At 43.3% G+C, this 288,358-nt stretch overlaps 9 protein-coding genes across 16 annotated transcripts; 5 read left to right on the top strand and 4 right to left on the bottom strand.

The window, feature by feature from the left end:
- Positions 1 to 7,792: 7,792 nt before the first annotated feature.
- On the top strand, positions 7,793 to 14,184 carry cyp1b1 (cytochrome P450, family 1, subfamily B, polypeptide 1). Its single transcript, XM_071913248.2, has 3 exons — positions 7,793 to 8,192; positions 8,308 to 9,315; positions 10,374 to 14,184. The coding sequence occupies exons 2-3, from the start codon at positions 8,318 to 8,320 to the stop codon at positions 10,984 to 10,986; spliced, it is 1,611 nt and encodes a 536-aa protein (XP_071769349.1). The 5' UTR covers positions 7,793 to 8,192; positions 8,308 to 8,317; the 3' UTR covers positions 10,987 to 14,184.
- A 1,700-nt stretch (positions 14,185 to 15,884) lies between these two features.
- On the bottom strand, positions 15,885 to 46,327 carry rmdn2 (regulator of microtubule dynamics 2). 2 transcript variants are annotated; one of them, XM_071913290.2, is made up of 11 exons: positions 46,281 to 46,327; positions 44,792 to 45,264; positions 35,085 to 35,262; positions 34,851 to 34,953; positions 33,350 to 33,410; positions 23,223 to 23,298; positions 22,488 to 22,565; positions 20,485 to 20,583; positions 19,288 to 19,341; positions 19,070 to 19,150; positions 15,885 to 18,735 (listed from the first exon to the last, which is right to left on the bottom strand). In XM_071913290.2, the coding sequence occupies exons 2-11, from the start codon at positions 45,253 to 45,255 to the stop codon at positions 18,682 to 18,684; spliced, it is 1,248 nt and encodes a 415-aa protein (XP_071769391.1). In that variant the 5' UTR covers positions 45,256 to 45,264; positions 46,281 to 46,327; the 3' UTR covers positions 15,885 to 18,681. The 2 variants fall into 2 exon arrangements, with proteins under 2 accessions (XP_071769391.1, XP_071769392.1); XM_071913291.2 differs by having other exon boundaries at positions 46,286 to 46,319.
- Positions 46,328 to 69,060: 22,733 nt separating this feature from the next.
- cdc42ep3 (CDC42 effector protein (Rho GTPase binding) 3) lies at positions 69,061 to 75,754 on the top strand. Its single transcript, XM_078288921.1, has 2 exons — positions 69,061 to 69,308; positions 73,894 to 75,754. The coding sequence occupies exon 2, from the start codon at positions 74,127 to 74,129 to the stop codon at positions 75,222 to 75,224; it is 1,098 nt and encodes a 365-aa protein (XP_078145047.1). The 5' UTR covers positions 69,061 to 69,308; positions 73,894 to 74,126; the 3' UTR covers positions 75,225 to 75,754.
- A 48,353-nt stretch (positions 75,755 to 124,107) lies between these two features.
- opn3 (opsin 3) lies at positions 124,108 to 132,563 on the top strand. The gene is made up of 4 exons (XM_071897068.2): positions 124,108 to 124,441; positions 126,127 to 126,446; positions 130,767 to 131,018; positions 131,738 to 132,563. The coding sequence occupies exons 1-4, from the start codon at positions 124,123 to 124,125 to the stop codon at positions 132,008 to 132,010; spliced, it is 1,164 nt and encodes a 387-aa protein (XP_071753169.2). The 5' UTR covers positions 124,108 to 124,122; the 3' UTR covers positions 132,011 to 132,563.
- A 2,725-nt stretch (positions 132,564 to 135,288) lies between these two features.
- On the bottom strand, positions 135,289 to 148,676 carry kmo (kynurenine 3-monooxygenase). The gene is made up of 15 exons (XM_071897070.1): positions 148,614 to 148,676; positions 148,214 to 148,283; positions 147,894 to 147,991; positions 147,009 to 147,098; positions 144,699 to 144,747; positions 143,632 to 143,719; positions 140,773 to 140,938; positions 140,568 to 140,639; positions 139,078 to 139,199; positions 138,377 to 138,524; positions 138,237 to 138,294; positions 137,980 to 138,062; positions 136,876 to 136,977; positions 136,729 to 136,788; positions 135,289 to 135,654 (listed from the first exon to the last, which is right to left on the bottom strand). The coding sequence occupies exons 1-15, from the start codon at positions 148,674 to 148,676 to the stop codon at positions 135,514 to 135,516; spliced, it is 1,410 nt and encodes a 469-aa protein (XP_071753171.1). The 3' UTR covers positions 135,289 to 135,513.
- A 1,114-nt stretch (positions 148,677 to 149,790) lies between these two features.
- ide (insulin-degrading enzyme) lies at positions 149,791 to 181,999 on the top strand. The gene is made up of 25 exons (XM_071897067.2): positions 149,791 to 149,897; positions 151,134 to 151,318; positions 152,341 to 152,548; positions 155,533 to 155,702; positions 158,711 to 158,833; positions 160,399 to 160,511; positions 160,780 to 160,942; positions 161,129 to 161,221; positions 161,387 to 161,478; positions 161,806 to 161,886; positions 162,586 to 162,689; positions 165,879 to 165,981; positions 166,166 to 166,288; positions 166,816 to 166,898; positions 168,148 to 168,292; positions 171,638 to 171,748; positions 172,043 to 172,163; positions 173,881 to 173,972; positions 174,864 to 174,975; positions 177,206 to 177,373; positions 178,268 to 178,540; positions 179,492 to 179,553; positions 180,600 to 180,672; positions 180,788 to 180,855; positions 181,830 to 181,999. Exons 1-25 carry the CDS (start codon positions 149,812 to 149,814, stop codon positions 181,923 to 181,925), a joined length of 3,048 nt encoding a protein of 1,015 aa, XP_071753168.1. The 5' UTR covers positions 149,791 to 149,811; the 3' UTR covers positions 181,926 to 181,999.
- A 2,725-nt stretch (positions 182,000 to 184,724) lies between these two features.
- On the bottom strand, positions 184,725 to 211,053 carry marchf5 (membrane-associated ring finger (C3HC4) 5). Its single transcript, XM_071897060.2, has 6 exons — positions 210,651 to 211,053; positions 198,448 to 198,650; positions 190,342 to 190,472; positions 189,214 to 189,397; positions 188,213 to 188,379; positions 184,725 to 187,005 (listed from the first exon to the last, which is right to left on the bottom strand). The coding sequence occupies exons 1-6, from the start codon at positions 210,692 to 210,694 to the stop codon at positions 186,889 to 186,891; spliced, it is 846 nt and encodes a 281-aa protein (XP_071753161.1). The 5' UTR covers positions 210,695 to 211,053; the 3' UTR covers positions 184,725 to 186,888.
- Positions 211,054 to 212,043: 990 nt separating this feature from the next.
- Positions 212,044 to 249,963, top strand: cpeb3 (cytoplasmic polyadenylation element binding protein 3). 6 transcript variants are annotated; one of them, XM_071897055.2, is made up of 11 exons: positions 212,044 to 212,065; positions 213,898 to 214,811; positions 221,542 to 221,695; positions 229,451 to 229,507; positions 232,408 to 232,431; positions 234,271 to 234,438; positions 236,747 to 236,836; positions 244,817 to 244,935; positions 245,041 to 245,155; positions 245,703 to 245,884; positions 248,481 to 249,963. In XM_071897055.2, the coding sequence occupies exons 2-11, from the start codon at positions 213,909 to 213,911 to the stop codon at positions 248,706 to 248,708; spliced, it is 2,040 nt and encodes a 679-aa protein (XP_071753156.1). In that variant the 5' UTR covers positions 212,044 to 212,065; positions 213,898 to 213,908; the 3' UTR covers positions 248,709 to 249,963. The 6 variants fall into 6 exon arrangements, with proteins under 6 accessions (XP_071753156.1, XP_071753158.1, XP_071753155.1 ...); XM_071897057.2 differs by lacking the exon at positions 212,044 to 212,065 and adding an exon at positions 213,553 to 213,622 and having other exon boundaries at positions 221,542 to 221,626; XM_071897054.2 differs by lacking the exon at positions 212,044 to 212,065 and adding an exon at positions 213,553 to 213,622.
- Positions 249,964 to 255,327: 5,364 nt separating this feature from the next.
- btaf1 (BTAF1 RNA polymerase II, B-TFIID transcription factor-associated) lies at positions 255,328 to 280,286 on the bottom strand. Of its 2 annotated transcripts, XM_071897062.2 has the most exons (38): positions 279,858 to 280,286; positions 278,384 to 278,507; positions 277,746 to 277,860; positions 277,050 to 277,193; positions 275,796 to 275,995; positions 274,993 to 275,126; positions 274,745 to 274,874; positions 274,452 to 274,520; positions 273,972 to 274,061; positions 273,786 to 273,881; positions 272,970 to 273,146; positions 272,546 to 272,686; positions 272,262 to 272,386; positions 271,396 to 271,516; positions 270,915 to 271,019; positions 270,426 to 270,575; positions 269,750 to 269,892; positions 269,286 to 269,460; positions 268,906 to 269,109; positions 267,542 to 267,962; positions 267,153 to 267,337; positions 266,887 to 267,043; positions 265,616 to 265,725; positions 264,670 to 264,871; positions 264,050 to 264,198; positions 263,139 to 263,291; positions 262,303 to 262,424; positions 261,036 to 261,203; positions 260,714 to 260,791; positions 260,475 to 260,604; positions 259,569 to 259,710; positions 259,293 to 259,423; positions 258,889 to 259,011; positions 258,359 to 258,511; positions 257,946 to 258,157; positions 257,502 to 257,661; positions 256,920 to 257,090; positions 255,328 to 256,778 (listed from the first exon to the last, which is right to left on the bottom strand). In XM_071897062.2, the coding sequence occupies exons 1-38, from the start codon at positions 279,869 to 279,871 to the stop codon at positions 256,629 to 256,631; spliced, it is 5,574 nt and encodes a 1,857-aa protein (XP_071753163.1). In that variant the 5' UTR covers positions 279,872 to 280,286; the 3' UTR covers positions 255,328 to 256,628. The 2 variants fall into 2 exon arrangements, with proteins under 2 accessions (XP_071753163.1, XP_071753165.1); XM_071897064.2 differs by lacking the exons at positions 275,796 to 275,995; positions 278,384 to 278,507; positions 279,858 to 280,286 and having other exon boundaries at positions 277,746 to 277,847.
- Positions 280,287 to 288,358: the final 8,072 nt, after the last annotated feature.

The following is a 288,358-nucleotide window of genomic DNA, read 5'->3' as shown; positions in this document are numbered from 1 at the left end:
GGGGGAAGAGGTAAACACAAGGGGGGAGACGGCTAAGCTTCAGTGACTTTTAATGACAGAGCCGGTTTGGGTTAGAATAGCAACACTGTCATCACGCGGAGACTAGATAAGATTAGGCTTCGTCAGGCAGGCGGCAGCAGAAGTGGCAGGCCGCGGCGCTCTGTTTGCCTCCGCATTAATCCACAAGGGTTAGCGTACGAGTCGCGGATGTGTGCTTTGTGTTTGATATGGAAGTCAGGCACTTACATGTACACACTATAACGCTTGCTTCAGATGGGAATTGTGCCTCAGAGGTCGTTCGGGCCACAGTTTCCTGCAGGAAGCCATTTCTAAGCAGGAGCGCACCATTGCTTAGAGCATTCTTTGCTAGTCGTTGAGCACAAAGGCCAATGCCAGATAGCCGCTCTATAAAAGCTAGATGACAGACTAGTTTGGGACAAAACTCACAGAGATTATCGCGAAGGGGTGAAAGTGTGTCTTCACCGATTTTGGAACCGCAAGTCCTGATCGTGCTTGTCGTCAGCGTTCATTTGCTCGTAATCCTCGGTTCATTCCTTTCACACGGCAAACCGCAAAGACAAAACACCTCCGCCTTCATTAAGAGCTATTCACTTTCTGTCTTTTTGGTTTTTTTTCCACGAGGTTCTAGTCCGTCTCTTCAATTAGGCCAATAAAAACAAAGACTGACGACAACAGTTACAAGAGTAGAAGAGGACGAGGCTGTTTTAGTCGGCGTGGTTGCTCAAAGCGCAGTCATGCGGCTGAACACGTAATAAGCCTCCCATTCTTCCCCCAAAGTACCAACAGTTCAGCTGGACTCCGCAGACCTCTGAAAAGGAGGATTCTCCAAATCCGACATGCACGCCGATTCAGAATTCAGGGGGAAAATGCCCTTTTAGTGTGAGAATGGAGGGAGACGCCTTCACGGGCTGCTGACTACGCTTTGGCGAGGGCCTCCGTAGCAGTCGGCCGGACAAAAAAACAAAAAACACAGACCATACAGATAGAGGTACCTCAATGAGCGCTCAGTTAATCTGCAAGGTCATTAGGCTACTTGAAACACTCATTAGCATCATTCTCTTTTCATGAACTTAGATGGAAAGCTTTTTTTTTTCGGGCTTCGGTTAAAAAAAAAACCCACACAGGATTCATGGAGTTCTGGGAAATTTCGTGGAGAGCCGGGGCGCGGGGGGCGAAGGGTGGGGGGCGGAGGGGCAGGGGGGGAGTTGTTGTGGGACAGTTTGACATTTGGAGTCACCGGGGTCATTCAGTCGTAATGAGGCGCCCGCGGTTGGACCGCAGTAAAAGGCTCTGCCCCAGTGCTCAACTCTGCCTGACTCATCGCCAAGCCTGATGACAGTTTGGTTTGGTGCTGGTCAGACCAATCACACGGCGGCAGGTTGATTCATCTCTGGTGGAAAGTAATTAACAAGATGGGGCCATACGGACAATCCTGATGTGTGTGTGTGTGTGTGTGTGAGAGCTGTCAAAGTCCCTATATTGTGGTACTGCTCACAGGAAAGTGCCTGTTGAAATCCATACCGGTTTCTGCATTGCTTTTATGGTTTAAAGCTGGAAAAACAAGAATTCAATGCACATGCATACACATTAATTTCCCTTAACTGCAATACAAACCATACTCAATATACATTTTTCATACTTTTTACATGATTAGAGAAACTTCTACCTGCCACCAATGGCAGCCAACAATGCTCACCCTCACCCTGTATACAGTATATGCTCTAGAACTGGAATGTCAATTTGTAGATCTATAAACTGAAAACATCTGCTATCTTGTAAGTATCAACAAAATAAGAAGTCTTTCAAGCCAATAGGGGCTCAGTATTAGCATGACAAGGGTGCTATATCTTTATCTAATTTTCATTACATTCTATTAGTTGTATTATCTTCAAAATGCTCTATTGGTTGTATTATCTTCAATATGTTCTATTCTTATATTCCAATCTAAATCCTGTTTTTTTGCTGCTGCAATGGTCTAATTTCCCCATTGGGATCATTCAAGTTTCATCCACTATCTTATTTTAGCTCGCATAGGAGTAAGACTATGTTGTTAATAATACATAAGACATGGTTCAAAACCTCATCACCTCTCCACTGGCATGTCAGCATACACCCAAATAGTTTAAGACCCACCCATCAGTTGCTGGCGAGGCTGGGGTTTATTCAGAGGACAAAGGGTATCCAACATGCTGCTTTATTTAAAGGATGTTTGTTCTCTTTGTTTCCATATGCAGAATAGGCTTATGTACAATCATTTAACCCACGTTTAGAAGGTAAGCAGCTCTATCCTCCAACCCCTGACAACCACACGTAGGTAGAGCTGTGTTTAGTGAAGTTGTCAGCGGCTCTCCCCTTCAGATGTCACCCCTATGATGAAGCACATGTGCGTGACTGCTCTGCGCCTTTAGAATAGCCCCGGGCGCTCGTCTCTGTTCTTCTGTTTCCCCCCAGAAGTTCACAGCGCAGATTCACAGAGCGAGATAAGCCCCGTAAAGTGCTGTAAAAAGGCGCAGAGCTCTTCCGCGGCCCCGCGCGCGCTCCCACTAATTACAGGCATAAATCAAAGTAATGGCCCTCTTCATCTATCATTCCTGTTTGCAAATGACGTAACTTCCTCACGGGCCTCGCTCTTATTTTACTACAGCCTGAGAAAAAAAAAAAAAAAAAAAAAAAAATTACTACAGCCTCGGCTATGCGGCGCGCGTTAGAAATGTTGCATGGCGGTATCGGACGAGACGGGTGCGCTGCCAGGCTGGGACGTTAGAGTGTAACTGTACCTGCAGTGTCTGAGCAAATCATCACCTGCACACACCTTCCTGAGCTCCTCCCTGACCTCCATGCTCACTCACACGCGATGAGCAATTGAGCTGTCAGTCAAAGCGGAGGGGAAACCAGTGTTGAAACTACACTCGCTGGCAGTGCCGGGGCTCTGGAGGCCCAAGGCGGAGGCCATCCAGGCCCGTCTACCCTACAGGTTGCTCCACTGCTATTGTCCCGTAATCACCTCATCGCACCTTTTGAAGGGGATTACCCACAAGGCTCGGCATCCCAGCTCTAACAGCTGCATGAAATGACAAAGAAATAGGACTCTTTTGCAGAAATAGAGCTTACTGGGGTGATTCTGTGCATGAAATTCCCTACTAAATAAAGGTGAAATAAAATAGAAATTATTATTTTTTTTTTTTCTGCATGATACATTCCCAAATTAAAAAGGGACTATAAAACTGACACACTGTAGATGTTATTACTCCAACAAATGTATGTGTCCACCTCATCATCAATGAATCCTTTATTCCTACATTTTATTGGAGAGGTTTTAAGACTTTAATTTCACTCAGTGCAAGGTTAATGCCTGGCCCAGCACTAGTCTAATTGGTCATCTCCCACTAAAATGCTGACAAATGGTGGATGAAGTCAAGGTACAATGACTTTGAAAAAAAAAACTGAATGTCATTAGCTAGATCTTTGGATGAAAAAGAGTAAGTGTTAAGCTTCAGATGGGTGCACGTTATTTAATGTCATGCTGATTAAGTGTTGATGAGGTGGGAACCCGACCACATTTTGCCCCAATTAAGCCCATGCAAGTCAGGGAGGGATGGAAATTTTATTATTTTTCTCAGGTTTTAACCACCTAACACTTTGGTGCATAGCTGGCAGAAAGAAGCCAATCGACAAAGCAGCAAATTCCTTTCACAAATATCTTTTAACTGACTAGAACATTGAAGTCGATGGACTTTAATTGATAAGGGGCAATAAAAGTGAAATGGTTTTGAAGCATTATGGGTTAACCAGTGGGCTGAATTCCTCTTCACCATTCAAGCACTGAATATGTGGCTCTTAACCAACACAAAATTACCCCAAACATCACAGACCTAGAGAGAAACCACAGTGGGTCTCATGACCAAGGATGTTCAGGATCACTAGGTTGACCGTTCATTATGCTTTGCTGGCCAACCATACACACACACACACACACACACACACACACACACACACACAAACACACACACAGAAAGAGAGAGAGAGAGAGAGAGAGAGAGAGGGAGAGAGAGAGACTCATGGATCAGCTAACTTCCTGAAACTAGATTTTGTTTCAAATAAAAATTAGTTCCAACTCCAATGGTGGTTGGTTCAGCAAACCAAGTTAACCGAAAAAGAGTTTTCTCAGTTTTCCATCAATCAGATATAGATTATGTAGATTACCACAATTACACATCATCCTTCACAAACATGCAAGCATTACATGTCATATACCAATAGGAACCTTTCAGCAAATCTAGTGTGCCTTTTATTGAAGGGCCATGTTGAATAAACTTTAACAAAGGGCAGGGGGTACTGCTGGGGTTTGGTCTAATAACTGAAGCTGAGTGCAGGGGGTCCTGCCAGTGAAGGAGGCTGGGACCAGTGGTTCGTTCCAGTGGTTCGTACCAGTGTGTCTCCACCCTCGTGGGTCCAGTCACTGCTGGAATAAAGCGAGACCACACACTGTCACCTTGGGAGGACAGCTGGAGGGTCCTGACTCAGTAAGTTTCTGTATACTTCACATTCAGAACTGACATAGGCCTGTAAACATAGCAAGGGCTCTGGAGGAATCAATATATTTGCAATTTGATTTAGAATTTAAAACAGGGAAAGGCATTCATTTACAAAGACATTCACTTACTTATTCATTGAAGTGGTATGTGTCTCTTCTACTGCTAATTTACTGTTTGAAGGCATGAATAGGCATCAATGGCCAATTTAATGTGCCATAATAACATTATAGCCTATCTTTAATTAGATAGAATAGAGGCTATTACTGAGTAATAGGCTAGACCTCAGGATATTTTCACACAAATTCATAAAGCAGAATCAAATACAAATTTCAGGAAAAATAATATTCACGAAGGATTTTTTTTCACGAATTTGGCTTTTAGAATTGTACACCTACTAATTATTGGCCGTAAAAAAATAACTATAGTAAACCTGTGATACATTTTTGCAGGATACCATAAATATTATTGCTAAACTATAAACCACATCCTATGGGAATATTATTAGTTGTATTATAGTATATTGTAGTAATGTTATGGTGATATTGTAGTAAAAAACCCATGACTAAGTACAGCAAAGTCACTATAAATTCACTATTGAGACACACTATCAGTCCCTATCGGAATATTATAGGAATATTATAGTGATTTTTCGTTAGGGTGCGACGAATAATGGACTTTAGAATCAATGAATTTAAATCAGGCAGGTCGATTGTTTCACAGCAGATAAAATCCACATCACAGCGGTTGTTGCTAAAGCAAAATGCATGTGAAAAATGCATGGCAGCGGTGCAGTTCAAGGTCATAGGCCAGAATATTACCGTGGGTTTGTGTGAGTCGCTGTCCGTGGTGCTGAACCAGGATCCCCGAGTCCACATCACAACCAGACCAACACCGAGCCGAGCAGCAAGGGCCAAGACCCACAGAAAAACCTCCGAACATCACCTTCATACTGGATCAAACCCACATCCTCAACAAACAAACAGGCAGATTAAGCAAACAAACAAAATTAAGGGTGAAACGAAAATGATAAGGCAGGTTTGACTGCTTGTTTATGACTTTTTTTTAGGAATATATGGCTGCTTTAAAATGAACATAGGAGACAGATGGGTAACAGTTATTATATCACCCATCCTTCAGTAATGGCGTCTCAAAATAGTGTTAAACAAACAGATGATAATTGATCTCCATCCGCCTCTATTAACCTTTAGGTGCAGCATTGCCAAACCTTTTCCTAGATTTAGTTCTATTATATGAACAGTCAAAAGATTCATAATGGTGAGTGAATGGCAGGACGTGTCTGATGTTGAAATGTATATTAATTAGGGGGAATTAATGAGCTGCAACATGGGGTTCGCCTCCTCCTGGTGGCTTGATGGAAAAGCGCACCCTCGATTTTACATTAAAACAACTTCTCAGCAGTACAGAACTGAGGCATCCAAAGCATCAGATGGAATAATAAGAATATTACACAGAGCATATTTCATGAAATAAAGGTGGGAGATGTATGTACTGTGCAATTACATAATTTTATCCTCATTTGAATGCAGCTTTGGCGCAGAGCCATGAATGCTGCTTTGAGGTGAAGGAGTGATCGACCTGTCACAACCAAAAGAAACACTCACTCGGTAACGTTTGCCCTCAGTCAATTCAAGGAGCAAAAAATAGTCCGTTGTAAAACTTCACTATTCATGATCATGGAACAGAAACCTGACGTCGATTCTGTGTAAAATAAAACAGGCTAAATAAAATTATCCAAATTATGCAGTAGCCTAATAGTTTCTTGAGGTCAGAGGAGGCAGGTATGATTACAGAAGTATAACATATTATTATACGCTACAGAAGTGCAAAAAATAAAACACGACCATATGGGCTAATTCTGAATCTGCAAATATCTCAATATAGATCATGACTAAATAGGCCTAACTACAGTGGTAAAGTACAATGCACCTATACTGCTAAATAAGGCTAATTCATTTATAGCCGATGACAAATTATAGGAGAATCTTAGAAAGGCCTATTTTTTTAAATTAATTTTTACAAATGACGCCCGCTGCAAAATAGATATATATAACTTTTGCTGTGACAGGCAATGACACAAAACCTGATGCCTCGTAGGATTATATTTCCTATGTAGGCATAAGGGTTCAATTTATGACTTATAAAAATGGTAAAAAAAAAAATGTTTTAAGTCACATCTTAATCAATGGAATACTTTAATAAGCGATATAACGTTTACGATTTGATTTCAATCTCTAAAATCCACACAGACTGGTGAACTGAAAACAGTTTGGCTTGCTGTGTGCAGCCTACTTCCTTAAGGCAGCGCCGCGTGTTGTTACAGGCACATCGATTTTTACTGTGTTGTCTCACACAGAAGACACAAAAATATTATAAAAAATATTACAGAAATAAGAGATAGATAAAAGAATATACGAGCAGCCTTACTTTCTTAATGATAATAATATTGTTCATAAATAAAATCATTATACAAATAAAATAATGTGACAATATGAAATTATTACTAGTTATAATAATGATAATTATTATTTGTATTGTTTTTATTATTATTATTATTGTTGTTGATGATGATGATGATGATGATGATGATGATGATGATGATGATGATGATGATATTATTATTGATGTTGTCATCACCATCATAAACAAAAACAATACTACTACAACTACTACTAATAATAATAATAACATACAGCTGTAGTGTAGTAATTTATTCCTATTAGGGATATAGTTTATTATTATTATTATAATTATTGTCATTATTATTATTATTATTATTATTATTATTATGTAGCAGTAGTTGTAGTGAGGCTGCCTTAGTGTATGAAGGCAGCCTACTATTATATCGGGATTATTATGAATAATTATATGGCCAAAGAGCGCACATCGGTCTCAATTACTGTCAATATTCGATCTTATAGCAAGTAAATTGCACAATCGACGTTCAATTTAAACGCTCGCATTTCCTGAGCAGAATAGTCGGACAATTACATATTTTAGCCTGGAACTACTACACCGAGAGAGAGAGAGAGACAGAGAGAGAGAGAGAGAGAGAGAGAGAGAGAGAGAGAGAGAGAGAGAGAGAGAGAGAGAGAGAGAGAGAGGGTGGAGGGGGTGGCGGGGGGGAGGGGTGACACCCTTTGCAACAAACCCACCCACTGTAACAAACCAGGACACAGACGCTGACGAGCCGTGATGCTGCAGTGTTTTGGGATAAATGACTCCACTTGGTGCTGTGGGGCTTCACAGCATGGACGAGCTGAGGAGAGAGCGCGTGGAGCTCACTGCTTTCAGGCTGAACCAGTGATGCACAGCAGGCTGAGGACTAGGGAATGACTTTTTATTTATTTGGTTTATTTCAGGCAGGTTTTTGTTCCTCGTTCAAAGAATATATATTTAACAGGAGGATCTGTAATAAGGGGGAGATTGTTTTTTCTTCCATAACCTACTCAATTCAGATGAAAAAATGTAGTCTCTACATGTCAAGTCATGGACAAACACTGATGTGAAGTGGGCGCAGGGGGGGAAAAAATATCCAGAATAGAAACAGAGGATAGAAAGAGTTTGGATAACTCGTTAAAGTTGGTGTTTATCGAGGAACCAAGGACTGACACCCAGGTACCTGATAACCTCCTAATTCAACACAATTCATTTTCTATCATTTAAAAACCACAGGCCTATACTGGGACATATATTTAAAACATGTGCATTTTAATATTGATTTCCACTGTAGGATCCCCATCATGGATAATATACTGGAAGGGATTAACCAAGCGTCTCCCAGGGGTTTTTTGGTGGCATCGGTGACTCTGTTGTTCTCCCTCCACCTGTGGCGGTGGCTCCGGCAGGTGATGATCCCCTGCCCGCCCGGACCGCTCGCCTGGCCGGTGATCGGCAACGCTGCGCAACTCGGCAAAGCGCCGCACATCTATTTTGCGCGCATGGCGAAGAAATATGGAAACGTCTTCCAGATCAAACTGGGCTGCCGCACCGTGGTGGTGCTGAACGGAGACTCCATCAGACAGGCGCTGGTGAAACAGGCGCCCGACTTCGCCGGCAGACCGGACTTCACCTCCTTCCAGTACGTCTCCGGCGGCGACAGCCTCGCTTTTGGCACCATCACCGACTGGTGGAAGGTGCACCGCAAAGTGGCCCAGTCCACCGTGCGCATGTTCTCCACCGGGAACCCGCACACCAAAAAGACCTTTGAAAACCACGTCCTCTCCGAGGGCAGAGAGCTGCTGCGGCTGTTTGTGAGGAAAACGCAGCAGCACCGATATTTCCAGCCCATGACCTACCTGGTGGTGTCCACGGCCAACATCATGAGCGCGGTGTGCTTTGGGAAGAGGTACTTGTATGAGGACGAGGAGTTTCGGCAGGTGGTGGGGAGGAACGTTCAGTTCACCAAAACAGTGGGCGCCGGGAGCATAGTGGACGTGATGCCCTGGCTGCAGTACTTCCCCAACCCCATCAAAACTATATTTGACAACTTCAAACAGCTCAATCTGGAGTTTGGCGTGTTCATCCGAGATAAAGTCATAGAGCATCGAAAAACAATCCAGTCGAGCACCATCAGGGACATGACAGATGCTTTTATAGTGACACTGGACCGGCTAAGAGAAACCGCTGTAGGGGTCCCGGTCGGGAAGGACTACGTATCCCCCACACTTGGGGATATATTTGGAGCGAGCCAAGACACACTGTCGACCGCGCAGCAGTGGATCATCCAGCTACTTGTGAGGTAAAGCAGTTTTCCTGTGATTTTCCAAAAATCTTTCAAATGCATAATTGATAATGTAGATAATAGACAATAGAAGTAATCATGGGGAATCAAACTGGACCATAAATCACAGCGGGTCGTCTTCCTGTAGAGACCTGAGGCACTTCAGTAGCGTTCATGTTATGTAATAACAGCCTACCGGAGAGCTGAGGCGCACAGGCAGCTATTGGCATGAGGCTCTGAAACGGCATAGCAGTGAAAGTGATTCAAGCGTCCAGTCAGCATTTAGCTATAAGCACGGGATTCTTTTGCAGGGTATAGCTAATTTCTCATGCGTTCTTTGTCTAATGTTTGCTGACTGGGTGCATTGAGAGTTCAATCCTATCAGTGCCTGTTTGCAAAGTGTTTCACAATCAAGAAAAAAGATACAGAAACAAGGTTACACCTGAAGGGGTAACACCTGAGGGAAGCAGCAGAAACAAAGACACAGGCAGTAGGGTGGGGGTGGGATAAGGACCCTGGTAATAGCGTAAGGGGTGGGTGAGGGGGGTAATGGCAAATCTGTGTATACACTAACACAGAAAAATAAAGGTGTGAACTGGAAACGAAAAAGAACCATTTCGGGTTCCACAAAGAACCTTTCAAGAACCTTTCTCAATTCTTAGCTATTGGATGGTGGGTGATGGCATAAATGTGGAAAATAACCAAACAAACCCCTCCATAGTTTATATTGTGCAATTGCAAATAACGCTATACAAGGGCAGATTAAAAAAAACAAAAACACAATGCAGATGTCTAAGCAAAGGAGTGCAGAAATGGTTCTTTAAAGAACCTTGGTCTGAAAGGTTCTTTGTGGAACCAGAAATGGTTCTTCTATGGCATCACCATTTTTGGTTCCAGTTTCCACCTTTATCTTTCTGAGTGTGGGTCCTCTAATCAAATAACTTGCTACATTATCTTTGGTTTGGCTGCAATAGTCCTTAAAGGTTAGACAGGACTGACTGAGAACAGACGCCTGCCGTCACTATGTGTGCAACCTCCATCGTCCAGGTTTTCACCTAAAATGAATTTGAACGTAGGTACCCTGAGGTACAGGTGCGCCTCCAGCAGGAGGTGGACAAGGTGGTGGACCGCAGCCGGCTCCCCGCCATCGAGGACCAGCCGCAGCTGCCGTACGTCATGGCCTTCATCTACGAGGTGATGCGCTTCACCAGCTTCGTGCCGCTCACCATCCCCCACTGCACCACGGCCGACACCTCCATCATGGGCTACTTCGTGCCAAAGAACACGGTGGTCTTCGTCAACCAGTGGTCCGTCAACCACGACCCGGCGACGTGGACGCAACCGGAGACCTTCGACCCCCTGCGCTTCCTGGACCAGGAGGGAGCGCTGAACAAGGACCTGACCAGCAGCGTGCTCATCTTCTCCCTGGGGAAGCGGCGGTGCATCGGCGAGGATCTGTCCAGGATGCAGCTGTTCCTCTTCACCGCGCTGCTGGCTCACCAGTGCCACATCAGCCCGGACCCGGCCAAGCCGCCCAAGATCGACTTTGACTACGGTCTGTCTCTGAAACCCCATGCCTACTTCATAGCGGTGACTCTACGAGACAATATGGCGCTGCTGGAGGAGGTCAGCAGACAGGGCTTCAGTGGAGAGACCCAGGAGGTGAAGGGTGAGCCCGTATCAGACTGACAAATACAAAAAAATAGCTGAAATTGCAACTATAAAAAAAAAAACAATAATGAAGGTTGAAGGACAAAACACTGAAGAGACTCATGAACTGTAGCTCATCCCCGTGTGCCATCAGGTATCAGCAAAATAGTTCTGAAAAATATATTTATAAGCAGAAAACTCAGGCAAAATTATTATCTTTTCCACACATTATTTTTTTAATTCTTAACATGACGTTGAGCTGAGAAAGATTATAGATCATTGACTTGTGATCAGTGATTATTGACTTATTTTTTTAAGTATTACGCTATAGTGGCAGATGGAGACAGACGGTCTCATCTGTTTCACTGGAGACATGGTGTATACATGGAAAACATGGTTTATACATTGCATACCTGTCACAACCAGCAGTTGACTTGGGGTGATCCTGTCATTTCTTGCTCATTATCCTCTCACATGGAACCACAAAGGCAATCTGACATGCCAAGAATTAGCATCTCTATCTGATTCAGTCATTTCTAACAAATTAAGTGCAGATAATGGAGCAAAACTACGGCATCCTACACCTGACGATGTTGTAGTGTTTTATCACAAATAATGCTGGCATGCTTTGGTTTTCGACAAGCTGGAGGACTGAAGTCCGCTGCCCACCACTGGAGATCAGCCTCAACCGGACCTCAGTACATGCAACACTGTGGTTACTGTAGTTACAGTAGTTACCAGCATCATGCCAAATACTAGCTTGAACAGCTGCTGTAACAGAGTTTTGCCTTTTTAGTGTGCACACCAGGATTTCTGCAAGAAATCATTACGAAAGAATATGTGAATTGATATAAAAGTGGGATCCATCAAGCTTGTGTAGGTTTAGATATCACAATCACAAACTTTACATTACGTATTGTCGTCGTCAGGTGGAAACCTTGTAACTCCAAAATGTCAACTTTTCAAAAACAGCCTTGTTTATACCATTTTTCAGTTTGAAAGGGTTTCATAAGCCAGAGTGTTGCAGAATGTTCTCAACCCATAGAGGAGCATGTAATCCTTCAGTTGCAGTTAAAACATGAAAATCACCTATATTGTTATGAGTTACAAGGTTTTCATATGGCAACAGCAATATGCCATTTACAAGAGTTAAGGTCAGGATCATGGCCAGTAATTCTGCAACAGGCTAATAAGCTGACGGAGTGCTTCAGTCCTTACGCCTAATGTCTACTAAAATTAAATGTTAAGTACACGTGTAGTTTTTAATATACTTACATAGTATAAATGCATAGTTACTCAGGAATAAGGCCTATGAAATGCCAAATATATTTACCTAGAATGCTTCTGAATGTCATATACAGTAACATATTGTGAAACCCACACCTAGACTTTGTTCCAAAGGACAAGGCTAAGGAGCGTAAGGGTACACCAAACATTAACACTGACCTGCTGCAAGTATTGTTGCTTGTGTCTGTGAACTGCTGTACAATGCATGTAACCATACGAATACTAATATTAGATCTATATTAGATCAGTGTTATTTAGGCATGTATTTCTTATTTTTGTTCCATTGTGTATAAGTTTGAATGTCATAGGATGCTGCTCTATGAAAAACCTTTGACCCCGTTGGATTTAGGTTCCCTTCTGAAGACGCCAGTTACCAAATGATTTCTTCTTCATGTTGTTTTGACTACAGAATATAATCACATGGTCAAAATAGGGTAAAAACGGGGTGAGATTGGTGTTGTTTTTGCTGTAGACTCTTCTAATTGCTTTCTCAGCGCTAAAGACACATATGAGACAAACACACTGACTGTCAGGGCTTGAATTTGGGTGTTTGCTGGCCTCCTGCCAAACCATGTTAAAGAATGAATTACAGCCTACTTCAAGCAAGTGTTAATACTGGGACAGATTAAAGGGGAAAACCACTGAATTTCAGCCCTGAAATATGTTATTTCTGTGCCCTAGCAAAGCTTCTTTTAGTGAACGTTACTATGTCTCCCATTGCTGGAACCCAGAGAAACTATCACATGATGTTGTGCTGATGTACAGTTCAACAGAGAAAGAACTAAAAAAGACATAAAAGCTGATTTTAACAATATTCAAGAAGATTTTATAGGGATGAGGGTAGATTTCATTGCAATATGGTAGCACTGCCGCATCATATAGTTAAGTTGTTAAGGACAGACAAACATTGTGTATCATTGTCAGAACGGTTCCAGGATGTTCATCTGTGTGATATTAAAAAAAGTTAAGTTTCAGTTCTCTGGTTTCTAGCTTTGGGAGAAATAATAATGGGACTATAAGCATGTGACAGTTCTAAAATTGAGTGGTATTCTCCTTAAAATGCATAAAAGTCATGCAAAGAGGGCATTTGGTCACAAAGACTATTGCTATCTTCATTTGAGAAAGTATTTAAATCATTAAATGCAGCATGTTCAACGGGATTTCATTTGTAGGGTTCAGTCTTCCTAAATAAATTAAATAAATTGTGTAAATTGTAAATTAAGTAAATTGTGGAATACATGGTCCGAAAATCATATTCCTCTTTCCACAATGGACCAACTGATAAAAGAATTACTTTAGTACTTTACTCATTTTCTGATAGAAGCATACATGAATATCACCCAGGAGGAAACCCACTGTTGAAATGCAACAGGAAGGTTTGGATTTGGAGCTGCTACACTGTCTCTGGATCAGAATATTTATGTTACAGAAGAGATCCTGTATTTCATACTGTACCACAATACTGAAGGATAGAATGCTAACCCTAATCCCGCAGATGATCTAAAAGGAAATATCAAGTCTGAATAAACTCAAAAACAGTTAGCAAATTAAGGTTTTGTGACCAAATTGTAAATCATTGTACCTTTATTTACTTAAATGTTTAGCTGTTCCTATGCTTATGCTTTTCCTGTAATTTGTGAAACTGAAACATCTTTCTAACCTAGTCGCCATGATGGGGGGTCAAGAAATATCTAAAAACAAAAGCTGACAGCCTGTATCTTTATCTCATATGTATCTTTTGTTGGACGATACAAATTAGAAGAGTAGCTACAGCAAAAAAGACATTTTCCACTGTTCACTGTAGCAATACTTAAGCTTTTGACTATACATTACTGCAGCTGTGATGTTGCTCTCCAGAGTATTTTTCCAGTCCTCGTGCTCAAGAGGATGATCTAAAGTTGTTTTAAGTGATATTGTACAGTAATACTAAATAAACAGACACGTTAATTATTTTGTTTTTCATTGATGCTGTTTTCTAGATGTTAAACAGGCTTAAGCTGAAAAATGAGAGGCCGAGAGAAACCGCTCCCGAACTGAAGTGGATTTTTTTTTTATTCCAACGCAGAGAAATGGGGTGTAATATTCAGTCAGGATGATTTTTTTTTTTTTTTTTAAGTTGTCTATACGCATCTCAATTTGTTGCAACTGGCATTCAAAAGCTCTCTCATGAAGGTAATTCTGTATTTGAGCTTGATAAGACAGAACGTTGATTAAGATAACATTTCATGTGCTGTCAGTGCAGACTTAAGGAGAAATGCACTGTCGTCTAGGCACCCTGCCAGGTCAGGTGGGAACAAAAGGGAAGTGTTTGGGAGAGCCCTTTCCCTGCGCCGCGTTTTATCTCACCCTCCCAGAACATCCTGTACTTGATCAGTGAGCGGCTCGCAGCCAGCCAGCCAGACAACTCGGAGTGCGTGACAAATTCAGATAAAACTACAGTAGATGATTACTGATACGGCTCGCTCTCTCTCTCCCCTTCACCAAGCAGAACATGAAATCTGAAGACTAAATACTACCAGTGAATGCGTGGCAACACTCCAAGCATAATCTTTATGAATCAGTAGGAAAACAATGTCATTTCGCATTTGCGCCTCCCTGGTGAAATGAGGAGTCGACCTGTCACAAATGAGTAACAAGCACAGAGAAACTGACACTGTTGTGTTTAATACACCCGGTTCAGTCGGATAATGACTTTGAGTATGACTCCTGACAATATCAACCTTGAGGGGTTGTTGCTCCGGCACAATATGCAGCGAGCTTGTTTTACTTTGTTCCCCTTCTTGGATTACAGGAAGCCGCAGAAGGTAGCAACTATTCCTAAAACACAAACATAGAAGAGGGTGATTGTGGATGAGATTTACAAGGAAATGAAACAAGCCTAAAACTATCCTAAGTACAGCCTGAAATTGTCACATAGATTTGACGAAGGGGGGGAAAAGTCATATTTACACTTAGTAAAGCAGGTGCCTCATATGACTTTGGGGGACGGTCATGACAGGTACAGCAAGACAAAATCTTGCATGAACGACCGGTGAGATTTTGTCTGGCTCGCGAGGCTATATCATCACAGCTTATACCTGTCAAGACTGTATTAACAAGATTAGTCTGAATCTCTCTTGATTTTAGCAAGAGCCTGCATTCTGCATTTAATGCTAAGCATACACACACCAAGCTTTCATTCAGCTGGTATGGAAGCACGATATTCTTATATCCAGGTCCTTAGATTTTCTATGGCGGCATATTTGAAGATCTGAATACTGGGCATTAAGAGAGAAGGTTGCTGACTAACTGATGTTTGTAGTGCTGAGAATAAAATAAACCAAACATCAATAAAATAACCCTTTTTTTATATTTGAAGAAAGGCAGGAAAAGTCAAGTCAACATCCAGATCCAGACTCTGAGTCAAAAGAGTCTGAGTCAAAAGTCTGAGTCAAAATAGGCAGGAGAACGAGAAAAGTCCAAGAGGTCACAAAAGTGTCACAAGACCGAATTAAAGTACAGCAAGCGTGGGTCAACGACTTATGATTCTCAGCTAAACCTGACAACTGTCCATCTTGAGCAGCACCTCCTTGACTATCATCTGTACTTTGTGGCTTCAGGGGGAAGAAAACACCAGTGTATCATGTCGTATTCAACATGAGGTCCCGTCTTCCAGGCAACCGCGTGCAGACTTTAACATTAGATGCGATTACACCCACAGACACACTAATTGTGTCTGCGAACGGATACAGAACATCAAACGTTTGCATCATATTTAGGAATAACGGCCGTAATTGAATTCTGCAGCCGTCTCAATTGAGGCTTTTGATCAAAGTGAGTAGGAGGCTAATAAAAAATCAGGTAAAGTTGTTTTCCAGACTGTACAAACACTTTCATTTTTTTCTTTGGGGAGGTACGTCTTTAGAGTGGTTCTACTGTGAAAAAAAAAAAGAAATGCTGAAACATGACTAGACTGGAGGGAAGCTGGCCTGAATCTGATCCAGTGACAAATTCCCAATAGCCCTGGCACAAAATGTACAGTCTGGGAAAAAACAGAAGGGAAGGGGCGCCTTAAAACTACACCATCATTGTTAGTCATGCAAGAACCTGCTTGTTGTTTTTCTGCTGCATTTGGATTAAGACCAACGTCAATATTTGGTTTATAATAAAGCAAAATTCCTGTTACATTTTAATCATGAGGTGCACATAAAACTAATTGCTGTAAGCGAGTACACCTCAAAAACTCATAAAGCGAGCAAGCACACAACAAGCCCATGTGTCATACATGTAACACCATGACGAACTGACCATACATACCAGGATTGCACACATTTAATTTTAGTACCATTTATCATTCAGTGCACCGTCTATGACATTGTACAGTATAATCTCCATGTAGTGTGTAGTTTGCTGGATAACCTTCAGGAACACTGTACTTCCCTTGGCAAAAAAACACAAAAAAAAATCAAAAACATTCATATTGCTGAGATAGAAAAAATCTGTAAAGCCACAAATAAAAGTAATTCTTCATGTGATTTTCACAACTCAGGTTAAACATAAAGTAAAGGAACATCATGAACCACCACAGATTCTTAATCCCTGGCCTCTTCCCAAACAGTCTTAAAAGTAAACCATAAAACCCCGAAATATTTAACTCTTCAAGCCAACAGGTTCCATGTCTATAATGTGTTTTCTTTTAACACTTAAAAGATTGATTAAAATGACAAAAAAGGCAAAGTCCCCACCACAAGTTTAAAATTGGGAATGCATAAAACAGTATTTAAAATGAATCAAAATCAACTGCATATAACATAAAATAATCATTTAGATTGTAACACAAATTCTGATCAGATCACATTACAGTGGCATACTTTGAACAGGAATGCAAACTCCAGCACCGCATCATGCCAAAGTGAAGGCTAGAGAACCACCGAATCCACTGCTGTGTTTACTATCCTTTTACTAGAAAGCCACTAGAACGCCGCTAATCTTTTTTCCACAGAGAGAGAAAAAATAACAACAACAGGACTGGCTCTCTGTTTCCCTCTCAATGATTCCATTTACATGCAACAGTACCTAGCTCTTAATGTGATTATGAAAATACTAATTAAGAAAGAGGTCATGTAAACATCTTGATCTAACAATGTTACTTCATTAAGGTCATATTTTGATCGTGTGATTAAGACATGTGGAGAACTGTGATCAACATACCTTGGGTTACTATGATCTATTGCTAATATCTACATCCAGCCTTCATATTGCAATATTTGATAAACAGAAAAGTTACATGTGAGCAGGATAATTGCCATAAGAGCTATATGACTGTCATCAAAGGGTTGGACAGTCAATAATCACAGTATGTCAGATCTCATGAAAGCTACAACAAAAACATAATATTCTTCTTCTATCCATTTAAACTGCTTAATTGAATTCTTCATAATCAAAATCAGAGAGATAACTAGGTTGCTGTGCGCGTGTAAACGCAGTCAGCGAGCGTTAATGCTGGTATGAATGGCGGCAGAGGGAAGAGGGCAAAAGGTCGTCCAGTGGTCACATCTTTCCAAGATCTTTGTTTGGGTGCGCCATTGTTTGGAGCGTTTTTGTTATTGCCACTTTGAATGCGTGGTGGGAGACACAACAAAAACAGGACGCGGCGGGAAGGAACAACAAGCTCCGTGGATCACTTTCCCAAAATGTGACAGGTCTTTGTCGTCGAGGAAACTCAGTATCTTTGAGACGCACTGCTGCTGCCCTCCCCACCGGTGCAATCAGCCGTCGCAGAGAACGTCTCTTTTGATATCTAATCTACGCTGCTGTACAGAGAGATGGGCAAGGGATACACATACTCATACTTGCTCTCACTTTACTAATAATGGATGATTCACCCAAATTTTATATAACATTTAGAATCTCTTCTCTAATTTCTTTATCATTTCTATCCACCCCGTAGACTTGATTGCAATAGACTTGATTTTTTTGTGAGGTGGTCTGTGCAGAAAGGGGAAAACAAGTCTTTGACTGATCAGATATGATCTGGTATGCAAGATTTGTTTTCTGCGCTGAAAAAAAAAAAAAAAAGTTTGTCTAAGCACAAAGTTAGTCTAGAAGTCTGATTAAAAACGCTGCAGGACGGTTCTGAGTCTGGCAGCCTATTGCTCCCAATGATGATGATATAACGCAGCAATTTCTGCTAACATATGAAGTAATGATACGTGTGTGTGCCCAGCGAACCCCTGGATGCACAGCCCACCTCCCTCCACTCACAGAGTGAATTAACATGAGGGACTCTCAATACGCACTGCATTCATACACACACAGACACACACAGACACACACACACACACACACACACACACAGACACAGCCACCAGAGCCCATAGTGGATAGTGTGCCAGCAGAGAAGGATGGCTCCTTTTCAACTCATGGAAAATGATAGTTTCCAAAAGAATGTGCTATTGGACAGTGTCTTCAAACTCCAAGCGATGGGCAAAGTGAGTCCAGCTCCTTCTGTGCCTCTTCATCCTAGGAGAAACAAAGACTACGCTTTAAAATACAATAATACAATAAAATACAATGATCTGCAGTGTATTGCCTGGTCTCCATTAAATCTATTCTGCCCTGCTGGGACTAGCCATGGTATGGTGTGGTTAGGGTTGTGTCTGTGCCGATTAGCTACCTACCCAAAGAACAGGAGGATTTGAAAAAAAAAAAAAAACAAATAATAACAAGCACAACTCATGAAATGTGGCTGGTTTCACGATCCAGCCAGCTTTGGTCAGGTTGTAAAGTGGGTGGAAAGTGAGCCAGTGAGATGGATATAAATACAGCATTGTGATTGGCCAACGGTGAGCTCTACCTCTTTGGAGACTGTATCCATTGAACAAGCAGCTTCACACATCTTCTTAGCCTCACCCTTCTGCCCAAGGTCTCTGTAGCACTGTCCAAGGAAAAGAACAATGATAATGGTCAATGCATAGTTTAGTCTGAGAAGAGGATCCCAGTAGGGTCCCACAGAACAGTGCATAGTTTAGTGCAAAATGGCTACATGCATGACTTAAAGTTACTTGTACTGACCTTGGCTAAAAACACATAGTTGAGTTTGGAATATTTGGGACGGATCTCCTCGACCTGTGAATAAAAACAGAGACAAACTGTATATCTGTTCTTTATGCATATAGAAAAGACTGTATGAGGTAGGCCTATTTCAAAGTAATAATCAAGTGCTATAAGTAGAGCATATTCAAGGGAAGTAACCAATCAGTAGTGGTAGCAACATTATTGTCTGTATTAATCCCTTTAATGGCATTAAATCAGCCATGTAATCAGGCATGGATTTAGATTTAAATGGAATGGATTTAAATGAAGGCATTGATCTCCACACAGCCAATCGCAGACTGTTCTAACTGTATCATTATAAAGGCCTCTAGCGATGGCCTTTTCCCTTGACTCATCCCTGCCTGTCTTGTTCCTGCCCTACAACTTAAACAGCCCTCCTACAGTCAGTCGAGTACGGATAACACCTGGCCACTGGTTAGCAACTGGAGATGTTGTATAATCTTGCAGGATGTTTGTTGAAGCTAGAGACAGCCTCTCCAGAGGCATTGGGGCCATGAGCGACAAGTCATAACAGGGACCACTTAAATCAAATTGATGGGTGAGATACACAAGACATGAGGAAGAGGCATGCACGGGAATATTGGCCAGGAGCAAATTTCATTTCTTTACTATATAAACATGTGAAATGTGGGAACACAGATTAAGCCTCTCTAAATACCTAGGGTTTGGTCTTTAAAAACTGGGTGCAGGAGCAACCTGGAGGCAAGTTGCAATTTAGCACTAGACAAATAGGGCACTGTGTTGTTTCAATACTTAGGGCCGCTCAGGGGAGAACATGACAACAACAACCAATCAAAAGACAAAAAACAATAGATTAAAGAAATACGAAATAAGACAATCAACCCTTATTGGCATAAGCACAAAGTAAGTCTAAACACACACAGAGAGACGGATCTTAGCAGGAAAAACACGCAAGCAGGGTACACACTCGTCCTCTGCTTGTAAATTCCCATCTAAAACACACATGTCTAGAGAATAAATGAACAAAATCAAAAAGTCTACGTTTTTAATAGCAATTATAGCAGGCATAAAGACAGACTGGTAGCATTGCTGGCGAGTTATCGGTCCCCAGCAAGTACTCAGACGGCCTGCATGTGAGACTGATTTGAAAAGCTGCAGTTCTGAAGAGAATGCCAGCAGGGTGAATCACAGCACCTTCAGAAAATTATTCAGTGCATCTTGAACTGTGGCACTTGGAGGCTCTCCAAATAATGTAGCAGCAACCTTCCTCTCAATCCACGATAACTGAGCCACCTGCAAATAAACAATCAGAGAAAAAATCCAATAAGACACCATCAATGACAGTTAACTGTAACGTAAACAAACAAGAGGCACTTGAGCTGCCTAATGTCCCGCCCATCATCACCATGATATAATACACATAACTAGTTATGCTAATGAAGCCATTAATTAAGATAATCCATGCATTAAATAATTAAATTAAAAAATTAATATATAATTAATTAAAATTAATTATATTATAATTAATATAAATGCTGTATCTTATAGCATTAAGGAGTTATAGTAGTCATTCATATTTAATAATTAATAATATTAATAATATTAAGAAATCATTAATATTTTCAATTAATTATTATGCAAATGTTTGCAGCAAGGTGCTCCAAAATAAAAAATTACACCAAGAAAGGATCTGATGGCCATACCTCAGTCTTGGCTTGCCCTCAGGTTTCCTACACATTTTGCTGCTGAAAAGCTGATTTGAATGTCCCAGATCTTATTTTGGCAAACCACAGCTATCTCTTGGGATTTATGTAATCTGGAAATTTGTTTTTTTGCCTTTTTATCCCTTCAAAGGTAATTACATCTATGAGCAGCCAACAGTCAAATTAAACACTTGAACAGTTTATAAAGAGATTATGGAAAGAAATATCCATGAAACTTCCACACCCTTTTGGGTACCTATCATTTTTCATAACTATTCCAGGCCTGCAAAATACAACTGTCCAATTCTGGGACTTTTCCAGGTTTTCCATGATTGCAGGCACACTGGTCCTTTTCCACTGACACTTTTCCCAGAAGAACACAATGGCCAGGAGGAGCCTGGGTCAAACATGTACTGTTCCTCCCTCGCCCCATTCATCATAGCAATGTGTAATTGCAGGTGTAGCATTGCCTTGGCGTCATCATAGGACCTTTCAAAGAGAACCGCTGCCTGAATGCAAACAGTACATCATTGTTGAGCAGAGAGCCCATAAAATTCAAGCCCCAAAAACATCAGGTGTTACTGCTCCATCCAATTTGCACAGTCCCTCACTCCCTTGCTCCTGCTCTTGCACAGACGGTGCATGGGAGCATTATATAATTCATCAGAGCAATCTCAACCGTGTCTGTATTATGTTAAGAAATAGCTTCCTTCCTTTCAGGCAATTACTTTGATAACTGGCAGCAAGTTACCTGATGAGCAGCTCATGAACCAACAGGAACCGTTTGCAGTAGCATAGCTAAACTTGTTTCATACATACAGTATTCTCCATATACTTTTTTAAATGACTTCTAATGTCATCACCGCATGATTCATTTCAAATATAGAAATTAAAGAGACCATGTGCCAAATCATCACTACAAAGTCATGCAACGGGAAATAGGATGGGGATTGTGTGCCACAGCGGCTTGATGAAGGAAATGAGCAAAACTGTGGAAAACACCAGTGCTTTCATTTCAACAATTGCACTTCTAGTAAGCAACATGAATGGTGTAACCTCTGCTAGGTCTAAAGGGGAATGCCTGGTCAACAGACAAGATATGATTGTTCATAGAAACAATCATGAGCGATATCGGAAACAACTCCTCGGACTGAGAGAACACGGACCAAAGAGAAACAGGATAAAAATACCCCTCTGGTGCAATCTGATTTAAAGCTAACAATGGCTGGTGTTAACCTCCTGCAGCGCTCGCTACGGCTATCGCAGAGGGAAAAACAAACCTTAGGGAAACCTAAACAGTGGGAATGAATGAGGGGAAACTGTGGGTGGGTTAGCAAAAGGCAGGAGGCCATGCGGACATGTCAGCCTCCATAAATTCAATGTTTGTCGATGTGAGGAGAGATGGGAACAATAGGTGTGTTGCTGGGGCTGCGTGGGTACAGCAGTGTGTCAGGAGGATGAGGAGGGGGTGGGGGGGTGGGGGGGGTCACGTACAGCGTAGCACCAGCGGCCCAGTAGGTAGTAGGACATGGGGTCTTGTGGCTTCAGCTCAATGGCTTTATCCAGATGATCCTGGGAGCGGAGACAGACAGGCAGGGGAGAAGATTTTCAGTGTTGATTCATGACACGGCTGCTATTTCCATTCCCTTCTGTTCTGACCTGATCTGTCCTGCTTCACCAACCCACAAGTATTTCACAAACACCTCTCACACACGCGATCGCACCGAGACACCGCACACTCCTCGCTGTCATGCACCCTCCCCTTTTTCTTTTCCACTCTCTCTCTCTCTCTCTCTCTCTCTCCCTCTCTCCAATTCAGGTTTCTCATATGTTCCCTCTCTAACGCTCCAGCTCTCTCTTTCGCTCTCTCCGTTTCACCTGTCAAGAGTTTTTGCAGGTACACGGCGTTTGGGGAAGCTGCTGACAGGAAGATAAATGCTACGTGCCGTTGTTCCATCCGCCACTTTATGCAACTGACTGGCTGGGGGAGCGGCATATTGGGAGAGGTGATATCTAGCCCCGAGGCAGGAGGCAAACCCCTCTACACCAGTATACAGGAGGAGCAATGTCCAATTAATCGACATGTGTACACTATAGGAACATTAATACACACAATAATGCTTGCATATAGTATTGTATATTGGGTGCTTAAGACGGTTTGGCCAAATATGCATTAGAATTTGCACAGAATTAGTATACTAGTAGATTATGTGTTAGACAACAACTTACCTTAAAGATGTATCCATTTTTTATCCTGTTCTGAACTGTGTCATATTCTGCCATGATACCGCACATGATGGCATACCTGTGGAGAGAGGACATTCTGTTCACTCCTAACTGTTTGATGAGTTATACTGCTAAGGTGAATGAACATGTCCCATTGGCACGTGCAAGCTTGGCTTCGGCTGTTAGACACAACAAGGCATTTTTTTTTTATCCTTTATTTATCCAGGGAAAGCCAACTGAGCACGCTTGCGCTCATCCTGTGTTGCTTCACATTCACAAAGTTCAATAATTGGGAGCTGCCCAGGACAACCAGTCTTGGCTGGGGGTTCAGTGCCTTGCTCAAGGGAATCCATCTTTATAATGCTGATCAGTAAGGCCAAATATCCCTGGAAGTATTTCAATATGGACAGCAGTTCCAAGCCTTCAATTTCAATATCAGTTCTAAATCAATGCTTATTCCAATGCATTTCTTTGTTGATTGAGATTTCACTACAGAAGACAATAAATGATTTTCAGTGTAACATTTGTACGTTTTATTTGTTTTTCAAAATAATATCTAATCATTCTCAATTGATTTTCTATATAAAAATACCCTTAGGCTGGTTGAAAACCTGTGATCCAACTGGAAGAATCCAACACTTTGAGCATTTTTCCAAGTTGGAATCAATATCCGTACTAAAAATCAGAATGATACAGATGGGCATGCAGCCCTACTGATTGCTGACTCCGATACAGGAGTCAGGTAGTGGAGCTTTGGGCGGAGGAGGGAGGGGGTTGGGCAGCACCTTCCGGTCACACCACCCATTCTCTGGGTCACTAGCTACCAGCCAACCCAGGGGGCACCGAAAAGCCAGCAACACTCAACCTTCCTTAGCGAGACTCCTCATTAGACAACATCAGTAGAGATAAGCTGCTTCACCTCTATTCCCTCACTCTGCCTCCTAATTAATACACCGACTGGGACCAGTGAGCAGGAGGAGGAGGAGGAGAAACAAAGAGCGGTTTCTACTTTGCGTTCTGTAAGCTGGCATGGTGCTGAGGGTTTGGAGAGGAGAGGAGAGAGGTGATCAAAGACTTTTCACCGCAAGGCTGCTTTAATCCTGCTGGTACTCTGTGTCAAACACCACAGCGCGACACAAACACTTTTTTACATGAAGGCGGGCACAAAGGTCATCTGACAGTGTCGTCTGACATGGTGGTGCTGATGGTAGATGGAATCTGCAATTGTATGTGTGTGTGTGTGTGTGTGCACTGAGGTGTCTGGTATGTGTGAATGGATTTTTTAGCAGGGCATGAGTTGGAGGTGGGCTCCTGTACTCACTCTCTTACACTCTCTCTGTCTCTCTCTCCCTGGATTTTAATCAGGGCAAATGAAGCGGGCACAGCACGCCTACACGGATTTGAACGCCAAGAGAAAACAATGAAAAAAAGGGGGGTTATTTAGTGAGTTGTGCCAGAGTGCAAATTGCATTACATGATTAGCAGGTAATTACAATATTAAGATCATGTAAGGTGTATGATCTTTCTCTTTGGCAGATAGGAAATTGAGCTATTTGACATTAACTGTTATCGTTCCAACCCGTTTCTGATCATAGGGCACAAGACAAACAAAAAACAAAACAAATCGTAGCTCAGGTGGTTGTAATTGTGTGCAACTGCACGCGAACATAAATCTCTATGACTTTGTGCTAAAGATCATGACTTCGATTTACTGTGGGCACCGTGGAAAATTAACAATGTTAAAACAAGTACTAACCACATCATACTCTTAAGCGCCCTAAATATTGTCTGCCAAGCAAACAAAGCTGGGTGAATTGTGTTTAACTGTAACCGAAAAGATCTGTGTTTATTTTCTTAAGGCAGTGCGGGGCGCGGCCATACCACCGCTGGTTGGCGCTCGATGAGTAAGGAGCTCTAAAACATCACAGGAGCAGAGATGCTATCTGTCTGCAGTTGTGCCGCCTGGCTTCCAATGAAAACATACTGCTGGATGTAAAGGCTTTGAGCAAATCCACCACCAATGGCTGACTACCTGCTGTGTGGAAACCGAGCCAGGACGTTGTTGGTTTGCGCCCGGCCACCGCATTCAACCCTATTTTGAGCTTCCGCCGGACGAGAGAGTTGCCTCTTGTGTGCGGCGGTTCCACAGGCGGACTGCGCGATACAACTTAAATGAACTCATCATCTAAACATCACTGGCTCAAACGCCATCAGTGAAAACTGGGCAAACATCATGAAGAGCTGGTGGGGTGTTTGGGCATTTAACAAGACTGCTAATATTGACTCCACTCAGTACCTATGGGCCACCTGCTGGGATAGACACTTCTGGAAACTGAAGGTAATACAGTACACTGTCCAGCAATATTTCTACTTACAGATGAACAGACTAATCTAGTACACATCTCCCACAATGCTATGTGATATATGTCCAAGTCAATAATAAAGAAATGAGCTCAACCACCTCCTATTTTCCTTGAGAAGTTATGCTAACCAATCAATAATTCCTCCGTTTATTCCTGCATTCTGAAATATATTATGTGATTAAATGCAATAAATCTAATCGGAGGTCAGGTGAGGAGAGAGACCAGAGTGGCATACCAGAAGGGTGTACTAATCATGGTTGAGATCAAGCATTTCACAGGTGAGGGCTGTGGGAGAGATTGCTCAACATCTAGGCTACCGCAGGACATATTTTCCCCTACCTCTGATTGGCTAGCTCTACCATTATTCAGCATGTAGCAATTCTGGCAGCACTTAATGAGAAGTATGTGGACCCAGGAGTGCCAGTGGCTGAGCTGATTGGCCAAGTGCATAAATGGTGTTGGCTCATCTCCCCATTTGGACTTTCCCTATGTAGAAAGACTGGGGGAAGCTTTCATTTAGCAAAAGGACACATCCAGTGATTATGTTAAAGTACATCCCTATCCTGTGCTTTGTGTCCTGCATGCAGTATAATTTCACAATAAACACAAAAGTAAAGATCGGCATTTCTGCACCGTGATGCACGAAAAAGAGCATGTGATGTTTTCCTGGAAATTTCTTACGTAAAGTTTATTTTTTTTTTATATATAGAGAGATTGAGAGAGGTGGAGGTGGAGAGAAGGAAGGAGTGGGAGGGAATAAAAGAGAGTGGGGGAGATGGGATGTGGAGGTGTGGAGAGGTGTGTCTAGCCTCAGGGGCCTACCTGCTGTTGTTTAGCCTTTCCTTTCTTTCCTTCTCTGTGTTGAAATAATATCTCTCTTGACTGTCTATAGCACGGAGGGGAAATATCGAGGAGAGGAGGAAAGGTGGGAGGGGACAAAACATTTATGACAGGGGAAGATGAGAGCGAGAGAGACGGAACATATAATTGCGCAAGGTTAGTCCGCGTTTTCATCGTGGCTCAGTGAAATCCCCCACTCTACTGGGCAAAAACAAAAGGGCCTAAGTGTCAGCTGCTTGGCGGAAACAGCAGATTGATTTCAGCCTTCAAATCCAAACATAGAGAGCTCATTCAAAGGCAGAGAGGACTAGGCAGCGCTCCAGGCTAAAACTTGCACAGAAACAGGAGGAGGAACTCGAGGAATTCGAGGACAACCTGTGTGACAGATTGTGTGGGAGTGAGTGAAGTGCACTGTTGTGCTTAGTTGTTTTTGCGTGGGAGTTGGATCTGTGAAAACCTTAACTGTGTGTCAAGTGTTCCCACAGTGATGAACCATATTTAGTGCCTCTAAACACCCACAGTGAGGTTTGAAGTCAAAGCACACGCAGTGTTTCCATAGCTGCTGAAAAAGCATGAGGGAACAGAGTACAATGTTGTCAGGACGACCCTAATTTTCACCACAGCAACAAAGGCATGTGTTCAATTTTAAAGTTGTCGTTCCAGAGGTCAAAGTGCCCCCCCCTCCCGCCTCCCCCCTCCACCTCCCCCCTCTTCTGACTGGCACTGCCACAGGCTCCCTGGTTAATCCACGGCCCTTTGTACCATCGGAGGGGCCCTATAGTCAGGGATTTACATGGGCTGAATTCACACGGTGGGATCAATGAAAACGTACCTATAAACAAAGCCGGCGATACAAGAATGCAATCACGTCTCCCGGCCGCCAGCCTGCTGAGATTATACAAATAGGCTTCACACTCGCAGTCACGAAAGCACCCCACGCAACCCTGTTCATGCATGTGTGCACGCGATTTCGTACACACACACACACACACTCACATTTATACACACACAGACACACATTATATACTACTTGCGTTCCACATCAGCTCTCTTTTGTAACTTGGTTTACTAGAAAGTTCCATAGCTAAGCACTACTGGAGAGCTTTTGAAGAATGGCATCTGAGAGCAGAGAGGTGCAGGCGTCTAGGCTGACATGCATGGAGGAGTTCAAAAGTTGAGGGGGGGGTGACAGTGTGGAGTGCTGTGGATAGACTGATAGCATCCAACTCAATGGCGCTTTTTGATGGAGTCAAGTGCCGCCCTACACACGCGACTTCAAAAGAGTCCTCATCCGCCTCTCCTGGGAAAAGTACAGAGCTGTGCTTTTGTGCATGACATTGAGTGGGAAAGTATGCGTAAACTCTTGAGAAGTGATCACTGGTAGATGGACATCACATTCATTTACCCACTTCGTGCTTTCATACAGCCAAGACTTTAATATTACATTAGGCTAGATGGTAACATAAAGATCTGTAAGGTATTCACACTGGCTGTGTCAAGAACTCTCCACAAGCAGTTTCTGTGGCAGAGCAGAAACTGACTGGCAGTGCATCTAAACAACATCTGCCAAACTTGTGACGAGCTCAGCAGCATTCAGGAAAACAGGTGACAAGTTTTCTCACGACACCGGTACAGTAAGTAAACAGTTACCTCAGACATAAACTGCCTTGCAACACCGCCTGGCACCGTCCCCAGTCTCCATCTCCTCCCTTCTCCAAGTGCGGCTTTATCTACTTCGCCCTGTCCATTCAACTTAGACAGCGTTTCTGATCAGTTTAAGGATCTTACAAATTCTATTAGTGGATATAGGATTAAGCATTAAGCTTTTTTAAGCTGTTGCTCTTAATTAACTAAACAAACACGGCCTTCTCTTTCACTTGACGTCTCGAGTGCTGCGGTATGTGCATGAGCTAATGCTAATTATTTCCTAACGAGCAGAGCAAACAGGACCGCTGGCTCAACCAGGCACTCTTGGACTGTTTTCCATGAGAAAACTCCACACCTGGGTAAGGATAGTAACCACATGCTGGAGATCAATTACACATGACACTCACTTAGGGAATGTAATGAATGGTAACAAATACGCACACTAGGGAAAGTATTAGCTTATACATACAAACATAGGCTTTATAAAAAAAAGTGCACCGTTTACATATGCTGTATATACAGGTCCAATGCAGCCACATATAGAAAAAAAATCAAAATTTGGACTACAGCATAAAGATCTCCTGTATAGCTCTATGAGTAGAGCATGGGACTAATGCTGCCAGAGAGAGACCTACACTAAAAATGTATGCACTCATAGTAAGGTATAGCGATCTCGGATAGAGAAATTCACCAACTGTCATACCTAAGATTTGAACATGAGTTAATGCAAAATAAAAAGGGAATTACAGCGTTTTATTAGTGAGCTGGAGCCTACGCAGAGTCAGCGGTTGTTTTCAAACTCCAGCAACTGCAGGCCAATCTCAGACCTTAATCTGCTGCAATCTTCATCAGCTCTACTCCAGCCATGGATTCAGTGTATGATCTGCAGTCAAGTTTTGACATGAGCAGTGTTTCAGATGAGGAATGCAGCACTGGGGCCTGCACAAATGCAAACAGGATCCATGCCATCAGGCCCACTCTGCACAACTAATTAAAAGCAAGGGGATTTTTCCCTGAGTCACCAAGCAACCGAGGAGGTATGGTTTTTTCATCAAAAGCGCCAAGGGAGCGGAGACTCTTGATTTCCTGCCTTAGAATCACCTACAGCTGCAAAATTTCCCTCAAATAATTGCTATACTCTTGCCCACTCTGAGGGAGAATTAGCCTTTATGTAATGTCCACCAGCATCACACAGAGGCAGCAGATATGTACTTAAAGATAATTTTTTAGTCATTTCTGAGGAACAGCACAGATCATAGGAAAGAGTGACAAGATGGATGAGAGAAATAGGTCAAACAAAGGTCAGGAGTTGGATTCAGACCCAAAAAGCCAAAAGCAACTGGTATATGCCATGGCCCGCAGAGTCACCAGGATGAACCCGAGCACTAAATCGGTGCGACTCATGGTGTGAAGCAAACACCAACGTAGAGTAATAGCAACTGCAATAACAGGGGACCATTAATCACATGTGTGTTATTCCAGTGTAGCCATCAGGCTATCTGAGTGAGCCCAGGCCATGTTTACATTCCTGGAACTGGAAGGGATGTGATGCTATCAGGTGGACAAGCCGAGGGGGGAGGGGGGTCTGCAGGAAGGAGATACTGGGAGGCCAGCTACTGTTATCTCCCAAACATGTATGTCTGCAAAGCATACAGCTAGGATGTGCTGTACAATGTTCCACTCATTCACTTACCAGGTTTTCCTTTCTTTTTAGATTTCTTTGCATCGCACAACGGTTTTAGCCTAACCACGGGCGTGGTGGCGGAATAGCGACACTGAATCGACAAACCATCAACACTACTGCAATATCCATTCCCACCCCCTCCTCATTTGAACACCTTGCTTTTAAACTGCCTGGTCCTAAACCTCTGGTCACTGCTGTCATTTATCGCCCCCCCAAGCCAAACCCTGCATTCCCTTCTGACCTGTCTGAATTTCTAACTCAGCTCTGTGCCATTTCACCATCTGTTCTGTTACTAGGCGACTTCAACATCCATGTCGACTCTACCAACTGCAAAACCACAATGGAACTCCTGGACATTCTACACTATTTCAATATTACCCAACACATAGATTTCCCCACCCACAGGAAAGGACACACACTGGACCTGGTCTGCACCTCCGGCATCACCATCAGCAACCTAACCAGCACCGACCTCACCATCTCCGACCATCTGGCTATCACCCTGGACATAGACATCCCCACCCCTCTTGTCAAACAGAAACGCTCCATAACATTCCGGAACCTCAAGTCCATCAACCCCTCCTCTCTCTCCTCCACCCTGGCCGACATCATCTCCGACTCTGCCCTCACGCCGAACGTCTCCCCCATCGACCTGGTCAATACATACAATGACGCACTCTCCTCCTGTCTTGATGAAATTGCCCCCATAAAAACCAAACCCGTCTCCTTCACACACTCCGCCCCCTGGTACACCGATCAACTTCACCATCTCAAAGCCAAGGGCCGTCAACTGGAACGACGTGCCAAAAGAACCGGTCTCACTGTCCACTTGGATGCCTACAAACTTCACCAACAACAATATAAAGATGCCCTCAACAGTGCACGCTCCTCTCACTACTCCTCCATCATCCAATCTGGCTGCAACAACCCCAAACTGCTTTTCTCCACCATCAACAAACTCCTCAAACCCATGGACACCATCTCTAACTCCTTCACCACCAGCAAATGCAACTCATTTCTATCATTCTTCCAAACTAAAATTGACACAATACACAACCAGCTGGCTGCCTCCTCCTTCAACACCCTCTCTGGCCTTCAACCCGACCCCCCACTACTTCCAAGTCACTCATTTACATCCTTCAGTGAAATCACTGAAACCGACCTATCCTCCATAGTCACTAGTATGAAGTCCTCAACCTGTACCCTCGACCCTATCCCCTCCTTTCTAGTCAAGGCCTGCCTCCCCTCACTCTCCCCACTCATCACCAATATAATTAACTCCTCCTTGTCCACTGGCCTTGTCCCCCCCCCCCCCCCAAGCTCGCTGCTGTCACTCCCATACTGAAAAAACCTGGTCTTGACCCTGACATCCCTAACAACTACCGGCCCATCTCCAACCTCCCCTTTCTGTCCAAAATCCTTGAGCGAGTTGTCACTGCTCAAATCAAATCCCACCTAGACTCCAATAACCTCTACGAACCTTTCCAATCCGGCTTCTGCTCCAAACACAGCACTGAAACTGCACTACTGAAAATCACCAACGACATACTTCTCTCTGCTGACTCTGGCTTCCTCACCATCCTCATCCTCCTTGACCTCAGCGCCGCCTTTGATACTATCAACCATTCCATCCTCCTCTCACGCCTTCAACACTCCCTCGGCATAACCGGCACCGCCCTCTCCTGGCTTACCTCTTATCTCTCTGACAGACATCAATACATCTCCATAAACAACTGCAAATCCTCCACCGCCCCAGTCACCCATGGTGTCCCCCAGGGTTCAGTGCTTGGTCCCCTCCTCTTCATCCTGTACATCCTCCCTCTTGGACAGATCCTCCGCCGCCATGGCCTCCGTTTCCACTGCTACGCCAATGACACTCAACTCTACCTCTCCTCCAAAACCATCACCTCAACCACCCACTCCACCCTCACCACCTGCCTTGCAGACATAAAATCATGGATGCAACAAAACTTTCTCAAACTCAACTGCAATAAATCTGAAATCCTCATCATCGGCCCAAACTCCCTCACCCGCTCCGCCCAGACCTTCTCACTCAACATCAATGGCTCCATCGTCACCCCCTCCACCCAGGTCCGCAACCTTGGAATCATCCTTGACCCCACCCTCTCATTTCTACCCCATGTCAACCAGGTCACAAAAACTGCCTTCTTCCACCTCAGGAACATTGCCCGCCTCCGGCCCTCCCTGTCCTTTGCCGCTGCCGAAACCCTCATCCATGCCCTCATAACTTCCAGACTCGACTACTGCAATAGCATCCTCTACAGCTTACCAAACAAAACCCTTAATAAACTTCAATACGTCCAGAACTCCGCTGCCCGCCTGCTCACCTCCACCCGCCGCCGAGATCACATCACCCCTGTCCTTCACAGCCTCCACTGGCTCCCGGTTAAACACAGGATTGACTTTAAAATACTACTCACCACCTACAAAGCCATACACAACCTGGCCCCTCCATACCTCTCCGACCTCATCCCCCGCCACACCCCTACCCGATGCCTCAGGTCCGCGGACGCAACCACTCTCAAGACCACCAGGACCAAGCTCCGGACCTGGGGCGACAGGGCCTTTTCAGTTGCTGCACCCTCCCTCTGGAACGCCCTCCCCATCCACATCCGACAGGCTAACACCCTGCCTTCTTTCAAACAGGCCCTCAAAACTCACCTCTTCAAGCTCGCTTTCACCTGTTAACCTCCTCTCCCTTCCCTCCATCTCTCGATTCCTCTAGTTTTTAACTACCTACTTTTATTCTTGTCTTTTATTTCTTTTTATTATTATAAATTTTCTATTAAATGATTTTACCCTGTATGTGAAGCGTCTTTGAGTACCTAGAAAAGCGCTATACAAGTCTAATGTATTATTATTATTATTATTATTTGTTTCGGTCCCAACAGTGAGGCCCAGCTCAAGCCAAGCGCAAGCTAATATACACACATCAAAATCACTCTCTCTTCTACCCCTGTGGTACTGACAATCAATCAGGGGAGGCTTTCTGAGAGGCTCCTTTTGATTCACTTTACGGTGAATTTGCTGAACTGCCCGAAGAAAGGGCCGAGTCACAGATCCAGGGACAGCTGCTCCAGGCCGAGACGTCACTCAAAACTAGAGGCTCCCCCAAAACCTCTCATCTGGGGAAAATACCTGCTGTATATTGCATACTGTCTCATAGCTTTAGTATTTACTAAAAAAGTTGGCTGGATAAGAATTCAACCATGAGTAATTCACATAAGGTAAGTGGGCCCACTCAATAAAGACATGCCATGAACCCTTAACTGTGTCACAAAGCGTTGTGTTTTTTGCAGCAATCTCTGCACCCAATTGTGAAAATGAATGCCATTAATAAAGGAAATTGACTAGCAATTCATAGGAATTCTTCAGCGACTTTGCTAGGGATTCAATCAGACGTTTCTTGTGTATTTGGCCTTTTATATCTATTGAACTATTGTTTCCATTATAACTGCAGTCTTAAAAAAAGACTACACATAATCTAGTAGTTCACAGGTCTGATGGAGGTGCACCAGCAGGATACTAGGTTGTAAATGGAGAGAGGATGAATGAATGGAAGAACGTATACCTACCACTGATGACTATCAGCACACGAAGGGTTCAGCGTCACGGCCTCCTCTCCAACTTTCTTCCCTGAGGGGAAACAAAGGACAGACCACAGACAATGATGCCGCACTGAAACACAAACTCAACACACACAGTCCATCCAGGACATTCTTGTTCACATGACAAAAGAAGAGAGTATGGATTAGCAGAATCAAGGGGTGTGTTGACTGAGAAAACATAACAACAGCTATATAAATCAAGAAACGCCACTAGGCACTGGATTACAGCAATAAAAACAAAAGTGATATGAAATGCAATCCAGGAAGAGCTCGGTTTTAAATCCTTCATCACTCAGTGGCGACTGTCTCATTCCACTTGCTCTATTAATACCTGAATGAATGTTGAATCTGATGTCCTGTTACTTTAAATAACCATGTCTATAACCCTGTCAAACCCTTTGACAATGGTATCTTTACGGAAAGCACCTGGCCAGCACTGATTAGAGGCACATTAATGAGGAAGGATTACAGAGAAACAGGTCAATCCAGTCTGAACTTCAGTGCGATCACACAACAGCCTCTGTTTAAGAAAAAAGACATTATGATCTACATGCTGTTGGGGTGTAACACAAGACAAGCAGAGTAAGTTATTGTGCTCTGCTTTTAAAAGGCCTGTGGGAGATAACTGCGTAAACGCCAGGAAGGATCTGAAAAAAATGAAACCCTAACACCCTAAAAATGGTTTGTCCACCATGGAATTGAATAAAACACAAAAGATGTTATCTTTGTTGAGTGCAATCCTATTCATTTTGAATAGGCATTCTGAATAATGATTATGCATCGACTAGTGCTAAGTGCAGTGGCCTACCAAAAAGTGAATGTGCTAACTTAACTAGAAATTTGTACGTCTTCTGTCCATTTTTAAGCATATTTAAGTACCAACAATCATAGTTTGCTTGAACATTATTCATGTTCAAAGAGGTAAAACAACTATGACTTTTATGGAAGCTGCTCTAACAATGTTTCTCTTTTACCATCAGCACTGTCATTGTACAGCAGATATACTGTATCAAGAAGTAATACCTCAAGTCAGTATTACAATTAAATATTAACTATATGGGTAACTCGATTTATGAGTATTGATTCATTTGGACAATGCCAATAAAACTAAAAGCATTTAATCATCACTGGTCCATCACAGGCTGTTACCACAGACAACTTAATTTATAAGTTGCCAAAGCTCGCCAAATATCATTTCTGCCAATTCTCTGTTGGCCCAGAACTCAAACCACCTGACTGAGGTCATTACAGGAATAGAGACTGATGCGGACTTGGGTTTTCCAGATGTCATTCAGCACTTGATTCAGTATGCCAGCGCTACTACGAGTTCTCTGTGCTTGAGACAGTGATATTCAGGGTTCAGCCAGTATCACAGCTGTATTTATGACCTTACATCACCTTGCACCCAGTGGGAAGCACGGTAAATGAGGTATATAACAAGGTTTAATAGAAAATTATGATAGCTTACCAGTCTCTGCGTTGGTCTTCTTTTCCTCCAGGCTGGAGCTGATGTCATGAACATCACAGTAAGCCCGGATTAATCGCCATAGAAATGTAGAGTTCTGTCCAAACTATGACAAAAGATAGAGAGGTTGATCAAGGTGGTTAGACATACGATTTTGTAATTAGCTTCAGGGTTACAGACAATAATAATGGATATAAACCTAATCCATGAAGGTGGTTCACACCCAATTCAACACACCTCCTCTCTCTTCTCCAGCAGGGTGTTGAGGCTTTCTCTCTTGTCGGTTTCAGTGCCGTGATGCAAAGTGTCAATCGTCTCAAGAAGGACAGTTAGCTGGTCCACAGGCTCTTCCTCCCCCCTCTGACCTGCATCATTTGGCTCTTCTTCCTCAGAGTCTGTCAGTGCGGTCATATACCTGAAAACACAAACAAGCACAGGGGGCTATTGGTTAGCAAAACAAAAAGTAAAGCTTCAGTTCGCTGTCAGCATATGGAATTTAAGTTTACAGATGCTGGAAAAAGATCAACAGAACAGTTGGGTGGCTCAGATCAACAAGTGTGATTGTCTCCATTCTGCCCTCAGCGAGATGTACAACTTGGCCTTGGTGAGCATCAATAAACAGATTCTCCTGGATTACAAGAACATGGCCGGTGTCCCAGTAACTCAATGCAAAACCATCTTCTACTTGTGAGGCGGAATAAAAACATCTTAGCTGAGGAATTTCTCTGATGATGACTAGGATCAATTAAAATCAAGTCTTAACGAGTATTTTTTTAAGGCCCTTTCTCTGCCAGATGTTGATGATAATGGATCAAAATTCACTGCATGTTTACACGCAAACGGCTACAGGTTTGTTTACACAAGTGGGTCACTTAATTGTTTATAAATACTGGCTGTTAAGAAACTCCTGACGTCTTAACATGGATACCTGAAGGCTTTTCCACTGAACACAGGGAGACTTGTTTGTCAGGGTGAGGCACGCAACACTTGCATTAGACGTTTTATGGTCCCCTTTCAACTACCGTAAGTAACACCAAACACCCTAAGCTAACACTTAAGAAGGAGCAGTAAAAAAAATAACTATATTAATGGCATAGGTAGAAATGAAAGACATAGAGAAGGGTGAAAATATGAAAAGCCTCTATTAAGTGTTGGCAGCAGCTGCATGTGCGTCATTGGCGGTTAAGGGAATATTTTGGTCTGCAAGCCATGGTTCTGGTGGGATGTGTCAGAGCGGGCAACAGACAGAAACACTATGGACCCAACAGGTGCCTTGTGCCGGAGGCTCCATCCAGACTCCACCCCTCAACACACACCTTCAGCACAGAGTGCTGTGATTACAGGAGTAATATGAGGGCATGTGAGCTGCAGAGATGTGCTCCAGTCGAGAAAAAAGAACTGCTAAGAAAAATGCAACACGGCTGACACAGGCTACAAAACAAATGACACTGCAACAGCATGGTGAGATGAAGGAGGAATTCATCTTTTACCAACCATCACCTCGTCTGGTACCACCAAACCGATTCTACAGCATTTGAAAATACAAAAATTGTTAACAAAGAAGATGAAGAGCACAGTAGAATAAGTTGTCTAGAAGCAAAGGTAGACATTTTAAGCATCAAAGCAAAACTGTAAATGTCATTGCTACAGGCCTATTCTTTCCCTTCATTTTTAAAGCCAACTAAAGTGAGTTTCATGGAGGCACACCCAGTAGTAGAAATGCTTTCTGTGGAGATTACAGCTGTCAATCTCTCCTCCCATGTGTGTGTGGCCGGCAGGCCTGGCCTGTTAGCTCAAAGACTCCCCCTGCTTGTTGTTTTAAAGTCAGTTTTCTTGGAAGGAAGATTCCACACAGAGGCAACTCAGTGATACAGAGTGAGCACTGTGTGGGCCATCAGACTGTACCTCATCCACATCCAGTGGCTTGGTAAGAAAGGGACAATCAATCTAATCCATAAAAGGATTTAGACTTGGATTATTTTTATTTTGCTGGTCATTTGTTTTCATACTACCCACTTTTTTGGATAGTACACCAAAGCCCTTTTTATGATCCCAGGTTCATAATCCCCTCTCTACGCAGTGACCCCAAAGTAAACCCTAAAACCTGCAGGCAGGGCTCAAACCATTTATTGGCCAATACAACCCAGCTTAAAAATCTGAATGGGTGTGCTTTTGTATGACTAATGGCCATTTATTTGTTGTGGTCTCCCTCTTTGTCTGTCTGCACCACATTCTGCAGAGCACCGCCTCACACAGGGAAGGCCTGGCCTTTGGCTAACTATGGCAAGACTGTCATGTTATTCGAGTTCCGTCATTCATTCATTTACTAATTCATTCATTTGTTTGTCCTTTCATTCATTCAGCAGTCCGTTTTCTCTTCTCTCTGTCTCTCTCTCTCCCTCCCTGCGGTTATTTACTCAATGGAGTTGGTGAGAGAGACAGCAGAGGACTGAGTGATCAGCGCATTCCTGTCACGCCATTCCACGGCTCATGAATCACTTGAGTTGAAAGAAAAAAAAAGCTAAGGATCTATTTGTATTACTGTGTATGTATGTCTGTGTGCATGTACCATCATCATCCTTCAAATGTTACTAACAGTACATAGCTCTGAAAGAACAAACAAGTCTAAGTCCAAGCCTAGCACTGCCATTTCAACACTGTGACTAAGACCATATATCACCAGGCCGTCAAATGTCTTACAGTACAAGGATAAGATGCAATGCCATTATTATCTGGAGGGAAATTCAGTCTGCAAGGCCAGTACAGAAAAACACATACATATTCTCATGCATAGTAATTTTATGCATGTATGTTATTATGTATGTGTTTAATCTGCTTGCTGCAAGACAAATTGCCCCTCGGGGATAATAAAGATTTCTCTACTCTACCGTACAACCATGGGCAACATATACAGTAATTCATTAACAGCATTCGGTGTCATCAGTCTGCTAAATCTTGTAATGCATATGGGAAGTCCAACACAGAAGATGACATGCAGCAGTGGGAGCACAAAAAACATTTATGAGTTTAACAACATAGAAAATATTGCTATTAGTCAGGTCAGTTAATGCTCAAGGAGAGGCCAGTGCAGAGAATATGGTGCACATCACACATGACAGTGGAGGTCTTGGATTATCTGCAGAGTATAACTCTAATTTGGGGTAGAAGAGAAAGGCTGAAGGCAGAGAACGTATGTTTTCTATTCTTTCGACTTGGTGGGGAGGAAAGGGGAAATAACCTAAACCTTCTGACAATATACTCATGGTGCAGATTTAAGTAATAGCTTGATACTGCTGGTCTTTCACAACTTTGAGCCACTAGTACATTAACTTTATATCTAACTCTGAGGACACACATCATAAATAAAACATTCCAATAACATTGCCATACTAACGCTAAGTGAAGATTAAGGACGAAACCCAGTCTGAGAATCGACTTTGATAATAAGTTGTACCTAGCAACCCTTAACATACTGTAGATATGTACCTAGCACCTGAGGTTGCGTCCAACCTTGTGACACTTTGTCAACAACATACGCTATACAATAGCTAACATTGGCAACAGGCTCTAACCATCTTTTTCAACAGGCTGTGTGCCCACTAGGGGAGGTCGGCCATTCAATAAACAGAACCTGGGGGGAATGAGAGAGTCTTTCAAGGGAGCTTAGCAATGGCAGTCTCCACGGTTACACTGTTCAAAACAAACCTGATGAAGAGTTACCATCCCAACATCACTGGGCCTCGGAGCATTCAGCCCAGCTTATTCAGTCTGTGTAACGCTGTGACAGAGCCAATGAAAGCCAGCTCGACAACAATGGCTGACTGGAGAGAGAGCAGAGATATTGATTCTCCAGATGCCCAAAGGGTGGACTGGGGCTGAGTCTCTAAAAGACACCTGCTAATTCTCATCTTTCCCACAGATCAGCTGCTGAACCACCCATGCAGTGACATCACTGAGTTTCTACCATCTTTAGCATCATGAAACCAACAGGTGCCAAGTATGCCCCCTGTTTGTTGTGATAAGTAATGGCATGCAGAAAAACAAAGCAAAGGATGACCAATAAGGTGACAGACATGTTGTGACATTGTGAGTAAATTACAATGACAATAAGTCATACTGCATGTTCGCACCTTCACACTAGTTTGTTTTTGTTGATACTGGGCAACAGTAACTGGCAGCTTTTTTCTTCACTAGAGAAGCAGGTTTGTGAAAGGATACTGTAACCGATTTGTCCTGTCGCTCTAAAATATCAGGGAGAGTGAGTTTGGAGACTGAGGTTTTGCCCCCAGATATCGCTTCTGCACAAAGATTTTATTTGTGTACAAAGGAAGCTTTGGCTTGTAATGAAATTTGCCAAAAGGCAATTAGGCAAGAAATACTTCTCAAATGAATACAATCACAAGGAGGAGGGAGGGAGGGAGGGAGGGAGGGAGGGGCGGGGGGACACCTGCACTTGTTAGAGAAATGTGAATGCACCTCAAGAAATGAAAGCAAAAAGAAAAGGGTGATGAAAGAAAACTGAGTGAAACTAAAGAAAGGTTCACCCCTTTAAGCAATGATGAAATGATGAGCGGGGAAAAACCTGTTTTTCTGCAGAATACGGGAAAGGACGGGAAGATGAAGAAATCCAACTGACAAAGCACACTCTGCTGTTCATATTATTCATGCGTAGAATTTTGTTTAACATTTTACACTCCGTTGCAAATGCAAAACATGAAACTAAACGGTTTGCTTGCTGTTGTGATGTCGAATAGTGCAGATGTGCAGATCTACAAGATGTCTGTGATGGTCAGCTGCAGAAGAGCCTGGAGCCTCATTCAGACAAATGACATTGTGCAATCATATAAAAAAAATATGACGTGTTTATACCTTGGATAATAACAGAAATTAGGTTTCACTTTTAATTTATCACAGAAAATGGGAGAAAATCACTGATACTGGTAGCAAGATCAACTTTTCATGAATCCCGAAATTTATGCGTGAAAGCCTTTTGCAATCACGGCCCTTGGAGCCTAGCAAGGTATGCCTGGGTAACTAAAAGGGAAATGAATGGGAGCTGTGGGTGGTCAGAGTGGTACATGACATATATAGGTCAGAGACCGGTCAGAGTGACTGGGGACACATCAGACAGCCGAGCCTGTTTAGAAGACAAGGTTTGTGTGCAGCAGATACATTCTATGCTTTCAAAAACTGAAGTAAAGTAAATATGTTGGTTTGGCCTAAATGCCTTTCCTGGAAGTAGGAACTTGAGACTGTTAATGTGAATGTCTTGGATACTCAACAACACCTACCATGACGTCATAGAACAGTTAGGCTAAAGCTTTTAATCACAAAGCAGACAATGAGTTCCTTTTTCTCTTTATAAACATTTCTGTGTGTGTTGATCAGGCATGCCCGTCACTAAACAAAACTGCTCTGCTTAAATCAACAACTATCCAATGTCATAAATGCAATTTTTTTGGAGAAGGTAAAAAGAAGTTATAATGTCCTTGAGCTACAGCGACGTGATGTGAATAAACTGCAGTGGGAACTGTTGGAGGAATTACAAGTTCCTACAAGACACTTTTAAATGAGGCTTCTGACAGCTTGGCACACAGTCAATGTGATTGATGGGTCTCCTTACTTGTAGAGAGGTAGCTCTGAGGAAGCCGTTATGACACATGGGGAGTGAATGGAGTAAACAATTGACACTTTCAACCTTTCGGTGGCGAGGTCGACATGTTCATTGTTCTGACTGACTCTGCCCTACTCCATAATTTTGACATTATGTCATACTGACTTTTTGTCATTTATGAGCACCACTTCAGAGAAGTAACATGCCGTCCTACACAGACTCAGGCTTGAGCAAGACTGTCTAATCAGCAAGTATGCCAACACTGGTCACAGTTGGAATATCTCTACAAACACACCAGACAAAGCTGGTTTAGAAAAGATGATGACTTAGATATTTTTATGAATCAACTGCAATTATCTGTACTAGAGCTATACAGTGCATTTTAACACAAGGGTTAGAAAAACATGCATGAAGCTTGCACAAGCAATCAGCTCCAGAGAGATAAGTGTCATGATAAAACTGTAAAAAAAAAAAAAAATAACTGTAAAAAAAAACATCCTGATAAATAGGCTTTCACCTATTCATGGTTTACATGATGCATGTGTCATGCTACAGCAGAGCTTGCTGTGGAAGTTGTTAAGAGGCCCTATCCATACTTACGTGATGCCCCCTGTTGGAACTTGTTTGACCCATTAATGGCTTTGCTTACATAAATTTATTGAATTATTGGATTGAAGATATTTTTTTCACTCTGATTTACTGTCTCAGCTGCTGATACTAGGACATTTAAAGATGAATTCTACATGTATTTTTATGGTGTAAAATATTGAATTAAATGTTTGCAAACCTGATTTTGCACAAAGCAAAATATTTACTAATCTTGCTAATCTTGACTGTATTCTTAAGGCTTTAGATTTCAACAAACGAGCAATGATAGAACTGAGCAACGAGTATTGCCCAACCCTTAGCATCTTGGTTCTTATGGGATATTGTGCGGAGATATTATGCTATGATTCCAAACAGTTCCAAGACAGCCCAAACAGACATGAAGAGCCCTTTAAATGGATGTGAGGATTAGGGGTGTAACTGGTTCCTCTGGGTGAACGCCAGGCATTCCCTAAGGGGCTGGAATTTCTTCACTGCACCATTCCCTCTAACCCCACACCCTCTGCTAATACAAATAACAGAGCGGCGGGAGAGGCTCTTTAATTACGGGAGGTGTGTGCGTGATGTGATTTCTTTTAAATCATAATAACCTGGGCTGTAATTAAGAGCATTTGATGGGGCCAACGACTGTCACTCAAAACCCGGGATCCACATCTGCTAGAGGGCAGTCTTTACACCTCTGTCTGCCTCTCTAACCAAAGGGGAGGGTGATGTTTACATAGGAAGAGGTAGGATGACCTGAAATGACCCTGTTCATCATCATATACAGTAGTTCAAGCCTAATGAAAGACCACTCACCTGGTACGGTATTCCCTTTCTTACTTCCAGTGCCAAACTCTTACAATAACTGAGATACTTAATGGGTGACACCAGCACTTTTCATACATCGGTCCTATGTCATTCTCGATTTGACAGGTCATTGCCTTAGACCATTTTTCAGCATCTCTCGACATTATTTTTAGTTTATCTGAAAATTCACCTTCAACACCTCGTGCAAAAAGGTACATCTTCTGAAAATGAGATGTAGTTACAGCCTCAGAAAAAAAGCCTTTTCTTCCTCTCTAGATACTAATGCACAAGTTGCAAAAAAAGTGACATCTTAGATGGATGTTTGTAATTTGTTTGTTTTGTTTTGTTACCAATACGTGTTATGTTGCTGAATGGAAGTATTTGGTTGCATCTGAGTCGTCTTAGCATAAAACTGTGGTATCTTGAAAACCCCGTAACAATAGACCTTGGATTGTAAACTGCTGAAGAAAAATACAGTACTGAACTCTACCTACGTGCAGAACGTGTTTCTTCGAAAACACAGACAGCAAAACACAACACTGATTAATTATCCCGAGTGCACTGGATGTTCAGTTGGCCTACTTTGCTTTGTTGTAGTTGTAAAAAATCGCTCCGAGGCAATTGACAAATCATTGCCAGGATAATAATCTGGAGCAACAATGGGGAGGAGCCATACAGCTCTGATCTGAGGCCCATTATACACCTCAAAACTGCCAGGATGCCAATGCAGGTAGTGCTCAGTGTTATAGTCCTACAGAGAAGAAGCATAGGTAAAATCAATCCATGTCAACTGTTAGTGTGATGGACTAAACGGCCACCCAGATCCTAGCATGGATCTCCTGCGGCCATGTGCTAAGATATTCAAACTCAACGTTATTTGATTTGTTCCAATTTGATACAATTTCTGAGATGCGTGTTGAGAACATATCTCATTCATGTCCAAGAAAAGCTTAAGTCCGCCTGACTGTTGAAAAATGTAAAGCCTTTTGGCTTAATGATCATCATTTAACTGTTGATATTTGTTTTTACAAGATGAGATATAAGTGGCAGTCCATTCAAAAGAAAGACATCTGTTGTTTATGTTATTCTAGGCTGGCGTGTGATCAAGGTATTTGGCTGTGGATGGAGGTGGATGACTGGGCATGTGGTGCTAGATTCCTGTTCCACTCTCTCCAACACCTGAGGCATAGGTACACAGCTCTAATTTAGCCACATAAAATAAGCAAGCAAGTTTAACTGGTAAAGTAGGATGGGCATAAGACTTTGGCTTCAGATACTGATCAAGTAAGATTGTTAAATGGTAAATTAACTTACAGTGTATGCCATTTTGCTACTTGTTCTATCACAGTATATCTCTATTGTGCATGTATTGGAGTTATTTCCATACAGATTGGACCATAATGGTGATTTTGCATGATTTAGCCCATTTATTACAATTCTGCATACTTTACATTACTACTGACCATTTTCCTAAGCATACCATACTTTTTTAGATGTCTGAATGCTTTTTTCCTACCTTCCAGGCAGCCATTCACTTCCTTTCATTTCAGTACAGTATGAAATTCAACTTGCAGAGACTTGAAACTTGCTTGAGATACGTAATCCATTACAGTGAACATCCCGCCCGGGTTTCGTCAGTTACTTTATCGTTCCATGGTAATTTAGTTTAGTGCCCACATTGATGTGAAAAGTCTACGCATCTTCTGGTGCGTTCACATGCTGGTGGGAAGCTCTGTTATAATAGTTAGTCTGGTTAACTACCAAGTATGAAGTTTGTTTTTTCAATTTATCGATAGTATGCGTCTGCACCATTCCTCTCTGTTGCACTTGCAAACCCACACAACAGAATGTACATCTGCACCAGAAAATAGCCCCTGAAGAAATGATTGCTATACAAACTAAATTCAAACATCCATGACTTCTAAACCTGGGCACGAATGTTAGCCGGAGCAGCAGAGAATTTTAAGGTAGGTTTATCAGCTGAACGTTTGAATTTAAAAAAAATAGCGATATCGAGAAAATATTGAAAGATCTAAAAAAGTATAGTGTGCTTTGAAAATGGTTGGTAGTAATTAATGTAAGGTATGCGTGCCGTGTAGTAAATGGGCTAAAGCATCAAAGAGAAACAGTCTGTGCCCTTTGAACTTCACAAGAGTTGGCAGAAAGCTGCACACACCTTCTCAACTGGGGACTCTGCCTTTTAGGGCAGTAAGGAGGAACTGGGAGAAATATTCAAAATGATCCCCTCTTCCTCACTGGGGGAGAGCAGAGCAAGACAAAATTATGCATCCTCATTATCAAAATGTGTAATTATTATCTATGAGATGGATGTAGCGAGTGAGGCATTTATTCAGAAGCCATGTGGCAAACACCAGAGGAGAATAGCTACAAACACTGCTGTTTGTATTAGCTACGGCTGGTTTCCACTAAACAGTTGGAGGCTAATGACATTGTATGGACAGTGGAGGCCTATGATTAGCTTACAGATAGATGACAACTGTAATGGAGATACTTTTAGCCCATGGTAGTCTGGCAAGCTAATAATTGTCATGGGAGCAACCATCCAAAATATTGACAGAGATCACTGGCAGTAGCTTTGCCTAGCTTGCCCTGTGACAGGAAAAATAGTATGATTCTTTCCTCATCTGCCAACACTTTGTAATGGCTTGGAAATCGGATAGTACTGAACTATGCCAGCTGTGCACTCAATCATATATTGTTGACAAGATAGCTAGGGAGAGTGGGGGGTTAGAGCCTGGCCTGTTTTAGTGTGAACAAATCAGAAATGTAGACTACCATTTAGACTTTTGGCTTAAAGCAACAACATGCCCGCAGCAATCAATGAATTGATTACCATACAATTATGGTAATCAATTCATTGGAGTGTTGAAAGTTTTTAAAGGGCTCCTCCAGTGAGGGATTTAAGAGTACTCACCCTCCCTCACTCTCTGCCTCCTCTGAGCTCTGCCCCTCGGCTCTGGCCCCAGCAGTGGTGCCTGCAGCCCTCTTCCTTCGCGTAGGCGTGGTCCTGTGGAGAGGGCTGGTTCGCCGCACTCCGACCGCTCCTTCCGCCCCACCGCGCCCCCTCAGCTCCTCCCTCACTTGGTCCGGCAGCGTCGGTAGAGCGTTCTTCAATGCCTTCATCTCGTCCTTCAGCTCAGACACACACTGGATCAGGGCTTCGAGGCGCTCCAGCACCTCAGCCTGGCCCCTGGGCAGGCCCGGGCCGTCGACCATCGTGACGCCGGCAGCCTGTTCATTACCAGTGTTGACGTAGAACCCCGGCCAGGAGCCTCTTCGTCTGGACTTGAGGCCCTGATACCAGACCACAGCCAAGCTGATTCCAGCCACTCCAGCCAGCGCTCCCAGAACCAGCACCTTGCTGTCTGCCTGGGCCATCCTACAGGCCTGCAAAGAAAGGACAGCAATAGCTATAACTAACAATTTATACAACAGCTGAAAAAGGAGCCTGCTATTTTGTAATCACACTTTTTGATCTACCTACTTACTTCAAGTTATTAAACTAAGAGCTCCAACAATATCACAAAAACATATAACACATCATTTAGATTTAATGATTGATGATTCTAGTGAAACTCTAGAATTCCCTGTCCTCATCCCCATAAGGGCATATCCAAGAAGGCAGTGAACTTAGGAAGGTAAAAAAGTGAACTTAGTATCAGTGATCATTATGTTGATCATTATGTCATATGTTTGCTCCATGTCCCCTCATAGAGTTGACTTAATAGCCATATCCTTTCACTCCACAATTTACTGAGCCCTGTCCTCAATCTTTTGAGTCAGCAGCCTCCATTGCTTTAAAGCCCAATAGAGAGCAAATGTTATGGTGAAGGTAACATGCCAATGAACTTTGGATGAAGACTTAAGTTAACATTTTGTTCGGAGTTGCAAGCTAGTAGGAACATTGCTCGAAGTGAATCTACAACTGACTGTCATTTATCTGCAGCATGGTTACTGTTTACACGGAACTAGCCTTAAGCCTGGCTGGCCAATGGCCAGTTAGCTAGCTAACTGGTTAGATAATTGGATAAACACACTAATCACTTAGCGAGTATGCTAGCCAGCAGTTTGACACAGGGAGCTCTATAAAGCCATTCACACACAGGGAAATCCAGTGACAGCCTGTTACAAGCATGCAGCATCTTCACTACCAAAGACCCAGTGTTAAATCACGACACATACACACAAATGACAGGTTGTCAAGCTACATGTGTGTTTGCCTCAGTTCAATGTCCTCTTGCTAGGTCGCTAAACCATTAAGCTAACGAGTAAACAAAGTTATTCCCCAAAGTTATACGGTTAAAATACATTCATTTTGTTTTCTTTCAGTGATACATAATCACGTCAATGAGTTACATAAACATGTTCTTGCTAAAATATGTAACATTAACAATGTTAGAGACCTTACTGCGGATAGGCAGGGAGGCACTTCTGTCGTTTGACAGCTCTCTGGTGTGACGGCCAAAACAGTCCGTCTGGGCTGAGGCGCCTACAGAAAGGTTCCGGGCCGCATCAGAGTCATTACAGCCCCACAACTCAATAGAAATTAGTACTTCCTCTGTAAATTCGCTGCAAATTAAACACGCCACAAACACAGGCGTAGCCTATTATGCATTCAGTCTGTGAGCAATCCTCATATCCTAACCTCCAACCCTGCAAACTGAATACAATAATGTAACATTCAGGTTGGAGATTTGAAAGCCTCTCATTATGTTGTTGTTGTTATGTTGTTGTTGAGGGTCTTCCCCAGTTTATATAATTTATAGCTATTTTGGCAGCATAAATGACCATTTCTATCCTTCCTCAAAGTTCTCTCTAATTCTATTGTACAGTTGTACTGCATGCCAAAAATCTTGCTTTTTTTGTCTGCCACAGGGGGGAATCAGGGGACAATTCCCCATCCCCCACCCATACCTCCTACCCCGACCCCATCCAAACGAGATTATTGTGCCCCTAAAATAACAGTAGTCCAGTAATATGTAAACATGTTTCTTTACAGAATGTCAACATTACTGTCCAAGACAGTGTAGTCATAAGTTCCGCCTGTGGCAGACATGGTTCCGCCTGTGTCTGCATTGGTTGTATTGTCTGTTTTGAGTGACTTAGAATTGGAAGAGGCCCGAGTGCGGTGACCACTAGCCAACTTCTCCCACCTAACCTCTCGGTCTACAGAGACAGCTGCGACAACCACCAACCAGAGATTTTTTGCACAGCAACAGGTCATAGTTTTATCAGCCACTTTGACTCTTTCTGGACTAAACGGAACAAATTTAGGATGAATGGTTTGCATTTAAACAGGAAAGGGACTATGATTTTTAACCTTATCCACTTCACAGCTTTTATCATGACAGCAAGACACTCAGAACTCTCTTCCTTTTTTCACCATCCCAGTTATCTATAACAACAGGTCACATGGTTGTTCCGCTTCTTCATGTACTGTCATTCATGAAAATCTCATAGACATCCTACTACAGCCCAGGTATCCCAACCATAACAACTCTTACAATGGCCTTATTGAATGTGAGGTCACTTTCCAACAAATCCAGTTTTGTTAATAATGCCATTTCTGATAATCACATTGATTTTATGTTCTTAACTGAAACATGGTGTAAACCATCTGAATTTTATTTTTTAAACAAAGCCTCCCCACAAGGTTATACTTATACTGAGAATCCCAGGTCGAATGGATGGGAAGGAAGACTGTCACACTGGGAAATTTTAATTCTTCTGACTCTCACAATCAAGGATAAAACCCAGCTTCTTATTCCACGTAGTAACAATCAAGCTATGCATTGCAGCAGGCGTATCAACACCGCCGTGTCGGACTCCCTATCCAAAGAGCTTCCCATTACTCTGGCGCCTCTCATCCTTTCCACTGGCTCCCTAGATTAATTCACACAGGAATTCAATTCTGTATTGACTAGAGCTTTGGATACATTCGCTCCTGTATCCACTCACATTCGCCCTCCCAATATGTCATCCCCTTGGTTCAACGATGCCTGTCATGCATGTAAAAGACAGTGCCGAAAACTAGAATGCCAGTGGCGGGCTGAAAAATCTGAGGTCTTTCGCCTTGCATGGCATGAAAGTCTGCTAGCTTATAAGCGCACAGTCACAGTAGCTAAAACAGAATACCATTCTAAGCTGATTAATTCTAACAAAGATAATGCAAGGTTCCTGTTTGACACAGCTCACACAGAAACATCCCCCTTTTCACTGCCCTCTGTTTAGTGCAGACAATTTCCTGCACTTCTTTGAGTCTAAGATCAATGCAATTAGAAACAGAATTACTAGCTCTCCTTAGCCCACTTCACTGGACTCATGCCCCTCCACTGCCACTGAACATAGTTGCACTCTGTCACAATTTGAGCCAATCTCACTTAGTAACTTTACAGCACTAGTACTGGCCGCAAAATCTACTACCTGTCAGCTTGGTCCACTCCCAACGAAGGTTTTCAAAGAACTGTTGCCGTTTCTAGATATTCCTGCACTCAATATCATTAATCAATCACTCTCCACTGGCACAGTTCCCATTGCCTTCAAAACTGCAATAGTCAGACCACTGCTTAAAAAGCCGAACCTTGATCCTGAAGTCCTTACAAACTACAGACCTCTCTCTAACCTCCCTTTTCTAGCTAAAATACTTGAAAAGGTTGTTTCACTTCAACTTTCACTGCATACCCGGATTTAGATCCCTACATTGCACTGAAACTGCTTTGACAAGGGTGGTTAATGATCTGTTGATGACTGCTGACTGACAGGTCCTCAGTACACCTGCTTCTTGATTTAATCTTGGCCTTTGACACAGTGGACCACAACATTCTGTTAGATCGCTTAAAAAAATTATATTGGCATCCAAGGGTCAGCTCTCTCATGGTTTCACTCTTATCTGGCAGAACTCACTGTGTGGTTTTCGGTAATACAACTGATCATTCCAGTCTTAAATATGGTGTACCTCAAGGATCAGTTCTAGGGCCTTTATTATTTTGTCTATACATGCTCCCACTGGGTGGTGTTATTCGCAAACACTGCATTAATTTTTATTGCTATGCAGATGACACACAGTTGTATATTCCTATTATTCAGATAACACTGCCAATCTCTTAAAGTTAGAGGCATGTTTAGCTGAGGTTAAAACCTGGATGCTACTTGTTGGACCAGCTAAACATAAGCACCAGTTTCAAAATCTTACAGTAAAGCTTGATGGCTGTATATACTATATTGCAAAGTGAAACAGTAAAAAATCTGGGTGTCATTTTTGACTCCTCCCTCTCTTTTGTATCTCACATTAAGGCCATTGCTAAGTCAGCATTTTTTCATCTCCGAAACATCACCAAAATCCGACCAACTGTATCACTGGGATTCACGCATTTGTTTCATCAAGGCTTAATTACTGCAATTCTCTCTTCTCCAGCCGCCCAATTTCAGCTCTTAAACCACTCCAATTGGTCCAAAATGCTGCAGCCAGAATTTTAACCTAAACTTTCTATACTGCTTCAGCATAAGACACCTTCATCTCTGTTTTCACAGACACTGCTTGCCCCTCCTTAAGTTTATCATCATTATCTCCACAATGAAAACACAGTGGCTGGAGTTTCCTCTTCAAGCTTTGCTGGTTCACAGCACAACTATCATTTCCCCATCTTCCACATTACAATGTGTGCCCTCTGCACCATATAATGGCAGAAAAAGCCTGTAGGCTTATGCTCCAAGGACCAAAATGAATCCTCTCTGGTACCTCTTCATCAAACTACAACACTGTTTCATTTTCTGATTCTAGTCATTAAACCATGGCAAGTTCCTTGACCCACAAAAAAATAAAACCTAATCTGAATCTTTCACCTTTGAGTGACAGAGGAAAACCTACTAACACTTTGTGAGGAGCTCTGAGGTGAAGTGAAACACACTGTACAGCTACAGGTTTGTCCCTTCAATTTTTAAAATGTAACACTATTAGCCGATGAGAAGCATAGAGCACAATCAGAATCATTTGTCTCCATTCCTCTTTATCTAGCTCCATTCACAATACAACAAGAGATTTGCTTATTGTATGCATCAATATTTGTTTTGCCCTGGTTGTTTCATTTATTTTTTATTAGACATATACAGTGCCTATATGTTTTTTCATTTTTAAAGGTTCTAATAATAAAGATCCAAAAGCTAGTAGCACATTATACCCTTTGCTATCTGGTGCAGCGATTTTGATTCCCTGAGAAAACTCTCATTGTCACCACATGTGAGTGGAAAATCAATAAACCGTCTGAATGACCAAAGTTCAGTGTTGGAACTTGTGTTGTGATTTAACCTGACAGTTATATGGTAATAATAAATGCCCTGAAAGAGAATCATCAGTCCATTGACACAGGACATGGACCAGATCAAAATCCATCTGGTTATAATTACTCTAATATATCACAAACAATAGTATTATACTGGTGTCAAGACTTCCCTTTAATTAAAATATATGCCTTTTGTATTACCAAAATACAGATAAATGAAAATATATTTAATTGAAATTGAAAATATATTTAATATTCTGATCATTTGTGAGCTACTAAAACCAATTTACTGACTGTAGTTAAAAACTCAGTGGAAAAGTTATGACCACAGTTGAGTTTTCAGAGCTCATCTAGGATCATTTTATGATTTTATAGCCTCATCAGATCACAGTTCTCAGCTCTTCAATTCGCTCTTGAAATATGATTTCAATCAGAATGTTTCCGATGGCATTTGCATCTGTTATTTATGTATTTTAAGAATTACCATATACAAATACCCACCTCTGTGTATAATGAACCTAGATTTTGACAAGAAATAGGCTTTCCATTTACTTTATGCTGATCAAAGTCAGTATTCTAAAATTACAAAGCTCAAATAATGACTTACCTCTATGATTTGGTCTCCTTAGCACAGTGTTTTTTTGCAGCTCAGACAGAATGTGGATTGAAAAGGTTTGCATAATACATTTATAATCAAACCAACCTTGAACCTGTAGTCAGTTCCAATGTAGCTGTCCTTACTGGCCTGAATTCCAGTGCTATAAATAGCTACAGTGCTGTGGTGGGAAAGTTAGAACTCTTTACTTTTTAACTGGTATTTTCCTCAATGTTGTGGAAGCATATTTTATTTTATAAAAACACAGATTTATTTTTTTTATCAGCCTACTATCTTAAAGTGCTTCACCTCTCAGAAAATAGCCCAGATCTTATTCAGTTACATGGAACTTGCTTATCCGTCTGTCACAGCATCATGTCACTTCTCTGAACTTATGGATAATGAATTCACCGTATTTACATCTGACCTGGAGTAACAAGTCCACCAGCCACCACTAAGATTATATCAGTGCATAATCTACCAATATTTATACAGAATTATATTTACATATACCTATATATTAACTTAGATCTACTTACCCACTTGTTTCATATTCACAAAGTAATCCATATTGAAGTAAACTATTGAGACTGTTAGTAACATCTATAAGAAACAACTGTAAGGTAATCCATACTCTTTCCCAAACAATGTGTTGAAATTGTCCTCAACATCCCAATGGTTTATAGCCTTTATTTATTGCTTTTATTGTTTTATCATTTATTAACTTCCACTATTTTTATTGCTTATTTTTACATGAGTTGTGTGCTGATAAATTTCCTTTTCCCTGCTGAATTATGTTACTTTTGCTGCTGCAGCAACCTAATTTCCATCTATCTTATCTTACTGCACAGAGAGTTACAATGTTCTTTATTAATGGCTCCGTTTAGTGTGAAACTTTGCATTTCCTTCTGAAAAACCAACAGATTTCATGACCTCAAGATGTGGTTTGTTACATAAAAGGCCTCTTCAGGGAGTGATCATGTTTATTTGTCCTGGCAGAGGTAAAAGAGCTCTCTCTTGTTATTCCTTACAGCCTATAGAGAGGCATACTTGCTGGGATGCAGGGGCAGCAGGGAGTTCCCTTGCATTAAGTGACGTGACGATCGCTACGTGCAGTTTCTTCCCTGCACTCTGAACGCAGCATTGTTCCTTTAGCCCACAGCCTGCATTCTGCCAGCACAGGGAACAAAAAGCCCACCTGAAACCCAGAGGCATGGCGTCGCGAAAAAGCTTGGCCAGCGGCCCTGGGTTCGCCCCGCAGACGTAGATGGGCCCGATAAGGGAGGCGCATCCAGCCATGGCCTTGCTCCCATCGGGTCAAAGCCAGCAGATAAGGGGCTATCGTCAACACGGCTGTTTTATCCACCCACCACACATCTGCCCAAGGTCTCATGCCACAGGGGAAGAAATAAAAGCAGCCTTAGATTTGCCTTTGTGCGCAGGAATAAGCCCCTTGCAGTTGTCAAACAACACACGGGAGAAGAATCAGGGTGAAATAAGGCATTACTATCAGGACTCTGCTGACAGACCGCAGTGTGAAGCCCAATTGTTCCCTGTCAGTATTGTATAAGTGTTTTACCCATGTACTGTACATAAGGTGCCTGCCTCAGCGGGAGGAAAACTAACTTCTGTATCAGTTGCATGGCATGTGTTTACAGATAGTTTAAAGATTCATTCAGCCATGGCATGTGGCAAGCGTTGTGTAACTGAAGGCACGTTATCATGTGACTGTAGTGTTCCTGAGGAACTGGGGAAGTCCAACTTATAGGCCTACACTTGCTCTATTGATGTCTATCTTAGCTGCAATGTACTCAATGTTCTTATCCTTAGGCCTACCTCAAGAGCCGGGCCTCCACTAGTAATTAGGGAGTGTTACCAAAGAAACAAAGACAATAACAGATATCATCATAAAATCAGGTAAACCCCCTTGACAGGAAAAGTGAAAGTTGTGAAGATTATTGTTGGAGCGGATCTGTCACATGTCAAATTGCTTTGTATACATGCACAATTTCCATCAACAACTTCTTTTAATATTACACAAATATCCATAGGCATTCAGTGTTGCTATGTTGCAGATTTGTCTGTGTATTTATCTCGGGACTTTTGGAAAATTTCTTTTTTTTTGGCATTGAAGATGTTATGGCCCAATGTCTTAGTTTGTCCTTGTAAATGATCATTCATAATTCCAAAACATATCTGCGTACTTAACAGCGCATTTGAATGGGCTACAGATAACAAAACTGTTAGGTTGGCTCAGTCTCTTACTCCTTTATTTATCCAGGGAAGGTTTGCTGAGCATGCATGATGACATTCATATACTTAATGTACTAGGGATGGGACAATATGCTTATCTCACCATATGATTCAGTACGCAATATGGGGTTTATGATTCAATGCAACCACGATACATTGTAATAAATAAAAGTTCAATGACGACAAACTATGTGCAGAATTATGTTTATTTCTGAGCCAAATCTTTCTAGCAATGGCATTGGCTTGCTAGAATGTAAACAAATGTCATTACAAAGTGTAAATAATATAATTTCGATGGAGAGCGTGTGAAATTGTGATGGGCAAGCCGTCTCATTTGTGATTACTACAGCAGAATAAAATGGATCTAATATCGCGATTCATTTTTCTGCCCCGCGATACGTATTGTCACATTTTTGTATCGCGATATATTGAATTTCGATATCCTCATTCACATTCTCTTCCCCTGCCCATGACCAAATGAACAGAGGCTTTATTAGCGTCCTCTGCATTACTGCGGCATGTCATGCGTGTAATCGCGGCCTCGTTGCCCGGTGAACAGCTTGGCATGGCGTTCACCCACAGTCACCGTTGCTTGGCTCTGTGCAAACTCTTTCCCCTGTTGTCAGCTGGGGTTTATCGCACCTCTGCAGCGGCTCAAGGGTCAACCGAGGTGACATGTTAGCACTAAAGGATATGGACCTGATTTCCTGGTTGCGTAGGTTGTGTCTAGTCATGTGTCCGCTGATTACTGCTGTTCATATTTCCATTGAAATATATATCTTAGGGGGGGGGGGGGGGGGGGGAAGAAGCTAAAGAAGAAGAATTGGATTGCGAGAGTGCAGTGTGTAAACAATATGCTCTCTGTCTCTCTCTCTCTCTCTCTCTCAAACACACACCCACGTCTACACGTCCAACTCACCTGCCTTATTAAAATCCTGTTTCCCCTGTCCGACAGTCACTTCCTAATACACCCTGGTGCGGCAGACAAAGGTGCAGTGGAAGGGAAGGTAATTTGCGAACACGGACTGATTACATAACCATGTTTACATGAAGATGGGTAGGCAGACAGAAAGGAAATGAGGAGCGTTTTTTACAGTATCCTCATCCAAGGTTTTGAATCAAAAGCACTTGAATGGCCAAGTGCAGCAAATGTCCTGGGATTTGCTTGACGCTGCATCACTCAGCATGTGTACATTCACCACAGAGTCTGTACAGTCAGCTGAAATAATCACACAGGATGTGATTCGAGTTATGACACAATGTAATTATCGTCCCTGTCAGCTGATGAATGCTGCTGGGAAAATGTAAGGCGGGCGGATTACATCAGAGAGCTCGCCGTGACTTTTGGCTTTGTGGCCCAGTGACATCAGAGGTGACCCATAGGGGAGAGAGGTGGCTTCCTTCTTTTCCTTCTTTCCCCTCTGTCCTCCGCTCCAGCGGCTCAGGGACAGAATGTGACTCACGCCGGCGGATTGCACGCATTCCTCCGTCAGCCGATACACATCGCTCACACCATGCTTGTGACAGATTTTTTTGAGAGATCCCTGTCCTGCTATATTCTCTCTCTCTCTCTCTCTCTCTCTCTCTCTCTCTCTTTCAAGCTTTCATTCTCTCTCTGAACCAGTGATTTTCCTTAAAATAAGTATGACAGTTTTTCTTGAACTTATGGAAAGTGGAGCTGCAGTAGGTACAAACAACACAGTCTCCAAACAACACATCTGAAAATAACACCAACACATTCCTGGCCTTGAACTTTGATCACCCCCACACACACACACACACACACACACACACACACACACACACACACACAAACACACACACACACACCACCTCCCCCTACCGAGTATATACACAAGCTTACAAACATACAAATGAGTATCAGCCAATAAATAACCTAATCTTTTTTTTTTTTTTTTTTATAAATATGGACTTTATCCTCAAAATGTAGTTTGAAGAATAGATTGCATTTCCAAAAAGACAATACTTTAATGGAGTTTTCTCACATTATAGCAACTTTGCATTGGAAGTCCAAAAGGAAATGGACAAACGATATCACCAACCCCAAAAATGCACACACAAACATAGTTTAGCAGCAGCATAGTTTAGTTTAAATCTTAAATTTTTAATGATAAAAGGAGGAAAATCCTACCCATTTGAGTTGCAGGCCTACTATGGGCCAGCAGGTGGCGCCTAAAGAACTGTCATTGAGCTCCTCCTGTGGGGATGAACCATGTGAGGAGCACAGGTGAGACTTAGCAGGGATGTTGCTCTTTGCTATCCTCAGCATTTTGACATAGACACAATGAGTTTCATCACTGCTTCGGCCCAGACACAACAGCTCTGCACGGGTCTGCGTGGAATAAGCCAACAATCAAGATAATCTGCTCTCACACACGCTCCGTACTGTGTGTTGACAGCTCCAAAAGCATCCTGCATCTCTGCATGTTATGTGTATGGGTTAGGAAAGCCTGAGTCACGTCTCCATGGGTAGTTACATTATGTCTGCTCTGCTCAGGTAGGCCAGAACATGATAATTAGACATTACCAAACACCAAACAACACCCCACTTACGCTAGGCAGGAAGAGACACGGTCGCCCAAAACATCAGAGAAGTGTTTGTGCAGAGTGTTTTTTTTTTAAATATACAGTTGTATGTTTGACTTTGAGATCAAAATTTCTAAAAAAAATTGCTCTAAAATCTGTCTGATGTATTCAATTTCTCACATATCACAAATCAGCAGGTGGCAAGTCCTTTAGAGCCTCAGTACTTTGGAACAATCTCCCTGCCAAAGTCCAAAAACAAGAAACAATCGCAATAGATCATCATGTCCTTCCCATAACTCCTTCCTCCTCTTCTGTGTATGGGTTGATTTAGCTGGAAATATTGCAAATATTGCTGCCAGTTTTTAAACTCTGCACTGTCTTTAACCTCCTCGCTCTGCAAAGTATATTGCAACATCCTTGTGAAATGCACTTCAAACTGAAATAAACTTGAAACCTGAAACATGATTTAGTTTCAAAAACAGTTAAGGGGAAGCTACAGTAACTTATACTAATGCCTATCACTTGTCAATAGAAATGTCTATATTTTCTTTTGAGGGAAACAAAACTTACTATTTCGCCTTCTAAATGAAGTGCATGAACTAGAAGAAGCTAGAAAGGAAGAACAAATTCAGATACTCTTGTGGGTTGATGGATGCCCTAAAAAAAAACATTTTCTTTTGAATCATTTCTGGCTAGTTCGTGAATGGGGACAGTATAATGTAGAGATGTTAATGTTACATTTTAGCCATGGTTCTTCTATCATAACCAACAAAATTTGGGGATGTTGTCCATATTTCCAGGTAACAGTGACAGTGTGTGGCCATCCCTTTTCAGCAATTTTAATGCATAAATTGCTGCCATTGACATAATTATATCTGCAGCAGTGCAACATCTGCCACAAAATACAATTCCTAATGATCAGCATTTAAAGCTGTCTATCATCGGCTGGTTGTGAAATATCTTTTCCATCCACATATCTGTGATGGGAAACGCAGGTGCCGTCCAACAGGACATTTACTGTGGAATTAGCAGTAAGCAGGGCTGATTAGCCTCCTCAGATCAGACTGAGGTGAAGTCATGTCTACTCATGAGGCAAACTGCAGAGGGGCTGAAGCAGCAAGTTGCAGAAAGTGGAGAAGGAGGACGGTTTATTGTCCGTGGCACAATGAACCGCTGCAGCATCCAGTTTGAATCCAGTGGGGCCTTAAAGGGGAACGCCGCTCAATTGAAGAATTCCTCATGTTATTCCTGAGAATGTCCACTTGAGATGATAAAAGTGAGTGGAAGAGAACCTGGGGATGTTTCCTGGTTATGGGGGTCGATTCTCTGCTTCAGAACTGACAATATTACTAGAGAATGAAACTCACTTGGGACTAAAACCTTTCCCAGTGTGCACAAAATAACCTTCCCATTCATTACATTATATGGAGCAGCTCCAGACATAATTCCTAATGACATTACAAGTTTTGCTCTTTGGTTTCTGGCTTTGGTCGAGTGTTGCTCAGGTTAACAAGTATTGATTGGACTGCCCTGCACCAGAAGAATAGCATATTTCTTAAGGCTGCACTAGGCAACTTTGCATGTTGTTGGCTCCAAATGGCAGCGGGAGGACACTGTTTTGAACGTCAGTACCCAGAAATCATGTAACATGACGTCAGTAAACACGCAGCACACTCATGTTTACCAACCCGGCCGGTCTGTGATGCTTTATACCAAAGGAAACCAAAGGGACGACAGAGGAAAAGATCTAACGTTGGTGAGTCCAGCTCACTTGCTCGTTGCTGTTGAAGAGACAGTTTGGGATTTTGCTCTTTTTGATTAGTCACTTCCTTTGTGGAGAAGATTTCCCATCAGTGACCATGCCAGACACCAGAATATGATTTGGGCAAATAGGGCGAATCTACCGCGTCTCAATTAGTGGGGATGGGACACTCTTATCTGTTGTGATTTATGCTGATAAAGACGGGTGAATTTTTACATAATAATCTTGCCTAGTGCAGCTTCAAATTGAGCGCCGCTCCCTTTAATATAATGGCTAAAACAGTGTGAACCGCAGCAGGATGTCTTTGTACTGACAATGGCATGGCCCCTTAAATCAGCAAGAAAACCAGATGATGGCGAGCGGCAATAAAAAGACAAGACAAACAGTAAACAATGAATCTCCTCCCTCCTCGCCCGAAGCTTCGGTTTCTCCTGTTTTTCGCTCTCAGGCTTTATTTGTGCGGTTGCCGAGTGAAAGCCACCACAGTGGCAGAGAGGCCCAGAATAGCCGAGGGTGGGGAAGGCCAGCGGACTTGCATGTGGGCTGCTGAGCTGTGCGCTCTGTAGTGTTTCTGAACCGTCCGCTGGCCTGTGGAATGGAGGCTGCTTCCTCATGCATGCCAGTGGTCAGAGCCCGGCCTACACACCCTCAGCTATTTCTGTCTCCCTCTCTCTCCCTCTCTCTCTCTCTCTCTCTCTCTCTCTCTCTCTTTCATTCTCTCTCTCCCTCTTTCTCTCTCTGTAGCTGCCTTGCCCTACTGATAAAGCACTGGGAAATGAGGTGGAGGGACACGAGGGGGGAAAGAAAGGTAAGGAGAAAATGAAGTTTGAGAGAGAAAACATGCAGGGAGATGAGAAAAATAAGGATCAAAATTCTCCCCCATCTTCATCTTCAACTTCAACTTCAATCCTGCTCCTGTCTGGCCAAAAAATGATAATAAAAACTTTTCCTGCTTGGCTCTTCTATATACACTTCTCTATGATTGATGATACAGAAATATCCGAGGGTCATAGGATTACTTGTTGCACATATATATGGTGTTTGACCCAGTTACAGGAATATTATCCTACTTCTACCCTTGTTGTAAGTTGGTCTGGGTCTGTTTAAGAGTGTGAGCTAAATGTAAATGTCTCTCCAGTGCGTGAGGAAGAAATAATATACGCAATGAGGTAAATGAGTAATGCTATTTCTGGATATGAAAATGTAAGCAGTACCGGAAAACGGATAAACACAGCCCACGGTGCTGTTAATCATGGCGTCAGTCATCGGAGAGAAACGCGCTCGAACGATAACACCGACATTCCTGGGAAATTATTGCTGTTGATCCCGTAATTATGCGGAGCTGATTAAGCCTAATTCAGTGACTAATAAATGTTTGGTTACCTCTGGGCAGAGCATTGTCATTTGAAAGCAATGTGAAACATTCCCTTTTGCTTGGTGTTGGAATGCCTCGGCGAACGGCTCCGCTGGGAAATATAAATTCAAAACAATGTAATGACAGGCTATTGGGGGAATTCTTCAGCCCTACAGAGAGTGGTATTGTTTTAGGGAGGCCTAAGTTAACATTTGTTATTCTCCGGCTTTCTTTGCTGACTTAAATGTGGGGTATTCACGAGCACAAAGGACCATATGAGTGAAATATTGCCTGCTTGTCCAGATACATTCCAGGCACCTGGTGAAGCACACAAACACAGACAGCCGCTGTAGAAGAATGCACCTACTGAGCACTGTATAAAGCTTCAATCCCTGCTATATCTCCCACTCATATACATTCACTCCCTCTCTCTCTCTCCCACACACACACACACACACACTTACTTTAGCAGCCTGGAAACCCGCCAACTACTGTATTTCCTACACACAGGCCCACTTTATGGTCCGCTGGCCTAAATTACTCTTGCCCACGCCGTCCATCCCAACACATTTCACCCCAGTTTGACACAGAAATGTAAAGAAACCCAAATCCCCCTCGCCGTCCCCCCCCCATAACACACACTCTCTCACGCCGGCGAGCCCTGAAATCCACACCGCTCTACTCTTCACATCTACCGCTCAAACCGTCTCGTCTGTATCGGCAGCTGAAGGGTCTGATTGACGGCTGGCCTTGGCTCCGGAGAGTCAGAGATAAGCAGGCCCAGATGGGGCAGGTCGGATGTGTCTGCCTGCATGATTTAGCCCCGAGTCTGGGACAATGGAGGGGACCTAGACCCGGCTGCACCTAGACCCCCCTCCATCCCACCAACCCATGTCAAATACGAACCACATGGGAGAGGTGTAGATCACCTTTTGATCTGCCCTGTGGGAGAATCGGGGCGTGCAGACGGGATGGTGGGTTTCTCCGCACGGTGGATGGCATGAGCCCGGCAGCCTCGGTGTGACCCGGCTACCACGGGACGGGCAGGTCGGGATGTTTTACTGTGCAGTAAACGGCATCGGATGAAATACGGCCGGCCGTCCCGACACAGGAGATAGCTGACGGGCCGATCTTCGGCTTCGATCTTATCACTTTACAATAACTCTGTCTTCCTGTGACCCTGCTGACTGGTAAGGTGAGGAGGTTGTGATACATGACGCTGCAGTGAGCTACAGCAGGCTGAAAAATGGCTGTTATCCATGCCATAGAAGATGGGTGATGGGACAATAATAGTGTTGGATGTTGCTGCAGTAAGTGATTCTCTATGACCTGGTTGAACGGTAAGGTTAGGAGGTCATGATCATGTCTCTGTATTAAACTACAATGGATAACAACTGAGACTGTTACTGTTGACCAGGAGACAGAAGAAGGGACTTGATTTGCAGTCGATCCTTAGCCGCTGCCTGTATGTACAATACCGGGTCATTATGGAGATATATATCTGCACACAGTACAAAACAGCAGCTTCTGCAAATAAGTCTTAGTCTTAGATCTTAATCTTTTACAGATGCCTCATATACCTGCGGCATTTCATTTACTATGTCATCCATACTGATTTCTTACTAATTTAATTCTGTACAATATTTTGGCAGTAAATATATTACACTAGTCTTACAGACAAGCAAGATAACCTTGAGCCAAACTGCGGGCCTCCATCATTTCAATCCAGGCATAATAGCGTCGTAATAGTTTAAAAACATCTACTCCTCCAGTACCTTTCAGTATAATTGATGTTCAAGGAGTCCACGCCTCAAGCTGTACACTACCATTACGGCTGCGGTGATTTACGCACTGTTTTAGCCTGTGTGTTGCTCACAGGTGGGAAGAGGACCAAAACATCCTACTCAAGCAGAAGTATGGATCCTTTGTTACTGATAAGCAGCTCATTTAAAATGTTTAGCCCAGAAAAAATACTTTTTTTACAAAGGGGAACATTGTTACAGATGGTGGTACATATGGACAAAAGGGTTCAAGAGTTCAAACTAGGTTCTTTTCATAAAAAAAAAACATAACAGAAGAAAGTGCATTAATAAATTAAAGCATGAACCAACACCATTCATTGAACATGATAACCACTGGACAGTTTTTGATGCAATGCCTATGGAGAACCTACAAAAGTTGAACTCTGTATGGATGCATTATAAAATGCTTTGAAATACAATGCTTTAGTCAACACATACTTACGTAAAAGTGAAATTACTGACAAAAAGTACTTAAAAAAGCACAAGTACACAAGAAAGCTATTCAGTTACAGTAACAGGAGTAACTGTATTTCATTACTTCCACCTTTCATGTGGTTTATGCCCAGGTGTTCCTCTGAACCACTGTACTGAAACCTCGGACCCTCCCAGGACTTTCATAAAGTAAACCTGTAATCCTGAATATTGGATGCTTTCATGCAGCATCAGATCATAACCTCAGTCAAATAACTTGCGTTCTCTAACTACCAATTTGTTAACTGGGGAGATCTTTGAAAGACGCGTTTGTGGGTTAATTACCGGCTAGGCTTCCTATCAATGGGCCTCTTTCACGGTCACTGTGTTGATGCCACACGCGGTTTTGCGTCCAAGCTATCAAATGCCCTTCCTTTCACATGATCAGCTCTTTTGTGGCCTCTCGGGTGCCTCTGTCTTTTGCACACGCTCAGTTTCACCGCGCACGCTCGGTGTCTCCGCGCCCGTGTGCACGCTCACTGGCTCTGAATACAATAAAGGCTGAGGTATCCGTGGTATTCGCCTAGCCCCCGCAGCAGCTCCCTCTGCCTTTGACACATACTAGAGTTTCTGAGGAACAGGCCGTTATTATAGGCCTCCGCTCGGCCGCTTCTCAAGTAATTCCTACGTTGGTAGAATCGGGAATGCAGGGTGTGATATTGTGTGTGGTGTGGGTATTATGTGTAAGTGTAGAGTCAGTTTGTCAAGTTGGACAGAGGCTGGGAGGAACGTCAGGGTCAGAGGACTTAATTTAGAAGGGGAGCGCTAAAGAGGACTCAAGTTGTAATCCCCGGAGTGTTCTTCCCTTTTCTAGACAGGTTCGGACAAGTAGCCACACTAATAACACCATCCCCATTCTAAAGAGTCCAACATACTCAGCTTTACCCCACGGCTGACAATAGCTGAAAAGTTGATTTCCACATGTCTACTTTTGGGTAAAAAACATTTAAAAAATCAATTTTTCATGAGTTTAAGGTTTAAGTTTGTAAGCTTAAGACTTAAGTTACCTACTATTCTTTAAAATGCTATTTTGATAATACTGCTGTTATTCATTCTGCAAGAGTAGGTGCCGATTTTTTTCAAATGTTGGATATGTCATTTTGGAACCGAACACATATGGAACCATATGGTAGATTACCAACTGTGGGAAGGGATCATCCAATCTCCCAGGAAAAAAAACGCACATGAGTGAGATTAATTGGATCCATTTACTGTAGATAACAGATGCATGCTGAGTCACATTCACTGTTTTAAAGAGTGAACGACTCAAATTAAGACTGTTGCTGATAAAGAGTACAGCAGATGGTGTCTGGGTATATTAAAAAGCCCTGGCTCAAATCTCCCCACGCCTTTATGCCTCTCCCTGCTCAGCACTGCGCCGGACTGAATCATTTGCTTTGCTGTGGGATCCATGCCACAGCAACAGAGCTGCCACTAAAACGAGCAATAGCGCCCAAGAAATCCTCAAGAATGCATTTCCTATTTCAAATAGCACAATTAAGCGATTTTATACGAAGTATGAATGCAATCAACGTAATCAAAGCGTTTCAGAGTTGGCAGATGGAAACTTTGAAGGCTGCTAATGAACTGAGCTTTTGACTTGAGTCAAAGCGGCTGAAGATAATCTCACCAGATGTTACAAAGCATATTGCTGTTGCTGAGAGTGAAACCACACATACTTCTATCTGAAGCAGATGAAGAGTAGCCAACACACAGTCAGTTTGACAATGTACAGTATAATGTGAGAATGTGACCTCTCCTCATCTGGTGGTTGCTATCAATGCAGCTCATTCTGGAATTAAACACATAACTTGTGAGTAATTGAGGACTCTTAGTGCTACCAGTAGCAACAAAGTGTATTTTGGGACAATTAAAAAGCCTAAAAAGGACACTACAAAAATTAAAATGTCAGCATCAGACTGAAACTTTCTCATGCTATTCTTTTTTTCTTGACCCCTGGAATGTTATTTACTGACCACACAGATAAGACTTCCATAAACCCATGAACTGGAGCGACACATGGATTCCCTATGGACATCTTAGTAGGCATGGAGAAAAACAGGAAGCCATCCTTTGATCAGATTGGAGGCTGACTGACAATGATGGATTTCAGCAGGGGCCATCCCCCCACCCTGAAAGTGTCCTGCTGTGACCATGTAATATGTTACGGGTCCGAAATGAAACTGAGCGGCGATTCACTCCATATCTCGCTATCTCCACGCAAGGAATGCCGCGTGTTTATTTTCCCACTTCCCCTCGTGTCCAATTAGACACACCCACGCAAACCTTACTGCGAGTGTTGCTGCATCCAAGCATTAGTTTAATCGCATTATCTTCTCAAATGAAAAAGCATTATATAACCCACTTCTGTGTACATTCTCCAAATTCCAACATGGTGGAGCATGTTTCCCGGAGCCTTGAACACATCTGTAATGAGAAACAGACCGAGTCGCCTGGTCTGAAGAATAAATCAAGGATCTGCTGAAGGCACCGCAAGTCCGCCGCGGCCCTCGAGCTACCAAAAGATCTCTGACAGCACATGAGACATCTGTGAGCAGTGTCAGCGCTCACATCTTCTCCCCCCGTCGGTCCTGGCCAATGACGTGAACGCAGCTCAGGTCCGGGCCTCAGACTGGCCTTAGTTTGACTGTAGCCGGTATCCTAACTCCTCTCACCGCTCTATGATATGGGCTAGGGCAAGCTGCCAATTCTCATGGACGTAACAGCGCTACGGTTGTGCAGGATGAAGGCCTGGCGGACATGGACGACCGCGAGCTGATTGCGAGAGGGCGGCCTGTGGCACAGCTACTGGAATTCCAATGGGAAGGCTCACTCCTCCTCGCCATGTGATGTATCGCTTGTTCTCTTTCCCCCCGGATGCGTGCCAGACATGGTCACACAAGCGTGGATGTGGTCAGATGGTCTAATTGTGGAAGACAGATTGTCTCTGCAAAAAATCCCCCCTCAGATACCCTTACACTGTTAGATAGCATGAATCTGTGATGTTCAGTGCATTCCTGGGGTTATTTTGTGATGAAGCGTTGAATTTTACTTTCTCTGTGTTTTTGGTCAACCTGCCTCGTCTGCTTCTACTTCAGTTAGTGATGTCCTACATTTCCCAAAATGCCTTTCAACAACACCGAGAAAAGGAGTGTGGACTTCTTGCATTCAGTAGGTGTAGGTGGAGAGAGCGATAGTTATAGTAAGATATATATAGTAAGCAAGACATTACACTCCCTTAATCCAATGACAAGGAACCTGTGTCACAGTGTACAATACATGTGTATAGTGAACAGTACGTTTATATAGCTTTTGTATTGTGCTGATATTTTACTTATAATTAATGAAAACAAAGAAAACGTTCACTGTTATCACTGAAACTCCCACAATCCTTCTTCATATGAGGAATCATCTAATTGGTCTGTTTAGAGTCGGTCGTGCTGACGAAGCTGCAACACTCACATCCTTTCAGTGAGTCATTAATCCTGAGCCTTTCAACATTTCACGGTAAAAGGGAGGTGGGGTGCATTTTATTGTTGTTATAGTCGATAATGTTACTGGCAGTTATTTATGTCAGTACATCACAGCTGCTACTGAGACATAGACATAGTTTTATGGTTAGTTCCGAGGTAAATAAATGAGGGAGGGTGTTTTGTTGTTGTCAAGTTGCTAACTTTGAAATTGACGGCATTTGCCACTGAGGTCAATGTCAACCTCACAAAGTCAAGTAGTTACTTTTGCATGCATGTGGTGTTGTTGCCTAGTTGATGAAAATGGCAAAATCCAACCAGCAGACATAACTTTATAGCAGGAGCTAGCTTTATCATGCTCAGATTTCACTAAACAACATACACTGGCTATGTTTACATGCAATCAAATAATGCCACTTACTCTTAATTTACTCTTAATGTGATTATGACAATAATTTGATTAAGCTGTTTACATGCGCAACAGAAGTAAATATTCCTCTGTATATGCTATGTCACATTACCCAACTATTCAGTATATAGGCTACATCTGCAGCCCCCCTCCACATGCTATAATGTATTATAGCCTACATAGGCTATATAGGCTAATATAAATAATGTGACATCTCCACGTGAGCATTTCCCTCCTTTCATTCCAAATTCAGCCATAATTCTCCTGTGCAATGCCCTGGTTGTAACTTTCCTACAATAGCACTGCACGACTATACAGCATCTGTACTTGTTTAACAGTGTTAAAGTGTTTTAGGGTGGATGTTTCCTTTAAAGCTTTGAATCTCACAGGAATCTTATTTACTAACTTCTAAACAGGTTGAGGCTGGGCAGCATATCAGTGATGGCACTCAAATAGAAATCAATCTGAGTGCATGTATACACCGAAGCACTGAACACTGATTGCACTTTAAGTTGCTTTGGGTAATGCACCCAATAAATGGTATCATTAACAGTGAATTTGACTTGGAGAGCTGACACACTGCTGTCCTCGCACTTCACCTCCCACCTTTCACCTCTTGTCCAGTTTGCACCGCTGCTAAAATAGACACATAAACCAAGGTGCTACCTCCGGTGTGTGGTCTACTGTGATTCAGGATGGCTCATCGCCCGCACACACACACACAAAAATCATTTTGGGATGCGGCCACAGAGCAAGACAGTGTTTAGACTACCCACAATCCACTCCTTTCTCCGCTCAGCTACACATCTCCTTTACTCAGAACATTGGCCAATACCCTCAGTGTCGGGTCCCTCCCAGTGTACTGCCTGCAGGCCCGAGAACATTGTGAAATGTTTACTGTCAGGATGAAAATAAATGTCCACACGAGGACCTACAGGAAAATAGTGCAACCCTGAGAGAAAACTCTGATAAGATTGTAAATGGAGCCATTATAAACTGGCCTGTCAACATGTGGCGTCAGGGCTCTGAGCGTTCCCTATGTATGTTGAATGCATGTGGGACATTTTGTTCGTGAAATGTTATTCAATGCTGTAAAAAAAAATGTTGACAAATGTCCTGAAGTAAGGGAGTGCATAATTGCCTGAACCCCCCCTGGAGAGTGGAGAATGTAGGGAGTAATTTCATTGTTATTGCTCCACATATCTTTGATACTTAGGGCTGTTCTCTTTGGAAATGGTTACGCTTGTCATTTCAATGCGTTGTTTTGCAGATCCAATTGTAAAAGTGAGATCTTGTGAGATGACTATATGTCTTTCATGGCTGTAATTATTTATTTTCTTCCATATTCTTCCTAACCCTATCTTTAAATGTTGCTCATATGTGCATTGTGGTTGGAAAACACACAATATGACCAATTCCAAATCTGTTTTTCAAGATCCTAAAGCAAAATTAGATGTTTTGTGCATCTAAACCTGTCACTTAACACCTCCTGGCACGATCAAATGCTAAAAATTGCATTAAAACAGCTGTAACCGTAGCCTTTTTTTTAGAAGACAATCTGTCACAAACCAGGGCTTTGTGTTACTGTTTCATATCCCTCACTTCACTCACTTTGCCTCCCTCAGACACCAAGTGATAATGATGTAGCTTACTCCATCACGGGTGTGAACGCGTCTGTCACAGCAGCCGGAGGAGGAAGGGTGGGATAGAGGGGTTGATGTGTCGATTGGATGAGCTGTTAACCTGAAATGAAAAACCCAAATCTGTGAGACTGAGGAAAGAAAGAAAGTCATCAACCACACAGAGGAGCATGCTACTCCTCATGACTTACAACCAGGCTACAACAGGCAAGAAGGCTACCAATTCTGTTTAGAGTTCAGTGTGATTCTGAAATCCTGTTTTTCTCAGACGTTTCACTTTGATAAACTGTGACAGGCTTGTTTACCTGGCCTGGGATCAGTGCGTGGTGTGTCAGTCGGAGGAAAGTGACCTCAGTGGAACAATTCAGACAAGACACCTAGGACTGGAGAGAGAAACCTCACATACAGAGAGGCCTCTTGTTCAAAGGGCAAAGGCACGGGCCAAAGCAAATGGCGCCTAATGGAACTGGAGTTAAACTGGAATATATAAAAAAAAAAAACCTAATTCCTCCCATAACATGACCCAAAACAGTGCTTGTGGTGGAAAAACAAAAATGAGATGACAAGCATATTCCTGGCATTTACTGTGTATTCAACAGAACTGGTGTGAGCTTGTTGGCTCTTGGGTTCAGTCAGTGGAAGAATAGCTGCGAGTGGCGGGAAGGAGAAACGCTCCAAAAACTGGGATTCGGAAGTGAAAAACCGTCAGGGCCAATGAAGACCTAACGTCGGACGGGTGCGAATTTTCTAGTTAGCGCCGACGAAATTTCCCATCACTCTACTACACTGGAGCAATTTATCGTGCGGGGGAGGAGGAGTTTATTTTTAGTTTGTTTTTAGTGCAGCCGCTCCGGAGTTTCCAAGGTTTTAACGGCCTTCCTAAATGAGAAGACAGCGGTGTGTGTTCTACTTACAGATCATGTGCCGGCCACATGGACGCCGCGATGACATCACCCCCCGGCGACACTACAACACCATGCTAAAAGGCCCTTATTCACAAGTGCTGTTTAACTGGTGCCAAATGATGGCTGTGCAACTTAAATAGAGGGTGTCTCAGCGACTGTAAGCTGTCCACACACAGACACAGCCCAACACTACACATTACATTTGAGTGTAAGACTTACATGGGGCTAGTTATTACATTGGCACATCTATTACATGAAATATAACTGTAGGGAGAAAGCTGGATTAAGGAGAATGAGCGATTCAGGTCAAAATTTGCCGGAGAGGAGGAGTGGGAATTTGCGGTGTTTGCTGAAGGGTGTGCTTCCTCATATGTTGGACAAGACAGGATTACTGCTGAAGTATGAGTAAGGCTTGTGAGGACATGCATTCACCCCTCTTCCTCACCGCAAACAGAAGCACACACACACACACACTCTCTGATTGAGACACAAGCACCCTTCCCCCCACCATGTATCTTCTCTCTCTCTCTCTCTCTCTCTCTCACAATGGACATGCAGAAACACACACCTCTCCTTCGCTTTCCCTCCCCGATCTCTTTAATACGGAGCGTGACATCACCTCTGAGCAGCACCGGTTTCCAAGGTGATGGGATTTTTTTTTTTTTTTTTGATTTTTTTTGGACGAGAATAGAACAGAGCATGGAGAGCTGCTAAAAAAAAAACGAAAACGCAGAGACCTGTGTCCTTGACTCGAGGGCATCGGGTTAGAGCCTTTACACCGTCCACTGTTCCCCTCTCCATGCATATGAAAAGATAATAGAAACACAATGATTCCCACTGAGGAAGTCTATTTCGGCTTGCAGCAACTCATGCGCTGTCCATTAGCCAATTTATAAATGTCCTCTGATGCACTGCAGTGCCGCAGTGCTCTGCAGTAATTAGTCCATTCAGACCATATAGCCTCACATACTGCTGTCTCTTTCAAAAACGAAGCCACGTGCCAGAGATAGATAGTATTTGATATGAGACAATGTGGTTTTGCAGAGAATAGGAGTTATAGTTAGGGGAAATAATTGGAGAGAGTGAGTGGTGTGCATGTGTGTGTGTGTGTTGGACAGATAAGGATAGAGAGGGGAGGCTCGAGAAGGAGAGAGAGAGAGAGAGAGAGAGAGAGAAGCCAGACAGCCAGAATACAGCCAGTCAAGTGTCTGCCGGCTGCCGGCTGAATTTACAGAATAGCTCTTATCAGATGTAGGCAGTCTCAAAGCCAGGCGGAGAGAGGCGGAGAGGCAGGCGAGTGAGAGAGAGAGGGGGGGAGAAAAGAGCGCACACCCACCCGCACACACCCACACTCCCACATGCACACACATATCAGAAACCACTGTTTTGCAGAGGAGAGAGATAGCCAGACATCCCATGAGGCAACGGGCATGGCGTCCGCCTTCTCCACACAGCGCCGCTGACAGGTCAGCTGTCCGTCCGGAAGACATCAGCACAAGCTGCAGCGAGGGGGACAGGAAGGATCCTCCAACACCACAGAGCTGCTAAAAACATATATATATATAGACAGACAAGCACAGGTGCTGCTGGAGAGGGCGAGAGACACAGACAGAGAGAGAGAGAGAGAGAGAGAGAGAGAGAGAGAGAGAGAGAGAGAGAGTGAGAAGGGAAAGAGAGAGACAGAGGAGAGAGAGAGAGAGAGAGGGAGGGGAAGGAGGGGTAGGAGGAGACTGACTGCTTCAGAGGGGGAATAGGAGCCTGAGAGGAATTCCAAAACAGCTGTCCGGCAGACGTCCCAGCAGCCCGAGGCAGAGACAGACAGAAGGCAGGGCAGTGTCAACAAGCCGCGGGACGCTCACACATCAGTGTGGGGGCTGCAGCGCTCAGCAGAACCCCGCCAATACCTGGGAAGGATCAAGATCTCTCCCCACTGGAATATCTGAGGTGAGTGAGAGCGGGATCAGATATTGGTACGGTCGTATGGAGCAATGTTGCTGCAGTTTACCTGCTGGCTTGTAAGCGGCAGGGTTTGTGACTTACAGCGTTGGGTTTGTGGTGAATGTCTGGAGGAGAGTAGGTTATCACAAGATGTGTGAAAGCAAGCATGGTAAGTGAAGCGTTTGTGCAGCAAATGCTCTCATACATGCAACACAAGGGCTGAACTGTGAAGAGGGAGCAACACGATCCCCTCACCGCTTTCCTAGAGGGACGTTTTTAGTCCGGCTACACGCTTAAGGCATGTTCCTCCGAAATGCGGAGCTGGCTTTGCCGTAATCTCTTGAGGGAGCAGATTTGGGAAGGGAGTTTTAAGGGTAAACCGGGGGGAGGGAGAGAAAGGACCGCGCTCATCACTTTGCCAGTGTGCGTTCGTGTTGACATTCCCTTCATGTTTCGTGCGCTTTGATATGGTTTCCTGCTCGTCCCTGCCAAGGATCACTCTGGCGAGCGCTGCCCATGCTTGCGGGTGGCACAGGGGAGCGAGAAAGAGAGACAGAACAAATACTCCACCCTGCTATTCAGCATAGTCCCAGCACAGCCACCAGGCCCCCGGAGGAAGGCCTTTGCCTATAATTGAGGGTTTTTTTTTTTATGTAACAAACAGCTCAGCCTATTCTGTAAGGCTACCATTACCCTCTGTGGTATGTGCTTTTTCTTTTTATAACAGCCCAAAGAGAGGGTCTTTCTGCTATTTATAGACATGACAGAAGTCAAGGCCAGGGTTATGTGTTAGAACACTATTAAAAAACTCTGTACTTCCACTGATTACACTATACCACGCAGTAGGAGGAACACTGTGAAGAAGTTAGTCTCCTACATGCTGTTGTTACACTGCTTACAACCACTACAGAGCTGCAGAGTAGCATGTTATTTTCTCACTCAGCACAGTAATCCCATCACGGGACGGATATTTATGGCTTCTATTTTCAAGAATGGGAAAGTCATATACAGGTCATAATTTGAACAGCTGTCTCCGTGTCCCTCATCGCTGGCTGTGGTGCAGTTCTGTGTACAGTGACGCCGAACTGCAAAGCATCATCAAGCTGTAGCACTTGTTTAGACTACAGCAGGGTGACACCAGTTCTAAGAATATGCTGACCCAGATATTTCGCACGTGACTTGATTAAAACAAGAGGTGTCCGAAAATAGACGGACAAATCACGAGCAGCGACTTTAATTGCCAGATATTCTACCACCTCCCATCAGCGCATATCTGTCTGTCTTTACACTTACAGTTTCAGCACCCCTGCCCCCCTCTACTCCCCCTCACTAATAACCCTCGAAGCATGCACTGCATTCCCCCTCCAGCCTCGTCGAAGAGGCTGGAGCGGCTCCAGACCTCGCCGCGCCTGCACAGATAGCCGCCGCTGACCCAATGACACACTGGCTCTGTCCCGCAGCGCTCGTCACGACCGAGACGGCCGCTCGGCCGAGGCACCGCCGCATCCCTCCTTTCCCCCCTTTCCCCCCAGAGGTGTAAACGAAACCCGTGACCGCATTCTGCAGTGGCGTCGCCGGCTGGCTCGGAAGCTGGCAACACGTGCCGCGCAGCTTCTTTTGGGCCCGTTCCAAAAGGAGGCCGCAAATCCGGCCTTGGCTGTGAGCTAGACCAGAATACACCTGCTTAACTGCTAACACCCTGCGGAGACCAAAATGGATTCATTGGGTCAGCAGGCCGTAAAGTTTTATCCTGGGCTATCCTGGGCTGCTGTAATTGATTAATTTCCTCTTGGGCTGCTGCCACAACCTTAACTCTATTATACTCCAATATTGCTGTGATTTTAGAGATTCTCTATGTGCTATTTCAATCAATACTCAATAACTCAATTCCTCAACAAACTCCCATGTTGGATACACAGCGAAACACTGGCAGCCAAGACATAAAAGCCTGAGATGAGGATATTGTTTTCCTCATGCGCTGCTGGTGGCCTCTGGCATTCCAGTCATGTTTGCCATATAAGCCAAACTGAAGCACCAGCAGGATGGCTGACGTGAAGGTCAGGCTTTCACCATACCAGCTGACTTCTCACGGGCCACAACTGTTGACCTTGGCTCGGATGCACAGCAGATGTCTCCCTGTGAGCACTGGAAGAATTGGGTTGCTCTGCCGGTGGAGGATTTCCTATACATTCCATCTATATTATTGATTTCACAACGAGATTATCAGCTACCATAATGCATGAGCTTTGCGTTTTTCTTCCACGGCACTGGAGAATACAGAGTCTGCACAATTCTCACAGGTGAGGCAGTGTGGTCTAATTTCATGTCTGGGCAGACCAATAATCAATAAGTGCGTTTGATAGGAAGTGGTTGAGCCAGAGGTGAAGCAGTGACCTTCTTTTCATGGGATTGTGCTATAACACAGCTATACTGTAGACGCAGCACACACTCACAGGAAGAAGCTTTCGGATCAGGTTCGGTGGTGCATTTGTTTAACTTCCGATTTCACCGCTGCAGCGTGCATCGGCTGTCAAGGTCAGAAAGGGTTGAGCGATGGAGAAAGGGAAAGAGGCTGAAAAAAAAACACACAAGAAAGGGGAAGGAAGGAAGGAAAAGGGAGAAAGGGAGAAAAGCCTGAGCTAAACAAGTGAGGGATCTTGCTTTACCCCCCCCCCCCTCCTCCACCTCCTCCCTCTTCATCAAACACTGCAGCAGTGCTTCTCACCTCCCGCCCATCCCCACCTCCACCCTCCTTCCCTTCCTCTCTCTCTCTGTCACTATTAGCAAACAAACACGCTCTCCTCTGCACACATGGCGTGCTTTCAACACCGCCCCGTCTCTCGCGGGCGCCGTCAAGCGCCTCGTACAAACACCCGCGCTCACACCGGCCACTCAAACACACAAGGACCCTTGGAGAGCAGCAACACACTCGCACATGTTCCGCATCCCTCCGCAGTGTTTGTCATGTCTATATATAGTCCCATAGTGCTTGTTGAGTGACAGGTTTATTTGGGTTGTAATGGCATCCCCCTAAGTGAGAACATTTTCTCTACTACTTCATATGCTGTACAGTATGTCGAGGTCTGGAGACATATTGGTACTGCCACGCTGAATAGAAGCATTGCTCTCATGTGATAAAACAGGTAGTTTCACTGGAAAACACTAGCACCAGAAAATGGAGAAAATGTATGTCAACGCCATCTTTGCCTGATGTCTCCATACTGTAGTCAAACCAGGCTGCTGGTTGGACTCAAATACACAGCGAGTGTCTCTCTCTCCCTCCTCACTAATGTGTCTGCTGAATAAACATAGCCTACTTAAAGTGTCTCTGATAAGGCTGCTGCAGCGTGTCTCTATGGGGTCGGTTGCAGCAGGAATGTGGATGTTTTCTAAGTCAAACTTTCTTTTTTCTTTTTTTTTTTTCTCGGGGTGGACTTGACCGCCCAGGCACTTTTGTGCAGCGGTGCACTCTGTCAGACGGTCACCGCTGACAGACCTTTCATAAGTAAATATGTCTATAAATGGGCAAGCTCTCTCTCCTCTCTGGTGCCCCCCCCCCCCTCACACACACACTCATTGTAGACTCCCTTCCTCCACGGTGTATTTTTTCCCTTTCTCCTCAGTTGCTATGTCATTTCAAACGGTCAAAGCAATTCTCTTCTCTTTTTACTGAGCTCGTCCTGCACCAAGCTGCTTGCCAACACGATGACATTTTCTGTTGGGTTTGTAATAGAATAGCTTGGAGAAGGCAGCACTCCATGCAGGCACCTTTTATCGAATCCAGTACTCCTTAATAACGTTTACCCATCCTGATATACTGTGCAAGCTCGCTGGTGTCCTAGCCCTTATTAAACTTAAGGCAGATATTCTGTATATCAAATCCAAATCAAATCACCATCTGCATCACCTTCTTTCTTAAAATCCACCCATCTAATCCCTCGCTCTATCTCTAAACCCCTTAAACCCCCTTCCTCCCCTCATTCTCCACATGCTCTCCCCCCTCTGGTCCATCTCTTGCTATCTCTGTGCGTGTCTGCGCAGTAGCCCGCTCCTAAAACCGGCTGCCCCGCTCTGATCCCAGTAAAGTCCCCTTTGCTTCTCCTCTCCCAATCTGCGGCCCAGCTGTTCCACATTAGCACATCCAGAGCGGGGAGGCCAAAGGAGGCTCATGTGCGGAAATGTGAATGTGAGTAGAGCAGCGGCAGCAGCCTTAGACCAGGCCTCGTCCTCCTCTCCTCTCCTCTGGCTCCTACGCTCTCCAGATGCGAGCGGATGATGAGGATGTTTTTGTGCGGGATCCAGAACTTATTTCTGGAACTTGTGTCGGTAACCAGATTTCTTTATCTGGATGGCGGGGGTGACAGCAGTTGTACATCAGTAGGGGAAGGAAGCTTCAGTAAATCTGTCAGTGCTGGGTTTGTTTTATAAATACTGAATGGAATGCAGAATGCAACATCTTCGCGTGCAACGTACCCCAGCAGCAAACTGAGATATATAAGATGAAGTTAAGAAGTTTGAATGCTGTCATATTGTTTGGAGCTAAGACTGCTGACTGTAAATCTGATCGCTCTGTCTTTCTCTCTCGTTTCAGAGAAGTGGCCATCTGACCTTTCCACAACCCCAGACATCACCAGTAATACTTGGAATCCCATCTCCTGATCAATGACACAACGACTGAAGTTATTCCTGGAGTTGCACATGACTGCTGTATTCCTGAGAATGTAACTCGAGCGTCTCCCCAGGGACACTGTAACGTTCAGAACTTACAGAACATTCTCCACTGTCCTGTCCTACATATCTGAGATCTCTTCCACAGTTACAGCCATGCCAGCTAAGGCACCCATCTACCTGAAACCCACCAATAGCAAGAAGGGAAAGAAATGTCGCCTGAGGGATATATTGTCCCCGGACATGATCAGTCCGCCACTCGGGGACTTTCGCCACACCATCCACATCGGGAGGGGCGGGGAGAGAGATGCGTTCGGAGACATGTCCTTCCTCCAGGGAAAGTATGAGCTCCTTCCGGGGAAGGGAGAGGTGGTCCACCCTCAGTTCGGCATCCAAAGTGAGTTTCTGAGAGCGAACAGCACCTCCGACGCCTCCTTTGCCGAGACCCCCTCTCCGGTTCTCAAGAACGCCATCTCCCTCCCGACCATTGGCGGCTGCCAGGCACTCACCCTGCCCCTGATCTCCTCCACTGTGTTCCCGCTGCCCCCGGAGCCCCTGGACGACATCGTGGGGCCTACAAGTCCCATGAAACCTGACAGGGCCGAGGAGGTAGAAATCCTACAGATGGACGCTCTGCTGCGCTCCATGGACGTCTTCAGCGGCGAGCCCTTGCCTCCCTCTGCGGATATCCAATCAAAGCCCGATGTCCTTCTGGATGTGCTGGAAAAACCAGAGAAGCCGATGTCTAAGACAGTCGCCAAAGCTAACAAGATAAACAAGGGTGAAAGCAGGTCTGAAAAGCCATCATCTTATTACATCAATGGCCACAGCAACAGCATCTACAAAGCCAACGGAAGCCTGAACAGCAACACAAGCAGCGACAGCTTCGACAGCCTCGATGGCAAAGGGAGCTTCAAGAGTAACGGGCACGGCGGCGGACTCTGCAACGGCAGCGGGAGTCTCAACGGCAACGGCAACTGCAATGGTTATGGATACTTTAACAATGACATTGCCCTGAGCTATAAGAAGGAGCTGTCCAAATGCAACGGAGACTGGGTGGACAGGGACAGTGGGGTGGAAGAGGGCCGCATCTGTGATTTTGAGTTTGAGTTTTCCAAGGAGAAGAGTTCGTCGCGGGATTCCCTCACCCAGATCACGGGGTCACTCCTGTCCCTTGAACTCGATCTGGGCCCATCCATCCTGGATGATGTGCTCAACATCATGGACAAGCCCACGGCGAAGAGCAGGCCTTGAGCAGTGCTGAGGCCCCAAGAGGAGAAAGGGAATTACTGAACTATAGCCATGAGGACAGAGACTCACAAAGCAATCAAAATGGTGTCTGGATATATCATTGTGATGAAAATGAGCTAAAATAGACAGAGCTGCTTATGTTTTTATTGTCAAAACAAATAACTATTCTAGCTTCTATGGAGTGTTGATTCTTCTTCTTCTTCTTTTTTTTTGTCTGTCATGCTACCAGCATGTTTACGATGCATGCGCTATTGAATTACAGCTAAAACACAGCCATTGTGCCTTTGATTTATTGATTAAATTACTGTAAAAAATAATACACGATAGATTTATGTTCTTATCCTGACTTCCGCAGTATATATGAGAGATACTTTACAAGTGTTGAGGTTGCTTTTTGCTTTTTTACACGGTCTCGATCTGTTTCTCCATGAAAATAATGCAGTTTGTGTGACTTTTTAATGTGTTTTAACAAAGCACTGTTTTGTTTGTCACATAATTCGTTTGCCACATGACTATTTCAAAGAACAGAATACTATGCATATTTGTGTTTTTAATATTGTAACACAAATAAATACATTTTGTCCTATGTTTGCCTAATTTCTTGCGAGGAATGTGTGTTACAGGATTTGAGTGTTTACTCCAAAAGATAAAGCAAATGGGGGAGAGAGAGAGAGAGAGAGAGAGCAGACAGTCTGAAAAATCAGACCAAGAGAGAAAACTGAAATAGTAGGAGAGGCAAAAGATGTCTTATCCAGGAAAGAAAGAGCTACAGATTGGCAGAAAGAAGGATAGAATGGATTTATTTACTCGCCTCTGACATTCCTTGCATTCTGCCCGCCTGCCCTGCAGTGGGAGCACCGGTGGGCCTTCATCTGCCCCGACCAGGCGCCTGCTCCATTTGTTTGCGTGCGGACGGGACAAGCAGAGGAGGGGTCTTTAACATTCCCCGCATTCCAGCCGCGGAGCACAAGTGTCCAGGACCAGACATAAATCAGCTGTTTCCAGTGAAGAGGGCGGGTTCTCGGTCTTAGCCACGCAATATCCATCACCCAGAATGTATAGAGAGACGGGGCTGTAAAACACAGTGCTTACAACCCACAGGCAAACTTTGCTCAGTGCTGAGCGATGGATGGGCCCTCTCCGTATGTCTAGTTACAATAAAGATCATGTTGACCCAGCAGCATTAAAGCAACAGTCTGAAAGAGCAAGACAGCGGTGAATACCCATGCTTGCCGCCTCTTGAACCCTACCACCCCTTTGTAGCTCTGCCCTCCTCGCCCCTATCCTCTATCTCTTCAGTGTAGACATACTGTATGTAGGGTAAGTCATAACAAGACCCTATGGAAGCCTGTGCTGTTCCTCTTGAACACCGTACAAATCCGAGATAAGGGCCAGGCATCCCCCAGCGTCCACGTGCCGCTGTGTCATTCTCAGCTAGAGAAAAAACGAGATGACCTCCCGACGCTCCCTCTATACACAAACATTCAAAGCGACCCGCGTTTGTGTCGGCGAGCTAATTTCGCATGCAAATAATTAGTTGGGGTTTTGATTCCGTTTCTGTCATGGAGCAGGCCACTGCGGCAAACCTCTCCGAATCCCTCAAAGACCTCAGAATGTGCGTAAACAACCGCGACCGGCCCAGCCGAGGCGTCTCAGGCCGTCGTAAAACCAGATGTTAGAGGCGGCATGAACATTTCCCCACGCAAGAAAAGCCATGTCGTGGCAACATGCCCCGGCCGTCGGAAAATCCCCCGCATTAGTGCGTAGAGTTTGCATTTGCATAGCTGAAGCATCTAACCCCCGAGCATGAGTAATGGAAACCGCTGCTGTCAAGGTAATTACTATGCTTATACCTGCAATAGTACATCATTGACTTGATGACAGCCCTCATTTGACAGGCGTGGACCCCTAGCAAACTCCCTTCTGTTTACAAAAGAAGCTGTGACCACAGCCGCGAAGTGTGTTGTGTAACATATTAGAAGTATTGCTGTGGAGATGCCAAAGCTCTCTGACTCGAAAAATACCAGGAAATACCACAGTATTTTATGAAATCCAATACAAATACCCGACATATGTTAAATTCTGAACACTGCCTTCATGTTCTCTCACTTTGAGCTCAGCGCTCTACATGAAGTGGAAGGGGGTTTTTGTTTGTCCAAGGGACCAGTTGGCTTTGTGCCTTGATAGTTGTAGAACTTTGCGTTATGTAAGCGATGCAAGGTTGACATTTCCATAACTTTTGTTCACTAAGCCTAGATAACAAATCTTTGGATATCCATTTTGAATTGCACAACTTCAGCCGGCTGTAGGCTACTGGCAGTCCCAGACTGTCTTGTGTTGTTGCTGATTTAGTCTTCTCCCGGACCCTCAGGGCGGAACAGAAAATACCAGAGATGGAAGGTAGAAACAGTCCTGTTGGACTGTTTTTTATTACAACATGGCCAGCGCCAAGGTGGAAGTCTGACCTGAAGAAACCTTGAATCCAACCGCCTTAGCTTCTCAAAGTGAACCACAAAGAGGCTGCACAGCAACGCAGTCAGGCATCACATTGTGTGACAAACACCCACAGACTCACAACAGAACAATATTCCACTTGTTTCACTATCTAAAAGTCACAGCTTAATGCCTGTGTTTGTGTGAGTTTCTCATAAAATAATTTCACTTGGGAAATCAGTCTTTCTTTTTTATCTCAATCTTTTCAATCTTTGTTTTAATGCCGTTTTGTTAGTAGAGCCAAACGCACACGAGTGCCAGTTGCTGAGAATAGGGGAATGATTGCCACATTAGCGACGCTGCTCCAGAGTAAAGTGCCCTCCAGAGAGGGAGGTGACACGGGTGTTGCCGTTACCTGGTGCCTTGTAATTTCCCCGACCAGCCGCTTACTTGACAAAAAACAGAAAAAGCCTAATTACTTATTTCTGCCTCTTTGACTTTGATGCTGCAGTTTAGTAGAGCAGTGAGATACATCCATGGGAAAAAGGAGGGGCATAACTGTAAATGCATGTTTACCCATTAGTCTGTTCTGGATTATTTTACTATATTTCAACCAGGAAACATAAGTTGGAAGGGTAGAAAATCCCTTCTATCTGCAAATGTTTTGGGGTTTTTTGGTGATTGAAGACATTTAACACAGCTTGTGATGGGCCATTTTGTATCATACATATAAATATTACCGAAATAGAGACAAAAAGGCTCACAAAGTTTTCTTAAAGCATTTGCCTAAGTACCGGTAAATCATTTAAGAACATGTCGTGAAAGTCCTTCCAGCAGACTGGTGATCCAGGGGAATCCAGCTCCTCCGTTTCCTGGGCTAAGGTGAAGCTGTCAGTTCACAGATGAATAAGCTTTGGCCCACAGGCCGCCGGTGCCAAAGAAAGCACAAGTCAGACCCAGCAAAATTTTCCACCCCAACCTCCGCAAGAGAGGCGAATAATGCGCACACTGTCTTTCACACAGAGGTGTTAGTGAAGGAGCCCCACGTAGCTGGACTTGAGCTGTGTCAGGCGGACGAGAGGGAAACTTTAATAAGACGTTTCCCCGCTCGCTGGCCCTAGATGGAGACAGCAGAGACACGAGCAGCAGGATAAAGCTTCTCTTGTCCTCACTGTCCTACTGCCCAACATGAGCCCCAAACACAGCCATAGCAGTTTCCATCCAGGCAGGGGGAAATATCTGAGGCATGAGCACGGCTTTGTCTCAGAAATATTCTTATTAAACATTATTATCGCTCACATTGGAGAGAGATAGCATTCTGAAACGCATACCGTACGTGCTCCAGCATTGAATGCCACGGTTGAGATAATCGGGGTCGAAGTAACGGGAGGTTCTTGGGAACATTTACTTTGGGATGCTGAGCATGAACGCTGGAATCAAGTGTTCCCCAGATCTGCTGATTTAGCAGCGCAGGGCCGTAGCTCCCTTTCAAAAGACAACAACCGGGGAGCGTAGTGAGAGCTTATTCTCAGGGGTGAATTAAAGCGAGCGGGAGAAAGAGAAAGGGGGTTGATGCAGTGCAGATACGAGCCGGGTCACATGCAGTCGGGTCTGGCAGGCAGCGGATACCTTGGGTTTACAGTGCTGTTGACTGTTGTTTGGCTGACAGTAACCATAGCGAGTGGGGTTTGTATCTGCAGCACGTGCAGGCAGAGGGGAGGGGAGTGAGAGGACAGGAGTTAAAATGTTACAATAGTGTCACCTCGGAGGCAGCGGGACGCCTCCACGACAAAACCCAGACGCCTTTTAATCGTGGTACTGCACTATGTAGACCAAAACAAGAGCTACACTTAAATATACATTTGATTTACCTCTAAGTCTTAACTGTTTCACGTGCATCTTAGTTATGTGGCTTCTTGCTCTGGACAGCAACCGTAATGTCCGATTAGGTGATCATATTACAGCAATAAAGTCATTCTAATTTCTATAGTGCTTGGGCTTTTGGGCATAGTGCTATTCACAAAAGTGTTTAATCTGGTTACATTTGCAGTGAATAATAAAGATTTTCAAAAGTGCTGTTAAAGGATCAGCAATTCAGCAATTTTGGACCTATAAATAATTTGTCTCTTACATACCTGTAGTACTTGGAGAATATTTAATATAATATATTGACTATGATATATTGACTCCTGAGTCAGCTGTCAGTTGAAACAGCGAGCTCCTGTGCTAGGCCTCCTGCTGCTAACAATGAGTCCACATGGGGTTTGTCAAAATATCTCCAAAAAAGCCATTCGTAGGCTCCATAGAGGAGTTGAGAATAAACATGACACAATTCCGCCATTACGCACACTTTCACTAATCAGGAAATCACAGAACTATTTTTCTCTGCTGCAGCACAGACTGCTGTGGGGTGGAAGTGCGTTACTGGCAGCGTGATCTAGTTTTGCGGACAGGTCAGGTCAGGTTGTAAACAGTAGAGTTTGGTAGAAGACTATCCACTGGGTAGAAATGGTGCAGTGTTGCTGCTTTCAGGGCTGTAGATATAAATACATTGGTTGGTCGCCATATTGTTTCCACAGGCTGGCTTTTTTGGAGATATTTTGACAAACGCTGCTTGGACTCATTGTTAGCAGCAAGATGCTAGCAACTGAACTCACTGTTTCAACCCACAGCTGACTAAGGAGTCAATATGCTCTGTGGGCACTACAAGCACTACAGGTATGTAATAGACAAATTATATATAGGCCCAAAATTGCTTAACTTATCCTTCAATCAATATTCATGTTGGTGGAACATTTTTACTTTGTAATATGCATACAGTATGAACAAGGTGTATGAAGCGTCAGCACCCAAAATTAGCTGCTCCAGGAATCTGCTGCAACCACTGATGTTCAGGCTTTTTCAGACTAGCATTATCAAATTTTACAAAATGACCTTGAAAAGTGAAATGCAAAAACAGAAAGATCTTCACAGTAGCTTTAATGCAGCACTGGGCAACATTTTTACATAGAAATACACCTGTCTTATCAGTCTAAATCATAAAGTGCGATAGCGCACTGCAATAGCGAAGAGAGTCTCATCCCCACTAATTGAGACGCAGTAGATTCGCCCTATTTGTCCAAATGAAATTCTGGTGTCAGATATGGACATCTCTCTGTCCACAGGAAGTGACACATCGAAAGTTAAGAGTGAAATGCAAACTGTGTCCTTAACAGCAGAGAGAGAACGCTCTGTTCAGGCCAGTCTGTGATGCTCTATACCAAAGGATAGAGAGAGAGGCATAAGATCTAACATCATTATACCAGAGAACTATCAGGGGAGCTCAATGTCAGTGTTTAACTGAATTAGGGGCATACAGTATATGCTTGGAAGCAACTTTGTTCTTCTAAAGTAAAATATTGCTTTTTGATCCTACAGGGTGGAGGAAACAAGGTTTGAATCGAGCTCGTTTAGCTTTGCTGACCTTATCACCAGTTCCTGGAAATACCAACTGTCACATTTGGTGCAGGAGATATTTTTTAGTAGTTAGCTTATGGCTTATACCAGTTGTGTTTGACAAATGGATAGGCCAATACTAAAATCATTTAAGGTCCTATTCAAAAATGAACCACAACTAAATAAAGAAATAAATAAAAAGTAATCAATATGATTTACTTTAATGATTTCAAAACGTTATCAACAGGTATCTATCATCAGCCCACATGTTTTCCCACTAATTTACCCCACTAATTTACCTCACATTGGTGATTATAATGTTCTGCAAGTCAAACACCAATGTCAGACAGTACTACACTGCACATGGTAGACATTTTTCCTACAAAGAATATGACCTTGACTTCACAAACTGTAGCCTGCATGTCACTTTGTTGAGTTCAAACTGCAGTTAGTGACATTCACTATCCTCCCGTCAGCTTAATGATGAATACTGGAAGGCTTCTTCGAGACATGGAGCTGAGCGTGTGAGTGTGTGCTTGCCATTTTAATCGGCTTAATTTACAACAACCCCCACACTGCAAACAATCCATGAATTATTCATATTTTATTCATATTTATTTCAGCCCACGGAGAATGGGACTGTGACCGAAGCCGGTTAGATGGGAAAGTAATGTATGCGCTCACTGGGTGCCGTGTCTGAGCTGGCCTTCTAAGGCAGAGCAAGGGAATGAAACCAAAGGCTGGGACCATGTGAGTCTTTCTAAGATCGTCCTTGGCTATATTTTGTCTCATTTCAAATGGCATGCCCCTCGTCCAGGGCAGCAACTACCCATTAGGGTGCTCTTCTTCTGCCCAACAGCCTATATCCACACATAGGAGGTATTTATACATTTGCTCTTTGCTGCATTTCCTCCAGACAACCCCCTGAGAATTCCTTCAATGCCACGCAGAAGGGAAGGGTAGTGGGCTTAGTGGGGTATCTCCCTTTATAGATGTGGGTGACATCACTTGCCCTCTTTTCCTCATGCAGCTCAACAACACTTCTGTCACCCTGACGGATGATTGTACCCAGTCACCTCTCGGGATCTCGTGGTAAGGCAGTCGCCGGTTTACCCAGCTGCCCCGGGGGTGGCAGATGAGGAAAGAATATGTATTTCACAGGCTGCATATATGAGGAATAATTTGTAATTCATTTTATATCATATTGCCTGTTGACAACCTGTTTTTTTTAAACCACCCGTTCAATTTATCCATTGTTTATATTATCAAATTTTTCTGCACAAATCACTTTGAAAAAGCAAAATTCAATCCATATGTGTGAGGAGGATCAACTCTCTTTGAGCAGCAGAAATCAAAGGACCAGCATGCTTATTTGTGATATTAACAGTTGCACCCTGCAGCTGCTCCACTGACAATGAATGGGAAACTGACTCATTGTCAACTCATTGTTTTTTTGTTTTTCACTTGACTGTTTTGGGGCTTTTACATCCTAATAAACATTATTTGAGTGCTTTTAGAGCCCCAGGGAGGTTTTGTTAGTGCTATCAGTTCTGAAATAGCATATCAAGAGAAAAACAGAAAAAGTAGCTTGTGGTTGTGCCTCTTGATGACATGTTGAATTCCTGACTGTCTCCTTTCTTTGAGAGAGAGCTAGAGGAATAAGATACATGTGTGAATTTTGGAGTGGAAGCCCCCTTTTACTGATGCCAGCCATTTAATTATCATATCTCACTTCATCAAATCCATCTCTGAATAACACAACACAACTGTTATCTCTGTACCTGCGTGCAAGTATACAACCAAGGAAAGTGGAATCAGTGAAAGCACACAGTGTTCAGGTCAGAGGACTACATTCCTGCCGTTATGGCCAACAGCCTTCAGGATTCTGCCTTTTAAGGTAAGACCCCACTCTGTTTCTCCCTATCCCCCCCTCAAGCTTGATCCCTCTGTCTGCAGGGGGCTCACTGGGTGCCCCAGAGTCTCCTTTTATAAGTTGTCACCGGCCGGTCATGCGATCACATCTGCAGGAAATTTCCAGCAGGTTCCTTTCCTACGACCCCATGAAGAAACGGCAGCTGGCGGCCATTCATTTTACGTTTTGTTTGGAGGAGCTTTTACACTTCAGGTTTGCACACTTGAATTACGACCGGGTAGTAAAGTGGAACAACACACAGCATGGGAGAGATATAGAGGAAAACACGACGATTTCAAAACTTCCAATTTTAGAAAAAAAAGAGGAAGAGTTATGAATCAATGTTGATGAGGTTCTCACGGTGTTGCGACCTCTGACCTCTTCTCAAGAGTTGCATTGTGCCTCCACCTGAAAAACACGCCAAGCTGCGTCTGCGAAATGCATCTCATTTCCATTTGACACCGCAGGGAGCAGAGCAATATAACAGCTTATACTGTACTTCAGCCGCTCTCACTGGATTGTCAATCACCATGAGGACTGAGGAGTCCTGGCTCAATTCACGACTCCAGTCAGCATGGGGAATGTCTTGGACAGACTCCCGGTCCATGCATCAGGATCAACATGAAATGACTACCAAGAGCTTAAATATTGGCCGGACATTGAACAGTACAATAGGACGCAATCTGCATGCAGACATCTCAAAGGATGATTCAATAACCCAAAAAAGAATGTCATGTCTTCTCCAAATGTTTTCCTGTAAATCTATTTTCAAATATGTCCCCTATAGGCCCATTCAATCAAGTTCATCAACTGCGTACTGAAGTTGACAAAAGAGAAACAACAAATCAAGTGAGCCCTCTATAGGCAAGTTGCGTGATAGCAGTGAATTACAAGCACAGACTGTATGTAATATTATTTTATATGCTCACTATCCCAGCAATATAGCTTATCTTTGCTGCTAATGGCATGACTTGGTCTACATTGTTGCATAAAAACAACATTAATCCCACATATCAACGCTTACATAACTAACCTTTCCCAAAGATCACAGGTCACAAGGTTTTCTGGCAGCAGGGAAAATACCAGTGGTGCAGTTTCCCAGATGCAAAAGTTAGTTTTGGGTTGTCAGTGGCTGTCAGTGGAGGAACATGGCGTTTTGGGAGATATATCCTGAGCCAAAGATAGATCACCGATGTCAAAGGGAGCGACCTCTGAGAACCTAAGTGCTCGTGCCCTCCAAGGTGAAGTCGAGGCATTCTGCTCTCCTGTCCGAACTCGGAAAATATTCCATGAGTCCCGAGGGTGCGGGCTGACGGCTTATTGAGAGTTAATCAGATAAAGAGCCCACACACACAGGAGTAGTGGTAATAGTAGAAGTACTGCTAATACTAACAGAGCTACCATTACATGTTGGAGTGTTTTATTGATCCCAAGGTTGGACATTTCTCAGCTTCACCAGAGGAACATAAATGGCACAATAGCTAGAACAAGGAACAATCAGGATACTGATTCATACAGACAGAACACAATGAAGAAAAATGTAGTAAATATCCATCAATTGTTCAACTTCATTCCACTCTGTTCCATTCTGTTCATTCCACAGCCTTGTTGCATAGACCTGAAGAAGGCCCATAGGGTCGAAACATGATAAATGTCCATTTGGGGTACTCTTAATACATGCACAGGTTTTCATCTTTATCTGTGGATGTATTCACTCTGCCTAACACCTGCCGAGCAATAAAGGATATGCAGATTTTTATGGATTTGGCTAGTTTTATCCAAAGGTAAGAGGAGATTACAAAATGACACATAGAAAAATTTTCACCGGCAACAACTCATCTGACACCATCCTTGGTCACACTGTATTCGGATAGTCCAATGTTACTCAACATCCCATCAAGTGATTATAATGTGTCACTAAAATGTCTACTGAGTTTCAAGTGATGCTCAGAATTGTGTGAAAAGTAGTCTGGGCTAGGGTTAATCTCAGGGTTGGGGTTAATGTTAGCTATAAAAATGGGATCAGGTTAGGGTTAGGGTTAGTGTTAGCTTAGGGTTAGGGTTAGCTTAGGGTTAGGGTTAAGCTAAAGTCAGGGTTAGGGTTACATAGTCTGTAGAAATACAGCAAATAGGCAAGTGACACTTTGTTGAACATCTACTTTTTGTCACCTGATAGTTGAGTATCAACATTGGACTATCCAAATAAAGCGTCACCCAACCCTGAAATTAAAAATTGTGAGGCTAATTGTTACAAAAATGGAAAATGCACAAATCTCCACAATGGCTACTGTTCAATCAGGATTACAGAGGGGTGAGCAGCACCCTCTGCTGTGTGATAGGAGACAATGTCTGTCTGCTGGTTGGAGTCACAAGCCCATCTAACTTGATCATTAGCAACCTACAGGAGGCCTCATTCAGCAAATACCCCGCGCTCTAACAATCATAGCTTTAACTTTATTAAGAGGATTTTTCCTTGGTTGTTCCCTTGCACCTAGCCAATCTCCAGACCACCCAGATTTGTCTCAGCACTTGACTAGAACATTCCACACTTATGAATGTCAAATACAATTAGGGCTGAATATCTCCTCAGCAGTCCTGGGACTGGGATTTCCTAAGCTTAGAGAAACAGATGAATTGTGGTGTCAGTCAGACTTTGCAGAGCGTAGACTGGATATTATATAAAGCGCGTTATTTTGTGTTAAAATCTCTATATTTCAATTGCCTCACCACCACCACAGCAAGCCATTCAGTGTCCAAGTCGGTCACTCAAATATTTGCAAAAATTGCCCTCGCACACATGGAGAAACTATCCTCAGTACTAAATGGAGGAGTCTGAGGGATTAAAGCATATAGATGACAATACAGATCAACATTGTTGTGGTTTAACCCCACAAATTAGAGGATCCTAAGCAGATCATGGCACTTCCAGGGTCATCCAACCTCCATCCTTCAAACCGGGGTCAGGTCAAAGGTCAGCCCAAGAGCGAACCACTCAAAGCACAAGCTGGGTGGTTCAACTGGCCGCTGAAACATGAAGATGAAACCCGACTGCTTCACACTATGCAGAGAGTAAAGACTATGAGGACGATATGATCAGAACTTAGAGAATTTCTCAGATATGCCGTGGGTCTGCGCTGGTACAGGGGTGAACCTAAGCCACTGTGTAAATGTCCGGTCGAGGTTTAGACCAAAGCCCTCCCAAAAGTTATGTTTTACTAATGAGATTATCTGCACTTTCGCCTCCCTCCAACAGCACCGCCGTGGAGGGAGAGAGGAAGAATGAAAATGACCCAACTATTCTGTGGCTTGGCCCGATCCCAAGTGCTTTGTATGCAACCTGCTAATTCATCCGGCTGGCTAACGACCTGCTTGCGTGCCAGTCCATCATTAGCGCTCAGTCAGAAATGGTCACCAAATATGTCACATGCCCTCGGTCACTCTATTCAGGGCCGACTGCCGGGGCCGTGCATGACAAGAGGCGGCCGTGACATGCTGTGTCACGGCCGCATTAGGACACCATGTTGTCCTAATGCTCTTTCAAATGCTTTGGAAAATGTTTTCTCTAAACTAAACATTATCAAAAAAATATGACAAATGACAGTGTTTTTTGGGTGGATTTGGATTTGTAAAGCCTTTCCATGACCAAAAAGACCAACTTCAAATGAGGTGACATGAAAAAGTAACACAGTTCCTAAATATATGTGATGTTTTCTATATACCCTATACATTTGTTGTGGTTGGGATGCATATAGTCTCTACTGGACCACATTTTGCTAAACATAGGGACAGAAAAAAACGAACTACTCAAACTGAAGCTCCCAGTTCCCTTCCTCATACAGGCATGAAGGCTTTTACCGCTTCTCGTTTTTCCCTGGTGCAATTGTACCATCAAAAATCGTCTGACTTCATGTTTTCACGTAATCCATTATGAAGTCACATTGTGAACTTCAAGAGGTAAAAAATGAGTTATGGCTTGCAAGAAAAACAAGTGCTACAGTTTGAGATTACTTAGGCCTGAGCTGAAGAGGAGATGCAGATTGAAAGAGACGGGAGGAGGGGGAGGAGGGCGGTGACTTGGTGATGCCTGGCCAGCTACTGTATGTGCAAAACCTCTAAGGCCTCTCTGACGCACTGCAAAGCAGATCAGGGAGACTTGCTGCTAAAATTACAAACACAATTATTCTCCTTCTGGGAGGCTCTCCAAGCAAAACGAAATGTGAAAAGCCTCTTTCTGATTCGCAGGAAGAGAGGAATGAAAAAAGCCAAGACTCTCCCCTACCAAGCTCAGCTCGTCTGTGTCCAGAGTGACTTTGGCATCTAATATAGTCATTTACTGAATGATGGTAAGGTACTGTATAAACATATTTCAAAACATATTTCCCAGAATTTGGTCCTTTGTCATGTGTGACACTGCAGCTTGCCTGTGGTCAGTACACACATCGCTTTGTGGTAGAGGGTTAAAATGTGTTTCTGCCTACTCACTATGATGCATTCGCTTAGTCACCTTCACTTGGCCTGTAATTGGACAGGCCATGTGAAGAACCACTGGGTGGCACCCTGCCACTAAATATGAAATGCCCTTTGAGACGGACTTCAAATGGTAATTTCTCTGTGCTGTCATGGAGAGATGTGAACTTTGCCCCCATTCCCACAAGACTCATAACACCCAAAATGCTGTGAGGGGGTTAATAAGTATCTTAGCATATCAGAAATGCAGGTGTTGGTGCATGGTCAGTGGTGAGAAATCATGAGTCAAAAACGTTAGATGTTTTTCCTCTCTTTGGTTTCTCTTTGGTATAAAGCATCACAGACCGGCCAGGTTGGTAAACATGTGCAGTTTACTGATGTCACACTACAGGATTTCTGGGTATTGAAGTCCTCACAATTCAAACAGTTACCTCTCACTACCATTTGGGGTCACCAACGTGGAAAAAAAAGTTTTTTATTGTTTAAAAAATAATCTTGTGCTACCTATCTCTTTGTACAATTAGGTGTCACACTTTCTATAAACAAAATTGTTTGAGTTCAACATCATGTCATTATGACCTGGACCTTGTGTTTGCATTAGGAAGGGCCCCTGGCACTAATACAGAAAACTATGGGGGGATATTGAAACAGCTCAATCCTTGCATGCTAACTGATCCATTAAAGCCCTAAAATGATCCCATCCAAGTAGGCTTTTCTAAATTACATAAGCCTCATTAGAAGAGTTTAACAACTCACAAAGTGGAGCAGTCACAATACAGTCAGCCATATGACTGAAATCGCATCTGAGAACGCAGCAAAATTATGCTGTTTTTAAACCTTTTCTGTAATCTCATAGGAAAACCCTTTGTTTCACATTTAAACCAATTACACTGATCTTGCAAGCCACGTGGAAAGTTTTTGTTTGGTCTTATGTGATCACAGTTCAGTTTCTGTGCTGAGCATTTCTGTGTGTTTTTGTGTTTCTGTGTATGTGTGTGTATTGTACAGTATGTACAGTATGTGTATTTGGGTGTGTAAGTGTTTCCCTCTGATTTGAGGTGACACATCAGAGAGGTCGAGGTGACACTTGACATACAGTATCTGAAATGGCTTTTGAATGACATCTTCATACCAGTAATGAAGCCAGAATGTGTGTTTTGTGTCAGTCTGTCCTGTTTGTTATAAGTCTGCACAACAAGCTGCTTGATTTAAAATAATTCGATCAAGGAAAGCACTTCAAAGCAAACAGAACTGTCAAACAGAATAAATCTCAGTGTTTGAAGTGCTGGTTGCCTTCAGGATAAGGAGTTGTGTTGGGTTTTCAGACATCAAAAGTGGTCAGGAATCAAAGGGGTTGATGTCTGACAGTGTTGAGGGAAAACACTAATGGGAAATGATCACATTCATTATATTTGACTGCCAGACAGTAGGTGATTATTTAACCTTATGTGCCATCTAGTGTTCAAATTAATACAGTGCAATGTAACCACTATACCTATATCAGTTAGCAGACACAACTGTACTGTTTATCATGATGCCTTCACATGCTCCTCATAAGCTCCTACTTCAGAGTTAAGGAGTCATAAAGAGGACATGTCAGTCACACATTCAAGTGCTTTTGGTCAGAATTATAAGAATTTTTTTCAAATGTATCCTGTAACAAAAGTAGTGTTTTGGTGGTGGTTGTTTGGTTTTAGAAACAAGCAGCAGAGAACTACTTTGTGCTGTAGTGGAAGCTTGAAGATGAGAAAATGTACAACAGGCATGCAACTGATTTTAAAATAACTCAATAGCCCAAAGTTGTTGCAGTTAAAAATAATGTATTTAATAAATCAATTGATCAATTGTTGAAACAACTTCCATTCTCTCTGCCATATGTCCCTCAACATACTCCCCCTAAATGTCACATCTCTGCAAATTCTGACTTTCCCAGTCATATTTACCACTTTGTTGGGCTGTTCATGTGCGCTAAACCTGTAATCAATATTTCCAACAGCACATGCACATGATAATGAGTTTAGGTTCTATTGCTGCAATAGAACCTAAACTCATTAACAAACAACTTGTGTAACAGGAGATAGGGGACCAGTGGCCACTGGGGGTGTTGTTGGTTTCAAGTTGTACAGTATATTGGCTTTGCAGTCCTTGGTGACTGTTCATGACAACAGCAGCCTGCCATGTCACCCTGCTGATTGGGATTAGAGTCATGTGTTTGGCGTCCGACCCTCCACTGGTGCCTTGCATACAAATAGACGCAGATCAATAATGACACAGCAAAGGTTACATGGGCAGGAAAAGTTAAACATATTGCAGCGTTGGATGTGAATAGCACACACAAACTTTGTTTGATCAGACGTGTGTGTGTGTGTGTGTGTGTCTGTTTATCTATGTCTGTCCGTGAAGTGTATGCCATGGGTGAATACACGTGTGTGTGTGTGTATGTACCTTGAGGCTGTGTGCTTGTGTGTGGTGTGTGCATCTATCTGTACTGTGTCTTCAGACAAGGTGGCAGCCTTGAGTTGAAAATGAAGACTGAAAAAGTAAACAATATTGTCAATATTGTGAACCATATCTTTTTTAACAAAGGTTGTCACCTAGTGAAAATAAATGTTTTTCTCATTTTATGCCACTGAATATAATATTACTTGTTTGTTTTCTATAACATATTTAGGCCATCTTTACCAAGGATGCCTGTCATTTGGGGGGACATTATCTTTGTATACATGCAAACACAACATTTTTGTGTGTGTGCACGTTCATGCTTGATCATTCGGTCAAGATTATATAAGAAAAACATCATCAAAGAACTGCTTCATCAAGAAAAACTGTGCAATTGCCATTGGAATTCACTGGGTATAGAAGGTAATGCCTACAAGCAGTGGACAAAATAACCAAAACACATGAAAACCACATGAAAAAGGACTTTGAAGTAACTCACAATCACAATTACAGGCAGCTACACAGGCGTGTCACATTCAGTTCAATGCCAATTAGCATTATGTGTCAGTTTTAATAGAAGTCTGACAATCATTACTTTTATGAGTTTTCAAAACATGAGGCAAATAACAGTTCTAATGGAGGCCAGATAGTGCATCAGTCACAAAAACTGCCACTCAAAGACACATAACCTGATGCAAAGAGCACAAAACCTATAGATCCTTGTGCAGTGGAATGAAGTAATATGGTCTGATGGGTCAATGTTTACCCTTTTTGCTACATCTGGTTGGGTTTACTTTACAGAAATCAATGTCTGTTACCCTCTGTTAATCATGGTGGTTGATCTGTAATGGTATGGCAGCCATGTCATAGGCGTCATTAGGTCGGTGACTGCCCAGTCAAGGAATATGAGACCAATATGAACTCCTTCTGAGGACATAGAGTACCTACAACAGTAACAAGGGTCAAAACTACAATTTGAACCTTTACAAGCATTCTGCAATTATTTCCACATAGAGAAGCTTAATCTCTGGAAAAAATACTTTTACAAAGAGTTGCATAGTTTATGTGATGCAAAAGTGTCAAAGTCTGAAATGTGCAAATTAGATGCAAGAACTCATCCCCCATGTCCTGAGTGTAATCAGGAGAAATGCCATATCAATTTGAGATTTCATTACAACTCACTGATTAATTTACCCAGAGAGGCAAATTACTGGTACGGAATGCATACATTTAACATAACTATAACAGTGTGAATATGAACAAAAAACAAGTTATATTTGAGTGGTCAATGAGGTTGAAGAGAGAGGAGATTCTTTGTTCCCTCCATGGTTCATCACCAGGTGCTTCTTTTTTTCAATCAGCATTTTCTTTTTCCAACCCACTCTTCACATGTTATTGTCAGTTTTTGTCTGGCTTTGGAATCTCATTGAGGTATTGGGTTCTTCATGGACACTACAATGGAGCTACAATGGAGTTTGATAGCAGAAAATGTTCCAGCGATCTAAAACATCAACAGTAAATGTCAGTTCTATTGCTCTTTCCACCTCCACATACTGAATGCAATAAGTCCAGGCACATTCTCTGAAAGTTGTCAAAGGGGATTCTGGGAAATGTAGGAAATCACTAACTGAAACAGAAGAAGACAAGAGAGGTTGAGGAAAAGTGGGAACACCAAAAAGTTAATTACAGCACAACATAACTCCTACATCACAAAATAACTCCAGGAATGCACTGAACATCACAGATTGATGAGTATATGGAGGTGGAATTTTCCTTTAACCTTCCACAGCTATACCATCAGCCATCAGGCTTAACACAACAAACTCAACCTAGATGAAATAACCCTGACCTTTTTTAATGAGTAATGAGCAATTACCACATGCACTTAAATGATTTAATAATGTACTGTATGGCTTCACCCACTGCCATCTCTGAAATAGATAGACAGATGGTGATTAACTAATTTACCAGCATTAAGTCCAGGGAGGTTAATTACTGGTATGGAACTCATACATTTAACAGAGCTATAGCAGAATGAATACTGTACAAAAAGTTATATTAAGTGTTAATAGCAATAGAATGACACATGAGGCCGAAGGGAGAGGAGAAAAGGGGGATTGCATTTAAAAAACTGTGGCCTAAGCAGAAGAAAATGTATAATTGGGTTTTGCTCCCATTTTTATTTGTTGAAGCCATATCTCATTTTCAAAGAAAAAAATAACATTTCCCCAAGATGTGAACTGGTGTAGTGTCCATTGTTCACTCTGCAGTATCACTGAGCTAGATGGGCATGTGGTGGAGAAGAGATTACCTTGCTTTCCATCATCAACTTTTGTCCCTCTCAACTTGAAAATTGCTTTCTTGAAGTAACATTAATTTCTACATTTGAATAAAATGGTGGTATTGTCAAGTTAGTTTCCAAATCACATGTATTCAAATAGTTTTAAAGCAAATCTGTTGTGGAATATATCACATAGTGGTCTACTCACTGCCCTACCATACTGAATTCTCAGAAGCTAACACAGTAATTAAACACAACTAAGTTATATTATGACTACTTGGTACATAAAATGTATTATATGTCTAGTTGTAGATAATGCGCAAGGCCAGTTGCACATTAACCATACGCAGCTATACCATGAGTCATAAGACTTAACACAAAAAGCCCGACCCAGATGGAATTAACTCTGACCTTCTTCAATGAGTAATGAGCAATTACCACATGCACTTAAATTATTAAATGATGCACTGTATGGCTTCACCTGCTGCCATCTCTGAAATAGACCGCTATGGTGTCATCCATAGGAGGTCATCATGCATTCCCTTTACATTACTGCAGAGAAGGTCATTTCTAATATACTGTATGGCCATTTTGCCATAGGAGGGGGGTTGGTGGCATTAACCAACTGGCTAAATACTGATAAATGCTTTTAAAAGGGCTGCCAGGAGGAGGGAAAGGGGCGCAGTGAAACCCCATCACTCCAAGGTCATTCATCAACCTGTGTGTCCATAGCAACGTTGAGACTGCAGTGTGATTGGTGGAGACGAGGTAAGAGGTTACGCCCTGTAGATCAGTTAAGACTCTCCAATCCCACCTTCCCCTGCTGTCTCACGATGACTCCTGTCTCATAAATCACCAGGCGTTAACAATTATACAAGACGATACTCCACCTCGCCTCAAGATCTTTGATTGATGATTTAATCAGCGAGGAGTACGGCCCTTAACAGATTCATAACCTTGCATAGTTAGGCCTTTGGATTATCTGCCAATGCCGTAGAAAAAGATCATTCATATTCCTACAGTAAGCAAAACGCAGCCTGCTCGGTCCATTTTCCCTCGATGCACATTCCTAGAGTCATCCTGCTTCGTAGCGGCCCACTGCCCCAGATTCTTCATCCAGACAGGTGGAGTGGTAATGTGGGTGGCACTATAGTGATTTGCCAACTAGTTGCCTGCACCAGTGAATCCCCGCTGACACATTCGCCAGCTGCCTCCCCCAGGAGAAAGTAATCAAAGGGACTCCCGGTGCGCCAGGATGGCGTGCGGCCAAGAGTCTCTTCCTCTCTAAAGCAGCGACTGGCTGACTCAGAGACAGAAAAAGGGGCAAAGGAGGAGAAAGGTTCTTTGAAGTTTGTTTTGTATGAATAAAATGTCAGCCTGAGTCTGAGTTCAGTGCGAATGATAAAGGGTATTCATCTGACATTTCCTATGGCATCCTAAAATCGAGACCCTCTTCTTAGATGTTACCCAAACCTATCATTTCGGTAACATCGCTCCAACAGAGCCGCGTCCTCTGAGGTACTCTGAGGTGACCCGAAAGGAAGCGAAAATCAAGACTGGGTTGTTCATTAATTCATTATTTCAGCCCCTTAATCCTCCTCAGACACGTAGACGGAGACGCAGCTGCTTTAATACGATAGCGTGAGGTCTGCGTCAGCGCTTCCCTTGAATTCTAATCCCGGCCAGCCGCCTTCTGAGAAAATGGATGAATGAATGTTAATGCAGACGCTTGCTCGGTTGCCTGTGAAATAGCCGGGGGGGGGGGGGGGGGGGGTTCTTCAGACATGACGCGCTGCAGCTTCATGCTAAGCGTTTCTCCTGAGTACCGGGCCTCCAGTACTCCGCCGATGAGCCAGGTTTGTATTTGTTTTACCGCTGAATTGCCGCTCGGCGTTTTGTTTGGCGGGCAGGTTGCTGTTTTCACTCAATGAATTATGCATGCATTGTTACAACTTTCATCTCGCAATTTCCATGTTGGCTTGTGAGCAGTTTCTTGGTAAGAGGACAACACAGAGAGAGAGAGAGAGAGAGAGAGAGAGAGAGATTCCGTGTCTGGAGGGTTTCAGCCACTCCACTCTGGTACGATCCCCTTTAAGGGCTCCTTTGGAGGTATAGTGGCATGTAACGACAACAAGCATTTCCAAATGTTCTTGTATCTCTGGGAGAGCTGTCAGGGATTTAAGAGAGGGGCTGCACCCGAGGGAGACAATGACGGGAACACAAACAATTGATTATCTCAACCGCCTTTCAAAACCCTTTTGCGAACAACCACAACCAATTCCTATCTATCCGCCCGGGGTTCAGCTTCTACTCTCGCTCCAGCTTCGTGGCAGCATAAAAAATGAGAAATCACTGCCTGCGTGACCCTTGGGGATAGTGTGCACAAGGTGAGGAGGTGAGAGATATACATCTCCTGCCCAGCCTTCATCACTCTCCCAAATGAGGGTGCATCTGTGTTGTATCTGGTGATAAGAGGCATCTGAGAAGTGACCTCCATTGTAGCACCGAGCCATTTGGGCCCGGGCTCCAGACCATATGGCACTTAGGGTGATTTACGCACCTCGGATAAATGAAGGGAGGGAAATATGTCTGCTGCCCGAGGCACCGTCACTGGTCTGTCGGCTGAGCTCTAAATCTGGAGCTTACCAGGAAATACATCTAACAAGCAAGTTCTGATGTCAGAAACACTTTGCAAGTGCAATAACAGTGTAGGAATTTATACAGGTGGCATTGGTGCGGAGGCATATTGGGCAACTTTCCAAGCAGGTTTCCCGATAAAAGCTGACTGACATGGTACAAGGACAACAGGACCTCGCATACAGATCAGAGGGAAAGTACAAGACGCACATGCAGTATGCATAGTTGACTAAAACACTACATTTAATATTCATAATCAGCTCTACACCTCACCTGTTTGCATAGTGGAGAGAAGTTCAATGACAACACTACAACACACTTTTCACTACTAGTACAGTAATTACGCTTCGCTTTAAAGCCACCCCGAAAATAAAAGATTTAATGTTTGATAATATTACAGCTGGTTATCCTCTCAGAAATTTTGTACAATTTGGGTGGAATGAATGCATCAGGCGCACACATCATGTCTGCTCTACATGAGAGAAAACCTGAGTGATTTGTGAAGCTTTCATGTACCATTACCTGTTCTTTTTTCTTTTACTTTCATCATGTGACCGCCATAAAAGCCCCTGACTCTCAAGGTCCAGCACTTACAAAACACTTTATTTCCAGTACAGTTTCCCTTGTCAGATGATGCCTCCGGCAACATAAATTGGTCCAGACCTTGGAAAAGTTCTGTGCCGAGCGCCGCTGATTCACAGTGTTACTGAAAGTCGCCCGTCTGGACTTTTGCTTTGATTGTCGTGCACCTCATTTGGATGCAACTTTTGGCCTAGGATTTTCAAGCCTTTGCTGATCCCGGAGAGTGTGATAGAGCTCAAATATGGCACAGATAAGAGGAGGTCTGGTGGCTCCCTTGGTCCCTGCCTTTAATCACACAGGCCTTTTGAACAGTGTAAAGCTGTTTAAAAAGCCTCGCTGGAGATGCCAATCAATGCCCGACTCTCAGAACAGCCAGAGCAGAGGAAGAGACAGTGGAAAAGTGGGACACAAACACATTAAACTGCTGGTCACCATAGGGCGCACTAGACTAATTGTCCTTGATATTCAAAGAGTTATCTCGCCTGTAATTTGCAATTGTATTAAGTTGTTTGTATGATGTTCTCAGTGTTTCATTCTTATGTCTCAGAAACAAATCTTTGTCATTGTTTTTTTAAACACCCAGTGTGTCATCTTTTTAAAAAATGCCATGAATACAACTTATTACTGGTTTAAGATGAGGTTTCATGAGAAATATATCAGCAAATTAAATTTGCCATTGGTTATGTCAAATGGAAATCTGTCATATCTGATTGGCTTATTGTAAGTGTTACATTCACCTGCCGATCTCTCTCTCCCACACACCTTCAACAGCTATTGCAGGGCATAATATCACACAATTTCAACTTTGCAATAGGTTGTTCCCATGCCTTAGGACATTCAGTCTGTATTAGAGTTCACTGCTGTTCTGCTATTGACAGGAACAAGAGAGAAGAAATGGATCTGTCTTGTAATCTGTGATTTGAAACTGGTGTACAGCTCCATAGCGAATGTAACACAAAAGGAAGGAAAATGTGACTGTGGAGGTAACAAAGGTGGTTTTCAGGGCATCAGGATACATTACCTGGTTTGGAATTGATAGCACTGCTGTAACATGCTGTAATCATTTTGATGTAATAATTCAGATTGAGTCCACGAAAAGTTTTCCATTCACTGTCATTTGTTAAATTTCAACTGGGAGAGAATTGTTCATGCTAAATAGAGAAGAATTTATACCAAAATGCTATATATCTATTTTGGAAAGCTATTCATCATTCAATATCATTCAATATAGAGGACTTAAATGTTGCATGACAAGAGTCTAAAACTATATAAGTGACTATAAGCCAATGGCCTATTTGATGATTTCACTATACTGCAACTTACACGTTTTTCCCACTGGCAACATACGGTCTGCTCCCCAAACGAGGTTGTCTCAGTTGTTGTGGAGATACTCAGGGGTCTTAGAAAATCATAGGGGTCATTGAGAGGAGCCAGGTCAGGATGCCCCCCAGGTGCCTCCTTTGGGAGGTGTCCAAGGCACGGCAGATAGGGAGGAGACCCAGGACAGAACCAGGACACCCACCCACTCCCCAGCTGGCCTGGACCTAGATAAGCAGCTAGAAAATGAATGGATGAGAAGACATGCAGTAACTGCTAGTTTCTTCTTTTTCATTTTCAAATATAATAATATTTGGGTGTACTAAAGACAATTTCTTTAGTGGAGCAGCTCAGTGGCAAACAGTAGAAGACTGTGGTTGTACTGGGCAGCTCCCATGTATGAATGTGTGCATGAATGTGAAGCAGGGTGTTGCTGAAAAAGATCATCTGTGCTCAGCAAACTTGCCTTGAATTAATAAAAAACATAAGATATAAGTTGATGGTTTAATCAGCATGTACAGTATTTTAAAGTGAGCTGAAGTAGTGTTGACTGTTTTAATCAGATTCCCATAATTAAAAAGGCATGGTATTAAGGCATTAAAGACATTGGTGTGACACCCGTGTTTTCAAAGCGGCTCTTCAGATGCCTTTCCATGCAATGTATAAGGGATGGATTTGAGTGTTCTTGAAATAGACAGGCAATAAATTAACAGTGATGATGACTTTGTTGAGCTATCGCCCCTCACTAATCAAAACCGCTCCCCAGGAATTCCATTAGAAAAAGCCCTTCAGTCAAAACAAGCGCTTTCAAGAGGCATGAAAATCACCTCTGATGGATTACTTCTGAGGCAATTTACCGAAAGCATATTCGAGGGTGGGCTGAATAAACGTCTGACTCAAAACAAGGAGAGTGGAAATCAGGGTCAAGTGAAATAACAGTGCTGCTTTTGAAGTGCTTCAACACTGTGGGCAAGCATCCATTGGTATTCATGAGTGAACAAATAAATGGTATATTTGAGAATTATAGCCATTTACGTATATATCGAAGAGAAAATGTCTGAAATGATACATTTTACAACCGTGGTTATTTCAAAGCCTTGTAAAATACAACGCTGCTTTTTCCACGTCGAGCATAAATGGTCTTATAATAATATCAGGATGCAGATGTTAAGTTTAGACATGCATAATCCAATATACTATACCAAAACCCTGTATTAGAACCAATGCTTGCCACTCATAGTTATTTCATCTTATATTTATCCAGAGTTCATTCTTGTGATAAAGTATGGCATTTGCTAGAGAGACCTGCTGGTTACAATGATGAAGAGATGAACCAGGACAGTGGAGAAATAAATAAGTGCTTGAAACAAGAGAGTAAAGTTGCAGTCCATTTTCAAGAGTGAGGATTCCATTTGTCACTGGTCTGCCAGTGGAACTGCAGAGGAGGAGATAAGATCGTTTAATCAGAGCTGACCTGATTCCTCTCTGTAGGGGATTCAGCTCAATAGAGTTCAGCTGGAGGTAATGCAGGACTGATGGGTTCAGCATCAGGGGACAAAGGTTCACATGGAGGTTTGGGACAGTTACACAGGACCACTCTGAAGAGCACGGGAAGAGCGTGCAACCCTCCAAAAAAGCTACAAATAAAAGGTTAAAGCTACAATATGCAACTTCTTGCCTGGAGGCAGCAAAGTGTTTGCTTGCCCTGCTCTCCTCCCCCTCAGTTGGGCAAGTTCACATTCCAACACTTGTCACTCATGTTGATGAGCCGTCTGCCTCAAAACAGCATCCAGCCCGAGGCTGATGTAACTCAGTCTCCACAGGTGCTGAAGAAGCAGACAACCTGCAATGTTGATGTTCACAAGGGATGGAAAGAGTAGGCTACTAAAGCATCCTACTCAAGTACAAACACTGTTACCTTGCTGAGGTTTTACTTACATAACATACATACACATACATAACAGTAAAATTACCGGTGTAAAGCTAGGTAAATTGGAAAAATTGGACAATACCAAATCAAGTCCACAAACAAAGTAAAACTAGATTAATCTTCTCTTCTTTGCTGACTGACCATTGGCTAATGGCTCCACGATTCGCCAGTTTACGATGGTCCAGTTTCTGATGCTGATGAAATTTCTACTCTGTAATGGCTGTGACTTAAAATGTAGCTAAGTACAATACTTCAGCAAAAACGTACTTAAGTAAAAGTAAAATTGCTGACTTTGAAAAATACTCCAAAAATGAATATGAATATGAAAAGCTACTCAATTACAGTAACAGGAGTTTAATGTAAGTAGTTACTTCCACCCTCGATGTTGACCAATGTCTGCCACACGTTTAGCGTCGCTGTACTCTCATAAGACACACGCCCACAGCTAATGGTATACGCCCCAAAATGGCTTGAACATCACTGAAAAGCCAAATTCAGGCATTTTTCATTGATTTAAGCATGAACACACATGGTCACAGACACAGACTGATAATGCATAATAGATCACATTTATTTATTGTTAATGTGAAAAAAGTTGCATATTGCAGCTTTAAAATAGAATGCACAGTATAGCTGATTCGAAAAATAGAAGAAATGCCAGTGTGACAAATGGTATAAGCCTCGGTGCTGTGTCAGCATAAAAAATCCCCCTTCTCTCCCACTGTGAGGGCAGTTTGATTCGTCACAGTGGAGGGAGTCCTCTCCTCCCTCTGGCCAATAGTCGCTATTCTCCTCAGCCAAATGGCTGGAAAATTCATCGAGCCATTGCAGCACAATTAGATATGCATTGTGAGGGCTGCTGTGACCTTCCTGCGATAAAATCCAATGCATCACAGTTTACATATCATTAACAACAGACCCAGGCAGGTTCATCTGGCTCCAAGCCTTTGGCTAAAGTCAGGAAGAATCTGTGGGGGAAACAATGACTGCGTTTACATGGACTTGAGTATCCCGGTTATGATCGGGTTTTTGAAGTATCCCGTTTTTGTGTTTGCGCATGTAAACATCATATCCCGATTTCAGAAACCTGGATAAGCCCTTATCCCGGTTTTGAGAAACCCGATTATGCTAGCTGGAGTACTCCGAAAGAAACCGGGATACTGTTGCATCTTATCCCGGTTTCTGACCGCTGCCGACTACCTGCGCAGGCGCGGCTTCAGCCAAGTGATGTAACAGAAAAACACAAACAATAGCGGCAACGAGAGCATCTCACTTCTGGAGCGATGACGAAACGGAGTTTTGTCTTTCGGTGATGAAAGAATTAAATATACTTGGCAGTTTAGATGGGAGAAAGCATCGAAATGCTGACCTATTCAAGTCTGTAGTATACAGACTACAGGATGCCGGTTTCCCAACACGTACAGTGGAGCAAGTCAGGTCACAGTGGAAAATACTAAAGAAGCATTACTACGTGGCCAAACATCAAAACAAAACAGTCAAATTAATTTAAGGTTAACAGTTACAGAGGAATATCAGATTAATGATATCAAAATTGCCGGTTTGTGTTGTAAACATCACAGGCGTCTGTGCAAATAGCATGCAGTAATCAGTAACCGGGATACTAGCATTTATCATGTATACGGGGATATGAATAACCAGATTTCTCTGTGTTCCATGTAAACGCCATATCCCGAATATGATCAAAACCGGGATAAGCCTCATAACTGGGATACTCAAGTCCATGTAAACGCAGTCTGTGGCCCCATGATGATGAAATCCTATTCTGATGAAGGCAGTTATCTTATTTTATTGCAAGGAGTTGCAGACCAAACCGTGGTTGGCAGATGACTATGTACTCAGTAGTGAGCCACTGGGGAACACATTTACTGAGCGTGTGAGCTTTAACCATCTTTCTGAGCAGACGTGCTCACAGGTGGCCAGACACTGTGAGTAAACAGAGCAACTCATTATGAATAGTGGAAGCAGGCTGCATCAGAGAAGCGCAACATCCTCGGGCTGAGCAGAGCTGAGGCTTGTCAGCTCACCGCTTCTCAGACACTGGCGGAGAAGGGCCCGTATTGATCTGCGGGCTCCGAGGGCGTCAGCTGCCAGTGCCCTGCAAACACGAGCTGGCATTTTGTTTCGGGGGCAAGAAACCTTCAGCACCTCCCTCTATTTTTCTTTGTTTTGTTTCATGGCTGTCGGCCAGCCTTGTCTCGTCTTCCTCCCTGTCCGTCTCTTTCTGTTTCTTCTAGACGAAGACACAGATACAAACACACACACATAATGTCTGATGAAGCTGACATGATGAAGCTGATGAAAGCAAAAAGGCTTCTCTCTGAAAATCCATTCATTTCAATGCATATTCACGAGACTAGATACCTAAAAAGAGACTGCCAAATAAGGCAAACACAGTCAGTGAGAGACTCAGGATTTTTGAAAAGGCTGAAGTTTGCTTCTAGCTCCCATCTTGTCATTATTACTGTGTAGAAAATGCCCAAAAAAACTTTCCCTTGACTCATCAGGGCTTTGACACCTTGTCTTGGAAGAGAACAGTGGAGGGAGGCTGGGCTGCAGTGGGCAAGCAAACCACAAACAATGCACTCTACAGTCAAGTATCGAGCCTTATCACTGTGTGTGTGCAGTGTGTGTGTGTGTGTGTGTGTGTGTGTGCCTGCATATGTATCTGTGCTCATTAGAAGTGGGAGGCAGGCAGCTCCAGGAGTCTCCCACTCATTTGTCTCAGCAGCACCTTCCCTCTGCCGCTGCCGGTGACCAGCAGCACTAGAAGGGGGAGGAAAGAGAAACGAAAGACAAAGCGGCAAATGAGAACGGAAGCTAGACTCAGCGACTCAAAGGTGAGAAAAAGAAGTGAAGTAATGAATACAGATGGAAAGTGTAATCTATGCCGATGTCACCCACCACAGTTACCCACCTACACTGTTACCAGCGGTGCTAAAAAAAAGTGCTATGTGAGACTGAGCTTGTCTTGCGGTGTTAACGGCACAGTTAGCAACAGCATTAATCCTAGAAATGTTTACTGCTTGAACACACTGCGAGCAGCTTGGTTGATGGATCGCTCTTTTCTAACCGACCAATCAGAGCCTGCGATAGGCTCTGATTGCATCTTTGTAGAAGTCTCATGCAGCTACAAAGTTTTGACCAAGAAAAATAGTTTTCACAGCTGTATTTTTCGTTTTGGTGAGTTAACGTAGCAAGCACTAACAAGCTAGAATGAATCGAAAATAAGCAGAAACAAATCAATATGACTTCAAGAGTTTACCATCGACCACAGCTATGGATGCAATCATTCTCTAAGCATCGTTTTTGAGACGTTTATTCCTGTAGTCTTTCAAATAAAAGTTGTAGAGAACTGCAAAGTTTTGAATGGCTATAATCAACTTCTCGCCCATTTAGCTGTTGCCAGGCAGAACTATTGTTCATGAAATAAAAATCACATTGCTAGGGAAACAAGGAAGTGTGGAAAAATGATTGGCTGTTGATGGCTGACGACCTCAAAAGTTCAGCCGTGGCCAACTTGTCTTTTCTATAAACTTTGCTCTATAGGAAATGAATGGACTTCTGGTAACTTGTTGATTGCGTTGCTTGCAGTGTGAGTGCACAGTTGGACGCTTAAAGTCGCTGTAACTGCCTGTGTGGGTAGGACACAGTAGGATACTGAGACAAAGGCCATATTTTTTCAGGGTCTGGAGAAAAGAAGCTGCCCTCAGTATATGCCAGCACCATAGCTCCTGCATCACATCGCTAGCTTGTCTGGGAAGCTAAGCAGGTCTGGCTGTGATTAGTCCTTGAATGGGAGACCACCTGGTGCTGGAAGTGGTGTTGGAGGACTAGTAGGAGGTGCTCTTCGTTAAACGTTAAACCGAGGTCCTGACTCTGTGGTCAATAAAGATCCCATCGGCACTCATCGCAAGAGTAGGGGTGTAACCCCGGTGCCCTGGCAAAATTCCCCAAAAACAGGCCTTCCTTCCATCATGGCCACCTAATCATCCCTCGTTACCTAATTGGCTCTTTCAGTCCTCTACTCTCCACTGAGATAGCTGATGTGTGGTGAGCGTTCTGGTGCAAACTGGCTGCCGTGCATCACCTGGGTGATGAGTTGAGTCCCCCCCGATATGTGAAGCGCTTTAAGTACTTAGAAAAGCGCTATATAAATGTAATCAATCATCAGTTCACACCTCAGCAGATGTGTTAATGCCTGATTCCACCTCCAGGTATGGCTCTCCTATAAACTAAATATAACTTCACTGGGGGCAGATAGGAACAAGGGCCCTTAAGCATGGTATCAGGACCTCTTAGTATGAGGCTGAGGGGGCTGAACAATAGGACCGTGTGTGTGTGTGCATCACTTACTCACCAGAGACTAATTCATCTGTTTTGCTCAATGTCTTTCTCTCACTCCTTTTAGCAGTCCTTGCTCCCTCCCCCTCTCCCTACTGTATCTTCCTCCATGACCTTGTCCTTGAGATACTGTACACCCCACTCCCACCCCTCCATACACACACACACACACACACCTCCTTCCAACCACGGCAAGCCACTGGGAGAGCTGCTGAACACGTACAGAACAGCCAGAAGTGAAAAATGCCATTAGACGGTAAACATGAATGGTGGGGCGTGGGTGTGATTTTAGGGGGAAAACAGCAAATAAATCTGACATGTCAGCTGCAGTCAGCATTCAGGGTTTTGCCTTTGTTTTCCTGCTTAACACTGTTGTTTTGGCTTATGACACTAAACAGCAACTGAACAAGGAAAAGAGCTTGACTCAAGTTTTTGTACACAAATGTTTATGTGCATGTGTGCGTGTGTGTGTGTGTGTGTGTGTGTGTGTGTGCCTGGTACAGTGGGATATTTTTGGTTTCAGTTTCCCACAAGGTCTACAACCGTTCATACTCAATATTCTCACATTTCAGCGTACTAGCTCATTGAAATAGATGCCATTTCCAATGAAGGGCATTCCCTCACAGCAGCAGTAGTAGCAGCTATGGCCTCACTCAGTTTACAATAGCTAGAAAAAGGCCACGCGGCAATACATCAGACTAATGGATCGGGTCCAATCAATAGCCTGTCTGTTGACCATAAAACCTCTGAGAGGAGCAATAAGCAGAGCAAAAAAAAAAAGCAACAGAGACTCTTATTGATTGTGCATGAAACAAAGGGAGGATATTCCTGAAGCATGTATCATCACGTTTATCTCAAATGTCAAACCATTGGTTGCCAAGCATGAATGAAATGATTGTCCAGTTGTTAATGTCTTATTGATTTGCTAATGCCGGTTTGAACTGTGCCACATATTGACTCAGTGACACTGAATATCAGACTTGTGGTCATAACTACAAGTCGACATTATCTTGGACTATCTCATTTCTATGGTTCATGCCTTCCCCTATAAACAACCCGCTTTGTTTCCCTGATAAATGCTCAAGCTCAAGATACGAGATTCCAGCCAGCAACATCATATCTGATGAGATGAGACTGAACCTGATTTTTTCCCAGCCTCCTAACTATGAGTTTCAGGCTGTGCAGTCTGGATGCAGGTTCAGATCTAGACAGACTAAAACAAACACAACCAGGAACCCTTCTATTTCTATAACTATCTCTCAGCCCTGCAGACAGTAGCAATAAGCTGGAACCATGTAAATGGGATTACTAATGCACACAATGCCGTGTAGCTCGGAGGCCGTGCTCTTTTGTAAGCAGTTCATCATGAGGAGTGATGCCTCTTGTATACGATCTAACTGTGGGTTGATTGCTGGATGAGTGAGGACTGTTATATCTGTTTTATTCATGCAGCGCAACAAACTGCCTCATGTCTCCATTCAACTGAACATCCGGAACGATGCAAAAAATAAAATGTGAATTAGGTGTTTCCATCAGCCGGGTTGAAGCAAATAAATAGGCTTCCTGAACATCAGGGAAAACACATCCACCAGAAAAAGTTATCATTTTTCATGTCAGCTAATGTTGGCCAAATTTCATGCTGCACGAAAACAAAAACAAAGAAATGCGTCTCACAGTCTACAGGGGAACGACAGCATGCATGACATTTCTGGGAGGCTATCGCAGACTAATACTTTACAATCAGTCTTTCAGAATATCCATATGAATTGTTGTGCAATTAGATTGAACTATGCCTATATCATTATTTATTTGGCAAATGTGTTTCCATCGCTATTTGTCACACAATTTCTTTATTGATGAAAAACTTCTCGATACATCATAATTCACAGAAAAATACATGGATAGAAACCCAACTATTGAGAACATTCAGAGTTTTCAAATCTAATTTTATTGTCAACAGTCTGCCTTTAATCCAATATTATTTTTTACATATAATTAGGTATTAACTAGCATAATATAATGTAAATTCACTAGTTCTGCACCCAATAGATCACCATACTCTCCTGCTGATAGTTCAACGTCATGTTTTTCAAATCCTAAACCTCTCTGTTCTCCTTTGATGTTGCAGGCAGAGTACAGTTCATGGTGCCTGGAGTCAGGACCTGTCAGTGCAGCTCTGATCATAATTTCATACCAGCACATATGTATTAGACATGCACACAGGTCTTTTTAGGGGAGAGAAATGCCAAACCAAATCTTCTTATTTCCCCCACTTTCTCTCTAAAAAATCCCTCCTAACTCTAGACATCTGTAATCTCCTGAATGTGCGGCGCCTCTGATCTCGGGCCAAAGTGAAGGGCTGCACGGTGCAGCGGAGGAGACAGAAGTTCCACTGAACGCTTCACTTGTTCCACTTCACCGTTGATGGCATTTCCCTGTAAGCTTTCATGTGAGACGGTTTGCTGCCTCGCTTTGGCCTGCGGTGGCTGCTGCCGACTGTTTGGTGTGAAGTGGTTGTGCGCCTGGTGGTTTGGGGGCTTTTGCAACGTCACGTCACTAAAAGATTCTCCCGTACATGAGGCCACTTGCTGTTCTCCCCCTCGAAAGCTTTGACCGTGGCCTTTAAATGACGACACACTCCGCTTTCCTTAAGTGGAATGTTTAGTGACATGGGATCTGAGGCATGAAAATTGTATGGATTCTCTTTTAGGAGCAGAATAACACGCTGCAAGTATATGTTTAACTTTCTCACACTGAGCTTAATCAAAAGGAAGTGAGCTGGTACCGCACATAGTTATAAAACATGTAATATCCAATTCACCCTATTAAATCTAATGAATGATGTAATTATCAGGCCCATTCCACTTAACGATGCCGCAGCATTGGCATTAAATGCAACAAAATGATCAAACTCCGAGATCTCCGACACCATATGTCGTCCCAACCCAAGCTGAGTGCAACACTGACCTCGTCACATTTTCTCTGTCAGTTGCTATTTGCTTAAGATAATAAGGCGATGCTGGCAGACTGTCCGCCTCCTCTGAGACTGATGTGGGAGTCGAGCTTAACTGCCGCCGGCTTTAAACGAGAATCAAATCATTTAGCCACAAGCCAGGGCGCAACGAACGGAGATGCTGCCAATTTCTGATCTCACTGAATCGGTTGTTATTCAGTCGATGCAGATGGAGGTGGGACATGTCATCATAAATGTGTTGAATTATACATCACAAATGTTCACCCTTATCACATATTGTACATCCTACACACACACACACACATGCATACACTGCTCATCTGACAGTGGCATTTGTTCGCCCCACCAGAACACGTGCATCGGACACGGTTGGAATGACAATGATGCCATAAAATTTGGTGAGGTCAAACGGAGCCTCTGCAATAATTATTCATTGTAATTAGTTTTGCAACAAATGGCCCTCAGCTGCTGTAGTGGTGACTACAAATGATCCTTGTGGTAATTCATAATTATAGCCCAAGGGAATGGCTCTTAGATTTGACCTATGTACCTATAATGGACAACGTCCACTGAAATAACTTTAAGTCTGAATGTATGAAAGCATCAATTGTGACTCTGTTTAGTCATCTTAAAGATACACATGTGTACTGATACAGTTATGGCCACAATGTGTAGGTCAGCAAAAAGATGACAGTTGAAAAGATCGTAGATATTATGTCATTAAGATGAAAAAGTTTGTAAAATTTTGACACCACTCTACAATCTCAATCCTACTATGACATCACAGAACCAGTGCAGTTTTTATGTTAATTTCCTGCGTCTTCAGGTCTTTCAATTTAGTCTTTTCAATCTATCTATCTATCTATCTATCTATCTATCTATCTATCTATCTATCTACCTACCTACCTACCTACCTATCTATCTATTTATCTATTTATCTATCTATCTATCTATCTGTGAGAACTGTTTTCATGAATACTAGTAATATTTGCATACAATTTCTGCTGGTATTATAATCATTCTCTGATATCGGCATGTGGTGTGGTGCCAATTTACACATTGTTGACTCCCTTAAAAATAAATAACTCTCTGTGATTATTCCTTTCAACTACAATTCAATACATAAGGCATGAAGGACTTTCAACTGGATGAAAGGCATTAATATTGGATGACCTGCCTATGGGCGCTGCAGTCACCTTAAGCAAGGTCATTAAGTAAGAGGGCTGTGTCTGCATGCGGGGCTAATGTAGCACATAATCAGAGCCACTGTGCAGACGGATGGATGGATTGGATGTATGGATGAAGAGATTGGATGTATGGATGTATGGATGGAAGGAAGGTGAGCAGCACAGATGTCTCTTCAGGTGGCCTGCAGCCCGCTGACAGAACATGACAGACTGATGCAGTGTGTAGATTATGCTTACTAATGTTTAAATTGATTCTGAATAGCAATCAAGCTGTGTGGCAGTTCCCGTGGTAAGTAATCCTCACTATAGAAACCAAGGTGCAGATTGAAAATACACACAGTCAGAGCACCATGAGATGAATCTCTAAGTAGTTTATACAATGGAAAGAACTTGGAGGGATTTGTCTCAATGTCATATTGTTAATAGCAACAGACATTTTGTCATCCTCTCCTTTTGTACTCAAATTCTTTGAACTGATTTTCTCTTTTAGGATAATACTAAGGACAATTAAAGGACCTATATGTAACAATGACACCCAGCGTTTAAAATGGGTACGGCAGTCCAAATTCAAAATATTGGAGAGAGTTGTCTCCCCCCGCCCCCTCCTCCCCAGACTCGAAGCTCACTCGGGTTGCCAGGTGAAAACAGAAAGAAAACAGACGCAGTTTCCATTTTCATAGATTGAAGAGCGTGAAGCTAATCAGTATGGTAGATAGTGGTAACATGGAAGACAGTTCTCTGACTGCTGGAACTTCTGCACCAAAACAAAACAAGAAGCCTATAACAGACGAGGCTAAAGAGCTAAGAGGGAGAGGGAGGGGAGCGCGACACCCGGAGCTCCCGGGAGCCCCACGGATCGTTCGGCTTGAAGTTCCCGTTCCCCGGCCCCCTGCAACACGGCAGACCGGAGACTCCGGTCAGGCTCCTGTACAGTTACTAAGCTACGGTATGTAACCTAGCCTAGCAAATTAGCTTCACTTTGTCGGTACATAGCCAGCTGCCGACAGAGAGTGGGGGTACAGAAGGGAATGAAACTATCATAGTGACTTACATTAGTCAGCAGACCATGGTGTTCCTCATATCCAGTGTGTGTGCAGGTTGTAATCGCGTCGTTTAGTCCGCATTTGGCGTCTGGTTCCGACATCCTGTGTCCGGTTCATGTGTCCTGCCTTCTGCCAGCTTGATCGGCCGTAATCGCCACATTTAATACAACTCCATACTCCGATTGTGTTACTTGATTTGTGTTTAGTCAAGTTTGTTAGCGGTAGCTGCAGCTCGTAGCATCAGAATAGTAAATGTCGGATAAGGTATGTTCACAGTCTCCATCTTTCAAATGCATCTCCAATATTTACCCGTATTTTACCACGGCTCTGGTCATGGAGCTTTTTCGAAAGAGGACGAGGCTTTTTAGGTCGGGTAGAATCCATCTCACTTGATCCAGTTCGTTTTGCTTGCTTCCGTGGCTGCAGTACGCTGTGTTTGCGTGCCAATTTGTTTCATATCTGGCAACCTGGGGTGTCGAAATGGGCAGTGGGGGGAATCACACAGACCAAAACAAAAACAGACGTTCCGCACCGGAAGGGAAATTTACTTACTGGCATGAACATACTGGCTGTAGCATTGTTGTCAGAGAAGCCAGTATTTCAACTTAGCATGTTTCCTAAATCTCTGATAAGATATCATGGTCATTTTATGATTTAGTACAGTAAATATATTACATATAGGTCCTTTAACATACATACAAATGTACAATACACAGTGCATGGCTACAATAAAGGCTACACCAGGGTAACTGATGATGGCTCTGATAGTGTAGGTGATTTTTCTGGCATGTTTTTCAACCACTTATCTCTCTTGCTCACTTGGGATCACGTCTGGTTATTGAGGAAAGGGCTTAACACAACGTCAATCAAACAGTCTTCAGAGGAGATGGAGCTAAAACTGGAACAACAAAGCAAGTTCAGATACATTTTCCATGAGAATTCCTTGCCTCTGTTTCTTTAAGAACAAATGTACAGGGTTCCCAAGGCCAAAGAGGACATTCCCATCCGCTGTAATTGCTGGATGATCACTGCCATTATCCTCAACAATCATCTCTAAGCTACAAATTAAATGCATGGACATGCAATTTCCTGCACAAAGAGCGATTCTGCATCTGAACTTAAGGGGAATACATTATCCTTGGAAAGGTTTTCCCTCTGAGAGCAGTGACTTTGACAGTAAGACTGGCCTAGCAGGGCGTAAATTCTATCCTGTGCACACTGCAGCCATATAGGGGATGCAAGAGCATCCTATTATCACGGCACACAATGGCTTTTATCTGAGACAAAAACACTCTAATGCACTATTATGTGCTACATAAGTAACACATACAGGAGAGGCTCTATATAACCATGGACATATAGAGCCTCTCATGTATGCATGCTGACACATACATGAGCTGCTCCTGTATGAGGCCAGATAGCTTCCACTGTATTGTCTTCTGTCATGAATCTGTATTAAAAACAGTTGGCCCATGCTCTCTCTGGGGGGCTATTTTATTTCTAGTAATGCTCAGCTAAGCCAGCTGGATGTATGAATGCCCTACAGTGTCATTGTTGTCATCTTATATGGACTCATAACTGTATCATGAACTGTCAGCCACCACTGGGCATGGAATACACCCTCAATTAAAGGGGCATTAAGTAATCTATGACTTTTATCAAACTCTATTGGAGAATTGCATCAACATGGACAGGTTTCTGGCACAGCTTACGGTGGCCTGTAATTGACATAAATAATAAAGTCATATTTTCATAATAGAGACAAGTAAGCTAGCTAATTAGAGCAGGGGATGGGTGGGGAGTTGTTGTTCCAAAATAGAGTACGGACCAAAAAGTGAGTTTTGAGAGCCAGAAACCTCAGCAGCTGGCCAAGTAATCACTGAGTCACTGGTATTGATCAACAATCCTATCAACTCTCTGCCGATATATTATGGTCATTTTGTGCTATGGGGTAATAAAAATCTTACTTATTGCACCTAAGTAGTATATTGACTTTTCACTCAATATACAGTGCATAAGGCTGCTGGATTCATGCCACTTACTGTAGCTCCTATTCTAACTTGTGCTAGTATCTAATGTACTCTTATTAGTAGAGTGCTGTAGATACTTATATCTACTTATATATACAGCACATATTTCATATTCCATATCCATATTAAGGAAAGCAATTGGTACTGTTAGTAACATCTGTAAGTAAAAATGTGCATAATATTATTCTAGTTTCCTTTTTTCCCCTGATGAATCCTATTACTTCTGCAGCTACAACGACCTCATTTCCCTAAGGGGATCAATAAAGTTTCATAAGTATCTCATCTTACAAACCAGAATTAGGATGATAAAATGCCTGGAAATACTTGACTTTGAAAATATAACAGAGGTGTGTGATGACGATGTGTTGATGTTTGTCAAGAGGAGTAGTAAAACACTTCCGGCTACTGTATAATTATTAGGAATCAATCTTCCGTGCGGCCGTGGCAGGCCACTTGCCTCTGATTGCTGGCTGACAGGAATGGGCTGTCACTTGGCTGGGGCTGAGGGGTGAAACGTCAGGCAGCCAGCAGCATGCTTTCATTAACTGTAATCACACAGCTGAAAGAGCCCCCACCTGTAGAAACTGGTAAGTGGTGGGAGGATGGAGGGACGATCAGAGGGACCGGGGTGAGGAGAGGTGACTGTCACAGACGATAAAACCTTCCCTCATTGTAAAAAGGAAGATTTTTAGCTTTAGATTTTAACAAAGGAGCCCTGCCTGAAGACATCAAACATCATGTTCATGTCTATTTGTGTGTGTGTGTGAGCGAGTTAGAAAGAGATGGGGGTGCAGAGACACAAAGGACCATTCTGCTGGCAAGAAACACACAGTCCCTTGATGCGCACATCAAAGAAACACCCAAACGGCCTCCTCGGGGTCCTCCTCCTTACAGACATGTGCAAGACGAGACCTCATTCCCCATCATCGAACCGATGCCTAATGAGGTTACGGGACTTCAAACGAAGCTCTGACTCAGCCCTGCTCCCCCAAAGACGAGGAGAAACGCATTAAAGATGAGAGCATCGACTTATACCTGCCTCTGTCCTCCTTTGGCATGGCCCGGCTAATTCAAAGCTCCGCGTTCAGAACCTCTGGCCCAACTCTTTGTTTCATTGATAAGATTCCTGCGAGCGGCTGATTCTGAATCTGTCCACCAGGCTGATTAACATGGAAGCCCTCGGCCAACTCTGCCCCTCTGGTGAATATACTCAGGCATTAGATAACAGGGGAAGGTTGCAGTTAGACAAACAAGACCAGCATAAACATTAGAGAGATGCAGACTGTTGCTAAATCGATTTTGGTTACCTCACGTCTCATTATGTGTTGTGGAACTTTTCCCATGAGACTCTGGCTAACTGAAATCCACTTAGGTTTTCAAGGCTGGGCTTCGGTAAAGAAGTGTGTCAGCAGGGATTGTAAAGGTGCTCTGTGGAATCCAGGTCCATTTTGGGGGGAGAATCAAAGTGGTTCAAGGTGTGTGCTCCTCAAACCATTATTTAAATTGATCATCTGTGTCCGTTTTGCTACTCTCTATCGCCGATTGATATAACACGACAGTGATTCGTAGGAAAAGAGTGCCACCTACAGAAACTTAAACTTCATCAGCAGAAAGTCCAAGGAAAAAGATGTGACAGCACTGGACACACTGTTTGATTGATAAGTGATCACTGGGAAGTGCAGTGAAGAAACACCACAGCAATGAGCGCTGTGCACCAAAGATACCAGGAGACGTGTAACTCATCCACCCCTCTGACCCAAGTCAATCTGGAAATTCGCACCACTGACCTGACACAACAAGCCCATTAATCTACACGTCAGGCTTCTGCTGCCATTCCATAAGCAAAGTCTATTAGATGTGGTTTGGGAATCTGCATTCTGTTGGTTTCTCGCTCTGCCTATAAGCCCATGACACACTCATCTACTTCCACTGTGCATCATCAAAACCCACAAGCAATTACTAGACAGTTGTAGGCATCGGGGCTGCGCCAATGACGCATTAAGAGCCGTCTTTCCTGAAAGATCTCAAATCCACTTTTTGAAAACTTTGTTCCCTGTCCCTTTTGTCTTTCTCGCTCACCACCTAAGCACGCTGCTGAATAATTCACCGGCAAGCAGTCGGAGTTATGAGTCAGAAAGGGAATATTATTTTCTCAGGCCGATGCCCTGACAGAGAGACAAAGAGATCAGTTCAATGACAGAAGATTCCTACCCGCAGTATAAATATTCATAAATACTGGGTGATATTGGCATTTCTTTCTTCAATAAAGCAATCTATTCAGTATTTCACTTGAGAAACGACGGAAAAGATGGCTCAGGGGTGTCTGATGCTCACATAATGGGCACACACAATGTGCACACACACACACACACGCGCGGATCAAGGTTACTGGAACAGGCGTAGGTGTTCATGTTTTCCAATGAGAATAAAGCAGGAGATTTCAATTAGCTTTGAGGCCTTTAATTACACAGATGGCACAGACTCAATCTTCCTGCGGGGTTTGATAACAGACCAATTTACTCACGCTGCAAAGGTGCTGCGGCTGGAGTCAAACCCTAACGAGACGCGCTCATTTATCAGCAGCACTTTAATTAATTTGTCTCTTTGAAGTTTAGTTAATGGGGAACTGCGCAGGAAATATGTACTTGATTCAAATACATGTCGTTTTTATCTCATCTCGGCAATAATACAGCACATCATGCAAACTTTGAAGTTCTCGGAGAGAAAATCTCTATTTGCAAGCGCTGCTTCGTTTTGTAAAATCTACAGTAAAGTGAAGACTTCATTAGTTACTGAACATGCAAGTGTGAGTGAACATCTTTAGTGGGCACACAAACACTCTCTGAGGACTCCTCATACCCTTGGTAAACCTTTGATGAAGCAGATTTTCTGGTGAGTTTCATGGTGCAGAGTATTTCTTACTAGATAGTGCATCCTAACAATGTTTGTTTTCATATGTTGCGAGTCTTTATAATCAAGGCGAATGCAATCAACAGCAATCAGAGCAGACAATTCAAGACAGTCATCAGATTCTAACATCTGTGCACAGACATGAGTTACATGATTGCATATGTGATGTATGTGATGGCATTTTTACACATTATAGGGTTAGGGAGTTTTGTTTTCAAGAAATAAGCTTCTATTCTTGAGAGGCGAAATGCAACGGGAAAGAAAACAGAATTTATTTGTCAGGTCGTCTGTTTACCTTTTGGTATGTGAGGATTTTTCTCTCTGTGTGTTCCACTGATGTTTGAAGCACACAGTTTGCAGCAACATGCTTGATGGTGCACGATCAGGCAGGATGGCACAGACAGCCACATAATACCCAGAGCACCAATCAGCTGGGTCACACCCAGGTAAGTGATATCGCAGTATGTGGGCTCTGCAAATACAACCTTCCACCTGACCTCTGTCCACCATAAACCTGTGTCAATTCTCACTATGGAGAGATTAGTTGGCCAGAGAGGGTGCACTCTACTGTACTACAGGACACCCAAAGTGGATCGAATGGCCTCTACACTGTCACCATCCTCTGACTATGTTCTCTCATTTCACCCCCCAACCGTCTATGAATCTTTGGGTCCCGGTGGGGCCTGGTGAGTGAGAATGGAAGTCTGATGCCTGTTCTTTTCATCGTCTGTCATCGGCTTCCCCACAGGGGCAACGCCGTCATATCAAATGGCAGACTGGTGTCCATGGCTGTTAGATGCAGCCTTGACTACAGTAGGCCTTCAGCAAACGTCCATTCTCCATCCCCATTCAAAACAAATAACATGCCGGCTCCCATCCATCTTCACCATTCTGTAATTCTTCTCTGTTGTGTCTTTACATACAAGATAAATCCCAGTACATTTACTGTACTTGGCGAACAAACTGAATCTCATTCTTATTCTTCCACTTGCTTCTGTGTCTACTTTTGCCAGTAGACTATTTAAAGTCAGCAAGCTATATGCACTTGTCTTTCATAAACTAATTTCACGACACCAATCACCAGTTAGTCAACACTGTCCGGCATTATTCACCTCAAGTGACATGAACTATTTGCTGTAAGGCAGCTAATATTGAATATACGGTGTACATTTGCAACATAACATCAATACCAGTAATGAAATATTCTGCAGTGTCTATGTCAGACCAGGTCTCGCTCCAATCGTTCTGTGACATTTACCTGACTGTTCAAAGCTCCGGCGCCTCACGTTTGTCTCCACCTAAGTCTCGCATCTTTCCGATTGTTTGCTTCCTTCTCCCTCTGGAATCCTGGTTGAAAATAAAACAGAATTACTATATTGTCTGACATCATCCTAGAAAATCTGGCAGGAGATCCCTGTAGTGATTTTGCAGCCACAATGCTCTCCGCTTACCTCCTCTGGTATGACCTTTTGCCTAACAATTGCTTATTGCTGCATTCAGTTTATGGCAGTATGCAGGAGATGGAAAACTGTAGCTTAATGTTTTGCCAAGTTGTGGAAAAGTGTGATTTCATTCTTTTTTTATTACAGGGCTTTGTTTAATACTCAATTCTGCTTGGCCAGCGAACACATTCTCAGGCCTGTTATTTCTGAACAAGTGCACTTGCACTTTTTAGTTGCTCGGAGAGGGGTATGCATGATTGGACTGAGTGAAACTACATTGACTTCAAAAACTCCACCGGTTAAAACCAAAGTGCTGTAGTAGCACAGTATGGTTGTGAACAAAATATGTAGATCAAGAGTTGGCTCTGTGCAACCTAAAGAGTGCATATACTGTAAAACTCCTGCATGGCAAAAAAAAAGCAGCATACAAACAAATGAAGAGGCTACTCCTCCCAAGCGCCTAATAACAGACCGCTGTTTCACATCTAATCATGTCAGTCCGCAGTGAAGAAGTCTGGTCATTTTTCTTGATTTGTAATCAAATTAATTAGCAACACCTTGTGAAAAAACTCCTTGCTCCTTGGTAACTACAGAGAAACAACAAGGAAGAAACTGTGAGGCACTACTGAATGAGACCCCTTATTTTTGTACTCATAACTAAGCAAAAGATAGTTCCCTGTAACCAAAGAATACTGGTACATGCCCTTCAATGGACTGCATTTATCTGAGAGACAGAGGAATAATCATGTGTTGAGGAAACCAGCACAACATGACGGGACACTTGAAGGAGATCGGCACTGACGTGCCATTCTGGAGGATACGTCAATCAGGGAAAAGTGTGTGAGAGAGGAGCTTGTGTCAGTAGAGATAGCGGTGCTGAATGTGTGGCGTCTCCTCAGCCTAATCCTGTTTGTCACACAGCCAACAGCAGGCATGGAGTAGAAGGAGATAGAGGAGGAGGTAAAGAAAGAGGGGGAAGTTGTTGAGAAAGAGGCAGCAGAATAGGAGGAGGTGGGACAAAGTGGCGGCACAGTCTTACAAAGCTGATTTGGGGATGATAGAATCAATGCCGTAGCCACATGATAACAGAAAGTGCAGACCTCAGTCTTTCTTTTTTTCTGTGCATTTGGAAAATGTCACTCAGACGCAAGTGAAGTCAAAACCACGTTCACGCAACACAATGCAGCGTTTAGCTAGCTAATCTGGCTAACAGTGCAGGTAGCCTAGAGCTAGCTAGCACAGCTAAAATAATTTCAAAACACATTGTGCAAAATGTAAATAGCTTCCAAAATGTGTGTCAAACTGGGCTGTAAATTGTGACAAAAGTATGCTACCTTTTGGTGAATGGGTACAAATAACACTACATTCAAAACAAAGGCGTGCTAAATGGCTCTCTGTCATTTGTAGCTGAAGTGTTGCCAGGCTAATTTTTTAGGTAATTATAACAGCAAATTTATCCAGTATGCCTTCATTACCTTGTGGGTAAGCCCCAAAAGGTAGTTACAAAAGGTTTTTGCAAAAATTGGGTCATTGTTTTTTTCAGTTCCAGTATATTGTAATTGTGCCTTTCTAATGCAAATACGGGTTTGATAATAAAGGCTTGGCCTAGTGAGGTTTGACAGGGGGATTTGATATCCATTTGAAGTACAGCAGCATTTAGTCAGTGCTTCAGTGTGTGACTTGTAGCAAAGCAATCATAAGCAACTGGAGCAATAACTTGGAAATAACTTATGATACAATTCCTACTAAAAGATCCCTCTGTTCATGTTAATGCTGCTGTGTCTGCAGATATAGACATGTTTAGTTGGCTTGAGGACTTCAAATGCTGCCAGTAGTGCTTCAGGAGGAGGCCTTCCTGGCTAATCCCTACATCTAATTTTAACATAACTGGGCAGCTGTGATTACTGGAATTGCAGGACAGCAAGTCATTTTTGCAGCTTCAGATGGACATAAATTATGCAAATCTATTGTAAAGATGCAAAAAATGTATTTTATATAGCCACAATTTTTCCGGGGGACTCCCCCACACTCCCTGTTGAGGGTAGGGTTGGGTAGTACAGGAATACTTGTAACAGTGTATTCTAAATACAAAATGTAATTGTATTCCATTACATTACCTAAAAAATTATGTCAAAAATTAGAAGATTACTTCTCAGAGGTAATAGTGAAACAAATTCAGACAGACATTTAAATAGTGGCAGGTGTTCTACGTCTTTATAAAATGTGGCACAGAAGAAACGTTTGTGTTATGCAAACCTGAAATAAATTTACTGAACTTTGTAATTTTGGTCTGGCTGCAGCCCTGGACAGAATGTTACTTTTACCACTTCTACATTTGAGGTTGCAAATAAGTTTGTGTAAGTCACACATCATGCAATGACGATGATGACGTGTGTGTGTGTGTGTGTGTGCGCGCGAGTGTGTGCATGTGTGCATGCGCACAGGACATCAATCCAATTAATTTGATGAGGTGGACCACCAGTTGTTTATGAATCAGGCTATCACCACCGTGACAGAAAAGGACATTGAAGTTGACACTGAAGGTTGCTTGCAGTGCATATTCAGAGTGAGGTGAGGGGACATCGTCGGGAACGTCGTTGTATAATAAGAACATTGCAGAATTGTTAGCAGGAGATAAATACAAACAGCTTAACTCTCATGGCAGATAGAGAAGGCAGCACTTTAATACCATGAGCTCACCCAGGAGTGAGGTGTGGGGACAGGCTGATTGGGTTCTGGAGCAGAAAAATGGACAGTTGACGCTGACAAGTCCTCTGGGTCGGCATGTGGTAAAGGCTTTTCATGTCCTGGGGCAACAAGGGAAGGTGCCCCATTATATAACCCATGTATGTAGAGTGTATCTGCAGGGACAAATAATGACAAAGACAAAGCGAGGTAGGCTAGTTTTGGCATCTGTGGGTTCATGCATGTCGGTGTGTGTGTGTGTGTGTGCAAATGCAATGGTGAAGGAAGAGCGAAGAGGTGTGTGCTGTACTCTTCTTTGTGTTCGAGCCTTTCACGAAATAGTGAAACCCCCGAGATGTCTATCACTTCAAAGAGAGAGAGAGGAGTGAACACACATTTGAGAGGAAGAGGAAGAGCTGGTGCTCAAAAGGGAGAACAACAAAAGAGAGTGGCTTGTACAAAAGCAAGTGCCGGCACACAAACATTACGGCTTCGAACTATTTCATTGAAGTGAGATGTAGGTCATGAGGTTTACACATTTTCTGGATAAGCCTAAAGTAAACTCCATCCGCTACTTTGAAACACAAATGCATCTCAAGGCCATTAAAAATTTAAAAAACTGGAGGATAAGATATCGAACTAAACCTTGGGATGTGTACACAGCCAACCTGTCTGGTATTTTGTGAGCAATGCAACAATAATAGCAGAGTCCTCTTCAGTGTAGATTAATTTTCTATAGATTATTAAACATGAATCCATTATATTATGGATTATGATTATTTTATAATATGGCTAATTTCCCCATTCGCATATCAAGAGTTTCATTCCAAAAAAATGAGATATTTGAAAAAAGGGACACCTACAAAATGATTAAAATTCGAAGAAATGGTCATACATTTTATAGGATAGCAAATACCTTAAGCAGATTATTAACTTTTACTGATTGAATCCTCTGTCTACATTTTACAGATACTGAATGATGAACTTAAGGTAAAGAGTTTTGTTGTTGTTCAAAAATGGATATATAGCATTTTGGAAATTAACTCTGCATATGCTCTACTAACTACTGCCAGCTGCTGATATCACCGGCCCGGCTCGGAAACGCTGATGGCAACACCAGACACCGGCCTGGCGACGAAGCCTTTCACCGTGTTTTGGATCCCTGCCTCACATGGAAGAGAGAAACCTCCAGGGGTGGAAAACAGATCCGAAGCATCCAAGAATATCTCCTCTCCTCCTCTAACCTCGCTCTGAGAGAAGCAGGCCCTTGGTGTCAATGGGAACCTTTTCATGTGTCTTTCAGCGGGGCACGTCAACAGGAGAGTGCATCTCCACACTCTCAAACACATCGTTTACATTCATTGCACTGTAGCCGTAACACAAGACGTGTACACACACAGGAAAACACACACACACAATAATTGCAAGAACAAGATAAGGTTTACTAGAATGAATTATTCACAACTCACTAAAGATGCACTATAAAGGTTAGCGTGTTAATTTAGCGTCGGCTCCTGTGCATCTCTTTAAAAGATTATGTTTTGAATTCAGTTGACATATTTATCAGTGCCCCCCATAATTAAGTGGCTTTTTGCAGGGGCAGAATTGGGCCACTCAGCTGTGAGTCAGTGCGTGATGACAGTTTTTATTCTCTCCGCCCCGGTAGCTGGGCATGGAATTTGACTGGGGAAACATAAAAAGGAACAAATTTGGAGAAAAAAATGCGAAGTGCCTATGATTATCCCAATTTTTTCATAAGTCTCAAATTGATGTAATTAGTTAAATGTTGATTAAGAGTTAGTGGAGGACATCAAATCTCACTGATCAATGTCTGGTTGAACCAACCACTCTGCCATAACAAAATCAAAAAATAGTTTTGCAACAGGTGGGAGATCTTCTGAGGAAACATGACTTGCACAAGCGTTTCTGCTGCGGATGTTGTTTATAACCACATCCCACTTTACCCTGGAATAACCTTGGCTGTATCGTTTACAATGACAAACTCCGAGGTGCCGCAGGTCTCAGATATTCACACATTTTTATGCTTCAAACAGGCAGTAGGTCCTCTGACGCGTTCACAAAGACACTCCGGGGTTGTTTTCGGTGAGAGTGGGAGGAAATGATGAGACATAATGAGAGGTGGTCTCCGTCGCTGAGCACCAAGTGCGGTGATGATGACAGAGAGGGGACTGTCCTCTTTTACTTCTGACATCACAAGACATCGCACCTTGGTATCGTGGAATTGAACAACTGTGAATATATTTGTTGTCATTGCATTTGAAACCGCAAGCTCCAAAAACACACAAAGCATTTTAGCTGCTAAAGAGCAGGACAAAAGGGCAAACCATTAAAAGAAAGACATGGGAAGCTGAAAGCGCACTTACAGATGTAGCCGTCGTCGAATTTTAACTCTGAGTACAGCTTTACACTACACCGTCCCCAAGAGAAACTGTCTGAAAAATTCAAGTTCTGCTCTCTTTTAATCCCTCAGAGGGAGACAAAGACAAAGACAAAATTTCAAATAAACTTTGAGTTTGTGCAGAGTTTGACCTGTTTGTCTCCCATTGGCACCTGCACTAAGATAAGAATAGGTGTGCGAAGGACTTGTCTCCTAATCCCTCAGAGGGTGCAAGGGAACGATATGGCACACAATCATTTGAGAGAAATGAGTTTTGTGCACTTAAAACATGTCTACTCAGCTCTACATCTACAGCACTGAAGAAAGAATAGACGTGACGCGGCTCTGTGCAGATGGTGGCAGACTGGTCCGGAGGAGAAATCGGTCAGGTCCTAATCTGTCAAGGACTTTTGGAGCAGCACATAAGGCCTATCACCATGTACAAGCCTTGCCTTGCTTGGTTATATGCGAGCTTTTAGCAACGTTCTCATCTCTCAGTACCTCAAATGCAGGTGGTGTAAAGCCCTGGTTGTCAAAACATTCAAAACCCACCGTGCTAGTCTGCGTATCAAAAAGCTCCACTGATCTCTTTGAGTGTGTAGAAGTGATTCACTTCCATGTTCCGGCTTTCTAATGCTTTCTACATCCGAGGATTGGGCTTTTTAAATTCCATGAAAGAAAAAAACTTTATCAGAGTGAGGAATCAAAAGCTGACAATGTCAACCAATCAGCGCCTTCATTTTGTCCTGTACGTGCCATTGGCAGGTCACTGCGGCGGTGTGGTCGTGCATTAGAACTGGTCTAATGGGTGAATCAACTGGGATAAAGTCTGCACATCACCTCTTTACTCTCCACTGGCGCTCCACGCCAGCTCGTTCAGAAGAGCCAGGAGACTATTTACTCAGTGAACCATTGCAGCATGACCGAAATCTATCAGCACAGTGGAAAAGCCAATGGACTGTGTGTGTACTGCAGACGTCTGAGTGCTGGTAGGACTTGCTCAAACAATTGCACAGAAGCTTGTCATATCCAAAGTGACATCGTTTGTGGCTGGGAAAAGCCACCTCAAAACGGGCAATCTCATTACGGAGACGATTCACAGTACATTAAGTGAAAATGTTACAGTAATTACATCTCAGGAGAGCAGCAGCAGTGCATGCTGGTGTGTACTAATATGGAAGCAGATGTGCTGTTCTGAAGAGAGTGAGAGAGAGAGAGACGGAGAGAGAGAGAGGCTTGTGCGCTCCGAGATGAGCCTTAATAAGACTCCGTTGAGCAGAATGTATCATGTTCATGGACTGCACCTCTTATTAAAATGAGGGAGAGACAGACAAATAAAGGGGGAGGACAGAGAGCGGGAGAGTGAGATGGACGGATGGAGGGAGTGTGAGAAATGCTTTGATTGGAAGTTTGACCTAGTTCTAGACACCGAGACCAGGGATGTACAGCATGAGGAGAAACACAAGATCCAAGGCCATCCTTCCTTCAGTAATTATTACTGTCAACTGCAAAGACTGTAGTGTTAGACTATAGGAAGATAGACAGGCGAAGAGGGACTCAATAGACCTAGATTTGAAGGATCTATTGTCAATTCTCTTCATTTTTTTCTATTTATGACAAGACTGTATATTGGAATCTGCTTGTGAGGACATGTGAATGGTGTTGACCTATTTATTAATGGGATTTTGCTTTTTTTGATGGTTCCGTTTTCCTACTTAGCTGCATGATTACATTGTGTTCTGCTACAGCAATCTTTACACCGAGAGGTCAATATCGATCATGCGAAATCAACATGATGTGCGACCACATCCTCCAGGAAACGGAGCCATTGACCTTAAGGGCTTACAATGCCCCTGGAATAAAACCGGGCACAACATTAACACAGCGTGACGAATGTCTTTACTGCCTGTGTATCTATGAAAAAAGAAAGGAAAACTTCTTCTACAGCAAGAATGACATGTACCTTTGAACTATGAATGACCAATTCATGAATGAGTGGTTTGGACTCAAAGGAGAACCAAAACACAGAGTCGACGCCGCCTCGTCTATTGTGTTATTCGAGAGAGATCTGCTATTTTGAATCCACCTGCAGGCAGCGGGAAACGAGGTCAGATGCAAAACATCGTCACTCCCAAGAATCAAGCGTTCCACCACAGTGACATTTCCCTCCGGACCGAACTGGAGGGGCAATTGTGTTGTTGGGAAGCGCTGCTCAAAATGTCAGCGATGGCACCCTGCTCAGACACAACACAACACAACACAATCAGGAGAATTGTTTGTGTGTTGAGGATGTAACAGTAGTGATGCTGAGGCTGTGAGTCTGCTAAGTAGAGAACTGGCGCTACCTCTGCCAGGGTTAGGGTTTCATTCCCACTGGGGCCGTCCATGCTAAAAATGTACAAACTCATGACACTGTAAGGCACTTTGGGTAAAAGTGTGCATCAAATGTTCAAATTTTTGTCTAGGGGACACTGGAAATCCGCTTTTCCCATTTTGGCGCCTCCCATCCTGTTATTTATTGGCTCTCCTCTCCTTCCCATCATGCTCCCCTCTTCCTTTCTGTAATGAATTCCCAGTTTCACGTATAGACAGGATCATAATTAAATCTCGGCTATAGGCTTCACCCAGCAGCTGTGGTCTGAGCATCTGCTATATGTTGCCATGCGGGCCTGCAGGGGGAAAAAAAAAGCATCTGGATATGAAAGGGGCAAGATGTTAGTCATATCACAGCTCAGGGCTTTCACCGGCAAGGACGGCGCGCTAATGTACGCATTGTTCACAATATAATTGTTTGCTTGTGTGAAAGACAGGTGTTTTATGGACACCAGGGGGGAGAATGGGGGAGTTTACATGCATTTTCTACCATATAACATGATTTATAGGGTAGTAAGGAAGGTAGGTCTAATTTCTAGAGGCTGAGCCCAAGCCACAGTCTGTTTTGAAAGCTGGAGCCTATATGCTCTTGCAGTTGTTAACATCCAAGAAATGTAGGGTCCATTGCTTTTCATTCACGTGTGTTGTATATGTGAATCACTGAAAATGTATAGTGGAGACAAAGAAATTTGACTTCAGTGATGATAATATTAAGTTCAAGAATCTTGTAAAATGAAAAAAAAAAACTGGCTGTGTATCATCATGTCCTGAAATCAGTGTTTTTCTTTTTACTGAATTAATAATATTCTCATTGAGGTAAATCTGTTGGTCTAACACTTCATACTGTGCAATGAACCCATGCTGCAAAAAATACATACTCCTCAGAATATGTTTTGAGATATGTAAAGTATCTGTACATGTAGATGACACTGACTGGAAATACATTTTGAGGGGCCAAAATGTGTTTTGGTTATTTTTGCAAATATATGATGTCATGTTGTTGTATTTTAATAGGAAGAAAATGTATCTCCTGTGTGCAAAATAACTTTTGGATGAATGTAATCTGTATTTACAAAAACATTTTTAAATTTATCTCTAAACATGTTGTGTGAAGTGTGTGTGAAATGTATTTTTTGCAGTATGGGAACAAGTTTGTCAATTATTCCATGACAACAGATCTCGCTCCTATTTACAAGATTATTGACAGCTGCGTCAAGCAAGCCACAGATAGCCGATAACAGACCGGAAATACGCGATTTGGGCTTCAAAATAAAGGCGTAGAATTTGTTCGTGACGGAGGAAAGAATTGGGGTGTACAGAAAAATCATAGGATAAAATATCAGTGGAATTAATAGATTAACAATTGAGAAATTGTTAATTATTATAGGGGACGGCCCTATGCAGAGAAACTCTGCATAGGGCTATGTGGCTCTGAATATATGCTAAATGTCCTTGTTGTCCTTGTCCTTCTTGAACAAGGACAGGACATTTCAGATTTAAAAATGTGTTTACATTGACTACTGATTAATTAAATGTTTCTTTTTTCCCACTTTGGTATGCTACTTACTATGTATTACCAGGGGCGTCAGCTCATTAAACGGTAGGGCATGGCAAAGTCCCTGCATATTATATCATTTATTTACCACCAAAACTTACACAATTCAACCTATATCGACTGAATTTCTGTGGAGCTGCCACACAAATTTATGTCAATTTTTGCTTGATATTTGCTCACTACAAGATCAAATTTGGATTTAAAGGCTAATATATAGGGAGCACTATACCTTGCCATACCCAGATAACGCCATGCTCTGGTCGCAACGCATGTGGGTCAATGAGGGTTTTAGTTCGAAAGTGTAGCCGGAAGTCATATCTCTCTATTCTGGCTGACTTGACTCTGTTACATTGACCCACTTTCAGCAAACATCAGTCGCAGCAGGTTTATTTGAATTACGGGCGCGAGGAGTGAGTGGAGGAGCGGCGTGAAGCCCACACAGCGTGTCCTCTCCAAGACGCGGTCACTGCGCACAGCACAATGTTGGAAACCAAGTTCTTACCCACGCAATGAATCCTGCCAACGAGACCAGAGCCGAGAGAAGTGTAGAACAATATATTTTCGCTGTTGGCACCTACAAACTTCTCGCTTTCACCATCGGGACTATTGGAGTATTCGGGTTTTGCAACAATGTTATTGTCATCATACTGTACTATAAATTCAAGAGGCTCCGGACGCCCACCAATCTGCTGCTGGTCAACATCAGCATAAGTGACTTGCTGGTGTCTCTCATTGGAATAAACTTTACGTTTGCTTCGTGCGTCAAAGGCGGCTGGATTTGGAGCCAGGCGACATGCATCTGGGACGGATTCAGCAACAGTTTATTTGGTAAGAGGAATAAAATGATGAATCAAGTTTTATTTATGTTTTTATTTATTTATTTCGTTTGATTTGTTTATACTGGCACATCAACTTTTATCTTGACAGCTGCACGTCAATAATTTAAACTGAATTTATGAACGAATATACTTGCACTGTTTGATTAATTGTCCGTCCCCTATAATAAACCAGCGTCTGACATATATTTCAAAATATAAGGAAATATATTTATGAATTGAAAATATATTTATGTAGACAGAGACAGTAGGATAAGCTCATACTGCTGGATTATCCGGGGAAAGCCACATTAAAATAAACTGCATGTCAGATTCATTTCTGTACCATGCATGTAAATACCCGTAAATGCATGTAAAACATAGTTGCCATTTTCGGAATAGTGAAATAAATTTTCCTCCTTATATTGTGCATGGTTAAAAGATACAGGATGGATCAAAAACAGTTTATCAACAATTAATCTATTCCTCCTCCAGAAAGTGCTGTGGTACAAACCTACACAGCTCATCTGTGTACGACATTGAAGACCTTCGTTTTTACTATTGATCCTTACTCAGACTAATAGTTATTTCTGCTAATCGGTGTGCGTATTGCGCCGGGCGCCGCTTTACGCACAGACTGGCACAAGGAATACTTTACCTTGTGCTGGCCTGTTTCCAGCAATAGGGAGGATGAAACTTTAGCTTGTAGTAACAGACAACTTCCATCTGACTATAACATTATCACCCACTTATTACCAATGTGATTATTTTAGCAGCGGAGTCTAAATGAATACCAAGGGTCATTCCCCATGTCGCTCCTCATTAAGCCTGTAGGAATTATCGCTCATAAGCATGGATGTGTGATAATGAGCTCATTAGCTTAAACCCTCAAGCCGTGGCCACTTTGCCTATGTACACATAAGGATGGGCTGTTGCCATGGACGATTTCCCTGTTCCTCTAGCATCTTAATGTGTTGGAAAATATATTATGTTCTTTCAACTCTTAATAACACAACTCTTAAATACACCAAGTTAGTGAATTTACACATCCTTTATATATTTCACCCCCAAACATCAGAATACCTTCTTCCATCATTGAAATGACATTGGACAGAAATGACGTCCAGCTGCTGCCTATTGGCTCCCACTCAGATGAGCAGAACATGGAGATTTCATCTACAGTGATACCTTGCCCCTCCCTTGTCACTCACTGTACAGTACTGCAGCTAAAAATGTCCATTGCATGACCATGACCTTTTCAAGTGTTAACCCCCAATTTCATCCAGCTGCCCAATGCATGATTTTGATTTTTGGACAGGACCATACATACAGTGCTATATGGACAGTTGGACAGCTACAAGTATTAAAGTATACAGTAAATACTACAATATGAGCCAAAACATTGCACTCGGTGTGGAATGTTCAGTGACAGATGTAGGTCTTGGTGATCTGTGTGGGAGTGAGTAGTCTCCTTTTTGTGAGACTTCAAGAATTCCTCATTCTGAGCGGTCTGCAAACAAAATGCTGGAGTTTGAGGGTCACAGTGTGTTGTGTTCCTACTTTTTGTTTGTGTACAAAGAGTGCGGTGAAACTCTTTCGGTCCAGACAGATGCTGAGTAGCCACTGACCCAGATTCTGTATCGAGCGCTCTGCATTACTCAGCGCAACTGTCTCTCTCTCTGACCCCCCTCCCGCCAGGCATCGTTTCCATCATGACTCTGTCGGCCCTGGCCTATGAGCGCTACATCCGGGTGGTCCACGCCCGGGTGGTGGACTTCACCTGGACCTGGCGGGCCATCGCCCACATCTGGCTGTACTCGCTGGCCTGGACGGGGGCTCCCCTGCTGGGCTGGAACCGCTACACCCTGGAGATCCACCGGCTGGGCTGCTCCCTGGACTGGGCGTCCAAAGACCCCAACGACGCCTCCTTCATCCTCTTCTTCCTCCTGGCCTGCTTCTTCGTGCCCGTGGGCATCATGATCTACTGCTACGGGAACATCCTCTACACAGTGCGGATGGTAAGAAGGGGCGGGCTTGTTCTGTGTCTTTTTTCTTCCCTCTGTTAACATATCTAATGTATTATGAATGAGTTAGACTGATGATCTGAATGAATTACGCAGGCTTGTGAATGGAGGGTTGCTGATTAGAGTCTGGGCAGGAAAAGTGAATTAGTAACGGTCTCCCCTCCCTCAAATGCTGCCAAGGCGGCCTTTGAGCAAGGCAATAAACCTCCTGTTAGCCCTGTGATGGACTGGCAATCTGTCCAACCTTCTGCCCAATGCATGCTGGGATAGGCTCCAGTCCCCCACGACCGTGAATAGGAATAAGAGGGTAAAGAAAATAGGGATGGGATGATATTCTTACCTCATGATACAATTCGATACACAATATGGGGTTCACGATTCGATACAACCACAATGCAATGTAATAAAAATTCGACAACAAAGTCCGACTGTGCAGAATTCTGTTTATTTCTGAGACACAAATCTTTCTATCAATGGCGTTGGCTTTCTAGAATGTAAACAACAACTAAAAAATATCTTTACAAAGTACAAATAAAATAATTTGGATGGAGAGCTTGTGAGACTGTGATGGTCAAACCATCTCATTTGTGCTTACTACAGCAGAGTAACATGGAGCTAATATCACAATTCATTTTTCTGCCCCAGGATACGTATTGTCACATTTTTGTATTGTGATATATTGAATTTCGATATATATATCATCCCATCCCTAAAAGAAAATGAATGAATGTATGAATGAAATTAACACCCACTTGCTCCACTGGAGCTGCTAATCATTACAGATTAAAAAAAAGTTTCTTAAGTATTAGATGCATGCCAAAGCTAAAACTCCTCATGTCTCACTCCTATTACTTTTGTTCTGGCTTTTCTTTTTTATGAAAAGAAACTCTTTGACCTTTACCAGCCAAGTCCAAGTTCACTCTTAATCTTTCTTCTCTCTCATTCTTTCGCTGGCTGTATGCTAATATGCTTCTGTACCTGCAGGACTCGTCCTCAGTAGTGGAAATCATTTGGAAGCTCATTGTCCTCCTCAGTAATAAATTCAGCGCTGGTTATAGACTGTGCCTTCGCAGCCTCAAAATGCATCTAGGTGTCACCGATGTCATCAGTTTTACAAGTCAGCCTGGTAATAAAGCGCTGCTGCTCAGGCTGTGAGGCTGATACAGTTTACTCAGATTTCACGTTGATAATCCATTGTGATAGCATGGGAGAAAAAGTGTCTGTGTGCATAATTGAACTTGGGGAGCTACAGGAGTCTCTGTACCCCATCCCTCTGCTTCTGCCCCTGAGCAGACGACCACCGGAGTGTTTGAACAGGATAATGTGTAAGCAAATGTGTAAATGGGACAAACACTACGCATTTCTAATCCGCTGACCCAGATGTCTATCGATGGCACAGCTGCTATCGCTTTACTTGCTTAAGTATTTACAGCATTTTAGGAAGTGTGAGCCATTAGTTCTCCGCGGCCCCGGTCTCCGGTTCCGCGGCACACCACACCCAGCCTGCATGTAAACCCCTCAACACCTCAGACGCTTGGCATGACTCATCACATAGAGCGGCACTTTGGGAGACTACTAGGCCCAGAAAAAGCTTCAAAGGGAAGTATTCACACTCTGAATCCTACAGAGTATTTTCTAAAACAATTGGGAAGCTTTAACGAAGCAAGGAAAAGGACTGCAGACTCATGAATGCCTGGATAACAACATAGAAATAGATCTTGGGATGCTGTATTGGGCTATCGGCTTCATGATTAATGTATAATGTGAATAAAAGCGGATGTTGGATGGAAGCCTGGTGTGATTCTATCCGCTCCTGTTGACTGTCTGCTGTCTCTGAGGGAGTCTTGAAACCGGCCACATGCATTCTCATCTCGTCCTTTTAGTGCGAGTCTATTTAGCGTGAGGGTGTAATCTACAGTGTCAAGTGCCCTTGAGAAGTCAATAAATGAGGTACGGTTTTAATGAGCTGATTGCATTATCAACTACCACTGAGGCTGTGGAGGTTATGCTATATTCTGAGATGAGCTTTCCATTGCGATTAGAAAGACTGTTTGCAAATTACAAAGCTATTGATTTTCATTGCACTTTTGTATATGACTCATTCAGGTTCACACTTCCCAATTAGAAGTGAACCAGGGCTTGTAAACAAAAGTCACATGGACTCACAAGTAGCTCATTTATTGGACAGAGTTTTGATGACCTGTCATCCTGCCAGGTTAGAGATTTTAGGAGGAATTAAAACAAATCTAATTCCAGTATCTGTAACTTCAGCTCAGCATGATGGACTCTGTACTCTTTTTTTTCTCTTCTCTGGTGTTCAAACCAGTTAAGAACACATGAAGAAATAGCTGAATATGAGCATCAGTCCAGACTGTGGTTTGCCCTTGATTCACTTTGTTATGCTAGACTTTCCAAGCATGAGTAACTGCTGGCAATCAGCTGTCAACATATGTCTCCTTATACCCATAAAACCTTGCGTTTTGGAGTTGTTTCCTGTAGTTAGTTCAGATTATGAACCGAAAGAGGACAGACCTGCATTTTCAGGCACCTTGGTTCATTTATTTTGTCTGCCCCGAGTTCGAATGGTGTTATTCTCACCTGCCCAAATGAGCCGAACTAAGTCTTACTAACTGGAGTAAACGCTCCAGAGTTGAAATAAACAATTCCAAATGTAGCAGGCAGCACTGTTCCTGACTGGATTCCACTGCATCCCTAGTGGGATCCATATATGGTAGTAGGATCCCATATATGGTAGTGACAACTCCTCCCACTAGCAATCTTTCAATCAGTGCAGATAGTATAAATAGGAGCTAGTTTGGTAGCTGCGGGCGCTCCTTCTCTGCCTGCGGAGCCAGTGTTTCCCCCCTGCTGTGGTCTGTGTTTCATTTCTCACCTTGAGACTCTTAGCTTTCCTGATGGTGGCCATTCCCCATGTCTACTTTAGGTAGTAGCAGACGGTCATTCAGTGAGGTACGACTCTGATTGTAATCGGCCCGTGAAAGTTAAACTTGGTCCCTGCCACCGCTGCTGTTTTGCCTGAGTTCTATTGTTAGTTTTAGAGTGTGATCACAGTGCTGCTTACCATTGTACGACTTGTAACTGTCTGTGAACCAACTGGTGTAATATTTCCCCCTGGGACATGTGTTTTAGGAGATTTTAGTGGGATTCTACAGTGGAGCTGAGTGCCGCCCTGGTGGGGGCTAGTCCGGTCCCTTCACTGCATGCTGAGTACAGGCACTGAGCACCTTGTAGCTTGGTTTTGCTGTGGTTTAGCTTGGTTTTGCTGTGGTTACACGAGTGAGTATTGCACCCCCTGGGCTTTCGCCCTCCTAGTCTACCCCTGCTTCAGCGGCCCTCACCCACTCTAGTGCTCTACTATCTTACTGTAGTTTTAATAATTGTCCTAGTTTTATCCAGAGACTGGAAGTAGTTTGATTAAAATAAGATATTGTATTGTCATTGAATAAACTGTCTATTTTTTCTACTGCTGACATAATAGTTTATGGCAGTCTTATTTCATTCATTTCATAACCCCTTTCTTCCCCAGCTCCTTCCAGTCTCCCTTTTGAATCTTAATATATTACATTTTTTATTTGGAAACACGTCTCTGTCTTCCTTAGTGGATGAACCTATGTATACTACTTTGGGTATTTAGTCTCATATCTGTGATCTTTCCTTGGGTGAAATTCCCAAGGTGGCGTTGTCTGCTTCTCCTTTCCTTACCGCCACGTCACACAAACATGCTTGGTGTGAACGCGCCCTTGGTTGTTGAGCGGATATTGATCAGTGCCCCAGCACAGTAGTTCTCATCTTAGCCCAGGCTTTGTTTCTAGTGCGCAGTCGACCCCCTGGAGCTTATCCCATAGTAGAATGTATAAAGTGTGGCATTTCCATTCTTGCTCACTTTAATCATTCCTAACTGATGGCCCTATCTGATGCTATCTGCTTGTTGTGGACAATCCAATTAAAATCTTAAGTAATAGAACCAAGCAGACTACAAACATCTAGCTAGAGATTAAGGAGTCAGTTTCAGGAGTCAAAAAACAACAACTTTTATTTAACCTTTTGTTCAGTATGCCTGCATCACATTCATACAGTTCCACACATTCACACCTACCCCAGTCTTCTACTGCTGGCCAGTGAATATCAGGGAGGGTACAGCATTACCCATTCAATTTTCCATATTGATTTTCCGTTGATTACTTTGATTCAATTCAGCAACCCTCTGGTCACAAGACAGCTGCTCTAACCATTTGACCACCACCCCATAACAGGATCCGACTCCTTTCTCCCTCCTGTCTGCATTCTTCGTAGCTGCGCTCCATCCAGGACCTTCAGACGGTACAGATCATTAAGATCCTGCGGTACGAGAAGAAGGTGGCGGTGATGTTCCTCCTGATGATCACCTGCTTCCTGGTGTGTTGGACGCCGTACGCCGTGGTGTCCATGATGGAGGCCTTTGGCAGGAAGAGCATGGTGTCTCCCACGGCGGCCATCATCCCCTCTTTCTTTGCCAAGTCCAGCACGGCCTACAACCCCCTCATCTATATCTTCATGAGCAGGAAGGTGAGATAAGCGGTGACTTAAATGGAATTTAAAGCTGCACTAGAGACTTTTGCATGTTGGTGGCCCCAAATGGCTTCTTCTTAGTGGCTGGTGGTGAGGAGGTTCAGCCAAGTTTTGCATTTCACTCCTGAGTTTTGATTCTTCCTTCTCCCTGTGTACTTCTTGTCCACTCAGTATATTTCCCACCACTGACCACAACTGACACCAGGAAGTAATCTGAGCAAACACAGTGAATCTACAGCATCTCAATTAGGGGAGATGGGACGCTCTTCCCTGGTGCTGCCCCACTTTGTCATTTAGGCTGTAAAGACGGGTGTATTTTTCCATAAAAATCTTGCCTAGTGCAGCTTTAAGTGATTCAATTACCTTGAGTGCTTTTTTGCGGAGGTACAAATGTGCAAAAATATATGAGAACGCAGCTACATTTCAAAGAGTGAGTGAAACCTGTGTGTGTCTGTATTCCTAACAGTTCTTCTGTATTTTCCTATTTATGGGTGTTTATGCAGGTGCGCTATACTTAGCCAAGTCTTAATATGTATGTATTGTGTGTAGGAGTGGAATTGTTGCTTAGGTTTAGCATGCTGGCATCCTGAGAGTCTGATATCTTGTGTGTTTGACTCTGACAAAAGAGAGAGGCAAGTGTGCTATTTCATCCCTGTGTTAAATACTAGTCTTCTCTCTCCTTTTCCCTGCTTCTCCTCCCACTCGCCCTCCGACAGTTCCGCCGCTGTTTGCTGCAGCTGCTCTGCTCGCGACTCTCCTTGCTGCAGCGCAGCATCAAAGAGCGCCCCCTAGCGCCCGTCGAGCGCCCCATCCGTCCCATCGTGGTGTCCGGCAGATGCGGCAGCAGGGACCGACCCAAAAAGAGGGTGACCTTCAGCTCCTCCTCCATCGTCTTCATTATCACCAGCGACGACTTCCACCACCTGGACGTGACCTCCAGGGCCGGCGGCGCCTCGGCGGTCAACGTCATCCAAGTGCGGCCGTTGTGATGCGGGCGGGACGCCAGAAGGACCGAACCTCTCACTCTGTCTCTCAGTATGCCTTAGGACTTCTCATGCAATTCCAAGCCAAAATAATATGCTCTCTGACCTCCCAGGACGTTGAGGCTCTCTTTTTGCCTCTGCCCATTTGAGATTCACTGTTACAGACTTGTTACAGATAATTGTAAATATCCCACTGTCAGCAGTGGAGTAGCCCAAGATCTCAACTAGACCTTTCTCCTGACAATGTTTCGTCTAGCAGATCGTATGACAGTGTGACATCCTCATCTAACATTAGTGTGGTGATATACATGATAATGTAGCTAACAAGTGGTGATGTGTTTCTCTTAGAAAAAGAATCACAGTTATTCCAATGGCACATCTGTCATTCCTATATGTGACAATTGTAGGACTGTGTCGAGTGTTTAGAGGCCAGCGGTGTTAACGGACCTGAGCTCGGCTCAACATGTGATCGTGGTTGTGTTGGTTGTTACCACAGCTCGCCAAATGCAGTGTGGAAAATGGAAAAAAGCCTTAGCTCTTTAGCCATAGAACATGATTCACAAACATTACTGTGTACGGATTCAATAAAGAGATCCTATTTTAACTAGCTAGCTTGCGTGCTTTATCTCATTTCAGCTAAATCACCAATGTGGTGAAAGCAGTCGTTGTGAAATGACATTTGGTGGAATTACCTTTATGAAAACTACAGGAGTGTAATTAGATCAGAGGAGATGAAACTGGTACCTTAGGCTGCATCAGTGAGACTCCTCTCATAACCTCCTGGGCTGTCAGCTATGAATAGACTTGATGAATGGATTTCCATAGCTGATAATAACCTTATTCAGCGTGGATGGGAGTGAGTGAGTGTGAGTGATTGAGTGAGTGAATGAGTGGCCCTTGTGTCTATACTGTTTGTTAAATTGTGGTAATGGAGGATGATTTTAATCCAAAGAAAAGTGATGCTTAGTATTTGTCAGTGTTGGTACACTCTGAAAAGCCTCTCGTTCTCCCTGCAGTAGATGTTGTGAGGAGAGAGCAGAACCAAAGAGAACAGAAAAATAAAAAGAGAGACAGGACTCACGAGCCGTGGGAACATTTGTAGCATCTGTTGTAAGTTCAGAAATTCTTGTCAAAGGGTCCATTTAAACTCATGATTTATGTATTTTGCTCTGAATAATGACTTGACCATTAAGATGGTACTGGCTAACCTGTGAGCCTACCTCAGTCAAAAATATTGCTTGATTGCTAAGATGAGATTGTTTGATAGTGATATTATATTTTGCAATATCTTAAGTTTGCTGTTCTTCAAATGTTAGAAATGAAGTCTTGCCTGGGCCCAACATTTCACATGATAGTGTAACCATGACTACTGAACAACACTTGTCTTTCTTTGGCAGCAGCATTGACTTGAGTTCACAGTTGAGTGATGTGGCTGACTGAAACTATTCAAAACCACCACTAAAAATAGTGTGACATGGAATCTAGGTTTACACTGATATATGAGGTTGATATTAGCCCTTTATTAAAAATGACTCATATCAGCCAGTCAGTGCTGTCCGGCCCCAATTTGACGGAGATGATGCAGATTGTTTGATTACATATTTATTGTATAACTGATCAATACTACACCTGTTGTGTATGGAAAGCCCTTACACTTAACAGGATTCAACACAATTATACATGAATATGTATTATTATTATTATTATTTATTAGTGTTGAAAATGAAAATGGTCACATTTAAAGATTGAGGGGCGAATTCACAAAGAATGGATTGCGGCCGCTAATAGCACCATGAATTGCGTATCATTTGCACCCGCTATTTGCTCCGTCTCAAGGACCGATTCACAAAAGATATTGCGCTAATGATATGCCAGCGCAAACACGCCCACAACCTGTTGCAACCGAGTGCAATTTGCACCTGTTTTGCGTCTGATTGCAATTATCAATGTGGCAAAGTATAAATGTTGCCTTAGAGAAAAATGATTTTTTTAGACCGCGAGCTGCAAGTCCTGATGGACAAGGTGCAGAGGCATTCCTCAAAACTTCAGGCAAGAAATTTAACCGGGACTGAGAGAAACCATATTTGGGATTTAATATCCCAGTCTGTCAGTGCTGTTGGTGTTTCCAAACGCACCTTCAGACTGCAAAAGAAGATGGCATGATTTGAAGCGGAGAACAAAGGAGAATGTAGGGGAGCTTTATTCATTTATTTTTCATGACACAATTGCATCCTGTCACTGCATCCTTTGTTCGTCATTGCATCTCACTGCATCCCAAAATAAACTAGAAGGGCACTCGGAGAGCGCAGACCTCCGCCAAGGCCAATCCAGTCTTCTATGATATACAAATGTGCAAGCGCAACCAATATACGGATCCGCTCCAAAATGTAATGGGTTCTTCCTTGGCCCATGCTACACCCTTCCACCAAGTTTCATGAAAATCGGGCCAGTAGTTTTTCCGTAATCCTGCTGACAGACAAACACACACACACACAAACAAACGGCACCGAAAACATAACCTTCTTGGCGGAGGTAATACTGTAAATGAGTTTGAGCGGGGCTGTCCATGGTGCTGGATCTTTAGGCCAAAATAAAGCCCACTGCTGACTAGTGAGATAAGTGAAAATATTTTCAGAGTGAGAAATTGAGTTGTATTGATTGTTTGGTTGTACTGATTTATTTGCTTTTGTTTGTGAAGCAATCTGTGTTAAAGTTCTATAGTAATAATAATAATAATGTCAAAATATTATTTACAGACTGTATTTACAGACAATTTTATTTTTTAGGTCACACAAAGGTGGAATTGTTGCAGAGACATTTGCAAGGTAAATTCAATTCAATTCTCAATTAAATCAATAAGTGATAAAGTCTGGGCGTGACACCCCTTATAAATGCTTCAGTTACCACCAACTCTCTGAAGACACTCTAATTTCACTCTAACTGCGTGTGGCAATTAGCGCCGACCTTTGTGAATTGGACTGTTTTTGCAATGAGGCTCATTTGCATAGAAAGGGGCCAATTTTGCGCCAAATGTATGCATATTACCTAATTTAAATAGGTGCAAATAGCACAGGAGCACCGAGACGCTATTTGCGTGGCAGCGCAGTTAGCGGGGCATTTCACCCTTTGCGAGTGCTTTGTGAATTAGACGGTTTCTTTTTGTGTTATTTGCACAGGTTTAGCGTCAGCAAAAGCCGCGCAATCCTTTTGTGATTTCGCCCCTGAATGTCAACCCAAAATATCGACTATGGGCAGTTTCAATCCAAAAATGTTTGTATCTGTACTGGCCTTCAGAAACCTGTATTGGTCAAACCCTAATGGAATTCTCAGTCACCGTGACTGGGGTGAGTTAGGACGATCATTATTACAGTACATTAACAATGTGACCAGCAGGGCCTTCACTGTGAATCAAAGGATTCAATCAAACTCTAATTAATATTTGGGTCCTTTCAGTTTTACTGCCCACTGCTCTCATCCTTTCGATCAGAGATGGTGCATTTTGCCGATGCTCAGAAGGGCTTGAAGGCCAGCAGCCTGTTCCACATTTTCTCAATGGGGATGTTGGACATATTGGGAGGATTTTTAATGAGCAGGTAGGAGCCTCCCACCACAGTCCCTGCAGCACAACACAGCAGGCCTCGCTTGATCACCTGTGGAAAAGTAAATTATATGAAAGCTTGTAACACTTACTCAAGATTAATTTGACTGCAGTACTGTCACATTTTATAAAGAACAAAGTAAGTGCTTGTTGCTCACGTCTTCACATGGTGTTTGGTAAGGATGTACTTGAGGCATATCACTTGCATTAAAGCACATTGCAACTACACAGAAAATAATATCTTAACATGCATAATGAATCCAGTGTGACTGCTTTGTGATACTTTTACGAGCTATGTTGCACATAGCAAATTCCACAAATCTATGAGAAAGTCTACAATTTATATTAAAGACTAGTATAACTATCCACTCCCCCTGTTCAAATAAGGCTAAATAGTTATATGGGCAAAATGTGATCAAAATGGAATGTGGTAGCAAAACTGATATCAGGAAACCAATATGGAAAGAGTGCACTTTAAGTGAGTTTCTCAGTGCATCATTTTGGGGAAACTCCTGCACATCAGCCTTATGCAACATATAATTTCTGTATTATAATGTGTTACTGAAGTACTGCAACACAGTTATTATATTCTGGTGTGTTCTATAATGGAATCATAATATGCTTATCATGTCCAAATACCTTATGATAAACACTTCACGTAAAAAGATTCCAAGTTTTTTCCCCCTACAGGTCATTTTGCCCTTCGTCCACACACATCCCTATGGGTTTGAATAATCTACCAAAGACGCTGTGACATGGTACCTATCCATCTGACAGTGCATCATTACTGTAGATGGCATCAAGGTAGGTCACATCAGACAGTTTGACACAGCGTCAAGGACTAACCGGCTCATCTACAGCCGAGCCTGAAACGGCAGCAACATTTCTCCATGTGGGGAGCTGTGAGCATTGTGGCTGAAACAAATCAACAATGGGGAATTCACTTTCCTGCTCGCTGCTGATAATACTGCGACTTCAAAAGAGTGCGGGATTACACCAGTAAGATGTTCAAAGGTATGAAAAGTCCATGAAAAAGTCCATGAAAAGTAAATTGTATGCAAGAAGGACTTGAAATGAATGAGTCCAAAGAGAAAAGACATTTTTCCATTTTCTCAAAGTGTCTTACTTTGTCTTGCCAGTGCCAGTGTTTCACGGCTTCATGGTACCTTGTCCTGGAGAAGGTGACCTAGAGACAGAGAATGGCAGAAAATGAAACAGGTTTTCCGATAAATCGAACAATATGAATCTTATTTGTGTACTAGGAAAAACTTGCCATTGTGTACAGGGGAATTATTGTCTTCGGCAAGAGGAAGTGGAGGATGTTATCGACATGTTTTCGGAAAAGGAACCATTTGGAGTTGACATGCGCTCGCATCTGCAAAACAAAACAGGACATCTGTTAGTGAAGTAAAGCATCTGTCTTTCATGTTCTAATTTCACGGAATAAATGGTACGGCCATTTTAAAGTCCAGAAAGCAGGATTGTTTCTCATTTTGGGGATTTCAGCAAGCATTTCTTCCTCAAAAACGATGCCCATTTCAACTCTTCACTTCATTAGACAAATGAGTTCATAAAAGCAGATGTTATTTTCTCCTACCTTCTCAAGCAGAACTACAGTGTGTGTGTGTGCTTCAACAAAGCCCTGCTGGGTTTTTTTTGCATGTGAGAGCCACGTGCAAGATCTGTGAAGAATAACGAGGCCAATTACTGGCATTGTGTGTGGATGAATTTTAATGGGCAGATGGTTATGGAGCTATCCACCTGTCAGATATGATGGAGAGTGTTAACATCTTGTTGATTGTAGCCGGCACAATCGGTCTGCCCCTACCCTAAGCCCAGGCTTTCTCCCCTTCTGTCTGTGCACGGCTCTTCCATACGCCTGTTGTAGGCAGATTAAAAGTGGAAATCACAGTAAACACTAATATTAAATTAGCTGATTGGCGATGCAAAAGAAGAGGAACATTGTCTCAGGGTTTTGTCTTTGAGCCACTGAGTTCTTAGCACATTCACAGCGAGTGAATGCATGCGTGGATTGCGTCGCTCTCAATCAATCACTTCAGCTGCACTGTGGGCAATAATTAGGAAATAATTAACAATTGAGCAGAGTACCTGGTGTGCGACTGACTGACACTGATGTCAATAAGCTGCTATGTTATGGACGGGATGTCAAGCTAGCTCACATCTCATTACCTGGTCCATTCCATTACTTTGGTTAAGGTCACTGCCTCAAATATCAGCATTTTTTGATTTCTGTCTAATAACTCAAGCCCACTTTAGCAGATGCAGCAGTGCTTCAGTACAGGAGTGCGCACTGTGCAATACTAGGTGAAACTGGACATGTTTTACAAAGTGCTTCTAAGTAACAGATATGCATTACTTCGATATAGTTGTACATAGCCAGGTCTGCAATTGCATGGTCGTCTGGAACTCGCACTCTGGTGTACTCAGGCAGCACAGCACCTAGGAAGGGAAAACAGCTCTATTTATATTTACAGAAGATGAACCAATTTGATAGGCCTAGAGACTCTCTTATGTTATGGTAAAATGGATTTGTGATGCTTTGTTGCCCCAGCTCGTTGTCAGAGTCTTTTCTTTATGCCTCCTATAATCTCTGCTCATGTAAAATATACTTACTGAAATCCTCGTTGAGCTGATCCATTATTTCATCAAAGACAAGGCAGTCCTCAAAGCCCTGTACAATGAAAATGGATAGATGAGTCTCCCTTGAACTCTTTTCCCCTCCCTGTTCTCTTCCTGTATTTAATATTACTTACAGCATTCATCCCTTGCCCATAAAATGGCACCACTGCGTGGGCTGCATCACCCATGAGGACACATTTGTCGCCAATGTGATATGGGGAGCACTTGACAGACACCATGGCCTGCGCCGGCAATCGGAAATAATCCCTCTTGAGAGTATCACTACAAGGCACAAATGGGAAAAAAAACAATTACAGGATCTCGCTGAGCTATTCATTTTGACAGTTATATTTTTCTCAACGCGAGTTCAGGGTTTGGTTTGCTGGATTTAAAGTGTCTTGTCATTTCCGAATGAGCTAAAATAACCAAGATCTCTCTGCCCCGGTGACGTTAAACAACCAAAAATTGGAAAGTAAACATGCATTCAGCTCTTTATGCCCGAGCGCTCAAGATGAAGTCGACCCAGGGAGGAAGTAAATGAATTACACACCTCAACCGTTTCTACAGCTCACGCCTCCCCTATCTCCCCGTCACCTGCAACATACTGTTCGCCTCAAATTAAAACCTCATCGCTCCAAGCCATGTAACTGTAGGTCTGTAATTTCACACTTCACAGACCACGGCTATGGATGTGGTTGGAGCTGACAGCATGATGGAAAATTAAAGTGTTTCGAGGGTGGATTGGCAAGTTAGATGGAGAGATGAACAGAGAAGAGGAGAAAAAGGGGAGCTAGACAGTGATGGAGGAGGAATAGAGGGTGGGAAAGTCACTTACACTCCTATTAGCGGTATGGCGTCTGGGAAGTATTTTTGGAAAAATTCAATGACTTCATCTCCCGTGGTGATCTTCTCAAACTCGTCAAAGGGCATGAAGAGGGTGCAGGTGAACGTCTTGTCCTAAATTGGAAAATGCACACAGTGGGCACAGTGAGCTTAGCTCTCCCATCCATCATGACACACCTCTTGTCAAGTCAAGTCAAATCAAGTCATCTTTATTTATACAGCGCCTTAAACACAGAACACTTGGTTACAAAGTGCTTCACAAGGTTGGAAGAGTGAAAGAACAGAACACAAAGGAAGCTGAACAGTCAAACAAAGACTAAGCACATTACAAAAAAAGCAGGTAAAACACATCAGTCACACTGAAAGGCCATAAATTAAAAGTTAATTGTTTTTTTTAAAAATGGCAATGGATTCCCTAACCTAATTCATTTGGGAAGGTTGTTCCACAGTGTAGGGGCTGCATTCACAAGATTATTATGGATTCAGGATGCTTTGCAAGTTGATTTTAGACGTATTTTCTTATTCAGTGACAAATGGGCCAAATCCTTAACATGTAATAACTGAACCCGCCCTGGTGCAAGTGATGGATGAAAGTGAAGGGATGGTGTGGGTGTGCCATTATCTGCCCAGTCGGCTGGTGGTAGCCATCAACATCAGGAAATCCTCCCTAAGGGCCTTTTAGTAGTGTCGCTGTTACCATGGCATCTCCACGGTAGCCAGGGTGTTTTTCACAGGCCTAATGTATCCCTGGGCCGTGTGGTCATGTGAGTGACAGCGCTAATGCACTCCAAAGTCAGCTGCCTTAACCTGGTCTCACTACAGAGAGCGAAATTGTTGTGCTGAGTCAGCCACGCAGAAAAATCACTATGGGATTAGGAACGAAAGGATCGAGAGAGAGAGCGAGAGAGAGATAGACAAAAATAACAGTAACACAGATGAGAGAGGGGCAGAGAGGACGACAGGCAGAAACAGTTAGACACTGAGATAAAGAGCAAGGATTAAAAGTCAATTGGACAGTGGTTAATGCTGGTGCTGTGTGAAACGTAGGCTGGACCTCAGGCAGCCAAGACATTTGCAGACGAAGGATTCTGATGAGTAAGCTTCTCCTGGCTTGAGGGATTTCATTGAGGTAAGGTGGGCACTAAGCTGTGCAGCGAGGGGGTCTGCAGACGAGGATAATTAACCGTACAGCAACATCCCAAGGGTCAATCATGCCCTGAGATTCCCTGACCTGATTATGCTTTTAAAAATGAGAAAAATGTCCGCAACACTGTTGCTCCTGAAGGCAGTGATTTATTTTGATGCACAGAACGACGTTTCGATCGCACAGACCTTCGTCAGGTTACGCTTTTGTCACATTTTTGTATCTCTAACAGCTGGTATTTGCCAAATAAACCTCTTACAAGGTTCATCTTGCAATATATAGTTTGTTTGTAGCTGCACAAGACAGGAGATAAGTGAAGATGCAAAGGTCACACTCACCAAGTTGGGCAAGGCGATCATCATGAACGTGTTTCGTGGCCAGATGTGCAGATAATTAGGCTTCATGGCAAACTGGGGGAAAAAAATAAACAATGACCTAACCACGATGGTGCCTGCAAATGATGAACATGACACTAACGGCATCTTTACTACAGTGAAAGGAGAAGGGGATAAGAGAATGGCACCAGGGCAGCAGAGGACTGACCTCTCCGTTGATGGGTGGCATGGTGAGCTCCAGGTAGCCGTGGGGGATGTAGGTCTGGCTGTAGTTGAAGCGGCTGCGTCGGAGGAACTGTTTGCGGATGGCAGAGAAGGCTCCGTCACAGCCTACGATCAGGTCTGCCTTGATCTCGTCCTTGGTCCCATCAGGCCTGAGAAACATGCCAGCGCCATGACAAATTACATATACATATTTTTTCCCATGAGAATCATACCACTACATCATCACACTCATTTAAGAGCATTGTAACATGTGTGGTACTCACTGTGAATGCTGTGACTGATTTCTTGCCGTGAGTGAGTGAGAAATAAGAACGATAATCTGTTAAGTCAAGTTGATTTGGCTTCTAGTCCACCCACCTCACTCCACTGAGCTTTACTAGACTCTGATTTGAGTTACCGGGCTGCTCATTTTCATGCCTTGTTTGAGGAAAATGTGGAAAGAATGGGTGCCCCGGGCTATGAACTTAGGGCTCGAGTCAGACTATGTTAAGTTACGCGGGGTCTTCTGCAGACTGGAGCCACATGGTGGAGCTGTTCTTTCTCAGACTTGGGCTATTTGATGTGCTGCACTGCATATTTTGGATGTGCCTTTGCCTGTGCACACTCAAAGCCTTCCTGTCATTATGGTGGAAAATCAGGCCATGGACTTTTTTGCATTTGCATGTCTTTCTGTTGAGACATTGCTTTTCAATACCGTGTTCCTTTAACTCAGTTTTGTTTAGGACTGCACACAAAGATTCAATTGGCAACTTGCCCTTGGGACATTGAGTGCATAAAAACATAATAAATTGTTTAATATCAATAAAAAGCTTTTTAATGACAATTGCTCTCTCCTCAATTCACCAAAAAACTACTCCTAACAAATGCTTTTCTCATTGCATTGAAACTGCACAAACAATGGTTATGACCATGTCTGCATGACATACCAATTGAAAGCTCATGGCTCATGGTCTTTTATTCCTATAAATCTGTTCTTCTGCATTCAGAGCCCTGATGGAATCTACAACAAAGACACAATGGAATCTGTCCTTGTTTGTGCATCTATGCGCGTCAGTGTATAATATTCTTTGGTGCATCTGCTCGTTGCCATTAACTAACTGCTCCAGGCAGCCAGAGGCAGAAGCCTGAAGTATTCCCAATATCCCTGGACACTCTGTCTGATGGCATGTGTCGCCAGGATGGAAAGGGCTCTTGTTACCTGGGGTAACGTGAGGGACGCCAGCTGTGAGATTTGGCTCATGATAGCTTAGATGTAGGGAGTCGTCAAATTGCTTTAAATACCATTCTAAGTATTAACAATTCATATCCTATTTGATGTCTAGCACTTATTTTGTAATTTGTTTTTCATCAGGAAACTAAGAAGGGAGCAGACAAATGGAATTATTTAAGAGTCAGAGTCCACATAAAGTGACGTGGACATGCCTTGATTTATATATTCATCACCTCAAGGTCACATCTTCTGCGGATCCCCATGCAAAACCCCAGGGTTGGAATGAGCAGAGCGGGACAGAGCAGAAACCACTGCACAGCGCTTACGTCAAAGTCTGAATGAGGCCCTTACCTGGAAGTACCGTAGTCCAGGTACTTCCAGGTAAGGGCCTCATTCAGACTTTGACGTAAGCGCTGTGCAGTGGTTTCTGCTCTGGTTTCTGCTGTGGTGTAATCAAGAATAATAGGTAACCAGATGGATGTACAGAAGGATGTCTTTACATACATGTACAGATGTACAGGTGAATGTCCATGAATCTTAAAATATTTGTTACTTAATTCAATTTTGATAATTTGAGCAGTGTGGTTTGGGTATTAGCTTGATTTTCTCAAGAGCTTTCTTTTGATATATAATTGCAATATAATATGGGAGAATGGTGAATGAACACAGTGACCAATCTGTCAGTTGACCAATAGCATGGTGAGTGTGTACATTATCTGCTTTCCTAATCACAGTGTTGTGAAGCTCTCTCACAGTCCTGGAGTTTACATTGTGTCTGCCTTGTACAGTTCTACACTTGAAGGTCTGCTCATGAATAACTGAATCAAATTAGGATATTGACTGTCTAGTGTCCACTGATACAGTAGAGTCTTATTAACAGTTATAGGCTTTATGCAATAGGCTCTATGTGTACATTTAATTATACAAGCTATAGATCTGGATTAGAGGAAGTCACCATAGGCATACTCCGCATCAATGCAACAGCACTTCATTAAATACATTCAATTAATGAACTACTCCACTGAGGCAATGATTGTGTAGTGAGTGACTCATTCTAATCCACAATTTAAACTAGACTTATTTTAGAGCCTCAATAAAACATAACATTATCATTGACAACATAAACATCAAATGGATTTCTGCATGTTTTAGATAAGCCTAAATTCAATAAAAGAGTGTGTACTCAAATTAAACAGGCCTTATGCTGCATACTGTGTTAATAATTCACTTTGCGACTATGTTAATTCCCACAACCAAAAAGACCTGGAGGTGTTTCACTGCTAATTGGGTTGTAAATTGTGTGTCACATTTACCTCGAGGGCACTCCGTTACAAAGCTACTAAAAAGTCACGCACAGGGGCTTAAAGGCAACACGTTTATCCCCATCCTAGACCTTAGGCAGTTAAATATATGCACAAGGCCACATGCGTTTACATGCAGGAACACACACAGAACATAATCAATAAAGTGGGAATTAAAACAAAGAATCCCAAGGGGAAAATTATCCTCTTCAATTATCTTCTTTATACTTTATACCGTGTACTAGGCTGGTCTGTATGTGTGTGTGTGTGTCTGTGTGTGTGTGTACTGTGGGTACATGGGTGCATGTGTGTGAGATCGGTAACTATTTACCTGACAAAGGTCATTAGCCCTGTTTCAGTGCTCCAGTCCAGCAGTTTGTGGTCAAAGTTCATCTTTGCATTTGGATATGTCTCTGCCTCTTTGGTTAGAGAAGGAAAGTATTACAAAAAGACAAAAGCATGACATAACAGCAGTTTGTTATGACATGCAGTATCTTGTAAAAGAACACAGGGAATCTTCACAACCCTATTAAAATGGAGCAAGGACACTGATTAAAGTGTAATTCCAAAAAAAGGTAACACACCAGTCAATGTATCCTGTTTTGTGAAAGTTATTCATCTCAAGGTTCATTCCAGGTGTCTGAATCTCCTATTGATAAGAGAGAAGGCTTTCCAATCAGGTTCTCTTTCAGCACACCGAGGCCCCTGTGAGCCACATCTCTAACCCAAGGCTGGGAAGCTTACTTAAATATTAGGCAAAATCTTTTAAGGCCAAAAAGACTACCACGTCCCCTGATGACTGTGACTTTAGAGACTTGTGCAAAGTTCTGTAAAACACAGGGGAAATCTGCGCTGGAGTCAAGGCTCAGCTCAGTAGCGAACAACCAAGTTTAGGCCAATTGGTGGAAAGAAAGAGACAGCCGTAGGTCTGTGTTTGTCCCTGTTTCAGCTTTCAAGTTTGTGCAGAGTTCATGTATCACATACTCAGTAATGTATTGGCAGAACAGACTTGAAACTTGATTTATAAGGCATTTGCATGACCTAAACAAGAATTCAACAGTATGTGTTAATGTACTTGAACGTCTTTGCTTGTTTTGGCATATAAATTAACACCGGTATGGAAAGGTGAGCTTATAAAAGACAGCAATGTAAAATTTACAGTCCTGATCAATGCCAGTTCTTAATCAAACTGGCAGTAGTGTTAGTTAGGAAAAGTGCACCATTTAAACGTCAAATTGCAATTAAAATGTAATTTCAGCAACGCATGTTATGACATTAGTTGAAGCAATATAAGTGTTCTGCTTGGTATTACTACATGAGGTGAAAAGTGTTAGATCTCTGAACCACCCAGGAGATTGCACTGGCTGAATGATAGGAAATTGTTATTGATGGTCCTACCTGTTAGCAGCTCTTTGTTGAGGTTGGCCCTGTCTACTGACAAGATGTACTGAAATGAGAACAATCTGTTAGCTTTGAATGCACTACAATGCCAAAAGGTACAGCAGTTTCACAAACAGAACTGTAACACTTTCGTAAGTGAGGTTTAAAGAGGGAAGAAGAAGCTTCTGGGATTTAGACTTTTGTCTCAACTCATACATATGGATTAGTATGGAGTGAAGACTTTGACCTTAATGCAGCAGGACTTCTTTTATTATTATGTGACAAAAGAAGTTAAGTCTGTCTGCCGTTGTCAGCTACGCCATTCATCCTACGGTGCACCCTTGAGTCACTTTAGCTCACCTGCCTGATCTGTGTGCGTGCGTGCATGTGTGTGTGTTTGTGTGTGGGTGTGCTTGAGCGCAGGCCTGCGTGGGCGCATGTGATATCCACAAGCTGCACAATAAATATTTCATCTGCAAACTGATACAGTACAGGAGGGAATTCATATGTTGAATCTTTTTCTGACCACTAGAGGGCGACAGAAACCACAACACATTTGTAAATAACACACAGCAACGCCACTGCACTACGGAGGTCTACGAAGGACAAATGGAAGGATAAATGCTAATAGCTAAGCTAAACGTCTCGCCAGTTACCAGTCTCACTTTGCCAGAACTTTCTCCCGCTGAAGGTTACATGTCCCACAATGACAAGTGAAGAGGTAGGTAGCAAGTTTACTAGTTTAATTAGTTTACTCTCTTGCTTCATCGAATCCGCCATTACAAAAATAAATTCAGAGATGGGAGGGGGTGAGGGCCGCTTTTAAACAGCGAGGGAGGAGACAAGCTAGTTAAAAAAAAAAAAAAAAAGCTACTGAATGGAGCAGGAGGAGCTTCGTTCTGGAGTGGAAGTTGACAACAAGCTTTAGAAAAGAGGTGGAAGCAGCAACACAGCTGTGTGTGTGGATATTGGTTTATATCATTATGTCTCAATGAATCTCCACATAGCACACGTTAGTTTCAGGATTGGTTATAACGTCAGATATCGCTTATTGCAGGTTTAATTGGATTTGCGGTGTAGGAGTTAGGGCCTTTCAATGTGTGCAATTTTTGCCTTTAATTATAATGTCCCCATCAGTGTCATTTTTTAAACGCTGGAACACAGTACAAAGATGAATCATCCCAAGTCCCAGATTTAATTGCATGGGGGACAGTAATGGGACTTTAAAAAGTTGCTCTAGGCAGCTTTGGATGTGGCAGCTCCAAATGGCAGTGAGAGGAAACTGTTTGAAAAACTGAATCTTCAATTCCAAGAAATCCTGTAAGGTGATGTCAGCAAACTGTACGTTTACGCACACAGTGAGTCCAGCTTTCTCTGGAAGGAGCGCTTGCTCACTCATCATTAAGAGACAGTTTGTATTTGATTCATCACTTCCTGTGTGTGCAGAGAAATGTCCATACATCAGAATATAATTTGGGCAAATTTACAGCATCTCAATTACGGGGGATGCCACACTGTTCTTTATTGCAGCCCCACTTTGTGATTTAGCCTGATAAGACAGGTGTATTTTTACAAAACAATCTTGCCTAGTGTAGCTTTAAGTAAGTCGGAAGAATTTTCAGTGCATGACGCCTAAGTAGCCCACAGCGTTTCAGAGAGAGGCAAGTTAAGAGTGCCAACTGAGCGGACCGTAAAGTGAGCACAGGTGCATGCAGGAGCTTTACAGCAAGTGACAGCATGACACTTATTACATAAATGCTGTGTAGATTGTGAGTGTTCACCTAATTATGTCTACAAACAGCTCCCCTAAGGACCTCTGCTGATGATGTTAGTTAAAAGTTTGCTTTACATGAGCCAGAGTTTCTCTGAAACGGTATCACGTTTTCGGTGATGACATAGAGCTTGAACTTTCACTCTAGGTTATAGTAATAATGATTAACAGTGTGTGTTTGTGCTCCTGTGTTGATGCAATAGGCTTTGGCCAACTGATCATGCTTTTGTTACCATGTTTCCTTTCTATGGGCAGAGAGAGAGCAAGACCTGTTGTCATGCATTTTACATTTTCGTTCCTCATGCTCTTACCCAGTGACTCAAAAGGAGAATCAGTCAAATTAACAAGTTATGAAAATACTGCACAACCACGCACATTTTTTTCTAGAAAGTGATTAGCATGTCTTTTGCATCACAGGAATATTCTGAATATAATCATACAGTACCACAGTAGCTAAAATGGTTGGGGAATGATGAGGTGACTTTGCTCATATCCTGAGTTCTTTTGTACTGTGTATGATGAAATGTATGTTGCCATTAGACTAATGACAGAGTTACCTGGCCTTTTTTGCCATAAGGGATCGGGGACTGTTTCCCGTTCAGAGAATGGATCATTCTTGCATGCATGGGGATTCCCTTGGTGACGATCTGAAGAAAAAACAGAATAGGTCAAATTTTAAAACTGATAGGTAGTATCACTTGAGGGAAATAATGAAGTTCTGCATAATGTCATACTTTGCATTAACTTTAAAAAACAAATCAAAGTTTTCAGTCACAGATCACAGTCTGTAAAGATTATCATGTCCTTAGACTATGTCCGTGGACATACGGTAGTCCATTTCCTCTCCCAGTATAGCTGCCCTTGAACGTTTATTTGAAAAGCTAGCAAAGCAAGCCCCGTCCTGTCATGCTGAAAAGTCATGCAAGTGTAAAACAAGTATCTGACGCAGAGAGTTCCCAGGCGTGCATAACACGCTCGGTGCAGCAAATGTGGACCAACAAAAAAGATGGTAATTGCTGACCTCAGACGCCGGAATAAAACATCTGAGCAGACAGCAGACAAAGAGGGCAGGGTGGATGGATTCCCTGGGGCACGGGCACACGTTTAATATTTCATCATTAGGAATCCAGCTAAACAAAAATTGAAAGATTTCCATCTGCTTGCTTCCACTTTGGTCTCTGATGTGCTGCTTGAGTCTAGGATTTAGACCATGGGCAGGATTAGCGTAGTGTAGGGTGTAGACAGGCATATGGTGTACACCCAACTTCTTCTTAGCGTTTAGAGTATACCCACCTATCAGACCAATTATCAGATAAATATACTGTATAGGATGATAATGAAGGGTCATCGTGCCCCCCCTCCCCCTTTCAGCAGTATTGTCCTAACCCTCACCTTATCACCACACCACTGGCAGAACAGGGAGCATAAAGCAGCCGACATACCTTCTCTTCCATCCCCACTTGCTTCAGAGCCTGCCGGCCCCTGTGGGACAGGGCAAGGTTGATGCTCCTTCCCCTCACGATTTTGGCCTGACGGATATCTGACCAAAATCAGACACAATGTTCAAATCTAAACTCTTCATTGAAAGGGCAATATTTCTTCCCACCTGTTTACATGTGTGTATTGTTCTGAATTATTGTTCTCCTGGGATTTCAACATGCGTACGCCTTCTTCTCAGCTTCTGTTGAGTGTAGCGATATAAAATCTACATGGAGACAGTGTTGCTGACTTGGAAAAACTTCAAGACAGCTATGAATATTACCTTCGCGAGATTCAAAGACTTCCACTTCAAAACCTCTTTTGGCAAAGTAGCAGGCGTTCAATGCACCAACCTAAAGGGTGATTGAATGAGTGCAATGCTGTAAATAATATCTTGCCAGAATCAGGTCTGTATTACATCACACCAGGCATCAATATCTTACAAACTACACAACAATACTAGATAGCCTGTGCAAGCCTGTGAATGTGTTTTATTCATTACTGCCAAACACTCTTTTGCATTTCATTTAAAAGCAAATAGACTGATTTGAATTTAAAAAGTTTGGCTGGAAAATTAATGACTAGTAGCACTGTCCTCTGAAAAAGACTGTCCAGTCTACAAATGCAGTCAGGAGATCAAGAGACAGGATAAACAATTAATCACACTTTCAATTCCTTCTTACCAAACCACCTCCCACCACAGCCACTACTTTTCTGTTGGTTGGTCTGCCGGTTGTGTCCTCCATTGTGTTAAGTGCTGTCCCTGGCAGGCTATCCAGATCACTGGCCGTCGGTGTCACAGTGATTTTGAAAAGCTGGGTTTTTTTTTATTCATGGTGGAAGCTAGCAGGTGAAGGTTTGAAGGAGGAGCAAAGTGGTTCACATAAATTTCCCAAACCGGTTCTCTTTTCAATGCAAACAAAACTGACAGATAACCGAGGAATTTCCGGACAGCGTGACAACCCCGCTACCTCGTCGCGCGCGCGTGTGTGTGTGAGAATGTCGATTGCCTAAACGAGTTAATTATTGTACACAGTGCCGTGCTACAACAACAGTAGTGTAACGAATAACTTTTTCAATTTAAGTTATACGTTTACAGTGACCAGTCAAAAAGGCGTCAGTTTTGTTAACACCCTATCAAGTTGAATTACACAAAACTATATCCCATCTCCATCCCTCGGTACATTTTGGTGATAATTAGCTGTCATTCTCTCACATTAAGATAGCTTAACTTAGATGAGAAATGGCAGAAGTATTTACCTTCTCTAGGTTGTAGTAGGCTAACGTTACTACCTGATTTTTAATGACAGGGGCGTGCCAATATGAGAGCAAACGTTTAACAGAAAAGTAATGTAACGAGTAGTGTATCAAATTACTGCTCTCGGGGAGTAATGTGAGTAGTCACCTCGGCTACTCGAACTCTGTCTCCATCTGGTGGCCATGCAATGACATTAATTTCAGCGGACACACACACACACACACACATCCACACACATTTATTTATATACATATACGGACTTAAATTCAAAGAGCTATTAAAACACGAATTTCTCGGAGAACTTTCCTGGTGAAAACCAAGGAGGTTCAAACGGATTCGCTACACTGAACGTCTATTGAAAACCACACGCAGGCCAGCTAGTCGATTTCAGAACCGATAACACAACGCATTTTCTTCATAAATAACAATTAGCTCGTGCTAGTCCACATTAACTCTCAATATTGGGCTAACTGATGCGTTTTGTGTTATCAAGTATATTAATCGCTGAATTAATTATATAATGAATGCCATGTTGGTTTATGCTGTGTTCTGTCTTCGACTACATTTGTCTGTTCCAACATGGCGCAGTAAAAGCCGAGGTTTGTTTTTCATGGGTCCGAAGTATGTTTCAGTGCACTAACCGATCAGCCCAGTTTACGAGGTATCTCAAGTCAGCAGGGAGCATTTTCTACATTAAACAAGATTTTAGGTAAGTGTTGTCAGGCAAATCTCCTAACGTTTTGTAAATTCTTCATTTAATTATTTTCATACTTATAGCAAGCTCGCTAGCTACTGAACTAACATTAGCCGCTTGACCCGTAAGAGCCGGCCGGTTTGTTAATCTAAGATCACTAGCTAAACTGTTAGCTTTGCTGCTACATAGGGATACAAAGCCCTGTCTAATATCTTCTAACAAGTCCCAGTGTGCGCAACCCTTTCATAATTATGTGAATACCGTTTAGCTACAGCGGGGAATGAAACATAATCACAGGAGTAGATTGTACTGGCCAACCCTACTGTAATTTGGATCATGGCTCACTTTCACTATCTGGTGTGCGTTGCTAGCTAGCCGAGTAGCTAGCTAACGCTAATTTCCGTAGGATTATTTATGTCCTTTGCGGGTAATGATAGTTTATCTCTGCTTTACTTTATGCAAGTCGATAGTAACTAACGTTAGTCGCGGACGCAGCTTGCTAACAGTTAGCTGAAAATTAAAAAAGGTTAGCTGTTACAGCTAATGTTCTTAACGTTAACTGTTGCGTGGGCGTTGTTGCCTAACGTTATAGCTAGAGCTTGAAATTAGTTAATTGGTTGTTATTTGTGAGCAGCTGTTTAAAACGATGCGAGTTCGCAGAGCTAAATATAATAATTTTTTGTCATATTCCTGCAAAGGTGAACAATAAACAATGGCATTAGCCCTGATCCAGGACCCTACGACCATAAATTACCAAAGGGTGCTGTATCAGGGCTACAGTGGCATGTGAGTTAGCCTAACAGCAATTGCTCTCATAGTGATTTGTTGCCAGGTGTATGGCCTTGGTCCAGAGTTTGGCTGAATGTCCTGTTGACTGAATTGTGGCATCTGCTCAGCCCCTGAAGGACAGTCTGTAAACCTCAGTGAGGGCTCTGCAATGAGTTGGGGCCTAAAGTTGGTATTGGTGTATGTATCTGTATGTGTCAGTCTGTCTGTTAGATTCATAGAAATTGTAAAAAAAAAAAATCACCTATAACTTTTGTCCTCAACGCATGCTGCACCCTTCCAAAAAGCAACATCACTTTGGGCAACTTTTAAGAGTTGCCCTCAATGCTAAAATGTACTTAGGCCCACGTCTAGGCTAAAGTCAAGACAGAATATGAACAGGGCGGGACAGACATCCTTGGCTATCCACCCTACAACAGGTGGTCATCATGGCTTTAAATTCATATTTGACCCCCTCCGCTGCAGGCTCGTGTCATCCTTGCCCCTCAGAATGACCGACCCGGCTGTGAAGAGGGTGGTGAGTGACATAATTCGCTCTCCCGAGGACAAGCGGGTTTACAGGGGCCTGGAGTTTACCAATGGCCTGAGGGCCGTGCTCATCAGTGACCCAACAACAGACAAATCCTCAGCAGCTTTGGACGTCCACATAGGTAAAGCTCTTTCATCACTGTCATCTCGACAGGTGAGGTAGCCATGCATTTCTCCATGTGATGGCTTCCCTCCTTACGGGGTTCCTTCTCATACAGGTCTGGAAAGTATGAAAAAAACAAGAAAAATATCTAGACAATTTCCCGGCCTTTTAGTTATAGAAAAATGTGAAATAATCTTAAGAAAATTTGGGAAAAGTGTGGGAGTTTGCTGATACACTGTCAATTGCTTGCCCCTGAGTGAGTCTGTAAGCCCCACCAAGCATCACTATTTTGATCAGATAAGTAAAACTAAACTGATAAATCTGCAAGATCTAAAAGTATGGAATTTTAAAATGCAGAATGTGTAAGGAATCTTGCTTTAACACTGATTATCCTCTTCTTTTTTTCCTCAGCTATTCCTTTTATTATTCAAAGCACGCCTGTGTTTGCTTTCTCTCCCCATTTGTTTTGCTTTTGTTATCTTTTCTGTGTATACTATGTATTACTCCCCACTGGCTATGTTAACATGCACAGAGAAACCTGGCCACTGGCAATACTCCGGTTAAGGTTTTAGCTGTTTACATGCACCTTTGATCTCCTGAGATTGAGTCTCCCTGTTGCCATGAATAAACCAGTTAACAGAATATTCCTGTCTACCTGTGGCGCCCCACCCACAGATACAACACTCCACCAGCAAAACGAGTATAATAAAGGTTTGGCTGCCAGCTAACCCCTCCCTATTTGACTGAGCAATAGTACATTACTTCTAATACAGGGGAAAGGAATTATGATCCCCATAGTAAATACTGTTCGCCACCATGTTTTTTTAAGAATGTAATTCTCTGTATATGGAAACAGACACTGTTACTGTTCCTTTTGGTATGTGTTTTTTTTCACACTTAATTCTCACTAGCCAAGAGATAGTGGATCAGATAGTGGATCAGCTGATCTGACAGACTCAGAAAAGTCTGAGCAAAACTAATGAGCAAAGAGATGCCGCATATTTGACCCGATTTCTGCCGACCTCTCACTTGTATTCGCAGGTTCATTGTCGGACCCAGGGAACATCTCGGGCCTGGCACACTTTTGCGAACACATGCTGTTCCTGGGAACCGAGAAGTACCCCAAGGAGAACGAATACAGCCAGTTCCTCAGCGAGCACGCAGGCAGCTCCAATGCCTTCACCAGCGGAGAGCACACCAATTACTACTTTGACGTGTCCCATGAGCACCTGCAAGGAGCACTGGATAGGTAATTACCTGTTGATTTGGTTGGACTGATTCTGCCCCGTATGGAAAGGAATTCGTCACACACTCTGACCTCATATACCTGTCCTTATTAAGCAGGTTTGGTCATGACTGCAGACTGAATATTACACTGTTTTTTCTTATATTTATTTATTTATTTTTTGGGTGTGTCCATCTTGAGTCATTTGTGTCGACATTGGTATTCTCTTATGACTCACCCTCTGTTAGACTATACTTAACAGGTGTTAAGTTCTAGACAACGAGTTGGATTGGTTTGATCAAATTGAAGTCCCCATTGTGTTGTGTCATCCCATAAAGCACACCTATCTGTGTGTTCTGAATTGGCTAAGCAAAAAATATTTGGTGCAAGGTCCTCTTATATAGATGTATAACTGTTGTAACCATAATCACATGACAAGTTCTTAAAGGAACAATCCACCCTACAATACTGGCTGCTGGCAGTGTACCAGTGCATTGTTTGGTGTATTTTTTATTTTATTATTTTATATGTGTCATGTCAAGATATTTCCAGCACAGGTCCAATGGAGTTCGATAGGAAAAAACTTTCAACAATCTAAAACGTCAACGGTAAATGTCAGGTTTTGGTGTCAGTCCCTGTAAATCAAAGAGCAAGGGCTTCTTTCTAGACTCACCATTTAGCACAGACTTTGAACAGTCATACAGGGAGAAATCCATCATAGAATAGGAAGAGAGACCAATTTCTCCGCTGACAATAGCCTCAATAGACCATAATGCAATGCAGCCACAAGACATATTGCATCTTGAGTAAGGGGCACAACTTGCATTTTCTCAACTGGAAAAACTTGCTTTCCTGCTCTTACTATCGCCATTGTTCTCTCCACCTTCACCTAAAACCCATCTGAATCGATCAAGTTGACACCCGTTTTCTGGGGGTTGATGAAAGTCATTCTGGGACATGTAGGAAATCACTAACTGAAGTAGAAGTAGTCGAGTCAGGTTGAGGGAAAGTGGGTACAACAAAGGGCAACACTCCATCACAAAATAACCCCTGGAATGCATTGAACATCACAGATTGATGGTATCTAACAGTGTAAGAGTATCTGAGGGTGGATTTTTCCTTTAAGGCCATGGTGATACAATGGAAACATTTTGAGCCAGCGTTGTAGGACAATTTTCCCAACAGGTTTGACCAACAGCCATTTTTCATTTCTACTTATATAATGGGGGTTTCACTCCTACCAAAGGAGATTACACAATAACATCAGGAATTGAAGTATAAATGCTTCTGCGTATAAATTCTGCATTGGCGCTTTTTTCCTCTTAGGTGTATACTTTTGTCACCTAAGTGCTTGCGATGCTTCCCTTGGGCGTCCAGGTGTTAATCCACCGGAGCTGCCAGGGCATTATCTGTCCGTCTCCGGTTACCAGTCCCAGCCCTGTTTGGCTTTCTTGTGTAACCGCTAGTGTAACTCTCACCCCCTCCCTGAAACCTCAGGCCTAGGTTGAGCCCGACGTCTTCAGCATCGCAGGCGGCTCTACTCACGTGTCAGCTGCGGTGGTTTGGGGGAGGCTGGCGGGGGATGTCAGAATTTAACCTGTTGGGATAAGCTTACCTACTTATAAATGAATTATAGTCCAGCGAGCACCTGTTTCTGTGTCACAGGCTAATTGTTCCCCCGTGCAGGTGACTTGTGAAGACCATCTGGACTGCAGGGGAAGGGAAGGACAGTGCAGAGGAATGTTGAAATATTGATGATGTTGCCTCTTTGAAAACTCTAATGGGGAGCATTGTGTCAGAGGGGATCATCTGAGTCATAGCTGCCTCCAGAGGTCTTCACCATGCCCTTGCTGTATTAATCAGAGTGACTGTGTCTATATCACACTTTTCTTAACCAATTTAGAGTGATTTTAATCTTTGAAGGAAAAACCCCACCTTAAAACACTTAAAGCAATTGTTCACCCCAAAATGAAAATTCACTCCATGTCAGCCTCCTCTAAAAAAACTGAGTTGGCCAGAAACTGGTTCTTTAGTACTCCAAAAATAAAATGCCTCCAAACAACTCGTTCAGCATAATCCAAGTGTTCTGAAGCCAAACAATTTCACTGCGGACTCTAAAGCGGTTCTCAGTCCTGGTCCTCGGGACCCAGAGTACTGCTGGTTTTCTATCATACCAGCTAGTTAATTGCAGTTAATGCATTCACCTGGCATCCCAGGTGTAAAATAATCCCTGATTAGATGGATGGATTGAGAACCACTGAAGAACCAATTCTTGGCCGCTTAAGTTGTAACTGCTGGAATGCACTGAACATCACAAATTGATGATATCTAACAGTGTAAGAGTATTGGAGGAGGGTGGCTTTTTCCTTTAAGAACAACAATTGTAGGCCCAGGTCTTGCAAGCGCCTCACAACATGATTAGATTACAGCCCCAAGGGTCTGTGACTGCATTACATGAAGGAGCTTTTTATTGGTTTAAAGAACCAGCTGCTGTGACAGAGGTATATTTTTAGTCAGACCCAATAAGGCTCTTAGACATGACTTGGCACTATATACCATCTGTTCAGTAAGTCTGTATTGCTGTAATAACAACATTAACTGACCTGGGGTATACCCTGAAAACGGCATTCTGTATCCAGACGTTTTAAACAACGTTTCTGAAAGTCAAATACCTTTTGTATGTTTGTCTTTTCCTCATTTGCATGGCAGTTGATCACACTTAATACTCATGCAAATGGATTTGCATCTCTGCTTCATGTCCATTTCTTTCTGTGTGCGCAAGCTGTCCTACACACCAGCAGGAACACTGGCGATATTTAGGCCATATAAAGTTAGAAACACTTTAACCAGTATTTGGCTCAGAATAGCAAAGTAAGCAAGTAAACAAAGCCCAAAAATATTGAGAGTCACGCACCTATGAGGTATGTGTTATGATCATACACCTGAAAGTAATTCTACATACTAAAGTATACTTGTTGACTTTTATGCCATGCTCTATGTCTCTGTAGGTTTGCCCAGTTCTTCCTGTGCCCACTGTTTGATGAGAGCTGTAAGGACCGGGAGGTGAACGCTGTGGACTCTGAGCATGAGAAGAACCTGATGAATGATGCTTGGAGGCTGTTTCAGTTGGAGAAGGCCACCGGCAACCCCAACCACCCCTTCAGCAAATTTGGAACAGGTAGAAGTCTCCAAGGGTTTTTACCAGACCTAAGGCTGGGGATACACCACACAACTTTTAAAATCCTAACAGATTATGAAAAGACTGGGCGTATACACTAACCGACTGGTTTCTGCAGATTTTTTTATGACGACTGAAAAACTGGGGATCACACACTTAACCACTACGCCAGATGAGGGATCACACACTACTCAACTTGTCACTGCAACTGAACCAAACTGAACGCACCAAACTCACATGAAAACACGAGCTCTAGCGGTACGCTCCGAGATGCCGGTAGCAAAGCAAACACGGGGATACAGCATAGATATAAATTCACATTATACATTTTTATGGGTACTAGAGCTTGCTGTTGTTGTTGCGCCACCATCTGCATGGAATAAAGGAAGAAACAGAGGGCAAAACAGTCCGTGTATTTTTTGGCCATTCTATTTTCTTTTCAGAAACAGAAAATAAAAAATGGAAAACGAATGATGATTTAATTTTCATTTCAAATCCATCCAAGTATACAAGGCATTGTCCGTTTTCCTGGTGAGAAACGGCAGATACAACATTTACAAAGGACTTGATTTTCCTTTTCTCCTTTTGTAACAGAAGATAAAATAACAAAAATTAAAAAAAGCCTATTTTGGGATTGCAACCTGAATATAGAGCTGTGCGTCTTTCAGCACCATCAAGGCCTGGAAAGCAGAAAGGAGAGAGAAGCAGAGAGGGAGGAAAATAGAATTACCAAAAAATACATGGACCCAAAACGCATTTACATAAAGTTGTGGAAGGGCAGACGTAGCAGTATGGACCGCAGAGGAGCTCCAGGTGAGCAGCAATGTGAATCAAATACCTGTTGCTACATAATGGACCCAAAGCTATGAAGTGGGAGCTGAAAATGTTTGTAGGCGATGTTGGCTACAGTGCCAGATGATTATGTTGCAAAACCGGACTGCGCGCATGGACATGTAGGCTAATAAATAATAATTATAAAACCTGACTTTCCGGTCTAAAATCGGCATCTGGCAGCCAAGGTTTTGTGTAATCAAAAATTGAGTCTTCCCTGTATTTTTTTCCTGTGTGCCTTGGTACCAGAAAGATCGGTAGGCCTATCTATACATTTATTGTATGAAGAATTAACTAGTTGATTGCTCCTTGGTGTGGGCTAAATACCGTATTGGCTTGTTATGGCATAGCTTTGTAGTTTTTCATTGGCTATTGATGGGATTCATTTGCATTTGAGTTGGTGACGAGTATACACTACATGACTGCGTCCAGATTCCGCTTGTAAAAATCAAACATGTTTGATATAATCGTAGTGGCTCCGACTCACGTCGGGAGGCAAGAGATTGGAATCTGTTCCCCTCACACACTTGTCGATTAGAGTCTGTACCCCTCATACACTTATAGATTTTCTGTGCCAACTGGCCACGCCGACTGCCCCAAAATCTGCAGACTAGTGCAGACCAGGACAGACTCGACCCGATTGTGAATCCTGGCTAAAATCGGGGCAATAGTTGTCTAGTGTATCCCCAGCGTCACTTAACCAGTAAATTATCTTATTAATTTAGTCTTTTTGCTTATTATGTCGTCATGGTGGCATCTCTCTGTCTGTCCGTGTAGACACGTTCTTGTGAACACAATAACTCAAGAACAGCGAACCACCATCATACTGATACCTCAGGTTCACTCTATAGAGTAGATTATCTGATTTTAATTTTGGAGCACCTCGCTGCATAAATTTACATATTAATGTGGAAAAACTGATTGTCTTGAAAGTACTATAACTCCTTAATGCTTTAAGTTCAAATTAATACCACCCATGTGCTTTGTGAGGATAAGCATGTTGACATAGAAATATTTGCTAATTAATTCATCCAATTATCTGTATTAATGTCTCAATTAGCATAACTGCTTATGTTTAATATATCCTGGTGATTATGGTGGGACATTAAGCGGCTCAAGTGCCTCTTGTTTTATTTGAGTTTTGCTTGCATTTAGTTTTCCTTTTGAAGATGTTGCACACTGTGGTCGTAAATACACAAAAAGGCATGCCCCAAAGCAATAATTAAATTACATATAAACACACAGACCCTCATTAAGTTTTTACTTGATGCCACAGCTCCAATCTATTTCTTAACACCTTTTTTTTTTAAGTCTCTCCTAGCATTAACCCTTGAGTTTCACTCGAGCATCCCGGAGCATGTAGGGAGCTTACTCTCCAATTCCCAGATTGATATGGACTTAGAGCAGCTCCCAGCCCAGAATAGCCAGCTGATGGCAGTCTTGAGTTATATAAGCTTTACCAGCTAAGAATAGAAGAGGATCAGACAGGCCTGAAAGTCGTGCGCTCTTAAGAGACCAGAGACGACTGTAGTCAGGACACATCCAACACCAAACTGTCGATTCATAGAAATGGGTAACAATATAATAATCTCCAGATGGTTGCTTTGGTCTCTTTCCTGCATCTCATTAAGTGGAAGGAACCAGCAACACTTGGCAGCTGGCTTGCCACAGAAGAAGTGCTATATGTAGCCTGCATTTGTATTTTGGATAAGGCTCATCCACAGAGGACAGGCAAGCGACCTGTCCATGTATCATATGTAGGCTAGTGTCACTGTGAAATAATAAACTGATCAGAAATAAGCTACCCAGCCTTGTCACTTATGAAGTCCTCAGATAGCAGGGCTGACAAGTACTCTGTTGGGTGCACTGGCTGGATTTGTAAAGGTCATGCCGACCTTATTCCATAGCTGCAGAAGTGGAAAGGCTGTTGTTCCGTTCTCTGCATTCATCATTAACTCCCCGTTACCCATAAAGAACTGAATAATTTCCAAGATGTGGTTCATATTTGTTAATTTGAGGTAAAGTTTATTTGGTGATTTGTTTACCCACAGTCCCTACCATCATGGAAAAGTTATGGAATCTTTTAATAAAAATATATAGGAACACTGTGTTCCTTGAGCTGATTTAAAAAACCTTAATTGTTGAGCTGGGTTTTCTTTTGTTTGTTTTGTTTTTAGGTAACAAATTGACCCTTGAGACCAGACCGTCTAAAGATGGGATTGACATCCGTCAGGAGCTCCTGAAATTTCACTCCACGTACTACTCCTCTAACCTCATGGGACTCTGTGTGTTGGGAAGAGGTGAGAGTTCACACACAAAGAGTGGCAGGCTCGGAGTGTATGCCTGATGAAGACTAGTTGAGTCAAAGTAAAAACATTGCTGAATAAACCACAGAGGGAGCATGAATCCAGTTTGTGGGGAACTGTTTATTTTTGTTAGGAAAGCCCAATCCAATCAGGGTTTCATCTCTGCAGTCCTAAAAGGCCCGGTCCTCTTAGGTCACGGAAAAAATGACAAAGAAGTGCTGTCTATGACCCTTTCACTGTCTGTAAAGAGTGTCCATTAAAGGTAGCTAAATCCTTCAGTCATCTCCATTAACGGCACTCCAGAGACCAGCCCAGCCTTGTGTACTGTATCTTAGTCAGAGCACATTGAGGAGCAGAGAATGCAAGTCATGTAAGCCTCAATACACACAGGCTGAAGCTTATTTACAACTGCAGCTTTTCAAGGTTTGATTCCACAGTATGTATTTAAAAGTGCTACATGTAGCATTTTTAAACATCAGTATATCAATGTCAAATTGTGTTACCATGGTATAATTACCATAAACAAATGAGACCATGGTCTAGATGATTTAGCCTCCATCGTTTGCCAGTCCTAGTGTTTCCCAAAATTAAGATTTCCCATAAACCCTCTTGCTTCCCGTCACAACGAGGACGTTGCTACTTGTTCCCCATGCCCCTCCATGGAATCACTTTGTGTCCGTTTGATTTCTCTTTGGCTTTACTGGAGGGGATAAACATGTTGCAACCATTTACAGTTGTGAGAAACTCTGAAAACTTTTAAGTCTATTGTGCTGGAAGTGCTTGCTGTTTTGTGCCATGAAGCAATCTCCCTTTGTGCCTTAAAACAACCCAACAAATTTCTCTCCAAATCCGACCTGGTGGCACACAATGTAAAATTCAGTGTAGAGGCCGGCAGAGGCTGCCGATCTTTTCGGTGATAGTCTTGTTTGTTTCCAGTAATTATACTAATGTCTCAAAATGAATGCGGTGATGATTTATTGATGTTAAGATGCTACACGTAGCACCTTTAACACACATCTCCTCTGTAAACTTCAAGCTAATGATTTCTCAACCCCCCCTTGTATTCTGTTGCACTTTGTCAGGCCACAGAGGAGCTACCTGCTGGCCTATTGAATTTGGAATGTCACTTGTGTGTTCATTACCGGATGAAATGGTGCATTTTGTAGCACCATGTCCTCCTTGGTGAAATGATAGGAGACACAGTTTGGCAGCTGTGCTTACAATAGCACTGTATCATGATTAATGGTTCTCATAGTAACACAGCTGTTGGTGCCCACCTCCAGTATATTTGCAACCGCTAGTGACCTTTATTGTGCATTTATTGGGCCAAAAATGTCAAGGGAGCGAAACAGTTGTAAACATCCTGCTAATTGTTGGTCAAATGTGACTGTTTTATGTTTCTATTTTTGTTTTTATCATCATCAATCAAAGTTATGTACTGTGGTTTTATTTTTCCTTGCTCTTGTGTGAGCTACTTGTATATTTAATTTCAAATAAATCTAAGCTAAACTAAAGGGCTGTTCAGCTGAATTTTGTTTCTCCCTCCTTGTCTTTGACAGAATCACTAGACGACTTGACCTCGATGGTGGTCAAGCTATTTGGAGAGGTGGAGAACAAGAACGTGCCTATCCCAGAATTCCCTGAGCACCCCTTCCAGGAGGAACACCTCAGAGTGAGCCATCTAAGTTATTTCCCCCAATGTTTCTCACACATAATGCTCGAGCTGTAATGGTTTAGAAGCAGCCCATAGCCAGTATTTACAAAGGGTGTAGTCATATGCATATATCATACTGGGTTTACAATAAGTTATTGTCATTATATTGTGTCACGCTGCCACTATAAATTCCCCCATGGTTATGATCCATCAAGTTCCATTTTCTAAAATACCCTGTTAATTTTTTCTAAGTTGCTTGATTTTTATTTTCTGTTTTCCACCACAGCAATTCTACAAAGTGGTGCCTATCAAAGACATCAGGAACCTGTACGTAACTTTCCCCATCCCAGACCTACAGAAGTACTACAAGTCTAATCCAGGACACTATCTGGGACATCTGATTGGTCACGAGGGACCAGGAAGTTTGTTATCTGAGCTCAAATCTAAAGGTAGGACATACTGTAGGGTTGCATGATATTGACAAAACATGTTACAATTTTGTTCGCAGAATCAGTTTGTGATGGAACCACTTATCCAATTCAAAACATTTTTGACATTGAAGAGGTTCACTTGTTCATCCTAAAACTAAAGGCACAAATAAATATCCAGATATGAATAAATATCTTGTTTCTTAGGCTGGGTGAACACGCTTGTTGGAGGGCAAAAAGAGGGAGCCAGAGGATTCATGTTTTTCATCATCAACGTGGACCTGACTGAGGAGGGGCTCTGTAAGTAGTCCATGTCCCTTATTGAATTTGTTTCCCATTTCCTGGTGTCCTTTGCATGCGGTTGTGCCCGCTCCCTGGTGTAGTAGAGATTTGTGTATATGCTTTGGCGTGCGTAAATGAAATGTAAATCACGTGCGTTGATGTGTGATATACGTGTCGCCGCAGTACACGTAGAGGACATCATCTTCCACATGTTCCAGTACATCCAGAAACTGCGTACCGAGGGACCTCAGGAGTGGGTGTTCGAGGAGTGCAAGGTAATTAATGTTGGCTATTGAAGACTATCAGAGCAGGAAACTAAATTTGTTTTGTCCAAATATCCACCTGCCAGCCACAATCAACTATCATTTAGCTTGTGGGTCGTATTAATTTCCAGTATAAAAGCCTACTTGTCCAAAACTGAGTTGTCCTAAGGGATCAGAATAATATGCATGGTGGCCTAAATTCAGTGCCATTCCCCTTTTTAGAATCCGGCTTTTAAACCTGAGCTGTAACTGCTGTTTGTGCGTGTGACTGATGTGTAACGTGCTCTCTCGCTCTCTCTCTCTCTCTCTCTCTCTCTCTCTCTCTCTCTCTTTTGGCAGGATTTAAACAAAGTGGCCTTTAGGTTCAAGGACAAGGAGCGACCCCGTGGCTACACCTCCAAAGTGGCCGGTTTGCTACACGTAGGTCCCCTCTCCCACTGCAAAGGTTGTCTCCAGGGTGACGCACTGCAGCTCATTGTGTCGGTGTTTAGCCGCTGTCGTCATCAGGCTGCCTGGTGCTGCTGTTGGCTCCTTGACTGGCTCTGTTGAGAGGATGGAGATTTTAGCAGAGGCACAGCCAAAATTTGGCAAGACATTTTCTACCTCAGTCGTAGTACTGTAGCAGCAAGGCTGTCACAGGCGAGAATACCCCACAGCCACCGCTGCTCTAATAATAGTAATTTCCTGGTATATGCAGCTAATAAGGTCACACATGTCTCGCCAAATTTTGGTATGAAATAATTTTCAAATGTAGCAAGTGATACAAAACCCCCACACTACTCCCACACTGTGAGATACACGTCCGTTTTATTCCACAGTGCAGTGTAGCAAACATTTCAATCTTATCCTCATTCTTTGACAGTGTACAGGTTTCCTTCCACTTAATGTAGTAGTATCAGTTTGAGACTATGCACCTAAAAAGTTTTAGCTTGGACTTTAGATACGATGTGAGTTTCATTGTACTTAGTGCTCCCACTCAAGTGGCCATTGAACACCAAATAGGAATTGCTTGGCCTTTAATAAAACAGGACACCGAACGGCCCTTTCCCCAGAAATGTCACAGTTAATACCCCCACCAAGCAGCATGATGCTAACGGCTTTCTGTCCTATCTGTTTCAGTACTACCCTCTTGAAGAGGTTCTGGCAGCAGAGTACCTTTTGGAGGACTTCAGGCCAGATCTGATAGAGATGGTGCTGGATAAGCTGAGACCAGAGCACGTCAGGTCAGTGTGAGAACATCGACCTCTGGTCACCCTTAGATACACAGGGGCCACCCGGCTACAGTCTCTCTCTTAATGCCTGTTAGCTTTACAAAGTTAACTGACGATCAAAGAACCTATATCTGTGGATGGGAATCTGCGAGTATCTCTGTGCTATTTCCTGGTTAATTACTGTTTGATGTTTGTTTTCTGTTGAACTATCCCAATTCCTTTCTCATCTTCATCCGGTACTTTTGATCACAAAAAGCCACACTTCAGTGCCTTCATTTTTTTTCAAGCAAAAAGAAGGTGGCGTCTTGAACTTGGTCAGGTTATAGATCATTGACTAGACATATACATACAGTGGGGTCCAAAAGTCTGATTCCAGTTATTTATCAAAACCAATACACATTTTTAGTCAAATGATATTTGCTAAACAAGATCACTTTTTTTGTCACTAATATAAGTAAAAAAAAGTTAGTCAGTATTCACTGAAATTTCTCAATATTTGCTATATGTATTGCTCATTATTCCAGCACTTAGAGCATCTCAGAGAGTGTCTCAAAGATGTTCAGTGGGGTTGAGGTCTGGGAAGGCCATGCAAGTCAGCACTCCTTGCTCTTCCTTGGCCTTCAAATAGGCCTGGCATAGCTTCAATGCATGTTTAGGTTCATTGTCCTGCTGGAAAGTGAATCCTCTTCCAGACAACTTTAAGCCAGAAGGGATGGCATGCCTCTGCAGAATAGAGTGGTGCTTCTCTTTGGTCAATATGTAGTTGATCCTGTGCAAGTCACAAACTCCGGAATAGGCAAAACATCCCCACGCCTGAATATTTCTACCACCATGTTTGACTGTAGGTTTTATGCACGGTTGCGTTAACCTACACTGTTGCCGTCTCCTCACATAAGCTCTCTGATTGCAACCGTAAAGTTCAAACTTTGATTCATCTGTAAACAAGACTTCCAGTCTTCTTCAACAGTGAAATTGTGGTATTGTTTGGCCCATGCTAAACATTTAGACTTGTTTTGTCGTCGAAGAAGTGGTTTGGAAACTGCTACTCTCCCATTAAGGCAACAGTTTGCCAATCGTCTTTTGACTGTTCTTTTACTAACTGGAGTAGGGCGTTCTTTGTTCAGTTGGCTTTGTGTCTTGGATGCAGATGCTGTTCTGTCTCGTAAAGATGTTAGCTTGATATACTGGTCTTCAGATGGTGCGGTCACTTAAGGTCTGCCTGGTTTTGCTTTGGAAGAAAATTACTTGGTTTGTGAAAAAAAAATGTCCTGCCCTTTCAACTTTCAATTTAGCTGCAATTTGGCGCTGGGATAGTTTTTCAGCACTCAAGAAAACTATTTGGCCCCGAACTCCTTCACTAAGCTCTTTTGACATTGTTGCGAACAACTGAAAAATATTTTTTAAAGTTAAAGCACTAGCAGTAGCGACAATAACGCATAGAGGACCATATTAGTTAATCAGTTAATATATCTGGTATTGGTTGTTAAAAGACCAAAATAATTCACGTTGTGTATTAGCAGCATACATGTGTTAATATTTGAATGAAATATATGGTGGGACAACAAATTCAGATATATTTCAATTTCATACAAGCATTTCTCAAAGATCTAAATCAGTTCTTGGTATTGGACTCAGACTCTTGGACCCCACTGTATATGTGTGTGTGTGTGTGTGTGTGTAACAACAAAGGAACACTTGCTTTGGAGCCCTGCATTATCACTGTAACCGGTATCTCTCTTTAGAGATAACGAATCAGCTTTTTTTTCCCTTGGCAGCTCTAACAAAGTGCTGTTCTACTGTGATGTTCGGATGAAACGGCTTTTCAATTTTATGCCTTGAAAGAGAATGTGAGGCAACTTTACAGATTCAATTTCCTCTCCAGCTTCAAAAGGCTGTTTGTTATGTTAGGAGATGGCTGTGTGTGCTCAGGGGCTCGGTATCAAGTTTTGCTCTCTGGATGGGAATTGCAAGCATCCTATAGGATTTCATATAGGCTATCTGTCGAGTGTGATATATTCTTTAAATGATCTGTCATTTGTATAGTTGGAAACAATCATAAAAGATTAACATGGTATGGATTGCCTATGTTTCTTGAAAATATAGGCCTATCCACTACTATCTGCCTTTTGTAGTCTTTGCCAGCCTACTATCTTGTTTTAAGGCTGCGCTAGGTAACTATCAATACCCAGAGATTATGTAACATGACATAAGTAAACTACACACTTCTCGGACCTAAATGTTTTCTTCTTTGTGGCTGGTGGGGCTGGAGGTGGTGAAGAGGTTGAGTTAATTTTGGATTCGTCACTTCCTAGAAGATTTCCAGTGTGACAGCCAGTGACTGTACCCAACCCAACACAAGATTAATTTGAGTAAAAGGGACGATTGTTTGTCATATGGGGATGGAACGTTCTCCTCTATTGCAGCCCCACTTTGTGATTTAGGCCGGCAAAGCGAGTAGCCTATATGTTTACATAAAAATCTTGCTTAGTGCAGCTTTAATGTGAATTAATTTTATATGATACTGCTGTTGCTTTTTTGTAGGAAAGTGCTGACTTGTAAGTCCATGCTTTAACACTTACTAAAAGCTGTCATTGGCTGTCCCTGACAGTTTGTATGCCAGTCGCTTCTTTTACCAAAATGGCTATTTAACCATGGGGTTTTTTGCTGGCACTGCTTTGAATTCATGACAATGTTTCCTTCCATATTGATCTTATTCCAAGAGCTGTAAAGGCAATTGGAGTGGGTTAGGTTTGCGTCATTAAAATGACAGAAAATAATAATGACACTTGTTGGTAATAAGCACCATCGATCTGTTTTTACATTGACCTCACTAACTGTCATTGAGGAGGGTTTGCAGGAACCCACTACTCTCGGTGCCACTATGTGATTCAATGACAGTGTGGTTCCAGCATAGCACGCCTTCTAAATACAGCTTATTGATTGAGGGGGTCCAGCATTGCCAAGGTATAGGACTTCTAAACATAGCTCATCAATTAGAGGCTGACAACGCATCGATGAATCTCCACTACCTCAAGCATCCTACAAATAGAATGCTAATAGAAAGGCACTCAGATCTGATATCATGGGGCCGATGAGGGAAAACAGGGCCCAGGGACAAACGGAGAGCATCTAACCAGGTCTGACAGAGAGGTTTTTGTATCCATGTAACGTGACCTGGTTCCCTCTGTCCTCTTCCTCCAGAGTCGCAGTGGTGTCAAAGTCGTTTGAAGGGCAAACGGACAAGACTGAAGAGTGGTATGGCACACAGTACAAACAGGAGGCCATCACTGATGAGGCCATCAAGGTGAGTCACTGCCATCACGCTGCTCTCATTTAGTCACAGAGAATACTGGCAGTCTGCAACAAATTCACACCTAGTCTAAAATTAATTCATGTTCGTAATTGCAACACATGGATTGTGGGTAAGGTGTACTTTAAAACTTATTCAAAGCTTAAGTGTTATGAGTCTGATTGTGCGTCTGTTTCAGAAATGGGCAAATGCAGACCTCAACGGCAAGTTCAAGCTACCTATGAAGAACGAGTTCATCCCTACCAAGTTCGAGATTTACCCTCTCCAGAAAGACCCTCCACCTGTCCCCACTCTGATCAAGGCAAGTGTCTCTACTGGGCTACTCCATTATCAAAGTGTTGTCACTCCTCATTACTGAACGGCAGTCCTGAACGCTTAACTGCACTTTCTAAGAGTCTCTGTTCTCACGCTTTCATATGGTAATAAGGTATTGTCAGGATTGAGACAAAGAATTTAGCACTGTTGTTGCCATCATGTCGAGATCAGAGGAGGTAAGCTATTAACTAGAGCTTACATATTCTATTCTCTGGAGACTCTGTGACTATGGAGAAAAGCCACAGTACTTATTTTTTTTTAGCTGTTACACACCCTGCTGAGTACAAAGGCTGTAGTGCGATCTGTTGATATCAAAGTAATTCAGTTAAATTAGGAGAACAAGCAAGTACACACTGTCGGCTTATCGTGATTTGTAGTTGAAGTGTGCTTGTGCTGTAACTTTCTAGGGACTCTTGTATGCAAAGTATTATCTTTGTGCAGAATGAACTCTTATATGAAAATGACAACCGTGTGTGTGTGGTGGTGTTTTGTTTGTTTTGGGTTTCTTTCCAGGACACCGCTATGAGTAAGGTGTGGTTCAAGCAGGATGACAAGTTCTTCCTGCCCAAGGCATGCTTGAACTTTGAGTTCTTCAGGTGCGTAACCAACCATGACCCTTGTTACTCCCATAGGCATTCCAGACTCAAGGTACCGCAGGGTCAGTTCACCTTTTTACTTTGTAGCTGTGTGCTCCCAACCTCAAAAGCCTAGGAGCGCCAGTAACAATTTAGGCGCACTCTAAAACATTGAAGGAGCACTTTGGTTTTTTTGGATTGAAAAATAGGCAGTGCTGTAAAATCATTGCAATTTTGTATTCTGGATATACTGTATATCCAGATGTGGAAACTACAAACATATGACATTGTTTACATAGGATGCCAAGCAATAACTACTGCTGCTATTACTACTACTACTACTAATAACAAACATCACATTTACCTTAGTAGTTGTTGACATGGCTTCTATGCTATCCGTCCTCTAAATGTCAGATCTCAGCAACTCAGTTATAATAGAAAATCCCCACTGTTGGGTAGAAACAGTGTCGGTGTCAGACAAATTTACACATCTCTGACAACTAATAAGTGTCAAGTTACTGTCTAGCACACACTGTTACAAACACATGCACGCAGTTTGAAGCATAGAAACACGTTTTAGGGCGCTTTCTCACCTAATAGTCAGTTTGTTTAGTCTGAACCAGTGTGATGCTGATACATTGTTTGCTTTTTTCAATTGGTCCTATTCGCTTTCACACTGCTCTAGACCAAGTGGTCTACAATTTGTAAAGGGAAGAGAAAAAAAAAAGGTGCATGTCATTTGCATGTGCATGCAAATGACTTTCATTCATTGGTCAGAAATGTAGGAAAAGAAAAACAAACCTACTTAAGAGATTCACTCACTGGAAATCATAGAGCCATGTATTACAATCACAGTGATGGCAGTGATTAGTGTCAAAATTTACCAGCGGCCAAGCACCAAATTTCAATGAAATTTATCATATCACCTAACCCTCCTGCACATCACTTCAGTCGCCAAGTACAATGAATGTGCATGCATTTATCTTAGTGCAAAGACCCATTAACAGCATGCACAGTACATACTCAACACAATACAAGAACAAAGAGACCATGCAAGACATACTATTGACAGTAAACTATACATATTTTTCTGCATGTATACACTGAGTATTGTATAGCTACTGATGAGGTACGCTAATTGTAATGGAAATGGAGCTGCTTTGGTGAATCTGCTGCTGCTGTTGTAATGTCGGGACTTGGGGAGCGATTTCTGCCTGTGGGTTGTTCCAATATGCTCTTGTGTGATTCACCCCTGCCATTTTCTCTACAGCCCGTTTGCGTATGTGGACCCCTTGCATTGTAACATGGCATATTTATACCTGGAGCTCCTCAAGGACTCCCTCAACGAGTATGCATATGCAGCCGAGCTAGCTGGCTTGAACTATGACCTCCAAAATACCATCTATGGGATGTATGTAAGTATTCAGATTCTCTCCCCATCGCCCTCACGCCGCATCCCAAACCTTAAGTCACCTGCCCTCGATCATCCTCAACCTGGGCCGCTGCGTCTCAGTTAGGCCGGGGTCAGATAGTATTTGCAAATACTTTCCAGATGGGAGGGGTTTACCACACTACAATGACTCAACAAAAAGTTTGGACAATTACAGAAAAGTATATGATAGTGAATTTAGCGTTCTTTTGTGATTATCAAAAAATACCTGACACTGTGGGATTTGTCTCATGCGTTAATCCCTGCCCATCTGGTACATGATGCAGATTAAAACAAACATTCCCAATTATTTGCAAATACTTTTGAGACCCAGACCCGGCTGGTCTCAATCTAGCCTCTGTTCTGTCTGCATCTTCCTCTTCATCCTTCCTCCATCCTCCTTCCCTCCATGCTCGACCGCCTCCTGGGAAACCCTTACGACAACTCGGGGGTTGTTCATTTTCTGCTGCAGTGAAGCAGATCAGACCACTGTCGCTCCAGTCCTTAAGACTTACTGGGCGTAAATGCAGACCTCTAGTCATCCGGTGAGGCAGCCGCTCGACAAAAGAGATTGAGTTCTTGATTTAAAGGTTGATCCAGAGGAAACGAAATGCATCAGAGTACCGTGGCCTTTAACTAGCGGGAGCATTAGTCCATAGTTTTCTGTCACTCTTTGCCGAACAGAAAGCCGGTCACAAGGCTGCATATACATACTCTTGTTATCGTTCTTCTCATCCTTGCTCTGTCTTGTCATTTTTTTGATTCCCCCCCATCCCCAACAAACCTGTCTTGTTTTTGTTCTGTTTTTTCATTTTCCCCCATTAGTCGCTACCTATATGCAGACCCCCTGCACTGCAACATGACCTACCTGTTACTCAGATTACTGAAGGATGATTTAAAAGAGTATACATATGCAGCCCGCCTGGCCGGGCTGGTCTATGGCATAGCCTCAGGGATGAATGCCATCCTCGTAAGTACGCCGTCCGTTGCCCCGGGAGCCGGTGGGGGGGGCACCAGGGAAGGGGCCCCACCTTGAGGCTTTGAGAGTGTGCGGGACTGGCTTGGTTTTCTACCCTACGCTCGGTGTGATTGTGTGAAATGCTGTGTGCCCTGCTTGTCCACCCAGGAGGATGGGTAGGCAGAACCTTTCCTCGCTACTTCCTTGCATGTCCTGCCCATACTAACTTCATGTGTCGCTTCACTGTAATATAATGTAATGTAATATTTTGAGAGTGTCAGGTTAAATTCATTGCATATCAAACCTGAATACACCCTTTTCACATTGCCTTCAAACCTGAAATTAAAACCCATTAAGTCTGACTTTTTCACTTTCATTTAGATATAGTTAAAAAGAAAAAGTTTGTGCAGACCTTTGATATATGCTGTACCTTGCCATTCCTCCAAGGGCAAACGGGTGGCTGATTTCACATATTCATTCCCCAAATTCATCCAGACTAATGCTTTCAGATAGTGAGAGATCAGACAGGAGCAGGAGAAATACTAGATGGCACGATTTCACATATTCCGGAATCATTTTTCATTCTTTGGCTGCCATTTTGAAGCTTCCATTGTTTCAGTGTCAGGTAAAGAGTAGATGAAAATGTGTCTCTGTCCCAAGGCACAAGGAATAAAGTCAAATGATGCAGATCCTCTGCCATATTTATAGTCGCATTTCTGCTGACGTTAAGACTTGCAAGAAGCAAGTTGGAAGTGGAACTGTATCCAGAAGGCGTGATTGGGCTTCTTGTTTTCTGCAGCTCTTTGCTTCTGAATACAGCTGTCTCTTGGTTTGTAAATCTCTGAGATGCAAAGGTGGGAATATGAAATAGTAAGAAAATGCTACTCGCATATATTAAATGAATGATTTTTGACTGATCTTTGAAGCAGTGTGCCTCTCCTCCCTGTCACTCTTCTCTCAGACTGTGGTTTGCGGTGGTGGTGGTTTTGCTCTATTCTCTTTAGCCAACTAACTTCAACACTAACTCCTGCATCCCTTCTCACATGACCTAGTAACCTGTATGCATTGTCCTGGAATAGATCTTCTGATGTAGCTGCCTCTCACTATTTAAAATTTGGGATTGATGCTCTGTCTGCCCTTAGCGATAGTTGTTCTGTGTGGTTGTTTGGTAGTCTGTAATTGACTTGAGTCAGCAGTATTGGTGTGGATGGCTGGGTGTCTGTCAAGGTTAATGGCGTTAGGAGAGATTACTGTTAAAGGGTGTCACCGCAGGGACTAGGCGACAGCAAGAGAGAGGGGAGGGATGGGGCGAGTCTGAGAGCGTAGCCACGTCGCTGGAGGTTTTTGCTGAATCATGAAGGGCCATAAGGTTTGGATGACATTGCAAAAAGGAGCCTTTAAATAACCTTGACTGTTCCTTTCCATTTTTAAAACACTTATTTACATCAAAAACACATCGACTGCTTAGGTCGATGCCATGTCTTCCTTAGGAACTACAGTGAAATGTTCGCACTGCAGGAGACTGCATGAATTGATGTTTCTTATTTTAGGTCTGTCATCTCACACAGACTGGTATTTGATGATGGTGTGGTAGCCTGTTGTATAGGCACGTTTGACATGTGACAAAGGCAATGGTAGGGATAAAGGACTCTCCTGACATTTATACACTGTATGTTAGAATAATGGCCATTTTTAGGACGAGCCATCTCTCTCGGGCACAGTGAACTGCCGACACTCAGTGACTTCTGTGACAGGACAAAGCATTTAGCTGAGCGGAATGACTAGTTCTCAGAGGACGGGTCACAGAAAGGGCAAGAGTGCTTAAAGAACTGCTGTTGTTTCCATCTCCCCTCATACTAATGTGGACATGTGACACTAGTGCTAATAACATTCATGAATCTGTAATCTAGAGGGGCATTTGGCTAGATTATACTGTTTTAATATCAGTTAATGAATGGAAAATATTGATATATAAAATAAATATTGATAATTTACTGGTCTTAAAGTATGGGAATTGCACAGGAGATGGAGACAAATATTTAGGAAAAAAACTGTTCAGTTCTGATACATTTATTTACAAGTAAACATTTTAGGCAGTTGTAGACCCACTGTCACAGGTGTTGTGATGTTTGTTGTTGTGAAGAATAATCGTTAGCTGTAGAGTGCTAGGGTCCTGTTGACAGTCATACTGCTCAGCCACTATAAGCAGACCTTATATTGAACTCTGATTAAAATCTTCAAATCCAGGCAAGAAACTAACATCGGGAAAACAGGATAAAATAGGAATCCTGATCACACCACACTCACTTATCTCTCAATTTATCAACCGTGCACCAACCCATTCTGTTCTGTCTCCTGCCCCGTGTGCCGCAGCTGTCAGTGAAGGGTTACAATGACAAGCAACACATCCTGCTGAAGAAGATCATTGAGAAGATGGCCACCTTTGAGATCGATGAGAAGCGCTTTGACATCATCAAGGAAGCGGTAATGCCCACTTCTGACTTCACTTCTGACACTCCAGCATCAATGAAAACTCATAATGACAAATCAATGGAATGACTTTCAGTGATTCACCGTACAACTGTGTTCATAAACCCGTAGACATTCAGAACATTTTTTACTCTGCCTTTTCAACGCAGAACAGTAAAGCAACAGCAGCCCTCTGGTTATGTTTCCGTTGGGATCGCAGTTCTGACATACTGGGTCTTTTTAGCCTCGGCTCATACAGTGTTGGTGTTGAACTGACTTTGACCTCTATCTCTCTCTCTCTCTCTCCAGTACATGAGGTCTTTGAACAACTTCAGAGCTGAGCAGCCTCACCAGCACGCCATGTACTACCTCCGTCTGCTAATGACTGAGGTTGCCTGGACCAAAGACGAGCTCAGAGAGGCTCTGGATGGTGAGACGCTTATTTTTTTCTCTCTCTCTTCCTCTCCCCTTCTGACTCAAACTCCCATCCCGTGTGCTTATTAGCCTCTTTCCCACTGTGGGCCAACCTCCTGCTTGAACCTAGTTCCAGGGTTTCTTTTTCCACTGTGCTGGGCTAGGCTTATATAGAGTTTACACATACTCAAGCCCCTCTGCTTGCTAGGGCTGAGCCGGTGTTGCTTTTGTAAATGTGCAGGCAGTGTCGGAAATTAACTTTTTGGCTCACCTGCCAGGGGTTAGTGAACCATAAAAATGACCTGTCAAGAATAATTTTTAACAGCCTAATTAATTAATATACATTTTTCATAGAAGTGTAGCACCCTACCTGTTTCCAGTGCCATTTCATTTATAGAATCAGGTATTGTGAGTAGATTTAGCGTTTTAATTTAAAACTTGCTTACTCACCTCTACAATGGATGCTTTTTGTTTTAATCCTAATTTTTTCTCTTTGGTAGCCTCACACCTGCTATGTGTCGCCACATGGGAATAACGTTAAGTTTCTGCTACCATTAGGCTCATTAACTATCCAGGCAGCAGAGGAACGGGGAGGAAAAGTTTGCAGTTTAGATGCTACCGCTTCGTGTAGAGCAGCATAACAGGCAGTCAGTTAGGAGACTGTTTGATACAGAGCATTGCTTTGATTTGATTGGCTTGTGGTCAGAGAGAGTGAACGGTGTTAGGCTGTTGGCTAATTTAGAATTTTGTTATATAGCTAACTCTAACAGTGACTTGGCATTACAGTTATTAAGCTTACTAAAAGCCTACCTAGCTAGTTGTATCAGGCAGGATACCTTAGTGTCCCTTGGCTTGTCACTATAGTTACTGTTTCTCAGTTTAAACACAGCAAGACATTTGGCCCCTGTGCTCCAGTTCCAGGCTTCCCGGAGCTCCTGGGCTAAAGTTGCAGGGCGTTTGGCGCGCAGTCGTTCGAGGGCTATTCTTTCCTTCCTCTCACCTTCCCTGTCCTCTCCTCCCCTCCCGCTTTCTCTTCCCCACCTCCAATCCTCATTTGAATGCTGAGGCCGTGCTCCAGCAGATGCCTCCCTAGCTGCAGTCTTTCCTCTCTGCAGTGCCTGTCTGGAACCTGAAGGGCAGCTTGTTATATTTTCACCATGGAGCTTACACAGACTATCCTCGGATTCACATGAGACTCAATTAACCTGCCGGGTCGAGGCCTGTGTAGCCCAGTAACAGCTCCTCACCAGGGCCTCCAATTACCACGGCCTGGTCCCTTATCGATGTCCTTAGCCTCCTACTGCCCCCTCCCTGGGGTCTAGGAGACACTTTCTGTCTCTTGTTTCCTAGTTTAGGTGTGTCGGTGAGGCTCTGGACAAACAGTCATTTAGATAAATCATAGACTGTGTGTGTGTATCCCTGTAGTAGCTCATCCTTGAATCTGGGTCAGACATTGCATGAATTCAGATTGGCCAACCTACATTGAGACAGACTTGTTATTTGTGTATGTGTGTGTGTGTTTGTATGTGTAAGTGTGTGTTTAACCAGGTTTGCATGAATATGCTTGTCTGTGTGACCACTGTTTTCTGGTTCGTGACAGGAATGCTATGCGACGGCAGCGCCCCACACACACGCCGGTTGTGCCTTTTTCTTTATTGATTCTGTCCTGTCTTGATAGCGGGCAGGGAAATTGCTCTGTGATTGATTGCTGTTGTCTGTAATCTGTATTCCAGATGTCACTCTCCCACGCCTCAAGGCCTTCATACCTCAGCTATTGTCACGGTTACATATTGAAGCCCTTCTCCATGGCAACATCACCAAGGAGGTTTGTTTGAAGTCGCTACCTTTTTACTGCCAGCAGACGGGAATTAGAATTTTGTTAGCTCTCAGCCTTGACAGATTTGCAAATTCACAATACTGCAGCTTTTGCTTCATATCTAGGCTATAGGTTTGGGTAAAATACGTGTGCCTTTTTCTCGGTGAATATAGAGTGCGCCTTTTATTCGTCGCTGAGGTTCCTCCTGCTCCCCTCAAATCCTTTTATCTGGCCTCGCAGTAGCGTCACTGAGGGTGACCGTCTAAAACCCCTTATAAGATTCTGCGATCAAATCACACTTTTTATGAGGTCCCAGCTGTCACAGCGCCCGCCTTATGCCTCGTAATGATGACAGCGTCACAGTCTGCTGGAGAGAGAATTGGATTCACCAATGGGAGCAATGATCCATTTCATCATCACAGAGCCTCAGTGCGCGCCGACTCCTGTAACACTAGAGCGAGTACTGACCACGCAGACAGCCAGAGAAGTTTTATAATATAAGGTGTGATAGATAAGATTCTGGCAGCCATGTTCTGATGAGAAAGGTAGACATGTGGACATGTCAGCAAAGCAAGGGAATTAAAGGGAAGACCCACCCTAACACTTTAACAGTATTGGTGATATACCTTGCATCTCTGGGTCCATTTTGTTGTTTGGTGGTGTATTTTTCTTATTCCTGTGGATAACTGACCAAACATAGGCAATGTACAATGGTGTTTAATAGGAAAAAAATCTAAAACAAAAACTATAAATAACTCCTGCTTTGAACATCACTGATTGATGATATATAACAATGTAAGTGTATCAGAGGGTGGAATTATCCTTTTAAAAATGCTGTTTTTCTAATTTTGTGGATTAAAATGCTGTTGTTTTATCTTCCCTCCTCCTGTCTGTCTCTAGTCTGCTCTTGGCATGATGCAGATGGTGGAGGACAAGCTCATCGAGCACGCTCACACCAAGCCCCTCCTCCCCAGCCAGCTGATTCGCTACAGAGAGGTGCAGGTTCCCGATGGTAGGTCACGTACCCCGCTCACCCACCCGCCGCCCATTAAGCTATCTTAACATCCGTCTAGTCTCCATGGCGACCCGGCAGAAGGGCCCTCGCCCAGCGCTCCTGACCTCGTCATCGTAATGACTCGAGTGAATTCAACATCCCTCATTTCCCTCGGGGGAACATAGTACTCATCGAGGGGAAGTGGACGTCACTGGGCAAAATGCGCACACACTTTCCCTTAAGCAGACGGACGCATGCACGAACACACACACACACACACACACACGCAGAGCGAAGCACCTGCACTGCCCTCCTGATTACATTAGGAAACTCGAGCGATGTGGAGAGGAAAAGCAGAGCTGTCTGGGGCCACCTGGAGACATCCTGTGTCTCACGGAGGGATTTTCCGGGACCGCTTCCAAGCCCGCCAGTCAGACGCAGAGCAGCAGTACAGGAGAAGGACTTAAGGGATGTAAACACAATATTGGCTTACTGAATGACTGACTGGCTTGCTGGCTGACTGACTGGCCAAGTAACACATCACAACTCCCCCCCCAGCTTAAAGGTTTAGAGCCGAGGGTTCACATAAATTGGTGACCGGCTCACACTTTCATCTTTCTTCAAGAAATGCGTTATGCAGCTTGCCATTGTTCAGCAAGAGGATCGGTAGCTCTTTTTGAGGTGATGGTGACCTGCCCAAACTGTTTTTTTGTATTCTTTTTTTAAGTTTAATTTCTCCGAGTAAAACTTTTGACATGTCGGGGAGAACCCAAGGGGAGATGCTGAGGACTGTTGACATGCCAGTCCCTCAGCACAGAGCCAGAGTGCTCAGTCAGCATAAAGGTATCCGCATTACCCAGCCTCAACTGGTACTTCCTCCATTCAAAGTCCGCTTGATCACAATAAACTCAAACAAACCGGAGCTGAGTCCAAAAGGAACCAGCTTTCCCCCGCGCTGCCGTCCTCCTCCGCGTTCTGCTCAAAAGAAAAATGAAACGCTTCAGTCGTCCAATTTGGAGCCGCTCAGCAGAAAAAAAGGGAGATGTTGGCATTAAGTAGGCTGTCTCCGCCTTTCTGGAGAGTGTCACCGCTGTCCTCTGTCTGAACTCTCCCACCGCACTGTATTAACACTCATATGTGCCTTAAGCAAACAGCACAGGTATAATTGCATATTTACACTTCAACCAGCTCATCAGTTTTGCACACATCACTTCTGCAGGTTACTTTACAGGGTATTGATTATTCATTGAGTGCTTTGTTGAAAGACTTTATTATGCATAGAACGCCCTTCGTTTAGAATGGATTATGTGGAAGTCTGTTCCAGATGGCGACCTTATTTTTCATGGCTTCTCTGAATTAATGGATCATTGGGGAATTTTACAAATGGGTCACTTAAGAGGAATCTACTTGAAACTATTTTTTAGCTTGTTTCCACACAATCATTGCATTAGATGTTGGCTATCAGTTCTTCTTAACATTCAATGGCCACTTTTCCTCAGCAAGGCTGAGTCAGGCTTGCCAGAATCAACAACTTATTACAAATTATTAGTATATTTGAAACCATTGCACTGCTTGATAAGTCATCTTTGTAGATAACACGATGAAAAATGAATCACGCAGTCATAGAATGATTGTTTTTGAAAAAAAATATGTAATTTAAATGATTATAATCTTTGTCTTTAAATAGTTATAATCTTTATAATCTGAATGAAAAATGATGCATAAACATACCAGGAAGGAATGAAAATGTTTAGATGACCATATCTTATTTTCTGTTCCATGACCTGTTCTACAATCTGCTTCGTATATTTGCAGACAAGCTAGGAGACAACAAGGCTATACAGTGTTGATATTTTGTACATGTGACTGAATGAACGACTGAATGCTACAAGCTTAAGTACCTGCTTAGTTTGCTGTCATTGTATCACCATTATAAGTCATTTTACCTCAGAATAGATCAATGGTCACTGCAATTCTAGAAATCTCAGGAAAAACACTTTTTCATCCTCCGTTGCTCCAAAATCAAACCAAAATTTTAATACATGCGTCAGATTCTTCCAATCTATTACTGCCTTTAGTCTCCAATTGTCATGCAAGTGGAGTTTTCAGGCCCAAACTGAGAACCCCGTTTCCATATCGTCCTTATCAGCTGATGGAATTGACATGAAGTTTGAAGTTGAACCTCATTAGTAATGCAAGTGGATGCATATATTTTTTAAAACTAAACTCTGATATCTTCACCTCTCAGGTGGCTGGTATGTTTACCAGCAGAGGAACGAGGTGCACAACAACTGTGGCATCGAGATCTACTACCAGACGGACATGCAGACCACCCACGACAACATGCTGCTGGAGCTGTTCTGTCAGATCATCTCTGAGCCGTGCTTCAACACCCTGCGCACCAAAGAACAGCTGGGTGAGCCCACCAGCACCAACAACCATGAGCACTTGTCAACACACAGTTACAAAGTGAAAATAATAACAACTAAAAATAACAAGTACAGAGTCCTATAGGCCCATGTCAGATTTGTGACTTACCGTTCTTTCTGAATATGAGAGGAGGATTGTGGGAGTTGTGTGAAAATTTGCAGCTGATGTGTGAAGATTCATAGTTGGTTAAATTTTCACAATTCTACAACTTTTACTTGCTTTTGTTCATTAAATGCCGCTCGATAAAGAGCAGGCGTGATGTTGTGACAATTATCTTCTCAAGTTTAATAGCTTGCATCTATACAGGAGTGAAGTGTCTCACCCTGACTGACTGAACTGCATTTTCCTCTTGATCACCACATTGCCATGGCAATAGCACTGTGGTAAAAAAATAAATAAACTTGATTTATATAGCACTTATCTAAAAGATTTAAGAGTTTACAAAGTGCTTTACAAGAAGACATCAAAACAAGAAAAGCAACATGCATAATGAGGAGATAAAATGAGAAGCTTAAGCAAAAAACAAAAACAAAAGGAAGATAATACATTGAAGAAATTAACTGAAACAACACTAAAATATTAAAAATGAGCAGGATCAAAAGCAACTGCATAAAGGCAAGTTTATAAAAGTATGTTTTAAGAAATGTCAGACCTAAATTAATATGAAGGTTACAAAAGAATAAAACAAAAACAAACAATATAAAAGATTGTCTGTAAAAATGTGCTTTGCAAATAACTTAAGAGAGGACGGCTTATGCATATATGTGATTATGGAGTCAATATTTGAGAATGAACTGGTTTCTCGCAGTTTTGCTGCACAAGATACAGTAGCTCGTCTTTCTGCTGAGCTCTTACACCCTCCACCCTCCGCCCCCCCCAGGCTACATCGTGTTCAGCGGGCCCCGGCGGGCCAACGGGGTGCAGGGCCTGCGCTTCATCATCCAGTCGGAGAAGGCGCCCCACTACCTGGAGAGCCGCGTGGAGGCCTTCCTCCGCACCATGGAGAAGTCCGTGGAGGAGATGAACGACGAGGCCTTCCAGAAACACATCCAGGCGCTGGCCATCCGCCGCCTGGACAAGCCCAAGAAGCTGGCCGCCGAGTGCGCCAAGTACTGGGGAGAGATCATCTCCCAGCAGTATAATTTCGACAGAGGTGAGGCCTCCCTTCACATCACCTCACTGGTAACTGGTCCAAACGCAGGATATTTAAACCCTTTCTAGTATCGTGAAGAACTTGTGTTTACACAATACGTCAAATATAAGTTCTGGAGATTTATAGATATTTTGGGGCAGTGCTAGAGGAGGTCGGTTGCTCAGAGACGCACAAATTAGCATCGATTAAAGCCTGGAATAATCTGCAACCATAGCACACCTCTCTCTTCCCAGCACTCTCCGGAGTGCCATTATGGATTGTAATGGGCCTGATTCACTGGTAATCTGCCTAAAGCCCTGAGCGATGGCACGCTGAACGGCTGCCAAGGGAGGGGTGGTGATTACTGATACTAGCATTGTTAGAGGAGAGGAGAGGAGAGGAGAGGAGAGGAGAGGAGAGGGGAGACAGGAGAGCGAGGGCAGCTAACACACTCGACACCAAGGGCACAGAAAAACCTACAGCACAAGTCATTAGTCAAGCCTCACCCGCAGCCTGCTCCACAGGCCGTCTGCAGGGTAGAGCTGCCATTAGCTAGAAGATACATTTAGTGCAGCGGATTGAGAGGGGAAGCTGAAGTGTGCCCTTGCTTCGTGCTTCAGTAATCATTTTTAAAATGTGCAAAAAGAGGTGCTTACTGGAGTCAAGGTTAGATTCTGTTTTTAAATAAAGTAAGCCAAAAACACTTAATGTGCTTCAGTTAAAAAGCCTTCATTGCAAAGGCCAGCCATAAAATAAACTATTTATACCAATAAAGGCTTTGTAAGAATTCCTTGGCTTTTTTTGGAAACACCTTTAGCACAGTCAGATATAAACATTCCTTCGCATCTCTTTAACCTGCCTTGTATTCAGTGTAGCCCCTCCTTCAAAAACTCCTCTCTGGATTTGAGCATAGTGATGCGCCTAAAACTGATGATGTCAACTCCTTAACAAGTGTTTGTTGTTGTTTCGCAGATAACATTGAGGTGGCCTACCTGAAGACTCTGACAAAAGACAACATCATGCAGTTCTACAGAGTGAGTAGCACAACTTCTTTATCCAGTGCCTCTTCATGATGATATTGAATATCTTTACATTTGCATGCCAAAACATCACCTAATGATTTCCCAAAAAGGTTTATTCCTGGCTGGCTGGAAAAACCTTTGAAACGGCATTTAGACCATGATTAGACACTAAAACTTCCCATTGAAACACAGGGTGACGGTGACTATAATAACTGCATCATATCCATCATATCGGATGTGGATGACACTGACTTGACGAAATCCAATTTGTAGTAATAGGCCAGTATCGGCCCAATATATCAGAGAACCAACACATCGGTCTAACCCTAAATCTGTGTGTGTGTGTGTCCGGGCCCACGCGGTTTTGCGTACGTAATGTGTCTGGGTTCGGTCTGCCCTCCTAGCTTTCATCTCCCCTGCCTCCTGCTTCTATTCATAGCGTGGAGGTGACACTGACACAGGACGCTCACAGCATATCAACCGCCGTAATGACAGGTTGCATCACAGCCAGCCTGCCTGTTTCAAGGGGGGATAAAGGGCCAAGGAGACGCGGCCGGCTGAAAGAATTGGCATTATCTCAGCCCCGCAGAACCCATTACAGGCCCCATGCAGAATAAGCCTAATGCATTTCTAATGTCGTATCGGCGGCGATCGCACAAGGCGGCTTTTTTATTTTATTTTTTTATTTCTCGCTCCCCGGAATTCACTCTGTCTGAATGCAAATGAGCAAAATCTTCAGTATAATATAATCCTCCTTCCAGAGACTTTGACTGGGATGAAATGAACTCTCCGGGGTTTCTACTGAGGTGGGAAAACCTGGAAGGGTCATGGAATTGGAAAAGTTTTGTTTCAGGCCCTGGAAAAGGAAAATGGAGAAATGTGTTTTTTTTTTTCTTCTTTTTATATCAACCACTTCAATAACCTGGACATTTGAACATAGACACTGACAAATATTGGTCATGTAAATTTGTCATAGAAAATAAAGTCATTAGCGACAATGTCTAGGATCCCTGCCTCTTCCTATGCGTCATCCCAGCTGTCTGTGTGTGTCCTTGCAGGACCTGCTGGCGATCGATGCCCCCAAGAGACACAAGGTGTCCGTGCACGTCCTGTCTAGGGAGATGGATTCTTGTGAGTATTCTTGGGACTGTCAGATATTGGTTGCCTGGGATTCATAAGAGGCTCGCTGGTCCAGTGGGTTCACTGTGTGTCAGATTAACCAGCAAGCGGTCGTCCTCTCTGCCAGGTCCCGTCGTGGGAGAGTTCCCTGCCCAGAATGATGTCAACCTGGCCCCGGCCCCGTCCCTGCCACAGGTAACGAGATGCTCTTTATTTCTGCCCGTCACTCCTTAACCCGACTGCGTTCCCAAGCATTAGGGCGTCGTCACGTTATTCTGCTTTATTCACACTGCCAGCGCCTGACAGCGCCTTTTTTTTACATTAAAGCTGCACCAGCAAATTTGCATGTTGGCAGCTCCAAATGGCAGTTTGAAAAATTTGAACTTCAACACCCAGAAATCCTGTAAGGTATCATCAGTAAACTGCACACAGCACGCTCATGTTTACCAACCCGGCCGGTCTGTGATGCTTTATACCAAAGGAAAGGGACGAGAGAGGAAAAGATCTAACGTTGGTGAGTCCAGCTTTCTCTGGACAAAGCGCTGCTCACTGCTGTTTAGGAGACAGTTTGGATTTCACTCTTAAGTTTCGATTAGTCACTTAGTGTGGGCGGAAGAGGTTCCCTGCCAGTGACCCGACACCAGAATTTAATTTGGACAAATAGGGCGAATCTGCGGTATCTCAATTAAAGGGGTTGGTTCCCTCTTCTCTGCTGCAGCCTCAGGCAGGCTGAGAAGACGGCTGTATTTTGACATAAAAATCTTGGCTAGTGCAGCTTTAAAGACACCGGCCGCAAGAAAATTCAACTTTTTAGAAGAGGCGGGGTTTCATGCTGACAGTTTACTACAACAACAAACGACCAGAGTGAAAATGGAGAAACGTTTGCAGTAGCTGTCACTGATATGAGCACATGGGCTGTGCTGTAGGAGCTTCTGCTAAGGGTTTGAGAGTTGGACAGAAAGTACCGATAGTGTCGGCTGCTGCAGCCCGTCGCTATGGAGACAAAGTGCGTGTCACTCGCTTTTTCTTTTTTTTTTATCAGCACCGAGTGCAGTTTAGGCAGTGCAATTTCTTCCCAAATAATAAAAAAAAAAGCAGAATGGTGTTCAGACGGCCTTAAGGTGGCGGCGGCGTGCTCCGACTTAACGCCCCGTCCTGTCTCTCCTCAGCCCACGCTGGTGCAGGACATGACGGAGTTCAAGAGGAGCCTGCCTCTCTTCCCCCTGGCCAAGCCGCACATCAACTTCATGGCCGCCAAACTGTGAGCGAAGGCCCGGCGGGGACGGACCCAGAGCAGCATGGGAGCACCGTGGGAAGGGGGGGGGGCGTCAACCGGGGACCCTCCGCTCTGTCCCCACCCCCCCCCACCCCCCACCCCCCCCCTCACCCCACCACCGCCACCTAACCCCCACCTCCCGTCAGGAACACACTCATCTGACATCTGACTGAGCCTGCATGAGCGTGCGTGTGTGTATTTGCGTGAGTGCCTCTCTCTCTGTGTGTGCATGTGCGTGTGTGTGTGTGTGTGTGTGTGTGTGTGTGTGTGTGTATGCGTGGCAGGCTGGAGCCACTTAGAGGAGATGCTTGGAAAAACAAAACGCGTGTGTTTGAATCACCCACTTTAGCCCGTGGTTGTGGACTTAGCCGTGATGACGATAGAGGTCACACCAGACTCACCTCATGTACAAGTCTCTCAAAGGAGACGCAACACACGCATTCACAAATACTGTGTAGGCTGTTGTAGAGGAAATAGTACCGAATTTAAAAAAAAAACAAGGGCCAGATCCCTGTAAACCAGTGCAAGTATACTTCAGATGCTTCACAATAGAAGTGTTTTTTTAATTTTGAATTATCCAGAGACGTGCTGCTTTGAGAATGAATTGTCGGTTTATTGTGATGGACTGGAGGCTGTAGAGGTTTAAGGGCAGTAGCTCCATGAAGGTCTTCTTCTTCTTCTTCTTCTTTTTATTTGACACGCGCTGGACCGTTTGATCTTCGCCATGTAACTGTTGGAGGCAACCGAAAAACCGCTATCGCAAAAGACGCACTCGGTCTGCACTGAATATTTTATTCAAATTTGATGTACTTCTGAAGAATATCTGCCTTATAATTATGGTTTTAATCCTCGCAGGTTTTGAAATGTTTTTTTTTTGCTTGTAAACTGGTAAAATGTTGGGACCCTTTGAGGAGCTGTTTTAAATTGCTAATCGGTGGAGACGCCATGCCCATGAAAATTGTTTTATTTAACTTTTTTTTTTTTTCGACATGCATTTTACAGTCGTATATTATCCGGACATCATCTCAGGGGTACCTCCATATTTTTATTTTTTTTTAACATTTGATTTTATTAGTGATTGGTTAAAAATAAACAGTTTTATTTGTCCAATGTCATTTACATTAGTACTTTGTTCAGTCACGAAGTGAGCAGTGTAATCCTTATATTGCCTCTTCTCTCTCATCACTTTATTTTCTATTACAAACATATAGGAGTTAATGGCTGCAGAGATCGATACATGTATTTATTTCCATTTTGTAGGCTCCAGTGAGATCGTCACTATTCTTACATTGTCTGCATTTGAGACTTGCTGTAGCTTGTGCCTTTCTAGGGGGGCTTTAGTTGGTTTGTATCTGGCTGTCCAGACTGGCAGTGTTGGGCAGTGGGAGCGCTCAGCAGCGTGGACTGTGCTGTCCAAAGAGTCTGCCAAGCAGCCAGCTGCACCGAGCTGCTCGGGGTCAGACCCGGAGCCCAGTGCTGCTGAGTCTCCTCCCCGAAACATGCTGGACCCTGCAAAATCAAATGATCCACGTGGCTCCTACAGCACACGTCTAAAAGGCAGCTAGCCTTCTCTCTCTCTCTCTCTCTCTCTCTCTCTCTCTCTCAAAGGATCGTGTTAAACATTTCATGTTGATGTCTTAAGGGGTTGAAGAAAAGCTTCAGGCTTGCTGGATTTTTCCTGAATATATGCACTTCTCTCACTAAGCAATAAACTTAATGACGTGGACCTGGGAACAGTGTGACTCCAAATCAAGTGTTGCTCCGCACTGTTGAGTAGCATGCTACAGCAGCTGTATCCACACTGCGTTCCCAGGCTCCAGCTTCCCTCCAGCCTAAACCGTGGAGAGGTTTGTGCCCCTCTGAGCGGTTGGTGATGCATGGATAGTCATGTCAGAGCCGTGTAAGCATGGCCTGCTCTCTCAGGTGCTAACCAGCCTTGCCAAGTCCAACCACTGCTGGCTGGAGCTGCCAACCACTCTGTCCAAACAGCCAAAATCAGATTTATGTGATTTTTTTATTTATTTTTTTCTTCCTTTCCCCCCCAAATACCTTCTCTCTCAGGCCTAGTTCATTGTTCATTATCTAATGCTGCATAGTTTTTGAAGGAATGATGATTAAGGTAATTGCTCTAAAATCTTCAGTTTTTGGAGGAATAAGGAATAATCTTTCATGTTAATGCAGTTATCAAAAGCTTCTTCATTGTTTTCCAGCATTTTACTACGTCTCACAACCAGATCAAAACCATTGGAATGGGTTTTAATTAAGTCTGATCCCAAAAGGGGCCCCCCTTCTTCATCAGTCGCTACTATGCGAAAAGGCTCCATTCCCTTTTGTGGTCAAAACCCAAAGACAACCAGCAGCAGCAGCAGCAGCATACCTTTGGTAGAAATTCACTCACACAGGCAGCAGCTTGCCAGTCTATAGGGGGGCGAGCAACCAGTTTTCTCAGTTTCCATGCCAAGTATTCAGAAGAGACTAGAAGCATTACATATCAGGCTTGGGTGGGCCAGGTCCCGTTTACCTAGTGAAGCAGACACCCTGAACATGGGTTTACATTTAGCGAAACATTTATCGGTTCAGAGAATGTCTTCGGAAATGCAAAAGATTGTGATTGACTGGCTGAGATCATGGCCCAGTGATGCAAGAGTGCTGATGTTTTGAGTTGGTTGTTTTTATTGTCTCCTGTGTGTTTCTAATTAATAAATTACTGAATGGAACGGTTTGTCTATTTGTGAAACTTCCCCCCCCATATCCCACAATGTCAACACATCCACTTCAAGGTTTGGAAAAATACATTTATTCACATAATTGACCATGAAACTATAAATTCAGAAGCAATGTCTGTACACCACAATTCACACAACTTCGACAATGTCTCTTTTGGCATAGTGGAGTCTACAGTGAATGTACTGGAGCAGCTGTGCAGAGCCACGTTTTGTAGATCATAGGACATCTGTAAAGCAGGCACAGCTTACATGTGCAGGTTAAATATTCAAGTGGTTGGCTATGGCATGCCTTTTCACATGAGTCTCGTGAAACGTATTGAAAATAAGACCAGTTAAGTTAGTTGCTTTGTTAGCTTAAGTGCTGTTAAAAAAGGAACCTTACTGTTTTTTTCATGTAATTTCTCATGTTTCATTTCCTTGGCTTGAGAGTAGTCAGGAGAAGAAAGCAGGTGGAACTGGAATGTATGGTTTAGTTCTCTGGTAACTGCCACACAAACATCAGCAAAGTTTTGCCACTGATGACGCTAAAGGAATGGAAGTGAAAGTAGCAATCACAACATGCTCCCAACTTTTTAAAACCGTCTTATTCACCATAAAATAAAGTGCTGCTTTGTTAATTTGAGTGAGAATTCTGCCAAAGTGTCAATTGCCCCCAATGACTCCTCATTTACTACTAGCAGTGGCTACGTTTTGCTTATGTTTGCATGGTAATTAGCACCGAACCAAAGCATGCATTAAAGCTTGACCTGGACTATAGTTTACACTCAGGCATCTGATTATCACATGGAAAGAAAAGGGGAATTATCTTCTTAAAATAAACCCTGAAAGGAAATACCCGGAGGAAAGCGTCTCGGCAAAAGCCTTCCACTTTCAGCAAAGTTTCACATCTCCCAGTGAAAAGTGCTGCATCGAGCATCATGTGTGAGTCACCTGAAGCTTTAAAAAAAAAAAGGCTTCCCAGTCAATTACTGTCTGTAACGGAAATATCCCATCACCGCAAAGCTTTTAAAGTACCTCAAATCCATATCGTCCACCCATCTGTCAGCTCTTACAATCGCTTGATGGGAGAGACCACTTCGGGGCAACGGACGTCTTGTGGCAGCTCCACAGAATAGGGGCGCTATGATCGGCGGTGGAGCTTTAAAACACATCACGAGAGAACATTTGGACAAAAGGGAGAGGTAAAGCTATAGACAATCAACGTGAACACTGCCAAGGCATGTGTAAAAAAAAAAAAAAAAAACAATACTCCCAAATAATGCTGGGTCTAAAAACACACCTCTACTTCATGGTCTGTGGTCAGTGTGTTCAGGTTGGTACTGCACTGGATGGGATATCAGTGATCATTAGAAGAGCATTAAGAATATACATTGACATAGTCACGAGTTATGGGAGACATGGGATGATTGGCCTTGTGGGAGAGTTTCAAAGCAAAATGACATTTCTCTTTGCTTAATGCTCATCACTTGCGGTTCATTTACTCTACATATTCATCCATAACCGTTAAACACATTTTATTATTCGTCACTAATACATTCCATACACAAAACAACATTCCTCATTCAATATAAACCCCTAATATTGGCAAAGGGGCCTTTTTTCAAATCTGCAAAATAAACATTATAAAACAATCATTTATTATTATAAAACTTTCTAATTACACGTGCCCCGCGTTTTTATTTTTTTTAATCCTCTTAAAATACAGTAAGTATACAATAAGTACTGGTTATGTGATTGTTTAGACATGTCCGCCCTCGCTGCTGCAACGCTGCAGTCACGCAGCACCAGTCACATTCCTGGGAGGAGATCTTGTGTGTATTGGCATGTGTGTATGTGTGTGTGCGTGTGCGCTTAAACCGCGCACTGACTGCACGCATGCTTGTGTCTACGTGTACGTCCAGAAGTCTTGTCCGTCTTCACCTTACGGAAGCGTCAAAAGTTTAAAAACAATGTGTAGTGGCGATGGTGGGAATCCTAGCATGAATGTCAGCAGCGGTACGATGAATCGCTCCACGGAGCGGACGCAGTGGAGGGGGGGTAGGAGGGGGTGGGGGGAGGGGTCGAGGGAGGCGGTTTGGGAGTGCGAGTAGGTAATGGGGTGACACCGATCTCAAGTCTCGTTTCACCAGCGTTTTCCCGCTCCGAGCCCATCAGACAGTTTATCTCCCCCCAGTGTGCGATTCGTCCGGCCGTTCCTCCCTCCAGACCCGCAGGCCTCCGTCCCGCTCAGGCCTCCTCCTGCTCGGGGAAGTTGAGGATCTTGCGGTGGGCTTGCCTCAGGTACTGCTGCTGTTTGAAGTACACCTTAAACGCCCCCTTGATTGCCACGAAGGCAATACCGCCCTGTAGGCAAAAACACAGTGTGTGGGGGGAGGGAGGTTTAATAGGGAGATTCGGCGCAACACATCAAAGCATTTTTCTCCAGTCATGGCTTAAATAAGATTTTCTTTAATTTACATGCCGGCTATCCTGCTTCCAATTACCCATAACCTGGAGCACTAGAGCAAGCACCTTCCTATGCAAACCTATGTTTGAGATGAGATACAGAAGGGAGTCAGCTATATGGGGTCAAAAACAACCTTAACATTTGCTGTTGCAACTCCCAATTTTGGTGATTTTCATGTTTTGGTTTTAACTGAACTAAATACTCCTTTATGGGTTGACAAAACTATATGACCATTGGGGCTCATGAATCCCTTTTAAACCCTACTGGAAAACCTCAAAACATGCATGGTCATCAAGCTAAAAACAAGGCCGTTTCTCCTAGTATCTGCAAAGTTGATATTTTCGGGCCTCTATATGAATTGAGCCTCTGTATGAATGCTCACCTTGGATTATGACACAAGGGATAGCAACATCATATCCTATGTATTGATAAATGCTGTTTGGGGATATAAAGTTTTCATCCAACAGCAGTGTGTGTGTGTCAGTCAGAGCTGCAGTGGAGGGGGTCAGAGTGTTCAGTGGGAGCTGGGCAGCTCATGTGACATGCTGCCCTGCCACTCTGGTTACCTCGCTGTCCACACACTGTCAGGCTGAGTGGGTGGGTGGGGTCTGTCTTAGCTTGTTGTGTATGACCGGCTCAGATGTTGCGAAGTTTACATAAGGTGAATTGTGCTCGTACCACCACTCGTTGACTGTATTCGTGTGAATACTGATAATCTTGATTTATTATCTTGGACTGACATCGGTGGATTCGCTGCAGTCTTTCCCTTCCCACCTGTGTTGACACACTTCCACAATTCATGACACCAAGTGGGAGATATGGGAAGCCACAAAAAATCCCCACTTATCCTTGTAATTACCATAAGAGTTATTTCCCAGTCAGCAGCTCCTATTTACAGTAAATCCGACATTATGTGATCACAACATAATCCACACTATGTGACAGCCAACAGGCCCAACGTGCTGGTTGTATTGTGTATTTGTAGTAGAGTGATGTGTTTCTTAATTCCTGCTGAGACTGGGGTCTGGTGTTACTAATGCCTCCAAGACAATTTCCTATATATTTCTTATTGTGGGTGAATGAGGCGTTTGTGGTTGTACCCACCAGGATGGTCCTCTGCAGGTTGGAGTTGACGCTGCTGAACATGAGCTTTCCCACGATGGTGGCGATGGTGGGGAAGACCAGAGCGCCACACAGGATCCGCGTGGCAGACACGTGGTCCGCCAGGGGGCTGGCCTCCGCCGGGATCCGCGGAACCGGGCAGCCAATCCCTGCACAGAGACGCGGAGGGGGGCGGGGTCAGCGTGCACGTTTCGGCAAGGATGTTTGTGGAAGTTTAATGCACCGACTGTGTTTTTATTCATCTGCGTGTAGAGAGTTGGTGGGTGGTGGAGACCCCAGGAGTACAGCTGATCTAACAGGCAGAAACACTTGCCAGTTTCAGCTGAGGTCTGGCGTTTGTGTCTCTTTGTTAATGTGTGCGTGCGTTTACATTCACAAACTCAGCCACCTATTCATCCATCACCGAATACCTCGCATTACTGTCACTGTTCAATGTTCACCGCTCATTTCAGCAGTGTTCACAAAGTTAAGGGCACGATGATTCAAAATGAATAAACCACACCCATTCATCACAACACTAGTGTAACTAAGTTACTAACACCCCATCTCCAGTGTCTGTTGTGAAATTGTTTTGTATCATCCGAGGTTGGAAGTAATTATGGTTATACTCTCCATGTCCGCACCCATTTTGATCCCACTTTTGTCTCTAGTGTTGTGTTGTAGCACTAAAAAACATTCTTAAATGGATTTATGATATCATGATAGTAACACCACTTCTGCATACTGAGCCTATATTTGTTTGTGTTATGTTGTTAATTTCTCCAGCAGAGGTGGTCGTATTCTTGCTGCACTAGCCACCATTGCTGAATACAGTTGCAGTGCAGGCATCCAGCTCCTGTTCTTATCCAGACCAGCTTACAATGAGTGCAACAGTAGAATACGCTCAAATTCCCACAAAGTGTTACGCTAAGACAATAAATGGATAAAAAAAGTTTTCTGGGTGCCGGGGCTTTGCACACTGCTATCTCAGTGCGTGTCCTGACCTGGGAAGATGCTGTTTAGGATCTGCAGTTTGTTGGAGTACTTCCTCCACAGGCGCAGCACGTAGTCCTCCCAGCGGATCATCTTGCCCAGGATCAGCATGACGGGGATGGTGGGCAGGCCAATGAGCAGGAACAGAGGGTCGGCCCGCTCCATCACGTCCAGGCCCTCCTTATGGCCCACCACCTGGAAACAGAGGGGATGATGATATGGAACAGAACATTAGCGAGTGAAAGAGAATTAAAGAAAGAGAAAGGAGCAATGGCAGAAAAGAAAAAAAGACAAGCCGGTGACACTCACAAGCGTCCTGACTTGAGCATTATAACAACAATCTCAGTGCTTTTTCAAAACTGAGTCAAAGTGCTTTGCAGACAAAATAAGTCATCAAGGTAAACGATAAAAAACACCCCACAACAAATCATAAACAAGGTTCTATAAAACAGGCAAATACAAATAAAAAAACTCAAAGAAGGTAAAAATATGAGATCTAATTATCAGTTTATTTGAATATGATCTCATCTCCCTGGCTCCCTGGTTGATCAGTTGCCTTCATCTCTTCTATGGAGAATAGTAATGCTAGGCTACTTGGCTTGCTAGCTTACGTTAGCAACCTAACCATTAGCAACCATAACTTACAGCACATTACATACATGCATAAAAGCACTGCTTATAAAACAATGTGCTTTGTCATAAAATGCCAGAGTATATGTTGTCTGAGGATCATCAAAAAAATTGAGCTATATACACAACACAGCAAATCAGTGTATCTCAGCAGTCCATGTGAGTTAATTGAAGAACCCATAAGTATATTCTCCCGTCGTGTGACGTCATCCACATTCATGCACAGAAGGTATGAGATGAAGATTAGTGGAGTTGAGTTGAAAACCTCATCTAAGGTACGACGATTTATAGTGCATTTTCACAATGATACAACTTTTACTTCCTTTTCTTAATTAGATACTTCTCAATAAAGCACAGATGTGACTGATGTGCAAAACCTGCTTTTCTATAAACTGTGATCCTGATTAACAGCTCACATGTATAGTGAGCGAGTATCTCAGCCCTGACTGACTGAACTGACTATGTCTCATGTAAACCAAAAACTCTCCTAAAAGGAACATCGGTCAAACCTGCATGACAGTGACGGCCCCGTAGGTGACAGCAGTCCAGTAGATGGACCCCACCATGATGCCAGCAGCAGCGAAGGGACCGGCCTTGGAGATGAGCCGGTCAGCCAGGTCCAGCACGTAAACCACGGGACCTGATGGAGAGAAACAGCTGAGTGAGAACTGAGTCAAGACCTACATCTAAATCCATAACTAGACTAGATCAATGCTACTGATGTACTGTTTTCAATCACACTGTATCCCAAAAAGATAAACAAAGACGGCACATAACAGCTCTAAAAAAACCCTACAGTTAAGGAAAAACCTTCACAGCTCTAATTTTGGAGTTTGTGCTAAAAAAGTTTTTCCCTGGTATCTCACTTCTAAGCATCGCCCCGTCTACATTGTCAAAAAAACACGTTGTGTGCACATGAGAGCAAATGTATCGGGAGTCTGCAGATCCTGTTCGGACCTGCGTATGAGACTCTCTTGAAGCCAAGTGTAAAGCACTGAGGGGAACAGACGGACCAGACATCCACCACTGAACAGTGCGTGTGTCCAGCAGGGGTCATGAGATGCCTGCTCTCCTGCTGCTAAAATCAGCACTGGGAAGAGCGCAGTGTCCAGACTCACCAAGCTGACCTCCCATCCAGCTACAGTGAGAGTGGTACCAGGCATCATCGTCTGGAGGTCCTACTCTTCTCTAAAAGTCCAGCTGGCTGGTAAAGTAGCTGGTTAAGTCTTGGATTTACTCAAAAACCATTTCCTTTCCCACCTACAGTTTGCTCACACTGAATTCATTGTGTTGCAATGAGGAAAAAGTGACTTGAGGGACAAGGAAGCTCACAGCAAACAAACACCTTTTCTCCAGGCACTCGCCAAGTGCAAGAAGAAAAGTGACCTCAACGATGCGGAAAGGTTAAAAATGAACTGGCTTCCTCTCCGCTGTGCTGTACTGCAGAGCATGCCAGGTATGGGGTTGTACTGAAAACCTTTTGCGTTGGAATGTGTTGCAGGGCAAGTGACAAGAGGGAGGAACTATGCTCCACAGCTTACATCAAGTCGAAAAACAACCGGGTTGATTCCCTTCACTGCCAGGAGCAACACTCTGTATTTCAACCACATCTGAAAAGCTTTTTTTTTTTTACACCAATAAGCATGTAATGAGGGTTAAGCTACAGTCCAGAGACGAGCCTCCCTGGCAGCCATGTCTAGCTCCTGTCCCTTTTTACAGACACGCTGGCTGACACATCAGGAGCAGGACCTAAAAATTTTGAGCAAATTCTCTGCTGCATCCTCCTCTCTGGCATTCTAGGGTGACTCTAGGGAAATCATGCAATATTTACGGGAAGGCAACCTGATTTCCTCACTCAGACAGGCCCATCCAGATCCTATTAATAACTAGCCCAGGAGTCAGTGGGAGGGGAGCGGGGTGGGGAAGATACCAGAGGGACCAAGCAGAGGCGGCGGCATTGGGCCTCTATATGTTGCAGTGGAACAAACTCCTTAACTGCAAGATGGGATCTACCGCACAGAGCAGATCTGCGATTAATATAAGTTTTGACTAGGCTTAAGCAAAAAGTAAATGCATTGAATTCAATTGAATTCATCAGAATTCAAATATTGTCTGCAAAAATAAATGATCTGACTGTATTTGAATGAATGTTTTGCTTGAGTTGTTAAAATAGCTGTTTTTCTTGTAATTCAGCTATTTCTCTTTACTACTTTATAAATCATTGATAGTCAATTAAAATTTTTTAAATTACTTCACATATTCAAATCCAATTAAAAGTTCATGAGTCTTCTGAACTGACTTTCTTCTAAAAAATGTTTTGGAAAATCTGACAAAAATGCCTTTATCTTTGTCAACTATTTGAGAAGGGTGACAATTGTAAATACATTTTGAAATACATATTTTGACTCCTGTCTAGTTGAGAAACAAGGCCCTGGAGTGGCGTTAACAAAACAACGCTGAGTCATTGGTCATTGTGAAAGCAGGACTTGGTTCAAGAACACTTTCACCTCTGGCCACCTAAGTACCAGATTGATAATTATATTATCCTATTCATTTTCCCTACAGGCTGGTGTATGGCAGATAAAAAACAGATCGACCTTGCAGCATATGAAGCTGTATTATTTGCACCAGTCAAAAGGTAAGGACATGGGGAGGAATGTGCCTCTGCTAAAGTTGGGCTTCATGCCACTGCCGGTGGCTCACTGGTAATGCTGCCAAGGCATTTCTGTCAGCAGAGTCCCCAACTCATCTTTTAAGACCTGGACCCACAGATTTCATGAACACACCTAACCAGTTACTTTGCCACGAGCCTTACTAGGAAACTGGGGCAGTGAAACTCAATTCTAATAGCTACAGCTACTTCATCCACTATACTGTGAAGTGTTGCAGTTAGACTGAACCAAGAAGAGTACATTAACCTGCAAGTCAGGTGTAAAAAGAGTAGCAGCTTTCTCAAATTATTCTTAGACTCTCTGGTTATTTTGGGGTTATGGGCTCATGTGCTTAGTACAGTTTGGACATAAGACAGGCTTTATTTAGTTGTTTGTATAGCCAGCCCAACATGAGGTAGTTACCAATGAGAGCTCGCCGCAAGTGGTATACAATCCAACCAATGTTAGCAGCACAGTCTCTATTCCAACAACTGAATGCATTTAGCTCTATAAACGCCATGTATTTGGAAGACATTTCTGTATGGTATTTCAAGCAGGCAATGCTAGAGTTCTTTCTCTTTAGAGGACAGCAGTGGCTCTGTCCACTTGTTGGGGGAAAGGACACAAAGCAAGCAAGGAACATTCAGCTACTCACTGCACAATGGAAAATATCACACTTTCATTTCCTAAGTAGTTATGAACATAGTGGCCCTCTTGCCTAGCGCCAGCCCCTTGATACTTTCCAGGGCTCTGCTTTAGTGCACCTGTGTTTGCCAACTGGATTGATCTTGCGACGCTTGAACGCATTAATCTGGCATATTTTGATGACAGTGTCGGAATCCCTTCCGCTTTCTCCCTGCCTAAGCATTACGCCATCATGGCCAGAGGGAACTGGGTCGCCCTTAATGGCCACTGGCAGGACGGAGAGCTGAGCAATTCATTTCAGCCACTGGCAGCAGATTCCATAATTAAGATAATTAAAAAGGAGGGAGGGGAGAAGGTGAGGTACAGGGAGGGAAAAGTGCAACTGCATCCCAATTCCTCAGTAGTGGGCATGCGGGTTGGCACACTGTTCCAGCTGGCTTGTTTACTCTCTCTAGGCAGAGTGGCAGTAAAGGAGGAGCGGCAAGGACACGCTGTCCTCAGAGTTATACTGCCTGCCAAATTAGCATGATAGGCTGGCTCTGGCTCTGGCTCTGCAGCAGGTGCTGGTGGGAAGAAAGCCAGCGCAGCATATAGCCACCCTGCTCTCTGTGGGTAGCAGTGTAGCTAACCTCCATCTCTCCTGTACTACAAGTCACTGAACACAATCAAAACCCAGGTTAATAGAAATGGTGATCTGTGGCTCCAAATCATCCCCTATCTGATCCTGCAGCAGGCAGAGGGCCCACCCTGGGAGCCAAACATGAGTAATGCCTGTCAAGCCTCTAGAAATGAGCTGGCCTCAGCAGCAACCCTGAGAAAATAACTACTATGTCAGCTTCCCAACAGGCTCCTGTCTCTGCCTGTCTACAGCTTTGCCTGTATTACCCAAATTGAAAGCTGTCGTCCCAGTGTTGTCACCAAGCTGCGAAATTGCTATGATTCTGAAGGCTAATTAAAGTCGCTGTAAATACCACAGGTTGTGAAACCATTGAACTCATAGTTAAAGGAGAAACAAATATTTCTGCTTCAAATTTCAAAACGAAACTTGTTTTATAAGGAAGCAATTGGCTGCCTGTATAATATGCAAACCATAAACGTTATGTAGCCGTGTGTGTGTATGGCCGTAATATAGATAGCAGAGCAGCAAAAATGGCAAAAGAGGACTGCAGCAATGATGCAGCAAAACAGACAGCGCTATACTCCCTCTGCTCACTTTGAAGTGCACTAATGCACAACTAATGCCCTAGCCGACGTCTAGGGATTGTCACCCCTCAAATGGTACAAACAAAATCCCCACTAAGAGTGATGTACTCTTCTCTCTTTATTAGCTGGGGCAACTACAACTATTCCTAAATTGTTCATCTTGCTTGCAAATGCTGTTTGACCCTGACAGCATGCAGCGCCACAGATGCAACATTAGCAGTGTAACAATGTTAGCACACTGTGCTCTGCTGCAAAGGATCACATCAGTGACACATCCTGCTCTCTATAATCTAGAAACATCATCATCGGGCTGAGTTCTAATGATGCAGTGTGAACATTATGTAAAAGTCACAGGGAGACATTGGGTGCTGGGCAGAGCAGAGGACAAGGTGGGGTGGCCACTGGCCAGACAAGACAGACGGCTGATCCAGGTGCCAGCATCACGGCTCTCTGATTGGTCGGCTGTTCTGGGCTATTTTTGGGAGCCTAGAATTTTACTGATTCATCAGCAGAGCGGCAGCGGCAGCCCCACTCCACTCATCTCCTCTCCACTCTGTCACTCTTTGATGAGCTGCTCTTTTCGGCTCCTCCCATGGCCCAATTTCATCCCCCACTCTTCTCTCCCAGACACGGCCAGCATCCCTCCACGGCTCCCTCACCACCTCCGCCTGATGCTCGCTAATGGGATTAGGAAACAGACACTTTTCCCTGTGGATGAGGAGCTACCCAGGTAAAACCCCACAGGCTCTATGCATATAACCAACCACTTTTCCACTGGTCTAGTTCCTGTCCAGAGACTCACACTGACAGTCAGCTGCAGGGAGGGAAACTAACCTTTTTTGTCATCAGTCCACAGTGGCTGGTAAAACCCAGAATTCACCGGTTGTTCCAGTTTTACCACTCAACGTTTTTAGAACAGAACTGAAACTCATGGTCGGTTACCTGCCACAGTGGATGGTAGGGTAGACAAATGAACCAGCCACATTAACCAGCAGCATTTAGCTGGTAGTTGGTGTAATTTCCCCAACCTATCTCGTTGTTTTCAGTAAATTCCTTTAGCTAGGTAGACTATCCCCTCCCACAGTATTCAGTGTAAAACAATACCTACAATAACAGTGTAGGTGTTATTGGTGGTGTTGGCGAATTAAATCCAAACATTACAGCTTTCCACTTATTTCCCATGGAGTGTCTTCTGTCTATGGACAAGTGGAATTCATCCTACCTCCTCAGCTTTACCTCCCTCTTTCCACCTCATCGCTTACCCAGTCTCCCCCAGACACAGACAAATCTCCATTTCCATAGTTGAGAGGGTGTCACTTTTTTCTGTGTCCTCATCTCATTATCCATCACTCTTCCATCCCTCTCTCCAGACCTCCCAATAATTACCAGAGGATTGGTCAGAACCTTGCCACACCTCATCTCACCAGTAAACGCAAAACTGAGCTCTCTCTCTCTCCGACAGGAAGCCAACCTGGTGTGTAGCCCACCCCCACACATCTGAGTCTCTGTCATATATACTGAAGTACTATCAAAGACTTTTACACGCAGCTAAATCAAAGGTAACACAAGCCTCTGGTTGCTTGTATAAAGGCCTCAATAAATGATGAGTGATGGTGGCATAGGCCCACTACATGATTCTCTAAGGGCACCATCACTCAGCAGATGAGCCACAGTAAAGAGGAAGTTCCCTTTCCAAATAAACCGTTGGCTCATCCATCACGCAGCTCTATTGCTGTTGGCCAAACCACCAGAGCGTTCGAAGACATGACGAAGGAACACAAACTCTGGAGTGGCTGTTGGGAGCTGATGAGCTTGAAAATAAACATTCTGGGCCACAATTCTTCGTTGACTTGTTATAAAAAGGAGCAGGCCAAGAATAACTAACCACAAAAAAAATCCTAATGATGTAGTGCACTGTAAGAAAGCATTGAAGCAATGTGTCTCAATCATGACTTCAATAGCTGCGGTGGGCAAGACAGATGAGACTCAATGCGTAGTGTGTGACTGAAAACATAACATTAGATCATACACATTAAATGTTTATAAGATACATCACTTCTAAAGTAAAACAAAAATAAATCAGACTTTCTTATGGAAGAGTCTGCTGTGCATGCACAGATTTAGCATAAATATATGGGTAAATTTGCATGTTGAAAAATTAAATGATACCGGAAACTTGAATTTATTTGAATTTAGTTTGTATGTAAACCTGGAAATTGAAATACTTAATTTGCTGCTGAAGAGAAAATAACTGAATTTATATTTCCTTACTTTGAAATGAAATTTCAAAGTAAGCGATTTCAATGGACTTCAAAAACTATTTCTAAAGGATAGTTGAAAAATGTACACATTCAAAAAGATGACTTTGATTTAAGATTAACAAAACTGTAAAACAGGACCAATGTATAAGGGTCGAACACCAATTACAAAAAAGGATATTTAATTTATTGTAAATTTGTATGGCCTTGAACAATGAAAGAGGGGCCTGTCGCCTGTTTTCCTGATTTCTCCTTCAGTTCAGGTTTACCAGATAAATGTGCACAATGTCTTCACAGTAGAGGAAAGAGCATCACAGACACATTCATCCTAAAATAACCAGTGACCAGCCAAGTGCAAAAATCAGGTCTCAGGAGGAGACACAGACATATACACAAGGTTATTTACCAAGGAGGAAGTGTCTGAAGTAGCAGAGCTGAACCTTCTGCTTATAGCAGCAAAGTGAGTGACAGCACAGCCACAGTCACTAAAAATATACGTGAACCTGTTTACCAGCCGAGCCAGGCCTCCTATGGACACTGACATTGTCTTAGGGCCAGCTCCTGTCTCAAAATTGCACCTTCTCTCTCTTTGAGGTTACAGACAGTGACATGTAGGCCAGCTGTCAATGGCCTAGTGGCTGATGGTAGCTCAGTGACAATGGTGCACCATTAACCTGAAAAGTGTAAAATTTTGACATTTTGACAATAAAAACGCAACAAAGAGAAAGAGCCAACATTTTCTTTTTTCAGTGTGTAGAATATTTTTCTGTCATTGCCAAATGCTGTGCAACAAAAGCTTGAGAAAAAGTAAGTCGCAGCCTTAGGGAGGGAGGGAGGGAGGGAAGGGGTTTGAGACAGAGAGAAACTGAAAAAGTGAGCAAGTTTTGGCCAAATAAGCATGGCTGTAGATGGTGTGTGTTTACTGGATGAGTCACTGCTGTTGTTTGGGAACAATCGGAGCCCCCGTTATTCTGACGTGTCGGGATAATTAAGGCAGGCACTTCTCTAAACTACCGTTAGTCAATCAGCCGGGAGCTCGGCCGTATAATAAGCGGGCGCCCTTCTGTTCCTCGTCAGGCTGAAAAGGAATATTTACTCAGATCACCACAGAACTGCTGCTGGCTCTGGAGTAAATAAACATGCACTCAGGCAAGACAAACTGAATAGTTCTCAGAGCTTTTGGTATAGTTACAGGCAGCACCTATTAAGAGTGCCCTCAAAAGGAGAGCTTCAGCACTCCATTTACATGGAAAATTGCTCTATAGCACTACTTCAGTGTTGACAACTGAGAGGCTGTCGTGACATTCTGACAGTAAAAGGAAAATAACAGTTAGAGACATTTGGCAACTTAAAGCTGTCTAAACTACAGTTTCTCTACATTTCTTAGTATTACCTGGCAAACAAGCAGACATGCAATCAGCCTAACAAAGCATCACTTTCTTCATAGTTTAAATAGAAATCATGCAGTATTCCTGCAAATTTTAAGATCAGAATCCATTACAGATGTGGCCCGATCTCTGTATAATTTTTTCTCTCCGATGATTTGAATATACCTGGTCTTAATTTTGCTAATTGCCACTAGCATATGTAACAAGTAGCCAGGAAAATTTGGATCTTTAGCCCATGAAGCTAAGTGCAGCCGAGCTTGACCTTGGAAAATCTGACAGAAAGAACATACAAAAACATTCCATGAGCACAGAAACCTTGCTTTGAAACTAAAGCCCCTTCAATCATGCTTGCTGACCAGTAATAAACCATCACAGACCTGGTACATGAAGCTAAGCGGATGCATTTTGAAGGGCATGTCATTATTTTTATGTCTCCAGCACCAGTTTTCTCCTTGTGAGCAGCAACCTACCTAGTTTGGGAAAGACAATGAGGTACTCTGCGTTGCACTGTGGGCAGGCCACGCGTGCCGTGCTGTTGCCCCGCTGCTTCTCGTCCACCCAGCGCTGCAGGCAGGCCTGGTGAACCCACTTGGTGGAGCCACGGCAGCGACACGGGCGCACCCACTCTGCCGTGCGGTCATCCTCATCTGTGGCAAAGCACACCCAGCAGCTCCTAAAACAAAACAAACATACACACCCACGGGTGGGGGGTGACTATAATGAAAATCACACACACCAGCAACTGAGAAACAGGAGATTGTAGATTTCTAAATTAATTGGTAGTTACACTATATCAGAGTTGCGGGTGTATTATTTATCTTGATGATGTGAACCAACAATTACTGAACAGTTGACTGATTACACTATTTTTGAAAAGGGGCATACCAGAGTAGCTACAGCCTCCGTACTTCTAAATGCAGAGCAAAGTGATAAATACCCTTGGCTCTGGTAAAAGGAAACCCAAGCAGAGCTCCTCCCCATTGGCACTAACAGACAGGCAGAGGGAGAGGCTAATTAGGAAAGCAGTTACCAAAAACTGTCTACCACATAACGTGACCTTAGATTCTCTGTCAAATGAAGGCTAGGTTTTATAAACAAATACAGTCAAAGCCGACAAAATCGGCAAAGTATTCATAATCATTCTGTAAAGGTCATTTGGGTCCGCGCGTGTGCGTGCCGGCAGCTCAAGTCTGATCTGGATAAAGCCGAAATCCCCCTACATCTGAGGAAAGATAAAATGCCTGTGACTGCACTGTCTAATGCCATTGGGGGGAGAGGGGTGCGGGGGTGGATTGTGAGAGTGAGAGAGCAAGCAAGAGTAATGTAATCTTTCATGTCCCGTTTGAGGGAGAAGTGGGCAGTCAGCAACACAAAGTCACCTCTTTAAACATGAGTCAAAGGTTTTGGCTTAGATCAGGCTTATTTAGAGTTCTTATAGAGAAAAGTGTTGGTATGGCAATTTTTCAGCACTTAGTGAACGATGATGGAGGTTGTGATCAAAGTCTCTCAAATAACTGCACTGAATGGCCTACATGGAACACACACACAGCACCACTCTAGGCCAATGACTCTGCACAAATCAGTCGGGATCAATACAAAAACCCTATAGGCAAACAAGCTGTAATGCTGACTGCTTGTCAAGCATATCTGACAGCACCACAGGAACTGTTCAACGCAAACAGACCAGCTCAAACAAACAGGCCCTTCATCCTGCCATTTGGATAATAGGCAAAGAATTTCCAGGGGCTTTTATTTCAGATCACATAACAACAGCCTCCACCTCTTATCGAAAACAATCCAGTTAAATAAATTACTCTGACCAATGTATGACTAAGAGGGTCAACACAGACCCTGCATGTGCACGGACTGAGTCATCTTTCATAATTTCTTGGCTAATCTCTTCATTAAATAAAGCTACTTACTTTGCCCATAGTATGAGCCATGTTCTTCTGACATTGCCTTTAGAATTAATTACACCACTGCTCTAACCCAAATTCACCAGGGCGTCCCTGTGATTGTGCAAGTAATACTGTAGTAGACCACAGCTAGGACATGCAGTGAAAGCAGAGAGAGACTGGATGCAGACAGAGCGAGGAGACCGAGTCTCCCTAGTGTGTGGCATCCAGACAGATGCTGTGTCCTGGACTAAAGCCAAACCATATTTTAATATAACCCCCCCTCACCACCACCACCACCGGGCAAGCTTGTTCACTCAGATGCCAAGAGGGAGTATGCCATAACGGGGCATTAATCAACTCTCAAGCATCCCACACAGCCTCCTTCCTCTCCTCCGAGACTTATATGCTCTCACACACTTTGAAGGACCCTCTGAGTGAAGCGTTCCTCCATTAAAAGGGATATGAGGCAGCAAGAATCTGCCTCCTCAAAACCTTTGCCTCCTCACTTATAGGAATGGAGCCTTTAGTACGTTTGGCCTGTCTGCTATGCTATCCTCACATTAATCTACTCTTTGTGGGTAATGTACTTCTGCATCCCCTTCACCCCCCTCTGGTTTTTGGTTGCATGAGCAAGTGTCAGTGATAAATTAAAACAGCTCCATGTCCATCCAACATCTGGGAGGTAATTTGATATCCACGTTCTCTGACCTTACTGCAGTACATCTCCGACTGTGACATTATATTGCTTTTCCATAATTAATCAATGGCATGCGACTGGCTGGATGGTTCACCACCCCTGTGTCTCACTCCATGTGGCTAAGCTCAAGAATCTGAACCAGAGACATTCCTATTGAAAGCTGCTACATGCCGATAAAACTATTCATAGGTTAGGTCTGAATAATTGATAAAAAGCAGCAACTCTGGCCATGTCTATGACTAACACGCCCAAGATATGACTTGGGAGTTCTATTGTTTAAAGGCATATCTTGACATTTTAGTTAGTTATTTTTCTTAGATTTTTTATGGAAATTGAGGGACAAATGCAAAAACTTTTTACACCAATGTGATAATTGTCTTGTGCAGAAAAATAACCAACTAAAATCCAAAATGTCAAGATATTCCTTTAAGCCTCATTCACATTCAATTAGGCCTAGCACCAGCCTGTTGCTAGGAGATCCATTGGTTCAGGGACTGCTGCTTTCGACCCATTTCCAGCCTGGCTATACAGTGTGTGACATTTACATTCTCATTTCCATAATTACACTGAACCTTGAACAGTTGGCATTTCAATGGATGATTGAAACCATGATTAATCTGCACACCTCCCATAAACCCCTGGCATAAATTCAATGGAGACAGACGGTAATGGAGATGTTTGTTTTTTCTCCCATGCTGTGATTATGTACATTTTGGATATCATTCACATTATGACATTTGTGCTCATAAATCTGAACCAAAAAAAACATAAAACTAAAAACTGGCAGGATAATATCACGATATCTACGCAATAGCATGCATACATCACCACTTCCACCATCAGTACACCTCATTAAGGATGATTAATTCTGTCACAGCTTTCACAACATTAACCCACATTCAACCCCATGTCAGAGAATCTATCCATTCTCCACCCATCAAAAGTATGCTATAGGCTAGTTAAAAGCCTGGCCTGGCCCAACCAAGGCTGTTAGGTACCAAAAAGAGCAGTATCTCTCTCTAAAAAGGTTTGGAAGACTAGCTGCCTATCCTTGACCAAAAAAAGCTTATCTAAAATCTACCGTTCCATTTCCTGTCTTTATGAAAACAACAACAGGTATGCCCAGAATGGAGGAACCTTGCAGCCTTTTTGCTCTCACTAGGAAGTAGGAAATGTTCTTTACCACCGCAGAAAAATTACAAAGTATCAACTGTGGTGTCCACTATAGCCTACTAATAGCTGAACCTATTGCGATACCAAAGAAAGCTCCCCCCTATCATCCACAAATGTGTCTGGAGTCTGGAAAAGGTCTAGCGGGTTCGTTGACACAACAATCATTTTGCAAGGAAAACATACAATAAATAACTACTCTGCCAGTTTGTCTCATTTTGGCAGTGTCCTGGTGCTTCATCCACCTGTCCCACTCAAATTGTGCTTTGCCTTCATCATCCACAGCAGGATCTGGGAAGAGGACTCAGAGGGTGAGCCATGGCTGAAGCAAATCCCCATAATGCACCATGTATAATTCAACCCTCCTGCTCCCACAGTTGAATAATGGATGTCAAATCTCTGGCCTTCTGTCATCGTTGTCCCAAGCCCTAGGTGTGCTCCGTTACTGGGGCTGCAGGGGAGTAGAAGGGGGCCCCCTGTGAAAGGCCTCGGACGGACGGCTTGGATTGTTTGCTCAGGTTGCCGCCTGCCTGCAGTGGCTGATTTTCCAATACTCCCCTGGTGCTGAATAAAACATGACGATGCAGGAGAGGAGCCTTGGGGTCGAGGCGCTCAGGTGACATGACCAGCCGAAGGGCCAGGGCAGGCATACGTGGTGAATATGAGTCTCTGATGGAAACTTTAACCCACCTTTCTCTCATCTACTGTCCTCACACCAACCTCATCCTCTTCCTCTCACAACTACTACCATTTTGCTCTCATCAGCTATGTGAACCTGCACCCTACATGAAGCTGCTTGACACTATATACTATATCTACTTCCATTACACAGACTATGGTTGCATTATATACTAAGGGCATGACAGTATTAAATCTTGCTCGATAACCACCAAGCTGGAAAAGCAAATTGGGGAAAAAAATGCATCTGCGACTGTTATGTGTCATTTACCACAGCATGTAACTACAAAATCAGATGGTCTATTCGATGGGGGCCCTGATCTCAATAATTTATCTATTACGGTACGAAGCATGGTGTTGTCAGTGACCATGGTGTAGGCTGAGCTGAACAATGGCCTATAGGTAAGCGAATCTGGGCTAACTGGTAGCACAGAGACCAAAACCGAGGCATGAAACGGGAGGATGAAATGCTGATTGGAATAGTGGACAGACGTCTCACAGGAGCACAGCAGTGGAGAACAAAACGCAGCGCTCTCGTAGATTCACTGGCTCCTATTCCTGTAACCCTGCCCCGCCGCATGACAGGCCCCAATACAACAGCACCGAAACGCTATCCTCCACACGAAACCTTAATCTCCAGCTCGCCGTCGCCTCAGTCCTGTTAAACAGCACGCTCAAACAGATAAGCATAAGCAGTACATTATGAAATGGTCTCCCGAATACAGAGCATCTCTATGCCTTTTCACATGAAACCAGAACTGTAAATTCAAAAATCGAAAATAGTGGACAATGACAAAACAAGTCTGGAGAATTACAACAAACAATCTCAGTAGATTTGCCTAATGGCACAAACTCAGTATGTTATCATATGTAGAAAATATTTGTTTGCTGGTGATTCTACAATGTACACACAACACTAATCTGACAAATGAGGCCCATTATCTTGCATGCATAATCACACCTAACAAAAATGAAGCCTAAACCTACAGAGACCCACACACTGAAAGATGCTACACCTGCCCCATTTCCCCCTTGCTGCTAAACAAAGTCTGGAAGGTTTCCATGGAAATGACTTAAAAGAACATGAAGTCTAACGATGGCTGCTTGCCTGAACCTTGCTGAAGCAAGGTGACCTGCCATCTCAACCACTTATTTACATGTTAAACAGGCAAACTCAAGTGGGGCCTTGTTGTTTCCACAATGAGCTTTAATCCACATAATGTTAACAGACTTCTTTTAAAATTAAAGGGCAAGTAAGCAGAAGAAGTATGCATTATCCTTTTTATGTAATAAACTTTATTATACTTTATTATATTTAAAAAGCTTCAAGTTCAGCCAGGATCAAAAGTATATGCAGCAATGCAGTGGCAAAGGACTGTAGATCCATCCAATCAGGCTAGGCTCATATTGTGTTGCAGTTCAGTTGTTTATAGCCTATACATTTTAACAAATTCAGAGGAAAAGTACAATAGGGTATCAAAGTCACACACAGGAGGGGGTATTGCAGTGGTGGGTTCTGAGGGAATAGAGGATGACTGTGTGATTGACACTGTGTACAAAGATGAGCGCGACAGCATAGCTACTTTCTCATCGTCTCACAAGTCAGGCTCCCGCTCTTTAAGAAGGGCCTAAGCCACTCCACAAAGGCTCCTTTCACTCAGCGGTGGTCACGTGACGGTGGGAAAACTGGAGGTTCTTCGGCACAAAGGCAGGGCGCAGGAGCACCGGATCCTGGCCCACAAAGATCTTAAAGGAAGGTTAAGGCCTAGGGGGCTTCTCCATGTCTGACTGCCTCTACTCAATCACAAACTGGTCTTGTCTAACTCAGTTCAACAACAACCCAGGACAGTCTCCACCCCACAACAGTATAGTAACCATCTACATCGTGTCCTTAACAAACATGCTACAGACTCTAAACAAAATATTGTTTGCATCAAGGCCTTATTCATAACAACTGAGACCAGGACTACTGAGTCAACTGACACAGGAACCTCCTACAGCTACTGCCTGTTCACTGATGAGTAAACAAAACACATGGGCTACTCCATAACAACTTTATGTACTTCCACAGCCTACTAGGCTCTGTGACACTCTTGTTAACACTTGCACAGGAAAGCAGGAAAAAGCAGGCTGGGCTTGCCATTTGGCTTTTGTTTCCACTTTGATTGGTCCACTCAAACTAGTGACTGGTTCTCAGAGATGAGACTATACAGTTTAGTAGGTGGTGGGTCAGATCTAGGGCTGCAGCTATCGATTATTTTAGTAATCGAGTATTCTACCGATTATTCCATCGATTAATCGAGTAATCGGATAAGAAATACTTTTGCTTTATTAAAGAGCAATAGTAAATATACAAAAGAGAAAAGCTGTCCGCACGAAGCTGTCCACGACACTGTGATTTACTGAAAACGAGGTGAAATAATTATTATTATTGATATTTATTACTAGGCCTAAATATCATACAAGTTCATAAGACTGGCTAATGTACATTTATTTACTATGTTGAAGGGTTGCCCTACACCTGCTGACCCTACTCACTGCAATCAAACTAAACTGAATATACCTGCTGTATTGGACTGGTGCATTTTAGGCTCCAATTGCTACTTACACCACCTGATATTTTGCTTTCTGGGGTATTTTATGCATCACTGTGAGGGGAGTAGGTGTGTGTGTGTGTGTGTGTGTGTGTGTGTGTGTGTGACTATCATAATAATAACATGAATGAAGCTCAGGCTTTCACAAATTGACTGCAGCATTTTATTTTCTGTGGTTATTTTCTTGAGCAAAACTTAGCTAACTTAGGGACATCATAACTAGCCACCATATTGATTTACGTTCTTAACTAGCCATTACATATAGCCATAATTAACGTGCATTCTTTACTAGCCTTCATCTCATCCCGTTTTAATATTAAGTGCTGACTCCGCCCACCCGGGCCAGTTTCGGCGTACGCCGGTAGCAATTACAAGTGGACCCTATCCTACAGTCCCTGCTCTCAGCGGAGGGAAGGAGCTACGCTGTGTGTGGGAAGCGCTGTGACCGTCAGACCTCTCTGGATTAGACAAGCAAGTAGAGAAAACCGGCATCAGCCGAACCAATTTATTGCCAAATGCTTTGGGATTCAACACATTAACATTGCTTCCCATGGTCAGAAAAAGTCGGCAGATTTGTCGCTAGTCGCTCTTGAGAAATAAAGTCGCCAGGGGGGTCTGAAAAGTCGCTAAGTCTAGCGACAAAGTCGCCAAGTTGGCAACACTGGATCCGAAACTTTGGACACTTTCTGTCGTTTTCTCTGGCCTGTCTCTTCTCCCCTCACTATTTTCTCTCTCTTTCTCCAGCGCGTTGTGCAACAGTAATAATCATCCGTGCGAAACACTGAGTGTGTATATAGTTATATGGATTAAACGAAGCTTCGATGCAAAGAATTTGCATCGATGATTTTTAGTAATCGAGTTACTCGAGTTTCTCGAGGAATCGTTTCAGCCCTAGTCAGATCCCGTTAATACAAAACTACCCTGTTCCTTCCTAGTAGAAGTCACGAGCATGACAATGGCTCACATTTCACATTCATGTTTTTCCCATCACATCAACTTCAGTGTGCCGTCTGAAAATGTGCACAGCAGTGTATTAATATAAAAGGGGTGAAACAGCGCATGTTCAAAAAAAAAAGGTTTGAGACATGACCTTGAGTTCGAGACTCACATGTGAACAGGATGACTTTCGGATTAATCATGGGTAGTGATTTGAATAACCCCAGCCTAATAGCTAAAACACCTGGCTGTATGGTTTTATCATTAATCAGAGGCACGTCATGTAAAGTGAGCTTTCACTGTTTGAACCTACTACTACGCACCACTGAAAATATTTCTGCAAGCTGTATGTTACTTGGCCATGATAGGTTAGCAGCTGACCATTAGCTGAAGCAACACAGCCACCTTGGTGGCAGCTTTTAACTGGCAGTTGTATCAATGAATTTCTTTTTTTGTAACTGGAGAGGATTATCCGTGTGCTGTGCCATCAGAGTAACAAACAAGCATGTTTCCCAACCTCCACTCACGTAAGCTAGTGGTGTCAACAGGACATAGGCTATTGATATCTGCATGGAATATGTCTGTATATCACCTCATCTATGTGATAATGAATGTTCTTTTAAAAGTTTGTGTAGTTATTTATTCATGAGAAACTTGTATGTATCAATAAGAAAAAAAATTGTGATTTTCTCAGGAATAAAGATAACCAGCAGACACTGCCACCCCCCCCCACCCCCCAATACACACCAAATCGTGACCCCAATGCTGAACCATGACTTCTGTAAATCATTTCACATCAGATGCACACACACACACACACACACACACACACACACACACACACACACACAGACATGTACAGCACATATTTATATACCCATTCGTATAGAGACAGACAGGGTCAACAATCTGGACAACAAAGGCGGACGAGAGGGGAGTAAAACAAGGAGGTTGTGTGAGAGCCAATAAAAAGGTCAGGCAGGATTGAAATGTGTCTCCCACCTCTATTTGTGAAACACTGCATTGCAGGGGGAGCTGGCTGCTTGTGGCAGGCCCAGATAAGAGCCCGTGGAGCCTTGTGTTTGTCACTGATAGAGGCTGGGTACACAACCGTCTAGAACCAGGGGGACATGACATATATCTTCCTGCTATCTGTTCTTCAAACACAGTCAGGGTTACTGCCTCTGCACTGACACCTGCCACACGACCGCAGCACTCGGAGCTAAAACGCATTTCACAAAACTCACATGCCCCTCCTTTCCTTATGCTACTGTACCAAGCAGTTGAGAAATGTTCTCAAAGTCCAAAGTTCAATATCGACAGAAAGTGCTGCGTCACGTGCCTAGAGTAGGTCTATTTCAGTATGCCCTGCACAGGCTATCAAATGACTATTTTGAAGGAAACGACACAGTGATGTGCTAGCATCTCATGTTACCACATCTGTCAACCACCACTCAAGAGATGGAGAATTCAAGTTAATACTAGTTTTCCCTGCATGGTGCTCCTTGACAAATGCCTTCACTTTTTCTAACACCCTGCAAGAAAACATTAACCTCATCATCTGTCAACATCACTTGTCAACATCTATCAACACATTTTTCTTTGTGCCTTCTGAATGATTACCAGCATTGCCTTGAATGGGGTCTAATACCAGTTCTTTTGCCATTTAAGTTTGTTTGCAGAGTCAGGATAGCAAATACATTTTTTTTTTTATTAAATTGCTAATTCATAAAGTTAACTTGAAATTTTCAATCGACTTCAAAAATATCTGTGGTTGGGACGGGGGGAGCTCGGCGGGGCAGGGTTGCCCAGATGGCCAGTCTTTTGGATCTGGCTGGATGATCTCGTCTCATGCCCCTTTAGACAGCTTTGAAATCAAAGTAGCCATGTTCTGCCAGAAAAATGAAACAGACCAGACTATGCCTTAATGGCTTGGCTAACTAGGAAACTCGCCATGGGGATATTCATTAAAGTGACCAGCAAGGAATAGCAAAGTCAAGAATAATGAAACCACAAGAGTTAGAGCAGACTGTATCAGTGAGAAGCCTAAAATTTAAATGATGGAGGCAACACTTTGTTTTGGTAATATGGGGCATCCTACTTCATTGGCAGGTATTCGCACCAATTTATGCTGACTGCACTACATGTGCGCTGGCCAACTGCTGTCTCAACTGCACGCATTTTGTGCAAAAGGCCCTAAATCACATCTAATCTTCTTAACTGTTCCAGACATGTGGAATCAGTGTGAGAATATTATGCAGAAGCAGTAAACTTACAATGCATCACCTGTCCAATCAAGATGACTATCCTTCCTTACAATGACTACAATGTTTCATCCCTGCGATCTTAGAGAGGGAGAAGCATTAATAATAATAATTATTTAATAATAATTAATAATAATAATTACCTCTTAATAACACATATCCCAATAAAAATACACATTAACAGGATGAGAAAAATACAGGAAATACAGGATGATAACACTTGGCACACCATGGCTTGCCCTTCCTAGTAAAGGCAAAGAATTTATTTTTTCATCAGGCAAATAAATGGATAACATTGATTAAGATGACATGTTTAAACAAACTGAATTAATGAATTTAAAAATGTATCCCCGCCCTGATGCTACTTTGTCTCTTAATTCTAGCAGAAATAGCCAACACTACATTTGATTTAGAGAATCCATGAGTTCATGAGAATCATGAGCATTCAGAATAGTAGTTGATGGGCAACATATTATTCACTGTTGGCTTCTGCCAACTTCTGAATGGCAGCTGTCATGTTGCTTCGGCACTATGAATTCCACAGCTCAGGGTGAGGCTGTATGATGCAACAAAGATGAGCATCACAAACCGAACAGAACACTGAGAATGTTCAGATGTTCACAGCAGGAACTGCTGCTCAGGCCAACGCATTCCATGAAGCAAAACACAAAGGCAGAATAATACATGTGAATACAACGTCGGAAGTGCATTTCAGCCTGTGGGCAGCTGGTATTACACCCACAGCACCCACCAAGTTGCCAACGTAGCTTTGAGCAAGGTTCGGGACCTCAAATTGCTCTAGAGGACCTGCAACGTTGCTGACTGTGTGCTCTGACATCCCTGATGAAATGAGTACAGGGTAGGGATGTGTGTGTGTGTGTGTGTGTGTGTGTGTGTGTATGTTTGTATGTTATTCCCTAGTCAAACCTGAGCTAAGAATACATTCTGTATATTGTTCTCTTAAAAATGTCATGGTTACTTCTCTAGCAACCCTAACTTTCTCATGTGTGTAAATAAAGCATGCTATAGCAGGCTAGTTAGATCTGGATATTTGCAGTTTATGGACACACCATCTCAGAAACCACTGGCCTGATTTGAGCTAAACTTAGGTGAATGATGCATTTTGTCATAGAGATCTGGCATTTACAAAATGATGCTGATCGGTCAATGGGGACTTTGTAGCAATTAACCAAATAATAACTAAGCTCCTCCCACTACAGCATCCAGGAAAGTAAGACTTGTCCCCCATATGTTGGAAATGACCCAAAGCGGGGACTACAGCATTTATGATGAACATGTTAACTGTAGGCTTGTTTTTAGGCCATCTTCAGAAGAAGCAATTTGAAGGGGATAAAGGTGGATGGCAAGCTTTATGTTAACACAAATTATCAAATGCACCGCCTTGTTAACCAAAAATGTAAGGGAACCTGGAACCTGCCTTGCATCAAAATAAAACAGAAGTAAGCACATCCAACCCAATTTGGGCTCAGGTGGTGGACCTGCCTTGCATCCCCATTGTTAAATTTATAACAAGTGCCCACTAGTGACAGATATCTCCTGCCCCCACCCAACCTTTCCAAAGATGTTAGTAACTCCACTCTCTCTTGGTTCTGACTTCTGAGTGTATGCTCAATATGATTTTCTTTCTCTCTTACAACTGGTGTGGCCACATGAACTCTGCTCATGCACATAACTCAAATATCTTATCATTTAAAAGCAAAAACTTGCTGAAGTTTTGGTTATTCTGTGCACGAATATGTGTTTAAAGAGTACATACCCGGAGGAGAGAAAGGCTATTGCCCACGAGTTATCTTTAGGGTAAGCAAACGTTCCATGGAAATGGCATTCAGTAACTTATGCAACACAAGATATGCTCACAGTCTACTCTTCCTGTGCCATAATTATTAATCAATAAACGTGACAAGTTAAGAATTGGCAAAAATCGTATTGGACAGACGCCTAGCATACAGCCTCTCTACATCCCCTCATTTTAGGGTGAACATTAGGGCAAACATTTAGGGAAAAACAAAGATGGCAGCGGCCACCAAGACCTTTTGTTAATTTACAGATAACAAGATAAATGTACAGGGATTATATATATGATGTTGGGCTGGCTACGTTCCACGTTGCATGCAGGCAGTGAGACCATGCATTGACTGTAAATTAGTTATGACTACAACAGTAGTATCCTATATAAATACTACCAACTTACAATAACGGTAACTGCACTGAATTGCAAATATACCACTGGAAAATCAGTTGCTTGTTTAAGACAATAACCACTAAAATGGCTTGCTTGCTGATTCTTCTGACAGTTCTAACTTGGGTACCTAGTTATCTTCCCATTTCTGTCAACCGCGGTGATTTCCCATAGCTACCCCACTAAGCTAACTTACCTAGCTAGCATTAGCTAGTTGGTCTTCAACTTGAACTCACCTGTCCAAATTCTGCTGCATTACCACTGCACCCTGTTCCGCCATAATCGTGGAGTAGCAAAAAAACAACAACTCTGTACTCAAACTGTATCTGGTTAGTTGACCAGATTAAGTGCGTTACAAATAAAACGTAAAAATGGCACGCCTGCTAATTTGCTGCAGCTGAGGTTGGCCTTGAATCTCTAGCTAGCCGAGGAGCTAACTAGCTAGAGAGGCCTTTGTGTTGACACGGAGCGTTAGCTGCAACCTAGCCAATTATTTAGCATCTATAAAACTATCCCTGCGCAGTCATGACAGTCTAAATATCATGACCGGTGCACTATTTAAAGTAAGAATTTCGTTTACATAGGTTAAGACTTTGTTTGTCACGAATATTATCGTATCGGCGTGACCGCTTGACTCCATTGACTGGCTGCCTCTGAGGTAACGCAAAAATAGCACGGCTGTACGTAATTGCGTCATCACAACAACAACGGCGTCTGGGGTGCAAGGGGTGACACACTCCCATGAATCATGGGAGATGTAGTTTATTTAACAGTGTTTCCCTCCCTCATGTGGCCAAAAATATCAAATTAATGTTCTGAACCCGCTCCCGACAGGTCTACCTAAGAGGAACTAAGGCTTCTTGGGAAGACAACCATCATGAAGATGCATATATGGCTGCAGAACACTCCCCATTGCGGTAAGGTGTTTTTATCACACTATCCTCTTAATCTAGGTGCTCCATGCCTCCTTCTCTTAAAAAGATTTCGAGTGCAAAATTATACATTATATACAATTATAATTATTATAAAACATAATATTATCTGCACTTCATGTAGAGTTGCTGCAAATCATGCAGTTCATATTAAATGTCAACTCTCACTTTCTCTCTCTCTCTCTCTCTCTCTCTCTCTCTTTCTCTTTCTCTTCCCCCCCCCCCCCCCCCCCCCATCGAGGTCAGTGTTGGACACTTGCTGAATTCCTATTAGCCTAATTGAATATTTGGTGACATTTCAACTCTCTCTTATCATAAATGAAGGTGTGTGTGTGTGTGTGTGTGTGTGAGAGAGAGAGAGAGAGAGAGAGAGAGAGAGAGAGAGAGAGAGAGAGAGAGAGAGAGAGATCTCACTGCATTCATCAGTGATGAGTGTGTTTTTTAGGGATTTGTCTTGCCATGTAGCCTCAATTATAGGCCGAGTTTCAGACTGATGCTTTGCTGCAGCAGCACAGAATACAGTTACTTAGTGGCCTATACAGTGAGAAACTACAACTCCCTACAGCCTCCGCGGCATCATCCATGCGCCGCAGTCAATCAGCTGTTGAGGCAACTGCTGACTATCTCGGCACAAGGGTAGCTCGTTTGTCATATCTAAAGCAGACGAGGCAAACAGAAATAGCTTTATTTACAGAGTCCCAAAAAGGTGAACGATAAAGGTAATTCAAATTTCACGTTAGGCAGAAAAGCGACCACGCTGTGTGTGTGTGTGCATGCTATTTTCTCGTTTGTGTGGAAGGGGGCACATATGGATTAAAGGGGGATTTCAAGGCAAGACAGCTTTTTGAAATGTATCGGATGTGTCGATAAGCGCGGAGAACTGGCATGCGAATGGTCGGGTTTTGGCAGTGTGTTTGGTGAAGGGCCGACGAGGTGCCCACTGTATTGATTAGGCTGCTTTGATGACCTTGGAAGCGCAGCGCTTGGAGGAGAAAACAAGGATTAACTGGTGGGGTGTGTGCAATGCAGGCTATTGCGACTGCCGTGGAAGTCCAACTTGTGTCATTGCCATCACACTACAGTTGCAGCTATCATTTGGCATGTCATCGGGAGTGTTATTTTGAAAGTCTGCAGGCTATTGCTTCCATATTTAAAGGCCTCGGTCTAGGCTGCATGTTATCTCTCCTGCAGCCAGGTTCCGACAACAGGCTGACAACCAAGAGGAGCCAAACGCCTCAGTGTTGTTATTGGTTTTAATTCAGCATGTTTTTATCCAGGAATGGTTTTCCACTGTGCTTATAGCCTATGCTTATGCCCTGCATGTGCGCCAGCCGACAGAATACTGTAGCTTTGAAATAACCATACTGTGGTCTAGTTAGATTTTAGAATATTCTAGGCTATTTAATTATTGAAAATTGAAAATGCGGCAGCTATAGGGCTGTTTCATCCAGGTCAATGGAAAATTTAAAATGTCACGAAAACAATTGAGGATATTGAGTGATCTTCCGCAAGGCTTTGCGTCTCTGAAATGCACAGTAAAGGGGAATTTTGTATGAAAGATAGCCTACAGAAACTAGTCTGTTAGGTTGAGTAGATGACCACGCAGGGTGGAGCTGTCAGTTATATTCTAGCCTTGGCTGTAGAATTTCTCCGAATATTCACCTTAACATGTAAGATCTAGGCCTACGGCTTTTATTAGGCTATATGCGGACCTCGGACCCCTTTTGCGCTATAATAAAGTCCCTAACGAAAAATCACTATAATATTCCTACAGGGACTTATTGTGTCCGTGGTACTCAGTAGTGAGTTTATACAGACCATATCCAACTAAATTGTCATTTTTAATCTCCGGTGTCACTGTGATATTCTTATAGAACATCGTGTCCAGTTACCCTGCTAAAAAAAAATATCACAGGATTACTATAGTTCTTTTTCGTAAGGGGTAGCCGGTACACAAGTCGAGATCTGCGCTATAATAAAGTAGCTCAAGTGCGTCACATTCTACTGCGTAAAAAAAAAAAAAAAAAGAAACAGGCGAAGTGCGCCTTTTGCTGGAAGTCAGTTTGGTGTAAAAGAGCTCAGTGGTCGTGTCTGCCGAGGTACACGGGTCAAGGTAGAAGTGTCTTTTAACCTTGCTGAAGGACAGCTGTATTTATTGACGTATGTAAATTAATATAGGGGAGGTCCTTGGGCAAAAAAACAGACACAGAATCAGTTTCACATTGCAGCTCCGGAGTTCCTGCGTGGAAGGAAAAACGAGACGTGGCGAAAATCTGGTGAATATCTGCAGCCGTATGCTCCGAGTATAATTTGTGGGGGATTTATGAATCACTCTGCTAGTCTAGGAATTGTGTTTTTTTTCCCCGTCTTATTTTCGGCTAAATGGGTGATCACGCATTCGCCTTGCAATTGCCTGGTCCCTCCAACATCATATCCTTGTCGAAGTTGTCCCCGTTCATCAAATACTATAGCAGCCCGGCGAGCTTGGTCCATGATATCCTAAATGACAGTAATTATAATAACTCCTCGTCTCTGTTTCCCCCCGTTGCAGCTCAGCAAACCATGCAGGATGATTTACTGATGGACAAAAACAAAGCCCAGCCTCACCATCAGCAAGATCCGACGCAAGTAGACCCTCCTCCCTCCACCCCGACCCCGTCATCGGAGCCCCCTTCTTCTTCATCGGAGTCGGAGAGTCCGTCGACCGGGACCAACCAAGCGGCTTCAGCGCTGAGCAGCAGCAGCAAAGACAAAGTGCCGATGGAGTCGCCGATCCTGCCCGGGTTGAGCTTCCACCACCAGCCGCAGGAGACCGGCGGCCCCCTTTCCTCCCCTTCCTCCTCGTTTGGGAGCACTTGGTCCACGGGCACCACGAACGCCGTGGACGACAGCTTTTTCCAGGGAATACCCTCGGTGAACGGGACGATGCTTTTCCAGAACTTCCCCCACCACGTCAACCCCGTGTTCGGGGGCAATTTCTCCCCGCAGATCGGCCTGGCTCCCCAGTCCCAGCAGCATCAACAGCAAGCCCAGCAGCCGCAGCAGCCGCAGCCGCAGCAGCAGCCCCAGCAGAGGAGATCCCCCGTGAGCCCCAGCCAAGGCCCCTTCCCCCAGAGAAACGCTTATCAGACCATCATGAATAACGGCAAGGGGTCGTCTTCTTCTTCGGGCTCGTCGTCCGCTTGGAATAACCACCAAAACGCCGCCTGGAGCACAGCCTCCAACCCCTGGAGCGGGCTGCAGGCAGGCAGGGACCCGCGGAGAGCCGTGGGCGTCGGGGTCGGGGTCGGAGTCGGCGTCGGGGTGCCGTCTCCCCTGAACCCCATCTCCCCCATGAAAAAGCCCTATACCAGCAACGTTATAGCACCCCCCAAATTCCCAAGAGCTGGTCCCCTCGCCCCCAAGCCCTGGATGGAGGACAGCGCCTTCAGGACGGACAACAGCAACAACATACTGCCTTTCCAGGTAAACCTGCATACTTTCTCAGTAAAAGCCGCATACAGGCTACAGGCCTGGGCCTACCTTATCGCCTCAGTGCCGAAAAATTTCTACCCATTTTGAAATGATTGTCGATGTGCCTGTTTTCCCCTCTCGAAAAAGAATTATAGTAATTCTATAATACATTTCAGAAGGATATTATACAAATATCTCAGGAAAACTGAGTCATTATAAGAACATTATAGTGATACTATAGGAGATAAAATGCCATAAAGTATGATAAGGTCACCGTAAACTTATACATATACATTATAAGTCCCTACAGGAATATTACAGTGATTTTTCGTTAGGGTGATATAGGCGACATTTATAACGTCAAGTCCATATAGGCTAATGGGTGAATTTGGAATAGAGAAACCGTTCTTTCGCATAAGTCATACATAATGTCAATAAATCTTCAGTAGTTGTCTACGATGTTTTCCACAGTGTGTTTATAGAGTAGGACACGACCTTCAGAGCCATTTTCAATTGGGTCTGGATGTGTCCTGCGAGCATAAAGGGCCTCTACTTGAGATGTTATTATAACTACACCACAGCAGTAAATTATGTTGCTTCAGTGGAAAGACAAAATGACCATGGTGATCAGGTTATCCCGATAGCTGTCAACATTTTCTGTTGAGTGTATGCTACCTATCCTGTGTAATGTACAATAAATTGAATCAGACGATGGGTCATGGAGGTATAATTGTTTTAAAAGTTATTATGCATCGATCATAGTTATTTTAAGAGAATAACGTATTATTCAAGCAGTCTTCTGTGGAAATGGGCAGCCGTTTTGCACGGTTTATTGCCCTAAATGGTTAAATTTCCTTCTCGTATTGCCAGCTCACTCTCGGGGGGGTTTAAAGGACATATGCTGCCTTCAAGTGCTCCTCGTAAACTCCCATTTCCGAGCAATCGTGAATACGCCTGCGTCCGATCATTTAGTGTTTTCTGCATTTACCAAGACGTGGGATTCGATGTTGTAATCCTCTGCCATAATCCAAGGTGAGCATTCATAAATAAGACCAATTCAGATGTCAAAGGAGTGGTGTACTAACACCTTTTTGATCAGAAATAATTGCAAAATACGTTTTTTGGTGGCTGATGTTTTATTTTAGAAATTAAGTGACGGTACTTTATGCTACAGAATATGCTGAAGAATAAAGGAGAAAATTTGCACTAGGCATGTTATTGATTTTTTTAAATTAATGTATGAAGTGAAAGTTTGTGTTACCTAGCCTATATGAATACCTAAAATGCATGTCAACTAAAAGTTAGAGTGAAAATGGAAAGATACAACAATACAGTCATTTACACAGAATGCGTAACAGTAATATATAATGATAAGAAACGTCACTTTAACCTTGAGTTAACCTCTCTGCCCGCTGAACGTTGCATTTCGTACAAAATTGCTTCTTTTCCAAAATTCCCAGTCGTTATTTACCTTTTTTGTTGGTGGTTCATGTGTGCTCACCTCATAATTTCGAGATTTCTGACAGCACCTGAAGGCAGCATCAGAACTCGCTTTTGGTTGGCTTGTGGTGCAATAGTGGGCGGGGTTTCAACCTGATCTCCACAGACAGAAACCCGGAAGCGAGGGGAAGGCAAAGGATTCTCACCATTGCTAGTAATGCTAAGAAGCCCCACTTTTATCAGCTCTAACTCGGTGTGTTATCACTTATTTTGAATTTCAACGAAATATATAACACAGTACAAGTTGTCATTGGTATACTTTTCTGTTTCGTTTGTCAGACATCTGCATGACCATAAAAAACAGACTTGATTCAGGGTCATAAAGTGCTAATAAGCTAGGAATTATGTTGCATTGTTTTAATGTTAAAAAGACACAATTATATCCAACAAGCTAATGTTAGCACTTAGCATTCTATTAGTCCAAGTTTGAAAATGCCAAAGAGTTGCTGTGTGCCTTTCTTAACTACAAATACAAGAAACTCTCCAAAAACAGCCTGGAAAAATACTGTATCATATCACAACATGTGACCAGCATTCGTTAGCTATAGTTAGCCAGTTAGCATTTTAATGGTCATGCATTTATGTCTGAAAAATAACAAGAAACAGGGCAAAGATGTCCTATTTATTGTTTATATGGTATAGTCATGGTAGGAAGTAGGAAAAGAGAGAAAACGTGAATTTTAACATTGACGTTAATGGGGAGTCTCCTTATTTGGAGTCTTCCCTTCCCATTCCCCCCTTTCTGTTCCTGGCTATACATTATCTCGTCTTTATCAAGCATTATAACATCGCCAAGCGCCCCACATTGACGTGTAAGAGGGAAGAGGTGAGGTGGGTTCATGATCAGATTTCAACACCACACAGTATATTTCAACCTGCCTTGTGGTCCATACAGCTCAGATTCCACCAGACTCATCTGTATTCACCGGCACTGTAGTGGACAACATGGAGGTAGTATATGAAGTCTGTTTCATATTGGTTTAAATTGATTTGATCGGGCACATCTTGCCTTAATTGTGACTTATGATTCCCGAGAAGGCTAACATGAACAGTCCCAATACTGTATGGCTTTTTCACGTGGCTAGTCATCTGTATTCCCCATGTTTAGTCATGAACCATGTGGCTGAAAAACAAGCCAACATCAAGAAATAGGTTCCCTGAATGCTCCCTCTTAAGTCACCGGCGTACTTAAAAAGGAGTATTTGTTCCCCCGTTCAAAAGAAGGGCCCGGGAGAACGGAGCGGGAGCCAAAATGTTAACCTGCCGCGGCAGAGAGGACAACATGTGCCGGCGAAACGCGGCCCGGCGCAGGGTGAAATTCCAGCCAGCTTGAAACGTATATAGCCTTTTGAGGAGATAATGATTGTGTGTGTCAATCTGTCTTTCCTCGGCGTTACTACTCGGTTTCCTCTGCCGAGCCTCTATCTCTTCTCTCTCGACTTGGCCGGCTCACAGAGCGAGTTATCACCGGGAGACAAGGTCAGGGGGCCGCATGTCCCGCTGTATAGAGTGGCCTGTTTACTGAAGTGAAGCCCAGGCAAATAGCTCAGCTGACAGCTCAACACAGCAGTCCTGTACTGTAATGTGGACAGCTGGTGCCAGGTGTACCTGTTAGGCTTAGACTGATATATCGGTTTTCTGGTATATTGGGCCGATATTGGGCTTTTATTAAATATTGTGTATCGGCCTGTCATGACGTCCAATACTGATATGATGAAGGTTCCTGCCTGACCACAGCAATATAAAAAACGTCTGTAAAACCTGCAATGAAATATCATTTTCTTGGCACGTTTTATTTTTTCATTTAATTTCAATATTTTTTTTTGTCCTCATTTGAAGGCAGCAGTGTATCCCACAGTTTCCCCTGCCATTGAATAGGTGCGGTGTGTCACTCTGCCTTAAAGAGCTGCTAACCCTGAAAGAATGTCATTAGTATGGGTTTCAATGGAGAGTTTTAGTGTCAAATCATGGTCTAAAGGCTGTTTCAGAGGCTTTTCCACCCTGGCAAGAATACAATTCTAAAGCTGGTCACTACATACATTGAATATCGGTGCGAAATATCAGCAATCGGCAGCTTCAATATAGAAAACATTGGGCCCATGTTGGCCAAACCCTAGAACTTACAGTCATTCTGTAGTGCTCACCTAAGTTTCAGGCAGTACACATGCGTTGTTCACCATTGAATAACAGCCAGGGGCATTCTTTACTGGTGTTATGGGTACTTGGGTGATATTACCCGGCTGCAGCTCACACCTAGCTGCCTAATGCTCACACCCGTAATTGCAGAAAACTTATCACCAGGACACAAGATCAGGGGGCCCACATGTCACGCTGCATAAAACGGCCTGTCTACCGAAGTGAAACCCGGGCGAAAGAGCTGAGCCGAGCAGCAAGCGGAGCAGCTGGTGCCAGGTGTATCTGCTGTCATTCTGTAGATCTCACCCAAGATTCTTCAGAAGAAACGCAGGGTGAGACTTTTGAGTCCCATGTGCTCCGACATGTGCTCATACTCGCCTGCTGTCGGCCGCCGCTTAAAGGCCCAGGAATGCGCGGAATTCAACTTAGCATGTCGGTGTGAGGCTTCAAAAACAAAGTCACATGAGGATCTCAGGAGACACCCTCATTTGAAATGACGGCGGTGGCAAATGATTGTGCGCTCCTCTGCGATCCTTATCACTTCATATCAGATCACGGGGGGGGGTTGGGAGTTAGTTGGCAGGTTGGCAGGCTGACAGGCGAGTCCCGCAGTCAAATGTTGGCTGATGGTCATGCAAAACGGCAAGGAGCTTCGTCAAGTTTGAAGGTGTAACCGGTGTCATTTGCATCCTTTTCCTGTGCTGGGAACATGTCGTTTAGCTTGCTTTCCTATGTCTTTTTCTTGCTTTATTTTTCACGAGTTGCTCTAGACAATACAGATTTAACCATGTATGCATTTTAATAAGCCTAATGTCCAATGTGTTTTTAGAATTCACTGCTGCTTACACTTCCAACTCAAAAAAAATCAGAATGGATGATATTCACTGTCTGCCTCTCAAGCTGGTAACACTTAACCCTATTGAGCGGACATGTGGTCACCTTATAGATTCAATAAGAAGAGGTATTCAGCCATATCTTGAATGTTCGGTCTGTTTCCAATCATGAATCTTCCTCATAAATGCTCATATCTCATATCTTGTTTATGGGTCACGAGGAGAGGTGAGCTGAAGCGCAGGCAGCAGTCGAGATAGGCAGATGTCAGCTTCTCTTGCATATGTGGTGTATTAATGCAGCACTAAAACCTGTTACAAGTGGGGGGCTGCTGGATGAGCAGCGTATATGATGTGGCTCTCCTCAGGTCATTTCACTACGATGAGCTATCTGACTCCCCCACCCCACCCCACCCCACCCCTCCAAGCCCTCGCTGCGTTCATCCGCATGTGTCGAGGGGGAGGGGGGAGGAAACGAAAAGCTCAGCGTTTTAAGTGTTTACCGTTTGTACCAAGTGGGCAGATTTTTATCTGCGTGGCGCTGCCGGGTCCAGAGTGGGGGGAATAACGCTTTTGAATGCTCAGCCGAATGGGCAACAATAGCCCTGGTGTGCAAACAATGTGGCCCCGGCTCGGGCAGCGGACACAGGACACAGCTGCCAAGGCTCTAGCCCCCCCAGCTCCGGCTCTCCGGCTAGACTCGCTCTCAGTAGTCATCTTTACCTTTGGCACACATGTCATTCTCATAATTTCTTCTCGACATTTCATCAGCAGCGAGCGGTTTAACCCTCAAACCTTTTTAATGTCGTATTGCCTATCTGGAGCCGGATCCAAACGGGCCAGTCTGCCTCACAGGACCAGGAAATTGGTTTGGAGAGGTTCTGTAAATCACCAGGTCCAAATGCGACCCATATGGAATCCCTTAGTGCCCCATCGCAGCCCCAGCACCGAACTTTATCTCTCATTCCAAAACCAGCTGTATCTGGTAGAACTGAGTTTCTCTCAGCCAGCAGATTGTCACCCACAGTACGGTGACGCAGACAAAGAGAGGCCTAGATAGCATGAAAGAGCTTTTATAATATCCTTTATATGTAATACCATGGTTTCCAGGATACTACACTTGTGTCATGCATGGCTGAATTGAAAGGTGTGGATCTGCTCTTGAAAGACCCTTTTTTGGACAGGCACTCTATCCAGTATGTTGTATGAAAGATCCTAGATCAGTGGTTTCCAAACTGGGGGCCCGGGATCTTCAGGGGGTCCCCAGCAAAATGAGGAATACTTGGATTTGATTTATTAGAAGTTAGGCCAATGAGTGAAGGTATAAGGATGACTGTTTTGATCATAGATTTAATTCGCCCCCCTGTTATCTCTCCACCTACAGTATAGACAGTAATGCAATCTTGACAGAATCTTGTCCTTGGGGCCTGTGTATCTATCTGACATGAAAAGGTTTAGGAACCCTTGGCCTAGATGCATATCCGCCTTTTAAAACCAACTGAAATGATTGTAGTCCCCAGGGCTGAAACCTACCTATTTTAGCCTCTTTTTGACTATAATGTCTGCTCTCAAATCCCTAATTTATATTAGCCTAGATTGGCTGAAAATGTGTCCCAGCCTGTCTTGCTGTTTTAACAAAAGCAGGGTGCCGTTGGTACATGCAAGCTCTGCCCCCACACTGATCTGCCCTTGAGCAAGGTAACCAACCAGAATTTCAACAGCGAGACGAAATGTGCAAATTCACGTTTGCCAGTTTCCCATCGTTGCAAATGGTAATGGTGATAGTCTCCTTAGGCCCGAGGGGTTTGTCAATTGCTCCCCATTCTTTTGGTGATACAGCAGACAGGCAAGTCACTGTGAGAACCCCAGCCTCATTTTGAGTGTGTGTGTGTTTGTCGTTGGTTGTTCAAATGTGAGGGTTAGTGCTCCTCATCCCCTCTGTGTTCATTGCAAAGCTTTGGACAGGGGCAAATTAAATCCTCATGGTCTGTTTTTTTATTGTTATGTATGAACACCACTCTGAAGGGAATTTTTCAGGCAGTACACATGCGTTTGTAACCATTGTATATAAGCTATAATACCTGTGAATGTGTTCTTCACTGTGGTTACGGGTACTTTGGTGATGCTGATGGTACCTGGCGGTGCCTCATACCTAACTGCATAACCGTCGCACCCATAATCGCAGAAAAGTATGCCCTTCCTGGTATTTGTTTTGCATGTCACCCACTAAGATGACTCTAACCTTCAACCACTGTTTTGTTTTTTCTGTGTTGCAGGACCGGAATCGGCCCTTTGATGCATTTAGCTTGCACTCTTTGGAGAATTCCTTAATGGATATGATAAGGACTGACCATGACAAAGGTAAACCACACCCTGCCGGTGGCCCACCAATGACTATCGCTGATATTATATGGAGGAATCATTTTGCAGGTTAGGAATATTCATACGTCCACGCTTATTTGGGTTGTTTTGGCTTCATGGGCACATCATCTCTTGATACATTTTTTTGTTCTGTTGCTCTATTTGCCCTCTTTACCAATCCAGTATGGATTATCATTTTCACAGTTTTAAATTAAGATCAATTAACACTTGGCCTTACCTGCAAAATTTTAATTTGTGTGTGTGTGTGTGTGTGTTTGATCATTTGTGCAACAATGTGCACTGCTGTGGTCTTACTTGCAAACTTCACTTTCTCTCCTCTGCCCTTTCTGCCGAACTGAATCACTGAATCAAGTGTTAATGTCATATGATCTGTGCTTCTTTTCCTGGGTGAATATATTGTTGTGAACATGAATGCTGAGTGATTTCTTTTAGCAGTACATTTGTGGTTTATACTGTGATGTTTGGTTAGAGAGACAACATGTTATTATTCTCCTGACGTCTTGATTTGCAGTCCAGCTCCTGATCTTCACACATGGAAATCGGAAATGGCGTCATACTCCCTGCTTGATTACTGTTTGTGTGTGTACGTGATTGTGTGGTTGCACGTGCCAAGATTGAGCCAAAGCCCAGAAGCTCAAGCCAATATCTCTAAGCCATCCTGATACACAGAAAAAAGCAGTGAAGAGCGGACTCAGATAGATACAAATGTAACAGCTCGCTTTGTTTTATCACAGAGAATTTATGAAATGAGGAAAAACAATGTTGTTGTAATGCTAGGGAATCTTTCCACACACCGCTTTAAGCCCATGCAATGTACGTCAGACTTCTTCAGCCAATATTTTGCTGGCGTAGGTGACGTGCCTATTGTAAAAACTCTGGATCCAGTTGGTCAAATGGGACCCTGTCAGGTTGGGTGTTGTTTATTTTTGCCTCCCCCCCGCCCCCTGTCTTAACAATGGAAAGATTGGTGGAGTGGGGATGTGATGAACACAGCCTGTCGCTTTCTCATGCGCAGCGTCTGTTTTTCCAATCGTGTGTTGAGAGAGCATTGTTTCAGCGAGACGGTCATCCTGGCCCAGCCTAACTTCACTGGAAAGGGGCGGGAATCTCCTGCAAACCTTCCCTTTTGATTGTATATCAAAGCAAGACGGAGACAGGGGAGAGAGCAGGGAGGGTGATTGGTGAACACGGGCCTACATTCCTGCCTCTCTCGCGCCTTGTTTACCCCCTCATCGTCATGTAAACAGTGTGGGGCTTGCTGGGAGCTACCGGGCCGACCACAGAGCGGCTCCACCCTGCTCTCCACCCTAGACTGGCCTTGTGGGCCTACCTACCCACTGTCTGGAAACGGCCCCACGCCTCGGCCCTGGCACCCGTCCCAGGCCTCGGTCTGCCCAGTGATCTACAGCAAGAACATGAGCTGTTGATGTCATTCTCCCCCGAGCAGGGGGTGACACACATTACCACACAGAACCCCCCCCCATTTGATACGGTTTTGTCCCAGGACCCCCATATGGGAACATTTTTGTGGTTGTTGATAGTGAAGCCTCTCATTTGAAGTCATTCTTATACATTCTCTAAGTGGGATAATTCCCAGCGAATTCAATCGTAGTGAACTTAAACTATTCCTTCTTTTCTTCGGGACTAACTTTAAGAACCACTGGCCTAGACCAGTGATTGTCAAGTGGAGACAGACTAGATAACGCAATGTTTCTTTTCTAGTTGTTCTTAGTCCACAACCATCGTGCCCACTTTGAGGACACGACGCACCAGTTGAGAACCACCAGTCAAAACTAACTCACCCAGTAGGCCCAGTTTGTGCATTCCCAACCGAACGGGTCCCACCCACCAACCATTCCATCACAGACATTTCTCGCATACTTCTCATTGTGACTGGAATAGTTGTTTTTCCTCGAGTGTTTTATGAGTCCCTGTGTGTGTGTGTGTGTGTGTGTGTGTGTGTGTGTGTGTGTGTGTGTGTGTGTGTGTGTGTGTGTGTGTGTGTGTGTGAAGCACTTGTAGTGTGATGCGAATGAGAATTGGCGGGGTCTTCTACAGAGGGTGAGAGGCGGTGACACCCCCCCTCTCTTAGTCGGAGCGGGGAGAAGGGCAAGGCTCTCTAGATTCAACTTGTTGTTTTGTCTGAGCGCTTGTTTGGAGAGGAGTCGGTCCAGCTCGAAAGGGTGTGTAGACGTGTGTGTGTGTGTGTGTGTGTGTGTGTGTGTGTGTGTGTGGGGGAGACTTCTCTGTGAGAATGACAATTAATTCTTGCAATCCTCTCCAACTCACTAAATGCTCATTACACACATTGGTCTGCATGTAGTTCCTGAACTGGGTCAGCTGAGCTCACGTGTGGCACACCCTCACACCCAACACACACGCCTGCACACACACACACTCTCTCACACGCACACCAGAGAGCCTCCCCTTGGCCTGGAAAAACACCAGCCATTTGAATGACAACAGCCACCACCACTGCAGCTAGCAGAGTCGAAACTGCGGTGCGACACACACACACACACACACACACGCACAGAGGGTATACACATCCAAATTGTTTCTGACATGTAAATCAACTGTGACATTCCATGCAAAGCGCTCCCACCTCACACACACACACTCTCCCAGGCTGTCACTCGCCCCTTGCCAAATGCCGTCTTCGTCTTTGGCGTGGACGGCCCAACAGACACGCTACTGTTTCGTCAGCATGCAGCCACTCCCCGCACACCGGCTCTTGATGTTGTCACTAACCCATCAGGATACTCCAAAGTGTGTCTAAGTCCTCATGTGAGCACTGTGTGTGGATCCCACCCCACCCCCAAGCGCTCTCTCTTTCTCTCTCTCTAACACACACACACACACACACACTCCCTCAGCTGGTCTGTCTCACATGATCTTACCCATGCCCCTCTGTTACCGATTGCATTGTCTCTTTGTGTGCGAGACTTCAGCTTTCACAGGGTTGAAATTGATTAACTCATGTTTTAAATCACCTTGAATTTAAGCTCTGCAGCGCCATGTAAGCTACTGCAGCTGCCGTTTGTTCAGAAAAAGCCAACGAGTTTAGCTTTGAACAAGCAGGTTTTCATCCATTTCACGGCGTGTGTTGTGATCGGGCATCGGCGGTCATGTGCAGGTTAACGGCGCGTATGAAGCATAATGTTATTGTACAAGATAGCAGGCGCAGGCTGTAAATTTTAGTGGTAGTTGAGGGAGAGCAAATAGCGGTGCTGTTTGCCTTTTGTGCGCTTGTTGACAAGAGCATCGGTCAATGGATAAGAGTTGACACGCAGGTTTTTTATCAGGAGGAAAACAAGAATTGCAAGCACAGCACAGGTCAGATGAGTTGCAGTCTGATTAGGCAAGGGTGCTTCAATACTAGGAGGGCCAGGGAGGTGGTCTTACTTTTTCTGAAACCTTATAAAGAATCGATCACAAACATTACTTTTTCATCTCTACTCCACTAAGGTTTCAGTGTAAAGGTCTCCAGTGAGGTTTAAGTTAAGGGTAAACCAGAGAGAGCCAGGTTTATTAACAACTTCTTAGGTAAAGGTTGTGACGAGTTCCGGCGTTGGCTAGAAAGTAACGACCCTGCTTTGTTTAACTCGATCCTTGGAGAATGTTTGTTTGGAAGAGGAGGACTGAGGTCTTTGTGGACTCTTGGCATCGTCCCGGGTCAGACAGGGGTCAGAGCAGCTTAACCTGGGGTGAAAGACCAACCTCTGAAACAGTTGGTCGGGCCCGAGTGCGGCTGACGAGCTGGACTTGACCGCTTAACCTTTAGTTAAGGTTAAGCATGTAGTTAACAACTCCTGAGATGATGATCAACAGCAGAAGGATGCCCCTGCACTTTAAACAGCCAGTAATGACTGGGAAGAGATAAGGCGATGTGTTTGTTGGCAGTGTTAAAGGTTAGATCACACCCTGCTTCCAATAAACTACAGTGTTAGAGTGGTATGTTTGTTATGGTGGAAAATTCGTGACTCCTGCAAAGCATGACTGAGCTAATCCAGTCCAGACAAAAAAACAAGTCCAGGCTTGTTTTGTCTGTGAAAATCATGGTTTGTCCAGATCTCATAAGCCATGAAATACTATTCAAAGCACAGCCATCGCTGCCAAGTTGTGCATCGGGCTTAATCTGGGAAGCAAAGTCTCTACGATGGTATGAATTGCTATCATAGTTCATCTTTATTAAACATTAGATAACAGCGGATGGTCACAGTAAAGGATTGTCATTTCTCTTAAGATCTGTCAGCTCGCAACACTTTTGGCTTCTACGTCTAGAAATCTGCCCTAACCATGCAGTCGTGTTTTATATATCGTGCTTTATATAGTTTTACATGTTCAGGCTTGATAGCTAAATGAACTTTGGACCCGATGTGATAATCTTGTCCAGGGCTCTTGGGTACAGCTAGACCTATTATGAAGGGAAAGAAGTAAGCCACGATGACAGACAGGAACACACAGACTGTCCTCTGACCAGCTTTTCTAACAAAACCATCCATCACACTCAATCCTTCCAGTCATGTGGTGGGTGTGTGCAAAACACATGCCCCTCACTGGGTTTCGCTGTCTTGGACTGATTGTTTTTTTCCCTCCCCTTTCTGCTAGAGTAGTCTTGATAATTGAAGGTTTCTTTGACAGTAACCAGCAAGAGTGTGACTTTGGGGCACCCTGCTGCTGAGGTGTTTTTTTGTCAGGAGGGCTAACATTTCCACACCTCGCTGTTGGCACGCCCGCTCCGCTCTCCCCTCATAACTGCTGCCGGGGCTTTTTTTTTTTTTTTTCCTGCAGCAGTTATTGGGGGGCTTTAATACGTGCTGTTATGTGGAACAGAGGGAGCGAAACGTGGCCAAGGCAGTTGAGGAGAGCTCCAGGTGGGACGCAGTCGGCGGCATCAGCCGCATGGAATCTAGTGAAAGTTTAACCGTTTCGGACCAAGACTCTTAAATGCAGCACTAATGTAGCCCTCAATAGTTTGTGGTGAAGTTGGTCCACGTAGAACTGTGGTTCCAAACCTACTTTTACTCCGATCCCTCAAACCCTGTGCCCCCCTGCGCCATAATATAGGCAGGACCCCATGGTGTGTGCATCTTAAAACCACACATTACACATAATTCACACCAAGAAAGCAAAAGCAGGATTCAATGTCATACTCTACTTTATTTTCTGGCCGGATTTCTGGCTTTCAAAACTCACTTTCTGGCCCGTACACCCCCAGCCCCACCCTCGCATTTTCAACTGCTCAAAAATGGAGGACAGTGCTATGATACATTTCGTTCTCATGCCAAAAAAGCAAATGAGAAAGCAGTATTATTTTGCACATTTATATTTCTGGCAATTACAGGCCACTGTAAACTGTGCCAGAGACCTGTCAATGTTGGTGCAGTTCCTTGGTTTCTGCGAGGTCGATAAAAGACATAAATTACTTATGAGAAATAATATTAACAAACAACTCATTTTGTCCTGGCTTCTTGCTCTCTCTTATCTGATTCCTTTACTGCAACTTCTCTGAAGCCTCATGCCCCCCACGCTGAGAACTTTGCAACACTCCCAGGGGCTCCTGGGTCCTGAATTGGTGGCCACTGGCTATGTCCAGCAAATCCAGCCCCTGCTCTTTATCCCATTTCCACCGAAGCGGTCACGGCGAGGTCATTGTCCAGCCTGCAGATTGTCAGGCGCGTGAAGGGGAGGTGTTGTTGGCTCCGTGCCTAAGGAACGGGATGGCGTGTCTGCCCAGGGGCCGGGCTGCTGCCCGGCCATCACGGGGAGGTTGAGAATAGCCCAGGCTCTCGGTGCGGAAATGTCACCAGAACAGCAGTGGCAGCAGCAGCAGCACCCCGAGGCCCCTCAGGCCACGCCACTCAACTCTAGGGGGAAGCAGATGGCACATGCCCAGAGCTATTTTGAGGCTTTCAGGAGGGCAACTGTCCCCCTCCATCACCCAAAAGGGCTAATTTAGAGGGAAAGGCAAGCATGGACCGCAGCTATTTACAAGAGAGTGTTTGTTGCGGCTTTGGTCCTCCTAGCAGCAAAACCAGGGTTTTGAGCGTTGGCTGAATGCTTTGAGTGTAGTGCTAGTACTAGTACTAATGTGTAATGTAATAGGCTACTTTATTGGTCCCCTTCACAGGGGAGGTCAGAGGTCAGGGTCAGCTACAGAACAACACCTCTGGAGCTGGTAGGGATTCCGTGTCTTGCTCAAGGACACTTCCTTGGTTGGATGCTTGTCGACATGGGGGTTTGAACCTGGGTCTTTAACAACAGTCCACCCTGCTGCCCTGTACTAGACACATTTACCAATACACACGATCTGATGTAACTATCCCTTGGGGCCGTTTAACTCGGCCTACGTAAAAACCTGGCTTGGCTCTTAAATGAAAGGGTGGTGAGATGGAGAAAGTAGTGAATGCTTTGAGAACTTTCTAGAGAGTTGGAAAATCCTCAGCCTCAGGACACAGCGCTGGCGGTTCCTGTTGCTGAGTGTGTCTATTCTTTCTCAACATAATGCTCATTTACTCATGTTAATCAGTGGAACACTGTCACGCATGTCCACGTGTTTAAGCGTGCGTGTGTGTGTATGTATGGGCTTGTCACACTGCATTTGGCCCCTAAGCCCTACTGTTGCGTGGATTATGACTGGCTGAGAAGAGTGGGGAAATCCACATCTGTTGAGCTGTAGGGAGGCCGTCCCCTTGTCCTCCAGGTCTAACCAGGTCTAACTGCTAGTTCCACTCTTGTTTGCAGGCCAGGAAGAGGCCCCATCCCATGTCCCGCTATCTATCTCCTGTGGCCAAATTTTGAAACTTTTGACATGACATCTTGTTTGCGCCATACCAGCTTGCAACACGCAGCCGTTCTGTCTCTCACAGCCCGTGCTATATATAGGCATACCTACGCTAGCAGTAAAACAAGATATCTATCCCAGCTGAACCCCCCCGACCTCTTTCCCCTACAACCCCCCAACGTGGACACTGAAGTGACACTTGTGAAATGTGTTAACTGCAGATGTGGATGAGCTAGCTCACAAAAGTCCTGCCCGGTTAAACCCAAATGTTAGTTAGCCCAATGTCTGTTGGGTTATCGATGTGAAATGCATTTCAGTGAAAATGTCTGGTTGCTTAACCTTCCTCAGATGACTCAAGGTAGGCTGTTTGCTTGCTGTCTGTTGGGTAAAAAGCTGCTGTAGGCGTATTTTGACAGAGGGCCCTAATTTTAAGTGGTTAGGGATAAAGGGTGTGCCCCTGCGGCTGTCACTGTAAATAATGTTGACAGTGAGACGGCAATATTTTGTCCTCAACGAGGTAGGCTATTTCTGCCCCGGCTTAAGTGTATTTTTCTTGTTGTTGCCCGTACGGATAGGATGACAGAGACAGGGGGTACCAGGAATTGACTTCCACTTAGCACCCCCTTCCTCCCCAAGAAAGCACAATGACAGACGGGCCCTCGTAACACGCACACAGTGTCACCACAGCAGAATGCACGCTCTGTCGAATTCCTCGCATTATAGCTGCCTTTGTTTACGTGTGTGCGCGTACGAGATCTGTGACAACGAATGAATGCCTGTTTCCACCTTGTTTTCCACATCCATCTTCTGTGGTCGTCTTTTCCGCCATTGTAACACGCAGGGTAAATTTATTGTTTATTCATTTCATGTCACACATTTCATGTTGGCTGGCATTTTTCCATTGCCTACAATAGAATGGAACATTAAAATGAATTGTCTCTCAACAGGGTGTTTTATATCAGTCGTTTCCATGTTTTCCCTCTTTTGTAAATTTTTTTCTTTTTTTTCCTCTACAGGACGCATGGGCCTTAACTTTCATCATCCTGGAGCAGACCACATAATGCCATTGAACAGTAAGTCACATTTTATTGTAGTACCCATGATCCGATTTGATTGCTTTAGTTCGACAGATATATGTGTTGTTACTGCTGCCTTCTGTCCTTTCGTGTTTGGGAAAAACAAAGAATGGGAAGTATTGACGGGCGAATGCCATGAAACACCTACGCCTTATACACAAACCTTAACCTCTGGGACCCATGCCAGTGCACACTGGGCACAGCTGCCCACCCTTTGCTAAGCCCCGGATTCCCTGCCAAGCATTGGCTCCTGACACCATAAACCTAGGACAGACCTCTTAGCACGGGGGGAAAACACAGTTGACCCGTGAATAGCACTTCTAAAAATACCCCGACCTGTAAGACTAGATTCCCCTCACTGTCCCACCAGCCGGCAGATGACAAACAGCCACAGGAGACAAGCCCAGAGAGAGAAATCAGCCTGCTGTCCCATATGCCGCCTGGAGGTCACAGGGTACCAGGTCACCAGGCCCTGCCTTTCCAAGTAGTCTTCATTTGTTTTGGGGTGGGGTCATTTCAGAGGTTTGACGCTCTCTTGGCTTTTCCATTTTCTAGTTCTGACAGAGGGCAAGAAATTGTTTTTCTCGGTTTTATCAAAACCTCAGTGAAGTATCGAGACTGTCTGGAGCGGCTTGTGATGATCACACAGATCTGTGAAGCTCTGGGTTCCTCTCTGAGCTTCTCAACTCGCCATGTTTAGTCGGCCAACGGGGCTCAGGAAAAAGGAAGATGAGAAAAAAAGAGGCAAAGGGGGAGAACGTCCAACCTAAAAAAAAAACCTTTCCTGGTGAATCAGTTTCTGCTGTCACGTCTTGACGACTGTATGCAGTGCTCTCTTCTCATTTTGTTCTTTTCACCATTCGTCCCCCTGGAGTATGTGTCTCGGATTGATGTTAAACTGTTGTGTCGTGGGATTACGCTCAAGCAAGCACAGATCTGCCCAGATCTCCCACGTCTGTCAGAATTGGCCCTCTCCGCCGCGGCTTGTGATGTGTGTAGACAGTGAAGCTTTGGTTTCAACTTAAAAGTGCTTTACTTAGTGTTTCTCCTTCATTTAGTCCCGTTGGCTTTGAGGCTTCAAGCTGTGAGACGCTGCGAGGGCTCCACTTTCTCGGGATGGTGTAGCACTTTAAGTAAAGATAAAAGGGTGGAAGGCAGCAACCGTAGGTCCACAATCTCGATTTTATGGGTGGTGCAGTTCAATAGACGGCCTCTTAGTAGAAGTGTTTGAGGCCTCCTCTTTGCTGTGTGTGACAGGGCTTTGAAGCTGAGCAGAGCAGCCGACAACAAACTCATCATGCCCAGAGGAATCACCCAGCTCCCTTTCAAACACTCTCTCTCACTCACTCTCTCTTACAGTTTGAAGTTAGTGCCATTGCCTTCTTCTCACCCCCCCCCCCCCCCCTTTTTTTTCCCCTTCCTCCTCTCCCCCTCGGCCTGTTTTCTCCCTCACCGGGGCGCCTGACACTTTCCCAACACTCCGTTCCTCCATCTTGCCCCGGTTGCTAGGCGCCTTTGTCTGCACCGAGGCTAGACGGCGAGAGGGCAAAGCTGCGGAGAGACAGGCTGCCCCGGTTCGGATTGGAGAGCCAGATCGCTTTAATGAAAACCTAGCCGAGAGAAGAGGCTCACAGACAATATCTCCTCCAGGAGAAGCCGGGGAGGCGAGGCACACAATGGGGCTCTCACAATGGAAAGGCCCATATTGGTTTTTGAGGAGAAGACAGTCTGCTCTGTGACTGATGAGTTGAGAGGAGCGAGAGGGTCTGTTTAGTACTGTATTACCCCTCCTGCTGTTTGTTGGAATTGCAGCCTCTTAAGCCACATTTTGCCTCCTCTTTGGTTTGCATTTGAGGCACAGCAAGACTCCAATTGAGCTTGTTTTGTGGGGAAACACAGAGATTACAGAAACACTTGCACACAATCCTGAAACAATATGTGGTGTTGTTTCATGCAAAACTTAAGCTACGTTATTTCTTATTAGTCCGAGACTCAATTTCTGAAATGCCTAAAATCCCAACCCTACCCCCACCTATGAGACCAATGGAATTCACAGTTAACCATTCATTATTAAAATTAAAACAAATAGAAAAACCTAGAAAGAGGTAGATCATTTTGAGTACTAGCACATGACCGGTTTATTAGATTTGAGTGATGTCATGACGGTCTTATCAGGGAGTGCTGTACCTTTGCCCCACAGTAGATCGAGATCACCTCAGCCCCGACACCTTAGCCTCCTCTGCTCTGCCCCCCCCCCCCCCCACCCGCCCTCTCTGCTTGTTATCCTCCCCTTGCAGAGCCCCGAGGCTGCCAGCCACCTCCATCCCCTCCCCTCCTATCCTGTGGGAAGTTTCCACTCTCTTGCCTGACCTGAACGCAGCTCTTAATATTTCACCAAGGCCATGATAATGACTAACCGGCCCTCGCTCGGCCCTCGCTCGGCCCTGCGCGCGCCGCTTTATGGCCTCATTCATGAATATTCGCAGAAGATTAGCACGGAACGAGAGCCATCGTGGCTTCATTAAGCTGAGATTACGATCTCCGGTTATAGCCGTCGCATTATGCTGCTGGATATCTCGCCCATTTCCGTGCCTAAACCTCGCCCGTCACCCCCCCCTTCCGTCCTCCGCACAGCATCTGCATGCATCTGTTGCCAAGGCAGGTGCGGCAGGTTTACCGTGGGCCGGTGCCAGGCTGTAATAATCACTCTCCTCCCATTGCCGAAGCTTAGGTGTGGCCATCTGTGGTTTCACTTTTGCCTTAGAGATGTTCCTGGTTTGGTTTATTTCCACGAAACCCATGTCTCTGTATCTCTTTCCACCCCTTGTCCCTCCCTCCCCGACCCCGTCTCTCCCCTGTGTCTGTCTCTCCCTCCCCCCCACTGTGCTGACAAGCAGCCCGGAGCTATGGCCGCAGAAGAGGTAACGTGTGGCGTTTTATCTGGGGTTCTGCTTGCCATAATGACGGGGGGCATGAGCGTAAATTGCCGGCTCTCCGCGCCGTCTCTCTCCGAGGCCAAGGGGGGTCTCCGTGTGGTGTCACTCTCTGCTTTTCATCTGTGCCGTGATTGAATGGAATCATATTAATTTTGATGCACTTATTTTTTTCCACATCATTGCATTTAATCAAGACGGGGCCAGGGTTCACCGAATCTGTATATATGAACTTTGTCCTGCTTAATGGCGAGAGGAAAAAAAATCTGTCTGCCAATTTTCTTTTCTCTCTATTCTGAGTCATTGTGCTACCTGTAATGCTATTTATACAGACATGGAAATCTCTATGACTATTTCATGTTAATTCATTATGAATGAGTGCAGTCATTTCCACTGGCCTGCTGTCCATGGTGCAAATCAGGGATGTTGGCATATTGCAACTGCATGCCACTGATAATGAAAAATAACTGCAATTCTACTGAAAAGCAAAGACAAAACTTGATCTACAATGTGCTGACAGTAAATGGCTCAATGTCCTCCAGCATCCTTGATACTGCCACCAATTGAAAACTAAACCGTTTCAAGGTGCAATTCAGAGCATGTTTGGTCGGAGCTCTCCCATGAATTTTTAGGGTTCCGTTGAGGAAGTATGCTGACTCAGAAGTGATTCATCTCCCGAATGGCAAAGATGGGTGCTGCCAACATGGCTCATCTCTGATTTGAAGTGTCTTAACTAATTCTGTCTTTCTTCAGCGAGGAGGAAAGCTGTTGTGTGACATTTGGTAATGTCACTGCAATATTGGGCTTGGGTTATATGTTTTAGTTTTAGTGTGGTAAGGCTGGCTACGTGCAGTAAATAACGGCAGAATTAAATTGCTTTCAATAACGGAATGAATAAACACACACTGCAGTCTTTGGTGAGGTGCTGGTATCGGCAGCATCAATTTACACAGGAAGGATAGGAAGGAATACCGCTTCCTATGTAAGAATTAAATTGCTTACCACATTTACAATCAGATCTCAACCCTGCTAAAGAAAGAGAGCCATTCTCTCATGTAGATGTGGTTCTACTGCATAGATTTACATTTTGGCCAACAGCACCACAATCAAACACTAGCTTGAGAGATCGGGGAGACATGGCCAGACCTGTGGAAGCCTCCCAGTGGGAAACGTGGCTTGTTTAAACCTCCACAGGTCTGATGTGTCCGGCTAGGTGAGAATGCTGCAGCCTTGCTCGTTACTGGATGATGAACAGTCCCTCCACTCTCATTGTTATGCGCTCCATTCCAACATGTAGCCCACAGACCTTCCTCACTGTGAGGATTAGGAGTGGGACTCACCAGCAAGTTCCCAAGACTACATTATCATGATACTAGGACTATGCTTGCAGTTTGCTAATGTGATATATTTTGATTTAGTTTTTTTACTTTCTTTTTATTCATTTATTGCAATTATAATTAAATTATACCTATGGGGAAAGAATCATTAACTTAAACCTTCAACGTATGACCAGCAAACTTAGTCATAAGTTGAAGGTTACTTGGCCTCAGTGTATTATATATAGATTGGAAGCAAGGCAGACAATCATCTCACACTGTTGAAAGACTGAGAGTTTATTCAGCATGGTGTTGGTGATCTCTATCCAATCGGATTGTGCTACTATAACTGTTCCCAGTGACGATCAGAAAGAATTCAGCGCTCACTCTGTCTCTCATACCCTCCTCCTCCTCTCTCACCCTTTTTACTTCACACTCTTTTACCTCTCTCTCTTCCCCCCGGTATCCCTGCCTATCCTCCTGGTCTCCTTCTCTCTTGCTCTCCGTCCAGGTCGTTCCTCTCTGTTTCCCTTTGAGGATGGTTTCCTTGACGAAGGCCACGGTGACCCCTCCATGACCCCGGGCCTGAACTCGCCAACCCGCTGTCAGAACGGAGAGAGGATGGAGCGCTACTCCAGGAAGGTCTTTGTTGGCGGCCTGCCCCCTGACATAGACGAAGGTAAATGGTGGATTTTTTTACAGTTCTATATCCAGGTAAGGGTTTGGGCTTGGCACTATGCTGAGTTGCACAATAGACCTGCTGCAGATTCACTGGTACACACTGGTACAGTTCCTTCTTCGACATTCAAGTTTGACAGCTAACTTGCGTTCTGAAAAAAAAAAAAGAACATTTCTTTGGCTCTGCCCATTGAGGTTGAAGTTTCAAGTTTTATTTGTCATGTGCACAAGGTACAGGGTACACAGTACAAAGAAACTTAGGAACCTACAAGTAGTATTAGGAGCAAGCATTGTACAGAAAAAATAAAAGACAGTGAAGATTATGAAATATGTCAAATATATACAGTCAATAAAAAATATATACAAATATAGCCGCAAGCGGCAATTGCGGGGTCCAAGCACAATTTGAAAAGACAGACAAAACAGAAGGTAGAAAGACACACAAAAGCTGACAGGTTGTGAAGATCAGACACACACTCTGTTAGTTAAGGCTTAGCACCAGCTTTTGTGTTGGCCCGTGACTTCTGTAAAGCTCATCATTTCATTGCAACCACATTGTTGAAGTTACTCACAATGGCCAGACTTTCTATTAGAACATTAATCAATTTATCAAACTATTTGCAGCTGCACATTTCCATCTAGTGTGTGCTCAGTTTTCAAGAATTTTTGGGCTGTTTACTAATTAAGGTATGGCGATTTAAAAAATCATCAAAATCATCTGACTGTGATCCCACAGTGTTGTCCTCCTAAGAGGAGGACAACACTGTGGGATCACAGTCAGTTTTTGCTATAACAGAGGGGGGCGACGTCAGAATCGGGGGTAGGTATCAGTGTACGAAAGATTTATCTGACTTCAGCCGACATGTCCTGAAAATTTCAGCTCTCTAGGACATACGGCTGATTTTTAATGAATTTTTGAAGTTGTGACTTTAATACCAATGAAGATTTGGTTATTATGCAATAAGCCATGCCCACTTTCATCAATAATGACCAAATTTCATGGATCGACTTGGACATCATCCTAGAACACACTTCTCAACATGTGTTTCAAATTTTGGCTTAATTAGATGAATGGTTAATGAGTTATGGCCAATTTAGTGTTATGGCGTGTTTCGTTAAACGTTTATTGGTTGATAAAAGCCAAACGATTTGACCTATCGATAACCTTTATACAACTTTGAAAGAGGACGGTCCCAAACCAAGTTTCATGTGAATTGGATAAATAGCCTAGGAGGAGTTGCGAAAAAAGTGTTTCTTAAATAATTCAAAATGGCGGACAATGCAATATGGTGGACATTGAAAGTGATATATGGGTTGGACTCAGCACATTCCAAAGAATCTAGGAACACAAGAATCTACGACACACAGTTCAGAAGTTATTGGCCAAAACGTAAAGTTGCTTGTTATAGCGCCACCATCTGGCCAATGTGCATGGGCTGCCTTGCCTGAGTAGTGGTGGGCCGTAGGAGCCCACCTGCCAAATATGGCTGCTGTAGGACTTACGGTTTCTGAGCTGCAGATACTTTTAGCGGAGAAAAAGAAAGAAAGAAAGAAGCAGAATAATTCCAGCAAATACAATAGGGTTCCAGCACTACGTGCTTGGACCCCTAAATATAAGATACAAAGAATAACTCAACCAATAAGATTATTTCTGCCTCCAGAGCAGCTCTGCCTTCGAGAAATGTTTGTATAACTAAAAATCCAATCTGCAGATTCTGGGTCAACTGCGGTATTTTCATGGCTGCCTATTTTATGGTGTTCTAAAGTGGGCCAGCAGTGTGCCTCCAGGGAAGCTGATAAACTAACCAGGTACACTGTGGTCCTGCCATAAGGCTGCCACTCTCCATGACAGATGCGGCAGTTGTTTCCACAAAGTGTGAAGAGTGCCTAAGGGGTTAACGTTAATATGGAATGTTTACTTTCTTGTGTGTGTGTGCCCCTACTAAACAAGGACATGTACTGCACATTGTGCACGGGCACACACAGACACACAAAAACATCCCGGGTTGATGCACAATACGTGCCCTTAGCCGGTTGAAATATTCATGAGTTTCCACAGCACAGTCTGCCCAGTGAATACTGGATGTGTCTGGCCTGTGTTCCTGTTTAATGCAGTGGCTACTCCTGCAGCGGGAACACAGCAAAAATAGAAACTGTGTCTCTCTCGGCATCGATGCCCGACTGTTTGGCTCGGGTTGACTGCACAGCTTCCTCGACACGCATATCACATGAATGAATTGTTGCCGTGATATATTGCTTTACGAACACAGTATCCAAGTCTGTTTTTTCTCTCCTTTCTATTTTTATAGATGAAATCACCAACAGTTTCCGTCGCTATGGGCACCTCGTGGTGGACTGGCCCCACAAAGCAGAGAGCAAGTCCTACTTCCCACCTAAAGGTAATGACAGCTTGTGTTTTCTGTATTTTCCCATCAGTGTCTACAGCAATAGGTATCACCTCTGGTGTTTTTCACCGTCGTAGAGTTTTGCGAAGGGGTCATATTACCCAGAATTCATGGCTCCTGCCGGGCAAGCATGGAGGTGTCTGTTTATTTGAGCAACCCCCTGTAGCCATCTCACAGAAGGAGTTGCAAAGAATACACACACACGCACGCTCACATAGAACTCCACTGCAGGCCGCCAAAGAGTCTTGAACACTTTGACCGGAGAAGCGTTTGTTTGAATGAATACCTGAGGAGTGTGAAGGTTTCTCTCCCGGTGCGCAGCCTCTCCGGTGTCATTTGGGCAGGTGATGAGAGCAGCGCCGTCCCCTTCCAGGCCCCTACATCACTCCCTCTGGCCTGGGAGCTGCTGTGTGTCATATTAGGGAAGCTATTAACAACGCTCTGGAAATAACTGGCATTCCATAGGCAGATGGTAATACACTGCATCTGGACGAGCTGTGAAAAACTGCCAGTTTCTCCCCCGCTCTCATTTTTCAATATCCCTGTATTATTATAATTTTTTTTTTTTAGCTTGGGAGGATTATTTTGAATAGGCTTGGCTCCACTAATATCCAAAGCCAGGGAGGGAAAAATGCGGCATCCTTTTAGGGGAATGAATGAGCTTGTGGGGGCTGGAGGACGCCGCCATGTAAGGGGAGGAGACAAGCGTGACTGGTGAAGAGTGTATAATTCATGTCTTCCTCTAATTTTACATGTGTCATAATGTGGTAAGGTTGCATAGGCCTTTGCAAAAGCCCTTAACCCTACTCTTTTGTTTCAAAAAGACAAACTCCAAGGGAAAGTGCTGAAATATCCTGTTTACGCTGCACTGTGAACTAGCCACATTAGCTAGCGAGTGTGCTTGGACAGATGCCCGGTGGCAGAGTTCTTAGCATTAATAGCTAGAGGGTTGACAGAGCAAGTGCACATCTGCATGATTATGAGTGTGTGTGTGCGCGCGTGCACGCGTGTGTCACGTGGGCTGTGTAACGGGTGATTTACAGATGTGGGATTCACATCAAGAGGTTGTTGACCTCTCCTCGTGTTAAATGTCCTTCCAAGCTTGACCGAATGGAAGATAGTCGTCACTTTCCGTCCTGCTCCATATTAAACTGCCGGTTATGTGTCTCTGCACAGTTATGAAAGTGTTTTTGGTTTAGGGATGACTCATGTTGTGGCTCTGTCAGACTCCAGGGGCAGGGCAAGGCCCATTCAATACTAGGATTGGACTAGCAACTTGGATGGAACTAGGAGATGGGACTGGAATCAACTTACTGTGTGCCATTTGAGAACTCATATAGTGTATTTTGACTTGCACTTACCTTTAAATGATTATGGTTTCATTTTTGCTTGTGCACATTGTCATCAACGCTGCTTTCCCTGTTTGGATCTCTTCTGGCCAGATATGAGGTCAGAGTGAGATGTGGAGAAGCCGATCAAGATCAACCAGTCTACAGAAAACTCATTCAGTCTTGACAGCTTCAAATAAGTTTAAACACGAGAACACTTCCAAGTTGTCGCTTTAAACCATCAAATTGTTCCAACAGTCGTTCCCATATGATGTAGCTGCAGCATTAACGTTACTGGCAGTGAGAAACCCTTTCCCTTGCTTCCAGGTTGGAACTCATGTTCTGTTTCTGTCTCTCCCTCTCTGTCTTTGCCTGAGTGATGTCATGGCGACCAGCGAGTCGCCATGGTGCTGTCGCTCACACCTTCTCATATCGCCCAACGCCGTCATCACCGGCGGCAATGAGCTTGAAATGTTAGGGAGCTATTTCTGTCCGTGACGGGGGATAGGAGGAGGAGGAGGTGATGGTGGCTGCTTTTAGGTTAATGTGTCTGTGCGCTGGAGTCTGAACACTGGGAGCTAAGCTGGTGTAAATGCTTATATTCACCTCATACGGGAGTAACAAAGCGAAGCAACGACTTGGAAGTGCTCATGTGTTCGGACTCGTTTGTGTAGTCTTTGTTTGCTCATGATCAGCTTTTTCACACTTGCCACACATGCACTCATGTTTTACAGCAAAGCAAACACTGCAATGCGTACCACAAATAAAAAAAATCCAGTAAGCAGCAGAGTCATGAGGTTTTAAGCATTTGAAGTTTCCCTACACTAGACTGCAGGTATACCCTTGTTGGTGACATCAGAATTATTTAGTACACCTGAAACCACCTGAAAGCTGAGGTGAATGGTATTTTCAACTAGGAGGCTTGTGTTTACTGTCTTTCCCATATGATGTGAATGCAGCAAGAGAGTGCCCCCCCCCCCCCCCCCCCCCCCCAAAAAAAAAAAAAATGGTGGCAGAGGAGAGCTGCGGCGGGGCGATGGTAGTGGTATTACGTTCTACTACACTGCCCATGCCCATGCCTGGATTTATGTTTTCACCCTTGTGTCAGGATTATATCCAGTGAGTGACTTCTCCAAATAGAGATGATTAGCGACGCTTCATCTCATTTCATTTCACCCCCACCTCCCTCATTCTATCTGTGTCTGCTCTAGAAAATGCTCCGATGCCTCGGGGCCCATATTTGTTTTTTTAGGAGAGCAGATGTTTGTGTCTCCCTCCGTCCACCTTGCCAAGCCCTCTTCTTCTTCTTCTCCTCCTCCTCCTCTCACCTCATCATATAAACCGCTGTCAGCAAAGGGTTTATTATTTACATTCAGTGGCGGAGTTACTGCCCTCTGCAGATTTGTCTGCTCTCTCTCTTCTTTCTGTCTCCTCTAAGTCTCTCTTCTTCCCCTCATAGGATATATAGCGTACACCGTGGTTTGGCTCCGTCTCTGCTTATCACTGAAAAACTCTATCCAGACTTTTGGATCAGGCTTATGTGTGTGTGAGCGTGTGTGTGCATGCCTCTGCTCATGTATGTATGCTGCTGTGAAGGCAGCTCTCCTTACTACTCCCATGTTTTAGTGATAGGGAGTGTCTGATTTATTTCTTGGTAATCCTAGTCGCTGGGCCTGCGCTCAGGGGTCCAGGTCGGTGCCCTCACCTAGGGGGAATAAATCTGCAGACACCTGTCAGTTGCTGAGTTTGAGAAGATACGCCTGGATTTAGATGTCACTATTAAAGCCAGAGAGATGCACATTGTAACTACACTGACACAGTTCATCGAATCATCGTGGATTGGATTTCAGCTAAGTCAACACAAATTTTAGTTTATGAGGTAATGGAAAAAATGGGATAGCATTGGGGGAGTTTTAGGTTTCAGATAGCATTGTAGAGATGTTTGTTGAGGTTATGCATGCACCTATACTGCTTATTCACTGACACTACCAATTCCAAGCACTGAAGTATCAGCCGATACCAAGTACCAACGCATTACTTTCACTCAACAGTAGATCATTAGTTTGGGTTCATTACACAAAAGTGACTGTGATACAATCAATTTTTCTCTTTTTCTTTTTTGCTTTGACCTCTGGCGTCTTACATATGGCTTCTCGTATTTGATTTTAGTATTTGAGACTTCTAATACCAATCCCCTATTTCAGCCTGGTAAAGCCTATCCAGTACCAGTATCTGTATAGGTGCTGCCACCCTAGTTGACGTAGCATGCATGAGGTAGCAGTTTTCTGGGTAAGTGGTGGTAGTTGGTGAGTGAAGGACTTTGTTGTTAATTTGGTAAATTGTCAGCAGGTTGCTGTTGAGGTAACCTATTCTTTCCCCATGAGTCAAACTGTTGGCCTGCGGTGCAGGAAAGAGTTGTTCGGTTTGATCCTGCATGAGGTCATTGGTCGGGCTGCAACCCATGAGGCACTCTGCCTATCGTTTGTCTGTAAACAGAGTTCTTTAGGGTGGAAAATACTGCGGGTGTACGTATTCCCTTCCTCCCCGGACACTGCTGGGAGCTCAGCAGCAAAGCCTTATAAATCTCAGGCACGAGCCACTGCAGATCTGCGCTCTCCTCCCGTGGCGTAAGCCTCTGCACTGCGCAAGGCTGATGGAAAAAGAGACAGGTCCTCAGCACCATTCAGACTAAATACCGGAGCATTCCAGTGGCATAGAGCTTACAGGCTGCTTTAATGGGTGGCCTTAGGTGTTGAGGCATTTTAGTGGGAAAGCTTTGCCCGATCCATTCAACCATTTAAGCATCGACCCATTTGGGCGTCTAAGTTGTTCAGGCTATGTATCATAAAGGGAAATTGTATCCTAATGGTACCTTGATTGTCAGATTTAACCAGCAAAAGTAGAGACTGATGGGTGACACTTTATACCCAAATAGCTTACAGCACAGAAATGGTGAATTTGAAGAATATGATTTCTTTTTAAATTTTGCACAACACAGGCCAGTGACTTGGAATTGAGAAAAACATGCCCAATTTTGAGGTGATACGCAGTCATTTGAGGAACTTTTTCTAACCAAACAGACTGTCCAATATTGAACTGTAATGTAGCCTCTTCACTTGGATTAGGGCTGTTGAAAATGTCTGCCTGCTCTTTACCATCATGCAATACTACCATGCTACAAAATTTGCATTGCATTAGTAACACTGTGTGTTCTGACAGTAAGTTCACCTGCAAGTTAGGTGTACTCTAAATTTAATATTGGACTGATTGGGTTTTACTGACGTAATCGAAGTTAACAATGGACTATTACTGTAGCTGCAGTGCTAAATGGGGTGTAGCACTTGAAAATGGGTTTCTATCACAGAATGTCCTCCTTCCCTCAGCTTCTAGCCTGCTTTGTAACTTTGTAGCTAGGGCCATTAAAGTACCAACTCTCTTTCCTTTCCCTCTATCTATACAGTCTCTATTCCCCTCTCTCCTCCTTCACCCCATCCCCGCTTATGCGTTTTAGATCTCCCCACTTTTTTATGGCTGTCATTCATGCTGCTTCTCTCCTTCTCTACCTTTTATCACGTCTTTTTTCCTCTCTCTCCATCTGTCTCACTTTTCTCCCCCCTCCTTCTTTTCTCTCTTCCTCTCTCTCTCCTGCCCTGGGTCATAGAACACGTTGTTCCCTCCCTCAGACTATATGAGCTGTTGGCAGGCTCTGCCTTTTCATGCCGTTTCTTTTTTTCTTTTCTTTTTTTTGTGCAAGACTGCAGTCGTTTTTTACTGAGGGGGGATGTGAACGCTAAACCGCATGATTCCCCCCCAATGACAAACCCTCTTTATGTAATCCAGCAGCCGAGGGAGAGGGGGGCCTATATCGGGCGATGATGAGGCACGTCAAGGATGATGATGACGATGCACAAAATCCTCTTTCCATAGACTAATTGTCTGTTTCCTGTGGCTGGTCCATGAAGGAGTTGGCTCTGTGTGGGCCAATAGCAGAAAGACAGAGAATAGAGAATAGTCCCCTAATGCAGTTGATTGGAATTAGTTTTGCATTCAGGATTCGTATTTTGTTTCAACCATGAAGTTACAACCCATTATATTACACATATATACAATATTGCTCTATTGAAGTTGTTACCCTGTTAACCTGTTCCGTTACCGTTTGGCTCCTGGTGCACAAGTTGGAAAAAAAAGTAGTTGATTTAGAGGTTGCCATATGGCTGTTTTATGTGCTATATTTTCTGACAATGTCTCATTAACACTTGCCGAGTCTTAAAGGAACACACTGAGTTTTTGAGAGATTGCCCCATCGGTCAGCTTACCTGTTAAGTGATGAGAACATACACCAAAATCATCCATGTGTCTCCGGGGGATCATTCATTCTGGAGCGCCATGCTAACACTTTAGCATACACTATGTTGAGTGATAGTAGGCGACTAGCATTATCTTAAAAGTGAGAAAATGAGAACATGTAGCAGCTCTAAATCTAAATGGCAAATAATCTGAAATGATATGCGGCTAAGTCTGTCAGTTTTGTGTATATTGGTCAAATGAATGTGGTTGCCCACCTGAAATAGTTCCAATAATAATCAGCTATATTGAGTAAATGAATGAGATTGCATTTTTACAATTTATGAACCTGCAGCCCACATAATAAAAACCACAACAACTTTTTTATTACTAAAAGGTCAGTCTTCTTACTTTGGATAATGCTGGTCACCTATCACTCAACATAGTATATGCTGAAGAGTTAGCATGGAGCTCCGGAGCAAATGATCTACTGGGGACACATGAATGATTTTGATGTCTATGTTCTCATCATACAACAGGTAAGCTGACCAATGGGCCAATCTCCCAAAAAGTTAGTGTTTAGTCCTTGTACTGTGTGGTGATATACAGAACTGACCTCTGATATAGAGGGACAAAACTTTCCTGCGGGGAGCTGCAGGTGCTGCAAAGAAGAACTGGAGAGGAGTCATTTTGCATCACCACTGTAGGCGCTACACCGTGTAACCTCACTGTGGTGGGGGATACGTCAGATGCATAATGATATGCGTACACACACACACACACACACACACACAAACACATTCTCTCAGGGGAGCAGCTGTTTCAGCCCTCATGAGGACACACACGCCTGCTTACGCACCTGCTTTTCCATTTCACCTCTGATGCTCGCTGTCTTTTCTTCTCTGTCTCGCTTTCATTTTTCCCCCCACCCTCCCTCTACGGCATACGCTCACACCCTTCCTCCCTCCCTCCCTCCCTCCCTCCCTCCCCCGATACACACACTCAGACGTATCCACATACCACAGCCGGCCGGGTTTGCCGAGTCAGGCTTTTTTTTCCTCCTTTCCCCCTCATCTGCAGCAGCTCCGCTCAGGAATGCTGAAAGTGAAACATGACAGTTGCACATTCCTCTTTGCCATTTTCACTCATGCATTTGTGCGCGTGTTATGTGTGTGTGTGTGTGTGTGTGTGTGTGTGTGTGTGTGTGTGTGGGAGACTGTTCCAAAAGCAGTCCTCCCTGGGGACACCAGAACACATGGTTCTTGTCGGCGTCTCGAGAGACACTTCAAACGAAGTGATAGAAAGTTGGAAGCTGGAGACAGAGTGTAGTCCTGTAGAGACAGTCTTCTGGGTGTGAGTGTGTGTGTGTGTGTGTGTGTGTGTGTGTGTGCGCACATACCTCCGCAGCTACCCATTCCACCCGCTCCACTCAGACGGCAGCTCATATTCCCCTGACTCATGGGTGCCACAGGTGGTGCCGGGCTTCTGCTAACATAATCAGAGCAATACTAATAATTCACAATCAGCTCAGATGCGACTGTGCGCCATCATCTGGTAAAGTGCTCTTTGATGACGCCCATGCCTTGCAAATCCATTCAACCCCGTCTCTGTTGGCCTATCCTTATTCATCGTCTGAAAGCTAGAAACTGGTTTCGGTCTCTCTGGTCTTGTCTCGTCGTCCTTTCTCAGGACCTGGTGTTCATTTCGGTCAGCCTATAAATCAGAACCTTATTGCTAGCCAACCCCTGTAGCATGATGTGATGAAGGAAGTCTACCCAGTTGGTTTTCTAACCCTCCCAAAAAAGCCTAAATAGCTTTGACCTTGGATAAGCTCTCTCCTCTCAGTGCTAAATAATTTAATACTACACAGGGACTCCGTCTGAATTGCTCTTTCTCTCTCCCTTGCAAAGGCATCACCAAAATCTCTACCTGACCCAACGGACTCTCGGGAAGATTTGCAGCGTGTTAGGCTGATCAATTTTGCATGGTTCCTTCAGGAGTGGAGCGCTCTTAGCCATTTTAGCTGTGTCAGCGCAGGCGGAGAGGTACCGGGGTGTCTTATGGAAGCCGAATGAGGAACGGAAGAACAGGCCGCGAAGTCATATGCTCATGAGGAGGCGCACTTGTTTTAAACTATGAATAATTACCAGAAGGAAAGAAATACGGGGCCTTAGTCATGGGATTGTGACTCCTACAATGTAGACACTGTGTAAAAAAAAAAATACTCAGAAAATTCTATGAATTTGTGTCTCGAGGACAGAAATCAAAGCGTCATGATCACAAGCTTATGACTGTTAAACACAATAGACACAGTTACTGTAAGTGCTTTTTCCTTAAGATCCCTGCTTGCTCTCCCTGCCAGGCTACGCCTTCCTGCTGTTCCAGGAAGAGACCTCGGTCCAGGCCCTGATCGACGCCTGCATCGAGGAGGACGGCAAGCTCTACCTGTGCGTATCCAGTCCCACCATCAAAGACAAGCCGGTGAGTGGCAGACATTCTCGGAGTAAAACAAAAAGCAAGTAGGCACGTCTTTACAGCATGCAGGACCTTGTAACTGAGTGTTTTATTTTTTCCCTTCTTGTTCAGGTCCAGATCCGACCCTGGAACCTGAGCGATAGTGATTTCGTGATGGACGGCTCCCAGCCTCTGGACCCCCGCAAGACCATCTTTGTGGGGGGGGTGCCGCGGCCCCTGCGTGCAGGTAAGCGATCGGTATGAGTGGAATCACTTTTTTTTGTGAGCCCCTCAAACCCTCTAAATTGGCTTCATAAGGTCGACCGGCATGCAGCGCGGAGGCCGGAGGCTATAATGAAAGTTCTCCCTGTGAGAAAGCAATCCTCTGCTTGGGTTTCCAGGAAGCCGGCCAACTGGTCGTCATGTTAAGTATTCATGGTGCGGTAGAAGGTTCGGTCTTTCTGTTCTTGGGATAAACATCGCTGGCTTGTCTGCAATGTGACCCCTACTAATTATATCAGCAGTTTGAGACTGCTGCTCTGATGAATAGTGCAGTAATGTAGATTTTTAGCCCACTTAATGTCGGCCTGATTCTCCAAAGCCCAAGTTATTTATCTTTATTTATTTATTTAGGCTGAAGGCCTTCGACTTAAGAACCACAGAAAGGGCAAAAGGATCAGGGCTGGCTGTTTTTCCAGTTTTTGCTCCATTTTAATTCAATAAACTCAACCTGGTAGCACTAAACATCTCTCTCCGTCTCATCTGCTCTTTCCTCCAACCTTCTTTCCTTCCAGTGGAGCTGGCTATGATCATGGACCGGCTGTACGGAGGTGTTTGCTATGCTGGCATCGACACCGACCCGGAGCTCAAATACCCAAAGGGAGCCGGCCGCGTGGCCTTCTCCAATCAGCAGAGCTACATTGCTGCCATCAGCGCTCGGTTCGTTCAGCTGCAGCACAATGACATTGACAAAAGGGTGAGCGAGTTCACGCACTTCATTCACAATATCCCTCCTCTGAAAGAAAGCAGCGTCTCGACCACAGCTGAGGTTTCTGCAGTCATTCCTATGGCATGCTGTAGATGTGAACTCTGCTCCAGCCTTCCCCCATGTATCACAGCTTTCATTATAGCTCGGGTTTTGGCCGACTGCTCGGCACAGTCTACAATAACGCTAGGCCGGGCCTGGCTGTGTAATCACTATGGCCTTTGGCTGTCGGAGTCCCGACAGATGTTTCAAGTTGCAGACACATAGGGTTGGTTTAATTATAGTAGTTCCCTATACATGTATATCCACTTCAGCCTGGTTATTTTAGGTCCGCCGGCAAACAGCAGCGGGGCAGATTGTGACCGAGCGAGACTGGTTGTCAGCCAGGAAGCCTAGCCTCTGTAGGGCGGGGCTGTCCCCCCCCCCCCCCCCCCAGCTATCATCATCTGTCCTCAATGGGTGTTTAGGGTGTCTTTATTGTGACTGGAGCCTAGTCAAATAAAATGTATTCAGAAAACACTTTACAGCGCAACAAAGGGTATAAATGAAGAGCTTACTCTCAAAATGAGGTATGAACTGAAAAGGGTGAGATGCAATAGAATTGGCAGTTCTAAACCATTTTGGAATAGAACTCTTCATATAATGTACAGATAATACACATAATTACAGATTCAACCCAGACTGCTGCTCTCAATGGCATTTATCACTCTGAGCTTTTGTCTTAGGCTGAATCAGATCAAACACCCTTTTAAAGGGATTTGCCACCACAAAAAAAAAAAAATGTTGGTTGCATTGGACAGTATTATCATTATTCTCCTGAATGTTATTTGCAGCTTGTCTCTCCCAGTGGTCAGAAGGTACATGACACACTCACATTTAGCTTCCCAATATTAGCACCCCCACTGTCCTGGAAAAAGTTTCTGAGATACGAAACGCAATGAGATTTGAATCATTATTATAATTATTATTATTTTATTTCTTTTTTTGTCGGAGGCACATTTTACCGTGGGCTGCTAATGAAGCAGATAATAGCCTGGAGAATCAATCTCAGCTTTGCAGACCATTAAATGATTTAAAGGGGCGCAAGGAGAGCGCCTCCTTGAGAATTACTTTCCCCGCCCCATACACACACACGAGGCCTACTTAGCCGACCACAATGCCATCCTTATTACAGGGTGAGCTTGAGTTCAAGGTTGCGGTAGGGAACAAGGATGTCCATCGCCGCCACTTTTGTTTCTAATTTTCTCTCTTCACGCCCTCGGAGACCACAATCATTCCATTAACTGTAAATGGTTCTTAATGATAGGACAGAGAGGCTCAATTATACCCGGTCGGCCCAGTGTCCACTGAGTTGATAATGGTATTTAATAGCATGGCAGCATTACCGTTTCTGCCTCAGCCTACTTGTCATTTGTCTTGTTGAAGGTTGCACACAGCAATGCGTCTTGCATTTGTAGTTGTTGTCGAGTTTAGCTGAGAAGGACGATCTCCCACTGTTGAAAGGGTTGGTAACCTTTCATTTTGCGGCCGTGCTGTAGTCGGCACCCAGCCCCGCCTGCCCGTGTACTGAGGCGTCTCCATGGCGACGAAGCTCTCATTTCTTGTCCACTGGCTAATGGTCAAACTCATTTCACTGGTGGACAGGAGGAGAGTCTAGCCTTGTTGTGTTTTAGAAAATTGGAGAGAGATTGCCTCGCACGGGCTTTGTGGATAATGGCCTGAAGGAGCGAACACACTTGGATAGACACCGCAGTCATTTTAGCACATTTATATGCTGTACGTGTTGGTTCTGCAGTGTTTTGATCAGGCATAGGAAAGTAGTTGAATAGTTAAATGGATGATCAGAATAGCATTTACAAAGAAACAGAATATGATAGTACTGAGTCATAAAATCTCATTTTTTCTTAAAACAAATGGAGAAGGTATGTCAGTGGGGTGACATGATCCCACTTTTGTCCAATGCAAATCAATTATTAAATCAAGTGTCATTTACTTGGCACCAGTGGGGTGCTCTGCCTTATTCTGCCTTGTTTCAAGATATTTACGCTTGTTTCTAGAGTATTTCTGAGGTGAAACTGCATTGGAAAAATGTGGAATTATCAGATTATTTTTTGAGAAAAATAAGATTTTAAGACTAAATATGAGACCAGCCTACAATAAAACATTAGAGGACATTAGAGGAAAGGGGTTATCAATTGGGGTTATCATGTGGCACTTCCTTTGATAGATGTTTCATTTGAATACACCCACAACATCTCAACAGTCAATTCTGGCATCACAGAATCACCCATTTTTTATACCTACACCCATCAAACCTATACTCTTTAATACTACACTGCACCTCTTTCCACACTTAGTCTTATACAGCCCACAGCATCTCACCCAACATCTACCTGAGCAACAACAGGGTTAATGGCACAGCTGACTCTACTGGCTTGAAATTGCCCACTCAGGTCAGAAACCACACGGCTCCAGCAATCATCTGGACAGAGAGACGGCTGACTCCGCAGCTCTCCAACGCACACTTCGATCGGTGTCTGCGGACGGTACTGAGCTAAGCGCTGCCTCTCCTTCTCCCTGTCCCCAGGTGGAGGTGAAGCCGTACGTCCTGGACGACCAGATGTGTGACGAGTGCCAGGGGGCGCGTTGCGGGGGGAAGTTCGCCCCCTTCTTCTGTGCCAACGTCACCTGCCTGCAGTACTACTGCGAGTACTGCTGGGCCAGCATCCACTCGCGGGCCGGCCGAGAGTTCCACAAGCCACTGGTGAAGGAGGGGGGCGACCGCCCTCGACATGTGTCCTTCCGCTGGAGCTGAGGGGGGCCCGGGAGTCAGCCCTGCCCCGGTCGACCCAGCCCCCTCTAACCCCGCCCCCCCCCGCCCCTCCGCACCCGGGACAGCGCTGCACCCCCTCTCCCCCCCTCCCGACCCCACCTACTCCGCCCTGCTCCCCACAACCACCTCATGAAAAAAAGCAAAAAGGATTCCATCGAAATACATGGGACTTTCTTCTTCAAACCACACGGCTCCGAACTCATTGTCTAGTGTTCCCCTCTGAAAATGCATTGCGGGGAAATGAATTGCGAAAGTCTATCAGCTTAGAATTTGCACTTTGGCACAAAATCTCACTAAACACACACAGGATGGTATGTTAGACACCTGGCTGTTTTCAATTCCCCGTTCTGTTGGCCGGGTGGCGCGGTGTGACCTGCCGAGCCCCACCATGCTGAGACAGAGGCGGGACCATACATATATTTAAAAAAAAGTATCTATTTTTTGTTTTGTATCTATCTATACGTACATAGATAATTTAAATTTTATGTAAAAGGAGCATGCACTTATTTTCAAAAATCGTAGTTCTATTGCCCCTAGTAAAAATAATTACCAAAGGCAAAACGAAATTTAACGCATACAGAAAAGCAAAATAGGTGGCATAAGATGTAGCAAGATTTAACATCTATCCAGTAGTGTGGGCCCATAACGCCCAGAGTAAAAATAACACGGCTATATTCGCTCTCAATTTTGACTCTGAGAATATTAATATTAATACCTCATAAGCGCAATCAAGATTATTTTGCTTTCGATTTTTAGGTCTTTATTTTTATAATAACATTATTTTTTAGTGTTATGTAAATGTAATGCTGCAATAGCTTTGCTGCTAAATCCATGGTATGAACAAGATACCATAAGTACTTTATTCAGGCTAGGGTGTAAAATAATAACAACAAAAGAAAACACAACACATCTAGAGAAGCACCTGGTGTTTTAGGATGAGGAGCCGTCGCAGGGGGGGAGAGGGGGGGCGCCCCTAGACGCCGACGGCTACCTTCTGGCGGGGGTGGTGGGCGACGGGCGGGGGGGTGGGCGGCCCCTAACTGCATGTTTATTTCAAATCAGGTTGCTGCATGCAATAGACTTTTCAGTATCATGTCTACTATTCAATTCTGCCCATGTTTGCACAACACACTATAAGATGTACGTACGACTAGCGCGGAACTGGACAGGAACAGGGAAGGACTGGTCGAAGGAATCATGGCGGCCGAGCAGTCAGAGCAGGACAGGTTTCCGCGGAAACCAACCCCCCCCCCCCCCCAACCCCCCCCCCCTCCCCCCTCAAAAGAAAAAGAGGTGGCGAACACATCCAGATGATGATGGAGGGGGGAAAAAAACAACCTTAATAATCACGAAATCCAATTAAATGTAGGATTACCATTTAAAAAAAAAACAAACAAACAAAACTGTCTATGATAGGTGAAGTACTTTTTTGCAGTGATTGTTGATATAATTGTGCAATTTTTTATACCGTATGTAGTTAGGTCTGAGTATGCCTAGAACTGTGATTCGCTTTAACTGTCGTCGATGTCCGACATAGAAGTCCTGTGAAACTTCATAACTAGTGTATGCACACAGTATATATGTTCTCTTGTACACACACACACACACACACACACACACACAGAGAAGCCTCTTGACACCACACGGACGCGTACAGATTAGCTGTCTTTCTCACGCACACAAACAGGCCTACAAAAACACAAAAGTCTGACCAGGACGTACGTACAGAAGAGAAGACAGACTAATGTGAGCTTAACTTGAGAACTGACTTTTGTTTTCTTTTTGTTTTTTTTTTTGTTTTGTTTTTTTCCCACCATTGACAAAAAAAAGCGCAAGTTCACGTCCCCGAAAGTAACCAAAGAGCTCACACACACGTTCAGACTTCAACACAGACACACACACACACACACACACACACAGCTACCCACAGAAGAGACTGCGCTCATTATTAAAGCCTCCTACAGGTGCGAGGTGGATGCATCTGTGCAGTAAATAAGGATAAGGAAGGAGGGCAGTTGTGAGAGAGAGGGATGGAGAGAGAGAGAGGGAGGGAGGGAGGGAGAAGAAACTAAACATTGAAGCTACTGGAGACTTGAGGTTGACAAACTGAGCTCCTTTTCTCAGCCTGCACACGCTCTCACTACATGGCTAGAGGGTGGGGAGGGGGGGGGGGGGGTTGTTGGAAATAACATTGCCAGAACATGCAGATCATGTGCTAGCTGGGTTACCATATTTATCCAGATTATTTTTTGTTTTTGTTTTTTTGTTTTGTTGTTGTTTTTCCTGCAAAGCTTGAAGTAGAGTAATGACCTGCTAAAATGGTGGACATATTTTTTTATCAAAAAGGCTATGGGGGGGGGGGGGGGGGGGGGGGTTATGGGGTGCAGTTCAAACACGGGTGGGATGGAGGGTGGGATTGGGGGAGGGGGGGTGGCATTTAGTAGTTATGAATGCAATACGTAGAAACTCAAGTATTGGCTGCTGAAGTTGGGGTGGCTCGGGTTTGATCGGCGGAGTTTGGGGCTGGGGTTAGGGGAGGGTGGGGTCTAAAGTTACACTGGTTTTTTTAGCAGTTTTGTGGACAATCCGACTGGGATCCTACATCATTGCGAGTATGCGTGTCGTCCCCCAACCCCCCCCCCCCCCCCCTTTTTCGTCCGCGAGTTGTGATTGTCCCGTTCTCACCCCGCAGTCCCTCCTCTCTCTCGATTTAGTCGCAAACTGTTTCTGCTTTAGGATAGACGTTCTTTTTTTTTTCTTTTTTTTTTGTTTCGTTTTGTTTCTTGTCAAAGACAACTAATTGAAACTAAGCAGAAGATACTTTTTTACTGATAGAAAAAAAAAAAGAAAAACGACTTAAAAAAGAGGCTAACCATGAGTAATAATAATAAGTATCCCTATGAAAGTGAATTCTGGGTGTTTTTGTGACATTTCTTTCCCCACCCAGAAGGGTTTTCTATGTTTGTTCCTTCTCTATGATAGACATTTGTTATGCACTACTCTTTGTATCTGAACAGTTTTCGACAGTCAGCAGTTCTTTTTGTTAAAAGAAAAAAAAAAAGACGAAAAAGCGTGCTTTCTGACTGACAAGATCTTTTGCAATACCTCAATTTTGAAATATATTAGGAGAGAAACTGATATTTTCTAAGTAAGTTTATTCAGATGAAAAAAATATATATTAATTTAATTCTTCGAGAGAAATGATTTAACAGATGGTTGATTTTTTTTATTTTTATCATGCTTATTTGCGTTTATTTTAAAAATTTATTTTTTTGAAAAACGACAACAACAACTGAAGGAGCTAGAGCTTTATAACTTTAATATAATGACGTAGTTAGCGAGAGTACAGTCTACTTTATTACAGAGGAGGTTGGAGCGAGCGTCCCACTGGTCAAATTGGTCGGAAAAAAAAAACCCACCGAGTTCTCACAAAGAAGAGATCTTAATGAAATATCAGGTGCTCAGAGAGAAAACTGAACATACTTCCCACGTTTTGTATATTTATAATCAATCATTTACTATGCTGACCAGAGTTGTGAAAGAGATCTTCTGTTCGTTATTTTTTTAAGAGAACTTTTTTATGTTTCCTAAAAGTATGTGCTCCCTTTTGTTTTGTAAAAAGCAACATGACCCTGATTTGTTGGCCTGACATCGTTGGGAGAAAAACAAAGAGACTTCTGAGAGTCACTGAACAGCTGGAGGTAGAGAGAAAAGAATGTTATTTTTAACACGGGAAAAAAAAAAGACACAAGTGTTTCACCTGTAACTTGATCGAAAGCCCCCAAGGTGCATCAATTGAATGGTGGCCTTCTATTCACGCAAGACTTGAATTAGTCCCATTTTTTAAGGCTAAGAACCTTGATTCTTTGTTGTAATGTGCAATACTGTTTGTACTGTTTGTAAAAAAGAAGAAAATAAGAAAAAGAGGCATAAATCTTTATTGCAGAATTATTTTCATTGCAAGCATTGTGATTCACTAAAATCATTTTCTACTGTGTATTTACCTACTCTACCTGCTAGTACCTTCCAGTAGTAATGTAGCCTTTGTACTGAGAAATTTTCATTATTTTTAGAAAGTTTTGCTAAAAAAGAAAAGAATTTAAACATATTTACATATTTTCATTTTTATTTCATATTTTTCTTTACAGACTTATTTCTCAACCATTAATAGTTATTTCTGGGGGAGACTTTCATATCTGGTCAATGTCATTAATATTATTTTGTATTTTTACTTGGAATAAATTAATTTTATGATGCTAATTCTTTAAAAGTTTATTTTTTCGTTTGTTCACTTTGTTTCATTTTTTTGAAGCTGAAAAAAAACAACAAAAACCTTTGTAATATTGTTACTAAAGTGTCTAGATTCTTGAAATGCTATAAGCTTTATGTGTTAACTCGCTGATGTTGCTTACATTAGTGTGAAAATGATCTACGGAGAGAGAGAGAGAGAGAGAAAAAAAAAGACGACACACAAAAACAACAGAATGGTGGTTGGTCATGTCAAGTGATTGGCAATGTAAACAAATGAACGGGCAATAAAATAAAAAGGCAGAATGGAGCATACTTGCGGTATGTTGTGATGTAATTGTGGAAGCTGGACAACACCACTTAACCATTGACATCGCTTCTGCTACTACAAATACTACTACTACTATTACCACTAACACTACAATACTTCATCCCCACTCTGTGCTGTAGAGAGCGTTGGTACGGCCGTGGGAGATGACTCAACACTCCCTTAGGTGTGAAATATGAACACGGCAACTCCTAAACAAATACTAGCCATTTCACACGTCCTCCTCCAACTGAACACAGTGGTTAGAACATAGGGGCAAGCGTGCACCGGTGTGATTGTATTTAAGTATGAATGTAACTGTTGAGATGCACTGTATAGATGAATATATGGGGCTTGGGGATGGCATGTTTGTCCAATCTTGATTATCCAGAGGAGGCGTTGGTCTAAATACTTTTTATTTCTTCTTCTTCTTCTTCTTCCCCAGCTTGGTTTGGTTTCTGTGCATTATTTGTGTGAAACCCCACATTCCCCCCCTTCTTGACTTTGTGTTTTGCCATAACCTGGTGGAGCCTCCAGCCTTCATTCATTCAGACTAAAGCTCCATCATGAAATGTTTTGAAGTCCCCCTTTTTCCGATGCTCATGTGAGAATGTTATTTCTGGCCCGGCCTTTTCTACCGGTTTATACAGCTGACGCGAATACCAACCCCTGATGTCTTGAACGAGCCCCGCAGCTTTCTCTCTCCCAGGGGGGTCAGTGTTATACGCCATACCACCAAGTATTTACTAGCCTTTCTTTTTTTTTTTTTTATTTCTCTTTCACCTGGCAAACAATTTCTACCCTGACAATAAAACTGTATGTGCAACTGAAAGGGATGACTGGTAAAAAAAAAAACAAAAAAAAAAAACAAAAAAAAAACAAAGGAGATGATCATGATTTGGATGATGGCAGCCATTTTATATATTCCTCTCTATAGATATACGTATGTATTTCATGTAACACTTAGACTTGGATAGTAAACTGTATATTCACTTCTGCTTCATGGGCGTTCTCTGGGTAGGTAAACACTGTAGGTCTCGTCATGTTGTGATCTCAAAAATAGATGAAAAAAAAAATGATTGGTAATGTGCTTGGTATTTTTTTCACAAATGACCCACTACTTTTGAAATGTACTTTTCTTTTTTTTTTTCTTTTTTTACCAAGGCATCTGTGCTTTTATTTTCTAGGTTTTTATTCCTGACTTGAAATACTGGTTCTATCTTTGGCGAGGCTTTTGAGATTGTTGACTTGGACCTATGCTTGTCTGAACTTTTTTGCAGTATAACTGTGATTTGAAAACATGGAGCTCAACGCTAATGCTTACTACTGCTTCAGAGTTTGTAGTTCCCACCTTAATTTTTCCTTTTTCTGTACTAATAAGCAAATCTTATTAAACGTAGTTGTATGACGCTGTGAAACCTTGTGGTCTTTTGCATGGCCTCCTCCACCTCCCTTCTCTCTCTCTCTCTCTCATCCCTCTCTGCTCTGCTTAGGAGATGCCTACAAGAAAGCATGAGTGTCACCTTAACAATGTAACCCGTCTCCAAAAAAGTCACCTATGTCTATAAACTACTCTGATACATCACTAGTTCTAAAACGGTGCAAAATTACATCCATGTAAGTTTAAACCTCACCTATGGCAAAGACAATGTAATAATGTGCTATGCAAAATTGTGATATGCATCAAAGCTTGGAAAAGAGCTGACCTACTAACTTGCATTATGCCCTTGGCAACTTATTCTCCTTATACTGACACATTGATGCATCCATCTTTCAGCAGGTTATTCTACAGCACAGTTCTACAGTTAAATGTGTTCACTTTGCTTTCTCTGTGACTATAAAAAGTGGTGAGTGGTGCTTGGGAATATGGTCTATTTCTGCCAAATCAGACTGATAAGTGTCTACTATTTTAGGTTCATTCAAGTCTCGTATCTCAATGTGCAACCACACCCTCTACTGGCTGTAGCCACACTCTGCCAGGACACTGTAAAACACCTTCAAGCACACAAACGTACAGTATATAGACACAAAAGAAAAAACAATGCGTACTTCAAAGGTCTGTAGAATTTATTACAATTCCACCATCTTAAACAAAAAGCAGCAATTACAGAAATATTTACAAGTCTGTATTATTTTTTAAAATACTTTTATGACAAGTCTCAGGTACCAGTTTCAGCTTGGCCCCAAGATTCAGTCCCTGTAATGCTGCTTCAGTGCAGTGCTTTTCAGTCATTTTTCCACCATGTTCGGAGGAGCTGTACACAACACAGATTCTCCCATTTCTCCTCCTGTGAAAAAAACCAAACCTCTTTCCATGGCCAAAAGTCATGTGAATGTGCTCTGCAGGGGTGTGTGCAGACTAGCGCCATCTGCAGGACGGGAGTCGTCGAGTCAATAGCGAGTCTAGTACGTACGACTCCCAAACAAGCTCACCCCAGCCACAGCATAGCACAGTCACGTAGCCTGCTATAAAAAGCTAGAGCGCTGTGGTGACGTGTGGTTTTCTCTAGGAAGCTCATCACCCCTCCCCTCTTTCCCTTTGTCATACAAAAACATGTTTTGTATCCACAAGTCACAGAAGTGTTGACAGGTGTGGTTGGGTATAGGAGTGCTTTTAAGACTGTGTGTGTAGGGGGGGGGGGGTAGGTGTGAGGGATGGGCGGGGCGGTAATCACGTCTGAAGCGGTTAACACTGTACACTGTTGTAATACGGCATGGGAGGGGGGCGGTGGGTTGTAAAGCTAGCACCTGGAACTATAACTAGAAAGGATAACTATAAGATACAATGTGTATGCTGGAGAGACTATAGTAACGTCAGTCTATTAATGTAACCAAAATAGATGCATCACTTTATGAGATGTAAACCAAAAATGGAGACGTCATTCCATTATATTCTATTAGCAACTTTGCAAATGTCACTTGCAGAAAAATTGGTTCAACAAGAAAATGTGGGATATCTGACAACGTTCGAAATGTTGTTGCAAAGAACAGAACTGAATTTTCATTGGCTGAAAATGCTTCATCATTGCTGCAGCATAGATATCGCTTTGAGAGCAATAAAAATATAGGTGTAGTTTTTGTTTTGTCTGTGTTTATAGTTATTGCTTTGGGAACACTAACTATTGATTGATGGCGACAAACTTTTTATAGTTATCTTAACGGTTATTATCCAAGGTGTGTGTGTGTGTGTATATGGGGGCTTGGGCCAGGGACAGATAATCGCCACAGTTTGATTAATGGGGGGGGGGGGGGGGGGTCACCTTGGGCTCTGACCAGGTCCCGCTGGGCTAGCAGGCGGGATGATGGGAGGAGGTTGCGTGGGGGTGTGACTGCAGCATCACACGGTGCTACTGCAGCGAGTGCATAAAGCTGTCCAGGTTGTACTCCGTGTCGTACTGCTGCTGGTCCCATAACTCTCCCAGGCCGTCCAACACGGACTTCATAGACGCCTTCCCTGAGGCCGACGACGACGCCTCGCCCTTGTCACACTTTTCATCCTGAAATGGACATTTGTAACAGAGAAATGGTCAGCCGAACATGCTGTATGTTGCACAGGTATATAGACTTTAAAATGGGGTTCCTAGAAAAATCCATAATCAAAGTGAAATGTAGAATGTAGTTAGTGTGAAACCTCTAACCTTATCCAGAGTGAAGAGGTTGAGGAGCTGGTCGGTGCCCATGCTCTGCAGGCTGGCGTTCTCTTGGCTGATGATCGTGTTGGCGATGCTCATCTTGAATTTCTGCAGGCCCATGATCTTCTCCTCCAGCGTGCCTCGCGTGATCAGCCTGTACACGTTCACCACCCGTTTCTGCAGAACGCGAGCGGAGAATGTAATGTAACAGAATGTTTTAGATGTATTGAATAGTTAAGGTGGGCCACCCTGCCAATTTAATTTCACTTTCACTGGTTTCAAAAAGGAGACTGTTGGTGTAAAACGATCCGAACGCTGTTTCACAGGCCGTGTTAAATAATGTATCAGGGAAACACTGGTGTATTGTCACATCCTATTCTGGGAGCTCCAAAAGCATCTTGGATTCAATATCATCTATATTCAATTGTAATCTAACAATGCAAAAGAGGATCCAAATGCTATGGGGATACTCAGCCTGGGGCATGATCCAGACTGCCTATATTCAACAGTGTTGGTCATGACATAGCAAATACGTTGCAAAATGTGTCCTGAATTCTGACATAAGCCGTTTGTATCAACTTAAGATACCTGTCCTATCCTGTGGGCACGATCCATGGCCTGCAAGTCCCTCATTGGATTCCAATCATGCTCCACAAACACCACGGTGTCTGCGCCTGTCAGGTTGAGACCCAGACCGCCAACATGGGTGGTGAGGAGTAGCACATCAATGGATGGGTCGTTGTTAAACCTGAGGCACAGAGAGAAGAAAGGTGAGACAACTTGAGATAAAAGAGGAGGCAGTAAGTCGGGGTTGCATATATGGCAAAAATGGAGGACGTGTTTGTGAAGGCGTTCCAACATGCAAGTTGTCTTGATTATAATTAGACTCCAGTGGCAGCTTTATACGGTCAAAAAGAACCCAAAACGTTTGGCAATTCACAGTAACAGACAGCACTATAAAGAGGGCTGAATCCTGTATTAATTCCTTCCTTTGGAGATGAAGTCAACCTAATTAAAACTCAACCCACTGACCTGGAAACTATGGAGTGGCGCAGGCCAGCCTGCACGCTACCATCCAGTCTCAGGTAGGTGACAGTGGGCAGTTTGGGCTTCAGCAGGTCATGCTCCACGATGTCCAGCATGCTCTTCAGCTGGCAGAAGATCAGCACACGGTGCTGGGCCACCACTGCCTCGGTGCCGCCTTCCGACGCACCACCGCCACCCAGGCCACAGTCCAACAGCAACTGCAGAACACAAACCACATGTCACGACAATTTTAGACTGTGTAAAGATTGACGAATTTAGTTCTGTAGAGGGTGGGGGAAGAGGGGGTGGAATGGAGAGTTCCTGAATTTTACTGTGATTATGGGTTCTTTGGGTATGACAGTGATGCAGTTAGCACTGGTATCACCACAGTTAATAGATAGACTTTGTGGCAGTTTTACCTGTTTGAGTGCAGAGAGTTTGGGTGCATGCTGGATGTCCCGCAGGCTGGTGTTTTGTGCTGCCAGCTGCTCGGTGATGCGTTTGTATTCTGGGTGCTGTGCGGTCAAGACCAGGCCCGGGTGGTTACACAGCTTCCTCAGGTACTGCAGAGCCTGGAGGAATATATATGCAATCATACATCACCACATATTCATACAAATAAGCCTTTGTAAAAGATATACAGATATAAATGTGTCATATAAATGTGTAATATAAATGTCTTTTTCATAAGGGTTAACAATTGATGGTTTCATTCCAAAGCACTTTATATCCATTTAGGAAAACAAAACGTATCTGATGTCAGCTGCTCCCCATTTTAATTGAAATTCAAATGCATTCTCTAAAATGTTACCAATTTGTAACAACACTTCAGCAATGTTCCAGAGTGAGTAAGCAATCACCTTTTACTTGTAGGCATCATATCTATAAAATGGTGGATCTCTCATTTTGTAATAAAGCTCTTCAAATGATACATGAACCCTTGGTGTACCTGGAAGACGTGGCCTGTGGCCTTCAGTTTGGGTTTCTCCTCCTCCTGTGTGGAGGCTGTAGAGATGGTGTCCTCCACGCTGACCTTGGCTCGAGACTTGGCAAAGTCCTCATACAGCTGAACCTGCAGGTAGAGAGAGGATAACAGATTGTTACACTGAAGTGCCAACTACTTTTTCACAGTTCTAGCACCTGTGGAAAATGGCCACCAAATCGCTTACATAAGCTTTGTGATAAATCCCATTTACAGTGTATTGCATTTATACTTTAGGCCTTTAGCTGACCCTCTTATCCAGAGCTACTTCTAATGGATAGAAGTAGACAGAAAAGGCTAAAGTAGAACAACTTTGTATGTCTGTGGTCACTACTATTATCTATTAGATGGTTTGTAGTGACATCCAGTACCTGTAGAGGACTGAGGTTGCAGTAGTAGTCCTGAATGATTTTAGGAGGGAGGTCTTGGAGGACGTCCTCCTTCATCCTCCTCAGGAGGAAGGGTAACACCTGCCGATGTAGGGCCTCCATGGCCAAGACACCTAGAGGGAGGGGACATGGTTAATATCCAGATCTTAACAGATTAGGAACACTAGAGTAGGAAAGGTAGTCTTAATCCTGAAAATTCCATCCCCAGCCAGACTAATTGAAGTGTTCATTAAGGGTTGACTGTGAGAGCCGCCATACCAGCCTCCTGTTCCCGTGAGGAACTCTTGGCATCGCGGCTGGCCAGGATGGGCTTGCCGTAACGAGCAGCGAACTGGCGCTCTGTACCAAGGAAGCCTGGCATGAGGAAGTCAAACAGAGACCACAGCTCCAGGACGTTGTTCTGAGGGTGGGAGGAGGGGGGGCACAAGAAGGAGGGGGAGAAAAATAAGTATTACCTACAGCACAGCAAACTGAACATGGAGAAGTGCTGGCACACCAAATCAATACCAAGAGTAAGTATCAACCAAATTATTATGACCATAAGATCACCATTGATGTTGCAGGGGCGTACAATTATAATTCTTCTTTATATTGTTTCACAACAGCATTAAGCCAATGTAACAAATGTACCCACACAGCAGATGAAGCAATCAATGAAAGAGATTGGAGCCCAATACAGTAACCATGTTTATATGCAGCCTAATGATCTGTTAATACAATTAAGTATCTCTCATGCCAAAGGAAGTCACCTCACAAACACCTCAGTTTGACAAGGTAACCTAACTTGCCAAAGGCTGACTGAAACTGAAAGAGGGAGTGTGATTTTCTCATAAACAGCTGATCCAATGTAATATTACTACTACCTTTCTATTCTGGGAGAAAATCCAATTGCAGTCTGCATGTGAACAAAGCATATGAACCTGGTAGAGAACTGCAGGTTTGGAAGGATGAAGGTGTGAAATTGATTCATATCCAAATGCTACGATGAACAAATACAAAATACCGGCACAGGCAGCAATTCCCTATAGGCCCTGCTGCAGATTTGGCACATCATATCATACATTTATTAGATTATTCATGCTGTTAATTAGTAAACATGAATGAGGAATGTTGAACAGTTGAATTGCTTGAACGGTTGTTTTGTGATCCAACATGGCGGCTTACCTGAATGGGCGTTCCAGACAAGATGATTCGGAAATTGGCAGCCAACTGCTTGATGGCTTTGGAGAGTTTGGTCTTCCCGTTCTTAATAACGTGGCCCTCATCAAGGATACAGTAATTGAATTTTATATTTCTGAAAAATGAGAAAAGGAAAATCCATATAACTTGCAACACCAGGGCACATATCCCTCAAACACAAAACAAAAAAAAACGGTAGAGATTATGAATGTACACATACTCACCGAAAAAAGTCGATGTCGTTTCGCACAACATCGTAAGAGGCTACTATAAGATTGTGCTTTTTCACTTGGTGTTGCAACCTGGAAAAGTACATGATCATTTAGCTCCATGAATGCTGTCAGGATGATGATGTGAATAAAAGAAAGTGTGTTTGCGTAATAGCAATTGAAGAAGTCTACATATTTTCCATTTAAAAACTCTTGACAACTCCACCCCCCTGTACTTTTCCATACTTGCCAGTCTAAAACTTCTAAGATGAGGAAACGATCATTCATTTTCCATACATTAACAGGCTTTCCATTAGAAACCCTGACCAAGTCTTACCGAACTCGTTCTGTAGGCGGCCCGGTGTAGTGCAGCGGGTTGAGGTACTCTCTGGTGCAGAACTTGCTCACCTCGTCCACCCAATGGCCTGTCAGGGTGGGAGGACACACTACCAGGGAGGGCAGGGGGCTGCTGTCTGCTGCCTTGGTCTTGGCATACTCCTGTGCCCTGCAAAGACAACGCAAACATTGACAAAGTTAAGTCAGGCGAATTTATAGTTCGCTTAAAAGAAAACAAAAGACATCAGATCGAACACTCAAACCACTGCTTATCAACTGTTCAACCCTGCTTGATCATCTACTCGCTGTCGCAGCACAGTGTGTGGCGGCCCCCTTTTTCCATCAGAAATGAAGGAGCACCGTGTTATACAAGATAACCTTTAAAGTAATTGGCTTAACATTTGTAATCAAATTCATATTTTTTTAAACGTAGCCCTGCCCTACTTTTTCCTCTTTGCTCAAGAGCAGTGAGACGTTGCATCCGTTTGCTTGAAAAGAAACTTTTTTTTTTTTTTTTTTTTAAGACAACAAAAACTGGGAAAAATCCACAGAGTATGCATAAAAAAGGTAATCAAAGGGAATCCAAAAAAAATATAGTCCAAGGTGCTCTGTCTCTTTCCAAAAGTTAAAAAGCATTTACTGGTTTCATGGCTAGGAATATTAAAAACATTGAACCAACATGTTGCAGCCTCCTGGCCTTCATCAGGGAACCTTGATGAATGTTCCCTGATGAAGGCCAGGCCCATGCTTGTGTCTCTTAGAATGTGTATGTGGGTAGAACTGAGTCTAAATTGCTAGTGCTTTTCAAACCATTATTCTTGTACCAGGATTACACTGAACCTTAGATTTAGACTTGTCTCAGGGCTAATTTAGCCCCTTGTCACACTGCAGCAGTTTTGGACTAAGTTCCACACTATTATATAAACCTGCATAGCTGCGGCCAACCCTGTTCCTGGTCAGGGTTAATTCCTTCATCTCCCTCCCACTGTTGCAGCAAAAGGAGTGCATACACAAATAACTGCTTCAATGGATTAATACATTTCTACACATCTTTTATCTTTTCTTAATTGTTCACTATAGATGTCGTTTTCAAGTCACACAGATGTAACGGTGCACTGGAGGCACCAGCCAAATGAGTTATGATACTTCTGAATGGTGTAATATAATAACTCATCAAATGACAGAGGAGGTGAGTCAGTACGCTGACGTTGTAGAGTTGAAAGTCAAACACGACGATAACGATAATGAGTGCTGCTGCGGCCTGGTACCTGAGGTAGTGGTCCCCAGCCAGAATGCAGATGGACTGCAGGGTCTTGCCCAGGCCCATGTCGTCACACAGGATCCCGTGTAGCTTGTACTTGTTCAGGAAGGACAGCCAATTTACTCCATCCTGGAAAAGGAGAGAGAGATTAATGACACTGAAAATATCAATGCAGCAAATTATTTCTGTCTTTATGCCCCATAATTAAGAGGAGAAAGAGTTCTAGCAGTTGAGGAACACTGATCAGGTTTAATCAGGAGCAATTTGACAAGTACATAGTAAATGATGAATCTGCTTCAGAAATGATATGGTAAAAGTATCCATTAAACACCCCATCAGTCAAGGTAACCCTGAGGCTGGGTAGAGGCTGAGGACCTGGCAGCAGTGTGTTGACCAAAAGTAGCAACAACAGTAGCATCATTTTAACCGGATAGCTGCACAGCTCCATTAGAGAGATAGATGGCTGGCTCAGCGTAGCTGCCAGCAGCCACCATTTCTAGGAGCAACCAGCACACAGACCCCACATCCATTCCACCGCTTTAAATTTGCTCTGTCAAGAAAGCCATTTGTTGTCAGCATCCCCACGCTCTTTCTACTCTGCTTCCCTGCAGCATTTAAAAGCAAAAACCCTTTTCTGAAGCTGCCAGAAAAACGATGAGACTCAAGATGAAGAGGCGGCTAAGGCACAAAGTGCTGAATTGTTCCCAGAGTTGTTTAACCTGTTAGAACACAGGGGCGGAATCTTTCATCTGCTCCTGGAGGAAGTATCACAGAGAGGCAGTGGACCCTGAACATATACACACACACACACACACACACACACACACACACACACAGCCCTACCTGTTGGTACTTTCTGAGCTCGGCCTTAATGGGCACAGGGATCTTGTAGTTCTCCAACTTCCTGCCGTCTAGCAGTTGCTCCAGGAAGTGGCGTTCTCGGGCCTTCTGGCGAATCAGTTCAGCAGACATGGCTGGAGGGTCTGGTATACCTGCCTGGTAGAGAAGAGAAATAAAAATTGATCTCTGAAGGTCATCTTCAGGAGCAAAGCCAAAAGCTCTGATTTGAAACAATGGATGAAACCATTATGATGTCAGTGACATTGCCATGTGAGGTTGCTGGGATTCATTATTTTCTCTTAATCTTCAGGATGGAGGTGAACAATTGAACAGTGACTGCTGACTGAGACATCAGAATTGACATCAATCAATGACCACAAAAATGAAATATTTCTCCATCATTGGAGACGTAAGAATTTAATGCCCTTTGGTGGACGATGGACAAAAGGATATTGGCAGCCACTGCAGTCAACAGTAAAAAGCAAAGACTGGAAATCATGTGCACAGGATTGGGTAATAAGGTCGGACACATGAAGCGAGAAAAGCCACAGATCTCTACAACTGAAAATAATGAGCATGTACAAATGACTTCAACACTTCATCATTTTCCAATGGGCGTAGGCTGGTATCAAATTATCTCCGTACAGTTATGTTTGGCCACAACATCACAGTAATCGTCACTGTAATTATCAAAATTAGCTCATCAGTTGCTATTTGTGCTAACCCTTTTTTTTTTTTTTAAATATATATTATACATATATATATATATATATATATATATATATATATATATATATATATATATATATATATATATATATATATATATATATAAACACTGTATAGTTCCCACCCATCATTTCCATTACTCGCTCTATGGTTGTGGTGCTCTGTGGAGTATTGTGTGGTCCTACCTCTAGGGGCAGCAGGCGGATGAGAGTAGCAAAGCACTGTGTGGCCATGAAACGAATGCTGTCACTGGGGTCACTCATGCGGCCCAGCACTGGCACCACCAGCAGCACAATGTAGGGGACAATGTCCACATCCAGCTGCTCCATGACACCTGGTGAGCTGTGCGTCAAGGATAGTACCAGCCACAACCAACGCACAACCAACCATGCATTGATAACAACAATGTAATTAAGAAGAATGCAAATGTTCCATACAAAAAATCTTCTAATCAGTAATAGCTGAATGCCATTCTTTCACCAAGTAACATAGTCTTGAATAGTAGCTAAACAACATAGTTGCTGAGCGTCACATAAGTACTGTACGAGTGCTGATTTTTTGTTGGTACATTAATATTTAAAAGAATTGTATTAGCATAGTAGCTACAAGAACTGCAGCAAGTGTATTACACAATCTGACCTGGGGGCCAAAAGCATCTATAGCACTAATGCAAATCTGATGTCAAATGCATTTATACTGTGCCAGCTTTTAGGTAATGACTCATGATGAGCAGCTGAAACAGTATGTCTTCATCCTACACATAGCTGAGGATGTCTGACAGTGTGCGAGTGTATGTGAAGGATACAGGCCATGGCCTCGATGGAGCCCTCCTGCTTGGTGCAGTCTTCGATAGCTGCTAACCAGGGCAGCACACGCTCAAGGAACTGGTTCATGGTCTCCAGCGTGGCTATCTTACTGAGCACGCCCACGCAGCGTGCCGCCATGTGACGCACCGCTGTGTACGGGTGCTGCAGGCAGGTGAACAGATGGGGTAGGTGCTCCAGCAGCTAGAGTGCACAAAAGAGAGAAGGGAGACATGTTCAATAAAGGGTCATTCAAGACATGGAACAGTCCAAGTCCCGGTGCTCTCAGCAACAATTAAAGGGTTATCAAACATGCTTTGCAAGTTAATCACTGGTTTGCAGGCACAAATGGGAGTAATCACAGATTCCTTCCAGTTGAAACAGACACAGGAATGCTCCCCCCTCCAATTCCCTTGGTAAACACTTGGACCTCATTTTGAAGAGGCTTGTGACTGGTGGAGAAAATCATGCATTACTACTTTAACAGGGGCTTATGCTGCATTCATGTTTTATGGGAAAGGGTGGTAGATACCAGCTTCCTACTTATGAATAGCATACATGTCAGCTTTCAGGTATTAAATATTACTTGCCCTTTAATTTATAGTCGCATTGTTGCTTCACCTGCTCCGACTGAGGTGAAACAACCAACTTCTCCACTTAGACTCAGCTGCAAACTATTTCCTTGTCTTAACGACCATTTAGATAAACTGTTCAAACTGGGACCGCTAAAGACCAGTCATTTCTCTCTTGGTTTTTCTGCCACTCGAACTGGAGAGAGACGTGCAGTGGTAATATGGACGCCGATTGGTCGCGCTGCTGGGCAACTTTGCTACCCAAAAAGGACGACATACACCAAATCCAACACATAGAAGTGCATCACTATAAATAGTGGCTCGCTTAAAGGTGTAATATGATTGGAGAGGGGTCTTGGTGGTTCAGTAATCTTACCAAAGGTTTGAGTTCGGTAGCCATGGCCCCTGCCGTGACCTCCAGCACTTGTAGAGAGTTAACCAGTTCCTGGGCTGCTGTGTCTCCCCTCTCCAGTTGGACCTGCACATCTAACAACAAAAAGAACAAACAGGAGACATAAAACGGTTCAATGGGACACAGTCACACAGAATACAGACTACATACACAGCGAAAACATTAATGGGACATTTCCAAGATTCATTATAGGTACTTCACAGTCCTTGCAGCCAGGATATGAACACAAGTAGGTGTTTTGGGGGCTATGATCCCAAGACTACTGCTGGATATCTGCAAGTTTTGTCAATTTAAGACATTTTTAATGCCAGTAAGAATACTTTAATGAAAGACCAGATGGGTCTGTAACGTTAGGGACTGTTCGTTATTTATGAGAGGGGAGGGGGTGGTGCTAAACGGGGGAGGCACGTCAAATAATTTTTTAAGCACTGGGGAGGGACTTATATTTTTTATTTTAGCTTTAAGGGAGGGACATACAACTTTAAATGGTTGTATTTTGTATTTATTTTAAATACGTTTTTTCTTTTCAAAATACGTGTTTTACCGCTGTATGGTGACGGGACTCACTAAACTTGGTATCTCCCACCCCTACCTACTTATTTTATCAATTCATAATTTGACAATCAACATCTATGGTTGGAAAAGGTCAGCCTTTGCATTTTATTTTCTCCAATACTACCTACCTTTGGTGTGAATATAATAAAATATGGTTATTTATGGTGGAGGGAGGGTCATGCATTTTCCCCCAGTCACTCAGGGAGGCTCAAGGAAAAATATTTGTAGCTCCGGGGAGGGTCAAGATTAAAAAAAAAAAAACGTCACACAAAAAAGTCACACCCCAGCCACCCCCCCCGCCCCATAAATAACGAACAGTCCCTTAGTACTGTGTTCATTAAAATAACTCATGTGGTGTTGCAAGAACAGTGTGCAGAGTTCTCTTTTACCAAGTTTGATATTTTTCCTCATGCACCTGCAAGTCTAGTGGATGTGCGAATAACTACCTAATGCCAGGAAACACTGAAAACAGCAATGCTAGTCAAACATTTACTTGAGCGGACACAGCACCTGACATTACATATACCATAACACGCCTCTAAGGATGATTTAAGTGGTGGTTGTGGTGCTATGATGGGTCTAATAAATTATTGACAAGCGTATGAATTTGACATTATCGACGTGTGCTGTCCAAGACTGAACATTAGTCAACAACAGGAGTAACAATTCAATCAATGTACCAATGCCTTGGTTTTCATCCACCACTGTCCTCAGCGGCCCCACCATGTTCTCCCACAGATAGAGCAGAGTCCTGGTGAGCTCTGAACCAAAGTGCCTGGCGATGGTCGTCAGTGAGAACTCTGCCCCTCGTCTCTGAACAAGACATGGCTTCTTGCTCTGAAAAAGAACCAAGCAAAGGAAAAAAAGGTTAATGCATATTGTTGCCCTTGAATGAGCCAAGTGTTGGTAATGAGTAATGCTCTGTTACTCTCATAACTGTCCGTACCTCATCATTATCAGTGTTGATGGTGCTGCCAGGGGGAAGCTCTGTGGTGGGGGTTTTGGGGGTTTTGGGGGCTGGGCCCCTCTTACTGGTGATGGCAAATGCTGCCCTCTGGTGGCGGTACAGGGTGATGATGCCTCGAGTTTTGTTGACCATGTGCTGCATACAGTCTTTCTCCGACCCACCGGCTAATAAGGGGAAGTAAATATGGTCAGCAGTGGGCAATTTGTCTTGGCTGTTGAGCTTATTATTATTGGAGCTTATATAAGTCATTCTGGTAAAGACTAAATGCCTAAAATGTCAATGGAACACCAATATGGAATCTTGGCTACTAACAGGTTATATGGTGAATGAAATGCATAAAAATATGTCCAAGCTTCAACAACCCTGACCTTTAGCGATTTCCTGTGTCGGGGGTACAGGGCAAGCAGAGGAAGGGGTGACCGTAGGGTCCACGCAGGCCGAGGCACAGAGGTTTTTGATGATCTTGGGGTTGGGGCAGGGTGAGCGTCCGGCACACTGCTGCAACAGCTTGGCTATGAAAGAAGCCGCGTAACCCTGGACCAGGGTGTTTTCCTCCCGCTTGACGGCCTCCATCAGAGGCCTGACCAGTGGATTGAGTTTGTCGGGAAGCACTTGCAGGTTGATCACGGCGCAGGCTGTGAACATGTGAACACGCAGATGGAGCTGCTGCCATTCTGTGCTGGTCTCCATCACTGTAGCCTGGGCCTGTTGTCGTTTACTGTCCAGCGCCTGCCACGGTTTAGACTTCACATTCAGACCCACTGTTGACTCTGTGAAGATGGTGGTTACCTAGGGAACAAATGGGGAGAGAGTGTGAGTGATGTCCCAGTGATTGCAACAGGAGCGCACTCTGTAATAGAGTGCAACATCCATTAACCTCTAAAAGCAGAGTGAATCAGCTGGGTACAATGCCATTACCAATGCTGTCAATTCAGGAAACTAACAGACGCAGAAGGGAACAAACTAAGAAAAAAAAACAAAAAAAAAAAACACTCTTTGTGAAACTGGTGGTCAAATATGTGGATTGTTTGTAGACTCATCTACAATATTAAATTAATTTCAGCTGAATTATGTCACAAAAATAGCTCTGAGTGCTTCCTAATATCATACAAACAAACTTCTAAAGAAATCTTATACACACAGCAAGTCCATTAGTGTGTCAAGGCATGAAACTAACCTTTTGGACAACCAGCCACAGTGGCAAGTGGTGACTAGTGCATTGCTAGTATTTAGCTGGTGACTAATGTAAATTTTAGGCCCTGTTTCCATTATTACCAGCCTTTTTCCAATTAATTCTCTGTCTCAGACAGGACTACAGTACAGCTGTTAGGCAAGGAACTGAAACTCCGGCTGACATCTCAGCATGAAGGTGTCACCTCTTCAAACATGGCTTGATCACACTCATGACTGTGGCACACAGGCACAAAGACATATCCTACGAAGTCTACATCACAAAGCACTACAAAATACTGAGCATCCAAAATAAAGGCAAAATAGTGACCCTGTTCCATCCTCATACTTTCTTGATGAGCTGTATGAGGTTATAGATAGCAACACTGCCCGAAGCAAAACATTTTAATAGCGCCAGATGTAATATGAGTAACTGGAATACCACTGAACCATGTCTGCACAGTCAAGTTGCAATTAATCTTTGGATTCCAGTAAGTGGTGGAGAGATTTCTGTTTTATCTGATGGAGTAGATGTGTGTGAGTGTGTGTGTCTGTGTCTTACCAGTTCGTTGGCTTGGTCAATGGTGAAAACGCTACAGTTGAGTCTGTCTCCGAGGTCTATGTCGGCATCAGCCAGCAAGGCGATGAGCTGCTTGCACTCGTTTTGCATGCGTGTGAAGGGGATGGCGATCTCGTCGTAGTACAGCTGCTCTGACAGAATGGCCAAAAGACGAGGCTGCACCATGGCTGACACCACCTGGCACTCCTGATAGGGAGAGACCGCAAAAGTGCAAGGATGAAGAGAGATGCATTTGGCCTCTCAAACCCTGACATTTTTATGATCATTTTGAAGCCCACGTTCAACAGCTACCAAATCCTCAAAATTCAACCACGATTCCCCAATAGAAACAAACATAGTGCCCTGCATTGTTAAATTTTCACCTTCTGCAGTGTAGCCCACTCGCAAAGCACTAGGGCCACGGCTATACGCTGTAGGGCAGACTTAGAGTTGAGGTGGAAGAGCAGCAGCTGGCCCAAAGACTCAGCTGGTCGGATCTCCTGAGATGCCGCATTGAGTTGAGGGTCACAGATACACCTACACAGAGCCCCCAGCAATCTGCATAACAGGGAGATAAGGAGGCAACACTGTTAGGAGACTCAACATTACTACATGGCTCACTGTTAGCACTGCCTGTAAACAGTTTAACATCATGCAAGGCAATTTTCTTCATTTCCTGAGAGAAAATGAAGCTTGATTTTACAGAAGAAACAATCACAAACAGCAGCAGTCATAAGAATACTAGCAGACAAAGAGAGACTTGTATCACGCAGACCTAGATTATGTTCCCAACTAGTGCCCCGAGTTCAGAAATCTTACATGGCAATAGAAATAAATGAAAACTTACTTGGCGGCCATGAGGCGAGCACGAACCACCACATAGTCCCTTGTCATTGGGTCGTCTGTCACCGTGTCTGCTCCTGCTAGATACTCCTGGACTGTCTCCTTCACCTGATTGGTCCCTAAACGGGCCTTTGCGCCCGCCTTATCCTGTCACATCAAATCGAATGGCATTAGCATCTACCCTCAAACCAACAACACAATATTTAGCCACAACATGATATGATACAGGAGCCCTATGACATAGGGTGTGTTTTCAAATTGCCACTCTGAGTATCAGGGTGCACTCTGCGTCCAAAGTGAACTGTTTGATAAATTCAGAGAGCACTATTGAGTATTCAAAGCATACACTGGGCACTTTGGCCAAGGAGTAGGTGCTGCAGAGCATTCAAATGTTTGTTTAATTTCAAATGAAATGATAGTAGCCATCTCAGTGCCTAAAATTGCTACCAAGCTAGCTGCCACTTCCCGCTTTTCATTTACCCCTTGCCACATCGCATGGTTATCCTCATAAATCCCTCTTGATATTTCACACTCTGTTGCAATGTAACTGGAATACTCTTCTTTAAAATGAAACATCAGTTTGCATTTACAGACATATCCATATACACATAAATAAAAGATAACAGCTGAGAGTGGAACAACCAATCAAGTCTAACTTCTATATGGATACAGTGCATTACCTTGCAGCGGGCCTTGACTTCCAGCAGCATGTTGAGGTCTATGGGAATGTGGGAGGCCTGCATCATGAGACAGAGCCAGGCGCCCATCCACGGACAGCTGGCTGCTACCACGTACTGCTGGGGCGCCTGACGCAGCAGCTCCATCCACACCTACACACAGGGCATACACATTAACACTATGCAAAATCCAATAAGCCATGTAAGAGGTTACGTATGTGATTGAGCATTGAACAATGTAAATTATCAAAGTACATAAAAAGTAATAATGGAAATGGTAGAGATTCCTGTGTCGTTTTACTATTATCTACAATAATCAAGTCTGGAATGTCATCTTAAGTCAATATTATGATTAACCCCTGCAGGACCAGCCATTGGTAGCTTTTCATAATCAGCTACTAGAGGGAAGAGACAATTTCAATATTCTGTACTTCTGCAAAAGAAGTAATTGCACTCCTCAGACAGCATTGGAGTGCGTGTCACGCAACAAACCTTTTGGATGAGGTCAAGGATTTCCTGATTGCTCTCCAGTATGCAGGACTGAAAGATGTGCCGGAGCATATCTTGCAGAATAGGGTTGAGCCACAGTGCACAGCTCTAGGAAAAAACATTAAATAAATAAAAAATAAAAACAGAACAAAACACATAGCAGTGCCTTATCAGATATCCAAGAGTTGAAAACTCAAATCCACCCTCAAAAGTATTTATAATACTATCAATGAGCATATCTTTGTGCTCTTGTTAAGAATTGTGGAAATTAATCCTGATCAAGACAGATCCATTTGATATTACTATTGATTTTCTTATGGACAGTATAAAGACTAATCAACCTGGGTGGAGAAACTTGCTTCATGTCTTTGAATGTGCACTTAAAGTGTAATGCTGAAAGTGTGATCTTTTGGCTATATCACCCAAGACTATTGTGCCATACGTTACATAAACATCAATTTCCTCTGTTATTATCCAATTTTACCTGGTCGGCTTTGGACAGCAGTGTGAAAAGGGTTTCTAGTGCTGCCCGTCTTACTGATGATATAGTGTGTCTCAAGAACGGCCAAACCCGAGGGACCAGGACTGTTAATGACTGCTGCATGCTAGAGTGGACAAAAGAGTGTGCTCAATAGATACACAGATATAGGAAGGGCTATGCAAGATACAAATCTGTTATCTTCTTCTATTTTTGAGACATTAGTATAGTTACGGTAACCAAAAAAAGACCATCGCTGACAAGACTGTTAGCATTTACCGACACTGCAATGTAAATTGTGTACCACTGGATTCGATTTGGCAGGAAATCTGCTGGATTGCTCTACGGCACAAAACCAGGACTAGGGCCGCTGTTCTTCCGACACAAACAGAGCTAAAACTTACAGAGGTTTGCGCAACGGTAGAGGGTGAAACATTTGAAAGGCTGATGTAAAAAAAAAAAAAAAAAATTCACTTCCACCATTATTATCTTAGAAAGATAAAAGAAAGAACCTTTGCGACCGGAAAGAACAGGGTTTATGGGAAATGTGATCTTCATTTTGAGAAACATGAGCAATACCATTGGCGTGAGACAGAATCGACCAATTGTCTGTACAATGGTCTCATTTCTTTATGGTAACCTTTATATGGTAACATGTTAAGAGAGACTGGTAGCGTTGTTACTTGGAGGACCCATGCATATCCATTTATTATGGACCCTGATACTGATTTTGGGGCACTACCATCAATACGCATCCGTTATAATAAATAGCAACATACTGCCTAGTTCTACAGTCTGACATCTTAAAAGAAACAAGCAATTATCATCCACTGAGGTAGCAACATGTTTGTGTGGACTTCATTGAGACTGACCTGCACTGTCGGACTTGGGGGTAGGTGAGCAGTGAGGACAGCAGGGTCATGATGCTGTTGGTGGAGGCTGTGAGGTCGTCCAGCTCCAAGAGAGCGTCCCATAGCGTGTTCACTATGAAGGGTATCTGAGAAGCACACACACAGAGTCTTGACAACTCAGTAAGAGTCCAAAATAAGGACAATGCACAACATAACTGCTTATAGGTGACAGTCTACATCACCCAAAACATGAAACTTAATGAGAATACATTAATTGTAAAAGACATTACCAGTGCCTTTCTAACCTTATTGGGCAGTAGCTGTACCAAGCCTTCCACTACAGGGATGAGGGCTGCAGCCGCCACGGCCCTGACATCATCATCTAGATCCTGTAGACCCTCTGTGATGGCAGGGAGCACCCGGGGCAGCAAAACAGAGATCAGGTCCTGAGACAGAAAGAAGAGACAGATGAAGACAATAAGCATAGAAGGATGGAGGAGAGAGAAGAAAGAATGCCCTCTACAGTGACATTTCTCCATGAGGACCGCATATGCTCCAGACTGTACCATATATTCCTACTGTGAATCTCAAGTTGCACATGTGCTGCTGCTCCCCCCCTCGAAATGTATATTCAAGGCCATATGGTACGCAGATTGTAGCGCTGTAGAACCCTACTACACTTAATTAAAAGCAGAACACACAGAGACATACACAAAGAACAGGTGGTACCTGTCGGACAGCCAGGGCATACTTGATCCCCAGCAAGCCTCCATGGCGGACCTCCCACTGGTCCTCTGTTAGCAGCTTCAGCAGGACGTCCACTGTCATGGAAACACCACTTTCAGTCATGTGGCGAAGGGCCACGCCCAGCGTCTGGGCACATGTCTCCCTGACAGGAGCCACCACCTGGCGAAGGGAGGAAGACATGGAATAGACAAAACAAAGACAAAAAAAAAAAAAAAAAAATGGTACTGAGTGTTAAATATAGTTACTTCATTAACGATTCTTAACATATAGGGATAAGCAACCGTGTGCCATGGAGGGCTGAAATTATGCAGGTTTTCATTCCAACCAAGTCATCAGAATGTATAAAAGGCCCGTTTTTCCAGACAGCTGATTGGTGAGGAGGAGCATAGGTTACTATGATGATCTTCACATGGTGCTGAGCCACCATCATAAGACAGAAAAGCCAGGGTTAACCCAAATTAGCCCGCTAACCCACTAAAAATCTACATATATCAAGAATATTATTTTGCCTCAAAGGATATCAGCTGGGATGAGACAATTTTTCCTAAACTTTGGATAAAAAGGGTAGTTTGGAGATGGGCCTACAGTTCACAGGGGACAAAGGGTTTCTTAAGAAGATGGTGAACCACTGAATGTTTCAAGCAAGACAGAAAAATACCAGGATGAACACACAATTATTAGTACAAATCGTTTACAGAGAAAGGCCTTCAAACTGACATTTCTCCACTTTCAATTTAAAACACCCTGTGCTTTCTGAATTTCCATCAAATGTGGTAATGGGATGACTGAGAGACCCACCTCATCAGATACAAAGTCTCCAAAGCGGTCCAGAGCGAAGACGCAGAGCAGTCGGATGACCAGGTCCTCCAGCCACTCCTGATGCTGCCGCGACATCTTAGCCCCAAACCAGAAAGTCAGACGCAGTTAGTCTCATGTTTAATTCTGACAAAAAAAATTGCAAACTCCAAAAAGGATGGGATGTACCTGTTCTGCAGTGCATCCCACCAGCTTCCCGCCCCCAGCACCATGGGACTTGAGGATTTCTCTAAGACCTGTGCCTGCACCATGACGAATCTGTAAACAATCAGATTCTGTAATCTGGCCATAACTCATGTTATTCACTAGGAGATACAGTATAACTAGCAACTCATTTTGAAGTGATTATCCTTTGCTTTCAATCAACAAACAAGCCACTCTGCTGCCATTTTCCCTAGTATAAATTTGGTTTCACTCAATTGGTTGCCAAATAGTTGAGTGTAATGAAAAAATATAAAAGAAATAAGTGTATGAGCCATCTATAAAAAGTGTAAGAATTTCGGAAGAAGTTCCTTGTGTGCAGACTTTACTCTGTCGTGTTGCTGCGACTTAATTCAGCCCAGGATCTACCTAGATAGTACACATCTTCAACTGTGTACTATCAGCTAAAACTGAATGTAAAGTAATCTACAAATGCTTTGTCTTTACCTCCCATGAAGGGTTGAAGAGGTCGTTGCAGAGCTCCTCACAGAAGCTCTCCAGAGGCCACTCGTGGGACTGAAGACAAAGTAGAGAGACATCAGTACATCATACAACACTGGCACTGTTTCCATTGTGAAATGTATTCATTCAAACAGCAAGCATAGAAGCATGGTAAAGATCATGTCTACATTGTTTCAGATGTACTTCTGTTATTTATAGCAATTTAAAAAGGGTTCAGCACTTGACATCAATGACTTAATACAGTCAAACTGTTGAATGACTTTTAATTGATTCCTTACCTCCTCCAAGAGACTGGAGTTATCTGGAACGTTATCGATTAAGACTTTATGCTCTGTTGCCGGTTGGTCAATGACTATATTGGTGGTTTTCCTTCGTTTTTCCTCAGGTTCACCCTCAAAACTGTCGTTGCTAAAGGGAAGAGAGTATTGATCAGTCATTTCCCCAGCCAATCATTCTATCAATAGAGTCAACGTTCCAAATAAATTAATAAAAACACACTTGTGAGGTAGTTAAGCAGAAACCTTACCTTTTTTCATTGGGATCTATGTCTCTCGATCTTTGCTTTGCCACTAGCTTGGCCATCCTCTTAGCCTTATTCTTCTGACGATTGCTCATGCCTGGCCGGAATTCTGAGTCAATCAACTCAGCAGCCTGCATGGGCTGAAAAACAAACAGAACAGCCACTTGATTAATAGTTTTTAAGTCTAATCGGACACACACCCCAGATATTTCCTGTTCAGACAAGCCATTCTGTTGTGATGCAAAAAGGTCTAGAATAACAATATAACATGGTGTGAGTCATGTTTGTGACTAGGCACTGCATAGTTCCACAGCAGCAGCCTCTGTCAGTGTGACAAGTCACAGCCTGCCTCCTCTTGGCTCGGTCAAGTCTAGTTCCACTTGGCCAGGTAATTCAGGCCATGAACCCGGCCAAAATATCTACCTACCCAGCAACATTCAACTGCCAAAAGGAGCAGTGACAGCTCAGGCTTCCAAGTCCAGACTCACACTTTTTGATTATTTTCAGGATGCACCTATTTTTGGACTTCCTAGTTTATCCATGACCACAGCTTGCAGCTGAAACCACCTGGGGATAAGCCAGTCATAAACTTTTGAAAGTCACACAATATTCTGAGATATTGGTCAAGCACTGAGAGAGGCAATTTGCCCAAACCATGTACTGCAAGTACTGGACTGCAGTCCAGCACAGGCTTAAAGGAGTTTCACCCCTTCTCCTTTCACTAAACAACTCAGTAAGGCAAAGGGCACAAAGTTCATGCTCAAAGGTCTAGTGAATCAGTGCACAGAAGCTGGAGCATTGCGACTCACCACATGGTTGCGGGAGCTGGATCCGGCTGTGGCCTTGCCTCCGTGGGCTCTGAGCCCACTGGATTGGCAGGTATAGTCTAGGTCCTCATCGTTGAACAGCTCCTCTGTGTCCATGCCGATAGCAGCACCCATGTCCAGACCCAACTTCCTCTGGAGGAGCTTCCTCTGGCGGGCCAGACGCTCCTTAGGGTCGACCTCACCTGAGAGGAAACAACAGGGAGTCAGGGCCAAGCCTTAGTTTGGAGAGATGGAGGAATACTAGCACAGTACACTGTGGCTGTGTGAGGAAGACCTATGTGTGTTTTGTAGACCATGCACTGAAGATGTTTATGTGAAAAAGGAAGTGTCACTCTGGGGCTGAATGCAACTGGGAAGCGAGAATGACTGATGCTGCAGCCATAAAATAAATACAATGTATCACAAATAACTATGAAAGTCACCTAGAACTTGCTAAATATAGTAAACTAAAATGACACGAGGGACCTTGAACAAGAAGTGAAATCAGATCACAGGGCAGTGAGTGCTGGGAGGACACAATAGAATGCAGGGAATTACAAACAGACTGGAGGGTCACATTCAAATGACACCCAAAAGATAAAAAGGATGAGCTAGCTTTCTATATTCAAATTCCATTCAAAGCCACACAGAGGGAAATGAGAGTGCAAAGTTCAAGTGGTTCAGTCTGTTGTGTGACACTTATGGTTAAAAGTAAAGAGTGGATTGTACGATGGTACAAAAGTCCCACTGAATTACTACATTTGACTACTGATATGGACATATTCTATGTCAGAGGACAACAGTAGAGAACATTTCCACAAATGTCCTCCAAGTTTGCCTAGCACCAAAAATCACCCTACCTTTGTGCTTTCAAAGTTTCAAGCGACATGTCAGGAGGCAACGACTCAAAATCAGACAACTTGCTCAAAGAGACACACACAAAGCTGTCCAGTGGTCAGTGTCCCAAAAAGATTAGCCAATAACTGAGACCATCACATGCTTGCATATTAAATACTTCAAATGCCAATGTAGATATGCGCTAGTAGTGTTTTCTGTAGAATGTTTTGTAGATGTGGGGGAGTGTGGGTAATTTTGCTCCTGATATCTGAGTTCACTCCTAGGCCCATTCTAGTGGGTGCTGCAGGTCAAGAGGGGTTTTTGGTGGTGGGCTGAGCAATAAGTCCAGATGATAATTTTTCATTTTCAGGGAATGGGAGGGTGCTGCAGCTAAATGAATGTAGAGGAAATTGTGTGTACCAGATTTATCATCCTGCAGCTCAAACTCAGCCCCAGCAGATCCCAGCAGAGAGGCCCCATGTTTGAGGAGGCGGGAGATGTCAAAGTGGTAGAAAGTCAACCGATCACAAGAGGATTCCTCCGGAGATAAGTCTTCACAAGACTCTACAGGAGACAAACACAAGAGTCACATAACTGCACACTCATCACTCTTGACTGCATAATGAATCTGAAAGCCACAATGCAAGCCACACTCGAGAGCTGTTATCTTTTAGCAGTTCACAACTAACCGCGTGCATGAACAGCACACTTGCATGCCATCAATCAGCAAAATGATAGATGATCTTTCAAATATTTTGTGCACCTAATGTGGGTATTTGTTAAGATATCTTGTGAATAAATGTTAAGTCAAACCATTTCAAATTCTGGATGCCTACTCCTACACACTCAAGTTCCTTGTAACATCTGCTAGTTGTTAGGTGAAACAGTACACAAGACTGACATCACTGTATTATAACTACACCCAGGGTAAACATTTGCCAGTGTTCACTGAACCTGTTCTTTACACTGATGCACAGGGGCTAAACAAAGCTGGTGACTATTTCACAAGAACGTCTAAATGCAAAACCAGTGTTTAATGTGGCATCATGCATAAACTTGATTTCATGCAAATTTAACAGAATGGAGGTGACTTGATCAACAGGCCTGAGAGCTCACCTTCTTTAGGCCTAGGTGCCGGATCCCACTCTGGAATATTCTTCACAATGGCTTCTACAGCTTGGCCTGCTGCTATACGAGTGTCCCAGTTGGGACTCCTTAGGTAGGTCAAGACCTTTTGATTGACAGAAAAGAAAAAGGCATGATTTACTGCAAGTGTCGCTTCATTCAAATCTGTCTAGCCTATACAAAAAGCAAGACAAACAAGTGCCCCCAAGAATTACCTGGTCTTTCATATACTGGTCTTCTCCCCTTTGTCAAGACATAACAAGTTGTGTGAGAGCTACAAGGTAATCATGCTTATGGGGTACAGATAACTCACTGGAGATGACAGCATCTCTCATACGCCTCATCTCATAGGCCAGTTAGCATTACATTGTTATTATTTTTTATCATTTTAGACTGCAGAGACAGCCAAATATGTTAAAGCTGAGATTTGATTCACCAATGATCTAAAAATATGTAGTTTGATTGGAGCCCATTAGCAGGACATGTGTGTACCTAGTACACTCCACCCATCCATCCATTAGTTAGCACTGCATAAAGTAAGTGGAGCTGGCACTACAATGCGTTTCATCTGTGGAGATGGAGAGTGGAGATGTCATGGGAGAGTGTTTGGTCGAGGCCTTCAGACACACCTTCGATAGGAGGTTATTGAGTTCATGTGGGTGGAGTTTGACCACATCTCCGAGCTGCTGGGCTGCTGCCTTCCTGGTTACTGGGGTTGTTCCGGTGTCAAGCAGGATGAACAAACGATCAAGTCTAAAGACAGGAGAGAGAGAGAAAAAAAAAAAAAGAAAAAAAAAAAAAAAAAAAAAAAAGGTAAACAGAAACATAAATGGACACGCACAATAGACAGTGGTGCCCAAAAGAACATGCTGGTTCCTCTATTCCTTTTCAACATGAAAGGCTCTATAATAAAAGCAACTTTCCAAACTGTGCAGGCATGTACTTCACACACTGTGGTGAGACCTTGTCAAACGAGAGAGAGAGAGAGAGAGAGAGAGAGAGAGAACACCTCTTTTAAAAATAAACATGATTGGCATGTAAAAAGGCCATGACATCAACCCAATCAAGAAACCAGATAATATTAATCTTGACTGTGCATATGGTTCTTTACCTTTTTTCAAAATCTCAAACTATACATGATTTCACTACAGCAAATCCTACCATCAGAGCAACATGTTGGCAAACCATTTCAGACATTACTTTTCATGGAAAACGCCACTATATACTGTGGGATTGTGCACATTAAATATTAAGCACTGTACCAAGGCAACCTATCTAACCATCTTGGTGTTCACTGAAGTCATTAGCAGTCTATTAATATAAATAGAATGGATTAAGGCTATACGGGGCGTGACCCTAGGTCCCACTAATACTTTAACTGGTCCATAAACTGAACTACAAATGAGTCTACTTTGCTATGCAAAGTACAGGACCATTTCGACCACGTGGAATTGTCATAACAAACAAACAATAACACCGGAAAATAGCAACTTACACTATATACAAATAAAACAAAGTAACGTTAGCTAAAAACAATTAAGAGTCGGTGCAAGATGCTAAACGGTGCAATGTTCATTTGACTACGACTAACGTTACTTTGCCATCAAATAAAGACTTCAAACACTTGCAGTTTGACAAACCGGTGTATTTAAATTCGCACAGAATAAGCTTGGTCGGTGAATCGTTAGCTGAGCTGGCTACCAACATTATTGACTTGTCACTGGTAGGTAACCCGTGTTTGCAAGCAGTCTTTAATGAAACAACCTCAAAATAGTTAACGTTTGTTATACTGCCAGGCGTAGTACCAGCAGCAGACTGGAAAGACTTAGATAGGCAAGGTAATACATGTGAAATTAAGCTCCACTGACACTACGAACTACACAGAACATCAGTCAAAACTGAGCTATGATCCCATTAAAAATGTGCGTGGCCTGCAAACCTGTGACACGAGTATGGACTGGACCTTACATTGTGTTAGCTAGCTGGCTAGTCGGCCACCGCCATGCCATTCTTTGCCTAAGCAAAAGCTAGCAAGCATTAGCAGGTTAGCTAAGCAAACTCGGATACATAAATCCAAGTCAACTGAGCGCAAGTGAATCTTACCTTGATACAGCCATGGTCAAATATTGTCAGTGTTGGTATGACCTTTCACGTCCCACATTCAAAAGGCAACCAGTAATTTGAGACTTTTTCCACCTTGCTGTTTAACAGTTCCAACGCGACAGATAACACTAGATGAAGTCATTAGCTAGCAGCTACTGCTAGCTAGCTGTTAGAGGCCCGGGCTGTGTGCTTCTCACCACCCCAACTCTGTCTATCGAAGAGAGTTCACCACCAATTCATGGCTTCAAAGTTGTCCCTCTTGTCTCTTCAGTATCTTCTCCCACAAAATGTCGCCAAGTACCATACGCATATCAATCTGTAGCTCGAGTTACCCTTCAGAACTACTCGCGGATAAATACTTTAACCTAATAAGATATAAACAGTTATTTTGTTGCACGTTGAAGGCAACCCAGAAGACTGTTTTTATATGAGGAGCCATCTTGCATTTATTCCTTCCTCCATAGCAGGCGGAGGCTGATTGGCTACAAGCTGCGGGAAGAGCCAATCAGTACGCACGTTAAAAGAGGAAACGAATGCAAAGAAAAAACACTGACAGGAGACAGTTTTCAATTTTCTTTTTCTTTTTTGTAAAGTCAAAGTAAACCATAAATGTCGGCATCAACTTTTTTTTTCTGTTTGTGTTTGTGTGTGCGTGTTGTGTGTGTGTGTGTGTGTGTGTGTGTGTGCGCGCGCGCGCAACCAACTGACTTAAAATTCTAAACTCCGTGGCTCTATCTACCAAACTCAATTAGCTAGTTTTCTTTTAATTTTGAGGTTTTTGATACTGTTTCAAATGCAACGTTTTTGTATTTGTTTGTTGAGTTACACAGCCGGTAAAATTACTTTAGCAATTTAAACACTGAGCTGGCCATGGTGCTGAAAGAGCCATAACATAAAACTTCCTTGGAGCCAACGGTTTTAACTACTAAAATTTAAGCTAGCTTGCCAGTGACCTAACCTAACTAGCAAACCCCACAAAGATCTCAAGCTGGTGTCTAGCTAACGTCGGTCGTGCTCGTGTTCAGATAGTGTTTGTGCTATCAAGTGGGGTTAACTAGCTGGGCAAATATGCAGATAAAATTCGGTTAAAAACAATGTGGCCGGCATCTCCCAGTTAAAGTGCTTGCAATATGCTAATAGACAGCAACCATGGTGCTGAACAGTAGTAGGTTAGGCTTATAAATTAGTAGTCTGAAAATAGAAAGTGATTATTATGAATACAGTACACCTACAAACACTTGCACACTGTTCTGTATATGACTGTATCAAAGTTGGCCTAATCTGCTGACCTACATTTCAGATATGGCAAGGTGACACTTTTAGGAATTAGGCATTTTAGGAACAGAACTAAGCTGAAATTGAAAGAGAGCCAAGTGAAACATCACCTCATGCTTTAAAAGATGACAAGTAGGCTAAAACAGAAAACATTTCCAAACACATCAAGATGGAAAAATGCCCAGGACACAGACTAACACTTACTAATCATCACATTTTACTGAATGTTGTGCTCTGTTTACTGATTGTTTGCACATATCTACAGACCTTATCAAACCATTCATAGCTGCAGCGGTATAATGCAAGAAAAAGTTAGACTACAGGAGCAAAAGGTAAGACCTACTTTGTTTCCACAGTAGCTTGGTATCTAGCCTACATGTGAGTCTATTTTTCTTTCTATAGTTGAAATCCCTGCTGTTTAATCCATACTGCAAGAGCAAGACATGAACCTCAGAGGAACGGTATCAAGAAGGTGAGAGGGAAAGACGCCATGACTTTATGAATGACCTTGGCGTCATGCCTGCCTCATAACATTTCATGGTCCTTTAAAAGACAATTGGAAGACGTTCATATCATAGCCTTTATTCCTTTCTCAGAAGCATCCCAGCGGAGGAATCCTATCAATTCTTCTGCCATAAATTTGATGGTTTGAATAAGAATGAACATCACAAGAACAAGGTGACCTAAAGAATTTGGTTCCTTTATTCTTTCTTTTCCTGCAGTGTGAATTTGAAAAAGTTAATTTGAAAGCATGTTTTCAAGTGTGGTCCTATTATTGTTAATGGCTTCTTAACGCATTGCCATAAGTTTGAATAGCTTTTGTTTTCTTCAGTGAGTGAGAACGATACTGTCATTAACATTGAGGACATGCTTACAGTCCTCTTGTTCCCTTTTATTTGTGCCAAGTGAATATAGAAGGTGTAGTGGTGTAGTGTGTAAGTAGAAGAGAGAATCATGAGACAAATCATGAGAAAGGTGGGAAACAAGTAACAAGAAGCAAAGAGGAAACAAGTCAAACTCTCTTTCTCTCTCTCTCTCTCTCTCTCTCTCTCTCTCTCTCTCTCTCTCTCTCTTACTCACACACACACCTACACAAAAACAAAATGAATGGGTTTCTATGAATATTGTCCCCCAACAAAATGGAAAACTGACTCAGAGGGAACAAGACAAGGTCTAAGATCACAGATTTTGAAACAGTATGGGATGCCTCTCATATTTTGTACATGATGGCATGAAAGCATCATTGCAGAGAACTGTTACATAGAATTTAAAATAATTTAATCACTTAATGAGCGCCCTGTCTCTTTTCAGGATTTTGGTTATGAAACATTGTTATGCAATGTCTAAAATAAGCACAGGGCTGAGCAGTTTGGTGTACTGTGCGCTCACATTCAGATTACAACAAATCATGTTTTATCTCTTTGAGGCTATGTAAAGCATAGAATCTAAATAGGTGTGATAAAAGTGTACTGTTCAATGCGTTATTATTTGTTCTTGTAAATTAGGAGGCATGATTATTCACTTCTGTTCCAGGGATTGTGTTGGTTTGGAGGATTTTCATCTCATTCTCCTGGCCTGAAGAGTGTGTACATGAAGGTTAGTCTCCTCGCTGTAGAAATGTATGTTTTGAGAGTGAAGGCATTCTCTTGAGTAATTCAAGCGGAGGATTGTGGGAGGGGGTTGTGTCACAGCTGCTTGGTGCTCTATGTAGTCAAGTCGAGTTCATTTATTTATATAGCCGTTTATCGCAAGCACGTCTCAAAGGACTTTACAGAGCATGAGCCTACCTAGATCTAACTGATCAACAATCACACACACAACAATCAATCACTACAAAACACGTGAAAATAGATCAAGCTTCAGAATCAAAATGTGTGGAAATAAAACGTGAAATAAAGTAATGTTGAGTTTTATTCAGACAGTGAAGGCGAATAATCTGAATAAAAAAACAAGAAGAGCAGTTTATGGTAATACAGTGATAGAAAATTGTCAACGCACTGTAGGTGATATATCATCTTATGTAATGGATTTATTCGCCCTGTTTCAGAATGCAGACAATGTAATTTGCACTAGCTGCACTTTGTGTATAATGAGCTCATGAATCTGGAGGAGGAGAATGCATCAGTTCCTGTAGAGCAAGGAACTGTGACTGATTTTTCCTGTGATTTGATCCCTGTTCTACCCTTGAGTGGGGTGGTCACTCCCACACTAAGCTGTCAGATAAAAAAAAACACTGGAAAATTATTCCTAATAGTAATTCACATGATGGAAGAAATGGTTTATATGATGAAAAAAAAGAAGATTAGAGCTTCAGTCAGCATCCAGCAGACCTTGTCCAGATGTCCAGGAAACATAATGCTGGAGGTAAATATGATAAAAACACACACATATATATTCATTTTGAGAGGGTATTTTGTAATCTTAACCACTGTCCTCCCTGAATCTCCAGATTTGTGAGACTTCGAAACACGGGACCAATGTTGTGGCCAAAGTGTATGTTCCCCTCCCAGACAGAAACATGCAGTCCAGTATCACACCTGACTTGGAGACCTGAGAGTTCAGCAGCGAAAACATGGTCCAACCTTACTATGAAGGCATTGGGAGCAGTGAGTAACAACAGCATTAAATACTTTTCAATAAGAAAATTAGAATCTATTTAATGATTTAGTGGTTGTTGATTGCAACTTGAATGACAAGGCGGTGCTTCTGCCAGATGTCCCATTCATACTTGTTGACTAGTGACTAGTGTATCTCCTGACCTGTGGGAGGATTAGCTATGGTTTCTCTTGGGCTGTGAATGAGGATGGAGCGGTATACAGAGCGTTCTGTATCTGTGAAACCAAGACTTTCATACATATTGTAATCCCATTATTTGTAACACTCATGATTTTACATGGCTGTGCAAAGCTCATAATAGTCTTCGTCTGGAGGGATTGTTGTTTTCTTTAGCATATTGTGTGCAAACATTCTTTGCTTTACAGTGTTTCCTTGCTTGCAGAGCCTTGACTAGCTGTAAGGAGAACTTGCTTGGCTGGATCAGGGATCTGGACTTTGATCCCCACCGTCCGGCTAACACAGAACTCAAAACAGGAGCTCAGGGTGAGCAGTAGAGTGACACTTCACTAAGCGGCCTCAACTGGTTTCATCTCCCACCCGGGGTCTTGATAAACAGTCGTCCTATTGAATTTTTAAAATAGCCTTGGTTACCATACAGATATCCTAACACAGGTTTCTTTTTGAACTGGGAAAACATGAAACACAGTGGAGTATCAAAGTGTGCCAGGGAAGCTGTCCCCTTGAGGCTGGTGAGCAGAGAGACAGAGAAGTGGGGTGCTTTCGCCTGCGAGCCCCGGAGGAGGAGTGCGACTCCACAACAGAGGAACAGCTTGGCAAGTCAAGACGCTTTTGGCTTCTGAAGCTCAGGAGGCTTCACTCTCTGAGCACAACTCCATCCAAGCCCATCCCCCTCCATGACAGTATAACTGAAGCCTTGTTTGTTGTCACTGTGCTTTTTGGCACTGCATCTTGCAATATATCAACTTTATGCCTGTTGCAGTACTACATGTTGCAATGTATTATTTTAGAGACCCTGAGACTTTTTTAGGCACTATGCTGGAGAAACCTACCAAATAATACTCTCCAGTTTCAAGTCTCTCACTACCCCACCACAGCTTAAAAATGTGCAATCTCAAACACATTGAGAAGGTACAACACAGACATACAGTATTTCCACTGTTAATAACACTGGATGTCTCACTGAGTAGGCATGTGGTAATAACTAACCTGCTAATAATGTATAATTTTTCTAAGATGCTGAATTTAGCAAGGAAAAACCTGCTGGACATCAGGAGGAAATCCAAGTTTTGCAGAATGCAGATTCAGGGAGTTCGGCTAGAGTTTGTTCAAAAAGATTGCGTCCTCTGAACCCTAAGCAAACTATGAGGGAGAGCATCCCCGCCTCCAAGGAACATCAGCGAGCAATGTTCCTTTTCTAGCTTTGCCCTTGGAAAGATGCAGCTGGGCATCAGTGACAAATTTGTTGCCGAGTTGTTTTTGCTCCTCAGGAGGATACACACACGAGAGGCCTGCTGTGGGCCGACCACCGGCCCCATGGCAAACCCCTCAGAGAAAGTACTCTCTCAGGTAAACCTAATTTACCAGAACATTAGGTACAGAGCGAGTGTTCTCGGCTAAGATGAGTTATCACCGCTGCATTTTTAGTTTTCTTTACCGGTAAGAAAGTAGCATATTTTCCTGGCACATTTATCATCTAGTGAGAAAACAATCACACTGGGTATTATATTAAATAAATGTAAATTTCAAACGTGGGTTAAACGGAATTTGCAAAAGATCTGCTTGGACTAGCAGATGGATGGGTGGGCGGGTGCATCTTCCACATACAACAATATAATCAGTGTCAGAAAGTTCACAGAAAAGTATATGAAAGTCAGTTTAGTTTACCACTACTTTTTGACTGTTACAGTTTTCTGACCCTATCTGAATTGTCCTGATGCAATAAACTCTACCCATCTGGTACTCCAAGCATATTAAGGCAAATACCAAGAACTGTTTGCAGATACTATTTGACCCTGGTCTCTTCAATTTACAGTGGGTGTCAGAGTTCTTCCCATGAAACTGAGCACAGGTTCAACCATTAATGAGGTCAGGTTTCAGGAAGCCACACGCACTAGTTGTGTTGAGCTGTGTGAATCCCAGAGCAACCTGTATCATATATCATATCATATCAGATATATGAGTATACATAAATAGAACATTCACACTAAAACTGAACATTTCTACCCTGTTCTTCTTAAGCAGGACAAGGGCCAGAAGTCACTGTGGTGGGTGGGTATGAGGCCTTCAATTGATTTTGTTATAAGCTTATTCATCTTTTCTCTCATTGCTGTTTAACATTCTGAACGTCTTTTTTTCCAGCAGTGAGAAGGAGCGGCTGCTGAACCGGACCCACGGGTTCGAGTGGCAGTGCGTCTTGTTTGGGAGGGGGAAGCAGCAAGTCATAACCACAGTCATAAACAGTGAAGGGACCCTGGTCCGAGCCACCAGGTTCTTCAGACCGCTTCCTCCTCCACAGGACGTTCTGCAGGACATCCCCCAGAGCGGAAGTGCTATTTTAGTAAGGGCTGGCCGCATCATGACATGAAGTAATCAGAAGTGCACATGAGGTTTCCTGGATGGTGTTGTCTTTGTAAAAAATATAAATAAAAGACACCAGTGTTAATCAGAATGTATCAAGTATATCAGGAAGCACAAATATGTGGACAAGCCACGGATTACCAAGGGGATAGAGAACGCATGTAAAAAGAAAAATGTATTATATAGGAGATTTTTAAAACATAGAACAAAAGAAGCAGAAAACAGATATAAGATATATAAAAATAAATTAATAAGTATTATGAGATCTAATAAGAAGGAGCATTATCACAAACTAGGAGTAACACTCAAGGAACATGGAGAGTGCTTAACAGCATAATTAAAAAGGGTACTGGAAAAGCAGACAATCCAAATTACTTGTAAAAGTGTAAAAGATAACAATACAATTATAAATAAAACAAAAGAAATTGCCAATGAATTTAATGATTATTTTGTAAATGTTGGATACAATTTAGCAAATGAGATTGTGGAGCCGAGAAATAAGGATGGTGTAGATGAAGATATTGTTCCAAACAAACCTTCCAAACAGGTAGTTTTCCCAGCAAAATGAAAACAGCAAAAGTCATTCCTATTTATAAAAGTGGAGACAGACATCTATTCTTCAACTATAGAGCAATCTCTCTGCTTTCCCAGTTCTCAAAAAGTATAGAAAAACTATTTGTGCAAAGGCTTGATAATTTCATAGAAAAACACAATTTATTGAGTGACCATCAGTAGGGCTTTAGAGCAAATAGGTCCACCACAATGGCAGTGATGGAACTGGTAGAAGAGATTTCTACTGCAATGGACAACAAGGAATATACTGTGGGGGTGTTTATAGACTTAAAAAAAGCATTTGATACTATTGATCATGGCTTATTAATGAAGAAACTGGAGAGATACGGTATTAGAGGGACAGCATACTCATGGCTAAGAAGTTACCTTGATGACATATCAATATGTACAAATAAAGTAGAATCTGATTTGCTGAAGATTACTTGTGGGGTTCCACAAGGTTCTGTGCTAGGCCCAAACCTGTTTATACTGTATATAAATGATATTTGTAAAGTGTCTAAATTGTTAAAATTTGTTTTATTTGCTGATGACACTAATTTATATTGCTCCGGGAAAAGTTTGGAACGACTTCTGAATACAGTGGAAAGAAAATTGAAAGTCTTAAAGAAATGGTTTGATATTAACAAGTTATCATTGAATTTAAGTTAAACAAAGTTTATAATATTTGGTAATCGGCAAATCATTAATCAAGTTAAAATTATGATCAATGATGTTGACATAGAAAGAGTGTATGAAAAAACATTTCTGGGCGTGATAACTGATCATAAATTATGTTGGAAATCACACATAAATAATGTAAAAACAAAAATGTCTAAAACCATTGCAATATTATATAAAACTAAAGATATCTTGAATCAGAAGTCACTATATATACTGTATTGTTCTCTCATAGTTCCATACATTACCTACTGTGTGGAGGTATGGGGAAACACATACAAAACCAACACTAATCCAATTTTCATGCTACAGAAGAGAGCTATAAGAATTGTAAATCGATCGGATTATTATGAACCAACCAACGCACTTTTTACTAACTTACATGCTTTAAAATTTTGTGATCTAGTTGATCTTAAAACTGCACAGATAATGTACAAAGCACAAAATAATTTACTTCCTAACTGTATTCAGAGGTTGTTTGAAATTAGAGAGAGCCAGTATGAATTTAGGGGAATAGGTATGTTTAAAAAAACAAGGGTAAGGACAAATATAAAAAATAGATGTATATCTGTCAAAGGGGGTAAACTTGTGGAATAGTTGTGACAACAAATTAAAAACGTGTAGTTCAATTTGCAAATTTTAAAAAATGTTTAAAAATAAGGTGGTAAATAAATATAAAACTGAGGTATGATCATTATTGTGTATGAAACGTTTGGAACTTTTTGTTTTTGTTTGTTTATGTTTATGCTTCTGTTTTGTTTTGTCTTGGAATGTCATGTAAAAAGGGTTGGCATAATAAGCTAAAGCTTCAGCCTACACCTTTTCGGTCAATTTTTTTGTTT

This window comes from Centroberyx gerrardi, chromosome 15, assembly GCF_048128805.1.
Source record: "Centroberyx gerrardi isolate f3 chromosome 15, fCenGer3.hap1.cur.20231027, whole genome shotgun sequence".
In the NCBI taxonomy this organism is placed as follows: domain Eukaryota; kingdom Metazoa; phylum Chordata; class Actinopteri; order Beryciformes; family Berycidae; genus Centroberyx; species Centroberyx gerrardi.
Note: the sequence above shows the minus strand (reverse complement) of the source record. Positions and strands in the feature narration are given on the sequence as shown.

Bases quoted from the DNA above. Each gene is read 5' to 3' on its own strand.
- cyp1b1 (XM_071913248.2), top strand. From the start codon at position 8,318: ATGGATAATATACTGGAAGGGATTAACCAAGCGTCTCCCAGGGGTTTT. The intron at 9,316-10,373 runs GTAAAGCAGTTT...ATTTGAACGTAG, and splicing joins ATCATCCAGCTACTTGTGAG to GTACCCTGAGGTACAGGTGC.
- rmdn2 (XM_071913290.2), bottom strand. From the start codon at position 45,255: ATGGCCCAGGCAGACAGCAAGGTGCTGGTTCTGGGAGCGCTGGCTGGA. The intron at 35,263-44,791 runs GTGAGTACTCTT...TTGTGTTTTCAG, and splicing joins GAGGCAGAGAGTGAGGGAGG to GTATATGACCGCACTGACAG. The intron at 19,151-19,287 runs GTCAGTACAAGT...TTCCTTGGACAG, and splicing joins ACTATGTGTTTTTAGCCAAG to TGCTACAGAGACCTTGGGCA.
- cdc42ep3 (XM_078288921.1), top strand. From the start codon at position 74,127: ATGCCAGCTAAGGCACCCATCTACCTGAAACCCACCAATAGCAAGAAG.
- opn3 (XM_071897068.2), top strand. From the start codon at position 124,123: ATGAATCCTGCCAACGAGACCAGAGCCGAGAGAAGTGTAGAACAATAT. The intron at 126,447-130,766 runs GTAAGAAGGGGC...CATTCTTCGTAG, and splicing joins TCCTCTACACAGTGCGGATG to CTGCGCTCCATCCAGGACCT. The intron at 131,019-131,737 runs GTGAGATAAGCG...GCCCTCCGACAG, and splicing joins ATATCTTCATGAGCAGGAAG to TTCCGCCGCTGTTTGCTGCA.
- kmo (XM_071897070.1), bottom strand. From the start codon at position 148,676: ATGGAGGACACAACCGGCAGACCAACCAACAGAAAAGTAGTGGCTGTG. The intron at 138,525-139,077 runs GTAAGTGACTTT...TGTGCCTTGTAG, and splicing joins GCCATACCGCTAATAGGAGT to TGATACTCTCAAGAGGGATT. The intron at 138,295-138,376 runs GTAAGTAATATT...TTCATTGTACAG, and splicing joins ATGGGCAAGGGATGAATGCT to GGCTTTGAGGACTGCCTTGT.
- ide (XM_071897067.2), top strand. From the start codon at position 149,812: ATGTTTCAGTGCACTAACCGATCAGCCCAGTTTACGAGGTATCTCAAG. The intron at 151,319-152,340 runs GTAAAGCTCTTT...TTGTATTCGCAG, and splicing joins AGCTTTGGACGTCCACATAG to GTTCATTGTCGGACCCAGGG. The intron at 172,164-173,880 runs GTGAGACGCTTA...TCTGTATTCCAG, and splicing joins GCTCAGAGAGGCTCTGGATG to ATGTCACTCTCCCACGCCTC.
- marchf5 (XM_071897060.2), bottom strand. From the start codon at position 210,694: ATGGCGGAACAGGGTGCAGTGGTAATGCAGCAGAATTTGGACAG. The intron at 189,398-190,341 runs GTTTGACCGATG...CTCTGTTTCCAG, and splicing joins GGGCCGTCACTGTCATGCAG to GTGGTGGGCCATAAGGAGGG. The intron at 188,380-189,213 runs GTCAGGACACGC...GTCTCTGTGCAG, and splicing joins CCTAAACAGCATCTTCCCAG to GGATTGGCTGCCCGGTTCCG.
- cpeb3 (XM_071897052.2), top strand. From the start codon at position 213,729: ATGGGTGATCACGCATTCGCCTTGCAATTGCCTGGTCCCTCCAACATC. The intron at 221,696-229,450 runs GTTAGGAATATT...TTTCCTCTACAG, and splicing joins ATGGAGGAATCATTTTGCAG to GACGCATGGGCCTTAACTTT. The intron at 229,508-232,407 runs GTAAGTCACATT...GCTGACAAGCAG, and splicing joins CCACATAATGCCATTGAACA to CCCGGAGCTATGGCCGCAGA.
- btaf1 (XM_071897062.2), bottom strand. The intron at 271,020-271,395 runs GTAAAATTGGAT...GTTTTTTCCTAG, and splicing joins TGCTGTCCAAAGCCGACCAG to AGCTGTGCACTGTGGCTCAA. The intron at 258,158-258,358 runs GTAAAACTGCCA...TGTGTTCTGCAG, and splicing joins AACTCTCTGCACTCAAACAG to TTGCTGTTGGACTGTGGCCT.